Source organism: Pecten maximus, chromosome 11 (genome assembly GCF_902652985.1).
Source record: "Pecten maximus chromosome 11, xPecMax1.1, whole genome shotgun sequence".
Taxonomy (NCBI): Eukaryota; Metazoa; Mollusca; class Bivalvia; order Pectinida; family Pectinidae; genus Pecten; species Pecten maximus.
Window position 1 is genome coordinate 7691753 of NC_047025.1, and position 278878 is coordinate 7970630.

At 37.0% G+C, this 278878-nt stretch overlaps 5 protein-coding genes across 5 annotated transcripts; 3 read left to right on the top strand and 2 right to left on the bottom strand.

The window, feature by feature from the left end:
- Nucleotides 1-1024: 1024 nt before the first annotated feature.
- LOC117337813 (low-density lipoprotein receptor-related protein 4-like) lies at nt 1025-171894 on the top strand. Its single transcript, XM_033898935.1, has 28 exons — nt 1025-1064; nt 34541-34623; nt 70229-70361; nt 71323-71497; nt 134130-134258; nt 135120-135406; nt 138133-138270; nt 139187-139329; nt 144390-144501; nt 147742-147925; nt 153783-154014; nt 154835-155009; nt 155357-155494; nt 155937-156108; nt 156538-156780; nt 157331-157539; nt 157858-158064; nt 158566-158691; nt 159123-159266; nt 160333-160479; nt 160868-161062; nt 161876-162145; nt 162968-163207; nt 163420-163629; nt 166509-166773; nt 167266-167450; nt 167722-167877; nt 170065-171894. The coding sequence occupies exons 1-28, from the start codon at nt 1025-1027 to the stop codon at nt 170334-170336; spliced, it is 5010 nt and encodes a 1669-aa protein (XP_033754826.1). The 3' UTR covers nt 170337-171894.
- A 19982-nt stretch (nt 171895-191876) lies between these two features.
- On the top strand, nt 191877-208275 carry LOC117337503 (sodium-dependent dopamine transporter-like). Its single transcript, XM_033898510.1, has 10 exons — nt 191877-192008; nt 193845-194041; nt 194666-194751; nt 195593-195725; nt 197463-197597; nt 197978-198081; nt 198511-198635; nt 205467-205582; nt 205796-205924; nt 207823-208275. The coding sequence occupies exons 1-10, from the start codon at nt 191936-191938 to the stop codon at nt 207928-207930; spliced, it is 1206 nt and encodes a 401-aa protein (XP_033754401.1). The 5' UTR covers nt 191877-191935; the 3' UTR covers nt 207931-208275.
- A 374-nt stretch (nt 208276-208649) lies between these two features.
- On the top strand, nt 208650-210790 carry LOC117337504 (sodium- and chloride-dependent glycine transporter 2-like). Its single transcript, XM_033898511.1, has 3 exons — nt 208650-209175; nt 209894-210061; nt 210547-210790. Exons 1-3 carry the CDS (start codon nt 209101-209103, stop codon nt 210763-210765), a joined length of 462 nt encoding a protein of 153 aa, XP_033754402.1. The 5' UTR covers nt 208650-209100; the 3' UTR covers nt 210766-210790.
- Nucleotides 210791-242391: 31601 nt separating this feature from the next.
- On the bottom strand, nt 242392-243399 carry LOC117337817 (uncharacterized metal-dependent hydrolase YabD-like). Its single transcript, XM_033898939.1, has one exon. The coding sequence runs from the start codon at nt 243397-243399 to the stop codon at nt 242392-242394; it is 1008 nt and encodes a 335-aa protein (XP_033754830.1).
- Nucleotides 243400-249599: 6200 nt separating this feature from the next.
- Nucleotides 249600-250511, bottom strand: LOC117337819 (extensin-like). Its single transcript, XM_033898941.1, has one exon. The coding sequence runs from the start codon at nt 250509-250511 to the stop codon at nt 249600-249602; it is 912 nt and encodes a 303-aa protein (XP_033754832.1).
- Between the last annotated feature and the right edge of the window lie 28367 nt (nt 250512-278878).

The following is a 278878-nucleotide window of genomic DNA, read 5'->3' on the forward strand; positions in this document are numbered from 1 at the left end:
CCGTGTGGACGTCATCTTATACCCAACATACGTTGACATGATACATGTATATAACATGAATGTGTTTACAAAGCTATATGTGTATGTAGCTGGTTGTAAAAAAAATGAAGAAATATTGTGGAAAATGTTGAATCGTAATTACAGTATAAACATGCGATTTATTTAATTCTGAGCCTTTAAAGATTAAATAAATTGATGTGATGAAACATTCTACTATCAAAACTCGGTGTTTTACTTCGCTTTGTTGTTGTTGTTGTTGTTGTTGTTGTTGTTCTTCTTCTTCTTCTTCTTCTTCTTCTTCTTCTTCTTCTTCTTCTTCTTCTTTGGGTTTAGCTAAGATGATGCCATTGCGCCACCCCTTTTCCAAATATATATGTATATATTTACATATATGTCAAATTTATTTACCTTTTACACGTTTTGCAATGTTGCGTCACTGATGACTTCATCGGTAGTTTGGAGAATTGTTATTATTCCTTTACAATAATATCATCAAAGAATACCGAAAGTTATCAATATAAAGCAATATGGATACGCCTAGTCGAGCAGAAAGCATTTCTGTTTCCAATGGTACACTGTTTGCGTGTTAAAAAAACTTGTGAATGGTAGGAGTGTAGTGTCACTTGACCTACCAGTAACAAGCGAACCGGAAACGTAAACAATATCGAAATCCCCTCTGCATTATGGACGAAAAAAGCTTTGCTATAATGACCTAGATTCGCCCTAAAACTCTCGTCAGAAGCAACGTAAACATATATGTAGTATCCTGTTTGTACACATTGTTTATAGTGAATAATTTCAGCCTTTGGTCTAAACTACCGACGTATTTATCTTGAGTATTTTAAACATCATTGACATAATTTTATTAAGCAATAATCAGATTTAATTTTCTACCCGGATATTAAACGATGCGCCGCCATTAAAGTCAAATGCATGATAACGTATATTTATCTTTTTAAAGAACGAAATCATACAGCCAACTTGATGTTGGTTAAGTTTGGCACAATGATGGAAAGTCTACGGAATGGTCAGAGATATACAAGTGTATGGATCCGGTTCCCAAGGTATTTATAACTTAGGTTTTATCTTGATTATGTTATGGAGATTCAATGATCCTTAGAGCAATTTTTAATCCTAGAACCCCCCTCTTTAATGTGTAAACGAAATATCGGGTGGCTTTTATTCAGATTTCCATGATTTCATTCACTGGTGATATTGAATTTCGTCGATTTTTTGTCTTGAAATGCAAACCGTTTTGAACCTTTGTGAAATTTTTTGACATTCTTAACACGCTGGTTAAAAGCTTAAATTATATATTTTAATCCAGTGTAATTAAACTACGCAATAATTATGAGAACTGGAGATATGATGCTCTATGTAAAACTTCATAACTTGTGCAATATTACATTTTTAAAGATACTACAGCGCCGACAGCCTATACACTGCTCATAAATCTACATAAAATTGCAACAAAGACAAATGAAAAAAAAAAAAAAAAAATGACAACAGTGTCATAATAATGATCGTTTATAAGACCTAAAGTTATAATCCCACTAGAGTGACCGGTCGTGTTGACCTTTGATTGGTAGACGAGTCGATATTCATGAAGGGAAAATAGGTACATGCGATGTATATTACATGTGTGTATGCAGCATAAAACGTTACTAATTAAAATATATGTAAAGGTTGTTTAGAATCACAACTAATTGATGTACTTGTTTACATTTCAACGACTGGATCTATATATACATATATATTTTAATATTTCACCTTTTTGTACAGACACATTGTGTATATGACATACGGACTTTGCTTAGTAAGCTTAATATCGTTGTATAATAGAATATCAATTCATTAAGATTTTTTGAAAGACCCGTCACTGTTCGCTGTTGTTATCCCAAATCGCTTGCATGTAATATTTCGGCCTGTTATTCAACAACACGTACACGTACATTATTTCCTCGAAGTACCGAAACATATCTATCTACGCACAAATGGAATCACAGTCAACGAGACGGGTTGGTAGAGGCAGGGCAAGATAGATATTTTTCCGGACGTAATTCATTATTTTTATACTTCAAATAAAAAAAAATACAATCAGAAGATCAAAGATGGTAATAGCACAAATTATTCAACATTAGGTACTTTATCAAAACATGAAACAGTCCATTCTTGTTTTAAATCAATCATAATTACTCTTTTCGGCGCTGTAGGCATCAATCGACCCTAAAACAAAAACAAGGGAAGTAACTCGAATTGGAAAGCACCGGTTTGCAGGAAGGGCGATAACTTTTGCTGCCTTACGATATTCCTGATAGATGGTTCAAAACCAAGAACCTGTGTTAACATGCAGGCCTATTTTCATACAAAATACAGCATTTTACAGTCATCCCATTGGAAACAACAAACAATAAATTCGTCCGGAATTATTTTAATACTCCGAATGAAAATAACAAATAGCAACATCATACTTTGGGCTGAATCTATGCTGGGTTTTTTTTCCTAAGAAAACGATAAAATGTTCATTGCCGCCCGTTTGAATGAGTATCGAGACAAAAGACTTCAGATTCTACACGAGAACTGTCCAACGTAATGATTGTCGTCACAATGAAGAAAATTTTGACTTTGATATGCTGTCTTCTTGTGCGATAATCCTTCAAGCGCCAAGAGACTTTTAAAAATATTTTCTCGCTGAAAACAACCCTGACACGCAGGCATAATAAATTTGTTACGAATTTGACATGTTTCAGGGCATCAGGGCGTACCGACATTTTAATTATTTATTTATAATTTACTTTTTCTGAACTTTATCAAAAACGCCATTTAACAGTGTTGTCAGCATCCGTAACTTTATAGCCAAAGACACACATTAAAGTTACAGTGTGTGTCCTGTTGGGTACACACGAAGTGTCACTTCTCACATCATAACTCGTGTCTGAGATCGGTCTTTCTGGCTAACGTTCGCTGGACCTTTTCCTACTTGATAATATTGCACAGTTCTTTTCAATGGCAATGCATAAATGGCTATGGCTTAAGAATGTGCCAGTTTGCTTCATAAATGTCTTAGAACGTCATTAAATTGTCATATAAAGATGTACAGAATCTTGTGATTTTTAGTTTTCTTGTAAGATCCTACCGGAAACTGTTTTGTATAATACGGCCTGTCTAAATATACACTTAATTATCTTGTAACTATTTGGCATTTCTTCCGGAAATATCGTAAGTGCGTAACGAACAAAATAAATTTGGTGATATTTTATAGGAACATAGATAATTGGCACTATGGTATATGCACAGGCGTTTGCTTTTGTATTTCTAAAAAATAAATATTAACCCTTATTAACATATATTAGGAGTAGATACTAATATATTTTTCTATAAATACTAACCAGAAGCAGACGCCTGTGTTGTCTGTATGTGAAATACATTGTATTATACGAGAATCATTTCGTGAAATTCTAACAATTTGTGCGCTTCTTTGAAAAACGCATTGCGGTATTTTAATACAATGTAACCCCTCTTTTCTTTTACAAAGTACGAAAATACTATGTATGTGAAGCTTGTCTCTATCTGACAGAATTTGAAGCCCACAAATTGTTTTTAAGATAGAAGTTTAACACCGGGGGCGATAACTAAAAAATTGGGTGTTCTCCAGACATTTCAAATTTGTGCTACCGTACAAAGACCCGTCGATTTTTGCGTGAACAGCCCTCGCAGGTGGCGAGACTAGACTGTTTTTACAACGGGGTAGGCTCATCAGAGTCTGATAAAACTGGGTATGTGTATCATGCATGATTATTCATTTGATACTGTAGAAAATGGGGATTGGCAAGAAAAATCATTAATCCGCTGAGCGAGAATTGGAGTACAATAGGCCGCGGTACGCTCGCGACAGATGATAGCACCCCGCACGCGCACGCTTAGCAACGTACGGTACGCGCGTGCTGCTTACAGCATATGACGGTGTACTTCCGTGAATTGATGAGTGTGGAAGAGGCTGTGAATTTGTGAATGAGGCAACACGCCACACGTGCTTTTGTTTGTTTGTTTGTTTGTCGTACAGGTAATGCCCGCACATTCGCCAATCAATCCATACCGCTCACACGCGGTGGCGTACAGCGAGTGTTGTCATTAGTTGATGGGCTTTGTGCCACACGCTCATCTCTCTCTTCATCCCCCGCCGATGATTGATTCAGCTGCTGGACCTTAGTATTACACCCGGGAAGAGAGGAAGGTTTATCTAGAGAGGAGGTTAAGTTGTGCTAAAGGTCTCTCCGGGTGGAATTCAGTTTAAAGCTGCCGAGAAGCGCATTGGATTATTTACAGTATAAATACGACGATTTGTCGTCCACGGAATCCATTTGTGATATTCGGTGAGGAATTTCAAATGGTTTATGTGGAGAGTATGTGACCCCGTCAGCAGAAAGATATGACCGTCGGGTCGTACCCTGCCCTACAAGCCCGGGGGTGGTGGCTGCTAGTTTGTGTTCTATCCTGTTTGGGACAGACATCTAATGGTGAGTACTGTGCAGAAGCTACTTCAATTATCCTTTTTTTTTTTAAGTCTAATTAAATAAAGTAATTAAGGTTTACTATCACAGACTATTTTGAGTTTTGAGCATTGGTTCGTGACTGGCGAGCCTACTTTGTAGGAAAATTGGAAAGCATTCAATTTAAACATGAAAGCCCTATTTTCTAATTTGCCTACATTTTTTTTTCATCTCAAATCAAGGTTGATGACATGTCTTAAAACTTATAAAAAAAACCATTTAATATCTTAATTATTCACTCAATTAAAAATGAAAGTTGATAATTACGGAAATATTAACATTGTATTTGTATGTAGAAGGATTAATAAAAGTTGTCATATTCTAAAAAAAAATCTCCCCTATCAATATATACATTTTGTACATTGATAATTAAACTACCCCGACCCTGCAACAATCAGAAATGTTCAAATTGATTTCATACATGTCCCTTGAAAACTCATCCATAAACTCATCCATTTATGTAAATTGAAAGGAAATTGATTACGTGTATACAAAATTTACCAAGTACAGTACTACATGTTGCTACTAGGAAAAGATAATAAGTTTGCTGAAGGAGAAAACTATCACATGCGCTTGTGAGTGTTTAAATAATGTATCTACATTAGAACTATAAGCTTTAAAAACACACTATGCTTTTACATTGTTGTAAAGCATTAGACACCCCACCTCCCTCATGCCAAATTGTCCCACCCTCATAATTTCCTCTTCAATCATCAAATCTCTTTGTTCCCTAACAGTGCTGTGATATCCATTGTCTATGTATTGTGTGAATCAATTAACATCCTCATTGTTACAATATGGTTCCTAGCCTCCCTGTTTATGGCTATTGTATTTGATAACAATGGCTGAAAACAGCAATTACAGCTACAATTTAAAGCAATTTTCTTGAATATAACTTTATGATTAATTTCTGTTTGTGATAAGAAAAGACATTTTTCCTCTCAAAATTCGTATGGGGGGGGGGGGGGGGGGGGGGGGGATTGTTAATATGGTTACTTTTGTTCATAATATTGTAATTCTTGTTTGTGTTAAGAAGGTGACTCAGTACTGTCATTTTCATGAGAAAAATGCTAAATTAGAAACAAGCACTTCCAGTAATTTGATCGAGACAAGTTTTAATTCAGCTGATTAGAATTAATAAATATCAATAGGAAATAGAGAAATTCTTGGAGGTATTTCGTCTTTCAAACAGATTGTTCGTCAAATAATGATTTCTGGGATGTATTTTATCTATAATTAACAGGACGTCACTAATGGAATCATTCTCGTTGTATCCCCGGCTAATTTTCTGAAAGGAAACACCATTTCATTCATTAAAATGTTTCATTGATTGTCATGAACCCAAGTATAATGATTAAGAAGGAAATATTAATTGAAAAAGCAATTCCAGTGGTCATGTTGACAATCTTTCGATCTGCTTCATATCAAACCCCTGAAATAGCTAAACAAGAAAAACTAAAATAATTAGGAATTTTTTTGTCGGTTTGCGACAGTGATTTAACGAAAGGTTATTATCTAAAGGAAATTCGCAAATAAACAATTATCGCAAAGACACAGAATTTTCTTTATCTCATATAGTTCTTAATAAACAGAATTCAGTATTTCAGCCCGTATAGGAAATTTTCTTTATCTCATAGTTCTTAATAAACAGAATTCAGTATTTCGACCCATATAGGAAATTCAAATATTACATTTTTCCTATAATAGAATTGAATGACCAGTATTAACCTGTTTGGAGGTGGCCGTTTGGTTTTATTAACAAACGCATTAATGATGAATCCATACACTACGTGAGTCATTTTTTCAAGGCTTGTGTTATCAATAAGTAATGATCTGGCGCGGTACTAGTAGATTATTTGGTTGGAGTTATAACCACTGGTCACACATTCATGTGAGAAAAGCATGCATCGACCTATATAGATATTTAACTATTGAACAGATGTTCCATGAAAATCAAATGTCTGCTTTTGTAATATTTTTTTTTTTGCTGATTTCCAAATCTTCATTGTTTTGATAGACATTTTTATTCCTCATTTATCTTTTTAACTTATGAATAAGTAACACACTTAGTTAAACATTTAAGATAACCATATGTTATTTTGTATAGCTCTAAAGATTTTTAAAGCAGATGGGCCAACAGCTTAATCTGTCGAAATATCAGGTAATTTGCGGAATGTATTGCGAAAAGATGTCTGGAACCACAATTGCATTCAGAATTTTTACATATTGTGATTCATGATTAAAACGTGCGAGCTTTGATTAGCACAAAATTTAAATGAAATCACAAAAAATCACACAAGAATTATGCCTGTCAGGAAGTCAAAACTGGAATGCTTGAGATTTTTGTTCATGATATTGATAATTTGATACTTCAACCCATTTTGTTGCTTAAATATCTTATTCTAACCTCATGGACTGTAAACTCAGTTTTAAAGAAAAAACACCTTAGGTAAGTGAAAAAAATGAATTTAATTTTCAATAAATGTCTAATTTTGATTAAGATCAAAATTTTGCTTCAAAGATCGCCATATTTTACAAAATAAACTGGAGCTACCGTCCAAAATTGATTGACAGACTGTATGATCAGTTCCTGTTTTTAATCATGAGCAAGTCAAAGACAGTTTTTTTATGCTTGATGTATGACATATATCAGAAATGTATATTTGAAATATTTAATATGAAGAAAAGATATTGGATGTAAAGTCTTTTCCTTGACAGATGCCCTATGAATTTCTCTACTTTTGACTGGCAGTGTTTTCTCATCCGTTAACGATTATGTGTCTGGGAATAATCTGATATGAAATGTCTCAAACATATTAAAGTTTCATGTAAATGTCTTATAATATGATATCGACTAACATTATTTTTTTTTACTGAAATGGAAAGCGTGTATGCAGATAATTTCATTTGAAAAAAAGAAAAGAGAAATAAATAAAATTCCATGATGAAGATAAAAAATCTAAATCTAATAAAAAAAGAATAGAGAAATAAATAAAATTCCATGATGAAGATAAAAAATCTAAATATTTAATTTTTTTTTGCAAATCTTTACATGTGTATCTAGATAGTTTTGTATTTAGCTCCTATCAACAGCTAAGGTCATTTAAGGATGCCCCCCCCCCTGTGTGTAAGATGAATGTGATTTGGTGATTAATTGTGTGTGTTTTGGGAGACTGAGGTGTATATTCGCATTTGTCTCCCTGTGAAAACACGCCACTGGTACCGACTTTATAGTGCTACCTCAATGAAACATACTGCTGAAGACACTCAGAAAGACACCTCACTTGGTTACGTTGTGCTGGAAACAGTCAAAGTAGTCATCCCACTCCCAAAAATATTTAAGCGACTGATTCAGCTAGCATGTGACCTCAAAGTCTTCGAAATATTCGAGTAAAACAGGATTTAATTCTTAAGAAAAACCACAAAATGTTCTGATAAATGATGTCATACAAGACAATATTGGAAATGTTCCAACTATGTTTTGACGAGACCGACGTGAAATATTATAGCATGTTAGCTTTGTGATTCACGTTCCCAATGCTCTACTACGATACTGGGACCATCGTGGCCAAAGCTGTACGGCTTTTATAATTGTGTAATCGACGTGTGTTTGTTATAGATCTGGTGACTAATGGTACCTCATTGGTGTTCGCTGTTCATCTATTTGACCGTTTTTAAACATTAATTTTGTTTGTCTGGACACATGATGATGTGTTTTTGGGGCGAAGGTTGGATCTTTGGATAAGGGATTTGATTAAAGCCGCTGGGAACTTTTACAACTTGTATGGAAAATGAGGCAATTGATCAAGAAACTGTCAAAAGAATTAATTCATTTTGTTATGGGTTGTTCAGAGGAAGATGTTTTTTACAGATCACTATCTTGTATAAATTTCGATTGATCTTGTACCATGTTATGCTTGTACAAAGTGTAGGGGTTATGGTAATTTTTTGTGATGATATTTGGAATGGGCGAAGTACAGCTAGCTATCTGTCAGAAATACTTGGCTTGATGATATCAGAGAATTCTTGTACATGTTACTATCAAAATACCTGGGAAAGAAAATATTGCACTTAAATACATGCGAGGGTAATAATGAGAATCAGAATAAGACAAATGTTTAAAAAAAAATCGTAACTAATTCAAAATCGATAAAACAAGGGAAAAATATGAACAGAATTAATATAAATTTGCATGTAGACCTTTGCAATAAAACCTCAACTTCGTTGACGGCACCTGCCATGTAAGTCTAAGTGAAATCTAGGTGTATGTCATGTTCAGAAAATGAACCACTAGCTAGCTGATCCACGTACCAGGTATAACTAAGGAGCATTAAGACTTTCCCACGATCTTATATCATCAACCTGCATCTCTGGAAACTTTGTGTTGTTGTTTTTCTGTCAGCACTCGACATGCTCGTGCCATATGTTTGATTAGAACATGCAGAAAAGCAAAATCAGTTTGAAAATAATTGGTTATCATACAGTAATTATATTGACTGTAAACAACATTGGCAAGGTAATAGAATTGCCCTTGGATTTGGAAGTATATACCCTTTCTAGATACCACACAAAGATTCTCTATGTGAATGTCCTTTAGATAGGCTGATTGGGTAGGATTTTCACAGGTATCAAAAAGCAATGAAATTGCTTGAGAACGTAACATTTTTGTACATTATATTGAAATAAGAGAGGTCAAAGGTCAAAATGCATGGTATTTTAACAGCTGTAATGTGTATCACAACATTATTTTCGGTAATGAGATGCCTTTGGGTTTGCTTTAATGAGATACGATACACTTGCAAAATGCTACCTCCCGAGAGAAAGAGTTCCAATTGAACATCAGACCTATGTTTGAACACAGTTCGTAAGAGTTATCTCCCTTGTGAGCACTGATACATAATATAGTAAGGAGACATGTTGATCTATAACACCAAAAATACAACTGAACAATTTGATGAAATATAAAGGGGAGATAACTCTTCATATGTAACAATAATGACAATAATGTGTTGTATTTTTTCTATATTCTTGGTAAGGCAGGGATTGTTTTAGGTTACCAAATGGATGGGTCATTTTCAAGAAAAAGAACTATCGGTAATATAATTTATGGGCCATTTATAGAAATTTAAAGGATTTTTCTGAATCATGTGGGTCATTCTGGAAAATTGTGGGCCAATGGGCGGCCCCATGGCCCCCTCTAAAATGATCCCTGGTAAGGTAATGTTTTTATTCTTCAATAATCTAATATTTATCATAATCTGTCATTGCAAGAAAGCTAGGTTATTTGCTTTCATTTATGACGGAATAGTTTTTATGAAAAAAATGTGCAAATTTTCATATTTTGTGGTGAAATAAAAATGCCCTCAAAAATGAAATTCTTACATGTAGTTTCTTAACTTAAGAAGGAATCTCTTTTAACCCTAAACACTTACAGAAAATTGTTGCATTTTTCATCCTTATTTCGAAATAATTGCTTTTTTTTTTAAAAAAATAGCATGTTTTCCCAAAAACTCTACAAATATCGAGAAAATAAGCATTTACTTATATATCATAGTAATTTTTTTGCAACAAGGCAAATGATGGCACAGGAAAGATCACTCATGTGAATTTTCATGGCAATCGGTTCATTATTTCCTGACCTTGTCCTATCCCCTTAACAGTCTGTATTATACACTTATAATGACTATATATATAAAACACCTATATTTTTCACAATTTCATACCGGGGGTGGGGGGGGGGGGTAATTAAGTCAGTTTAAGTCCATCAGGATGAGCATTCTAAAAAGGTAGTATAAAAAATTTGCCATAACAATGTATTGGTCAGAAATGCACTTTCCTGTTTTAAGTTGCAAATATGACACAAATTTCTTGTTCATTGATATGAGATTCTGAATTATAATTTGAAATGTTTGAATTATTGAGAAATATAGAATGATTATTTCTCTATCTTCAATCAAATTCATATTTACCATAGTGACAACAACATATGACACTGGTGTTGAAGGTCACCAAATTCTGAGATAGACTTGTTATTTTCCCTCAGTGGTTGTGACCTTGGTCATAATGAAGGTCATTAAACTGTGTATGGTTTGCATGCATACAATTACTTGTGCTAAAAGGAATAAAAGACAAAAAATGTGACAATATCTTGAGAGAATGTGAGATCTTTATATATAATAAAGAATTATATTACAGTGTTTATTCCTCTAACGATTCTTTATGGTGATTCCCAGTGCAGAAATTATTATGTTTTGATGTCCGGTTGATATTGTTATCTGTTTGATTGACAACCACATGTTCTCTTAATGTGTCTGAAATATACCTATCCTTCATCATGAGATATATAAATTGTCTACGGTGTGATGTCAAACCTCTATATGTCAGGCAGTGTTGACCTAAACACACTCAAATCATGCTCCCTCGGCTCTCCTGATGTTGAACAAGAGACCAATGACGTCTTCAGGTTTTTCTCACAAACCATTATTAAGACCTGCAGTAATCTTTTTTTCTTTCAAATAAATGACATTGACACTTGCTAAAGATCAAAGAAGATTAAGAAATATTGAAACTTCTGAGCAACTTGGTGCCATGCCTCCCCCTCCCCAAATTTGCAAGAACCAGCATATGACCTTGACATTCATTCAAGGTCACAGGGTCAAAGGTCTAAATGCAGTGTACATGACCTCTTTCTCTATAACCTGTAAGGGTCATAAGCTTAAGGTTATAATATTTAAACTGTTCATTGTTCACTGCATTACTTAAGATGCAGGTCTATCAATATGATTTGTTCAAATAAATGACCTTGACCTTAATTCAAAGACACAGCTAGGGGTCAGATTTGTTAAAATCTGTAAAGAGCTTCTTAAGAAATTCAGTTTAAAGTGACTACATATTACAGCTGGTATTAAAGAATAATTGTTATAATGAAATTGTTTTATGTGCTTTAAATAGCATTAAAAGGTTTGGAGCTCTCATCTTTTAATGGGAATTTCACATAACTGATGCAGAATTGTGTTAATTCTATAATAGATCAGGCATTTAAACAGTAAAGCAGTTACAAAATGCTGCCTGCTTCACACTGCTTTTATTGAATATCTCAAAATTGACGGAGTATCATAGTTTTTTGAAGCTATTTTTGTTAATTTGGACCCTAAGGTCCATTTTCCACTTGCTGAAAACAACCTGATAAATGGAAGTCCATTATAGTAACAGGGCCGTTCTATCAATTTAGTTGTTCATTTGGGCAATATATGTCATTGGCTTACATGAAGCCACTCAGCACTGCCCAATGATCTGGATTACAACCGACACCTAATTTGTCTCTATCTTTCGATCCCTATAATAATACTCTAAGGCTGAATCAGAGGATTAAATATCAATATATACTGTTTCCTTAGATCGGAGTATTTAGGATTGATCCCAAAGCCTATTGAGAAGAGCAAGTCATAAACCTGTGTCCGATGATGTTCGTGAAACACTTGTGTCCAGACAAACGGAGGAAATGCGACTCGGTAATAACGCACATACAGGTCATGCCGTTGATTTTCTACCGACTGGCAGACGCATAGATCAGATGGTTATTGTCACAAAATTACATCTGTGTTATTGTTTTCCGAGGACTTAACAGACTCTGACGATAATGTTGTATGACATAAATTGCCCTCCACAAGCTGACGTCATTAAGGTTCCACAGCAATTTGCGAGCACTACAGTATTTAGAATAGAAGTCCATCGTCCTCCTCACTCAAGCCATTGCTGTTCGCTAGCCCAATTAAGTTCTGAGTGTCCAGGACGAGACGTCCATATCTAACATTTGGCCCATCAGTGGTTGAGACTGGGTGACCATATTCCATCACAGAACACTTTAAATTGTAGCCATAGCTAGGTTTTGTGTACCCATTTAAGTGTCTTTGCAGCGTACAAGGCAGGATGATGGTTAGATATTTTATTGTATTTATCTTGTAATATAAGCCCGGGGGGAAACTTAACCTTTTAGTTAAACTAGGGTGTTGACATTTAGTTGCAAAGCAAAGAAATTAATGCTAGCATTTGTAAGCAAATTTTTACTGAACAGCTTATTACCCTGAATGACCTTATGTTTATTGAGAAATATACATGTATACATATGCTTACAAAGTCACTATAGGGACTGGCTATCTTAATCATTCAATTCCTCTGACCACAGTGGCCAAGTGGTTAAGGTGTCCCAACAGCTATCCACCTCTGTGGTTTCGAGTTTTCATGAAACCCGCGTTGAGCAGTTGCCAGGTACTGACCCTATAGCTACTGGCCGCCGGCGGTTTTTCTACGGGTACTCCGGCCTTGTCCTCCACCTCCAAAACCTGGCACATCCTTAAATGACCCTACCTAGTTGATAGGGCGATAAACAAAATAAACCAAACTAACCCAAGCATTAAAGAATGATTTTGAAGAAGATCCTACCTTTTATATGACAATGACAAATTTTACAGAGAAGATAGCTGCCAGTTTGAATTTCAATGCTTCTTACCTAACAAATCATACAGCTCTCGGAAAATCTTACCGAAAAGGATATGTCTGCTGTTACTATCTACATGTTATAGACGGCCATTAATTGTGACGGCTGACCCTCCCAGCAGGAGTCCAGGGTGGTTTCTCCATTCTTTTATGTCTTCTGCTGGGTGAATAACAGATGCATGCACACAGTTAGATCGAGAGCCCAAGAATAAGTCTGCTGTATCCCTTTGCATATTAGTTGTAGAAGGCAGCTAAAAGTGATCAAATGTGGACCCTTGAAGAATAGGGGATTTCCTTCTATACCTTCTGTTTTGGAGGCATTAAAGCAGAGATCTATATACTAATTTAGTATATAAGTCTCTGATTAAAGAGACCAAGCTAGATATGTTGCCCCTCCATCACAATTAACATACTTAGGATCTAAAATCTTGTCCTTTCTTTCCAGTATTTTTCTTTCTTTTCTGTGTTTTTCTTTTGTTTCCTTTTTAGCTCACCTGGTCCGAAGGACCAAGGTGAGCTTATGCCATACCGTGTCGTCTGTCTGTCGTCCATCCGTCGTCCGTCTGTCAACAATTGACTTCTTCATAACCGCAGATTGGAATTTGACCAAATTTGGTCAGAAGCTTCCTATGGGTTGCAGACTCAAAATTGTACAAAAGGTGGGGCTGACCCTACGTGGGCCTGAGGGGCGGGGGCCAAAAGGGGTCACTTTGGCTAAATTGATATAAATGACTTCTCTGAAACTGAGCAATGGATATAGCTCAATGGTGGGATTGACCCTCTGGGTGCCCCAGAGGGACGGGGCTATTATTTGAATGGTAGCACTCCTATGGGGTAGAAATTCAAAATTGGACAAATGGTGGGGCTGACCCCCAGGGGCCTGAGAGGTGGGAAGAAAAGGGTTCATTTTGGCTTAATTGATATAAACGACTTCTTCTCAGAAACTAAACAATGAATATCACTCATATTTGACTGGTAGCATGCATCCCTAAGGGCTGGGGATTCAAAAAGCTACAAATGGTCAAGCTGACCCCCAGGGGGCTGATGGGTGGGGCCAAAAGTGAGCAATTTGGCCATATTGCTATAAACACTTTTTTTGTAGTGTTGAAACTGTTAAGATTCCCAACCCATAACTATATGCAGCATTGCTGGCCACCATGAGATAACCACAATCCTGTAGCAGAAATAGGCCCTTGGGTCTTTCCCCACCCCTAGGGGACTTAGTTAATTTAAACACAATTATGTTGAAGAAACAATCCTTGCGGTCTTTCCACTCCCAGAGGGAGACTTCACTGCATTTCTGGGTTTTATCTTTGAAGCAGTTGAGGTCGTCCCTAGCTCCCAATAACTATATATAGTATTGTTAGACAAATAAAGCTATTAACAAATTGAGATATTTTGATGTTTGGTCAAATCCAACCAGGTGAGCGATACAGGCCCTCTGGGCCTCTTGTTTTCTTTCCTTCTTATAATTTCTTTTCCCAACTCTACTCTGTCTTTTTCTGCTTTATATATTTTCTTCAGTTGGTATATCCTTGATACCATACCTGATATAAATGGTTGTTGCAGAAATGTTAAAGACAAACAAAAAACATCATTACTTTGATATATTTCTCTGAAAAAAACATTACCAAAAATGACGTCATAGTATATTGTGGAAAACATTGCTGTTACTTTGATGGGGATTGTTTTAGGTGACAAAATGAAAAACATTAAAAGAATTTTAAAGATTGGACGTTTCTATGATGTTTTTTATTTACTAAGTGACGAAGCTGGAAAGAGACGAATCAGTAAAAAGCCTCGATCAACACTGAAAAACAAAACTACAGCTACAAACGTACATTGTATGTCAATTTGTATCTTGTCGATTGACTCAGCTGTCACATATGTATATTTATGTGTTGCCAATGTATTTAATTTCTGCTATCAGACTCGGCAAACTTCCCTAAACTTGACATATATATCTTTGAGTCCCCGAACCATCACAAAAGGTCCAATGAATTGTAACAACTGTTTGAGGTTTTACCTTCTATGAGTAGACAGTTGAGATATTTAGTTTAGATAAAAGTATTTAGCCACGAGAGTTGTATTGCTATCCACGTGTGATGTGGCAAAAATGACATTTTTATCTGCAACAAAATGTTCCAACATCCTTTTCACTTGAATTATCTTGATACACATTCTAAATATCATACGATCTGTGCTTCTCCCTCGCACTGCCGTAGTATACAATCAAAGAACCCGTGCCGAATGTAACTATTTATATATACAGTGAGGTAAATTTCACAGAAGTTGTGCAAGTCAAATACACACACACATTTCTCTTATCAGCTATAAAACCTCTATAAAAATTTACAGTCTGGTTTTCAATACTGCTTTTCAAACTACTAGATCTTATTTAGTAAGCTTATCTTAATTTTAACAACCTAGATGGTACATATATATCAGTAAATTTGTTCAAATACGATTCCCTTGATGTTTCAAATTCCAATTGATGAACAAAATGATTTTACAAAAACGACTTTTAACTTATATCTGTGATTATCATTTACGTTTATCTTACTCTTCAAATGCCTTTCAGACAAAACCATTCAAAAATGTATATCTCTAATATTTTTTTTATATTAACTTCAAACAGCATGATTGGCCCTGAATTATTTCATAATTGTGTCAGCAATTACCTAAATTGTTTCCAATTGGAAAACATTTCATCTACAATACCGTATTTATCCTGTAGTTGGCCCATTTAGTAAAAAATCTCTGAGTCATTGCTATGTAGTTCTGTGAAAAATACAAGCAATAATGCTATACAAGCAATGATGCTATTTCATCATGCAGTGATAAGCCCACCTGCTTTGAATGAAATGCTATTGTCCTGAGATAGGCCCACCATCTAATTTTAATTGAATGTTATTATCCTGTAATAAGCCCACCCTCTACTTTAAATTGAATGCTATTATCCTGTGATAAGCCCAGTCCTACTTTAAATTGAATGTTATTATCCTGTGATAGGCCCACACTCTACATTAAATTGAATGTTATTATCATGTAATAAGCCCGCCCTCTACTTTTAATTGAATGTTATTATCATGTAATAAGCCCGCCCTCTACTTTAAATTGAATGTTTTTATCCTGTGATAAGCCCACCCTCTACTTTGAATTGAATGTTATTATCCTGTAATAAGCCCACCCTCTACTTTAAATTGAATGTTATTATCCTGTGATAAGCCCACCCTCTACTTTAAATTGAATGTTTTTATCCTGTGATAGGCCCACCCTCTACTTTAAATTGAATGTTATTATCCTGTAATAAGCCCACCCTCTACAGTGGAACTTCGTTAACTCGAAGTCGACGGGACCACGAAAAAACTTCGAGTTATCCGAGTGTTCGAATTAAGCGAGTTATCATTTTTGGTGAAAAGTTTGGTCAATATTTGTCAACATTATATAATCATTATAACTTCGCTCTGTCGCTCATCAGTTTAGTGTGAAGACTGGTCAATACATGTAAATACATTTATATATGTAATGTTTCGTTATGTCACTTGTAATTTGGTGTAGTTTTGCCGATATACAGTCACGATAAAGTTTCTTTCACTTAGTCACTTTAATAACGATCTGATGTGCAAGTCATGTTTGCAAAAGGTAAACGATAAAACGGAATTCGACAAAATAACAACTTATTAATGTCAAAACAAATAACCGTTTAAGTTTAACACAGATTGCATACAAAATGTAACAGAACCATTACCTTTTATTGGACATATATAAAATACTGTTTGATCGGCCTACTTACTTTTTATTGATAACCACGCCATTTCCATGTGTATTAGCACCGGAAGTTGGGTTGCGCATGTGCGTATAAAATGTTACTGTAACTGAGTTGGCGTTTTATCCGATTTAATAGACAGCACTGACCGTTACAATTGTACTCGTAACACCTCGGCAGTAATTCCGCTATTGTTTCAGCGGTTTAAAGATTTAATAGGCGCCGGTGACTGTGTCATTTCTACACCTGTAAAAACATCAGCCGGGTAGATCTACCGGTGTGTCAGAGATTAAGTTCCGCTTGAGCGAACGGGTAGATGAGTTGTTGCCTATCGTGTGTACTGATATCGGCGACCGCCTTGGGAAATTACCTGATGTAAGTAAAGCAGTACTTTTTATCACCAAGACTTGTTGTTATAAGATTCAACCGACAATTTCTTTTATGAATTTATGAAACACTTATAATAGCATGTAGGTTAGTAGTGCCGATATGTTCAGTATTACAAACGGAATTAGCTCTTAAAAAATGTCGGCGTTTGCCACCGATCGACGAAAATTATACTTCGAGTTATTCAAACATTTCAAGTAGGATTTTTATTGTTGGGACCAAATTTTTACTTCGTATTATCCGAGTTTTTTCGAGTTATCTGAATTCGAATTTTCCGAGTTTTTTTTTACTAAGATAAAGAGAGAATTCGGCCGGGACCGGCGAGGTACTTCGAGTTAAGCGGGGTATTCGAGTTATCCGAGTTCGAGTTAACGAAGTTCCACTGTACTTTTAATTGAATGTTATTATCCTGTGATAGGCCCACCTCTACTTTTAATTGAATGTTATTATCCTGTGATAGGCCCACCTCTACTTTTAATTGAATGTTATTATCCTGTAATAAGCCCGCCCTCTACTTTTGGTTGAATGTTATTGCCCTCTGATAAAGCCCACCTCTTCTTTGAATCAAATGTTATTGTCCCCAGACAAGCCCACACCCTAATTGAATGCTATCATATTGCCTTGCAATAGGCCAAATATTTATGTGAGGAATTAGACACTAAAAGGATCAGATTTAGTGCGAACTCTCCAAGTTATTTACCTGATGTTGGCGCTGGATGAGGAATGGAACTGTGTATACCAATGACGAAGGTCAATACCCTGATCAATTAGATGTACAAAAGAGACTGTGCAGCCACTGCAGCTCATAGGGGCATAAACAATATAGATGGGCCCAGAACTCTATTCATTTTGAGATGGCTATAGCCTTGGATCAACCTGAATTTTAACGAGGTATTAAACATACATGGACGAAACTTTCACAGGTGACAAATCGGTTCCTTATCTTTCAGTCATTATTACATTGTCACCGGGGTGTGGAATACAGATCCAGAGAGACACAAAAGAGGTTGTCCGGTTGATGTTTTAATCAGGTCCTGAAACCTACAAAGACGAGACAAACATTTACTCACAAAGACTTCTAAATCGAACACTTACCCAGTCTCGAACGCGAGTTCCACACACCATTCACCATTACTACTATGTCAACTTACCAGGCTTCTATGGCGACAAATTCAGCTCGGTAATCTCTCGATGACTGATATGAGTGCTTTGTGCTGCTGGGCCACTTGCGCCGACGTCCAGCAATGGAATGATAGCAATATAGGGAGAGAGATAGAAAGCCAGAAGGGAAGTTACGTAGACAGGTGTGGGAACGCAACGAGCGTGCAAAGCAAGTGCAGGTGTTAATTGCTGAGTTGCGTTCATGCGTCCATGTTACGTCGGACTGGTCCGGCTACTTTGTACACATACCTTATATTCCGCAGGACAGGTACTTTGACAGGATCATATAAACAACATGTCACGTACACAGGGACTTGACGCGCACATACACAATGCATACTTATGTATACATGGACAGGTATACAACGTACCATACTATGTTATATATATATACGGTATATATATATGAATATGTATATAACACCTGGGTTACAACATTCTATGACAATTAATTATTTCTACCGATGGGCCGCGGTGGCTGAGTGGTTAATGTGTCCCGACACTTTATCACTGGCCCTCCACCTCTGGGCTGAAAGTTCGAAACACATATGGGGCAGTTCTCCCAGGTACTGACCGTAGGACTGTGGTTTTTCTCCGGTTACTCGGGCTTTTAGTCCACTTCCAAAACCTGACACGTCCTGAAATTACCCTGGCTGTTAATAGGACTTTAAATAAAAAAATAAACCAAATTTTATTTCCCGTAAACAGGGTAACTTCTAATTGGTTTTCGTTTTCCTTTTTAGTTTCAGTACATGTTCAGGATGACATATCATAATGGATATTGAGACAGTGTATTTACTCTGATATGGATTAACGATATCATATACATGGAAATACATGACATTTATTACCAACATGTTTACACAAAGACACTTGTTGTCATTCATCATGTTATGAACTCATATATCCATACATCATTTGTTAAAGCAAGGATATTTCAGAAAAATCAATAATTGCAAAAATTTGTGATATGAAAACAAGATTCATGATACATAAAAAATCAAATCGTGCCAAGAGCGAAAACAGCTGTTACGGGAATATCTTTTCACAGACATTTAAACTGATCAAACATTTTAGACAACAGCCATTGGAATATTGATGCCGGATGTTGCAACATTACAGATATTGATTTCAATCGAGATGTACGATCCTTAACAGATAGTTCGTGAAACACCATGTGCCGAGCCTCCGTGTTCTCTAAAACATTTATTTGATCAAGTCTATATCAAATCGTTCTCCGCGATCGTGGAAAGATTTTTATCTAGTTGTAGGAAGAAGTTCTTGTTCTTGTAAAGATACAATGTATGTGGCATGCTATTCCATCCCATCGCTTTACATGGTGAGAACAGATTGTGTTTTATGTACTAAAAGGATTGAAATATTCTATTAAAATGGCACATTACGAATGTTTTCTTTAAAAAAAAAAGAAAAAAAAGGGAAAAAAACCTGTTATATGTGATGGTAATTATCTTGTCATCGCTTCTGCCATTGCTTTTAACTCAATTGAAAATGTTGTTTGGAGAATTTTTATCTATTTTAAGTTTCAACCGAACCCAAATCTTGATCGATTGCTTCTAGGAGTAAAAGAAAAAATTCTTTCCTTTTTTCCAACCAACTCACCCTTATATAAATAGCACTATAATCATTCCAACTACCAACCTGTATAAATTACCTTAATTTTTCCCCGATTGACCGATTCTAAAATTATATGAACTTTAATTGTGTTGATAAGACTTTTAATTAAATTAAATTTAATTTTGAAACTTTTACAGCTTAGAGGACAATAGTTTATATATATAACAAAAGGACAAAGACACCCACTCTTACTTGTTCCATCATACAATGTACATGCTACAAATACCATCAACTTACGATTACACATTGTAATTAGCATGATACAATACAATATTGATACTCCATTTTAAACACATTTTGATAAAAAATCTTAAGTACTTCCTTGCAATATGTTTGATTCAAGTCCTTCCTTCCTTTCAGCACTTTCCTAAATTGTTAATTTCTTTCAATTGACCAAACCAAACTAAACCACACGGACCCTAATTTTTCTACCCTTAAAATTTTTAGTGGCAATTTAAAAGTGCTGAAGTCATGATTAGTTTCCGATCTCATAAAATCCTACCTACCTGCCCTTTTTTCAACATCAAACACAAGAAACATGTTCTTTTTATCTTAAAACCTCTTAATATAGCACAGGATCGGGCCATAAAATCGTTTCAGAATGTCTGAAACTACATGTATATTGATTTATAAAAAAAGTTGTTGCACAACGAGTTACGAAAGGAAAAAAATAAGAAACATGTTGCAGTCTGTAAGACAGAACCTATATGTAGTAATCTATCATTGTCTCTTTAAATTTCTCACGTTTGTTGTTGGTGCTGGCGGTGGGATACAGTTAATGTACAGCTTCAGAGTTGAAGATGGTGTTTTCCAGTAAGAAACACGAAAAAAAGTTGTGAATTTTTGGGTGGTTTTCCAGTAGATTTCTCGCCCCCAATGGACCACCATAATGATAGTGGCGGAATTAATTCAACAGCTATAGTGATTGTATGGTGATTGTTGTAATGGTTGAAATATTTCACCTAACCTAAACAAATATTTTGATTATTTTGGCAGCACAAGATGAATGTTGTTTCATTACTGTGTTGATGACTTTTGCAAATGTCTTACCCTAGGAAACACCAGGATTCACTAGAGATACATGGAAGCACGCTAACAAAGCTGGCTGCATGGGGAAATTGATTTGAGGGAATGATATGAAGGAATGTTTTGTATTTCAAAGTTTCATATTCGTGATTAGCCATTTCTTGAAAACATATTATTGGTTTGAAGAAATGCATTATAGACTTTTGTCATTTAAGCAATGAACAGCGGTTTTAATGTTGTTATTGTCGATATGGCAGCAAGATGTATGGTGGGTAAATGGCATGGGAACCCGTTAGGTTCCCATGCCATTTGCCCACCATACATCTTGCTGCCATATCGACTATAACAACATTAAAACCACTGTTCAATACTTATATTTACATTGTCTTACCATTTCCGTCAACTTTGAAAAAAACTGAACCAACAAAAAAAAAATCCTGCCTTTTATAATGTCACATGACCCACTGGGTGTTATAGCCTGAGGCACTGGGTGTTATAGGCGTATGGTGGCAACTGCCTCTTAGCATTGTGTCAATGGGGAAATGTGGAGCAAATGTAAATATAATGGTATGAATGTAAACTATATATGTAAATGAAATTTATCAAGTCCTGACTTCTTGTGTCACATGCAAAAAGCAGGGGACATATAGGTATTACTATATGCTCATGTCAGCATCGTCCACACAGAGGTTTCCCTGCGATAACTCAAGTTCCCTTGGGCCTATTAAACTCAAATTTATGGAGATTTCCTTACCAAAAGAGCTTGCATGGGATTGCTTTTTAGGTACAGAGGTTGAAGGTCAAGGGCCGTCACTTTTACTGAAAATAGAAAATTTGTTTCCATGTGATAAGTCAAGTTCCTTTGGGCCCATCAAACTCTACTTTCATGCAGTTTTCCTTAACACAAGTGCTTGCATGTGATTGTGTTTTTTACTGGTCCAAAGGTCAAAGGTCAAGGTCACTGTTACTTTAAATAGAAAATCAGTTTTCAGTGCAATTGCTCTCGTAATCACCCAACTTTCTGTGCAAGCAACACTTCTGTGGAATGCTTGTTTCATCTTTTTGGAGCATAATTGCTTCCCAAAAAACAATAGCAAAGAATAGAGCAGATGAATTACAAATTATTACGACTTGAAGTGCAGACATTTAATGCAAATCTAAGGATACTTACAATTGTTTTAGAGGTCCTTGAGTACAGATAGAGCCGAGGTATTTGTTTCTGGGTTCCAATGGTATTTGAAAAATGTTATTTTTTATTTGATCAGATCTATGTAACCTCGTAACTTTGAGACAGCTAGTTTTACAAAGTTGGTCTAGTTCTGTGCATGGTGGTAGAGAGTAATTGTCTCTGCCAGAAATTACCGCAATGGGAGAAAACAGTGACTATTATGGGATGTTTATATTCACAATGCGGGGAGAACAGATAGCCATTTCAAAAGATTGCTTGACAAAATAATGGTTTTAACATTTATAAAAGAGCAAAATTCTCTTCACAAATACCAAGCATTTAAATATCACATTGGTTTTATTTATGTTTTCTTTGAAATGAAAAATGACCTGTCGTGGTATTGCCATGGAGAAAAGCATTAAGAACAGACACATTAGTTTTGATATTGAACTTTTCCCTGCCATTCCTATTTATAATAATGTGATGATGGTGGAGATGTTGGCAGTGATAAAACTGCTGTAGGGTTAGTGGGAGACCTAACTCAAAAATTCTGGGACGAGGATCTTTAACTATCACCAAGGAGTGTTCAGTTACACAAACTGCAGTATATCTTACATAGAACCGATAACCATTGACAGTAAACATAGTGAAATGAACATAAACAATTTGTTGCCAGCTTACTGACAGAAAAGAAATTTTATGAAGAAGCAATTTCAAGAGTTTGTACGTTGTAGTTGTACCTTACCAGAGATTATTCTCCAAGGAAAGCAGATATCTTGTCTTTAAGGGAGAATGCCCCTCACATAAAAATCAAACAATTATATCAACAACATTAAGATTATGTTTCCATAATATTTTGATAAAAAAAATATTTGGAATGCATAGAAGTAGCTCTTGTTACAGTTGTTTCTTTTGATAACACTTTTCATTTTTAGTTCATCGGGACAATTCCAGGGGAGCTGTTGCTATACCCCTGGCATATCATTGTCATCCCTATATATATAGAACTTGGTTAAAGTTTTTATAAAACAGTGTTGTGTCAATACTATTGAGAATAAATCTTAGGTATTTGACATATGTATTCCTTGTGATAAGACCTTTCCATTGGTACCACATTTGTGAACCTGCTGACCTTGATCTTGACCTTTGACCTACTTTTTAAAACCGTCAACCTTGGCCACAGAATGTTGACCATACAAGATAGGGCTTTCATATTTAATGTGTATTCCTTGAGACAAGACCACTGGTTCTATACATTTGTGGACTATCTGACCTTGACCATGAACTTTGACCTACTTTCAAAGAACTACCCGTAGTTAATTTTTTTTTTTAAAAATCTGGATTTCATCCCACCAGACTTGTGCAAGCTATATATATGAATTTCGTGTTCTGACAACTTATTTGTTATTCTTCAAAGTATGATAGTTTAGAATTATGTCTATTTTTTAAAATAGCTTACATCAGCTTTTCTTCACTGTCATAATTATACCCCCGCAACGAAGTTAGGGGGGTATACTGGAATCAGGTTGTACGTCCGTCTGTCTGTAGACGCATTTTGTCCGGACAACTCCTCCTAAACCGATGGGCCAATTCCGATGAAACTTCACACAAATATTAATGATCATGTGTAGATGTGCATGCCACTTTATTTTTCTCAAAATTATGGTTGCTATGGCAACTGGTCACTATAAACAGGTTTTCCGATAAGAACCATAACTTTAAGTTTGTCCGGACAACTCCTCCTAAACTAAATGGCCAATTTCAATGAAACTTCACACAAATATAGAGGACCATGTGTAGATGTGCATGCCACTTTCTTTTCTTTTAAAATTATGGTTGCTATGGCAACTGGTCACTATAAACAGGTTTTCCGATAAGAACCATAACTTTAAGTTTGTCCGGACAACTCCTCCTAAACTAAATGGCCAATTTCAATGAAACTTCACACAAATATAGAGGACCATGTGTAGATGTGCATGCCACTTTCTTTTTTCTCAAAATTATGGTTGCTATGGCAACTGGTCACTATAAACAGGTTTTCCGATAAGAACCATAACTTTAAGTTTGTCCGGACAACTCCTCCTAAACTAAATGGCCAATTTCAATGAAACTTCACACAAATATAGAGGACCATGTGTAGATGTGCATGCCATTTTCTTTTTTCTCAAAATTATGGTTGCTATGGCAACTGGTCACTATAAACAGGTTTTCCGATAAGAACCATAACTTTAAGTTTGTCCGGACAACTCCTCCTAAATCGAAGGGCCGATTTCAATGAAACTTCACACAAATATAGAGGACCATGTGTAGATGTGCATGCCACTTTCTTTTTTCTGAAAAATTATGGTTGCTATGGCAACTGGTCACTATAAACAGGTTTTCCGATAAGAACCATAACTTTAAGTTTGTCTGGACAACTCCTCCTAAACTAAATGGCCAATTTCAATGAAACTTCACACAAATATAGAGGACCATGTGTAAATGTGCATGCCACTTTATTTTTCCTCAAAATTATGGTTGCTATGGCAACTGGTCACTATATTACTGGGCTATCTTAGTTAGCCTCTAATTAACAGTTCCAATTCACCATTGACTCATGCAGATTGCGGGGGTATTAGTCAGCCATCCTGGCGACAGTTCTAGTTGTAATTATAAATTTGGAGATGCTAAAAATTGTTTTCTGCCAACTCGTCATTATTGTACCAAAAATTTTTAACTTAAACACAAAAAAATATTTTTTGAGGAATATTCAAAGTAAATGAAAGATTCATACTTTTTTTTTCACACATTATCGTTATAAATATATCAATCAAAACAAATGTCAAAAACCAGGTAATAATATGAAATTGCAATGAAGGGTACATACTGCCTTAAGCTAAACCATCAACCTGTGCCATGTTTTAGTGATTTATAAACGAGACCAAATCCTGGTTTGCACAGTCAGCTTTACAGTTCCCTGTATACATGCTCATTGGCTCTGTACCATAAGTTAACAGGTATATTATTGTCAGTTCTTAATATAGCTTTCAATTTCTAGTTTTATGACTCCTCCATTTCAACTGGTTTCATTGTACCTTATTTTACCACAAATTTTAGGCCCCCTCCTGCAAATAACTTGTGTTTCCCACCCACACTATAATTTACTGTTCAGAGAGGAATATGGGGATGACACAAATATTCGCCCATCCTTACAAATCGTAAGTTCTTAATTTATACCACATGAAAAACGCATTTCTTCAATTTACTAGCATACACAGTCATTACTCTTGATTCAGAATTAGTCATTAAATTATATTTTCAGTTGAGGTGTTTTTGAGAATCGTGAGACCAAATTTACTAAACCACTGCCATGCTTCTACAATCATGAGATGACTATTTGATTAATTGTAACAAGATTTTTTTCAAGCAGATGTACTTTAAATCACTTGTACTGACTCATTTACATTTTAATTAAATTAAAAAAATTTCTTTGAAAGAAAGAAATTTCAATCATCTTTAACATGTGTTTATCATTAGTGTAATTGTGAGCCTAGGAGTTAAATATTTGTTAATTTTCACTCCTCAGCTTAATTACTGTTTCTATGGATCATGTTCTAGCAGATGCGGAAACTCCGGATAAAATTACACATTCTGCACATCCTTAATGACTTAAAGCGAATGTATATACCTGTGTTGGAGCTGTTAGTGTTGAATAATATTGATGCATGCTTTCATAATTGTTGATTACTGGGACCGCGGTGGCCGAGTGGTTAAGGCGTACCGACACTTTAACACTAGCCCTCCACCACTGGGTTGCGAGTTCGAAACCTACGTGGGGCAGTTGCCTGGTACTGACGTAGGCCGGTGGTTTTTTTCACTGGGTACACCGGCTTTCCTCCACCTCCAAAACCTGACACGTCCTTAAATGACCCTGGCTGTTAATAGGACGTTAAACAAAAACAAACCAAACAAATCAAATTGTTGATTACTGAAACCTGCCATGTCAGCACAGTGAAACCTGACTAATCTGACACTTTCTTATTTAGTTTCTCTATAATCTGACGTACAGACCCGCCTAATCAGACATCTCAAGGGACACAACATATTTGTCAGAATAACCTGTCTAATCTGACACCTGTAGGACACAACACATTAGTAAGATTAACCTGTCCAATCTGACACCTATAGGACACAACACATATACATTAGTAAGATTAACCTGTCCAATCTGACACCTATAGGACACAACACATTAGTAAGATTAACCTGTCTAATCTGACACCTATAGGACACAATACATATACATTAGTAAGATTAACCTGTCCAATCTGACACATATAGGACACAACACATTAGTAAGATTAACCTGTCCAATCTGACACCTATAGGACACAACACATTAGTAAGATTAACCTGTCCAATCTGACACCTATAGGACACAACAAATTAGTAAGTTTAACCTGTCTAATCTGACACCTGTAGGACACAACACATTAGTAAGTTTAACCTGTCTTATCTGACAATCTAATGGACATAACACATCGGTCTGATTACCTTCTTATCTGACACCCTGTATGGCACAACATATTGGTCAGACTAACCTGTCTAATCTGACACCCTGTATGGCACAACATATTGGTCAGATTAACCTGTCTAATCTGAAAACCTATATGGCATGTACAACATATTGGTCAAATTAACATAAGATGATTGACACCTTGTGGATTACAAAATATTGGTCAGATAAACCTGTTCAATCAGACACTGTGTGGGTCATAACTTATTGGTCAGATTTACCTGTCTAGTCTGAAACCCTGTGGAATACAACATATTTGTCAGATTATATATAAACCTGTCTAATCTAACCCTATGTATGACATGATATATTGGTCTGATAAAACATTCTTACCTGACACCCTGTATGGCACAACATATTGGTCAGACTAACCTGTCTAATCTGACACCCTGTATGGCACAACATATTGGTCAAATTAACATAAGATGATTGACACCCTGTGGAATACAATATATTAATCAAATAAACCTGTCTAGTCTGACACCCTGTGGGACACAACATATTTGTCAGATTAACCTGTCTAATCTGACACCCTGTCAAACACAACACATTGGTCAGATAAACCTGTCTAATCTGACCCTATGTATGACATGACATATTGTTCTGATAAAACTTTCTAACCTGACACCATGTGGGTCACAACATATTGGTCAGACTAACCTGTCTAATCTGACACCCTGTGGCCTGCAACATATTTGTCAGATTAACCTGTCTAATGAGACACCCTGTGGCCTACAACATATTTGTCAGATTAACCTGTCTAATCTGACACACTGTAGGACAATATAATGATTAAATCAATCTGTCAAACCTAGCCCCATAGGGTTTTCTAGTCTGATTACACAATTGACCTTTAATGAAATAATTTATCACCATGGACTAATACATCTGGACCCTAAGGGATCTGGGATGCATCCCTAATCTCTGTTTTACACTGAAGGGTTGATGCTTGAGGCTACAATGTTATAGTGACAGTAATGTGGGCCGGGGATACATTTACATTGATGTTATAGAGATCGGTGGAAATAATACATTCAACATCCCCCAGCTATTATGGTAAACCGCCCATCAAGATTCAACATAACTTAACTCTGTGCTGGTCTTATCAACTGCATATTCTGAAACCTATAGAGTAATATCATCATTCTAATGTAGAACTTCTGAATTATTAGGTGTCCGCCTGATTACATTTGATGGGTGTGACAGAGAAGATCGGATAGTTAGTGGAAACCTTAATGAAAGTTGATTCATTCGTTCTTAATGGCACATTTTATAGAAACTGACTGCAGGCATTCATTATGGTTCTGTAAAATGTTTTAAGATTTCACAAACACAGGATATTTAACACTCCTAGAGGAAGCGTTGTTAATAAATAACTGGAGGCTGGGTTTACATGTTCGCTATAAATACATCCTGATACTCTATCTACAAACATACAATTTAATTACGAAACTTGATGAAAGTTTGTCTGTGGAATACCAATGGAGAAAGGATTGGTTGTCTTCATTTTGTGTTGAAACAGCATTACTCCAATCGAGGACTTCCGCAGGAATGTTTCTGAAATACGGAATAGCAAGTATACCGTATTTATCCTGTAATAAGCTTAGGGCCTATATATTTTAATTAAAGTTGTGTACGTGATTATTGCTGGACACGAAATATAACATTTCATACTATTTTCACTGCACTGAGATATACTTGGGTGGGTTAATTACCAGGCATGGGGTGATTGTCTGATAAATATGATAATGCTTTCCTGAGTGGATTCAAGATTAATTTTTACAGATTTAATTTTTATTCTCCAAAATTTCCTCTCCGACATCAAGAGGCCTCGATCATGATCGAGTTAAGTTTGAAAAAAAGGAATATATATCTTATCTTCTCTTGTCGCTTCTGTACCAATAAAAAAAAATTCACTTCCTGGTTGCTTGTAATTGTAAGACCATGCATTTAAGTGTACAAGGTATATAGACATAGCTTCACAGTTTTTGTCAATAATGTGGTAAAGGATTCCATAAACTCAATTGTACTTTCACTATTGAAGCATTTTATGGTGAACATGGCTGCATGTACATGTAGAGCTGTCCAAATCTTGTAAGTGAAGTGTGCCTGAAAATGAAATTAAAAAAAGAGAGAGAGTAGTCAGAAAAAGCGGCCATAATTGTTATATGATATGCCCAGGAGTCCAAACACTTAAAACTTTCCGACTCAAAGTAAGGTATGGTTTTGTTAGCATTTTCTGACGATATTAGATACATGCAGCTGAACTAAATTGTTACATATCAGCTAAATATTGGGATGCGCCTTATAATAGTGGATTATTTTTTTAAATTTTACTGGAACAATTCTTTTTGGTCTTACTAATGTGACCAGACGCTCTATATTGGAATAATATTGGAAACGCATGACAACTACTCCGGATGTTATCCCTTCTGACTCTTGCCTCTGTCTCTCCTGCTACTCGTACCTCTTGCCTCTGTCTTTCCTGCTACTCGTACCTCTTGCCTCTGTCTCTCCTGCTACTCGTACCTCTTGCCTCTGTCTCTCCTGCTACTCGTACCTCTTGCCTCTGTCTCTCCTGCTACTCGTACTGTCTCTCTCTCAGACTCTCTTCTAGTTTTACTAAAGTTATAAAAAGATTTACTTGAAATGCAAATGATCTGACTGATATTGTTTCTATTGGCCAACTACATGATATGGGTGGGCTTATCTTCCTGAGATGGACAGCTAATAGGTGGTCCATTGTCCACTACTCTGTCCAGAGTTTCCCAGGCTAACCCATACCCTCAATTATACTTAATGATGCTAATTATCATACATTATCTCACAATAACACCCTGTTCTTAACATTCTGTTTTCCATTCTACAGTGTATCTCTTTTATCTGACATCAATCCATTTATTCCTTTCTTTAAATATCTCTGATTACAAGAGGCTCAGAGGGCCTGTATCGCTCACCTGGATTTCATGATATATGAAACAAGAATGATGATTAAGTATATTTGTCACTGGTATTGCTATGTCAATATATAATAGGCATTTTATATGGGTATGTGAGGTTTTTATGCCAAACAATGCATTAATTCATGAAATGAAATTAACTATTGGCGCAACCCCTTAGGGATGATACCACACAAATGTGAGTGCACACAAACGTGAGTGATATCCATTGCTTAGTTTCAGAAAAGAAGTTGTTTAAACAAATTGACCCCTTTAGACCCCGCCCTCTGCACCCGGGAGGTCAGTTCCTTCCTTTATAAAATTTTGAATCCTTACCCAAAAGAATGCTACCAGTCAAATATGAGCTGTTTCAGAGAAGAAGTTGTTCATATCAATTTAGCCAAATTGACCCCTTTTGGCCCCACCTCTCAGCCCCTTGGTCAACCCTAAAACTTGTACAATCTTGAATCCCAACCCCATGACCATGCTACCATACAAATGTGAGTGATATCCATTGATTAGTTTCAGAGAAGTTGTTTATATCAATTTAACTAAATTGACCCCTTTTGGCCCCACCCATCAGCCCCAAGGGGGTGGGCCCCATCATTTGTTCAATTTTAAATCCTTAACACAAGGGAATGCTACCAGTCAAATATTAGAGATATCCATTGCTTAGTTTCAGAGAAAAAGTTGTTTATGTCAAATCTGCCAAAATGACCCCTTTTGGCCCCGCCTCTCAGCCCCAAGGGAGGTCGGCCCCACTATTTGTACAATTTTGAATCCCGACTCCAAAGGGATGCTCACAGTCAAATATGAGCAATATCAATTGCTTGGTTTCAGAATAGAAGTTGTTCATATCAATTTAGCCAAATTGACCCCTCTTGGCCCCACCCCTCAGGCCCCCAGGGGGTCAGCCTCACCATTTGTACAATTTTGAATCCCCACCCCATAGTGATGCTCACAGACAAATATGAGCAATATCAATTGCTTGGTTTCAGAAGAGAAGTTTTTCATATCAATTTAGCCAAATTGACCCCTCTTGGCCCCACCCCTCAGGCCCCCTTGGGGTCAGCCTCACCATTTGTACAATTTTGAATCCCCACCCTATAGTGATGGTACCAGGCAAATATGAGCAATATCTATTGCTCTGTTTCAGAGAAGAAGTTGTTTATATCAATATAGCCCAATTGACCACATTTGGCCCCGCCCATCAGGCCCCCAGGGGGTCAGCCCCATCATTTGTACAATTTTGAATTCCCACCCCATAGTGATGCTACCAGGCAAATATGAGCGATATCCATTGCTTGGTTTCAGAGAAGAAGTCGTTAATATCAATATAGGTATATTGACCCATTTTGGCCCCGCCCCTCAGGCCCCCAGGGGTCAGCCCCATCATTTGTACAATTTTGAATCCTCACCCCATAGTGATGCTACCAGGCAAATAGGAGCGATATCCTTTGCTTGGTTTCAGAGAAGAAGTCGTTTATATTAATAGAGCCAAATTTACCACTTTTGGCCCGCCCCTCAGACCCCTGGGGGGGTCAGCCCCACCATTTGTACAATTTTTAGTCCACACCCCATAGGGATGCTTCTGACAAAATTTGGTCAAATTCTGATCAGTGGTTATGAAGAAGAAGTCAATTGTTGACGGACGGACGGACGGACGACAGACGGACGGATGACGGACGCAACGGTATGGCATAAGCTCACCTTGGTCCTTTGGACCAGGTGAGCTAATAAAACATACTGTCCTCACATTTTCCCATTCCATACTGTCATACTAACTTGGGGATTGCGGATCAGATGGTGTTAATATATGCACTCTTTAAACCATTGTCGTACCTGAGCTCACAGTCTTTGTTATGTTTTACTCATTTGACCTGGCATACGTGGGAGCACCCAGGCCTAAAAACCTTCATTTTGACATGAATATTCATATTTCTATCAACCAATCAAAATGCTTCTTTAAGGTAAACTCTTCTGAGAGAAACGGTATACCATTAAAGATGGATATAGCCATGTGGCAGCATTCTTTGTGATCAGCCATCTTGTCAAATAAACAAAAGAACATAAAACAACTTTTCTGATTGGTCAGTTTTGCAGAAGCAATTTTTTACTGAGCCAATCAAATGACTGGATTTGGTTCATGAATAATTCATGAATGAGAGACTTTTTATGAAAGTGCCCCCTATGGGATAGATCCGAGAGTAAAAACAATTCATGTGGGTATACAGATAATCTACCAACAAGTTACTGACAGTTTAGTATGACATCCTCATAAGATAAACACTATGAAAAATAAGAATTTTAGGTTTGGTAGGGGGCCGTGGTGGCCAAATGGTTAAGGTGTCCCGATACTTTATCACTATAGGCTTCCACATCTGGGTTGTGAGTTCGAAACCCACAATGGGCAGTTGCCTGGTACTGACCATAGGCTGTTGTTTTTTCTCCGGATCCTCTGGCTTTGCTCCACCTCAAAAACCTGGCACGTCCATAAATGATCCTGGCTGTTAATATGATGTTAAATAAAATAAACCAAACCAAATTTGGGTTTAGTGCAATTGCTAAGATAAAATGCACTAAAATCTAAAGCTTGAAGTTGAAAAAAAAATTTAACGCCATTTTTACAACTGCTAAATCAAATCTGCTTTGTGGTAAATATAATTACTGAGAGTTGTACTCACACATGAACCACACACTGCCAAATCCTATATTTTTATTATTTACCAGTGTTATGTACATTACAAGATTTAATCGACAATTTTACTTTAATAACACCATGTCTGGTACTTAATAAATCCACCCATGTCTTTATTAGTTCAGCTAACTACTATTTTTTTAGTCCTTAATCAAGCCAATCCCCTGTTTGTGATTTTATGTACTGCCCCGGCCCCTTCTCTGCTTTCTCTACAATAAATACTGCAGTAGCCCTATTTTTTTTTATTGCCGGCAGAATTTTTGATACCCCTGATGATGCATATAATGTATATACATGAAACATATTCCACATCAGTAACTTAATACGATGTGACACGCAGGTGACACCTGTATCAAGGATTTGTGTACAACAATTAAAGATGATTATTACACAGCTATGTTTCTGAATCTCCCATTTTGGCTCTAAAATATTGAGCTCAAGGGGGAGATAATTTGTCTAAATCAGCACGTGTTATATTAGTCAATAGATATCAACCTTTTTTTTAATGATGATATAAATCTTCTTGAAAAGTCAGGAAGGATATGATATTAGCGCAGCTGGATCGGGTCGATCATCGGTGACCAGGTAGTACGATTGGTAGAACATTTTAAGGCTAGTGTTCGGAGGACCCAGGTTCAAACCCTGGTCTGGCTGTGCTTTTTTCGAAAAAAGTTTGCAGCTGATCAAGATAACAGCTGTTCAAGATTACAACTGATCAAGATTACAGCTGAAATAAGATTACAACTGATCAGGATTACAGCTGAAATAAGATTACAACTGATCAAGATTACAGCTGAAATAAGATAACAGCTAGCTGATCAAGATTACAGCTGAAATAAGATTACAACTGATCAGGATTACAGCTGAAATAAGATTACAACTGATCAGGATTACAGCTGAAATAAGATTACAACTGATCAGGATTACAGCTGAAATAAGATTACAACTGATCAAGATTACAGCTGAAATAAGATAACAGCTGATCAAGATTACAGCTGAAATAAGATTACAACTGATCAGGATTACAGCTGAAATAAGATTACAACTGATCAGGATTACAGCTGAAATAAGATTATAACTGATCAAGATTACAGCTGAAATAAGATTACAACTGATAAAGATTACAGCTGATCAACATTACAGCTGAAATAAGATTACAACTGATCAGAATTACAGCCGAAATAAGATAACAGCTGAAATAAGATTACAACTGATCAGGATTACAGCTGAAATAAGATTACAACTGATCAAAATTACAGCTGAAATAAGATAACAGCTGATCAAGATTACAGCTGAAATAAGATTACAACTGATCAGGATTACAGCTGAAATAAGATTACAACTGAAATAAGATAACAGCTGATCAAGATTATAGCTGAAATAAGATTACAGCTGAAATAAGGTTACAGCTGAAATAAGATTACAGCTGAAATAAGATAACAACTGATCAAGATTACAGCCGAAATAAGATTACAACTGATCAGGATTACAGCTAAAATAAGATTACAACTGATCAAAATTACAGCTGAAATAAGATAACAACTGATCAGGATTACAGCTGAAATAAGATTACAACTGATCAAGATTACAGCTGAAATAAGATAACAGCTGATCAAGATTACAGCCGAAATAAGATTATAGGTGATCAAAATTACAGCTGAAATAAGATTGCATGGTACTGAATATTTTAGCAAAATAAGAATTAACACCAGTAAAATAACATTATCACTTGAAACAATAATATTCTGCTGAAGATAAGATGAACCACTGATATGAACATCTTAATCACTAAAATAAGTTTACCTCAAAGACATGCGTGTTAACAGTAAAACCATCCTAAACTGATATAACATGGTGCTTTATTAGTCCCAGTGCCAGTTAGACTTGTATGCTGTTAAGCTATCAGACTACAAAGTCAATCACATATTTCTCTCTGGAATTAAAACAAATTGAGCACCAGCAATTTTAAGGTAGCTGACCTCTCAATATTACTTTGAATGTGCTGTCTCCTATTTTCATTACTGTGTGCCCTAAGATCACTAAAACTTTGTTTAATGATAATTTGTACAGAATCAATTTAGCACTTAATTCACTGCCTGGTCGTTTAAAGTGTTATCGTGGAATATTTGATGTGATTTGTTTCTTTTTGGCTGCAGGTGCTGTTTTCTTCATTAGTAACGGAACAAGCATCCTTAAGTTTGACTCTCGCTCCAAATCTGTTGGAATTGTCTACACCAAGGTAAGACTTATACATTCTTATTATAACACCTCCCCTCACTAGGAGTGCCAGACACTTCATTGTCTGTTCAAGCTTATAACTTATCTGTAAAACTGGGGTCGAATTACAGAAAGCAAAACTCATGTTGTATTGAAAGTCTTGACAAATACAAAAAAAAACACGCAAAAATATATTGCCAATCAAAAAAAAGTATAAAAAAATATATAGAGTACAGATACAAATATACAGTATTGGAGCAAACAAGTGTTAAAATGTACACTTAAAAACAAGCAAAAGGATGTAAAATTTTCTACAGGAAAATGTTTCTTTTGTGAAATGAGGTTTACTTAAAGACAATGAAGAAGTGTATATAAATATATGTATATGACTTCTCTGGAAATCTTTCCACAAAGAATTTTTATCAGACTTTGTTGACATATCAATGAAGTTAGCAATTATGGATTTTTGCATTCCCATCCTCTTTTCCAGAAAATGAAAAGGTTTGGGGTGGGTGGGGGGGTTCTGCTTAAAGTAACGTGTGCTTATTAGAAATAATACTCTATAATATAATGAATATGTTTACATGATAGTAAAATTATAAAAAAAAAAAACTCTTTTGGATGTTATGGGATGAAGGTATAACTGAAAAAGATGCATGCTTTTGACATTGTTATGTAAAAAATATCTTTATCTTAGCTAATGATGTCTACCAAGTACAACCTGTACTTAGTGCCAAGCAATAAACTGATTAGTAATTTTGACACTACATGTATTTACAATGTAACAAATTAAAATACAAATGAATCCACAGCGCGGTGATGTGAATGATGCAGGCCCTATGGGTCTCTTCTATTAAAACCTAATAAAAAGGAGCAATATTCAATTTATAAGTTAATTTTCATTTGCAGTCAATATTTAAAAATTAGCTATGTATAAAAATTGATCATGAAAGCATCATGGGAGCGCGTTATGTACATACGTGTGAATTGAAGTGTTAATATATATATATATACATTGTATATATATAATGTTATTATCCTTTAATAAAACCCATGCCCAATAATAAGCCCACCCATGAATTAAGTTCTCTTCAAATGCTAACTGCTTTTATTTTATTGTCCTGCAAAAAGTTCCACTCCCCACCTTGGGTCAAAGGTTATGTTGGTCCCCTGGGCTTATATTGCAGGTGAAATACAGTATTAGAATTATTCATCCATAACTCAAACAATTTGCTGAATATCTCATTTTAATCGGTGAAATTTTATTTATATGAAGTGTATGATTGTCTGTAAAATAAAGGAATTAAGGCCATAGGGTAGTATGTTGTGATAGAGATAAATCAATTTAAAACAGTTAAATGGAAAATTAAGAATTTCTTCAATCCGCATTAAGGTTAGATAAACCAAACAACTCTTTGTAGTCCTTGGAAAAGTTTCAGGAATTTATTCAATTAAACTGTTCTATCAGATCTATCAAATGATGGAATGAACCCCAGGGACACCGTTTGTGTGGGTGAGGAATTGGATTATGTGTGACAGTGATGCAACTTGATCGGTGGTACTCAGCACACAACATCCTATTGTGTTGGCTGAACGGTATAGTGACATGGATCATGCCAACAGCATGCATGTACATGTACGTGTCCCCGAGGTTCTATTACATGTACAACCATTCCTAAAGGCAAAGCATTTTCATCCCACTTAAAGCATGGTCATTTGGTTCCGTGTATGTGACATGCCGCAAAAAGAACACCGTATTTTTCCTACATTCTACCATGTTTGCTATGTAACGCCAGTTTTGATTTGTTTAAAACCATGTATTATTTTCCAATAACCCACGCTCATGCCAATAATACACGGTCGTGAGTCACGGCTGTTACAATTTTGAATATCTAATATTCACCCATTTCATAAAAGGTTACTATAGCCGAGTGGGCTAATGGGTTAGTCTTTCAATATATTTTTATCACGACACGAGTTCGAATCCTAAGGAGGCCCCCCCCCCCTCTTTTTTTTTCTTCTTTTTTTCTTTTTCTTTTTATCCTTTTTTTTTTTAAATTTTCAAAATCAATGCCATATGATAGATGCTCTTGATCGTAGTACTGTATTACCTGTATATTTCATCAACAAATAATGCAATACTCAAGAAATAGATTACAAGGTTTTCCCGGGGTTTCTTTGCTGTTTTTCTATTAGAAAGAGGTCGATCTCAGAACTAAACAGTACATGGTAGAATAGAAATAATCAACTTTGACTCGACTGTATTGTTGCAGGATATACAACTCGGACTCGGATATTTTGCAATTTTAATTAATAACTTAATTGCAAAATATCCTCGTCCTCGTTGTATATCCTGCAATAATACACGAATCATCGTTAATTATTTCTTAAATAAGATGTTGTCTGCTAATAAGCCCATCCATGTCTACTGCAGTTTGGTCATTATTAGTTCATTTATCCTAAATCGCAATCCAGCCCCCACCTCCCACCCCCCCCCCCCACCCCTACCCCTACATTAAGTCAGTTTAAATGTGTTCCCCTGAGATTATTTTAGGTTCTCTACAGAGGAAGATGAAAAATGTTAATCAAATTTATAGTTAAAACTGTATTCATAGCATTTCTTTTTATTCTGAGGTCATGCAATATTGTCATCTCTTTCCTGATTATTGAGATCTAATGTCGCCGTACTTATTATAATTAATTATAAGAAGGTGATGACCCTTGGTCAGTGTGCTAGCTGTTATTATAAGCCTATATTTAGATACCTGAGGATGGTAGAGGTCATACCAAGGTGAGGATTTTGCTGGTAAAGCATTAAACCATGTGTATGATTATTTTCTCATAAATATTGATTGATATTAAGACATTGATAGTCAGTGTAAAGAAAGATAGTCGAAAACATCTCTTTGAAGTTCATCAAATGCCTATCAGAATTCTTTTATTTTTTATGATGTTCTTATTAATTAATATACCTTATAGCTGACATGTTAAGTTAATTAGTAAAACAATATCAGAGTTATATTTGTAGTAATTCATTAAATACTAATCATGCTGTCGATTGAGAAATGTCCTGTTTTCTCGACGACCCCTTTATTGTATTTTAACAAGGAATATCCAATATAGTCGAACCTATATGTATACAGAGTTGCTTTTTTAATAGCTGACTTTGAAGGCCAACATCTATTTCACTTTCAATAAAAAATCGGTTTCCTCGTAACGTCTCCCTCTTTGGGTCCTTTCATCTCTCAAGTTTTAGAATTTTTTGATTTTGAATATCTCTTCTGGTTGAATTATTATTACAATTAAAAAAAAATATCAAAAAAATTAAAATATTTTTTAACAAAGGCATGTCAGAGGTTAAAGGTCAGATATGTTTAAAAAATTGAAAAGTGAAAACTTCTCTTATATAATTATTAAGATAAATGTATTCAACTTCATTCAGGACTTATTACTAAGGCAGTCTAAACCACTTGAGTTTTGATATATAAATTGAAGAAAGCTCATGTTTGCGTGAGCATGTAGAAAATTAAAAAAGAAAAAAAAAAAAAAAAGGAAAAAAACAATCAATTGACTTCAACAATCGTAGAGAGGATTAGTCTTACTGCCGGATAATTTTTTTTGTTTGGAATCACAGATGTTTTTAGTATCGCGGGAGTCATGGATTACAATTTTGATAGCAGCTTTGGTGACTAAGCTCCACTTTGATGTAGCCCAATTGTCTAATTTTTGCTTCAAACCAACAAATGAAACTGTCCCAATGTATGACATTTTTACCATCAATTTAAGTCTTTAGTGGGCATACAGTACATTAAAACACCTTAGTGACCTGGACTTGATTTATAGTGTTTAACAGTACATGGATTTCCTTCAGAGCTGATTGAGACTGAGAATGTGTCCTACTGGTACTCGTAAGACTTCATGAAAATGTCTCGTACTGGTACTCGTAAGATTGATAATGTCTCGTTCTGGTACTCGTAAGACTGAGCATATCTCGTACTGGTACTCGTAAGACTGAGAATGTCTCGTACTGGTACCCGTAAGACTGAGAATGTCTCGTACTGGTACTCGTAAGACTGAAAATGACTCTCGTACTGGTACTCGTAAGACTGAGAATGTCTCGTACTGGTACTCGTAAGACTGAGAATGTCCCATACTGGTACTCGTAAGACTGAAAATGTCTCTTACTGGTACTCGTAAGACTGAGCATGTCTCGTACTGGTACTCATATGGTAGCAGTGTACACTAAAAATGCCCAATTTTGAAAAATATGACACATGTCTTAGATATGTCTCGTTCTGGTACTCGTAAGACTGAGAATGTCTCTTACTGGTACCCGTAAGACTGAGAATGTCTCTTACTGGTACTCGTAAGACTGAGAATGTCTCTTACTGGTACTCGTAAGACTGAGCATGTCTCGTACTGGTACTTGTATGACTGAGAATGTCTCTTACTGGTACTCGTAAGACTGAGAATGTCTCTTACTGGTACTCGTAAGACTGAGAATGTCTCGTACTGGTACTCGTAAGGCTGAGCATGCCTCGTACTGGTACTCATAAGACTGAGAATGTCTCGTACTGGTACTCATAAGACTGAGAATGTCTCGTACTGGTACTCGTAAGACTGAGAATATATTGTAGTGGTACTCGTAAGACTGAGAATGTCTCGTACTGGTACTCATAAGACTGAGCATGTTTTGTACTGGTACTCATAAGACTGAGAGTGTCTCGTACTGGTACTCGTAAGACTGAGCATGTTTTGTACTGGTACTCATAAGACTGAGAATGTCTCTTACTGGTACTCGTAAGACTGAGAATTTCTCGTACTGGTACTCGTAAGACTGAGCATGTCTCGTACTGGTACTCGTTTGACTGAGAATGTCTCGTACTGGTACTCGTAAGACTGAGCATGTTTCGTACTGGTACTCGTAAGACTGAGCATGTCTCGTACTGGTACTCATAAGACTGAGCATGTCTCGTACTGGTACTCGTAAGACTGAGAATGTCTCGTACTGGTACTCGTAAGACTGAGCATGTTTTGTATTGGTAGTTGTAAGACTGAGGATGTTTTCCATTTCCCTCCACCTTTTCTCAAAGCATCAGTGCAGGTTTATTTTTACTGCTGGTATAGAAATTCTAAGACAATTTTAATCAGCGCACTGAGCCCTATATATATATAACATCACCTTTCAGAACATGGATCACTGTATATTTTTTGTGGCAATAAAATAACTTTGAACTAAGCTATATGCTCATTTTGAATGCCCTGATTTTTTTTTAAAATACAAGTATTAGAAATGGGCAAAAACTATGGTTCTTTGTGTAATCTTTATAGGAAAATAGAGGAATATCTCCAAAAGACTATGCCCTTCTATATTTCTGTAGTACTTCGTTGCAAAATGATAAGCTCAGTCCTTGATATTTCAGTTAATTAGAATTCAACAAATGCATTGTCATAGTCCTGCAATGAGCTCATCTACTCATAAAAAAAAATAAAAATAAATGAAATACTTATCGATATAGTAGTGAAACCATAATTCAAACTTAAAATTGAATAAATGGGGGCAAAATGTAATGAAAAATATAGATTTGCATGAAAAGTCATGAAAAAGTACAAGGATAATAGGACCAGGTGTTCCCAAAGAGTAATCATCTTCTGCTTCATTGCTGACACCCGCCATACGATTACGTGTAAGCCCCCCAGCAGGGCTTTTGCAGAATAAATATTTTGGTAGTCTATATCTTTGTGCTACCTGAAATCTTTGATTCAAACTACCCATATTGTGCGTGCTAAGGTTAAAGATCTCAAAATCTGTCTATCAAACTTCAGCCAATCGGCATTGTCTAGTATTGTTTAATATCCATTTATGCGTTACTGGATGGTATAAAATCTGTGATTATCAAAAAATTTCAACTGTTCCTGATAAATTTGAGTATGTTTTCTCTGAAACTTTCGTGACATTATTCTATTATTAATATTTACCACACTTGAGATTGGTTTGAGCAGAAACATATCCATCTTGGGCTCCCTCTAACAAAGCCATAGATCATTAGATCAATCGTATAGAAGCATGTTGTCCTATCCCAGGAGAAATAATCCCTGGCAGATTTCATATACGGTATTAGATAATCCCCTACCAGTCTTATAAAATCTATATGTATATCTTTTAAGTTCGCATGCATGAAGAATGCTAGGTTGATATATATATATATAAAACCAATAAAAACCCAAATCAGAGTAGATACAGAGGTCTATCAAATGACATGAGAAAGTACCCTTGTAATTTCCCACTGTGGGGGACCTGATTGATCTTCAAGCTGATGTATTTCTGCTGGTGAGGATATTGATTTTAACATTTGGGTTAGAATTATAGGAAGTTGAGTATCTTTAGACATATAATGAAAAGGTGTATTGCTTTCAGAATGTTACAGCAATGCATTTCTCTGCATGGGTATCTTTGTTATAGCTACTATCGAATTCTGATTAGAGACCAGCAGTCGATCTGGTAGGTGTTTGGTGTGTTAGAATGCTATACATCAAACAAACATGATGCTCTTCAAAGGAGATGTTAATTTCAGGTTAAGATTTTCTATAGAGTGTATATACCAACAAACCTGTTTTAAAAGACCACACATGTTTCGAGACCACCTGTCATAGATACCACCTGTCATAGATACCACCTGTCTTATAGACCACCTGTCATAGATACCACCTGTCATAGAGACCACCTGTTGTAGAGACCACCTGTTGTAGAGACCACCTGTTGTAGAGACCACCTGTTGTAGAGACCACCTGTTGTAGAGACCACCTGTCATAGAGACCACCTGTTGTAGAGACCACCTGTTGTAGAGACCACCTGTAGGAAACCACCTGTCATAGAGACCACTGTCATAGAGACCCCGTCATAAAGACCACCTGTTATAGAGACCACCTGACATAGAGACCACCTGTCAAAGAGACCACCTGTCAGAGACCACCTGACAGAGACCACCTGTTATAGAGACTTCCTGTCATATAGACCACCTGCTATAAAGACCACCTGTCAGATCAATAACCTGTCATAGGGACCACCTGTCATAGAGACTACCTGTCATAGAGACCACCTATTATAGAAACCACCTGTCATAGAGACCACCTATTATAGAAACCACCTGTCATAGAGACTACCTGTTATAAAGAGACCACCTGTCAAAGAGACCACCTGTTATAGAGACCACTTGTTATAGAAACCACCTGTCATAGAGACTACCTGTCATAGAGACCACCTATTATAGAAACCACCTGTCATAGAGACTACCTGTTATAAAGAGACCACCTGTCAAAGAGACCACCTGTTATAGAGACCACCTGTTATAAAGAGACCACCTGTCATATAGACCACCTATCATAGAGACCACCTGTTAAACAGACCACTTGTCATCTTTAGAGACCACCTGTCATAGAGACCACCTGTTAAACAGACAACCTGTCATAGAGACCACCTGTCATAGAGACCACCTATCATAGAAACCACCTGTTAAACAGACAACCTGTCATAGAGACCACAGACAACCTGTCATAGAGACCACCTGTTAAACAGACCACTTGTCATCTTTAGAGACCACCTGTCATAAAAACCACCTTTTAAAGGAACCACATATATAACTGCCTTTAAAGGAACCACATATATAACTGTATCCAATGCAGTTATTTTTATGATATATAAACTGAACCTGTTTTAAAGACCGCTCCTATTCAGACACCACCTGCAAAAGGGACTAGGCACTAGGTTGTGGTTAAACTTATACTGTTGTAAAAGACCATCTCTTTTTGAAGATTATCTGTCATAAAGACCACCTGTGTAAGAAAACCTCCTGTTAAAGGAGCCATATTTATGATTAAGCCATTGCAGTGATTTTTAGCCCACCTGATCATCAGATAGCATGTGGACTATTCAAATCAGCCAGTGTCCGCTGTCCTTTTTTCAGTCCATCCATCCATCTGTCCATCTGTAAACAATCCATGTTATCGTTATTTCCTGAGAAGTACTGGAAGGATGATTCTCAAACATCACATGTTGTGCCCATTTACTTTTATTTTGATTGAGAAAACAAAATGGCCGACAGGTGGCCATCTTTGATTTTGGCAATTGAAGATTGTTATCGCTAATTCTTGAAAAGACGTACTGGAAGGATATTTCTCATACCTCACCTGTAGATTCTCCCTGGTCCCAAGTTGTGCCAATTCAATTTTGAGTCTGATCAGGGGAACAAAATGGCCGACAGGTAGCCATCTTGTATTTTAATGGTCAAAAGTTTGTGATCTCGATTTCTCAGAAAGTTCTTCTTGGATCTTTCATAGATTTCATATGAATATTTTCCTTGATTATAAAGACAAAATGAGGAAAGAATGAAAACCAGGAAAGAGCTGCAGTATTTCATAGACCAAATAAAGATAATTCATTGTATGGCTCTGGGATATCTTGTCTGAATCAGTTTTAAGAGACCATGCTCTCCTGCACGGAGACCATGTGACTATGAAAAACAACTTTTTAAAAAGACAACTTTTGTGTACCCTTTCACGAAAGTTACTGAAGCTGTTTTAAGGCACTTTATGGCCATCATTAAAAGACAGTTTCTGAGTACAGGGTTGACTGTACTGTAGTTTTATGCATATACTCTTGCAAACTTAAGTCTTATTTTAAATCCAAAAAAATTATGTTTGTTTCCAGTTGCAAATTTCCTATTAATCCCAAATGTACTCTAGATTTTTATGGCAATTTTTTAAAGAAGCACTGTTACAGTAGATTCATGACCACCTTAGTTTAATTGACTCCACCAATTACTAGGTTTATTCTCACCGATTATAGTCAGTGTTCTGTAGGCCTTAGTTAGTTACTGGTTTACCACCTACATGACTCCGCCTATTGCTAGGTTTTGTCTCACTGACTATAGTCAGTGTACTGTAGGCCTTAGTTAACTGGTTTACCACCTACATGACTCCGCCTATTACTAGGTTTGGTCTGACTGACTATAGTCAGTGTACTGTAGGCCTTAGTTAACTGGTTTACCACCTACATGACTCCGCCTATTACTAGGTTTTGTCTGACTGACTATAGTCAGTGTTCTGTTGGCCTTAGTTAGTTACTGGTTTATCACCTACATGACTCCACCTATTACTAGGTTTTGTCTGACTGACTATAGTCAGTGTTCTGTTGACCTTAGTTAGTTACTGGTTTACCACCTACATGACTCCGCCTATTACTAGGTTTTGTCTGACTGACTATAGTCAGTGTTCTGTTGACCTTAGTTAGTAACTGGTTTACCACCTACATGACTCCGCCTATTGCTAGGGTTTGTCTCACCGACTATAGTCGGTGTTCTTTCGGCTTTAGTTAGTAACTGGTTTACCACCTACATGACTCCACCTATTGCTAGGTTTTGTCTGACTGACTATAGTCAGTGTTCTGTGGGCTGTAGTAAGTTACTGGTTTACCACCTACATGACTCCACCTATTGCTGGGTTTTGTCTGACTGACTATAGTAAGTGTACTGTAGGCTTTCAGTTAGTTACTGGTTTATCACCTACATGACTCTGCATATTGCTTAATTTAGTCTCGCCGACTATAGTAAACGTTCTGCCAGGTACGTTTAATGGTTTACCTCCTATATGACTCCATGAGTGGTGTGTGTTGGGGGTTTGTTGAGGGGTGTTAAATTGGTTTTTATTTGTAGTTGATGTCCATCGAAAATTTTCAAATATATCTTTCAAACATGAAACTGGAAACACAAATATAGGTTTATTTGGCCTCCATGGTTAACACTGGTTGATAAATATTCCTGAATCTGTTTGTTTTTTTATCCCTTCTGATAAAGCCATTTCAGCCATTATAATCAAGTTATATATAGCCATTTTCTTATCCCTTAACTTAATATTGCTGACCCTACTATTCAGTATAAAGCCATGATTTCCTTCATGAAATGAGGCAGTATAAAAAGATTTCACTGTACTGTGCTGTGTGTATAGAACGGTTTACAAATACCAAACACATTCCATCCACGTATTGGAATGGATTCCAATCGACTTACTGAATTGTCCATTATTGATTTTTCTGATTCATGAATATCAATTCGGTCGCTGGAATCAATATAAAGATGAAGATAACTTATGCGTGTAAATGTGTCACAAGTTTTTTGTGATTCATCATAGCAGTACATGTATCATTTACATACAGGATGCTGGTATATATTAGGTACAGGTAAAAATTCTATCTGGAATTACTCTTTCATCAGCTCATTGCTCTCAGGTCCCGCAGTTGCTTGGAAGGTATATTATAATATATTGTAAGCAGTGATTACACTAATTGCAGTTTAACAGCAACTTAAAAAAAATTGTGATACAGTCTTTTCTGGTAAAATTCACTTGAAACTGTAGCACTTTTGCGTTTCTTCCTACCAGCTTGTTTTAAGGAATATACATGAATTAAGTGAAGGAAAAAAGAGATTTTCACAAATCAAGTGATTAATTCAATTACCTTTTAAACAACTACTCATTAATGACTAAAAACATATATTGGACAGGTAACACAAACGCCCCAGGTATGTTTTACTGATATACAAGGTCATTATTTATTAAATTTACAAATTGAGCAGGTAACACAGGTGTAATTGAAATTTACATATTGGACAGGTAACACAACACCCCAGGTATGTTTCACTGATATACAAGGTCGTTATTTACTAAAATTTACATATTGAGCAGGTAACACAGGTGTGATTGAAATTTACATATTGGACAGGTAACACAACACCCCAGGTATGTTTCACTGATATACAAGGTCGTTATTTACTAAAATTTACATATTGAGCAGGTAACACAGGTGTGATTGAAATTTACATATCAGTAATATATTAAACACCTACAAATGTACATCTTATCTGATGGTGTTTTATGTACCTGCCGTTTTTACCGTATTGACATAATGTCATTATTGATTGCGTTCGGGAATACTTTCTGTCCGCAAGAATAAGTTCCTGTGATATTCATTAGCGAAATTAATCTATCTAGAATGGATGCTGTAGACATAAAAGATATTCGTGATGGCGGAATATCACGTTGAACATAGATTACTGGTGTTCTCATGGCAGTCAGTATGGTATATATTTACCTGACCCAGATTTATTGGTACGTGAGAGTGATTAAGGCTGTCAGTTGTAAGCTCTATAATAAAGACCGCATTATTTTCGTGACAATCTTCACTTTGAAAGCACCGCGATCATGCAACTGTTCGGAAATTACAGAATTGTTTCTATTATCATGATTTTCGAGATTGATTGATTTGTTCCTTGTCGTTGGTACTCAGTCCTTGTTTCCTTGGTAACATATGTCATGTGACATCTTCCTGTAGCTGTTTACTGAAATGGCTAACACACCTATAGTTTCAAACAAATTTTTATTTCTTTATATATATAATCCTGGCAGTTCGTATTCAGAATTAAAGATAGCTGATTCACTGATTTCTACTATAGCTGTCAAATAGCACCATCATCATCATTCCTTGATGATGCAACTGATGCTGATTGAGATAAGTCAATTAACACATATCTCACCTGATCAAGTATTTCACCTGTGTTCTCAGCTGTGATTTACTCGCAGTAGTCATGCTCTGAAATTACTTAACATATTCATCCTGTAGTAAGAGGCTTTGGGGGCCTGCATATACATGTACATCTTGACACAAAACATGGGGTGGGCATGCATGAGACAATGAAATTAGCATGTATGTATAGCATATTTGCCTAACTGCAAATTAATTGCATGGTTGGTCTTAGTGCAGAATTATGATTCATAGCTGATTTAGCTAATTAATATTTTACTAATAATGTTATACTCTAAGGTCCGGCTCATTACCAGGAATCCAAGAGTTTTTTTCCTAGATTAATAAGGTACATGTATACACAGTAGGTTTTGGCTACATGTAGATAGTGATCTAATATTGACATTTTTTAATTTTTTTTTAGACCTATCGCGCATTTAAGAGATTTAAATCAAAAATACAAAAAATGTGTATCTACAAGATGCATCCCAGCTGTCTCCTCTCCCACCCAGAGTTATGTCCCCCTGATGCCCAATTACAGAATGGTACAATCAGTACAATGGAGGCCTGATGGATGTGCCTTCAGGGTTTACAACACACCAGGCTAATTCTTTTAAACAGAATTTAAAAGCTTCTAATTTGAACCTCATTTAAACAAATATCCGATTCCTAATTAAGATGAATGCACTTAATCAAGATAAAATACACAAATTTCTTTTTACTAATGATTTTATTTCTAATTAAAATTTGCTGACTGACAGAGACACAGAAACAGAAGAATATCATGGATTTGTTGGCACTTGCGCCTTTAAAGTGTTTTAAATAGGGACATATGGGTAGGGATGTTTATGCATAGGTGTGTGCATAAAGTGGCGGTGTTAAGTGTAGTAATGACAGTGTAAAGTGTAGTTTTGACAGTGTAAAGTGTAATAATGACAGTGTAAAGTGTAGTAATGACAGTGTAAAGTGTAGTAATGACAGTGTAAAGTGTAGTAATGACAGTATAAAGTGTAGTAATGACAGTGTAAAGTGTAGTAATGACAGTGTAAAGTGTAGTAATGACAGTATAAAGTGTAGTAATGACAGTGTAAGTGTAGTAATGACATTGTAAAGTGTAGTAATGACAGTGTAAAGTGTAGTAATGACAGTGTAAAGTGTAGTAATGACAGTGTAAAGTGTAGTAATGACAGTGTATAGTGTAGTAATGACAGTGTATAGTGTAGTAATGACAGTGTAAAGTGTAGTAATGACAGTGTATAGTGTAGTAATGACAGTGTAAAGTGTAGTAATGACAGTGTAAAGTGTAGTAATGCAGTGTAAAGTGTAGTAATGACAGTGTAAGTGTAGTAATGGACAGTGTAAAGTGTAGTAATGACAGTGTAAAGTGTAGTAATGACAGTGTAAAGTGTAGTAATGACAGTGTAGTAATGACAGTGTAAAGTGTAGTAATGACAGTGTAAAGTGTAGTAATGACAGTGTAAAGTGTAGTAATGACAGTGTAAAGTGTAGTAATGACAGTGTAAAGTGTAGTAATGACAGTGTAAAGTGTAATAATGACAGTGTAAAGTGTAGTAATGACAGTGTAGTAATGACAGTGTAAAGTGTAGTAATGACAGTGTAAAGTGTAGTAATGACAGTGTAAAGTGTAGTAATGACAGTGTAAAGTGTAGTAATGACAGTGTAAAGTGTAGTAATGACAGTGTAAAGTGTAGTAATGACAGTGTAAAGTGTAGTAATGACAGTGTAAAGTGTAGTAATGACAGTGTAAAGTGTAGTAATGACAGTGTAAAGTGTAGTAATGACAGTGTAAAGTGTAGTAATGACAGTGTAAAGTGTAGTAATGACAGTGTAAAGTGTAGTAATGACAGTGTAAAGTGTAGTAATGAACAGTGTAAAGTGTAGTAATGACAGTGTAAAGTGTAGTAAAACAGTGTAAAGTGTAGTAATGACAGTGTAAAGTGTAGTATGACAGTGTAAAGTGTAGTAATGACAGTGTAAAGTGTAGTAATGACAGTGTAAAGTGTAGTAATGACAGTGTAAAGTGTAGTAATGACAGTGTAAAGTGTAGTAATGACAGTGTAAAGTGTAGTAATGACAGTGTAAAGTGTAGTAATGACAGTGTAAAGTGTAGTAATGACAGTGTAAAGTGTAGTAATGACAGTGTAAAGTGTAGTATGACAGTGTAAAGTGTAGTAATGACAGTGTAAAGTGTAGTAATGACAGTGTAAAGTGTAGTAATGACAGTGTACAGTGTAGTATGACATTGTAAAGTGTAGTAATGACAGTGTAAAGTGTAGTAATGACAGTGTAAAGTGTAGTAATGACAGTGTAAAGTGTAGTAATGACAGTGTAAAGTGTAGTAATGGCAGTGTAAAGTGTAGTAATGACAGTGTAAAGTGTAGTAATGACAGTGTAAAGTGTAGTATGACAGTGTAAAAGTGTAGTAATGACAGTGTAAAGTGTAGTAATGACAGTGTAATAGTGTAGTTGACAGTGTTAAGTGTAGTAATGACGTGTAAAGTGTAGTAATGACAGTGTAAAGTGTAGTATTGACAGTGTAAAGTGTAGTAATGACAGTGTAAAGTGTAGTAATGACAGTGTAAAGTGTAGTATTGACAGTGTAAAGTGTAGAAATGACAGTGTAAAGTGTAGTAATGACAGTGTAAAGTGTAGTAATGACAGTGTAAAGTGTAGTAATGACATGTAAAGTGTAAGTAATGACAGTGTAAAGTGTATAATGACAGTGTAAAGTGTAAGTAATGACAGTGTAAAGTGTAGTAATGACAGTGTAAAGTGTAGTAATGACAGTGTAAAGTGTAGTAATGACAGTTAGTGTGTAATGACAGTGTAAAGTGTAGTAGACAGTGTAAATGTAGTAATTGACAGTGTAAAGTGTAGTAATGACAGTGTAAAGTGTAGTAATTGACAGTGTAAAGTGTAGTAATACAGTGTAAAGGTGTAGTACTGACAGTGTAAAGTGTAGTAATGACAGTGTAAAGTGTAGTAATGACAGTGTAAAGTGTAGTAATGACAGTGTAAAGTGTAGTAATGACAGTGTAAAGTGTAGTAATGACAGTATAAAGTGTAGTAATGACAGTGTAAAGTGTAGTAATGACAGTGTAAAGTGTAGTAATGACAGTGTAAAGTGTAGTAATGACAGTGTAAAGTGTAGTAATGACAGTGTAAAGTGTAGTAATGACAGTGTAAAGTGTAGTAATGACAGTATAAAGTGTAGTAATGACAGTGTAAAGTGTAGTAATGACAGTGTAAAGTGTAGTAATGACAGTGTAAAGTGTAGTAATGACAGTGTAAAGTGTAGTAATGACAGTGTAAAGTGTAGTAATGACAGTGTAAAGTGTAGTAATGACAGTGTAAAGTGTAGTAATGACAGTGTAAAGTGTAGTAATGACAGTGTAAAGTGTAGTAATGACAGTGTAAAGTGTAGTAATGACAGTGTAAAGTGTAGTAATGACAGTGTAAAGTGTAGTAATGACAGTGTAAAGTGTAGTAATGACAGTATAAAGTGTAGTAATGACAGTGTAAAGTGTAGTAATGACAGTGTAAAGTGTAGTAATGACAGTGTAAAGTGTAGTAATGACAGTGTAAAGTGTAGTAATGACAGTGTAAAGTGTAGTAATGACAGTGTAAAGTGTAGTAATGACGTGTAAGTGTAGTAATGACAGTGTAAAGTGTAGTAATGACAGTGTAAAGTGTAGTAATGACAGTGTAAAGTGTAGTAATGACAGTGTAAAGTGTAGTAATGACAGTGTAAAGTGTAGTAATGACAGTGTAAAGTGTAGTAATGACAGTGTAAAGTGTAGTAATGACAGTGTAAAGTGTAGTAATGACAGTGTAAAGTGTAGTAATGACAGTGTAAAGTGTAGTAATGACAGTGTAAAGTGTAGTAATGACAGTGTAAAGTGTAGTAATGACAGTGTAAAGTGTAGTAATGACAGTGTAAAGTGTAGTAATGACAGTGTAAAGTGTAGTAATGACAGTGTAAAGTGTAGTAATGACAGTGTAAAGTGTAGTAATGACAGTATAAAGTGTAGTAATGACAGTATAAAGTGTAATAATGACAGTGTACAGTGTAGTAATGACAGTGTAAAGTGTAGTAATGACAGTATAAAGTGTAGTAATGACAGTATAAAGTGTAGTAATGACAGTGTAAAGTGTAGTAATGACCGTGTAAAGTGTAGTTATGACAGTATAAAGTGTAGTAATGACAGTGTAAAGTGTAGTAATGACAGTGTACAGTGTAGTAATGACAGTGTAAAGTGTAGTTTTGACAGTGTGAAGTGTAGTAATGACAGTGTAAAGTGTAGTAATGACAGTGTAAAGTGTAGTAATGGCAGTGTAAAGTGTAGTAATGACAGTGTAAAGTGTAGTAATGACAGTGTAAAGTGTAGTAATGACAGTGTAAAGTGTAGTAATAACAGTGTAAAGTGTAGTAATGACAGTGTAAAGTGTAGTAATGACAGTGTAAAGTGTAGTTATGGCAGTGTAAAGTGTAGTAATGACAGTATAAAGTGTAGTAATGACAGTATAAAGTGTAGTAATGACAGTGTATAGTGTAGTAATGACAGTGTATAGTGTAGTAATGACAGTGTTAAGTGTAGTAATGACGGTGTAAAGTGTAGTTATGACAGTGTAAAGTGTAGTAATGACAGTGTAAAGTGTAGTAATGACAGTGTAAAGTGTAGTTATGGCAGTGTAAAGTGTAGTAATGACAGTGTAAAGTGTAGTAATGACAGTGTAAAGTGTAGTAATGACGGTATAAAGTGTAGTAATGACAGTGTAAAGTGTAGTAATGACGGTATAAAGTGTAGTAATGGCAGTGTAAAGTGTAGTTTTGACAGTGTAAAGTGTAGTAATGACAGTGTACAGTGTAGTAATGACAGTGTGAAGTGTAGTAATGACAGTGTAAAGTGTAGTAATGACAGTGTAAAGTGTAGTAATGGCAGTGTAAAGTGTAGTAATGGCAGTGTAAAGTGTAGTAATGACAGTGTAAAGTGTAGTAATGATAGTGTAATGTGTAGTAATGACAGTGTAAAGTGTAGTAATGACAGTGTAAAGTGTAGTAATGACAGTGTAAAGTGTATTAATGACAGTGTAAAGTGTAATAATGACAGTGTAAAGTGTAGTAATGACAGTGTAAAGTGTAATAATGACAGTGTAAAGTGTAGTAATGACAGTGTAAAGTGTAGTAATGATAGTATAAAGTGTAGTAATGACAGTGTATAGTGTAGTAATGACAGTGTAAAGTGTAGTAATGACAGTGTAAAGTGTAGTAATGACAGTGTAAAGTGTAGTAATTACAGCTACTTTAATGTGTAAAGATTAGTATAGCAGTGTAATTCTATTTGTTTTAAATGTTGATGTATTGGTCATTCTATAAATCAAGACCTTCATAATCAAGGATGAAAGAGACATATTTGTATGCAATAAGTTATTAATCTCTTATGGGAACATTTTTTGGGTTGTTTTATAGGTCCAGAAAGCTGATTTTGAGAGCTCTAATTCAGATCATATGAAATGAAATAAAAAATATCAGGTGATTCCAGCATTTTTACGATTTGAGCAGGTCATTATATAGCCATCAACGTAGGTTGAGTTGTCAATATTGGGGCTATAATTCTGTAGATATTAACACTGGAACACATATTATACCCTGATGATGCTAACACTGTGGCGTAGAGATAAGGAACGGTACAGCAGCTGACGCTGAACTTTTAACCCTGCTTATGTCCATAAAGAGATTTGTCTGATCCTAGTGGTCAGCTGGGAATTAAGACTGACCAGGACTGTCCATGGTCATTGGCAGCTTAAGCTGTATATAGTTAACAAATAATTTTGATCCGTTGAAACGTTTTCAGAGAGAAATTATAGAAAATTTTATAGAATAAAATTTCATGTATTTTAATTTCATGTATTTCTTAATCATGCTTGTTGGTACTGTATTCAAAACCTCAGGCTTGATGAGAAATCTGGGTGATATATATGACATATTATAGAGAGAGGTAATGTACCCATGGTATGGCATTTAGGAAAATAATTTGTTAACAAATTGTATGACCCATAAGTGTGCGATGTAGATAAGTTCACATTGAGAACTAAATAAAATGTATATAGAGTATACAAATAATAATGTTTTGTCATTATTACAGTGAATCTATTTTAGTACATTTCAAATTTGAGGCTGTGAAAAAAATATTCTTAAGCTAACCAAGTGCTGGGCGGATACGGTGGCTGGTAGGACATGCATTAAACAGCATGCATTGTGATCATCACATCGACATGCATTACAGGGCAGTGTGGACATGACACATGATGATTAAAGGTCATTGGGATGATCATCACCTTCAGCCATATATGGTCAAGCACATGTCCAGACCGGAATGGTCAGCTGGTTATCCGACCCTTTAGAGGGTGTATATAAGAGGATGACTGATGTACCAGTCATTGAATATCAATTTATTCAGAATCTGGGGAATACATTAGCTTAATTGACTGTTAAGATGGACATATCAAAGGCTTACTCATTAATTTCTATTATTCTTTCTTTTTTTTGTCTTAAATCATAAACCAGTCACATAAATGATGATGTTCTGCAAAATATTTTACAGAGACATAACACAGTTATACCTACCTATAAATACAACAATATGACATAATGTATTGTAAACTAGAAATGGCATTATAATGATATGGAAAAATCTACCGATTCTTTTAATCATTTCAAAAAAAAATCCAATATAAATAGTGTTGAGTGTGTTTTAATTGACACACTCTTACCCGTACTTTAAACATCCTGCATGAAAGGCCACCTGCAAATATTGAATGAAAACCTCTATAAAGGCCACCTGCACATATTAAATGAAAAACCTGTCTATAAAGGCCACCCATTTCATACCCATTGCATAAACTTCTACATAAAGGCTACCTGTCTATAACGATCACCTGTTTTGGTTCCCAATGTATAAACACAACTAATCGTGCATAAACCTCTATATAACAACCACCTGTCTATAACGATAACCTGTTTTGGTTCCCAATGTATAAACACAACTCATTGTGCGTGAACCTCTATATAACAACCACCTGTCTATAACGATCACCTGTTTTGGTTCCCAATGTATAAACACAACTAATCGTGCATGAACCTCTATATAACAACCACCTGTCTATAACTATCACCTGTTTTGGTTCCCAATGTATAAACACAACTCATCATGCGTGAACCTCTAAATAACAACCACCTGTCTATAACGATCACTTTTCTCTGTACCATTGGTTGGCATTCATGAAGGCAGATTTGAATATTATATTTAAAAGGGACTTTATATAGTCACTTCAGATGTTGACAAAATGCCTTTAATTAGTTAAGCGTAATTCAACTGTGAGGAAGGTTTGTATTTTGTCTTCTGACTGAGTCTTTAAAAATGGTAGTTTTAACTACTCCTACTTAATGCTCAGCATTTTGAACGTGGGATCGACAACTAAATTAAGGGTTCGCCTGTTGTCACTGTAATGTGACAGGTGGCGTTCTGCTGATGGCCTTCGGCAGTATACAACAGTGACGCAATGCTTAAAATGTCTGCATCAGTTCTGCACTATCTGCTTCAGGGAAGAGTTAGCGAATAATGGATTACAATTGTATTACGTTGATCATATAGTGGGACCGTTGTCAGTTATAACCCTCAGATTGTTTCACTAGTTGTACAGTATTTTGATGAGATAGACAGATGAGGATGATGGGACGTCACTTTAAGGAATTAGATGTAATTACAGAAATATATATATATATATAAAACAATGTGTTATCATCTGACTGTCTAGACATGATGCTATCATTACCAGAATAGGCTTGTCCTCTGATTACAGATGTTGATTAATTCTGATATACGATGGGAGATTTCAATTCGAGGACACACCCGGCATAACAATTTGATTTATATGATATAACATATCATGGCACGTAAGTAGGATTGTAGGTAAAAAGTGATTTAAATAAGGGAGCTTTTACACAGGAAGGATGAGGACTGGAACATTGTTGATAATCTGTGTACCATTTGTACTGTACAATTTTCAATGGGTTATATATTTCTTTGGCATGGCTAATAAATTCTTTAAGAAAGAATTTATGTTAATTTTTAGATTACACATTCATATTGTGTATTTCTTTATTGATTTATAAAAAATTTGCCTTAAAAAATATTCGAAAAAAAAATTAAATAAAAAAATTCCACAGTGAATTAAATGCACTGTGTCAGTGGATATTAGTATCTTTAATTGTCCTTTTTTCTGTCACCATCTACCTATTCATGATTTCTTATTTGAGAAACATTTGTTCGTACAGCAAAAAGTCTATGCCTTATAAAAACCTATACATTTTAAAACTTGACTTTATGTAGAATGTATAGCAACCGAAGAAATGTCATTCAATTGCCTTTTGATAACTTAAGCCTATATAATAAACCTTGTGCTGCCCCACCCCACCCACACTAGCCCACCCCTGAGTTTATTGTAAGATAAAGATATGGTAATTAAGTAAAACCTTTTTTTTTCTTCAGATACTCTATTTGAAAACTCTTTAGGCAGTAAATGTATATTATATATAAGGCTACAAAGTACAACATTATTCTGATCCATCTTTTCCAAAAAAATATCTTAATCCCAGAAAAAATTCCTTTAAAATTTTCAAACAGACTAAATTTGTAATACAGCATCTATATGACTCTTTGCACTTTCTGTTCATTAAAAGTACTGGTAAAAATCAGTACTAAAAGCTAGAACCATGTACATAGTAATTAATGGAGGAACACAGGAAGCATGCATAATGGGTACCTATAATTGTCTCGACAAAGGGGCGACAGTGTAATAGAGGAAATGGAATTATCTCATTTACACTGCGTGGTATCTATCGAACCTTTCTGTCGCCACTGTATTTATGATCTCACGAAACTATACAACTATAATGTGCCGTTCCATCCGAAACCTCGATTCCATTACGCATTGTCCAATTACTTGTTGCATGTTTGGTAAAGTTAGTAACTCATTGCAATTTGCATAAAGCTCTCTTCCCTTCTAATGCTTTCCTGTTTATTCCATAAATGAACTTTTTGAAAGAAATTCTACAAAAAAATGGAAATGATACTGTTTCCGTAAGTCCATTTAGGAGTATATTTAGTGTATAAATCAGGGCGAATGTTTATTGCAGAATTGAAGACATCTTTAAGCCATTTGTTCTGATAAAATACTCCTCTCTTGAATCCTGTCATTAATTTCGAAGCTAGCGGGAAGAGTATCATTAAAATAAAGCTAATGGTTTTCTGCATGACTGGACTCAGATATGTTATAGCAATCAGTTTATTTTGGTATTATACTGCTTTCTATTCAATCAGGCTTAATTCACTCGATAACTTTTACCTTGATCCAGCGTGTTAGATCTGTACTATCGCAAGGCAACACACACGAACATGTACCTGCAAGCCTCTAAATGCATACGTACAGAGCACCCCGCGCATGCGTCTCACACATGGGGCAGGCTGTCCTTAAATGACCTTGAAAAGTATTGATAGGTCACATTCATTAGTACAAACTAAACCTGAATCAAAAGTCTGATTTTCAACTGAAATTACTAAAGGGAAAATTTCCTTGGCCATGATTCTGAGATAGGGGCTAGCTTTTAGCTCTGACCTGGCCCGAAGGTCCTAGTGTTTGTTTGTTTTCTGGGTTTATTATCGTGTGATGTTTGTTTGTTTGCCTAGGTTTATTGTCCTATGAACAGACCTAGGGTCATTTTGAGGCGGGGTCTCCTTGTAGTAGTTGGTGACTACCACAATAAACAACATACAGGAGGCCCATCACTTGCCTTTCAGAGCAATCAGGGTAAAATGTCTTGCCCAAGGATACAAACAACCACAGCAGCACTCTGGCTGAGATCGGCCAGTTCCTCAGCTTATAACGGGATATACAAACTGACACTGCTAGAGAGCTTCAAACCACACACCTTGGATTTTCATCACTAGGAAATTGGAATCTGAATTTTTGAATTTTATGGGACTCTGCTTTCAGGGGGCTGAAGGGCAGGGCCCAACAGGGGGAAATAAGGGGCAATTGGGCTATATTGCTATATACAACTTCTTGTTTTGGCCATAATCACTGAAATATCCCAGGGAGCAATGCAGGCCCTCTGGGCCTCTTGTTTTCAACCATTTGTCTCTGAATTTGCATTAGCTGTAGGATCTGTCTCGCTTTGCATTATCTATAATACTATGCTGGAAAGCTTAATAAACCTTTTCCATATATTACAGCCAAGTTTGCAGGAAGAGCGCTATTAATTTGCCGGCACAGATCGGTGCTTTAGTAATGCTGGAGATCAAAACCTGGTTAAGTAAGTCCAAGAAACTTAGACGTTTCAGGGACACTTTATATTACTGCTGTGTATTTGTTGTACATTGAAGGCCTAGCTGATACGTTTTCCTCAATTTTGCTGAAAAATCAATGCTTTACTTGATAGATCGCTTGAACCATGAGTCTCACTCGAACTAATTTCATAGAGCTTTGTTGATTTTAATGCACCAACTACAAAACTCTATCAGAACGTCTAAATGTTCTGTAGTTGCAGAGTTCTGTATTTTATAGATTCACTAATGAAAACTTGATTTACTTGTGTCAAGTATTTTCTTTACCACAGGTATGCGACAGAGTAAAATTTATGGCTCATTTCTGTTGGTGAATGGTCCGTAATCGAACCCATTACTTCACTAAAGCCAATTGAAACTTAATTCCACATGCAACCAATGAATGCTTAATAGAACTCGTTAAGAATTTCAAGGACAAAGATAATTTAAACAGGATCATTTGAAGAAGGTGATATAATCTGCATCGTGTTGCATGGAGTAATTAGCTAAATGGATCATGCACTCTTCAACCATATGATATTGAGGATGTACTCTCTTTTCATTGGTCAAATGCAAACTGACATGTGATGAAGGATTGGAAAACATATAGATGTATACATATAACGTGCTACCCAAATAATACAAAGTTCACTCCAAACACATTTTAAAATCTATATCACCTTTCTTCATATATCTCGAAACAAAATGCTCAATAATCATTAATCTTGGGGAACTATGCTAAATTAGTTATAAGATTTAAGGTAGCAAAAGTGCTAAACTAGCATATTAAGGTAGGGAAATGCTATATATTGAACAAATAAAAGCATATATTTAATTTCATTAATAAATTAATGGCAAGAAAGATTTAGCCTGAATATGTACAAATGATAGGTATAGGTATTTTCATCTTACTGAGATAGTTTTTAACTCCTCTGACCTAAGGCTACTAAAATATTTAAATATTTATTCCTGAATACCAATATTCCAAAGAGTGATATATTAAGACATATATTCACGACAATTACTTAAAGAAATGGACCGTAGAACAGATGAGCGAAACAGGTCCATTGGGCCTCTTGTAGTTTTCCACTTTTAGTTTATGTGGATTGCTTATTTAAAGGAATATCCACTGAATTTTCAGAATCAATTATTATTTGCAATCTTGAAATTTACGGGCCAATTAGAGGATCAAACTGAGGAAGCATGAGTAATGTTTCTTCAACTGTTGAGGGAATTTCACTTCAAATTTATTTTCCTTTTAAGAAATTTGAACATGTAATTAAAATTTTGACTTTTTAAAATGATGAAAAGGGTATTACTGTGTTACTGGGTCAGATATCTGTGGAGGCATTTGCTGAAAAAAAGTATGAGTCAATTACATGTAAGGTTTGAAAAGCTAGTGAAATTGAATAGAGGTAAAAAGCGTAACAATGCTTAAATTAAAATTTGAATTCACACCACTATAGCTCAGACAGTGTGTAATCTAGTCACAGAATGGGTTTTTTTTTTGGAAAAAATCATTAGAGTGATTGGAAATTAAGTTGAAAGCTCCTGAATGAGGCCCAAATTTGATGACATAAGGTGCGAAGGGAGCCATATCAGGTGTCTTGTGTGTAAGGGATACCTGTTAACGAGGATACTCCTTGCACCTGTGTCTGATATAGATTACAAACATATCACTCAATTAGGGTTTTTGTGTTAATGCCTGTAAAATATTAACTTGGTGATTTCCCGGCTGGTCATCACGAACGACAGGTACACTTAGAGGTGATGACTCGGGTGTCATCAAAGATCTCTGTGATGACTATAGATAGTATTGAAGCTACTAGTCTACATCATTCCTGTGTAAATATCTGTATATAGAAGTAGATTTTATTCCACAAATTGGTATAAATGTTGTATAAGAGCTAGATTTTGGTAATCTTGCTGAACATTTCTGGAGAGGTAGATTTTATTTCAAAAGCCTGTATCATATATCTGGAGAGGTAGATTACATTTTACAATTCAGTATAATATTTCCAGAGCGACCGCAATTCCAAAATCACCGGTCGTTCGTCACATTAGACAGGTAGTCGCTATACAGAGGGTCGTTATATATATATATAGTAAAATTTCATGGGGAATCTTAAAATCGGTCGTTATAGACAGGCAGTCGTTATATACAGGCGGTCGTTAGAGCAGGTTTGACTGTATATCATTTCTGGAGAGGTAGATTTCATTTTCACAATTAATCCTGTATATCATTTCTGGAGAGGTAGATTTTATTTTCACAGTTAATTCTGTATAATATTTCTGGAGAGGTAGATTTTTTTTCACGGTTAATCCTATATAACATTTCTGGAGAGAAAAATTTAACTGATAGTCCTACAAACCACTGATAGGGAGATATAGATTTTCCACACATAGAATTCTGAAGAGGCATACTTTATTTCACAACCATATGTATGTGGACTGATAGCTGATGGCAATTAACATGGCTTCTGTCTGTTTGTGGATTAAAAATACAATACCACACAAGTTCGAGAAAACTCTTGAAAGCCCAAATCTAGCTAATCATATATTTTCTATATATGACAACTTGTTACTGTAACAATGCATGGCTGTGTTTACACAGACTCAAAATTCTAAACAACTTACTGGTTTATTCATACCGTGTAGCTATGAATGCATCATAATTATCCTTCAATAAGCCGAAGGAGTCTAAAGCAGCATGTAATCTCAGACACAACATGGTTTGCGGCCTTATCACAGGACAATAAAATTCTGAATTGTCTGCATATCTACTGGAACTACCATGGATACGAGTGGGCTTATTACCAGGCCTAGGCTTATTGTGGAATATAGAGGAATGATGTACCTTTCATATATAATTATCAGACTCTGCACTCTTAAATATGCCGTCCCCCACAGGTTGGCTTGCCTGGGTGACCACCAGGGATTTCTTTCCTACTTTAATGGGGAATGCAGAATGTGGGAAGATTATGAAGCTGCAGTGTGAACCTGCTGTAGCAGTTGGCTGTTACTATTCAAGACTTCTGGCTCCTGATCTTCCTCAATAGTCTCCAGGCTTCCCCAGGGGCTCAGCTGAGCCAGTATCAGGATTATATTTTGGAAGATTATGGGTTTCCAGTATGTTCACATAATTACAAGCAACATGGTTGTATAATTGTAGTCTTGGGTCTGTTGAATTTTACATGCTAAACTTTAATTTAGACCTGACAAAAAATATGAGAAGTTTCCTTTTATAACTTACAGGAATGTATATATTTTTGGAATACACTGTCTACCCAAATACATATATTAATATACATAAATGTTAACACATTCTGATGTTTGTGTTTACTCAATTATCTACTAATGATGCAGTAACCATATATCAGATGTTTTTGTGTGTATCTTAAATACATGTAATTATCTCAAATTAAGAAACTCCATTAAAATGTCCAATTTGAATTAAAATTTCCCTGTCAAGGTTAACCTAGCTTTGTCTATAGACAAGTTCCATACGCTTTATGGCATGAGAACATCTGAAGCTTGATTTTATGCCCTCTGCATAAAATTGAGCGGGCATATAGTGTTGCCTTAATAATATCGGTCCACTCCCAATATGCATTCGTGTCCTCATATCCTGTCATTTGTCCTGCGTGTCACATATACCTTCCCAAATTCAATGTTGACATTAACCAATTTCATTCTTTGACCGATTCTGGTCAAATTTTATACAAAGGTATGAGTATAATTTGAACATCTCCGTGTTATAGAGTTTCAAGGTCAAGGCCAAGGTCATGCACACTTGCTATATATAGAAAATCATCATCTGATTCAATTTAAACATACCACAGCTTCATTCTTTCATGGAGTTTGGTAAATATTTATGCAAAGATCACATGACAATGAGGGCATTTATATCTTAAAGACATCTTCTAGGTTATATAAACATCTCTAATGATTGATAATTATACTGTATTTAACTAAATTTCACATTCATTTGTAATGCTTATAAAAGTAGGCAATGTTGATTCTGAAGTATCTGATCCTAAATCAACGAAGGAGACAAAAAATGTTGTGGGATTCTTCCTGTATATGTACAATATATCTCTTATATGCTCTGTGTATGTACAATATATCTCTTATACGTCCTGTGTATGTACAATATATCTCTTATACGCTCTGTGTATGTACAATATATCTCTTATACGTCCTGTGTATATACAATATATCTCTCATTTTGATAATGATCCAATAAAACGTTCTCTCTCGATCAGCTCCCTTGCATACCCAAGAGACTTGTTTGACAGATTTTATGACTGGAACGTACATGTTATATATTAGTACCTGGTATATGCTTTTTAGCATTAGAGTTTGATCTCTTTTATTAGCTATTGGTAACAATGGCGAACACCCAAAGGCATCAGATGGAGAGAGAGTAAATGCCTCTGTACAGCATATCCATTTTTCTATATCAACTTTCTGTAATTTTAATTATTTAGCCAGAAGCATGCTGTGCTGAAGGTCTATTATACAATGTTCATTTGATCAAGTTTCAGACTAGGTCACAATTAAACAACTTCTTTTAAATAGCCAAATGGTAGTGGTACCATAGAGACATTTCTACAGTAGCTGGAATGGAACCAGTGGTTGGAATGGAAAGCTTTCAAATTCAAATCAATGACCTTCTTTCAAGGTCAGATGTGTTCAAATGTTTTCAAACAACTTTGTTTGAATAACCTTGAGTACTGGGGTCATTTATAAGTATTTGGTGATTACCATGCTATAGTATGAAGGACTATCTGAATGCTGTTACAATGACCTTGGAGTGCGAAGGTCACTGAATTAAGAGTGGTCATATATATTCCAAAATGTTTATAATGTCTTCTTGAGAAAAGGGGCAATATCTGGCAAGTAACACTGCTGGGATGAATGGTTTTAAAACTTGCTATTTAAGCTGGGATGAATGGTTTTAAAACTTGTTATTTAAGCTGGGATGAATGGTTTTAAAACTTGCTATTTAAATGAATTTTTCTAAGATCACAATCGATATTAAAGAGCAAAATAAGTTTTTTAACAAAAATTCAAATATGGCATGATGTAATAAAAACTTCTGACAAAGAACCAAAATATGTTGACTGGGCCATTGTAAATTTGACCTTGTATGGCAATATTCAACGTTTACAGAAATGAAATTTCTTATCACAAGTGTACATTGATTAAACTTTTTTTGGGAGAATAGAAATATTCATAGTTGCACGTTTTTTATTTTGTATCTATCTGACAATTATTCCATAGCTGGTATATAAGGAGCCTGCATGCATGTCAATTTCAGTTCCAGAAAAATGCAGACAGATCCCATTTTGATAGTCATGCCATCTAAGCCCATCCACCTTAACTATGATAATAGTGTAAAAGTTTTTGAGTTGGCAGCTTGGACTTAACAGGAAGGATACAGTACAAAAAAATATAGCACAATGACATTCAGATTGTGAAATAAAAAAAAAAAACATGAATTAAATAAAACAAGGTGGGCTTTTTCATCAAAATTGTTGAAACAAAAGTTTGGAATCTAAACTATAAAGTCCCTGCAAGAGGCTTTTTGTGTTATTTCTGTAAAAAGGCATCGTCTACAGGTGTGATAATTGATCTTGTTTCCTTGGGCTGATAAAATTCAATCTTTATGCAGATCTTTCTTACCAAAAGGTGTTTGCATGGGTTTGTTTTTCAGGTCAAGTTGAAGGTCAAGGTCACTATTACTAACATATAAAACTTATTTCTTTGTGATAACTCCAGTTCCTTTGAGCCCCTCAAACTTCATGTAGATTTTCCTTACAACAAGTGCTAGCTTGCATAGGATTGTTTTTCTACGGGTCCAAAGGTTAAAGGTCAAGGTCACTGTTACTGTAAATAGAAAATCTATTTCCATGCAATAACTCCAGTTCTCTTGGGCGGATCAAGCTCAATAAACTTCTTGAGGTGCTCATTTGCCAAAACTTCCTACTCTGCATTTCTGAATTCCATGCATATTTAAGTGATGCTGGTCTAGCTTACTTTTAACATCATTTCTTGAAGCGAAAAATGTTTCTCTTTCTGCGTAATCACCAAACTTGCTGCACAGTCCACGTATCCGTGTCCATGGAATTTTTGTTATTATCTGCGACTCAAAGTAGGGGTGGCCGGGGTTATTGCAGAATAATTGATAAACTTTGTATTTGGCTTTTTTACTGAAATACAATAAATGAATGTCTGGGCTTATAGTAGGACATACACCATAATAAGAAAATATTGAAGATTAGGCAAGAGTAATGACTTTTAAATAAAACCGAGTAATTTCAACTTAAAATTGATAAAATGGAGGCAAAATGTGAGTGAAGTATACTTATGAAGTTCTTCTTAAAGTACAAGGAGAATAATTAAGACTTGGTGCTCTGGAATGGTAAGCGTCTTTTGCTTCATTGACGACACCCATGGTATAAAGATTGGTCAGATCCTAGTCACTTTAAACTATAAAGTACCTGCAAGAGCCTTTTTGTGTCACTTGCTAAAAGCAGCCGATATCTAGGTATCACTATGGTGCCAGCAGCAGCAGAAGTTTCATGCGATAACTCAAGTTCCCTTAGAATTACAATCTCAAATGGAGATGATGATTAAGAAAACAGCCCTCTCACACGTACAAAGTCCAGTTTTCAGTTTTAATTACAATTGAACCAATTTGTCATAAATTCTATGTTTAATGAAAATTGGTTGTTGAAAGGAATAACACATGTATAGAGAAATACTACCAATTCAGTGTGAATTTCACACACATTGTACAATGTATCTCAAATCTTCAGCAATCTCCTAATAGCTGTGGCATCTCAGTGTTAGTGATGATATGTCACACGGGCGTTTGTTATATTATTCAATTTCTAAATATGTTGGATTTTCATATAATGTGTATTTATTGTAATTACTACAAAACATTTAACCCTGTGTCACACCCATCAGCTTCTGAGTGAGTTTCCGATGAGCTGGGACTATGAAATCTTGGCACATACGGTGCTCTAGAGGGCTCTGCGTAGCCTAACACTAAAATGTATCAATATTTCAGCACTAGAGAACTCTGATGTTTGTTTCAACATTAAAATTGTTTTTATTGATCAACATATTGTAGTATTGATGTAAATAGGATGTTTTTTCCCCCTCCTCTAAAAGCTTAATGGGAAACACTTTACTCCGCGACCCGGTGTACCGACGAAAACCTGTTGCGTTGGAACATTTGCTTCCTGCTGCTTATAAAAAATGTATGGAATCTCTACCATCACTGTGGGGGATATATATAGAATTTTAAAACGGATGCCTTTGCCAGCGAACCCAGTTTAACTCCTTTGTTGACATTCCGGAGCTTTGGTTAGACAATAGGAAGATATCATACCTCGAAGTAGCATACATTAGAAACCGTCTGATATCGGCAGTCACGGGGTGCCTGGGAGAGACAGCGACACCTGCTGATGAGGAGTTTGTATCCAGGCAGATGGTATGGCTAAGAGGGTCTCTCTAGGACCAGGCGGATATGCCTACAGCGATCTGCTATCCATAGTCGACTCCTTATCTCTCCAATGTGGTGTTTTCATCAGATAAACTACCGTTGCATTTATCTAATACCTTAGATTAGTTATTGGATCAGAGTGAATGTTTTATTAGATGATAGAAATATATATTTTTTTTAATTTTATATACATTGCTATAGATTCTGCTGTTTTATACAGATTATAGCCATGCAGGATTGGTTTATATACGTATTTTCAATTTGTCTATGAGCAGATGGTTTCATTATAAAATCATGAATTATATTTAGATTTAGTCATGTGACTTTCCACACCAACTTAAAATTTGACAGAGTTGCACTTTTGACTTTAGCAACAATAAAATTCAATTGACAAAAAAATCAGTAAAATACATTTTAGTTGTAGGATCTTGAAATTAAGAAGAAATTCAAAATAGATGTAAATTGACTCAAATAAAGATTTGTTTCAGTCAATGCATATGGTTTTTGTTCAAAATTCATTGTTTCTTTAAATAATTCTTCCCTACATTAACACCGTACCATCACTATGCTTATTTTACCTAGAGAAAATTAAATTACTGCATCTCAGAAATTTACCTTCAGGGCTGTAAAATTTGGGGATTTATGTATAATCATATTATATACATATTACATATTTTATTTGAAAGTGAGTTTTCATGAATCACAAAATATATATTACAATCTTTGATTTTAATCTAGCAATTTGCAGAGCCCATATCTACTGCAGTCTCTTAGTAAAACTTTATATTAAACGACGTTGCTTATTTCAGAGTAAATACGGTAGATTCTACACAAATATTGCTATCCAAATACCTTGATGAGTGTGTGTTAAATGCTGAGATAGGAACCAGTTAAGCATGTGGCTATATAGAAAGATGTTGTCTTCATCTTCACATACATGTAGGCTGCAATGTTCAAGTGTGAAACATTCCAAAGATGTTTACAATGCTATTGTCTAATCATTTGTGCTAATTGTCCATGTTAAATGTCTATTTCTCACTGACAAATATCTGTCAATTGCTAATTGCCCATGATAAATGTCTATTTCGATCTCACTGACAAATATCTGTCAATTGCTAATTGCCCATGCTAAATGTCTATTTCTCACTGACAAATATTTGTCAATTGCTAATTGTCCATGCTAAATGTCTATTTCTCACTAACAAATATCTGTCATTGCTTATTGCCCATGCTAAATGTCTATTTCTCACTGACAAATATCTGTCAATTGCTAATTGCCCATGCTAAATGTCTATTTCTCACTGACAAATATCTGTCATTACTTATTGTCCATGTTAAATGTCTATTTCTCACTTACAAATATCTGTCATTACTTATTGTCCATGCTAAATGTCTATTTCTCACTTACAAATATCTGTCATTGCTTATTGCCCATGCTAAATGTCTATTTCTCACTGACAAATATCTGTCATTACTTATTGTCCATGTTAAATGTCTATTTCTCACTGACAAATATCTGTCATTACTTATTGTCCATGCTAAATGTCTATTTCTCACTGACAAATATCTGTCATTACTTATTGTCCATGCTAAATGTCTATTTCTCACTGACAAATATCTGTCATTGCTTATTGCCCATGCTAAATGTCTATTTCTCACTGGGAAGATATCCAATTATCATTGCTAATTGTCCATGCTAAATGTCTACTTTTTATTGACAAATATCTGGCATTGCTAATTGTCTGTACTAATTGGCTAAAAGTCTAATTGGCTGTGCAAAATAATTGTGATATAGTGATATCTTGTGTTACTCACCTCAATGTCTGGTGCTAAATGGACAAATTTGGATGTCCTATGAGTTTCATTGACACAAGTCAAGTTTAGGTGTCACAAGTAATTTTATCACAATGACCTTTATTATTCTGTGTTGACATTTAAATGTCTCACCATCCACTAGTGTGTGGGCTTTATACACCATGTAAATGATGTGTTCTGTAGCTAGCCGTATCTAGCTGTTAGGTAACGTATCATACTGAACAAAATAAGTCTTTCACTTCTGTACTGCAGACAAGTAACCATGATCACTGGTCATTAGTCACCCAAATGACCAGTGGTCACTGGATGGCCAGATGTTGCCTAAATGTGCCCAGTTTCATGTTTGCCTAATTTTCTCCCCTTATGACCAGTTGTCTCTTCTGCTAACTAGTTGTCTCCCCTTTTGACAAGTTGTCTCCCTTTATGACCATTGCCTTCCTTATTACCAGCTGTCTTCCCATATGATTGCCTCCCTTGTCATCAGTTGTCACCCATCATGGTCGGCTGTCTCTTCTTATCACCAGTTGTCAAATTTATAACCAGTTGTCTGCCTAATATTTGACTAGTTGTCTATCGTTTGACCATCTTTATGGCCAGTTGTCTGCCTGGTTGACACTTGTTTGACCAACTTTATGGCCAGTTGTCTGCCTAGTTGACTACTTGTCTATCGTTTGACCAGCTTTATGGCCAGTTGTCTGCCTATATTTGACTAGTTGTCACATGTTTGACCAGCTTCATGGTCAGTTGTCTGCCTAGTTGACTAGTTGTCTATCGTTTGACCAGCTTTATGGCCAGTTGTCTGCCTAGTTGACTAGTTGTCACTTGTTCGATCAGCTTCAAGGCTAGTTGTCTGCCTGGTTGACACTTGTTTGACCAGCTTCATGGCCAGTTGTCTGCCTAGTTGACTAGTTGTCTATCGTTTGACCAACTTTATGGCCAGTTGTCTGCCTAGTTGACTTGTTGTCACTTGTTTGACCAGCTTTATGGCCAGTTGTCTGCCTAGTTGACTAGTTGTCACTTGTTTAACCAGCTTCATGGTCAGTTGTCTGCCTAGTTGACCAGTTGTCACTTGTTTGACCAGCTTCATGGTCAGTTGTATGCCTAGTTGACTAGTTGTCTATCGTTTGACCAGCTTTATGGCCAGTTGTCTGCCTAGTTGACTAGTTGTCACTTGATTGACCAGCTTTATGGCCAGTTGTCTGCCTAGTTGACTAGTTGGCACTTGTTCGATCAGCTTTATGGCCAGTTGTCTGCCTGGTTGACACTTGTTTGACCAGCTTCATGGTCAGTTGTCTGCCTTATAACTATATAACCAGTTGTCTTTCTTTAGTTAAGTTGTAACCCTTATGGCATGCAACATTACTGTAAATCAAATGACACTTTAACACCTTGTATCACTAATTATCAATGATTTACAACTCTCATCATCAGATGATGTATCCCAATCATGAGATGATGAATATATAACATACTAAATAGAGGAAAGAAGTCTTATTTTGCTATCTCTACAACAGTTACCAGCAATCCATTTTATGGATGGAAGACTTATCAATTTATCAAAATTCCTATAGCTGCATGTATCATTCACACAGAAACCAGGCACTTTGATAACAGAATATGTGGAACTCTAAACCTGAGTTATATGAAAAGATAAAATGCCTTCGTTGCAAATTTTTATTTATGCAGAAGAATTCAATCTGTTTATTTGATATCCATCGGACATCTTGATTTCTACAAACTGATTTATAATGCTGTTTTGGCTGAATTAGAAGTAACATACCGTTATAAAGATCTCCACATTACAGGGTACACTTCACTTCAACAAAATTGTAATATAATTGTTTATGACAGAAACAAAAGTATCGCGCCTGACGACTAGAATTTTATGTGTGTGTTGTACGGTTGTGGGCAGATATTCTATCATCTCTCTTGTCAAATCAGGCATGTCATTTAAGAACTCAATCTGTCAGTACCAATTAAGTTCCTTGAAGGAGCTCTCCTGTTTCGGAGATAATTAAAGCAGGCACAAACTTTAATCAATGCTTTTCTCCAGGGACACCAGAAACTGATGAGGTGTTCACACTGTATCAGAACATTTTGGACAGTGTTTCATCTATCAGTATCTGGTGTCAGTACATTTGCACCTAAGGGTGCACCTTAACAATTAAGCCACTTATGAGACAATAACCTGTAAACAGTAAAAAATAAACAATAGTTTCTTGTGCTCCACTTTTCATTGTATGTTAATTACGTAACAAGTAACACTTAGGTTAAAGTTCTCAAGTTAAACGATCCTACGAAAGACACTCCTGATTACAAGCATGTTCAAATATGAATATTTTAGTTCCCTGTAATTTTAAAGAAACAATACACATAAACTTTAAACTGTACGTGTCTCATTTCCCTGGAGGTCTATCCACTTTCAGGAAAGTCTTACAACAACAACACCACCCTCTGCCATATTGTGCCACCCTACGCCACCCTGCTCCACCCTACGTCACCCTGCTCCACCCTACGTCACCCTGCGCCACCCTACGCCACCCTGCTCCACCCTGCCCCACCCTGCTCCACCCTGCTCCACCCTGCGCCACCCTACGCCACCCTGCGCCACCCTGCGCCACCCTGCGCCACCTGCGCCACCCTGCGCCACCCTACGCCACCCTGCACCACCCTGCGCCACCCTGCGCCACCCTGCACCACCCTGCACCACCCTGCGTCACCCTGCACCACCCTGCACCACCCTGCGTCACCCTGCGTCACCCTGCCCCACCCTGCACCACCCTGCCCCACCCTGCCCCACCCTACGCCACCCTATGCAACTCTATATAAAGGATGACAGACTTCGCCCTTTTTACCTCTGATGAGTTACGCCTTAGTAACGTAACTGGTCAGGTATCATACTAAGTGGACAATATGGTTCCCTACACAACACGGACACACGTTAGTGGCTTTTTCCCAGTCATTTTGTATTTATGAATATTTTAGTCAACCGAGGTAAATTCATCTCGGGTTGATTAACTGTTGTGGTCACATTCGGTCCAGAGAAGTGCTAGATCCAGAGTCAACATTTTACTTTTTCAGCTTCTCAAGAACGTCAGGACATAGGGTCAAAGAATACTTGGAAGATGGTCTCCACAGTTTGTTCAATTGAATGACCTTGACAAATGTGATAAAACCTTTAAAGGACTTTTCAATAACCAAGAGGCTCAGAGTCATGATATAGAGGCATGCCTGGATAATAGACTTAATTTTTTTTTTAGAATTGCATGTCCTTGATGTTCCGTTAAGGTTACAGGGGTCAAATGTGTTAAATTCTCAATTAAAAGCAAAATATCAGTTATCAGTATGTATTTCAGAATACAGGTGACTGTTAAGGCCCATGGGCCTCTTGTTAGTAATAGATCAGATATAAGTAAAATAATAAATATAAAAGTGCAGCTGTTTCTTCCTTTACTGACTCAGTGTCTGAGTGATGCTGAAGGTAAAAATTGTAGAAATCGAGAAAGGTATTCAGGAAAATTAAAAATAATCATAAAATAGTTGTTTAAAGACAGAAAGGGAGATTCATAATTTTGAAGACCATCATTTAAACAGTGTTGTAATCTTTGAATATTGGAAAATTTAAAAAAGGTTATGAAATTTTAAACAATAAAATGTTGGAATTTAATGTGATTTTTTTTATGTCCATATGCATTTTTAACTCACAATCAACCATTTAAAGTAAAAAATACTTTGTATGATTTTTTTTTTCTACAAGTAACTTATTATCTCCCTTTCTAAAGCAAATTACTGCCCTTTTCATTGTAAATTAACACCGTATATGATGTTCATGACTTTCCTTTTTAATGCTAATTACCTCACTTTTTTAAGCTAATTATCACCCTTTGTGCTGCTTATTACCTCCCTTTTTATGTTCATTATCTCCCTTTGTGATGTTAGCTACCTCCCTTTATGATGTATATTACTTCCCTTCATGCTTATTACCTCCCTTTGTGATGCTTATTACCTCCCTTTTCATGCTAATTACCACGTTTTGTGATGATAAAAACCTTCCTTTTTTTAAAGGCTCACTACCTCCCTTTATAATGCTTGTTACCATCTTTTTATGATGATTATTACCTCCCTTTGTGATAATTACCCCCTTTTGTGATGCTTATTACCTCCCTTTGTAATGCTTTTTCCCACTCTTTGTGACGCTTATTACCACCATTTGTGATGCTTATTTCCTCCCTTTATGATGCTAATTACCATCCTGGTTTTGATGCTTATTACCTTTTTGATGCTAATGATCTCCCTTTTTCATGTGTTTTGACAGCCTCTTGCTAAAATCATTGGCGTTGCGGTGGACACTACGGACAATGTGCTGTTCTGGTCAGACATTAGCGCTGATCATCGCGGCTTGTACACAGCAGATCTTGAGGGACAGGATGCCCGTCTGCTCATTGCAGGTTTGTATTAGAGTGTTGTTAACATAAGTTAGAGAAAACAATTGTCAGCTAATATAACCAAGATTGTCAGGCATGTCGTCTGCTAATATTATTAACTTTTAAAAGTTTGCAAGACTGACTGTCAATCTGCTGACCAAAATTTTAATAGTAACAGAGAACTTTACCTTCCTGACCTTCAACTCTAATGAAAACATAAACCACTCATTGGTCAGAGGTGGAAAATGTAACCTTCAATTGTTGATCAGAAATTTGTTAAAGAAATTTGATATATTAAATTGTCATTAAATGGTATACTGTGTAATGCGTATAATTTGCATGAAGTTCGGATCAAATATGAAACATGTATGTTGTGTAGTAAAATTGAAAAATCGTGATTTTTTTTAATGCCCCCACCCTGAAATGGGGGGGTCATATATTGTAACCTGTGTCCGCCCCATCCTGTCCCGTCCCCTCCAATTCTGCTGGTGCGATCCTCTAACTGAACTGTGTTTCGGGGTGGCAGATGGGGCATTTATATGTCTTAAAAGACATTTTCTCGTTTCCAAAGTTGGACATGTCTTAAGTGGACTTGATGAAACCTTGATGAAAGATCTTAGTTAAGAAGACTTTCAATTATTGATATAGCCATTAGAATGCTGATATTTAGCTTGGAAGTTTTCTAGGTGGCCAATTATTGATTAATGGTGAGCAGTCAAATATATAATAAATGGATTTTTCTTCAATCCTAAAAATTCATTTTAAAAATGTTGAACAAAAATTTTTAATTTTGCATTTACCGTAATTTTTGCGAAAGCTGGAGTGGCCGAGGGATATCTGTTCTGCAAATAATATTGATTTTCGAAAATGGAAATAAAATTGCATAAAATACTTGAGATGTATTAATAACTTGATTGGAGGAGTAAGAATTAATTTGAAGGAAATATTAATTGGACATTTATAAGATTTTAATTGTTGATTGCAGATATACAGGAAGTCAATGGACTGACCCTTGACTGGGCATCCAATCATATTTACTGGACGGACGCCAAACGAAGGACGCTGGAGATAGCCAATTACGATGGTAGCGGTAGGAAAATCCTTGTGTCCCTTACAAGCAATGAGGAGCCAAGAGGCATTGTAGTGGACCCAATACTAGGGTAAGTAAAAAGGCTTCATCAGGGTCACAGGGATGCTTGTCTTTCCCCCAGAGTCATATTGATGCAAGACATCTTGGTTCTGTGTTGCTGGTAAAGACTGGAACTTCTTTGTAGTCATGGTTTAGAAGAAGTTTGATGTTATACAATCTCATTACCTACCCAATGTCATTGATTCTCGTTTACCTCACCTTTAAGTCTGGTGAGGAATAACAATAAGTTGAAAACCGAGACCACATCTTGACAGATAACATATTACACAAATGAAGTCTGTGCCGGAATAACTAGGTTCCTACATGGCTGTGCATATTTGGTGTGACGATTTACCCACATGAAGAGTTCGTTCTTGTATAATGCCTGACAAAAGTGAATTACGACTTGAGATGGATGCTTCTTACAACACCATGGCCATGTTCTGTCGCAATATCACATTACTGCAGGACATTTCCGCTGTGGTTTTTGTCTAGTGATGAAAAATATGTCTGCTTTTCCCTTTGATGACCATCAAGTTCTTGGCAGTAGAGAGGTGATTATCTGTTCTTTCCGACGACATAACCATAAATGTACAATACAATGCTTAGAAACACAATCAAAGTACTGAAAGTACTGTAGCGCTAAAACTTATGTAATGTTGTTTTTCACAAAGGAAGCTATTTAGTGATGAGGGTTCATTAAGATTTGATGTTGGTTTTTATTTTCATTTTACTATAGCAATGTAGAGTTATTTAATACATGGTGGACTTTCATCTCAGGCCGATATTGTGCAGTTATCCATTCAGTTGAAGCATCAATTTCTGTTTCATGCATAAACACTGACATGCACACAGTCATAAATTGCCTTTTCAAACATGTTTACTGTACGTTTCTTATGATTATAAAAATCATTCCATGAATCGTTCTCACTTTGTTGAATTGATATGCTGCCGAAACAAACACGTTCCAAATCGAGCTTTCAAGATTTCCTCGTAGACATCTTTTAAGTGTACGCTGAACGATTTTTAGGTCAACTGAACCAAAAGGTCTATGCCATCGCCATTTTGTCTGCTGTTGTGCATCTTGCTTGAATAAATATGAACAGATTTTGCTGAAACTGCATATGCAGCCTTATATCAATAAGATCTCAGCCAAGTTCGAAAATGGGTTCAATTCAATGTAATTAATTATTTTGTAATTTATTGGTGTAGTTTTATTATCATTGGACCTTGTGAACACGATAACTTGAGTAAATATGAACGGCTTTTCATGAATCATTGTATGAAGCCTTATATCATTAAGACCAAAAATGAGTTTGATAATCAGGCCAATTCAGCAGTAACTAACATAGTAAAGGTTCTTTGCAGTTTTATTGCCAATCGACCTGTGAACATGACAACTTGAGTAAATATGAACGGATTTTCATGAAACATTTGCAGCCGTATATCAATAACATTTTAGACAAGTTACAAGCTATGGTCCTTTGTAGTTTTATTGCCATTTGACCTTGTGAACTTACTGACTTGAGTTAATATGATTGGATTTTGATGAAATTTTGTATGTAGTTTTATATAATTAAGAGGTTGAATGGGACGCGTCAGCAATGTGACTGTTTCGGTGAAATTAACGGACAGAGTTGTGGCCCTTTGTAGTTGTATAACCATTGGACCTTATTAATTGTGTCAACTTTGGTAAATATGAAAGGATTTTGATGAAATTTGGTATGGTGTGAGCTTTATATCAACAAGTTCTTGAACAGTTTCCCCATTGGGACTGATCTCATCGTAATAGTTATGGTCCTTTGCAGTTTGGGTCAAAGGTCATGATATTTGAGAAGTAGCATGCTGGGATAAAGGACTACCAGGTTAATCCAAATTCATTACCTTGGCTTCCTTTCAATGTCATAATTCTAAGGATTAAAAATATAAATATCTTAAATCTTGGTTCAAAAGCAAAAACCATCCATCAGTATATAAATCAGAACTCAGCTTGATTACCGATATATTATAAGGCCCTTGGGCCTCTTGCTGATATTTAAACTGCCAATTTGTTCACTTCAACATTAGTTTATCGAAAAACTGCATCTGAAACTGTCTTCTCTATACCAAGATATAAGCTGTCAAAACTGGCTTTTTTTCTTGTCTGTCAATAGCGAGTCAGCGTTAATAAAGGCTGGTTGTCACCATAGATAGTACCAACCTGTGACATTTCTCAAATGTGACAGTCACAGTATTGCAAGAAATATAATTAAGGCCTAGATCTGCAGTTTTCTGTTGTTTTAGTTTGAATATTGGTAGTTGACATTAGGTTGTTTTGTGTTAACTCAGAACAGATTTATTGTGAATAATTTCAACATTTTTTTTTGTAAATATGGGCATTAGAGAGACCTGTAGGAACATTAAGGCTTAATAATAGATAACAGCTTCGAACAAAGAGATTATCTGATGTTGCCATTTCTGTTTAGTCCATATATAATATCAGAACCTCTCTTACATAAAAAACATCAAAATTTATTTTCCATGTAGACATTATGGTAATTTTAATGTATCAGAATGGAACTTGATCTCAGGTATACATGTTAAAAACAAATTATGTCTGATATTCATACACCTTGGACGTGTTTTTGGACCCCCAAGAAACGCATTTGCTGGAGGTATTCAATAGAGTTGTCTGACTGTGTCCATGCGACTCCTGTTTCCAAAGTTTGAAATCTAAAATCCATTTAAGATAACTTCACGAAACCTGGTACAGGCATTATAATATTGGCCTATGTTTCTTCATTATTGATTATTAGTAGGAAAGTGTACTTAATGAAAACAATATCTAAAGCATATATTGGCCGAAATGTTTTAATTATAAATCACTAATAGGAAAATGTACTCAATGAAAACAATATTTAAAGCATATTTCAGTAATCAAAACAAATATTACTTTCTTATATGTGAATGCAACCATAGGTATCCCTTATATGAAGTAATACATGTTCAAAACAGGAGCTGGGATGCAGAGAAGAAATGCTTGTATGATACAGTAAATCTCTCAAAAGGGATGCCATTAGCAGCTAAAACCAAGGTCTGAGCTCTGAAAGCTAATTGATGGTACATTCAAATGATCACATCTTTATTGCCAAGAAATGAAGGTCGATGTGTGACCTTGTACATTTCTTTAAAATTTTCTATGTGAAAAAATATGTTCTATGGTACGTGTGAAAGCGTTGATTAGAAATGGACAAATTTTCCACATTGATACAAAGAAATGGATTCTAGCAGAAGCTGAGAAGTTTAACAGCTGTAATTGCCTCCAATGTCATGTACAGGGAGACGAATCTTATCTACTGCAAATGTAAAGAAACGCTGAAAAACAACATGGGTTATTTTCGTGTCTTTTATACATTTATCCTGTACCATGACAACATGGAAAAAGCCTCCCAGTCAGTGATTAGTTGGACTCATCTGTCATCTGAAAGCTTTTGTCAGCCAGGGACATACAGGACTCCATTTACGTACACTGGTTTTGATTTCAATTGTATTTGAAAGGATCATGTTTCATTACGACTCAGAACTTTAGAACAGGCTTGCCGTATACTGTTTCGGGAAACTTAATGAAGTGATATCTATACATTATATGTACATGATCTTTAAGTGTTAATGGTTTCTGAGCTAGGACAGATTGTGTCTTAATTAATATAGAAAATAGAGGGAGAGGGCGGTTCCATATTTTAGACTTGAAAGGTTCAGACACTGAAAGTGAGTTAGACTAGCAGTGATAAGTTTGTCCATACTGTATACAGGAGAAAATGGTGTTCCGTTATTGTTATATTCTGACAGTGAAACTGTGTACAGAGGAATCCACTTAATTGCATAACAGTAATTTGCATAATCCTCTGAATGATATGCAAACAATTCTCAGGTCCCGATTTTTTCCTTCTAAATGTCCTTGTATTTTAACTCTGCTGATTTGTATATGAAAATTCTGAAAATATGTATATTTTTTGTGGGTGCATGATTTTCACGAAATGTATACTGATCTTTGTTTCTATAAAATATGATTTCACTTTAAAACTGACCATTAATTAATTTTGATCACGTTTCGATTGACTGGTTATATGTCGGCATGCACGTCGAAAAATAAAGTTTAGTCCTGATCCAGTCCATATCAGAAGACGCCTATCCCTATTACAGAATGATTATTAATTAAGACATTTAAAAAGCATATTTATTATTGAAATTATTTTATTTGGTATCACCATACATGTTGTTTGTTCTGCATTAATTGGGAAACCATACTTTTACTATCACCACCATGATCCGATTGTTTTTACTCGGCATATTGCTTCATGGGGTCATCGACAACTCAACAGGAGTGAGGTGGCATGCTTTAAGTGTTAATGACTGACGACAGTTGTATGGGATGCATGTTAGGAAGTTGTTTTAATGTTTTTGAATTGTACATTTGTTTTAAATTCTTAATAAAGTAAAGATTTTGTACTTTTACTGATGTGGTTATGTATAACTATATAACACGTACTCGGTACTGCTCTACGCATATTTTTTTTGCGGCTATTGCCGCCATTTTCAAACACAAACATTTAACATCAATACTGGTATTGTAATTAAGGCTGAGTTGTGTGAAGCCTTAAATAATTCTTATTCCAGTAATGAACTTTTATCTACAAACAGTGTTAATTAGACTTTTAGGAATATTTACTTACTGAACGTGAATGTCTTCAACAAATGCAGATCAACATGTGTATCAGTATCAGCAAAGTGAAGATGAAAACAAAGCAATTCATTCTAAATCACATTTAAAGAAATTCATCGTTAAATCATATAATAAAAACACATTAATTCTTGCAAAATTATTTTTTTAATTAACTTTTAGCTACAAATGATCAATATATGTAACTAGTGCACATTTCCTTCCATATTTAGGGGCCGCGTTGGCCGCGTGGTTAAGGTGTCCCGACACTTTATCACTAGCCCTCCACCTCTGGGTTGCGAGTTCGAAACCTACGTGGGGCAGTTTCCAGGTACTGCCTGTAGGCCGGTGGTTTTTCTCCGGGTACTCCGGCTTTCCTCCACCTCCAAAACATGACACGTCCTTAAATGACCCTGGCTGTTAATAGGACGTTAAACAAAAACAAATCAAATCCTTCCATATCTACTGGGCGATGCATATGTGTCTTAAGAAAGAGCAAAACTCCAACTCCGCCTATTTGCATACTCCGCTTATTTGCATATTTTCACCTGGAAAAAAGCATATATGCAAATAAGTGGATTCCTCTGTATACCAAACAATATGTTAGACTTTAACTGGTTATGTACATAAACATAGCATTGCAATTGAGTTGAGAGGGTTTACCGGTTCCTAGATCAGTTTTATCCTTTAACAAGAACATATATGTTTCTGCAGTGAGGTTATGTAATAACTTCTAGCCCTAGTTTAGACATTCAAGAATCCTAACCCAAAGCTTGAGATTTTTATTCTCCCATACCATAATTAACAGTGCTGTATGTTGGATGATTAAAGTCTTGCCCATTGGAAGCTCAAATAATTAAAGGTGACTACACATTCCTATAATGAGCTTACCAGGTGTACCTGAGCTTGTTGTCCTGGTTTTGGTTTGGTTTGTTTTTGTTTAGCGTCCTATTAACAGCCAGGGTCATTTAAGGACGTGCCAGGTTTTGGAGGTGGAGGAAAGCCGGAGTACCCGGAGAAAAACCACCGGCCTATAATCAGTACCTGGCAACTGCCCCACGTAGGTTTCGAACTCGCAACCCAGAAGTGGAGGTCTAGTGATAAAGTGTCGGGACACCTTAACCACTCGGCCACCGCGGCCCCATTGTTGTCCTATTGCCTTAAATTTGATGAAAAGAAATTCATAATCATCAATCAAGAAATCATTTTTATTATAAAAAGATGAAAAATACATTTCCGACAGCTAGAGTACAGATGAACATTTTCAGCTTTTTCAGAATATTATCATAACGGGTAACATAAGTGTAAATGTAAAAAAAAATTCCCAGTAAGCAAATTACAAAAACCAATGTTTCAGTCCTTTCACAAGTTAACATCCACTGCTGCATTAGGCAACAGAGATAGCATTGGTAGATCTCTTTCTTTAAACTCAGACGCCAGCTGTGCTGTTAAATTTGGTCTTCCATCAGGTCTGCTAGAGGAAACAATTGGATTGCTCACCTTGACATACAGTTCAGACAGAAAAACTCTGTAGTTTTAATATCAATCAGCTGGTAGCCTCCATTCGGTTTTTCTTCGTTATTCTAACTAAATAAATCACTGCTTTCGTATACGAATGTTTATCTGTGTAATTTCCACTTCATCAAGATTGAAAACCAGGAATCATTTGATTGATGTGAAATTGAAACGTACAGTTGTATATTTACGCACAAATTGACTGAAAAGCATTAGAATTAATCCAAATTGTGACCGGATTTGTGTTCGCTATAAAGAACTTCTTAATGGGACAGGACTCGGCAGGCAGACCAGACAATATGTGCAACTCCCAAGGTCTAGCACGTGCCGCGTAGACAGATTATACTTTACCCAACATAAACAACAATTGTCAGTAGACAAATTAGATTCGTGGTCCATGTATATTTTACAATTCTCCTGTTTAAAAACTGCTCACCATGAGATGCATTAACGGACAGTCTCCGCGTCGGGGAGAATTTTATCAAATCACAGCATGGAGTTCTTATTCAGTCATTAAAAAAAGTTTGTGATTGTCATAAAAAATGGAAGTATTACTTTCAGTGTCTAGATCGAGGGTTTATTTGAGAATCTTCCATCGTAACTCTTCTCATGGTACCGTGAAATTTTCAAGTATGCTTGTACAAGATTTTATAATGAATTACTAATAAGGTTTTGTCTTGCAACTATTGGAAGGAAAGAGGGTTTTCATAAAAACTACAAAAAAAAAAAAAAAACAGAAATAAAAAGTTTGTGAAAATAAATGAATTGACTTGGGAAACCCACGTTACCCAAAGGCAGAGTCTGAGTTGGAGGATTCAGGATATTCCTTGTTCGATCTCCAGATCTTGGTGGAGGAGGGGGAGTCAGGGTGGAAATTGATGGCTTAATTAAGTCCTGATAATCAAATTACATGTTATGTCCAGTTACCTACAGCAAACCATACTAGGGAGTGAGGATCTACCCAACCAATCGCTTCAATTATGTCTTTGAATATTATATCGAAATGGAGTGCAACTATGAAGATTCATTTTGTGTCAATGGATCGATCCAAAACAGCCGGGTTGTGATGATTGAGTTGTCATTTAGGGAACTACTTGTATATAGAGATTTGCCCATTACATATTATATATGATTATTGGTGTCCTATAAAATCTTTGTCCCAATAGAATGCTCCCCCTGGTAATTATTTCAACGCCTTAAACACGTACCATATAAGTTGTTTACCTTAAAAGGCATAAAAATTTTCGACTGCTTTGCTGTTCATTTCCAAAGCTGAATTCCTTCAGGTCCGTCACAGCTAGTAGACACTTAAAAATTATTACCAGAAAATAGATTTATATATGTAGGTATGTGCATTATCAACTCTATAGCCTAAGGTTTCTGTCTCGGCTGCAGAGCACTTCAGAGGCTTGTGAAGAGTGTGGAAGCTGATTTAGTACCCCATTGTATATATAGAGAACCGTTAATACTGGTGTAAATCTTAGAAATGTCAGTATTCAATATGTACAGGAGGTATACAAACTCTGTAACAGTCACGGAAGCAGGAGACGTTATCATCTTATAATGGCAGTTTGTACATATAAACCTATTAATGGCCAACTGTCATCATCACTGTAAAATCGCTCATTTCACAGGACATGGAGACATTGCTGCGTCTACAGCAAATATTGATTGATTTATTCATCTCCAAGTATATTTTATGATGGATTTTATGTGGATTTTTTTTTTCTTTGTCCCTATACAGTTATCTATAAAATAGCATTTTATCTTTCTGTAGACTAGACAGTTTTCCTAGATCTGAAGGTTTTTTTTCATGTGTCTCCATCGAACCTCAGAACTGAAGCTATAAGCTTTAACTTCTGAAGAATATTAAAGACCAATTTTCTTCGGCAATAGTTTACAAAATATCACAAAATGTAAGTACATATATTTAATTTCATCAATACGTTGAGCTTCATAAAATAGGGCTAATTTCTATTGCAGAAATTTTCAGAACAGGATTTACTGATATATGTTACAATAATTTAGACCAAACATCTCAAAATGAATATTTCAGAAAAAAAACTCTATAGCAGAATTTCAGAACATCAAGTCTAGCAAGGAATTGTTTCAGAACAAAACTTCAAAAGTAGAATGTATAACAATGGGTTGATTTGTCAGCAGACTTTTTAGCCCACCATCATCAGATGGTGGGCTATTCAAATCGCCCTTCGTCCGTGGTCCGTGGTCCGTCCATCCGTAAACAATTCTTGTTATCGCTAATCCTCAGAAAGTAATGAAGGGATCTTTCTCAAATTTCATATGTAGGTTTCCCTTGGTGCCTAGTTGTGCATATTGTATTTTGAGACCAATCGGAAAACAACATGGCCGACAGGCAGCCATCTTGGATTTTGACAATTGAAGTTTGTTATCGCTATTTCTCAGAAAGTACTGAAGGGATCTTTCTCAAATTTCATATGTAGGTTCCCCTTGGTGTCTAGTTTTGCATATTGCATTTTGAGACCAATCGGAAAACAACATGGCCGACAGGCAGCCATCTTGGATTTTGACAATTGAAGTTTGTTATTGCTATTTCTCAGAAAGTACTGAAGGGATCTTTCTCAAATTTCATATGTAGGTTCCTCTTGGTTTCTAGTTATGCATATTGCATTTTGAGGCCAATCGGAAAACAACATGGCCGACAGGCAGCCATCTTGGATTTTGACAATTGAAGTTTGTTATCGCTATTTCTCAGGAAGTACTGAAGGGATCTTTCTCAAATTTCATATGTAGGTTCCCCTCAGTGCCTAGTTTTGCATATTGGGACCAATCGGAAAACAGCATATGGCCGACAGACAGCCATTATCGCTAAATCTTAAATTTTATATATAGGTTCCCCTTGTTTGAAAAGTACTAGCTATAGAGGGCTGTTTATGAATTTACACAGATGAGTAAGACTTAGAGGAAGGGAAAAGTAGAGAAAAGATCAATCTGACATGGAACCTTTGAAGATCATTCAATGGTGGGCGCCAAGATCCCTCTGGGATCTCTTGTTCAGAAATGGAATTTATAAGTAAATTTAGAACAATTTCCTTAATTGCAACAGAAGAAAAGGATTTCAGAAGTAGAATGTTTTAGAAAAGGATTTCAGAAGTAGAATGTTTCAGAAAAGGATTTCAGAAATAGAATGTTAATTCAGAAAAGGATTTAAGAAGTAGAATGTTTCGGAAAAGGATTTCAGAAATAGAATGTTAATTCAGAAAAGGATTTCAGAAGTAGAATGTTTCAGAACAAAATGACTAATATAACATTTTAAACAGAATTGTTATAAAAATAGAATGTTTCAGAACTGAATATCTTTCATGAAATATTTCTGTTGCAGAAAAATTTAGGAAAATCACAAATTTACACATTACAGAGTTCTCCAAAATAGTTTTCTGCTTTGTAGGGGACATATCAGGAAAAGGGTTTCGCCACAAAATATTTCTGGATAAAAGATAGAATAACAAACATATTGTTTAAAATAAAATTTTCAGTCAGTCAGTCTGCATAAAAATCCTTTTAGAAATTATTCCTTGAAGTAGTCTATTGATCCAGCATTGTCACGTATGATTTTCTTCATACAAATCCTAAATATGCCAACTATTTCAGGTATTTTTGTAAACTTTATTTATTTCACAACAATTTTGAAGCAAGTTGAAGCAACTTATATTGATCACTGTTGTTGGCCTGGATAGAAGCCTGTAAGGGGTCTTAATTTGGGAGGGTGCATGGTTTGGTTTGGTTTGTTTTGTTTAACGTCTTATTAACAGCCAGGGTCATTTAAGGACGTGCCAGGTTTTGGAGGTGGAGGAAAGCCGGAGTACCCGAAAAAAACAACACTGGCCTACGTTCAGTACCTGGCAACTGCTCCACGTAGGTTTCGAACTTGCAACCCAGAGGTGGAGGGCTAGTGATAAAGTGTCTGGACACCTTAACCACTCGGCCACTGCGGCCTCACTGGGAGGGTGGAGTACCTAGAAAAAAACACATGGTCAGGCAGGTGACCCTGTACCTTTTCAGTTCTGATCCGGAAATCCAACCCCAGCCACCTAAATGAAAGGCAAGCGTGTTAATTATCACTAGCTGTGCCACCCGACTTACCCAGTGTCATTGTTTTATGTCGCTTCATCAGTTATGATCCAGACTATCTCGTTAACTCACCTGCCTGATGTAGTACCTAGCCAAGAATGAAATACCAGTGATTATCTATCATCATTATTTCATAAACCTTAAATGTGTTATCAGCTGCTGCAGCCTTATAGAAGTCGTCAACAGTTGATAGGCCACAACGTTAACGGCTCACCTTTAATATTGCTGTTAATTCAAACTGGTAAAAAACAATTTCTGGTACGTTGGCCTTTGTTTCAAATTACTTTGATGAAGAGGTAAAAGTGAAACTGATCAAAGATGCTGTTTTGTTGACAGAAGAACCTTACGTCCACATTAATGTTTTAAGATTATTACAGTTTATGCTCAGTTTCTCAAAAAGAACATGGTATATGTTTGAATCATATAAGGCAGCAGACAGATATTTAGCTTGACTCTGAAATCCTTAAAACTTGTCATAAAAATACTTGCAGGGAAAACCATCATGAAAAATATGTCAGTCTTGAAAATAAACTGTTTATTAGTTCTAAAGCTGTTTTAAGGCTTTAGATAAACTATTAGTTTGTTAGATACAAGTGATGCTCATGATCATTATAAGTTCTATCAATAGTATATTGTGAGATGACCTTTGAAGTTTTCTGACATTATGAATTAACATTTGAAGTTTTCTGACATAATGAATTAACATTTGAAGTTTTCTGACATAATGAATTAACATTTCAAGTTTTCTAACATTATGAATTAACATTTGAAGTTTTCTGACATAATGAATTAACATTTCAAGTTTTCTGACATTATGAATTAACATTTGAAGTTTTCTAACATTATGAATTAACATTTGAAGTTTTCTGACATAATGAATTAACATTTGAAGTTTTCTGACATTATGAATTAACATTTGAAGTTTTCTGACATTATGAATTAACATTTGAAGTTTTCTGACATTATGAATTAACATTTGAAGTTTTCTGACATTATGAGTTAACATTTGAAGTTTTCTGACATTATGAATTAACATTTGAAGTTTTCTGACATGAATTAACATTTGAAGTTTTCTGACATAATAATGAATACATCTGAATTTACTTTGATGGTTGTGTATTTATATAGGAAACATACATATCTAGGTGTGATATGGCCTTTAAAGTTCAGATACCGTATTTGACCTAATAAGGGCGCCTGCCCTAATAAGGGCGCCCCTACCTTTTTTCAAGGAAATAAATCTTTGACTGAGTGTCAAAATGGTGTTCAAAAGTAATAATTCATGTGTAATATTTTGCTACTTTATGTGTTCAATTTTCTTCCGCAAATTAAGTAACTGGAACACATGTTTTCGCCACATTTTGTGTATTCCTACAGGCTACAGATGACATGTCAGTGCAAAGAGCACCCAAAACTAAACACACATACAAATAATAACTTACCATCTTTATTTGAAGGTAAAGTAAAGACTTCATTCTTGTTGATAAATAACTTTTGTTCAGAACAAAAAGCTAGTAAAAGACATTGTAAATCAATTATTATGTCAAAGAAAACGATGTCTGATATGATCTGGGAAGTCACCTGTTTCTATAAATAGAACACAAAAGAGTTCCATTTGAACATAAATGGTGGAACACACGTTCTCTGGTCTAAAGATCAGCTGGCATGGTTTACAAGTTTACAGAAGTATTCAAGTGGTGTTAAAGCTTAATATATGATAATGATTAGATATCTTCATCTGGAATATTTTTATGACTGAATATTTTACCGTTTCCACAACCTTGGGTATTCTGCTATAAGGTATAGTCTGTTTCATAAAACTTCAGAATAACTTATCTTAATAAGGGCGCCCCCACTGTCAATTACCCGCGCCCTGCGCCCTTATTAGGTCAAATACGGTATTTGTATATAATATTAATTGAGACACCCCTTCTCTGGGAACTTTTGAGAGAGCCTTATATTGGAAAGTTGAGGTTCCAATTGAGATAGCCTTATATTGGAACATTGAGGTTCCAATTGAGACGGCCTTATATTGGAACATTGAGGTACTAATTGAGATGGCCTTATAATGGAACATTGAGGTTCTAATTGAGATGGCCTTATCTTGGAACATTGAGGTACTAATTGAGACGGCCTTATAATGGAACATTGAGGTACTAATTGAGACGGCCTTATAATGGAACATTGAGGTACTAATTGAGACGGCCTTATAATGGAACATTGAGGTACTAATTGAGACGACCTTATCTTGGATTATTGAGGTACTAATTGAGACGGCCTTATAATGGAACATTGAGGTTCTAATTGAGATGGCCTTATAATGGAACATTGAGGTACTAATTGAGACGGCCTTATAATGGAACATTGAGGTACTAATTGAGATGGCCTTATAATGGAACATTGAGGTACTAATTGAGACGGCCTTATAATGGAACATTGAGGTTCTAATTGAGACGGCCTTATAATGGAACATTGAGGTTCTAATTGAGAATTAAGACTTTATAATGGAACATTGAGGTTCTAATTGAGATGGCCTTATATTGGAACATTGAGGTTCTAATTGAGATGGCCTTATATTGGAACATTGAGGTTCTAATTGAGATGGCCTTATATTGGAACATTGAGGTACTAAATGAGAAGGCCTTATATTGGAACATTGAGGTACTAATTGAGAAGGCCTTATAATGGAACGTTGAGGTTCTAATTAAGACAGCCTTATAATGGAATGATCAGTTTTTAATTGCATGAGGTGGCCTTTCCTTGGGGTGTACTTCACCAGGGGTTCAGCAATAAGTCCATATATACTTTATACACAGCGTTATTTTAAGTCAAAGTACATGTATATTTGTCATGTCCTAGACCTAATACAGCTAGGAATATTAAATATCAATGATCAACACCTTTAATGAAATCTGTGCCTGTAAATTAAATGTTTGGAAAATATATAATCTGAGAAAAAATTGATTGAATTAACATAAAATAGCCTAAATCTTTCCTTCCCTGTCAGCCATTAGATTTGTATCAATTTTTTGTTGCTTTGTATGATGCAGAAAAAGGGAAATTGATTAACGTTTTCATATTATGCAAAAAGTAAATCCAAAGTATAAAAGTATCAATATTGTTTTTGACATATATGTAAAATATTTGATGGCTTCATACACATATATATCAGCTTCAGACTCGTTTTTGAAATTAGCAATTGAAACCCCCTCTCTATGAGAAATGGAAATTTAGCATGACATTTAAAAAATTATGAATATAGAAAATGATTTGTGGAATTCCGATAAAAATCCTGACAAGATGTCAGAGTTGCAGAGGCTGAGAAACAAGTCTGACATATTTTCTATTGTACACAATTAGAGCGTTGACTCATCAGTATACACACAGTCAAAATCAATAGAATGTTTGGAAAACTAAACGTAATGCATGCATTTATTCCCGTCTGTAAAAGACATATTGAATGATGAATTCATGAGGTCCATCATGTTGTGCAATGTACTTGGAAATAAATGGTCTGGCAGTAAAGTTAGCTAGCTATAGGACATCACAGGGGGAGGTACATATATTTATAGTACAGTGGACACTGTCTAAACTTGACTCTATTGGGACAATATATAATTTGGCCGTTTGTAGTGTTTCGGATTGTACGGAGAGTCTTTTTTTATATCGATCATTACATGTACAATATAATTATGATATAGTTGTGTTGTATATGCAATTAATGTATGAACACAAATCATGAAATCGCATTTAATTGTATCTGTAAAACGATATTTATTTCATAATGCAAAAGAGATACAAAATAATTTAAGATTTTAAATTCAACCAAACTATTTCATTTGTTATTCATCATCATGATATTGTCAACTAGGACAGCATTGACAATCAACTGTTTTAATTTACAGCATTTACTTGAAAAGGTCCAACTGTTTTGAATAGAACTCTTCTTCATCTTAAAGATTAATTGAATCTGTCATCTTTAAATTCTATTAATCCAAAAGAGGTAGATATCAGTAATTTTTTTTTTTTTTTTTTTTTAGATTTTATCAATTAAGCATTGATATCAATTTTTTTTAGTTTCATCGGGGTATGAAAAAAATTTTGTTTGCAAACTTCTGCAAGAATCGGCTATGTGGATTCATACAGTTTGCAAACAATTTTTTTTTATATATACATCAACGCTTATTATTAATTTTTGAAAATAGTTTTCTAATTTAAAACATGTTTTATGTACAATTTTAGTGGTTTTATATGGGATTTTTTTTCTCAAATCAATACGCAACATCAATTGTCGTATTGTGACATCACATTTTTCGCGCCATTCTCAGAATTTTTTTCATAGTAGTATGGAAAAAAAATCTCAACCAATCAGAAAGCCACATTCTGCGTACAAACAATGGAAAATTAATTATTTTAATTTAAGTTCAGTAATGTTGTGCATATACATCTATTAGTCCAGCTCATTTCATTTTCATTTTCCAATTCGACATTCAACTCCTATTTTCCCATTCAGAAGAAATACTCTCGACTTTTGTGTTGATTAATCTTGTAATTTTTATCGGTAGCAGTTGAGTTATTTATAATGAGAGCGAGATATCATCATCCGCTGCTTCCGTGTCCAGGAATTCAAAATTGTTGGGCGCTCGAGAGGAAGTCTGGCTTGCATATTTAAGCAGTTTGTAATTGTAACCAACACAATTACGTAGTACATCATAACATGCTTTAATTAACAAGGGAGCATTCTTTTTACACGTGAAAGGAGTTAAGGTGTTTCACTGGCCTTGTCTACCTTGAAATTGGTAATGCACTCGGTCAATTGATAATTAACCTGTTTAGCGGTGTGTATACACCCGCTAGGAGCCCCCAAAGCTACCTTTGCATGGTGGACTGAAACAAAGCCACTTTTATACAGTTTACACAAGAGTATAGATTTACTTAGGTGAGGAAGGAACTGGACCTTTTATGGCCAGTTCACAGAAAAGACATTGTTTGTTTGTTTTTGTTTAACATCCTATTAACAGCCAAGGTCATTTAAGGATGTGCCAGGTTTTGGAGGTGGAGGAGAGCCGGAGTACCCGGTGTCATGCATAATATGTACCTCCTGCATAATAAGTATCCGGATACTTTTTATACCCCTACCAAAACGTACCCCCCTTGCATAAAAAGTACCCCCCTATCAAAAATCTTTAATTTTGACTTTATCAGTCTGAAATGTGTAAAGATATGATAAGAGGACACAGGGGGGTGGGGGGGGGGGGGGGGGGGTCGTTAACAATGCTTCTGACCCCACCCCACCAAATCCCCACCCCAGGGCCAAAATTTTTATTTTTAAATTTTTGCTCAAACTTCCCAAAATGACTTGGGATCAACATTGGAAACCTTCATATGCATAGAAAAGTCGGAGAAAAACCACCGGCCTACGGTCAGGACCTGGCAACTGCCCCATGTATGTTTCGAACTCGCAACTCACAGGTGGAGGGCTAGGGGTTTAACTGTCGGGACACCTTAACCACTTGGCCACCGCGGCCCCACAGAAAAGACAGAGTCTGGATTATGTAGATTTAAACTACTATTATAAATAAAGAAGGATTTTTTCGGGACTAAATTCTTTGACTGGTTAATATAGACAAAGATCAGGATTGGACAGAGTCCAGTTAAATATATATATATAGAGTCCACCGTTATAAATATAATGTAAGAAACACTTTCATCTTAAAATCTTCAGATACTTTACATCTTTAGTAGGTATCTCTGTAACCATATGTGGCTGCCTACACACTAACACACACACTTATGCTTTATTAACAAATGTTTCTTAAGCTATAATTTTTTTATATATACCGGAGACTCTGTCAGAATCAGAAAATTTTGTTATTTATATATATATATGTATTTAAGAAAATAGTAATTGACAATCCAAGGCATTACATCTTGCACCATGGATTGTCAATTACTATTTTTTTATATACATTATGTGCATTCTGTCACTTTCAACATTTTTTTATGTACATATATATATATAGCAATGCTTCGAGTTTTACCTATATGTATATGTATTATCATTGGTTTAGAATTTTAAACCAAATAGATACAAAGATCTATATAATTGTCAGTTGTAACTGATTTGTCTGTATGAACACAGACATTTCTGACTTAATGTTTGAATAAAAGACGTGCTTATACAGTGATGCCCTGACTGCCCCCGGTAAAATAACGATGACGATGATCCGGTGATTGCATGCTGCTGGATCCTGAACAGGAATATATTGGCAGGAAGAACGGAGTCTTGCTTTGAACAAACCTCATGTATATATCTCTTACTTACTAAATCAACCTTTACGTAGATTGTTTCGCTCTTAACATGAATTTCTGGTAGAGAAGGTGTCTCATTATTGATTTGATAGACCACATACACATGTATGGAGTGACTTATTTACATCTGACTGCGGTCTTCTTCAACAAATACCATCAATAAGGATAATAGACTAAAAAATTGGCCTTCAAAGTCACATAATTGTATTTGCCAAGAAAATCTGCTGAGCAAGGCATAGAGAATTAACACTCTGCCTCCCTATGTTAACTGTGTTATATTTTTATTTGTAGAAGTTTTACTTTGTTGACTTTAGAAGAAAAGACATCTACAAAGGTCGTGCCCTGAGGTGCATTGATGTTATGTAACAGTTTAGCTTTGAGGTGCATCAATGCTCGTAGCCAGGGGCATAAAACTGAAAAAAAGTTTTAATAATAGAATTTCTTTGGAATTAACTGTTTCATGAGCGTGGCTTCAACTATTAACTAGATAAGTCTTGTGTAGGATTAAATAAAATTCACTGGTAAAAACTAATGCTGCATTTTATTGATATCGACTTGAAAAGCTACGTGCAGCTGTGGACTCCCGAGTGGTGTCAGCCATTTAATTCCTAGTTAATTGTGGGATTCTCAATAAATATAATTTGGATCATTTAACTGCATTTTATATTTCAATGTTATTCTTCCATGAACAATGATGAACTACAATTGGTAACAAAATGTTTTTAAATGCATTTTTTACCTCAGGTTGAAATACAACCTATACATCCGTCTCAGGACAAAAAAGGTAAAGACAGAGTGTGTTGTACTGACAGGCAAAACTGTACATATATATACCGTCGCCGATTTTATCTGGTAATATCGATGACATATCCAGCATTTTTCCCCATAATATTCATCTAGCCTGTCAATACATTTGTATCAACTACATTTATTCAATAAGAATTACCTGCCTTAGCAGATTCTATTTCATCGATCATCCTGCAATGACCCATACCGAAATAAAGCACACTAAAGTATACTTTTATGCTACTTTTAAGTACATACTAATTCCTACTTTTTTGAAAAAGCACCAAAAAAGTATACTTTTTAAGTACTTTTCTGGACTTAGAAATTTTTCAGAGTACTTTTTCTGTACTAAATTTGGACTCTGAAATTTCTCAGAGTACTTTTTTTTGTACTTTTCTGGACTTAAAAATTTTTCAGGGTACTTTTTCTGTACTTTATTTGGACCCTGAAATTACTTTTTTTGTGCTAAAATCTGACTTAGAATGTTTTTGAAAGATTTTGATGATATGGATGTACTTTTTTCCTACTTTTTTGGGACTTAGAATTTTTCAGCTAATGCCATTGTGCATACTTTCTGTCCATTGGTCCATTTTCAACATAAACTACATTGATGGTATATATACACATTCATTTGAGACTCTCGCATTTTTCAGGCTCCAGCCAGCTTTAGAGGAGATATAAACATTTCTTTTCCTGGAATAGACCAAATCTACAGGGCTATATAATCCACTTATAGGGAAATAAAATAAAAAAATCTCCATTATGAGACCATTTTTGTTGTTGTTATGCCGAAGAAGAAATGACTTGCAAATAGAAAATATATAGTTGTTTATTTTGAGGTACATTGTAAAGATACAAAAACGTTGAGGTCTTGGAGGTTGGTGTCTGTATATATAATCCAGACTTAATTTAAAAGTCTTCTTTATGAGGACATAAAACAGGGCAATATGTTTTCACAGATGACTTCTATATACCCAATATATAGACATGTCCTTGAAGAAAAAATTGACAGACAAGCGTATCAACCAATCACAAGCCTTTATCCAGTTTGTATGAAGCAATCACCTTAGGTATATGCACATATGATGTCGATTTCAGTGGGGTATACTGTACATAGATACACGATTATGTGTGTGATAAAAAGAATTAGTTTACAAATATATAATGGGGACTAAAATTGCAAATTTGACAAATGTATAGTTGACTGTTAATTTCTGTTGAAAACTCCAAATTGTGTTTTTATTTCCTTTGCAATTGGTTAGTTACCATATTTTAGATTTAATTGTTACGCTTTTAATCTGTTTTCTACATTAAGTGCAACATCATCTGCCCCTATCATTAATGTTGATGGTAGATATGTTTCCCCAGCACTTATATCATACACTTATTCTTCTTATCTGAAAGTTATCTCCCTTGGACAGATCTTCACACCTGATCCGATTGTTTGGTGGTAAAGGCCTCAGTGCAGTGGTAGATTGTTAGAGAAATTGGCATCACGCAAGGTTGTTTTTTAAGTTGTCATCATGGCTGCATATTTACTTAGAATCGATCCAAACAAGAAAATTATAATGCTATCATTATAGAACTCTTGTAATTGGTTGTTGGTTTTCGTAGAAACATTTGTTATTTGTCGCTAAGCTTCCTGTACCTTATTTTTCATTTGAGGTTTATCATCAAAACCTTCCATCAATGGTTGGAACCTTCCATAGTAAAGTCTTCTAGTCATTTATCATTTTACATGGAAACTTCCAATTGGTTGCAGTTTTCCATAGAAACCATAGCAGTTCTTTAGAAATCTGTATAATTTAATGATTTGAGTCCTTGTAATCTATCTCTAAGAATCCCTTTCACTGGTAATCATAAAAGATATGTTTAAATAAAAAATTCTAGAGTGGATCAAGTTAAAAATTTACATGTAAAGTGTTTGTCTCATAGAACAATGACCTTCCAATTTGCTTGAAGTCTGTGTATAGATAGAAACCTACAAATATAGCTTATCCATTTCCTGATAAGTTCCCAAATGGTTTGCAATGTTAACATATATAGGGCTACAACAAAATTGAAGGTTATTGTTCTTGAAAACCTGCTAAGTGGATGCTAGTTAGTTACTTTTGAAACCTTAAACAAGCATATTTTGCTTGATATTTAAAGCTATGGCAGTCATGCATGTTTGTCATTTGACTTTGTCTTGAGCCAATGACCTTGAGTCAGAAGAGAACTGAAATCTCCTGGGACACATGGACTGACAGTGTTGATGGAATAAAGTTTTCTTCCCAGAAATCACTGCTCCCTTTGGGAGCTATACCAAGTGGGCTTTATGTCCTTTTTTGACATGTCTTACTTTCTCTGATAGTCTTAATTTATTGCCTCTGAAGTGTTTTATAGCAGGTTAGTGACCAATGACGCCATTCAAACACATCGGATATCTAGAATTGTAGGTCAGATCTTCTCTTGTATACATTTGCAAGAAAAAACAGAAGTACTTTGCATGCAATTGTGAGCATGATCATTCGCCTGTCAAAGACCCCAGTTTATGGAATAGGAATTGGCTAGGGAGGATTGAAGGATGTTATTATGACCAGCACCACAGCAGGCAGTCTATAGCAGAATAATTCATTATAAGATACGTACAAGAAAAAGATATTTTCTCTGGCAAATTCAGATCACGGTAGATCCTGTGCTTTTGGAATCATTCTTACTTGAAATGATTGTATGTGTATAAAAAGCCCTGATCATATGTAATTCCTTTAATCATGCAGTTATGTGATTTTTTGCCAAATTATTTCAAAATTAAGGTGAACAGAACGTACCAAAAATGATTTAACTCGCTGAATAAATTAAACATGACATTTTATAATTAGGCCACCATTAACTTATCTGTATGATAAAAATCAATTATATTGCTTAAATATAAGATTTAGTTACATGTATGTATCCTTATGTGTAAAACTTGATTGTGTAGAAAATAGCCAAAACATCTCCAGAGTTCAAATTGTGTTGTTATTTGTGAGTTGGTTAACTTCCAGTTTTGGGTAGAAAAGCAGAAAAAACTGAAAAGCGAACTTATTTGGGTTTCTTACATTCTCTAGGGTTCTGTGTACTTTTTTAAATTGTGACGTTTGAAATTGATGATTTTCCTGAGGGGAAAAAACAGATTCGAACTTATTTTTGAGAACATGTTTCATGGTTCAAATTATTAAAAATCATTTGATCACAGCAAAAATGCTTTTAAACTGTTAAAATACTGTTTATATATTAAATACCGTATATATATACAACCGTGGCTCCTTTTGTTATGCATGTTAGGGGAAATGAGCTGTGCATGCAAGCATCGTTTGTTTAATGATATAAAGCAAGCAAATGCATAAATCAAGCATATCGGCTTCTAGTCACATGATTTTTCTTCTCAGGGGTGTTCTGACACATATACTCTGTATATATAGATTCCCGATGACATTGAAATACAATTGTACTTATACTTTCAGTAATATACAGAGTACTGCATGGTGACATATATTGGGATTTGTGTATGCATTTCTGAGTTTATGATAATGCTCAGAATTTCGCTTATCATACTGATATGAAATAACTCATTAGTGCGTGTGTGTAGATATTATCTGTTTGAAGGATTGTCGATGGAAACATTATAAGATCCGTTGACAAGATACAGTTCAATATAGGAGTATAGAGTGATTACTCATACCGCTACTTCAAGCCTCTGCAAACCTTACGTACTGAAACACAACCTTTTCATTCGTGAGGATGTTGGTAATTTTGTGCAATCACGTTTATTACCATTGATGATTTCGTGTCGGTACTGGACTTGCCGATCAATACCGAGCTGTTTTTTTTATCAAAGGAGATTTATGGTGTTTGAGTCATATCTCTCTACTGCTTCAAGACACTTATGCATATATGCATGATTTGTACACCGCGACGCCATCTTTTCTCAGATCATCAAATCACTTTCGGACTATTCATTCTGTGGCATTTTAAACCTTAGATGCCCAGACACCCCGGTTTATCCCTCTAAAGAATAACCCAATAAAATATTAGGTCATCAATTTTGCATGAGAATCTATGAAATTGTAAGATTATCTGTGTAAAAATCGGCTAACTTAGCGAAGTATTATGCAATTTGATTGACTGGAGACCAGAGAACGTTTGTATAGGGATAATTTATATGCCGCTGTTTGAGGTTCCCTTCGCTTATAATGTACGTTTACATCGCGCAAAACGTTATCACAGGTACAATTACTGTCGTAAAATTGCTGTCGACTGATAAAACATTCATGAACATTTCCAAAATAAAACTCAAATACTCGTTGATATTGTACCTTTTAATATTTTGATACATCACTAAAGTTTCAATTTGCAATTAAAAAAAAAAATTGAAGAAGAGCTTTTAAATATTAGCCAATACCTAAAAGTTGCAGGGTAATCCAAATACCAGTATTTTATTGCCCCCTCCCCCCTCCCCCACCCCCACCCTCTCACTCCCCAATGATCATCGAGTGCTTACAGTGAAAGTTGTTGGATTTGTTTTGCTATAGAATGAAATGAAAAACAGATACCCCGAAAGCAGCACTTAACCAGAAAATTAGGGGATGTTTAAAATGATTTCCCCAAATACTTCATCATTTTTATTAAAACATTTGGAAAAAGTTCAAAAATATAAATCATAATGGTAAAATTACCGTAATTAACCAGCAATAATTGTAAAAAGGCCCACTAAGGCCTTTTGCAATTCAGTTATCATACTACATTTAAGCATTGAACGGCTTTCAGTTGGCATTCATAGTCAATATGAATGCCAACTGAAAGCCGTTCAATTCTTATATTTACCATCTGCGATTTTTTATTTGTCATGCGATTTTTGTTTTGAAATTTTCAAATTCAAATTTCCCGCGCTTACCAGTAGCAGAGATCACTTCCTGTTGGCAGTTCATAGGCTGGTGAACACGCAACTGAATTGGTAGGGTTATATAGTGGCAGTGCCATACAATGGTAAATATACATGTGTCAATGTAGTGTTTAAATTTCATAAATATGAAAAACAAATTATATAACAACTTATACTCCTGTTGGGCCTGATGGAAGTGTGTGAGGGCTCTTACTGTGGGAGGAAACTGGAGTACCAGAGGAAAACTTACGTGGTCCGTGGTCCGGCAGATGACCACATATACCTTTTCACATACATGTCACAGAATCGAACCTGGGTGAAAGGCGAGTATGTTACCAGTGGTTGGGATTTCTGTTGATCATCTCGATCTCTGTTGATCTACATCTCAATCTCTGTTGATCTACGACTCGATCTCTGTTGATCAACATCTCAATCTCTGTTGATCAACATCTCGATCTCTGTTGATCAACATCTCAATCTCTGTTGATCAACATCTCGATCTCTGTTGATCAACATCTCGATCTCTGTTGATCAACATCTCAATCTCTGTTGATCTACATCTCAATCTCTGTTGATCAACATCTCGATCTCTTTGGATCAACCTCTCGATTTCTGTTGATCAACATATTGATCTCTGTTGATCTACATCTCGATCTCTGTTGATCTACATCTCGATTTCTGTTGATCTACATCTTGACCTCTGTTGATCTACATCTCAATCTCTGTTGATCAACATCTCAATCTCTGTTGATCTACATCTCGATCTCTGTTGATCAACATCTCGATCTCTGTTGATCAACATCTCGATCTCTGTTGATCAACATCTCAATCTCTGTTGATCTACATCTCAATCTCTGTTACATCTCAATCTCTGTTGATCTAGTAGGCATCTCGATCGATTTCTGTTGATCTACATCTCGATCTCTGTTGATCTACATCTCAATCTCTGTTGATCTACATCTCAATCTCTGTTGATCTACATCTCAATCTCTGTTGATCTACATCTCGATCTCTGTTGATCTACATCTCGATCTCCGTTGATCTACATCTCGATCTCTGTTGATCTAAATCTCGATCTCTTGTTGATCTAACATCTCGATCTCTGTGATCTACATCTCGACTCTTGTTGATCACACTCTCGATCTTCTGTTGATCTACATCTCTATCGATCTCTGTTGATCTACATCTCGATCTCTGTTGATCACATCTTGATCTCTGTTGATCTACATCTCAATCTCTGTTGATCTACATCTCGATCTCTGTTGATCTACATCTCAATCTCTGTTGATCAACATCTTGATCTCTGTTGATCTACATCTCGACCTCTGTTGATCTACATCTCGATCTCTGTTGATCTACATCTCAATCTCTGTTGATCAACATCTCAATCTCTGTTGATCAACATCTCGATCTCTGTTGATCTACAATCTTTGTTGATCTACATCTTGATCTTTGTTGATCAACATCTCGATCTCCTTTGATCTACATCTCAATCTCTGTTGATCTACATCTTGATCTCTGTTGATCTACATCTCAATCTCTGTTGATCTACATCTCGATCTCTGTTGATCCAACATCACGATCTCTGTTGATCTACATCTTGATCTCCTGTTGATCTACATCTCGATCGATCTATGTTGATCTACATCTCAATCTCCTTTGATCTACATCTCAATCTCCGTTGATCTACATCTTGATCTCTGTTGATCTACATCTCGATCTCTGTTGATCAACATCTCGATTTCTGTTGATCAACATCTTGATCTCTGTTGATGTACATCTTGATCTCTGTTGATCTACATCTTGATCTCTGTTGATCTACATCTCGATCTCTGTTGATCAACATCTCGATTTCTGTTGATCAACATCTTGACCTGTGTTGATCAACATCTCGATCTCTGTTGATCTACATCTCAATCTCTGTTGATCTACATCTCAATCTCTGTTGATCTACATCTCGATCTCTGTTGATCTACATCTCGATCTCTGTTGATCAACATCTCAATCTCTGTTGATCTACATCTTGACCTCTGTTGATCAACATCTCGATCGATCTCTGTTGATCAACATCTCGATCTCTGTTGATCTACATCTCGATCTCTGTTGATTTACATCTCAATCTCCGTTGATCTACATCTCTATCGATCTTTGTTGATCTACATCTCAATCTCCGTTGATCTACATCTCAATCGATCTCTGTTGATCAACATCTCAATCTCCGTTGATCTACATCTCGATCTCTGTTGATCTACATCTCGATCTCTGTTGATCTACATCTCGATCTCTGTTGATCTACATCTCGATCTCTGTTGATCTACATCTCAATCTCCGTTGATCTACATCTCAATCTCTGTTGATCTACATCTCAATCTCTGTTGATCTACATCGCGATCTCTGTTGATCAACATCTCGATCTGTTGATCTACATCTCAATCTCTGTTGATCTACATCTCGATCTCTTTTGATCTACATCTCGATCTCTTTTGATCTACATCTCGATCTCTGTTGATCTACATCTCAATCTCTGTTGATCTAAATCTCAATCTCTGTTGATCTACATCTCAATCTCTGTTGATCAACATCTCAATCTCCGTTGATCTACATCTCAATCTCGTTGATCTACATCTTGACCTCTGTTGATCAACATCTCGATCTCTGTTGATCTACATCTCGATCTCTGTTGATCTACATCTCGATCTCTGTTGATCTACATATCGATCTCTGTTGATCTACATCTCGATCTCTGTTGATCTACATCTCGATCTCTGTTGATCTACATCTTGATCTGTTTTTTTCATTTCAACCGATAAAACATGATTTATCCTGATCTGTTATTTTGAAATTAAAAAATGAAATGATAAAATGTTCAAAAATGAAAACAATTTAACATTTCAATCTGCATTTATAACTGTCAAATTTGATAAATATTTAATAACATCTCTGTAAGTACCTTTGGTATTTAAATATTTTCTCAAACTTATCGATTTTTAGCTACTCAGGGTTTGATTTATTTTGGTCATTGATAAAGTTACTGTTTGGATTTTATGTTTTTTGTCTATTTATAATCAGAGATATAAAGCAACAATCATACTGTTTTATATTAAACATGTTGGATTTTGATAAAACCTTGAAATAAAACTTCCATGTAACATTTCTAAACCCATAATGTGAAAGATGACTTATTTAGTATCAAAGCAATAAAATGCTCACATGAATTTGAATTGATTTCTTTGAAATTGCTCGTATGAGGGAAGTTTTAGAATAATATCAAAATATTTCATAAAGAAAAATAACTCATGATCAATCAATGAAATAATGGAACTTGTAAAAGTTGTATAATCTGCCTCTAGGAATTTATCATGATGGAGAAAAATTGTCAGGAATATTAATTATACTCATCTGCTATGTGAAGAATTCAGGAATATAAAATAGATGATAAATTCAATATCCTCTTCTGTTATGAAGAAAATCTTTGATATTATTGGATCAACCTCCTCCATCTCAATCATTTAAATTGTTTAGGTTTGTAGTTGTGTTTTTACTGGTTTGTTAACCCAAGAAACAGCCATGTGTTAGGGCTACTGCTGTGTAGTAGCTGGTGGCTACTTCACTGAATAACATAGGAGACAACCTCGGAATGTTGCATGCTGTTTTGAGCAGTCTGTGTAAAGTTTCTAGCTCCCCATGGACATATTATTGAAGGTTGAGCAGGGATAGAAAAACACTGTACATGCTGATGAGGAACTCGGTTGCAAATTGTTGCTTTAGTCTAATAATTTTGTATTTAATTTCTGTTGTTTTACCTCAGTTTGAAGGTTTTTACAATGTGATCTTGGTTTCTAGTTAACTATGATATGACCTTGGTTTCTAGATTTCTGTTATGTACATGACCTTGGTTTCTAGGTTACTATGATATATAGTATTAGTTTCTAGGTTTGTTTGATATGACTTTGGTTTCTAGACTTCTGCGACAGTGACCTTGATTTGTAGGTTTCTATGATGTGACCTTGGTTTGATGGTTTCTATGATGTGACCTTGGTTTCTATGCCTGTTATGTGACCTTGGTTTCCAGGTTTCTATGATGTGACCTTGGTTTCTATGCCTCTTATGTGACCTTGGTTTCTATGCCTCTTATGTGACCTTGGTTTCTATGCCTCTTATGTGACCTTGGTTTCTATGCCTCTTATGTGACCTTGGTTTCTATGCCTCTTATGTGACCTTGGTTTCTATGCCTCTTATGTGACCTTGGCTTCCAGGTTTCTATGATGTGACCTTGGTTTCTAGGTTTATATGATGTGACCTTGGTTTCTAGGTTTTTGTCCAATGTGACATTGACTTAATTTAACGAATTATTACCAAACGTACATTTTTATATATAATTTTGGTGTTATATACCATGCAGTTTTAAGAAGGATATATTACATGTAGTCAGGCTAGCCACTGTGTGAAACAACATAAAAATTGCACCAGAAAGGAGCAAATTAAGATATAAATCTTGTCAGAGACCTGCATGTTTGTCATATAGAAGCTTAGCAGGTTCTTCTTAAAACTCAATAGTAAATTTTTCTTTTGATCAGTAGCACTTTCTGACTTCAAAAAAGACTAGAGTACTTCATGGAAATGTTGAAAAGTTAAATGATTAGATTACAGTTTTAGAAATTGAGTCATTTTACTAATTAAGTTAATTATGATTTAATTGTTTTGTTCAAGAACAAGCGGTTATTTTGTAACACAAGTACATAATTATACAATTTTCTTACTGATGTAGAAAATGAAAAACTGTGACTGCAGTACATGTGTGTATTCAGGAAGTATACGAGAATGAGAGAATGAGAATGCGGAGAACATTCCGATATCAACATTGCTATGTCTGCTACATGCCAGTTGTTAAATGGTATAGGAGACACCACGCTTACAATACACAAAGATTTGTCAGCTTAACAGGAAAATCAGAATGTATGAACATTTTTTGCTGATTTTTTTTAATGGTAGCTATCTTGATTCATATTACCTTCGTATTGCATGAATTAGTGCTTTTCATTGAATGATTTTTCATAAATCTTTATGTTTTATCAATTATTCATACAAAATAGTCTGATTGCATGTGGGATGATGTTGACGAGTAAAACAAAACTGACATATAGTATAAAAATTCAGACAAAAGCTTGCTCTTCATAATCGAGCAAATTATTTCCTGCCATTTTGCTTCGATCCACACACACACACAAGAAACTTAGAATCAAACAGACATTTACTACTGTAACCAGAACTTTCATATGGCATTAGCTTTAACAGAATATCGCTAGCTTCTTCCAGGAAATATTAGACGAAAATTACAATACTTACGCCCAGTAATGCATAAAGCCTTGTCAACTTCAGGACTCATTCACACAAGTAAAAAAAAATAATAATGTTGTTGAATTTCTTTTCTTTTTTTTGGGGGGGGGGGGGGGGGGGTAACTTTATTCTTCTATGGTTTTCAAATTGATTCAATTTTTAACATGAAAAGGATTTAGATTTAGATAATCTATGTGAAGCTGCATGGTCAAGCTAAGGATATTTCTTATAGTGTAGGAATGGGATATAATATAGTCAATATGTAAACTCAATACTAATGGTCACTATTAGGGGGAAGTTACTGTCAGAACAGTTTGTTCAGAAAGATTACTTGCTTGCCATTTATATGCATACTGGACAATAGGATACCACACAGTGGTCATCTAGGTCACAAACAACAAACATCAAACTGGTCAATTAGTGTATTAGACCAAATTATCAGTTATACAAGACTTATAAGGTCAAGGTTAATCAAATAACTGATGAATCGGGGTCAAAATTATAGAGAATTAAATAGGACATTTGACTTAAGGTGGTATGTTACATACATTTAGTGCTTTCAAAGAGTTACATTCTGAGAATGGGAAAATCATTTTGTTTGCTGAATTCAAATTTATACTTTATTTAAATCTTCTTTATATAAATAAATGATTATAAATATTTCTAACATTAAAAACATGCACACTGGTCCATTATTTGTAAATATAGATTAAAGGGAGACAACTCAAATGTAAATACACATTTATAGTAAAATGCAAAATGGTTATGTTAGTTAGAAACAATAAGGTTACATAAGTGTAACTTGATAGCTAGATCATGCTGTTTGGTGTGTTTGATGAGTGTAACTTAATTAGGCTAAGGTCACATCAGTGTAAAAGTCACATCATGGTAACTTAGATACCTTCAAGGTCACCACAGTGTAACTTAATCAGGTACCAAGGTCACATCAGTGTAACTGAATCAGGTACCAAGGTCACATCAGTGTAACTTAATCAGGTACCAAGGTCACATCAGTGTAACTTAGATACCAAGGTCACATCAGTGTAACTTAGATACCAAGGTCACATCAGTGTAACTTAAACAGGTACCAAGGTCACATCAGTGTAACTTAATCAGGTACCAAGGTCACATCAGTGTAACTTAGATACCAAGGTCACATCAGTGTAACTTAGATACCAAGGTCACATCAGTGTAACTTAGATACCAAGGTCACATCAGTGTAACTTAGATACCAAGGTCACATCAGTGTAACTTAGATACCAAGGTCACATTAGTGTAACTTAGATACCAAGGTCACATCAGTGTAACTTGGATACCTTTTACTTAGTTTTGGTTTGTTTTGTTTTGTTTAACGTCCTATTAACAGCCAGAGTCATTTAAGGACGTGCCAGGCTTTGGAGGTGGAGGAAATCCGGAGTACCCGGAGAGAAACCACCAGCCTACGGTCATGCAGTACCAGGCAATTGCCCCAGGTACGTTTCGAACTCGTAACCCAGTGGTGGAGGGCTAGTGATAAAGTGTCTGAACAGTCCTTAACCACTAGGTCACCACGGCCCCTTGGATACCAATTAAGGTCACATGACCTCAGGTACACCAAGGTTACATCAATAGAACTTACATATCATGATCACAGTTTTAACATGGATACAACAGTTACATGACAATCCACATTGATACCAAGGCTAGAGTAACTTATGAGACAATATCTAAAGGTTTATTAGTTGCTCAGCTTACTGATTAACTTGCCCTTGTGAGCAAATGTCATTAGATTTCAATGAGGCCTTATAAGGTGAGAGATCAAGTTTAGAAAACTGTAGCTTGTCAAAAAGATCGACATTTCAGTGAAATGTTACAGTGTGTTCAATTTCAAGTTAGCTGTGCTTCGACAAATGATTTTGAACAGAAAATGTCACTTGGTCCAACCTAGGAATTTACCAATTATTGTAATGTCAAGGGAACGGAAATCTTCTTTCTTACTTTACTTCAAATGTTAAACTCCAATCTCTATAACTGTTGGACATTTTGAACAGACTGGTGATATCAGCGTAAATTTATTGATGTTTTATGTATACATTATCACAATGAAATTGTTTGAATTGTCAGTTCTTGAATATTGGTATATCTCTAGAGAACAGGCATGAGTCAGTAATATTACTTATTACCAAATGTCAAGTCTGTGTTTTACCCTGCATGAAACAGATTTTTGACTAGCTAGACCGCTTCAGAGACAAAGAAGGACACACACATGCAGAGGAGAGAATCTAATAACGTCTTTTTAGCACAAAAGACAGAAAGAATTCAAATTGACTAGACGAGGGATGATTGGGTAAATCAGTGTGCCGATTCTGCTATCACTGAGGGACATGGACGGAGCTGAGGCTACTCTGCTTAAAATATATTGATTGGTTGGCAAAACAGTGACTTTTAAATCCCTCTTAAGCTGCTTGAATGCTCTGCTGATGAGGACTGAGAGTATTTGATATTGGGGGGAGGGGGGGGGGGGGGGGGGGACTCAGACTTAAAAAGAGGAGTATTATTCTTTTTGCTCTTCCACGTTTTTAAAATTCATTATTGTAGTTTTTCATTTACTGAACTAAAAGAACTCACATAGTGTTTGAATAAAATTGAACTGTAAATTATTTCACACTGATTAAAAAACTATCCACTTCCTACAAACAGATTGACCCTGCGATTGTATTTCATACATTGCATTGAGTTCATAGCATTTAGATTTGTTTGTGGGAAAATGTTTTCAAACTCATCAGTTACAGGTGCCCTGACCGAGATGTGTGTTTAATTAAAGGTACTCTATCATGTCAGTTTGTCAGATGTATATATACTGGGAAAGGTTGAATTTTCTCATCAGGGCATGTATACATATATAGTAGTAGCCTGACACATGGCCATGACCTTAAGTGGTTGTATCCATCACTTAAAATCCATGCACAAAATAGAAAAAAAAAATTAAAAAAAAAAAAAAAAAGTTGAAGAAGCTAGATTACTTGAGCAACCTTGGGTCATCCGGTTTTAGCTTTCAGGTTTAGAAAGAACAATCTGTGTCATGAACAAAAGAAAAATTACTCTAAAGTGAAAAGAATTAAAGTAAAGATTTTTTGTACAAAAAAAAAAAGTTAAATGTATTTAGAGAACATACTGGTAGCTGAGTCATTCTACGGCGTCAGAAACACAGTACAAGATCAACATTTAAATAATTTGCCCAGATCCCAGGGGAGGTAAGCGATGTGACCTATATATCTCCCATTAAGAGATTTGAGTGGAAAAGCATGATTGTGTTTCGAGTTTCTGTTTAGCTTTGTACACAGACCTGGATCGGTACACATCCGTTAAAGTTTAATGGCACACTGATTGCAATATGGCTGCTTTTTATGGAATTCCGCACTTCTGAAATTACTAGAGACATTCATTTAAAAGTGCAACATTCATTTTGAACTTTGAAAATGAGATTTTTAAAAAAATGCATGTTTTTAACATGAAGATATTTCAGTTTACTTGATTTCAATTAAGTTTTTGAAATTTAAAGAACATGAAAGAACATATGATTTAACTAATATCTGAAGTTTTACCATAGATTTAACTAATATCTGACGTGTTACCATAGATTTTGTATAATGAAATATTCTAAACGATCAGTATAGTTATTAGATTAATACAATTGTTGATGATTAAATGTCATGGAGTTTGCTGTTGTCATCAAGTGAGAAATGATCGCAATATCTGTTGCTGTTTTTGGGAAAACAAAACTACCATTTATATGCATATTGGTATTTTGCTGAAATAAATCCTCTGGATAGTGGAATAATTTCTTGCATAACAATTTCTGTGCTCATGCTTCGTAAATCATATAACACACAACCGATTGTCCCAGTTGAGATTGATGTGCAGCAGGTACATTTAATGCTCAGTGACTGATATTAATATGTGAGAGATATATGTATCAAGACTAAAATACTAAATAATATATTAATTACAAGATATGGTTTTATTATTCAATAAACCCAAGGAACTGACACAACTTTGGAAGGAAAAGCAATATTGGTTTGGCTTATTGCACGATAGTAGGACAGCTTATTCGTTAGTATTTCTACTGAGCTAACCCTTATCAATTTGCAGCATGGACTGCAATGCAGCATATGCTGCAATCATGCTGCTTTTATGCTGGCATCATGCTGCTAGTTTCACAGCATGATTGCAGCATGTGCTGCATAGCAGCATGGTACCATGCTTCTGTACAGCATGTACTGCAACCATGCTTTAAAAATTGAGGTAATTGAATATCTGAACTCTATCATGCTGCAATCATGCTTTAAAAATTGAGGTAACATGCTGCAATCATGCTGTGTCAACTTAGTTAATTTATCATATGCACTGTATCATGCTGCAACCATGTTGCAATAACTTTGCCAGTTTGGATATCGAATTATATCATGCTGCAATCATGCTGTGTGGACTTAGTAAATTAATTTATCATATGAATTGTATCATGCTGCAACCATGCTGCAATAACTTTGTCATTTTAGATAGGATCTGTACCATGCTGCAACCATGCTGTATTAACTTTGCCATTTTAGATACAAACTGTACCATGCTGCAATTATGCTGTATTAACTTAGTTAATTTAATGAACTGCACCATTCTTTCATGTATTAACATGAATTATTTAAGTTGAAATGTGTATATGCTTGGCCATTCTGTATTAGCTTAAAAGGGCATTCCTTTGTTCGGACATCACAAAATTTCTGTGGGTGAAATGTAGGTCCAAGCGAGGATCCAAAATCTAGGACCAAATTTCCCGGGTACCAAGATTAACCTAAACAATTATTAATAAAATAAGATACAGAAAATTATCAAAAGTTGGTATCAGATATTTTAGTATCTTTTTTTTTATTTCAAATAAAATATAGAAAATTTCCAGGTATCAATGATGATAACAAAATCATTTTTAAAAACATATTGATGTTTGTGTTGCAGAATTTCCTTTTTATACTTGATCAGTACCACACATATTTATTTAAAATTCAATAACAATTATTTCATTAAGTATTTCGTTTATAAGTATGTTCTTTGTTAGTATAACGGTTCACAGCTTTTAAATGTGGTATTTTGTCAGCTTCCACTTGTAGTTCCATCTCAGAAGGAATTAACTTAAGCATTGATGAATGTTGCAAAGCATTGATGAATGTTGCAAAGCATTGATGAATATTGCAAAGCATTGATGAATATTGCAAAGCATTGATGAATATTGCAAAGCATTGATGAATATTGCAAAGCATTGATGAATATTGCAAAGCATTGATGAATATTGCAAAGCATTGATGAATATTGCAAAGCATTGATGAATATTGCAAAGCATTGATGAATATTGCAAAGCATTGATGAATGTTGCAAAGCATTGATGAATATTGCAAAGCATTGATGAATATTGCAAAGCATTGATGAATATTGCAAAGCATTGATGAATATTGCAAAGCATTGATGAATATTGCAAAGCATTGATGAATATTGCAAAGCATTGATGAATATTGCAAAGCATTGATGAATATTGCAAAGCATTGATGAATGTTGCAAAGCATTGATGAATATTGCAAAGCATTGATGAATATTGCAAAGCATTGATGAATATTGCAAAGCATTGATGAATGTTGCAAAGCATTGATGAATGTTGCAAAGCATTGATGAATGTTGCAAAGCATTGATGAATATTGCAAAGCATTGATGAATGTTGCAAAGCATTGATGAATGTTGCAAAGCATTGATGAATGTTGCAAAGCATTGATGAATATTGCAAAGCATTGATGAATATTGCAAAGCATTGATGAATATTGCAAAGCATTGATGAATATTGCAAAGCATTGATGAATGTTGCAAAGCATTGATGAATATTGCAAAGCATTGATGAATATTGCAAAGCATTGATGAATATTGCAAAGCATTGATGAATATTGCAAAGCATTGATGAATATTGCAAAGCATTGATGAATATTGCAAAGCATTGATGAATATTGCAAAGCATTGATGAATGTTGCAAAGCATTGATGAATGTTGCAAAGCATTGATGAATATTGCAAAGCATTGATGAATATTGCAAAGCATTGATGAATGTTGCAAAGCATTGATGAATGTTGCAAAGCATTGATGAATGTTGCAAAGCATTGATGAATATTGCAAAGCATTGATGAATGTTGCAAAGCATTGATGAATATTGCAAAGCATTGATGAATATTGCAAAGCATTGATGAATGTTGCAAAGCATTGATGAATGTTGCAAAGCATTTGATGAATGTTGCAAAGCATTGATGAATATTGCAAAGCATTGATGAATGTTGCAAAGCATTGATGAATATTGCAAAGCATTGATGAATATTGCAAAGCATTGATGAATATTGCAAAGCATTGATGAATATTGCAAAGCATTGATGAATATTGCAAAGCATTGATGAATATTGCAAAGCATTGATGAATATTGCAAAGCATTGATGAATGTTGCAAAGCATTGATGAATATTGCAAAGCATTGATGAATGTTGCAAAGCATTGATGAATATTGCAAAGCATTGATGAATATTGCAAAGCATTGATGAATATTGCAAAGCATTGATGAATATTGCAAAGCATTGATGAATATTGCAAAGCATTGATGAATGTTGCAAGTTAGTACATTCATGTGACGACTGTCAAAACTCATCCCTATAAAAATTTCATTCAATTTTTCCGAGTCTAGATCGTTTTTTGAAGAACCAGTATTTTGACTTTTGCTTTGATTATACACTTTTTATCGGAGATAGAATCAGTCACTTTATCCAAACACTGACATAAACCAAGACGTTGCCATTTACCATGCACCAGCTTACTACCAGGTAGCCATACATGTAACATGTTCGCCAAAACAAAATCGGGGTCACTCTACCAACAGTTACACATGTGCTTGGAATATCGCTTTTAATTCAATCAAATAAGATTAAAATCACCTGCTCTTTGTCTGTGTATCGCATACTTTCTGGATATATGCTGTTTTAAGATTACATCTGATAATAGCATACGAAGTCACGTCGTGTTTGACACAACATTCATCGCTATAAACTCCAATAAACATGTGTCGAACTTATAATGTCATTCGGACGCTTCCTTATAAAACGTATATTGAAGTTAAGCACTGTGATGATCTCGACCTCGACATGAGTTTACTAACAAAAAACGATATTCCGGTACTTTAATCTGAATTATTTGTAATCGTGAACATAAATAGAAAACGTGAATTGGTCGGTTCCTCGTCAGAAAATACATCCATATTAAACAATAGGCGTATGACAGACGAGGCCAAAACCTCTGGTCAGATTACATGTTTATTGTTCGGTTCACCTATGACCTCGTTTGTTTACCTTGCTCCCGAGATGTGAGATATAGAAATCAGTGGGCTTATTACCAGGCATGGGCTCATTACAAGACATGCTTATTACTAGATATGGGCTTATTACACAAGTCATGGTTTTATAATTACCAGACATGGGCTTATTACCAGGCATGGGCTTATTACAAGACAGTGGCTTATTACCGGGCATGGGCTTATAACAAGACATAGGTTTATTACCAGATATGGGCTTAGTACAAGACATGGTCTTATAATGACTGAATCACTAAAATCTGTCTAGGCCATCTATGCATCATCAAAAAACTGAGGCCACCTGTGTATCACTTTAACCTGTCTATAAAGACCATCTGGGTATCACTTAAACCTGTCTACAAAGGTCATCTGTGATTCACTTAAACCTGTCTACAAAGGTCATCTGTGATTCACTTAAACCTTTCTATAAAGGCCACCTGTATATCGCTAAAACCTGTATATAAAGGCCACCTGTGTATCACTGAAACCTGTCTATAAAGTTCACCTGTATATCACTTAAACCTGTATATAAAGGCCACCTGTGTATCACTGAAACCTGTCTATAAAGGTCACCTGTATATCACTTAAACCTGTCTATAAAGGCCACCTGTATATCACTTAAACCTGTCTATAAAGGCCACTTGTATATCACTGAAACCTGTCTATAAAGGTCACCTGTATATCACTTAAACCTGTATATAAAAGTCACTTGTGTATCACTAAAATCTGTCTATAAAGGATCTTGTCTACACAGGCCATAGGTATATGATTTAAACGGATGTCAATAAAGCTAACCTGTATGTTATCTGTTGGCACATGTTTTCAGCTAAAAACTTAACTGACGTTGTTGTTTCATTATGGGAGTCTGCAGAAAATGTACATGACAAATTTTCAGAAAAGGGATGCTGTCATATAAATATTTTGTAATGGAAACATTTCCCATTGTCAAACAAAGGAGCTTTTTCAAAAGTTTATAGCTCAATTACATTTTTAAGTCTATGAGTTTTGGTTACTTAAGAGCTCTGATGTCAAATCGTTGATCAGGACAAGCCTTTGGTGAAATCTGTCATCATAAAAATGTCTCTATGCAATATACCTACAATGTCTGTTAGGTTCCGATATCATCTCAGTGGTATACATTTACTGGTCCAAAAGCAGAAGGTATTGTCAAAGTGTCTGATTGAGGAATTGAGGAGAGTCTCCGAGACATTGATTGTCTCGCTAAAACAGGTTGTCACCGCTGCAGGCCTGCTCTCTGGTGATAGGAGGAAGTTTTCACACAGCAGCACAATAAACACTTGAGTATGCCGTCTCATCTACTCTCCAAGAGTCTGGAAGTCTCACTTCAGAATACGGAACATATGTCAAGAAAATTTATCAAGGAAAAATTAACATTGATCGTCACTATAGCAATTGACACGTGACGCACTACTTCAACTCTGAGTCAGAATCATGCTTGACATCAGTATATATATACATATATAACAGAGATGATTCTGAAATTGTAAAAACTTCGGAAATGTTTTGTTTTACAAACGGAAGTATCATAGTAAGCATTTAGTGATCAAAATACCTTCAAATATATTATGTATTTAAAAGAAAAACTCCACAAAACGTCTTTAGAACGTCATCCTTACGGATTAATACTTAACAATTTATCATACATATATATATATATATATCTTCATATAAATTACTGGATTTTAACATTTATATTTTATCAGTAATCTTAATTTAGCACTTTTGGCTTTCAGTTTTTTGAAGCCTTCCACTAAATTTATGATCGTATGGGCTTTTTGAAGGTACTGTTTATTGTTTTAAATGGCATTCATTCTGTGGATGCACCAAATTCATCATAGCGCTAATCTATTTAAATTCAGTTGTGTACTAAATTTCAACTGCGCCAGCTAGATTTGTTTACAGTAATCAAGCATGAAAATTTTGGTAAATTTTGTATACGGGAATAAACTTGAAAAATAAATATCATTTCTGTAGAATAAATCTAGTGTATTTGGCTGAACATGGTACTGTGTGGCTGTAAATTGTTTGTGAAACAGATTTTTGCTTGGTTATGCCTCAATAAGCAGTTAGCCCTTTTATTACATAACTCATTACCATTAGATAGAAGGCCATCACTGCTATCAACAAAATAGACGTCCTTAGGATTCTGTGAAATATCCTAAATTCTTGTATATAAATATCATCCTTGTAAATTTTTAACTAAAGGATTTATTTATTTGGTTAAACGTCCTATTAACAGCCAGTGTCATTTAAGGAAGTGCCAGGTTTGGAGGTCGAGAAAAGCTGGATTTCCTGAAGAAAAACCACCGACCTACGGTCAGTAGCAGGCAACTGCCCCACATGGGTTGCCGACTCGTGACCCAGAGGTGGAGGCTATAGTGATAAAAAAAGTGTCGGGACATTTTAACCACTCGGCCATTGCGGCCCCTGAAGAACCATGTTTAATAAAGTTGACATTGTCCTGAATTTCCATTGTGAACACATCCCTGATTCTTTCAGGATAACCTGATATTGGCAGTAAATACATCATGACCTGCAAAATTTTGAGGAATATGCTAGAATCAGCTGATCAATTAAATATTAATTTCTTAAAGATTCCTGAACACAAAAATAATCAAAATAATATTTATTGGAAATAACAGTTCTGTGCTTGCAATTGAGAAGCTGTATGGAGTCATGGTATCATCAGTGTTCAATGGCCTTTAATTTTGTCCAATCACATTTAAAGGTCCCACTACCTCTACACATGGGGAGTGCTATGTTGAGACAATTGTGTAGCTGATTCTACATCCTCCATGAGCTGTTGCCGTTTGCGTAGGACACTTTCCGGTCTCTGTCTGTGCATCAAGCGTTGATCAATTAATATATGACATATTTTTAACCATTTTTGGAACTGAGATGACTCCACATTGAATTTAATTGTAAAGCTTTTTTATTCAGTAAGCCTTTAGTTCTTTATACAATAGGAATAAGATATGTTTCATTGTTCTATACAATAGGAATTAGATAAGTTTCATTGTTCTTTATACAATAGGAATTAGATAAGTTTCATTGTTCTATACAATAGAAATTAGATAAGTTTCATTGTTCTATACAATAGGAATGAGATAAGTATCATTGTTCTATACAATAGGAATGAGATAAGTATCATTGTTCTGTACAATAGGAATTAGATAAGTTTCATTGTTCTATATACAATAGGAATAAGAAAAGTTTCATTGTTCTATACAATAGGAATTAGATAAGTTTCATTGTTCTATACAATAGGAATTAGATAAGTTTTATTGTTCTATATACAATAGGAATTAGATAAGTTTCATTGTTCTATATATAATAGGAATATAATGATAAGTCTCATTGTTCTATATACAATAGGAATTAGATAAGTTTCATTGTTCTATGTACAATAGGAATTTAATAAGTCTCATTGTTCTATACAATAGGAATTAGATAAGTTTCATTGTTCTATACAATAGGAATTAGATAAGTCACATTGTTCTATACAATAGGAATTAGATAAGTTTCATTGTTCTATATACAATAGAAATTAGAAAGTCTCATTGTTCTATATACAATAGGAATTTAATAAGTTTCATTGTTCTATACAATTGAAATTAGATAAGTTTCATTGTTCTATATACAATAGAAATTAGATAAGTTTCATTGTTCTATACAATAGGAATTAGATAAGTCACATTGTTCTATACAATAGGAATTAGATAAGTTTCATTGTTCTATATACAATAGAAATTAGAAAGTCTCATTGTTCTATATACAATAGGAATTTAATAAGTTTCATTGTTCTATACAATTGAAATTAGATAAGTTTCATTGTTCTATATACAATAGAAATTAGATAAGTTTCATTGTTCTTTACAATAGAAATTAGATAAGTTTCGTTGTTCTATACAATAGGAATGAGATAAGTTTCATATTGTTCTATATACAATAGGAATTTGATAAGTCACATTGTTCTATACAATAGGAATGAGATAAGTTTCATTGTTCTATACAATAGGAATTAGAAAATCTCATTGTTCTTTACAATAGGAATTAGATAAGTTTCATTGTTCTTTACAATAGGAATTAGATAAGTTTCATTGTTCTGTACAATAGAAATTAGATAAGTTTCATTGTTCTATACAATAGGAATTAGATAAGTTTCATTGTTCTATACAATAGAAATTGGATAAGTTTCATTGTTCTGTACAATAGAAATTAGATAAGTTTCATTGTTCTATACAATAGGAATTAGATAAGTTTCATTGTTCTATACAATAGAAATTAGATAAGTTTCATTGTTCTATATACAATAGGAATTTGATAAATCTCATTGTTCTTTACAATAGGAATTATATAAGTCTCATTGTTCTTAAACATTTCATAGGGCACCGAGGTGAATCTGATTGCTACTATTATTGTTTGAATTTCTTAGAGGTTCTAGGTCCGTAGGGCGTAATAGGGGAATGAGGTATGTTTTCACAACAGAAGCCATTCGGGGGCTATATACTCAGATTTGCTGACTGAAGAATATTCCAATTTCTGTCAGATAATGGTTATAAGATAATCCGATGTACTGGGTAGAGGAGAGAGATCTCATTTATCAGCAGAATAATTTCTAGTGTATCATAAAGCAGTCGCTCTGTGTTCCTGAAAATAGATTTTCTTGTAGAATTTATGTTTTGCAGGTGAAACACTTGAATGTCTGAGAATATAGTGAAGCAGGTTTATCAAATTTTAAAGTGCTTGGTATTTTAACTATCAGATGATAATTTGAAAATTGGATAGTGCTAAAATTCTCTAGTAAGACTCTGTCTGGCTATGTGAAATTCATGACTGATTTTATAATGTTATTTTAAATGACAGAAATATCTCGGTGTAATATGTCAATATGATATGTCATTTCCCCAATAAATCCAGATGTCATTTCCCCAATAAATCAAGATGTCATTTCACCTATAAAACCAGATGTCATTTCACCAATAAAACCAGATGTCATTTCACCAATAAAACCAGATGACATTTCACCAATGAAACCTGCAGATCTCATTTCACCAATAAAACCAGATGACATTTCACCAATGAAACCTAAATGTCATTTCACAAATTAAACCAGATGTCATTTCACCAATGAAACCAGATGACATTTCACCAATAAAACCAGATGACATTTCACCAATGAAACCTAAATGTCATTTCACAAATTAAACCAGATGTCATTTCACCAATAAAACCAGATGTCATTTCACCAATGAAACCAGATGTCATTTCACCTATAAAACCAGATCTCATTTCACCAATAAAACAAGATGACATTTCACCAATAAAACCAGATGACATTTCACCAATGAAACCTAAATGCCATTTCACAAATTAAACCAGATGTCATTTCACCAATAAAACCAGATGTCATTTCACCAATGAAACCAGATGACATTTTACCAATAAAACCAGATGTCTTTTCACCAAATAAACCAGATGACATTTCACCAATGAAACCAGATGTCATTTCACCAATTAAACCAGATGTCATTTCACCAATTAAACCAGATGACATTTCACCAATAAAACCTTCAGATGCCTGTCTTTAAATATTTTGTTTGTTCTTCATAGCTTTGATTTGACTTTTGGTACAGTGGTCTGAATCGGAATTTCACAACTGACAAGTCTATTACAGTAAATTGTTATCATCTTCATGAAAGTACATCCGTCTATAATCTTTAAAGGAGAAGGTAAGAAAAAACTCCTTACCCCATGACACACCGAGGGGTTGACAAACCTGCTTGTCCGATCGTCCAGGACAAGTAAATAAGAGATATTAACTTAAAATAATGAAAGAAAACAGTCTTGTTCGACTCGACATGTTGAATTTTGATGTTAATGCTAAATATTTCAAGGGGTTTGGGTCAATAGAAAAAAAAGCAATAAAATTCTAAAGCTGTAAAAACTTGTAATGTTAAACAGATATGAAAGTCTGTTTCTTGTGTGACACAGATCAAGTGATTGTTCTAAAGTGCTGACTTGAGTGACAATTCCGAAAACTAAAGTAGACAACATGCAAGCATGAGTTAATGCTGCCAGAAAAAAAAACTCAGCAGTGAAAATGAAACTACGAAAAGAAAAAAAAACCTTTCAGATGAGGAGTTCCAAAGCAAGAAAAAAGAATATTTATTGGCTTGAAAAATTGAAAAAGAGAGTTCAAAATTTTACAATAAAATATGAGGATATTGATGCATGGTGAAGTAAATATTCTCAACTTTTAAACAGTTTTATGATATTGGAATATTGGGATCTCCAATGAAAGTTACTTGATATCTTTGTCACCCACCTGACGAAATCAAGCACTCGGTCATTGGATCATTGCAACCTCGACCTCCAGGTCAAAGGTCAATGGAGTGTACAGAATGCAGATTGCCTAGTAAGGGAGAAATCTTAAGTTTTTGTTCACAAAAACAATGCCTGGTTTATTATGTATTTGCCAGGGTAGATTTAACAGCTGTAGAGATAATTTCCTAACAATTATCGGACATGTTCAGACTTCAGCATATATACCCTATAAATATCAAAGCTCACAAAATTTATAACCTCACAAGTCATATGGACAAGTGAACACCAGTGTTTCTAATTCTAACAGCAACTGCCATAATAAATCACCAGGACTGCCCCAAGAAAAGTATAAATGGATATCAAATTTGCACTTCAAAGCTTAATTTGTTGTCCAGTGTTGGATTATCATGCAAAGTTACGAAGTTTGTTGCTTATGATGAAGTTAAATGTTCATGTATTGGGGCCGTGGTGGCCGAGTGGTTAAGGTGTCCCGACACTTTATCACTAGCCCTCAACCTCTGGGTTGTGAGTTCGAAACCCATGTTGGGGCAGTTGCCTGGTACTGACCGTAGATAGGTGGGGATTTTTGTTTTACGGTACTCCGGCTTTCCTCCAGCTTCAAAACCTGGCACGTCCTTAAATGACCCTGGTTGTTAACAGGACGTTAAACAAATTAAACCAAATCATGTATACAAAATACCAAAACGATATGTATAGAGAAAGAAACTTGTGGTATGAACTCGGGGCTAAAACAGGGTTAAAACTAAAACACAGAAACACTGTTATTTTCTATGTGAATTTTGAAGCTCATAAAAGATATAATTTCATTTAAAAAGTATAGATCAAACATTATCTGTTTATTATGTTCAGATTTTTATAAAATTTCTTCAAAACTTGTTTTGCCTGCATGATTATAAAATTGTGTTTCAGCTGATAAAAGATGTACAGTTCAGAATATCTTTCTCATCAAAATGATCTTAAGATACACGCACAGGTATTAATCCTTTCGTGTGATTTGGACTTCAAGGAGATGACGGTATTATACGATGATAGATGTGGGGGTGTACTATAGAGAACCCTCGACCCTTTAAACTACTCATATATCTGTTGTGTATAAGTGAAAATAATGACTTTGGAAGACTCAAACTGAAAGGTTATGTTCGTATGTATTCTAAACTGTGAATTTTACTGTAAATACCAAGTTATATATAAATGGCAGTTGATTTCAAGAAGATCTATTGCTTGACAAGGTTATAGATTCTCGGGGAACATGGGGGGGGGGAATTTATCTCTGAAGCTTGATTCAGTTGATATATAGGGGATATCCATCCTTTTTTAAGATGTCTAGAAACTTAGATATTGTTTATTGGTTTAGTCCCATCTTAACGAGATGGCGGTTGTTACTCTATTTTGATGTATCTTCTACCCTGACAAGTTCAAAACTGAACTTATATCTATTCTGTTATAATCCGAGGGAGGAAATGTACACTATCTCTGATTTAATGATAGAGTGTGGGCTTTTTACGGTATGTTAAATTACTTTTGTTGGAAATTTTATTGAACAGCAATATGATATGGGTGGATTTGTCTTAAGTTTGTTTACTGCATTCCAAAAATTATCTATGACTCAAAAAGTGTGTCAGAAGGTCAAGGTTATTTGTCATAGGTCCAGAGGTATATATATATATATATAACCCTTGTGCTCCTTCATTGGGTTCGTACCAGTTGTATTTAATAATGGAACGCACTGTACCAGCAGAACCGAACCAGTTCTCGTGGATTGTTTTTGTCAAACATACCACTTGGATCCAAGGTGGCGAAACTTCAAGATTTCTTATGTCACGCAAGTGCAATTTTTGTTAAAAGGAGAGATGGACTCTCATTTGTGATAAATTATTTAAAATTACATATGTCAATGTTTGACAGAACTATTCGGGAATTGATTTTCATCTGTTAGGTTGTAAAAAAAGGAAAATTAGCGGTTTATATGTTTGTCGCCATGATGGCCGCCATCTTGGGAACTCATTTGAGTTTCATTTGCGTTCTGTATTATACGGTACTGTACCTTCTTTGGTACAACTGTTATGAACTCAATAAAGAAACACGGATATTTAAAGTCCCTACAGCCAATTATAGGGTCTTACGGAACTATTCAGGCCACATGTCCTAGCTGGTTCAGTCAAAATAAATTGGATGGCTTCAGTCAATAAACGAGCTCGAATCTCAATTGAAATCATTTGGAATTTTGAGCCATAGTTTCCCAAAATGTATAGTTTACTCCTGAAAATTCCATTTCTAATATTCTAACAAAATCAGTAAAGAAAAACGAGAAAAAAAAAATTTTGCTCTAGCCATTCCTGGCTAGATTTGTATAAATAAAATCATAAATAAATGTATTTTTAGATATGAATAATACGACCATTTATAAATGTGATAATTTTTCCCACCATGCAATGTTGTGCGTGCAGTACTGATGGCTGTCAGAAACACTGAATACCAAATGAACCTGGTTGGTACAATAGATATTAACATGTTTGAAAAGTGCATGTAAACTTAATAGCAAAAAACTTGCACTTGTGTACTTTGAGTTTTGAAATATAATCAAGATTAATCAGTTAGACGTTAAATCAAACAAAAAAATTATCTTCACGCAATGATTGGAGTATTGTTTCTTGGTTTTTCAAAGACAAGATCCTTTTTCAAGCTTTTTCTAGAACCGGATCTTGCTTTCCATTTGCTATAGAAACACACTGGTTCAGGAGCATGTGTCACCATATCAAATGCATTGTCTGTATGGATAGAATTTACACTGAGTAGTATTTGATGTTCAAGTTATGGTTGGAGTACAAACCTGTAAGCTTATTTAAAGAGGTACTAAAGATGTTGAAAATGAAATGTTGAAAAAGAATGCAGGTCAAGTAAGAGATTATTAATGGGTAATTTATTTCCTCCCGGGAGGAGAGCCCAAATTCCCGTATTTTGTAATTCCCTCCGGTATTTTTGCAGACGCCATTTTTGTTTACAATTCAGTAGTTATTCTCGCGACATTTAATGAGATTTGGCTAAATTTAGCGATCACGTGACCCATCTGTTCACGTGATCACTCAATCAAAATGGCGCCTGTTGGACACGGCTTTCACACGAACCTCTGGCTAGTGTAATGTTTGCGCTAGAATATCTATCACCATGAAATAAAGGCAAGTCGCTTAAAACAACTTTAACCCTCTTTGCTAACAGATTTGAATTATTCTTTTAGGACAATACTTTGATGATGGTAATTGATACAGAGCCTGGTCGGGGGGGGGGGGGGTCTGAGTTGTGGGGATGTATTGCCTTAGTAATATCAATATCAAGTATGCTTGTTTTTCTTTGGTGAAGCTGAGAGTTATAGAGGTCTTAAAGTTGATGGTGTAAAAAATTTAAATTTGTTTTTTTTAACACCTTCGCTATCAAAACAAAACTGCTGACATTATATTCCAATCACAATTTATGAAAAAAAATGTAATTTATAATTGCACATAAACACTCACACATAGTATATGATTGATTAAAAAATGTCTGGGATCTAGACGAACCCTGCCCTTCACTAACACTGAATTGACTTTGCCATATTAACACCCACTGCCGAGACTGCAGATGATTTTAAGTTCGATCCACAGACTATTACGACTGTTAACTCCCTCGAGTATGGATATATACCATATTTATCAAGCTATATAAACCCTGGGTGAAGAAACATGTAACCCACTGACTCTAGAAAGTCACAGAGTGGCCTCGTAACAGGACAACGAGATGCAAAAAAGTAACATCTCATGATGGAATTCTTTAGCTGAACTATGAATTGGTGTGAATGTTCATGAGTGATGATGATGATGATGATGATGATGATGATATGATGATGATGATGATGATGATGATGTTTGTTTTTTTTTAAAGAAAAGTAAAACTTCATGTGTAGGTTCCCCTTGGTGATTAGTTGAGCTAATCATATTTAGTTTTTTGATCAGAAAAACTAAATGTCCGACAGGCAGCCATCTTGGATTTTGAGAATTGAAGATTGTTATCGCTGTTTCTTGAAAAGTACTGCAAGGATGTTTTTCAAACTTCACATCTGCAAAGTTCCACATGTTCATGTTATCAGATTTTATTAAGAGGAAAAAAAGAGAGAAGGAAAAAGTAGAGAAAAGGTCAGTCTGACATAAAACCAATAGAGATCATTAAATGGTGGGCGCCAAAATCCCTTTGGGATCTCTTGTTGATTGCTCATTCTGCCAAAAAAAAATTATATGCTGTCCAGGGGAAAAGAGACTGATGCTGAATGCTGATTTTTTTTTTGGCCATAAACATACACCGCTGGTCTTCTGCTTTTTTTCATTCCTCTACTAATTGCCAAATCAAACCATTATCATTTTCTTCTTTAAATTTTTTTCACTTTTATTGGATTGAGTTGACCTTAGGGGGCTATTAACTTGTCCATGAAATCCGAGGTGCTTCACAAATGCCCAGCAGATTCTATAAAATCTGAAGAAGCCAAAAAGTGAGTCACTTGACTCTTAAGTTGCCTGGATGTATGGCGTTAGTTTAACGTTGGAAATCATTTATAGAATCAAAAGCAAATAAATTAGGAACGAGCGCAATTTTAATTTTGAATGGTTCGCTTTGCACCATTATCAGTTACACACCTGTATTAATTGGCATGTCACAGGTGTGGTGTGAAGTTTTGATTTATTTTTATTATACAAATATTGTACATGATCGATGTTTATTATAATAAATTTTCTATAATGACCAGGGAAGCTTGTGAATGTGTTGTTCAATTATGATAATTAAATGACATCGCTGGTACAGGCTCAGCATAATAGTCTATGGGTACTTGTTGTAACAACCAGGGAGGGGAGGGGGGGGGGGGGGGGGGGGGGGGGGGGGTCATACAAAACAAATTCTGTATTGTGGTAGATGAAATGTTGGTTAGAAATTTTAAGAAATAATCTAAAATCAAATCACCAAATTAATTTTCGATCAACACAATCTGAAAGTTGCATTTCTTCCAAGTTTATGATTCTGATATTTCATATTCTCAAAACTCAACTTTCATATATTTCCTTGACATGAAGTACCATTAAAACTCCAGTTAGTGTTTAAAAAAAAAAACCCACCTGATGCCTTTTTCATGGGCAATTAATGGTACATGGTTGGTACATGCTCATTAAAAGGTAATGAATTTTAACTTGAGGGGCCTTTAATGGTCTTTAATTGGGTACACCAATATGTCTGAATCACGGAATATACTGTTACAATACTGCTGTGTCTGGTATTCAAATTAAAGGAGTGTACAGCCATATTACAAAATTAGTCTATAATATACACCATGGTGGTGTATTTTTTCGTGTTTTAATTTGTTTTTATAAACATTAAAACAGATTTTGGACAGCAGTTAATAGATTGGTTCGTTTTAATTATGCACTTGTGCTGTTCAGCGGAGACTTGCTGTCGCGCAAAGTTCGTGTTAATACCTTGTAGAGTTCTAGATCATCACCAAGGCTGGGGTCTCGGAAACATGTCGCTCAAATTTCATTGGGAACAGGAAACTTGTAAAATCCCAGCGGGGTACAAGATTTGTGAGGCAGTGGCTGCATTCAATGCGAGAATTAAACCCACCCCGTCCTTCATAACTTGTTCAAATGGCCATTGTTGATCACCATGCAAATTTGATTGGATTCAAACTCTGTCTTCTTCATGGAAAACAGATTTAATTCAAGGTTAAGTTGGAGAAAATTTGCTTCAAATACAAGAACAGCTTTTGTTTTACTCAGTTAGCTGTTTTCCAATTATTTCAAGTGATTTCGGTGATCAAAGTTAATGATTATTTTATTTCTTTCTTTAAATCGATCATTTAAGTGTTAACATTTGAGCTTTTATATATTGAGTGGGAGGTGACAAAATTTTAATTAAGGGCGAAATGTTTCTGTTGGCAATATTATATACGCTAAGTAAATAATCAATCAGCATCAAGTCTGTTACTATGTCATCTATATATGTCTTCATTTACATAACCACTACTCTCCTTTAGAGGCCACGGTGGCCGAGTGGTTAAGGTGTCCCAACACACTTTCATAACTAGCCCTCCACCTCTGGGTCACGAGTTTGATACCCATGTTGGGCAGTGACTGCCAGGTACTGACCGTAGGTCGGTGGTTTTTCTCCGGTACCCCGGCCTTCCTCCACCTCCAAACCTGGCACGTCCTTAAATGACCCTGGCTGTTAATAAGACTTTAAATAAAATAAACCAAACCACTTCTTTCATGGATTAACCTTCTGACTGCCATGCACTTGGATGTCTCATAGATTTCACCAGAACTTACTGCAGTGTAAGTATGGAAGTGATGAGAATTATATAAAGTTTGTACGAAATGTCTAAATTTATGGTTTGAACATTTGAACCCTAAAAATCAATCACTTTAATCTTGGTTAAAAAGAATGTGATCCTATTACCAATTTAGCTAAAAGATGAGAGGAAAGGGGAACACCTTGTCTTAATCCAAGCAACGCAAATATAAGTAATATGTGCTTTCCCATTTCACCATGTCCCAACTGCCAGGAAAAACCAAAACCTGAGAAATTACTGTATTTATCTGCAAATAAGCCCCTGCTCACAAATAAGGCCCCATCAGAATCATTAATTTTAAAACAGTAAGCTCAAATAAAGTCAAATTGGTTCACAAATTAATGAGCTCTCCACAGACATCAATACTAACATTTTACACTAGTGTAGAGGCTTATTTGAGGATACACTAAAGTAGGGGCTTATTTGAGGATACACAAAGTAGGGGCTTATTTGAAGATACACTAGGGGAGGGGCTTATTTGAGGATACACTAAGGGGGGAGCTTATTTGAGGATACACAAAGTAGGGGCTTATTTGAGGATACACTAGGGGAGGGGCTTATTTGAAGATACACTAGGGGAGGGGCTTATTTGAGGATACACCAGGGGAGGGGCTTATTTGAGGATACACTAAGGGGGGAGCTTATTTGAGAATACACTAAAGAAGGGGCTAATATTTGAGGATACACTAGGGGAGGGGCTGATTTGAGGATAAACTAAGGGGGGAGCTTATTTGAGGATACACTAAAGAAGGGGCTTATTTGAGGATACACTAGGGGAGGGGCTTATTTGAGGATACACTAAGGGGGGAGCTTATTTGAGGATACACTAAAGGAGGGGCTTATTTGAGGATACACTAAAGGAGGGGCTTATTTGAGGATACACTAGGAGAGGGGTTATTTGAGGATTATAAGATCAGTTACTAACAGCAAATATGGCCGTTGTGAATTGTGTACTGGAAACTGGAAGAGGTGATCTTTATAGACAGGCTTTGGGCCAACTCTCATCAAATGAATACAGTAGGCATAACATTATAGCATGTTAAGACACTCAAGGTCAAACTGAAGGTGAGTGATAACAGGGAAGGACACAACCATATATTGATTGATTTACCTGAAGAAATTTGTTTGTAAAAATGAAAAAAAAAGATTAAGATGATATTAACTTGATTAGGTCAGGCAATCGACCAACAGGATAAAGATATTTTCTGCTAAAAAGTAATGAAAATAATTTGTAATTTTGTAGCTTTAATTGAATTTAGCAAAGGATGTTGAATACAAAAGATTAAAATCTACATATTTTAATTAAATCTGTACAGTGTCACTAATTGTACATGTAGCTGCTGATTCTCAAAAAATATTGAGACAGACGCAATAGATGGTATTGTCGTTGACAATATAAAAGCGTCGCCATGGCAACAGAAATAACATGGTTAGATTATGTGGTAGATTGTGGATGATAAAATCGACACGTTTTCTCACGTCTCCTACACTAATCACATGTGACCTTATCTCTTGGTAAAACGCTACATCAGCTAAATGGATTGTGCCATGAAATCTTGCTAGTTGTGTAAAATATCATGACAAAGATGCAGATTGCTTTGAACATCATGTAAAGAAGAACAAATTGACATTGGCGGCCAATATTTGTGTTTTCAAGGATCAATACTAAATTTGTTAGAACAGGGAAAGTCAAGTCCTGTCCTGACAGGAATCGAACCCAGTTCACCAGTGAAATCCACAACTCTATACCAACTGAGGCCGTTTCATATTAGTCAAGGAGAATTTAATTATATAACAAAATAACAAGCCATGCTGCCCAAGTCCATTTTTACATAATTGATGTTGTAAAACAGAAGGTAGGAATATGATTTATAAAGATGTTAGAGGTCATAACTTGATAGATATTAGAGGTCACAACCTGATTGGTGTTAGAGGTCATGACCCGATTGATGTAAGAGGTCATGACCTGATTGATGTTAGAGGTCACAACCTGATTGATGTTAGAGGTCACAACCTGATTGATGTAAGAGGTCTAGACCTGATTGATGTTAGAGGTCACGACCTGATTAATGTTAGAGGTCACAACCTGATTGATGTTAGAGGTTAGAGGTCACAACCTGATTGATGTTAGAGGTCACAACCTGATTGATGATAGAGGTTAGAGGTCACAACCTGATTGATGTTAGAGGTCACAACCTGATTGATGATAGAGGTCACTACTTGGTTGAGATTAAAGGTCATGACCTGACTGATCTTCAATGTTGCTGTAGATTAGCATCTGGTAATGATTAAATACCTGGTCAACTAGATCGTATAATGGATAAGAATCAGGGAAGAAATTGAATTTTCTGCATGGGTAATGGATTTCACTTATAGGATATGGACAGGTCAGTTCCTAGTAAGTGATTCAAGTCTAATCAATATCATCTGACAACAACTGCCTCTGAAAAATGGATCGATCTACAGTTTTCATATTTCAATTGAAAAGATGCTTTTATATATGCAAATCTACATTTGAGACATAAAGTAGCTATAGGCCAATACAAATGTCTTACTGACTTTACAATGATTCCAATCTATTTAAAGCCTTAAGTTGACAGCTACAGGTATATTTTGTGCATTTAGCGTCTTATGAAGTTTTTCTTTGCCCTTTCTTTTTCATCATTCTATATCAAACTCCTGAATATCAAAATCATATCTGTAACCAGTCTGTTAACATTATCTATATATCTGTTAATGATGACCTGTACATTTCCATGGAGCCATAATTGATCTTCAGAGATTCTCACACTTGAAATTGTTCTGTTATATAACTTTCCCCTTGGTCTGTCTGTCTCTGATTACCAGTCAGTCCTCCTATACCATGCTGTATACACCCCCCCCCCCCTCCTCCCCCCCCCCCCCCCCCCCCCCCCCTCGGTCTGTCTCTGTCTGCTGTCTCTGTCTGTCTGTCTCTAATTACCAGTCCTCCTATACCATGCTGTATACCCCCACCCCTCCCCCTCGGTCTGTCTGTCTCTAATTACCAGTCCTCCTATACCATGCTGTATACCTCCCCCCCTCGGTCTGTCTGTCTCTAATTACCAGTCCTTCTATACCATGCTGTATATACCCCCCCCCCCCCCTCCCCCCCCCCCCCCCCCTCCCCCTCGGTCTGTCTGTCTCTAATTACCAGTCCTCTCCTATATAATGCTGTATACCCCCACCCCCCTCGGTCTCTCTGTCTCTAATTACCAGTCCTCCTATACCATGCTCTATTCCCCCACCCCTCCCCCTCGGTCTGTCTGTGCCATGCTCTATACAGCCCCCTTACTCACCTCCTTGACCCTTGGACTTTCTATCACAGTCAGTCCCTCCCCAAGCCCCTCTCCAACATTTCCTCCCCTAAATTCTCCATCCCAATAGTCCTCCTTCCCCATCAATTCTCCCAGCCTCACATCTAGCCCTCTTCAATATACCCAGACTTGACCCTCCTCTGCCTTCCATCACAGTTCATTCATTCAGTCCAATCATCCCTAGTTCAGTCAAGTAGCCATTATCCCTCCCTCACACTGTACCATCCCAGAAATAGTAAATGAGTTCCTCACGCTTGATTTGACTCGGAATGACTCATACTCGACACAAAGTCCATTAAGAGTCAAATAGTCCTTTAGGCCAGGATGTCATATTGATCCAAATTCCCTCAATCATTAATTATGCATAATTCATTTCAATTTGTATCCTAACGTAAAAGGAAATTTTATTGTATAGTTATGAATCAATTGTTGGTGATAAAAGTGATGATGAGTTTTTGTGTACGGAATCAATCATAACCTGTATAGGAGACAGATTTTATGTCGTCAGACCTGGTTAAAACCTGACTGTCATTGACGCTGATTTGATTGACATTTCTCACTGATCATAATTGCGACATTTCTAATCTCTAGCAAGTTCTGACAGAAGCATTAGCTTTAAATACGTTCCGTTGTTACTGCTTTTGTGTACAGCTCTGACTGTTGGATTATTGAGTACAGGTGTGGAATGAGAAGATACGGGTAGTTGATGTCCGCTTTAAATACGCTCTGTTGTAATTGCTTTTGTGTTCAGTACTGACTGTCAGATCATTGAGTACAGGTGTGGATCGAGAAGATATGGTAGTAAATGTCCACCACACATCACATACATGACAGCTATTAAGTATTTAATAGAGTGTTGGCTGATGGAATGGTTCATTAAGATTTAAGATGTGTTACATTGTAATTGATATGATATTGATCTCTATGTACAATGACTCCTTATATAATTAATTGTTTTACCGCCTTGTCATTTTTCTTGGGAAATTTGGACGTTGTAAAGAGGTTTGACAATAAATAAAAGGAGACATTGGATGATTTTTATAACAAGGTATTCCAATATTAGGGCACTAATATGTATTAATTGGCAGAAAGTGAGGTGGCAATAAAACGAAGGGCATTGTATCAAAGTTTTTTGAGTGTACTCTACTAATGATAAAGATGACTTTTTTTAAAGGCACATTGTCAAAATAACTTTGAAAATATTATCAGGCGTAATTTCTAAAACATATTATTAAAGATTTAAGATTTTCCTTTAATTATGAAAATTTTCCACAAATGTAGTTCGAAAGTACATACCGGATAAATCCATCCAAAACAATAACATTACAATTTTGTGGGCTTTACAAAAAAACATATATTGCTGACCTTATTAAGCAGAGCACTGCCCTAAATTGCTTAATCAGAATATTTTGTAACCCGTCTTGAGGCCCTGTAAATTGTTATCGTCAGCTTAGGCTTTGAAGTTGTGTAGTAACGTACGTCTCATTCAAGTAAATGAAACTTAATATAGCTCACTGATATGTTCCAATGTAAAACCCAATATTGATTAGAACAAAATGGAATAATATTCTCCAATTAAAAATTATATAGAAAGGAGGTAGCATAATCTTCCACACATATTTTTGTTTACATCGTAATCCATTTCCATTTTCGGAAAGTAGCGGTATGCAGACTTATGACTAAGTGGGCACATACGTAACTCCATTTGGCCATCTCCGTGAAGTATTTTCTACGAACATCCATCGAAGTATAAGCAGTGTTTTAATACCCTTTAACATATATATATATATAGAAGATATTCTATGGTATAGGCTCGTGTATTGTTCTATCGTAAACCCATTTCACTATTTATATAAAGTAATCATCATTTGATGAGTATGAAATCTACAGTTATAATAGTCACTTTAAATTTTATAGTTGGTTAAATGTTAAAAATAGAAAGTAAAACCACAATATGGTTTTATTTTTACACTTTCTTGCATACATTTACTACCAGATTATTTTCTCAGTTCTAAGTTTCCTGAGTTTGTCCCTGGTTTTGACAAGGTAATGCTAAACCTTCTTTAAAAGTCACAATTTCTCCATGTTAAGTTTAATGACATGTGCAATATGTTACTTGTAGGTAGCAATTGCTTTATCTTTTACACATATTCATGGTAACCATCTCTTTATGGTGACTTACCTCTGCATACAACTGTAGTATCATATAGGTTTCAGCTGTGGAGGACTTCACCATGCCCAAATGATATCTGGTAGTGCTCGATAAAACATAATGAGAATATACATTAGGCCAGTTTTGCCTTCAGCAGTGATGTTGCTAAACTAATGGGTTGTTTAGCAAAAGAAAAAAATAATAATAATAAAACGTTGTCCTTTTATAGAAATGATTATTTGATGCGTCGAGGGGCCTTTAGATTACTGCCCGTAGTCCACATTATATTGTTTGTCTCATCCAATACACATCATGTAGAATTTCCAGTAGGCTTAATCGATAATATACATGTAATTGTCTAACTATACATTTTATATCTCGATCCTAAATTACATTGTATATATCCTAAATACCTTGTATATCTTCTAATTACACATTGTATATCTCCTAACTACAATTCATTTCTCCTAATAACATTGTATATATCCTAAATACCTTGCATAATCCAAATACATTGTATATCTCCTGATTACACATTGTATATCTCCTGATTACATATTGTATATCTCCTAATTACACATTGTATATCTCCTGATTACACATTGTATATCTCCTAATTACATATTGTATTAATCCTAATTACATATTGTATATCTCCTAATTACATATTGTATATCTCCTAATTACACACTGAATATCTCCTAATCACACATTGAATATCTCCTGATTACACATTGTATATCTCCTAATTACACATTGTATATCTCCTGATTACACATTGTATATCTCCTAATTACACATTGTATATCTCCTAATTACACATTGTATATCTCCTGATTACACATTGTATATCTCCTAATTACATATTGTATTAATCCTAATTACATATCGTATATTGCCCAGTAATGCCACAAATATCTGCTTCTGTCAGATACATGGGTTTAAGTAACTTACGTAACATGGTCCAGTTATATAGAAAGAAAATTGATGGAAGCATACTGTAGGATCATTTAATGTCGCTGTAAATAACATCAGCCAGAATGATATCAAACACAGATCTGTTAATATATTCTCCTGACACTATAAATACAGATGTACCTCATGATCATCAGCATATTAAAATGTCAATCAGATATGTCCTCTGAGGACGATTGTTTTAAATCGATTCCTAATAATAGATTCTGATCAGTGTCCGTACATATAAGGCTGCCATGTTTATCCATTGATAAGAACAGAGGGAGAGGAGAAAGTCATGGGTTAACATGATCGAGTTGGCAATCAGCAATAAATAGGAGAGGGCATGGTCAAGTAGATGAATCCATACCTTTTCACGTCAGATCTGGGAATCAAACCCCGGCCGCCTAGGTGAAAGGCGAGTGTGTTATCACTGTGCCACCTGACCACTTAAGCAAATGATAGGTGGGCATTTTTCTAGAACAATAATATAGAATTTAAAAAAATGTCCATCAGTGTTTTAAAAAAATACAAGTAAGCAAAGATTTTTTTTTTTTATTTTTTTTTAAATTTTAGAAATTGGCCTCAGAGCTTGTAATAAGTTCTAATTTCAAAATGAATGAAAAAGATGTTTATTGTTAAGCTATTCTTTAAATTGTCTTTGCAACATTTATTAGAATATAGAGAAATAACTAGAATAGTAAACTAACTGATTTTAATATCAATTAAATTAGAGGTGAAAATACTTCGGAGATATCTTTCACATCAGGGAGATTGGTATTTTATGGTAAATATGAAGTAGCTATTTTGTTGCTATTTTAAAGCTATTTCTATTTTGTAGCTATTTCCTTGAGTTAATTACACATGGAAGAGATGCTTCCTATACACTAGAAAATAAAGGAATGTCTTAAGATTTGAAAAACAAGTATATACATACACTTCTACTGAAGGTGTGATAATGTAGGACTTACAGGTGGGAAAAGGCAGGAATTCTCCAGGTGAGGGTTCCCCCATCCACAGTAAAACATCAGTGTCTTTTGAATACCTGTGTGATCGTACTGCCATTAAACCCATAAAATAACATCAATTCTCAGGTAGTGAAATCTTCTAACTTTAATTTGATATAAAATTTCACATCATTTGAACTTCAAATGAGCAATTGAGGAAATGGAGTCACTTAAGTAACAACATATTAGTAAAATATTCAGTTGTGCGAGTCCTACAAGTACGTAGCATGAACAGATTATCTATCCTTTATGCCAAGTGGTTAGCCAGTTCGGAGCTGGTGGATCCAATTGCATTCCTTTAAAATTGCAGAGACAGTTGCTGATTATCCGAACCCCTACAGCGGCCATTGGGGACCTGTACCTGCATGTTGATATGCCATGTATGACTCGGCATGTTGAAGTGTCTTGCTAATGGCAAGTTCTGTCTGATGGGACAGTGATCTTTGATCCTCAATGTTATTGAGTGAGTGGTGTTTTGGTCTCCCCAACATACTGCATGTGACACATGGCACAATTAATTAGGTACATTACATTGGCCGATGTGGAGGAAACTGGCCGGAGGATGTGGAGGAAACTGTCCGGAGGATGTGGTAGTTCTGTCCATTGGTCTCACAACTTGAATGATCTGCTGCTGTGAGTGTACTATGATAAGACTCTGACTGTTACATGTCTTGAAACAGCCAGAGCAGTAGTATGAGAGGGTGTATAGGTAGCATATTGCTGACTGCCAAATCGTTTGATGTTTTTTGTCTGTGGTATAAGCTAGCATTGGTGGTTGAGGGAATATACCCTCATGTTCACTGGATGAGAACTGGAAAAAACAGGACAACAATTCAGATATTATTACTAAATAGAGAGCCAATTTGAATATACATTTCTCAACACGGTTTTTCTTTATCAATTAAGGGGGCCGCGGTGGCCGAGTGGTTAAGGTGTCCCGACACTTTATCATCAGCCCTTCACCTCTAGGTTGCGAGTTCAAAACCTACGTGGGGCAGTTGCCAGGTACTGACCATAGGCCGGTGATTTTCTCCGGATACTCTGGCTTTCCTCCACCTCCAAAACCTGGCACGTCCTTAAATGACCCTGGCTGTTAATAGGACGTTAAACAAACCAAACCAAACTAAGTAAAATGTTTTCTTAACTTTATCAAACATCACCTGATCTACTTTTTAGGCCGATCATCTGACCTGAAGGATTAGAATGACCTCGACACATTGTGCCCCATGAGCTGACTGTGTGTAAGCTTTTAACATTTCAAACTTTGATCTTCTCAAGTTGCACTGGTCTGAAATCCAAGATGGCTGCCATGGCTTCCATCTTAAAAAAACAAATTTCTTCTCAAGTACCACTGCATGGTGGAATTCAGCTCAAGCTTGCATGAAATTATCCTGAGATGGTCTTGACTAAGTGTTATTTTTCAATTTCGTCTGAAATCCAAGATGGCTGCCATTTTCAAAAACACATTTCAAACTTAATTCTTCTCAATTTCCACCAATGGGATTCAACTCAAACTTGCCTAAAATGATGGTTCTGACCAAGTGTAATTTTTATGTTTGGGGTTGCTCAGTAATCCAAGATGGCCATCATCCATTAACAGACAGTATTGCACGTACAATTCAAATTATTGTCAGTACCACTTATATACTGCTGGTTAGTGTGTGTTCTATAATAGTACCAGTTTTTTTTTTTTTTAAGTCAGATGACCATTACGGCCCAATAGGCCTCTTGTTTTGTATAAGAATCTAATTTCATTGAAATACAAAAAGCACAAATCATATTGATTTCTTTCATTTTCATTTCACAACAACAATTAATTAGATAAATAAATATGTATGATATGATTACTGTAAATGTACATATTTTAGTGGCAATCTGATTTTAACACTTTTCGCGCTAATTAATGCACTTTCTTTACACTGTTCTATATAAAATAAAATTGGTGTGCCAATTCATCAGTGCGCTGAATCTGTTGAAATTAAGAAATATGCTTAAAATTGAGTGTACTTAATAAAGTATTTTAATAGTAATTTCATTAGAGACATATATCAATAAATCATTTTATAAAATGGTATTTCATGTAAAACAGATATAGTTATATTAAATAACAATGACAATGGCACATGCTTGTAAAAATATTCCAATACCTATCGCAGTATAATATTGTCCTTGTGTACATATCGCAATACATTACATTACTCTAAAACTGTATCGCGGCAGCCGTAGAATATATAGCAGATTTCTATAAGGTTTTCATTCAGAATATCTGAATAAAAAAAAATGTAGCGAAGTTGATATAAAAACTCACCAGAACATTACAGGGTTAATTTCTCAATCACGTGTGTTAACAGTTTTACAATGTTAAAATTACCAATCCTAAAAGCATGGCTTAGCGCTGCGTCTTAGATAGGCTTTAGTGCTGAAATGCTCTATTGCTTGAGATGCTCTGAAGAATTGAGACAGAATTTGCACAGGATTGAAGGATTGCTATCAGTTCCGTTGTTTTTCTTTCCAACCAAGTTATCTTGTTAAATGAAATCAAAAAGCAATTTGAGCTGCAGAATTCGATAATTCTTTAATGTGGCCATTGTCCTTTCAGTACCTTAAAGATCGAGTGAACAGAGTTTGTGAGACTTGAACTGATTGAATTACAAGGGGATTTTTTTCGTAGAAAACAACTTGTATGAAACTCTAACAGTTGTTATGAAATTGGATTGGGGAATAGAAATTACATCAAAATTGCTCCAATTTTGAAAAGAATGATGAAGATTCTGATGACGATGGCGATAATGGAAATTATGGTTAGTTGTAGAATAGTTAAAACTATCCTAAGGCCGTAATGTCAGAAACCCGGCCAATTGCCATATCTGTAGTGGAATGGTTGATGTTGGTTCTGGACGCCTTCCAATGTTAAAAATGGTCTAGTTTCCTGATCATATTACATTACACTTTTGAAAATAATGAATGTGATTTATTTGAAATTGGCACTAGCTGTACAATGTTGAGAAAATTGCTCAAGTTTTCCAGAGATTTCCTGTAAAATCATTACAGATGCTTTCCTTTCCAAAGTGCCACCGAGTCACGAGATCACAGCCGTTCTTTTACTGTCGGAAATAATCAATTGTTGCTGCCATTAATCGTTACCAAACGTTGAATCGTAAAGCTGACGAAGAAAAAAAAAGACAAACAATCTGAAAGCAACAGTTAAATGAACTATTTGTTTTTGTCTTCAATTTACAGAAGTGCTGGCTGTGACATTTGAGAGGTTTCCAAACGTCACCAGTTTGTAAATTTGGATCAGCAGGAGTCCAGATTTCTTCTCCTCGTCTGACTGGTGTTATGTTACTGATTCTGGATTGTCATGGAAGCTTGGTAACAGTTAACTAACCAAGAACGGCCTCCATCCGTATAAATATAGTTTCCCGACAACAGTGACCTGTCTATGTCCATACATATTATTAGAGCATGTGATCTACGGAGGTAGCTTAAATGGGTTCATGAATCAACTGTCCGGTGACTGGTATTAGCTGTCAAGCCAACGGTCAAGTCCAAACCCAATACTGTAATCTTATTCCTCAGATCTGTATAGTCTTAAGCTTTGTTGTACTGATTTAATAAATAACCCATTCAGACAATGTCGACAGGGAATATATAAAGCTCGGTAAACTAGACCTAAAATAATTCCTTCTTAATTGAAAATTAAGCGTAAAAATAGCGTTGAAATTACCGTTGAAATTACCGGCTGCTTGAGCAATTGGACGACATGGGGCGGATAGGTAGGGATATAAATGATAGCATTAAATGTTGTATTTACTGTCAATGATCCACAGTGGTCAGTCAGCGTGAAATGACAGCAGTGGCCATTGATTCATGTGTAATGGACTGGTATGTGTGGTGGAAAGGATATATCAGACACTTAGTCATCCATGCATGTCACGACCGTTGGGCCTACAGCAGCTACACGACTGTGTGTCTCCAGTGGCCATATTGCCGCTTACGCTTGTCAAGTTTTTCTCTCTCTCTCTCTTGTTTTGTGTCATATTAAAAGACGCCATGTATGGATCACTTCGTGTCGTTAACGGCATGTCGTTAGAAAATTAATTTCTGCTCAACATGAGTTCCCTTGACTGCATATATGTCTAAAGACAGCAATTTTTGTAATTTGCTTTTTAGGGTCAATAAAAGTAGATATATATTATATTTTTTTGAAACATAATAATTATTGACATAATATTTTTTTGAAAGGAAATTAAATTAATAATTTTAAAAAATATTAATCAAGAATGAAAGTTGAAATATAAATGTATATTGCCTGTCCATGACTCTGTTAGGATTTCATTCTGAATTGTACGTGTACTGTTCAAAATCTCTGTTTTAACGGACCTTAATGTCCTAGCTACTCGTGTGAGAACGTGTAGTCGAGTGATCTGCTGCACCACTCCCTTGGGACCCAGTAAATGGTCTGACCCTAGCCAACCCTTGTTGCTATTTACCTAAATAATGGATTAAGCTGTAAAACATTGTTACACCGTTGTATATCCTTCTGACAATAGCATGCAACTGAATTTTTTTTTTTTTTTTTTTTGTGAGAGAGAAAATGCAACGTAGCTGTAAGCCTAATTGTTCCATATGCATGGCTAAATTTGTCATTCACAAAAAGTTTATGGATATTGACTCTTTGATAAAAAGGAAAAAAATACTCATGATTAGTTTAGGGTTTTCTGCATGATCACCATACAGAACCAATCTGCTGTCCTAAAATAGTTCAATATTTCTGCATGAGTTCAGTATGGAACTAACAGATCTTGCCTTGTCCCTCAGAAGCCATTCAGAGGCCCGCTCCATCAGAAATGTTGAAGGATTTCCGAAGCCAGTGTCACAATTTCTGGAGTACAAACATAAATATTTCCAATCCAAATGGATGACCTGCTGTTTTAGAGTGGGTGGTGAATTATCCTAATTAATATATGACCTAAAGTATTAAAGAGATGTCCATTTTCTTGTGTTGATAGTCCCCTATCGGTGAAATCAGCGTGGCTATATAGGTTTTCTCTCCGTCAGTCTTGTACCTATATGTACGTATGTATACGTAATGCCGAACTCTGTCAACATTTTAGTGGCTTCATTCCTTGGGGGATTTCGATCAAACTTCACACTACGATAATTAGGGCCATATAATATCTCGGACAAATTTGGATTTCAAGGTTTTGGGGTCAAGGTCAAGGTCAAGGTCACTGTTACTATTCATAGTGGAGACCCGTAGGGGATGTGGATTCCTTTAACAATACCAAGTATGCTTGTTTTTAAAAACACCTTGCTAGTGCCTTTCAAATTAAAGTCTCCAAAAAAGCATGGCATGTATGTGTTTGACTGCACAAGTACAAAAATCCTGTATCATTTACAGAATGAAAAATCATTTTTGTAAAATCTAATGTTCTCAAAAGAGAAAATTGAGTTTCTGCCTATCCTGTAATTCTCGATCCTGAAGTATATTTGCTATAGAAGTTGTAGTATATTGTTTCAAACAATTTCAAACAGTCCCAAAATGTCAAAGCCATATCTGTGACAGTACAGCAATGGTAAGAGTATGATAATCTATTACTTGATGTGCCCGTATGTATCCTCGGGGAGAAGCCATTGTCTGGTTCGAATAGAGACATCAAAACCCTTATTTTCTGTTCTGTTAGTGATGCGTTTAGCTACAATATATCAGTTCTATTTTATGTCGAGGGAAGATTTGTTTTATGAATATACATATTGATTAGATTCAGTATCATGATCCGCTAGACTTTAGGAATTCTATATATAGGGTTTTAAATGAGTTTCTGTTTCCATGAGATTTATGAAACCCATCTCTCTAGCTCTTAATACTATGTTCATCGATCAGCAGATAAATTTTGTGTCATTTTCGATTTTTCAGCCAATGGTACTTGTGATTATGGCTATCTACATGAAGTGGTGTTAGTGTCCATGTGATATATTAATTAAGCTCGTTTGATATTCCAATTATATATCAATCACTTTAATGATTAGTCCTCTACCGATGAATCCAGCTTGGAGACTTAAGTTAATTCCTCTCCATCCGTCTTGTATATATATATGTACCGCGTGGGAGGTTTGTTATAGTGCTCTAGCTAACAGTTTTCCTACAGAGATTTTGATCAAACTTCGCACAATTATAAAAGGCAATATTATCCTGGACAAGCTTGGGTTTCAAGGTTGTTGGGTGAAAGTTAAGGTCATGCACTGTTACTAATTTTAGAAAATCCTTTATTAGCACTCTTAGAGATTTTATTCCTTGAGGAATGTTTTTCCAAATTTCACAGAATTGAAAAGGATCGTTATATCCAAAAAAATATTGAGTTTCAGGGTTGATAGGTTAACATCAAGGTCAGCGTTACTATTTTTAGAAAATCTTTGTCAGCGCTCTAGCGACTTTATTCCTTGAAGGATTTTGATCAAAGCAGATTTCACACAATTATAAAGGACCATGATATCTCAGACAAGTTTCTTTGCAATCATAACACTGTATAATACCTGCATGGTGTGGGTCAGTAGGGGAATATTTGTATTAATTTAACAGCTTGTTTCGTACATTTTACCCTAAGACTTAATTTGATGAGCTTGATAATTGTGAGGTCAATTTGACTCAAGTGTGAGATTCTGTTTATCACTTAAGTCATATACTAAATGACCTATATAGCTGTTGATAGAACATCTCAACTAAAAATTTCTGTCTGTAGAATATTCTCAAATCAAACATTTTATTTCTGGTCAGACAAACCTTAACTTTGACATTTGACTTTTGTGTTTTTCATTACAAAGAAAGCCATGAGAGGTCATATCACTGGGGAAATCTTTATAAAATATGATCACAATTATGTATATAACCAGCTGGGATAGGCTAGCATATATCTCAAAACTAACTATAAATATACAGAGTTGTGGCCCCTTTTACCAGGGACGATTTCATATACTCGTATTATCTATATATACAGCCAGCAACCAAGTATCGGTACATTAATGATACCTATGAAAATTGAGGTGACCCACTATAGTCAGCATTAAAACTCTTGGTATAATACCTTTTGTTTATTTGCTGAGTTTATCGCCTTGTGAACAGCCAGGGTCATATTGAGGCAGCTGGTCTCCTTGTAGTAGTTAGTGACTACCTCATTGAACAACATTTGGGAGGTACGTCACATGCCATCAAGAATGATTAGGGTAAAGTGTCCTACCCAAGGTCACAACCATGACAGCATAGACCAGCCCATTTCTCAGCTTCTCAAAAAATGCAAACCAACACTGTTAGGAAGTGTCAAACTACACACCTCACATTTTCACCTGAGGTTTTATGGCGTGCGCTCTAACAAACTAAGCAAAATGCATGGGCTAATGAATGTTTCCTTTTTATAATTGTAGATACCTGTATTGGGCTGACCAGTGGAATGGCCGAATTGAACGTGCGAGACTTAATGGGAAAGGACGAGAGGTGGTGGTCAACCAGGGTGTATACTGGTCAAATCAACTGGCACTCAGCATGGTGTTCAGGTATGTATAAACATATGGAGCAAACTTTTATTTGTTAGCTCACCTGCCTGAAGGGTTAGTGAGCTAATATGTCATGGTGGAGCATTTGGCATCCATCTGGCATCTGCATTTTTATCCATGGCCCAGAGACCTGATACTGGGCTTGCGCCATGCTGGTATGATGGGCTACCAAGTTTGTTGCAATAGGTGACCTTAACCTGCTTTCAAGGTCACATGGGGTCAAATGTCTTAAAACACTTTCAAGTAACCATTGTGACCAAGAGACCTGATATTGGGCATATAGCATGCTTGATATTGATCTTGACCTTGACCTACTTACAAGGTCACAGGGGTCAAATGTCTTAAAACACTTTCAAGTAACCATTGTGACCAAGAGACCTGATATTGGGCGTATAGCATGCTTGATCTTGACCTTGACCTAATTACAAGGTCACAGGGGTCAAATGTGTTAAAACACTTTCATGTAACCATTATGACCGGTTATTGGGCATATAGCATACTGGATCTTGACCTTGACCTACATTCAAGGTCCAAGGGGTTAAATGTTTTACAATGTTTAAACTAATCACTAACCTAGAGGGTCAGGGTGATATTTGGCTAGTACTATCCTCGAGTAAAGCAGAACCAGATTGGTACCACATTTGCTCTAAATTTAACAACCTTGACATACTTTCAAGGTCAAAGGTGTCAAATGTGTTAAATATATTTTTCTGAAAAAGCATCTCATTGGCAATATCATAATTAAGGATTTCTCTCTGAGGGAAACTGTAATCATTGAGGACAATATTAATCTAAATCTATGTATATATATATATATATATTTTAAAGAACGATATTAATTATTGAAATTTCTCCCTACAGAAAGCTGTACTGGGTGGAGGCCACCACCTCAAGTGGCATCATGTCATGTAATCTTGATGGCACTGGCATCAAAAAAGAGCGGGATCTCTTCAACATCACCTCAGGAAATCCTAGCTTTGGACTAGTCGTTATTGGAAACAAGGCCATCGTTAGCACCTGGCATAACAACGCCATTTTCTCAACTCTGGTTGGAACCCCTGTGTCTCGCTGGAATACAGAAGTTTCCCACCTAGGCACTGGAAAACTGTATAGCCTAGCATCTCTTGACCGCTCAACACAACCTGCATGTAAGATGATATTAATTGTTTTTTGTAGGAAGGATATAGGAAGAAATAATCTGTCCACGCTCTCTTTAAAGGCTCAACATAGCGACCTCTCGTTCTCAGGACAAACATCTTACCACTAGGCTAAAGGGAAATTTCAGCTAGTCTGGACTAGTATGGTGACCTGTAGTCACATTACGTAGCTCATACGAGAAATTTCCCTTTTGCATATAGAGGATGTGAGCTGACAGAGTAAGAGATCGCTGGAGCCCCAGAATGTGCTGGATAATTTCCATTATTACTCCTACCATAGATTTGGTGCTGTGACCAGGATTGTAAGATATTATCCTTGGGGCTAAAGAACCTAGGTTGTGTATGTGTTTAAGGTGAAAACTTTGAGAAGGAGCAAGTATATATATATTAAGTACACCTTTCTATATAAGGCCATGCAGTGGCAATGTTCCTGAAGCTAGTTGTAGGCTGCCTACACTTAGAACGACAGATATATTAATCCTGTCACTTGTTAAATCCCTTGGTATGTGCAGGATGGTTTTCATTGCTCCTTCTCCTAAAATATATAGGAACAGTTTTCTAATTATTTCAATGTCTCAGAAATTGCACTTAGAGGTGTGTTAGCTCAGAGTTAGTCAGGTAGAGCTTCAGACTAATTAACTTACAGTGAAGATCTGATGTGTGTGGATTCTGATTGGCTATTAATATAGTACAAGTCATGTTTCTCCAACATTGTCTAGGTGATTGTGGCTGTGTCCTTGGACAAAACAGTTTATCTTAATTGCTGTGGATAGCATGTGATGGTCTCCTGTATGTTGAATTGTTCAGTGAGGTAATAACCATCAGCCAGGCTTATTTTGTCAATATATCCTGGTTCCTTATATGGGAAACGATAAAACAAAAGAATTTAGATTAATTAAGAGTTAACCCACATGAGGAATCCTGGCTTATTACCAAGACTAACACTCTGTCAAATAACCTTAAACGAAATTCTCTGAAGCCAGAGGCAGTACAAAGTGGCTGGTGTTTTACCAGGGTGACATTTATTTCAGTTTAATCGTAAATGCTGACATTTATTTCAGTTTAATCGTAAATGCACAATGATTTTGTATTGAGATCAATTAGAAATCTGTCCATTCTTCCATCATATATCTAGAAATCTTGTCATCGTTGTTATGAGAAAGCAATGTATCGTTTGCAGCACTCGGACAACAAATCAAGGTTATGGTGTTTTGTTCTCTCTTTCCTGATTGGTTATCAGGCTTAGTGTTAAAGGCAGGTTCTCAGGACATCTGTACCTGGTGTGATGTACAAGTGGGCGTACCTTAATCTCCTGCAAGAAAAAAATTCAATTTCAAGGTGTGAATAAAATTCATGTTAACCAGTTTTCAAATCATACTTCAGATATAATACAAATTAGACAGGTCAAAGGTCACGTAGGCTCTGATTGGATTTGTTTTTTGTTGTTGATTTTTTTGGTAGGATGCCAAATTGCTTTTGAAAATTCATTTGGCTGGATTTGATTTCCCAATAGAGAAAGGATATTTGTATTATTCCTTTCATCAGGTTTCTTGTGTACATCAAGATTGGATTGACCTTTCCCTGTCCTTAAATATCAATGTCAAATTTCAGAAAAAAACTTTTATTATATATATAGATATCCCTAGCATATTGAACAGTAGCAATAGAAAATTTCAAGATTGTTGTAACACCTTAGCACCTAAAATCAAGTGTCAGGATGAATAAGAAAGGGACAGTAATATTGCTCTATATCAAAGATGCCTTATATTTTAGTGGAAGAGATTTATTTCAACATTTTCAGACAGAAGGGTTAGTTGTTAGGGGAGATAATCCTAATGTTTTCAGACAGAAGGGTTGGTTGTAAGGGGAGATAATCCTAATGTTTTCAGACAGAAGGGTTAGTTGTAAGGGGAGACAATCCTAATGTTTTCAGACAGAAGGGTTGGTTGTAAGGGGAGATAATCCTAATGTTTTCAGACAGAAGGGTTAGTTGTAAGGGGAGACAATCCTAATGTTTTCAGACAGAAGGGTTAGTTTTAAGGGGAGACAATCCTAATGTTTTCAGACAGAAGGGTTAGTTGTAAGGGGAGACAATCCTAATGTTTTCAGACAGAAGGGTTGGTTGTAAGGGGAGATAATCCTAATGTTTTCAGACAGAAGGGTTAGTTGTAAGGGGAGACAATCCTAATGTTTTCAGACAGAAGGGTTGGTTGTAAGGGGAGACAATCCTAATGTTTTCAGACAGAAAAGTCATTAGTAAAGGGGAGCCAATCCTAATGTTTTTGGACAGAAGGGTTAGTTGTAAGGGGAGACAATCCTAATATTTTCAGACAGAAGGGTTAGTTGTAAGGGAAGACAATCCTAATGTTTTCAGAAAGAAGGGTTGGTTGTAAGGGAAGACAATCCTAATGTTTTCAGACAGAAACGTTAGTTGTAAGGGGAGACAATCCTAATATTTTCAGACAGACAGGTTTGTTGTAAGGGGAGACAATCCTAATATTTTCAGACAGAAACGTTAGTTGTAAGGGGAGACAATCCTACTATTTTCAGACAGACAGGTTAGTTGTTAGGGGAAAGTATTTTTGAGAGTTTGACACCTAGATTATCTGTGAAATTACAAGAGAATCAAACAAATGATGTATATATTGAATCTGTAAAGAGATGGAGGCTGTCACTGTGTCATTTTATATGCAATGCTATATTTTGTTTTTTTCTAGATAATCATCCCTGTGGTCACAGAGACCGGGGTGGGTGTTCCCACCTTTGCCTACCCTCAGGGTGGGGCACTGCATACGACTGTAGCTGTCCATCCTTTTCTGGGCTTGCACTTGACTCTGACAAAGCTACATGCTCCGGTAAGTTTTTATGCCCTGCCATAGAATGAGGTGTCATAATGTTGCACATGTCCATCCCTATCTCTCACATCCCAGCGCATCCTGTCCCATCCTGTCCCATCCCGGCGCATCCTGTCCCATCCCGGCGCATCCTGTCCCATCCTGTCCCATCCCGGTGCATCCTGTCCCATCCTGTCCCATTCCGGTGCATCCTGTCCCATCCCGGCGCTTCCTGTCCCATCCTGTCCCATCCCGGCACATCCTGTCCCATCCTGTCCCATCCCGGCACATCATGTCCCATCCTGTCCCATCCCGGCGCATCCTGTCCCATTCTGTCCCATCCCGGCGCATCCTGTCCCATCCTGTCCCATCCCGGCGCATCCCGTCCCATCCTGTCCCATCCTGTCCCAACCCTTTTCAATGTGAACTCTTAGGAGCTTCATTCTTTGACAGAGTTTAGTCAAACTTTATAAAGTATGAGTACACTTCAGGCATTGTTGAGTTTCATTTTTCCAAGGTCAAGGTCACACATGCTATACATTGTATATAGAAAACCATCAACTGATTCAATTGAAACACTAAGCAACTTCATTCTATCAAGAATTTTAGTCAAACTTTATATAAAGGTCACAAGACCGCGGGGGCATTTATGTCTTACAAACATTTCAAACTGCCAATTGCTGGCATACATATATTTTGAATATAAGCTGATTGTGGCAATAACTAGCTATGTAACAAAGTGTTGTTTTTTTTATAAATTATTAAGGTTTTATTAGTACAGTAAAACTTACAGGCTGCATTTAAATTTTGTTTCACAAAAAAATTGAAATCCCCCTTTACCTGATTTATTTTAAATTCCTTTTACAATTAAACAAAACAAGTTTAATGTATGAAAATGAAACAAATGTTCTCAGTATTACTTTTGTTTTAATTACAGAACCGGATGAATTGTTACTTTATACATTCCAAGCCTTGGGGGATGTTGGATTTACAAATCCAGTCGCTTCAGACATTCCACAGACCAATATCATGGGCCAAAGCCACAGCCCAAACTCAGTGACGTATGATCCTCTTCAGCAGGTCAGTATACATGTTACTGGGAGTTTGACCATTCTAAGTACCCTCATACTAGCTTCTATCACAACCTAATAGCTGTCACCACAACCTAATATACTGTCACCACAAGTCACCACAACCTAATATACTGTCACCACAACCTAATATACTGTGATCACCACAAGTCACCACAACCTGATATACTGTCACCACAAGTCACCACACACAACCTGATATACTGTCACCACAAGTCACCACACACAACCTGATATACTGTCACCACAAGTCACAACAACCTAATATACTGTCACCACAACCTAATATACTGTCACCACGACCTAATATACTGTCACCACAAGTCACCACAACCTAATATACTGTCACCACAAGTCACCACAACCTAATATACTGTCACCACAACCTAATATACTACCACAAGTCACCACAACCTGATATACTGTCACCACAAGTCACCACAACCTAATATACTGTCACCACAACCTAATATACTGTCACCACGACCTAATATACTGTCACCACGACCTAATATACTGTCACCACAAGTCACCACAACCTAATATACTGTCACCACAACCTAATATACTGTCACCACAACCTAATATACTGTCACCACAATTCACCACAACCTAATATACTGTCACCACAAGTCACCACACACAACCTGATATACTGTCACCACAAGTCACCACACACAACCTGATATACTGTCACCACAAGTCACAACAACCTAATATACTGTCACCACAACCTAATATACTGTCACCACGACCTAATATACTGTCACCACGACCTAATATACTGTCACCACAAGTCACCACAACCTAATATACTGTCACCACAAGTCACCACAACCTAATATACTGTCACCACAACCTAATATACTACCACAAGTCACCACAACCTGATATACTGTCACCACAAGTCACCACAACCTAATATACTGTCACCACAACCTAATATACTGTCACCACGACCTAATATACTGTCACCACGACCTAATATACTGTCACCACAAGTCACCACAACCTAATATACTGTCACCACAACCTAATATACTGTCACCACAAGTCACCACAACCTAATATACTGTCACCACAAGTCACCACAACATAATGTACTGTCACCACAACCTAATATACTACCACAAGTCACCACAACCTAATATACTGTCACCACAAGTCACCACAACCTAATATACTGTCACCACAACCTAATATACTACCACAAGTCACCACAACCTGATATACTGTCACCACAAGTCACCACAACCTAATATACTGTCACCACAAATCACCACAACATAATGTACTGTCACCACAACCTAATATACTACCACAAGTCCCCACAAACTAATATACTGTCACCAGAAGTCACCACAACCTAATATTCTGTCACCACAAGTCACCACAACCTAATATTCTGTCACCACAAGTCACCACAACCTGATATACTGTCACCACAAGTCACCACAACCTGATATACTGTCACCACAAGTCACAATAACTTAATATATACTGTCCAACAAGTCACCACACACAACCTGATATACTGTCACCACAAGTCACCACAACCTGATATACTGTCACCACAAGTCACAATAACTTAATATATACTGTCACAAGTCACCACACACAACCTGATATACTGTCACCACAAATCACCACAACCTAATATACTGTCACCACAAATCACCACACACAACCTGATATACTGTCACCACAAGTCACCACAACCTGATATACTGTCACCACAAGTCACCACAACCTGATATACTGTCACCACAAGTCACCACACACAACCTGATATACTGTCACCACAAGTCACCACAACCTGATATACTGTCACCACAAGTCACCACAACCTAATATACTGTCACCACAACCTAATATACTGTCACCACAAGTCACCACAACCTAATATACTGTCACCACAAGTCACCACAACATAATGTACTGTCACCACAACCTAATATACTACCACAAGTCACCACAACCTAATATACTGTCACCACAAGTCACCACAACCTAATATACTGTCACCACAACCTAATATACTACCACAAGTCACCACAACCTGATATACTGTCACCACAAGTCACCACAACCTAATATACTGTCACCACAAGTCACCACAACATAATGTACTGTCACCACAACCTAATATACTACCACAAGTCCCCACAAACTAATATACTGTCACCAGAAGTCACCACAACCTAATATTCTGTCACCACAAGTCACCACAACCTAATATTCTGTCACCACAAGTCACCACAACCTGATATACTGTCACCACAAGTCACCACAACCTGATATACTGTCACCACAAGTCACAATAACTTAATATATACTGTCCAACAAGTCACCACACACAACCTGATATACTGTCACCACAAGTCACCACAACCTGATATACTGTCACCACAAGTCACAATAACTTAATATATACTGTCACAAGTCACCACACACAACCTGATATACTGTCACCACAAATCACCACAACCTAATATACTGTCACCACAAATCACCACACACAACCTGATATACTGTCACCACAAGTCACCACAACCTGATATACTGTCACCACAAGTCACCACAACCTGATATACTGTCACCACAAGTCACCACACACAACCTGATATACTGTCACCACAAATCACCACAACCTGATATACTGTCACCACAAGTCACCACAACCTGATATACTGTCACCACAAGTCACCACAACCTGATATACTGTCACCACAAGTCACCACACACAACCTGATATACTGTCACCACAAGTCACCACAACCTTATATACTGTCACCACAAGTCACAATAACTTAATATATACTGTCCAACAAGTCACCACACACAACATAATATCCTGTCACCACAAGTCACCACAACATAATATACTGTCACCACAAGTCATCACAACAACCTAATATACTGTCACCACAAGTCACCACAACATAATATACTGTCACCACAAGTCACCACAACCTAATATACTGTCACCACAAGTCACCACAACATAATATACTGTCACCACAAGTCACCACAACCTTATATACTGTCACCACAAGTCACCACAACCTGATATACTGTCACCACAAGTCACCACAACAACCTAATATACTGTCACCACAAGTCACCACAACATAATATACTGTCACCACAAGTCACCACAACCTAATAACCTGTCACCACAAGTCACCACAACCTGATATACTGTCACCACAAGTCACCACACACAACCTAGTATAACTGGTCACCACAAATCACCACAACCTAATATACTGTCACCACAAGTCACCACAACCTAATATACTGTCACCACAAGTCACCACAACCTGATATACTGTCACCACAAGCCACCACAACCTGATATACTGTCACCACAAATCACAATAACTTAATATATATTGTCACAACAAGTCACCACACACAACCTGATATACTGTCACCACAAATCACCACAACCTAATATACTGTCACCCACAACCTAATATACTGTCACCACAGGTCACCACAACCTGATATACTGTCACCACAAGTCACCACACCTGATATACTGGTCACCACAAGTCACCACCACACAAACCTGGATATACTGTCCAACACAATCACCACACCTAATATACTGTCACCACAACATAATATACTGTCACTACAAGTCACCACAACCTAATATCCTGTCACCACAAGTCACCACAACATAATGTACTGTCACCACAAGTCACCACAACATAATATACTGTCACCACAAGTCACCACAACATAATATACTGTCACCACAAGTCACCACAACATAATATACTGTCACCACAAGTCACCACAACATAATATACTGTCACCACAAGTCACCACAACCTAATATACTATCACCACAAGTCACCACAACCTAATATACTGTCACCACAAGTCACCACAACCTAATATACTGTCACCACAAGTCACCACACACAACCTGATATACTGTCACCACAAATCACCACAACCTAATATACTGTCACCACAAGTCACCACAACCTAATATACTGTCACCACAAGTCACCACAACCTAATATACTGTCACCACAAGTCACCACAACCTAATATACTGTCACCACAAGTCACCACACACAACCTGATATACTGTCACCACAAGTCACCACAACACAATGTACTTTCCAATACACCACATCTGAGTTTTAATAATTAAAATGACTGATGTATAGAATTTAAACACTGTACCAGATAGATTAAGGGTATATAGTACTTTAGGTATTCTAAATGTGTTTATGTAGGCATGGCAACTGTAGAAATTGCCCTTTTCAGCTAATCTAGACTTACATGATGCTGGTAGTTTCCGTGGTAACCCTCATCCTTTATGTAAAATTGTGTCCCATGTCAATAATGCTACTATGATAGTGGAACAAACGATATCAATAAAATTGTTTGAACATTCGAAGGAGTGTTTTCATGCTGACATGAAATCTGCATCATGAGGAATATCACTTTCTATAACATAAAGATATATATATATATCACTTTTCAATAATTGCTTCAAATCCAGCTTAGAAAATGGACTTTATTGCCTTTTGGCAATTAAACAGTATAGTTATGTAAGTGAATATATGGGAACTTGAACTTGTAACCTCTATAGTGATAATCTAGAGCTGTCAGAGCAATTTTAGGGACAACACTCTTAGGCTATTGTGGCAGATTTTAATTGTAAATAGTGTACATTCGCGCGAGGGGAATTTCCCTTTAGCTTAGTCGGTAGAGCGGCGGACCAGTAAGCTGAAGGTCGCTGGTTCGATCCCCATTGGAGGAACACTACTCTCTTTCATGTTACACTATGAAAAGTACATCTACGTTACTTCAAATATAAAAGAGCAAAAAGAAAACACTCCTTGTAAGAACGCCTTAACTTACTCAGGAAAATCTTGAACCATAGGGAAGCACAGTTTTAAAGAAACATTTTATTTAGGACCTTTATTTAAATTAAGTAATAATTTTCTTTGAAATACATTATCTTTAAGTCACGATATCTCAAAGGTAAGGCATATTGAAGTTAATGCGTTTTTCCCGCAGATGGTGTACTGGAGTAATCGGGAAGGACCCAGCGCCATCTACAGGTCTAACTTACAAGGAAAGAACAAGGAAGAGTTCCTCAAGGAGAAGGACGGTCTAGGTTATGTTGATGGTAAGATGCATCTTCCTACCCAAAGAGTTCCAAGCACTAACTGACTGTCCTCTGGGACAAAATGAATGTCGTTTTAGATTTGAATTTATGTCGCAGCTTTGAATCAGGAAAGGTTAATTGCACCCTGTCTTCTGAAGCTGAGCAAGAACTGTTAAGTGCTTGCCACAGCACTATGTACTAATTAAATAGAGCTTTGCCTTATCCAATAAACTTTACCTAACTCGGTATACATGCAATTGCTCGCCCTGACCTCTGACCTCTGTTGTTCAAAGCCTATTCATCTGCAACCAAGATGGTGATGCCCTAAGGGTATACAGATACATTTATAATTATAGGCTTTGAAAGTTTAAACTTATCCTGAAAACAGATCAAACAGATTAACCAGATCTGCATCAAATGTATAGCCTTGAAATGATATATAGTATTTACTTTACAATAAGCTCCCATGCATAACATGTAAATTGTGCGTGTATATGCTAAATAATAGTATCAAAATTGAACAATTCAATTTCGCAGTGTTCACCTCGGCTGAAATTCCTTATAACAAGCTTTTCCATCATCAAGGTCTAATTTTAAAACATTTAATTGATCAGGAGATGTACATCTCAGACAAAAGAGTATAAATACTTTTCTGCTGAAATGGTTGAAATCTGTTGATGTTAAATCCTGGAACATATTTTCGAGACAACATATTTTCGAGACAACTCACAGTTGTTGACATGGATCTTCTAAAAAGCGTATGTTACCTTCAATCTGATTGGTTGGAATTCCCATAGGAGAATGTGATGGGGCCAATCAAAGAGCCTCTAATTGAAACGAGGATTTTTCACTGAGTTGACCCCTGGATCATAACAAAGTGTATAGTCTAGTGCAATCAACTGCGGTTTATATCCAATGAAGGGTAGAATCATGAAAATTTGAACCATTGAAAGAAATGACCTTAAGAATAGAAAAGTCCATAGTAGATCAGATATTAAAACGTCAGATTGGACCCTGATTTGTGATTAGACATCCAGACCAGACTAGGGCCTTGTGATTAATAATCATCAATTGTAGATGGTACATTTGTCATACTTGACCTAGACGTGATACATATAAATCGTCAATTGTAGAAAACAGAGGTGTCGAAACAAGGCCTGGTATATCATGTTGATCAGGATTAGATGTCCGTGTACACCTTTACTTTCCTCGTACATTTACGTAAGGGGACCATCGATTGGATTAAAACTATAGGTAATAAGAATTGATATGTCCCTTGGTAGGGTGGCTACTAAAGCAATTTAATATGTCTGCACTCTAGAATTCCACATGTTGAGGAGCGCAATGCTATAATTGAACTTTAATGACTATAGATATTTCACACTCTTTGCTCTGAAAGAAAAAAAAAAGACTAGAAATCAGAATGAATTAACACTTTGAAACAAAGTGCTACCAATCTAACAGTCAGCATTCTTCTACTAGCTCTATCTTCTGTGAGAAATCGTTGTTTGGTTTCAGCTCACAGTCCAATGAGTGAGTTGATGCTATTGAGGTGTCACATATTCTGCTTGTGTCCATTTGTCTCTCTGTGTGCCATCGTTTTTTTTGCTGTGAAAGGACATCTGAATAACCGAAAAACCTCAAGGTCATAGAATTGTGCCATTTAGCCTTCTATGCAATGGCTATCAAGCTGACTTAAAAAATTTCCAAAATTCAAGCCAATTTCAAGGTTATGTTACTCAAGGATTTGAAAGTGTTTAGATATTTATATAAATCTATTACATAGTGTTTGTAATATCATTTATATAGCTAGGTTTTTCTGAACTGTGGAATGTATGATAAAATTTGAAATCCAAAGAGTATATATCTTTTCCATAGATAGGTTTTTAGGTCATCTGACCCAAAGGATGTTAAGGAAAGAGAGTCAACAAAGTGTTGTTATTTTTCGGCCTCATAAAAACTTTGACATGGCTGCCACTGCAGCCATTTTGTAACATGATTGCGCAATCATGGTTTTCCTGAACAACACCTATTTCAAGCTTCTTCTCAAATTCCACTTGTGGGATTCAGCTCTTACATGTACTTACCAGAAATGATCCCGAGATGGTCCTGACCAAGTGTTATTTATTGGGTCAGTCTGAAATCCAAAATGGCCACCATGGCAGCCATCTTGAAAAACACATTTTAAACTCCTTCTCCAGTTCCACTGGTGCCATTGAGCTGGAAATTGGTGAGGATGTTAAGGAAGGAGATCGCCAACAAAGTGTTGTTATTTTTCGGCCTCGTAAAAGCTTTGACATGGCAGCCATGGTGGCCATTTTGTAACATGATTGCACTATCTTGGTTTTCCTGAAAAACACCTATTTTAAACTTCTTCTCAAATTCCACCGATGGGATTCAGCTCTAACTTACCAGAAATGATCCTGAGAAGGTCCTCACCAAGTGTTGTTATTTTTTGGATTGATCCAAATTCCAAGATTGCCACCATGGCCAACAGTGCCACTATACTCGCTACAGAGAATGCGTTACTTCAATAGTATAAGGGTGTTTAATTTAGAGTCAGGTGACTGTTAAGGGCCTTGGGCTGCTTGTTCTGAATTGTGGGTTGTATGTTGAAGTTCAGAATCTATAGAGTAATATCATTTCCATAACTAGGTTTTTCTGAATTGTGGGTTGTATGATGAAGTTTGGAATCCCAAAATATTATATAGACTTTTTATAGTCCTTTGAAGGTCCCATTGTTAGGACAAGTTAAAATCTTCCAACAAAGAGTATACCCTGGCTAGCACTCTCAGTAAAAGGGACTGCATGATTTATATAGCAAACAACGGTGTCCGCTATTACCTCTGTGTGTGTGCATCAAACTGGCAACATTAAAGCTTGTGTACAAAATATCTTGTGGACCCCTCAAAAGTAATAATTAAGCACAATTTGTTCCTTATTAACAATCTGTAGTATTAATTTGTAACATCAAGATTTGGCTGGATTTTAGTGATCCTATCAACAAAGTTTTAATTTGAAAAATTATAGCAAGTAATTATATATGCATGTGAATTTAAGGATCCTAAATTGAGTGTTCATTTCATGAGATTTTAGGAAACAAAGATTTTTATTTTTTGCAAAACTTGGTGTCCCCATGATTTCATAAAATCCCATAAAAACTAATGAAAACAGATGCGTTTTATCACCTAACACAGAAAACTTAATTACCGGTATTTTGACAATTTTTTTTTAATTGCATGGGATGATTTGACCTTGTAGGTCTGGCTTTGGATTGGATTGGTCAGTTTCTGTACTTCACCAACAGCGGTCAGTCTCAGACATTTGCAGGCAGTATTTTCCCATGGCACCGTGTTGAAATGGTCAGCTTGGATGGACGGGTCAGACGAACAGTTGTCACCGATGTTCAACAACCAAGGAAGATTGCAATTGACCATCACAAAGGGTAAATATATCAAGATGTTTGACGATCACAAAGAATAAGTTTTAAATTTCTCTTAAAGTTTGACTGAAATTAACCATTTCCAGTGCTGAGTGATTTGATTCACTGATTTAAAGGCATACAGAAGAGGTTTTTTTTCTATGATCTCAAATTGCCGGAGTTTTATGAAATGTTTGAACTGAAAATAATGTATTTTCCAAAACAATTGTTATCAAACAGAACATTGTTAACTGTGAACATTTCTTTTCCGTGGATTTAATTTTGAGATTTTCTTTCAGTACACAAAATTTAAGAAACTCTCAAAAATAAAAATCTAAAATTACTTAGCTAGGTCAACAGAAATTCTGCATAATAGGTCTTCAAATGTGAGGTTTTATTTTGGAAACCAAGTATTCAGAGGGCTAGTATGTCTGTATGCCTCCCCAGCTATATAGAAATTGATGGCTACATGAGAACAGCAGCCATAATAAAAAAATGTTGCATTTGAACAATGAATTATTTGTATGAACAAAATATTTTTTTATAGCCTACATGTTTGTAGTGCATAATATGTACCTCCTGCATAAAAAGTACCCGCTCTCACAATAATATTTAGTTTAATTGGCCACAATAATGTTTCATTGATATACAGATATAAATATTATTTTGTTCCAAAACAATGATTCATTATATAAATGATGATGTCCTTTTATTCCCAGCCTTCGTAATTCAGAGATCTAACTCTTTACCAAATTATCTTTTGTGCTATTGTTGCCACCTGCATGTGTTTTAAATATATTTTTTTAAAGTGATCTTTTCCTAGCCAGGGATTCTCACAAATACTTAAATCAACATAAAAATTGCAATTGAAATTCTGGAGATTAATTGACCTTAACTGGAAAGAAATTTACAGCATCTGGCCCCAATAAATATCAGCTTACACAACATTGCCTGTCGTTCCCCACCAGTTGTCATGGTTACATAACCCTACTCTATTTCTGGGGACAATTACGGGAGCTCCAACGATTTAGTCATATTCATACACATTTTTCAATATTTAATTGTCCTCACAAATATTTAATCCATCGGCAGATTTGTCACAAATAAATACAATTAGTTGTCTGTTCTGTTAACAACCGTAATTACAGATTGGAGCAGTTGAGTTTGACTCATCCGGGGAAAAGCAATTTTTTACCATTCATGCTCAAAAAAGCTTTAAAAATCCTACAAAATCAAACAAAGAGAAATGAAAATTTGATTATAAAAATTATAACACAAGGTCACTAATCTGTCTATAAAAGGCCCAAAGGGATGAAAAACGAGCAAATCCTTAAGTTAATTGTTTCATATATATATATATTTACGGTTAATTAATGTAAACTGTTAATCAATGCTACATATTGAAGTGTGTTATGGACAAATAAAATTGTTGAAAATATTACATATTTCATGTCAGCCACAGTAGAGAATAGTCTATATAAGAGTTCTTTTACAGTGAATTTTATACACTTATCGGATCGGAGGGAAAACAGCAGTCATTTTAATGTTGGAGGAAGCTGGATGAGAAAATTAACCTACATGACTTAATCACATGACATCTTTTCCTGTCCAATCAGAGATTTGACTGTTCTATTCCCTGATAGGTTTATATAAATCTGTCATAATAGACATTCATATATATCCTGAGAGATATAGAGGGGGCAATTTACACCTTGATACAGCATATTCATACAGAGAGTCAATCTATTACACTTGACAATGACAGTTTGTATTCACTGAAATGCTATAAACACTGCATGGTGGGCTTATTACCAGACATGGTGTTACTATCATACATGGGCTTATTACCAGGCATGGTGTTACTAGCATACATGGGCTTATTACCAGACATTGGTTTATTACCAGACATGGTGTTACTATCATACATGGGCTTATTACCAGACATGGTGTTACTATCATACATGGGCTTATTACCAGACATGGTGTTACTATCATACATGGGCTTATTACCAGACATGGTGTTACTAGCATACATGGGCTTATTACCAGACATTGGTTTATTACCAGACATGGTGTTACTATCATACATGGGCTTATTACCAGACATGGTGTTACTATCATACATGGGCTTATTACCAGACATGGTGTTACTATCATACATGGGCTTATTACCAGACATGGTGTTACTATCATACATGGGCTTATTACCACACATGGGTTTGTTACCAGACATAAGCTTATTACCAGATATGGTGTTACTATCATACATGGGCTTATTACCAGACATGGGTTTATTACCAGACATGGGCTTATTACCAGGCATGGCGTTACTATCATACATGGGCTTATTACCAGACATGGTGTTACTATCATACATAGGCTTATTACCAGACATGGTGTTGTTATCATACATAGGCTTATTACCAGACATGGTGTTACTATCATACATGGGCTTATTACCAGACATGGTGTTACTATCAGACATGGGCTTATTACCAGACATGGTGTTACTATCATACATGGGCTTATTACCAGACATGGTGTTACTATCATACATGAGCTTATTACCAGGCATGGTGTTACTTTTAATCATACATGGGCTTATTACCAGACATGGTGTTACTATCATACATGGGCTTATTACCAGATATGGTGTTACTATCATACATGGGCTTATTACCAGACATGGTGTTACTATCGTACATAGGCTTATTACCAGACATGGTGTTTAAAATAATTATCATACATGGGCTTATTACCAGACACGGTGCTACTATCATACATGGGCTTATTACCAGATATTGTGTTACTATCATACATGGGCTTATTACCAGACATGGTGTTACTATCATACATGGGCTTATTACCAGACATGGTGTTACTTTCATACATGGGTTTATAACCAGACAATGTGTTACTATCATATATAGGCTTATTACCAGACATGGTGTTACTATCATACATGGTCTTATTACATGTACCAGATATGGGCTTATTACCAGACATGGTGTTTAAAATAATTATCATACATGGGCTTATTACCAGATATGGGGTTATTACCAGACATGGGCTTATTATCATACATGGGCTTATTATCAGATATATATATGGGCTTATTATAAGACAGATATACTGAAGCAGTAGATTAGATAGACTGATGAAATAAAAACTGCATTGAGTTTGTACAATTTTTAGCTCTCCTCTTGAAGAGAGAGGGAGCTTATGTCGTCTCCCTGGTGTAGGTGTCATCATCAGCATTGGTTTCTAAATGTTAAGTTTTTGTTGCAATTAGTCACTGTTGACGTGTTAACATAAAGCATCCATGATGATTGTACTATGCATGGTAACTGATTCTTGGTTTGAGGGTTACTGTGGGAGTTTCATAACAATGATGATTTCAATACTTACTTCAATGCAATGCCAAATTTAGACTATGTATTTTAAAATACCTTAAGATATTGCAACTTTTTTTTGTTAAAATATCGGTATACATGTGTTGCAATATAGATTCCAGTATGTGAACTCTGCTGCACCCGCTAATGCTAGTCGAGTATATTAATATTAATAAAAACGATGACGATACTCATGTTGAATACTGCAATTGTTACATCTGTGGATTAAGTCAGGGTGGTGTTCTAACACCAATTTAAACTGTGACATTAACAGCTGGGAAAGCCAAGAGGACCCACTGGTATCGGTTATGTTGTCGTTGTCCAGGGAATCCGCACACATGTCATAAATATGTGCGAGCTCAGAAACACACTTTTTTACCCTGGGTTTCAATAGGTAGCCGTGATGCTGTGGTTATTTTTGCAACAAAGAGCTGTTTTCTAATATATAACAGTAATTCTGATTGGCTCTCCTTGAACTACGTTAAATTTCAATGGTTACTGTGTTATCTGTTCATTATAGGGCCTACTAACTGAGCATCACTAGTCAGGTGTGAAACTTCTGTCCTGAACCCCGAGCTGAACAGATTTTCTAACAGACTTTCTCAGAGAATAAAAATAAAAAATTCTCCGTTTTAATTTTAAAGTGTAGAGTACGTCACCTTCTTTTCAACATTTTAAAGATAGTGACTTCAGATATTGATATATAGAGACACAAAGTTGACAAGGCATGCCCGAATGGTTCCCTTGTCGAGTTCCCAAGTCCATGATTATGACACATTGTGTTTAGGGTGAGGTCGTGCTTGGCCGCGACTCCCGCGACTCCCGCATCTGTCGCGGTGTATTGTTCCTCCAATTGTGGGTATCCCATGGGGCCTTTAATCGTCTCCAGTCCCCCTACACAACACATTGAATTAATTCCATTTCCGCAGCTATAAATACCCTGCCGTCCAAATTCAATTTAAAAACAAATTTCTTTGTAAATCTGTTGTAGACATGAGAAAGAATCGTTTTAAATGTTTTACAAAATTACTTAAGTAATCAAAACCACCTAAGTCCTTATGTACCTCAATAATGTTTTTGCATATAGAATTTTAAACATACTCTACATATCATGGATTTTTTTAGCTATTACATTGATTTCTAAAATTCATATAAAGGTTTCTGGGATACATTTCAAAAATAGTTTATAAATTATGTGCAGATTAAAGATTTTTTTTATGATTTCAATGAAATATACATAACCACGGAAAGTAATTTGTGAACTATATACATGTACTTTGAGACGGCAATATTACTGTGTTAAGACAGTTAAATTTACTTTTTATAATATTCTAAATGACCAGTGCACTTTCAGAATTCTTTGACTACTGTCAAATTTCCATTGACATCTTGACATCATTTGTCTCCATGCAGTGTCATGATGTCATGTCAGCTGTCTTGATTCTGATGTCAAGTCATCATCGACTTATTCTAAAATCATAATTAACACTATTAAATGCAAACTTTAGTATTGCATTTTACAATGACTGATTGGGATTATAATATATATATAAACAAAGGAAAGGAATTAATATAAGCTCTAAACTTGTTTTTCATCCCATAAAAATATCTGTACATGTTTTGAGTATGAAATAAAAATATTGTTGAAAATAAACAAAATAAGATATATCTAATGAACCCTTAATTAGCACATGGTTTTAATTCAACGAGTTCAGTGTTGCATTTATAATAAGTCAGTTCCTGAGACCTCTGTATTTTTTATACTCTGGTGAGAGTTTACTCTAAATCTGAATACCGTACTTCATAAATGTGTAGTTTGCACTCAAATGTACTGCAAATTTAAAAGGTACATTTTTAAATTTCATTTTTAGATGATTTTTTTATTTCAATGCAATATTGGAACTGCATGATATCTTGATCATCTGAACTTTAATAATCACAAATTATGAATATTCAAAGTAAGTTAAACAATATACTACATACAGTATGATATGACCAATATTTTTGATGATCCAGATTATCTCAGTTTCACTTTAAATTTTGAATCTCTAAACATTTTTCAAGGTTAAAACAATTTTTCTCCAATTTGTGTTAACTTTAAAAAAACACTGAAAGTACATGACAATTAATGTTATCAAATGGAAAAAATGTACATTAAGCAGAAACTAGCACCTGTAAAAAATTCATCCTCTGTAGCAAGTGTTCAAAGGGAAGTAACTCTCTGTATTTGATCCATACATATTAAACCTAGTATAGAGAATTATAAAGTTTTATTTTTGAATTACTTTTAATAAAACCAAAGTTCATGATTTCAGTCAGTATAATTAAGCTAACTTTAGGGTTAAATTTAGGTATAATCGTATCTGAAAAAAATTAAATCAGAAAACTATGTAAGTTAGCTAACCAATAAGTCAGAGATTGACAGAAGTTTGAAAACATATGAACCTTCAAAAAACAAAATAATTGGTTTTTATTGTTTAATTTGACAGGTTTCTGTATGTTGTTGATGGTGGAAATAAACCCCGCCTCCTCAGGACCAACCTTGATGGCTCCCAGCCAACAACATTAATCGATGGGAAATTCTTGACCAATCCACTGGCTGTTTCCATATTTGGTAATCTTGTTTACCTAGCTGATGGCACGGCAACCAAAGACAGTTCAGCTCTGATTTCTTACAACTCTGTTAATGGCAGTGTCACTACGCTCATGAAGACATCTTCAGTAAGTTTGTGTAACAGCTAAAGGGGAGTAAGTAAATATATATATATATAATTGGCTTTATTAGCAGTAAACTATATATGTCTTGGAATCTGAGACTGTACATGACAAAAACCTTAATTATAAGATTATAGATATCAACTTTGAACCATTAAAATTATAGAGTCATGGAAAATAGAAAATTTAGTCCACCAGCATTAGAATATCGCTATTTATTGAAAAGTGATGAAGGAATATTTCTCAAACTTTATGTGTTGGTTAAATTTTCTGTGGTTCCTCTTAAGTTGTACCCATTCCATTTTGAGTTTGATCAGTAAAACAAAATGGCCTATAGGCAGCCATCTTGGATTTTGACAGTTGAAGTTTGTCAGCACTATTTCTTGGAGAGATATTTCTCAAACTTCACACAAAGGTTCCGCTTTGTCCCTTAAAAGATGTGTCAATTCAATTTTGAGTCTAAACGGTGAAAATTTAGATAATTTAATGGTGGGCAACGAGATCACTTGTTTCATAAAGTTTGCTGAACATGATGACATTTAGAGTTGTTTACAACCATTTCATTTTCTGGTTGTGAAAAAAAACAGCAAAGGATGCACAGTTCATGTAGTAATTCTGTCTTAAGATTGATAAAATGAGGTCAAAATATGACAAAATAAATTTTGATTTAAAATGGAAAATGACTCTCGAAAATGTACAAGATTAAGACCAGGTTTTTCTAGATGGGTAACATCTTTTGCTCCATGGATGACATCAAGGCAATATGTAAATATGTCTCCATAGATATAGGCTTGTGTTATATATGACATTTTTCTATTTTATACAGAACATTTTGGACATCACCTCATCACCAACATCTGTCTACGTTTCCACGTATGATGAGGACCAAGATCAAGGTCATATGTATGTCCTTGAACTTGACACTTTGAAAAAGAGTGAAGTAAACTTTCAAGGTCATATTGCCACTGGACTGTCTTACTCCAAGAGAATTGAAGTCATTGGTAAGTTGAAGTTATAGCTACAACAGATTTTTATGTTCCTACCATAAAATGCATAATATAACAATTCATCTGTCTTGGTCCACAAATTTTAAGATGATTTACATAATTATACTATCCATGCAATAATATCGACCTGAAGCTGATATTTTGAATGAATTTCCTTGTGGAATCAAGCACACACTACAATAATTGAGTCCAATTGGAAAATTTGTTCATCTGGTTAAAAAGTTTTAATCAGAAAATCACCTTAAAATTAAATATGGTTTCTGACCTTTTTGATGTCCATGGTGACTCTATGATGCTGACCTTGTGATGTTTACCTTGACACTATGACCTTGACCTTATAGCACCACATGAGGACCCATGTGAGGAGGCTCCCTGTAGCCACAAGTGTATCCGAGTGACCACAAAGTCTCCTCCATACAATTGCATCTGTCCGGACGGAACTGGTATGATGATGACCAACGATGGATCAACTTGCCAGCGTAAGTTTACATATATTCTCCGATCCAATTCTCTTGGCAAAATGTTGAGAATCTTAATCACATCTTTCTACAATTGAGGCATTGATAGTTTTCCTAATCCAACTTCGATTCGTTCATCTCAGCTTTATGCTGCTAGCTTTTGTATAATGTTTAACGTTATCCGGATTTAACGATTCTGCATTTTGGTCTCCGCAGCTAAATCAAATGTGATTATTTTACAGAATTCACCAAGATATTTAAAAATGATTTTATTTCAATTTATTTGAAATATTATCTTTTAAATGCTTATGATTTAAACTTAAACACATCTTTAGAATATGATAATTTAATGACATTTAATTTTTCATACAAATGTATAACTGTACTTAATTATGAAAACACAATAAGCATGACCTCTTCTTTGACATAATTTATCTATATTGTCTTCCTGTGTACCTGCCAGGTCCAAGGAACTTTATGCTGGTGGCTGATTTGAACCTGATACAGATGCTGAGTCTGGACCCAGACTCGGAGCCACGCCCCCACACCGTCCACCATGGCAACTCCCAAAGTGATATTCTTTCTGTGGTGTACGATTCCATCAACAACACAGTCTACTGGATTGACAGTGCAAAGTATTTATCATTAATTAACCATAAAAGTTTTGTCTTAAAGTTTTGGGATCAGGCTTATTTGTGAATCACTTTTAGTTTAAAATTCTAAAATTGATGATAATCTGTCAAAAGTTAAGGAGGGGGCTTATTTGTGGGCTGGAGCTGATTTCTGGATAAAAACGGAAGTCATGTAATAATTGATTCATCCCTTTGTTACCAATAGCTAAGGGGCTATGTTAGCTCACAAATTATATATATAGGGTAAGAATAGTTAGTGGAAGATTACATGGGCTGTAAAAATATATGGCTCAGTGCTTCGATCACTTAACCATTTCTGCAGTACAGAAGGGAGTAGTTGGAGCAAGGAAGGACAGTTTTTATCTACTCTGTCCAATTTATTAACAAATTGGTACCTTTCATTTCATTTCTTACCTTTTCTCTAATTTACAGAATTTTCTCCATGACCCTCGGAAATGTGAAAGATCCCACTCAGCTTTTGGACAGTGGTCACTTTTCTCTTGGAGGTTTGGCCCTAGACGAGAAAAAACAGCGTCTATACTGGTCATCCTATGACCAGTCACTCAACGGCCGTATCATGCGCATGAAGTTGAAACATGGGCCAATATCTACCAAGGCTATCGTGACAGTTAACAGGGCTGTACCTAGGACAGTATTACTGTACCCCAGGCGCAGGTAATTAAGTTTGAAGGACTCGAGACTAATTAATTCAAGTTACATTTATTTTTTTATGTTAGATGTTGTGAAAGTTTTCCAAAGCAATCTTAATTAAAATTAGAAAATCCACTTACTGTTACACTAGCATAATTGATTAATTTCTGTAAAAAGTCATCAGCCTTAGACATCATATGCACCATGTCTCCTTTTTACCTGATCATTCATGAAACCTTTAAGATTGGTATTAAGGCATTAAAATAATGCTAATTTTAATAGCCATCTCCGTGGAGTTAAACCATTATAAATATCTTCATTACTATATGACCATGCATATGTTTCACAAACTTTTTTGTACAGCTTTATCAACTTAAAAGATAGTTTCCTTGATAATAATTAGGAAATGTTCTGCTCAAAAGATCTTACTTTTGTATTTTAATTACCTTACTTCTGTATTTGTCATGAGAGACTGCAATATTCCGTGACAAGTAATCTACATGTGTATATAAACTCAAGGGAGACAACTCATTTATGTCAATGGAGCTTTAAAATATATGTTCTGTGCGTTAAGGTGGATATTCTGGACCGAGTATCCAGAGAGACACATGTCCGGAGATCAGGACACCCACGAGGGCTCTATCCATCGGGCCCATACCAGCGGTACCCACCACCACGTCCTAATTAAACAGGGCCTCATGTGGCCCAGTTCTCTCGCCATTTACGACAACAGGCTGTACGCGGCAGCCATGGGAGGAAGGGTCCTCAGCATGGACCTTGATGGTAAGTATGCTTATACCCAAAGTACAAATGAATCAAAATGCATGTTTGTGTATAAATATGGTGGAATTTAAGACGAAGGTGAGAAAAAGTTTGAAATAAAATTCAGTATAAATGAATTAAGCTGTGATTTTTACAGCTGTGTAAATATGTAGATTTATTGCATATGCTACATCTGTTATTTGGTGAGCTAGAATTAGCAAGAGATTAGGGTTTTTTTCTTATATATTTTTTTCTTATTTCTTAATTTCTATTTATTCTTTTTTTTTTTTTTAAATATATTTTTGAAAACATAATTGCTATATGGCTTTATGTTTTCAGGTTCCAACATAGAAGAACTGTATGTATTTGAGCCGTTTACAGTAGGAGTATACGAAATGTCCTTTTTATCCAACTACCTTCTGATGACCAACCTAAAGCGACGGTCAGTCGATCTACTGGACATTGAGACCGGCTGGAATACAACAATATCATCCCAGTTTAGTCGTCCAACCTCACTCTCCTATTATCATCCCACCGATCTCACAGGTATACAAAGTTCAGATTTGATGATGCAATTAATTTGATTATTATGAAATCATATTTTTGACACTTTCTGATTGGCTAAAATAGTGTCACATGATTCCTGATGAAAAGTTATGTTGACCGGCCTGTGCAAATATGCTGGTAAAAACTTCTGGTTGACTGGGTGTTTCTAAAAATAGATGGATCATGAATTAACTTCATCCTCGGTTAATTTTTTTTTCTGGTTGATAAAACCATGTATCAACCTTATCAAAAGGCTATAATTGTATTGTGTACCAAAATAATATAGTGACAGTATATCATAATCTATATTTACCCCACGGTGGTACGTGTGACCTTAAATTCTACAATTTCTGTTACAATTTGGTGGTCATTGAATGGCTGAAATTTAATCTCGACCAACTGAGTATACAAGTATAAAACATGAGTGAGAGTGTCATGAACATGGCAAAAACCCATCCCGTATTGGTTGTTGCTATGGTTACATAATTGTTATGGTTACAGAGAGTGGAGAATGTCGGACGGAAAAGAACCACTGTAGTAACAACTGTGTGTCCATCCCACGGTCACTTTACTGTACATGTCCAGAACATCACACTCTCGCACCCGACGCTCTCACCTGTGTAGAAGGTAACAGATGTTATTGTGTAATTACTATACATTGAATGCAATTTTCTTTGTGAGCATTTTTAACAACTTATTAATGAGCCATATCAATTTTGTTAATTAACAACTGCATGTAAATATCAATATGAAAACAATTCTGAAGTCAAATTAAAATTCTTGTGATCATGATGATTTCAGGAATGAAATGGATTAGTATGGCTCTGTGAGTTATAGATAAGATCAGTTTTGAAAACAGTAGTTGTAAAATTTTAATTTTGTAAATATTGAGGGAAAAAAATCTCTATGATTATATATATGTACCAAAAGTTATATCTTAAAATGTTATGCATGCATATTTTAATTTGTTGTTTGGAGAGGGTTTAAAAAGATTGATTAAGTTTTATAGATCAATGACCGCTGACGTTAGATGATATGATGTATTTAAATGGTTGCAGTGGCTGAACCCTGGGAGGCTGTGGAGGAGGTGAATTGTCGTGGTCGTTGTGGGGATAACTCTCAGTGTGCTCGACTCATACCAACCATAACCTTTCACTGTCTGTGTAGACCAGGACACCAACCAGACTTCAGACAGTGTTCAGGTGTGTAGAAAGATATACTGGTCTGGATGGTCGATGGTAGCCCGAGTTTCCTCTGGCTCTGACACCATGTCTGGTGAAGGGGCCAGAGCACACTACTATATGAAGACGTGGAATTATCCGACACCTTTTGGTGTCGCTAAGATTTTATTGCAAATACAATAAAATCGGGTGTGACATATAACACATACCTTACATATATTGATAAATGAGATATTTATTAACCCTAGAGGAAACTGGGGCTAGGTCGATGTCACAGTGGTAACACACTTGCCTTTCACCTAGGCATCCGGGGTTTGATTCCCAGATTGGACATAAAAAGGACGGGGTCACCTGCCCAACCACAGAGGCTTTCTCTGGGTACTCTGGTTTCCTCTCAACATAATTAAGACCCCTCATACTTACGCTTCCATCTGGGTCACCAAGAGTGATAAATAAATGTTTGTATAACAATTGTAATATAAATAAAGTTTACATTTTTGAAAGGTATACATGAACTTTTACTTCATTTCAGTAGCAACATATCCCTTGCATCTTTTGTCTAATTAGACTTCTGATTTGGTGACTGTATGGTATGACCCTTGACCTATATGACCTTTCTGGTTCTGTGATTTATAATTGCCTCTTCACGAATCTGTGACCTTGTAGATGACCTACTAAAAAAAGGACAAGGGGGGCCATAGACCATGACCAAGTGTTAAACAAAGCATAGCCAATTTGACTACAGTACATAATACCATCTCATAAAATGTTTCTATTTGATTCTCGTTACACTATTTTTCCATCTTGGTGTCAAAATAAGGATCATGATAGAGATGAAACAATCCTTAAAAGTCAGATGAGTCTATTACCATCTCTGACATATGTCAGTGCTAGTATGCGTCACATTGGTCATTAGTCTGATGAAGGTGACAGTGTAGTCATCGAAACGTCACACTCTTAAATATCATATTAGTTGTGTTATATAACTTCTATGATATTTACATTAGCAAGCCTGAAGAAAATGTTCCAGAATAATTTTGTCGTGAGCATTTGATATAGGTGGTAATATAAGTATTATGTATTGTAGCCTGTCCCAAAAATTACTACAAGTCCTGGATGGCTAATACTACATGTAGCACCTGTGAGCTGCGCACCACCACACATGGACAGACTGGATCCACTTCCTGTTCCTGTAGGAACCGCCAGCCACCACCGCAAAATGAACCCTGTGATGGTGAGTTAGTCGTATCTTAATTATTATCTACGTGAGCCTGTTGGTTATTCATGCATTTGTGACCCTGCATTCAATTTTTTTTGTAATATAGTTAGATTTGTCTCTTGGCTCAGTGGCCTTTTGCATTTTCTTCTCAAATATGTTAAACTAACCTAATTATGTGACCTTGTGGTACAACCCTTGATCTCTATGACCTTTCTGGTTCTGTGACCTTTGATGAATTTGCCTCTCCCTGATCCTATGATCTTGTTGTTGAACAATATCTTGACCTTGTGATATCCCCCATTGTTGTTGCCATATTTAGTAATAGTAATCAAATTAAAGTTGCTTGATCTATAATAAGCGATCAAAGCAGACAATAAAAACTGTCGTCTGCTCGTGTTTACAGACAGCTTGGAGGAGGCTGTGGTTACGGTGAAAGTGCCACCTCCGCCACCTGTCACCTCTCAACCAAAGCCCACGTACAAGGTGTGGCCCAAGGGAAATCTGGGCAAAGACGACTCAGGCGAGGAACAAATGCTTGGGGATCCACGCTTCACTAATAAATGGACTCCGTTCAACAAGAAGGGCGCCCTCAACAGAGGTAAGAATTTTTCGCTTGCTATATTGTATATGTAGCTTTTATACCAAGTATCTGTAAAGCCTACCTGACCACCTGAAATCCTGTATGTTTATTTATTTACTTTTGTTTTTTTCTTGAAAACCGATTTATTTAACAGATATATCATCTGAGGAAAACATTAAAAGTATCGATATTGTAAAAAAAAATTGTTTAGCATTGAAATCATTAAAAAAGATAGGAATGTTTAGTATTATAACCACAGAGATGGTAAAGGAATTCAGATTACATGTAATACATGTTTCTGACACTTTAATGTAATATTAAAGCTGCTTGGTACTACAGAAATGAGTTATTTCCCTAATTTTTCTTTTTGCAGAAACAAAGTTGTTTGGAAAATTAGTATTTAAAAATGACAACTGCATCTCAAGAACTTTATTTCTGTTACAAAAAAATTATAATACATGTACATACATGAAACAGCTTTTGCTCTACAGTACTTGTATGTTAAATGAACAATATGAAAATGAAAGGTGAAGACTATGAACAGGGAGGTAACTCTAAGTTAGGAGATTTTTCTTTTTATTGCGTTACCTATATAAAATAGAGATGTGAAATAAAATTATACCAAAGTTGATTAGGTGGGACCTATTTCCTTAGTTCAATGTGAATCAATTTAAGATATATTAGATATATGAATGTGATTTCTCTTTCTATTTGTAGTGATTAGGAAAAGACACAATTAGTAACCTACTGTTTCAATGGAACAATCTTAGCTAAAATGATAGCCATTTATTACAGAACATTCATAATCTTAAGTTTTTTCTTTGTCCAAAGGTTCACCCTACTTTGAGAACTGCCCCTCCAGGGAAACGCTGACTATCCAGGTTCCACCATCCAGGAGCAAGGCCTTCATACCAGTTACATGGTCAGCATATGACTCACGTGGAATACAAATTCCTTACATCACTAACTACCCAGAGGTCGACGGGAGACTGGTCCTGGAATGGACAGCTAATGGAGAGGATGGCAAGCATACGGTACTGATGGATGCTAATGATATTACAGGACAGATTACTGTGTGTAAATTCTACGTCTTAGTTCAAGGTGAGTGTTAGAAAACACATGTTTCCATTTCACAATTTGGCTGGTAATGCATTGAAAAGACAATTGGGGGAACTCTATCAATCCCTAGTGTTTTGGGATGCAACTGTATTGAAAGTTTCGAAATGAATTTTTGCGATTTTAAAATGGAGGGAAAAGGACATTTCTTAGAAATGATTAGGGCAAATTTAGAATGGGGTGAATATATTTTGTGTTGCTCATGACGAAAATAACCAGTGTTACAATATCAACATTTTCTTGTCTCACCAAAGGGTTGCAACAATTTAGGGCGTTCTCAAATCACAACATTTACATGATGTCAACAATACAATCACGTCAACATTGCATGCATAAGCGAATCATTATATCAGAGAAAAGCAAAGATTTAGTTCTGTGAGGGGGATCGAGACAAGGGGATTTTAATGCTTGGAATAAGTTTCTTAAACTGCATAACACTTCACAAGTCTCATGTTTGTCAATTTAAGAATGTTTCCCCATTGTTTGAGTCCGTTCAGATCCCTTCAGGTTTAGATCCCATCTCTCATGCGCCCTCAAAGGGAAAGAAAAATTGTATAAAGCTCCCTCAGGACAGAGAAATGACAAAGAAGGGTTCACCAGTATAACGTATCAAGTTACATTGATGCAGAATTCATAAAGATGATCTAAAACACATTAGCTCCACGATGCTTGCCATAGAAAGTGATGTACAGAAATTATCATCAGTGTAATCATAATTTAATAAAATGATTCGAGCGCAAACATTTCTGAAATAAGATGCTTATATATTTACATCGATAGTATATACATTATACTCTATTATCTCAGATGAAGTACCACCAGTATTTACCTACTGTCCCCGTGATCTGTCCGTAAAGTCCGCCAAACAGCAGGAGAGGGTGTTATGGCAGAAGCCAACGGCTGAAGACAACATAGGCATGGGATCCATGACCGGAACACACCGATCAGGAGAAGAGTTTCCCCAGGGGATGACTATTGTTAACTTCACAGCTACAGACCAGGCCGGAAACAGGGCCTACTGTAACTTTACAGTACATGTCTATGAAGGTCAGATATAGTTTTGTATTCATTTTATAGTTATATGAACATAATTAAAAAATGTAGGAAAAATAACCAAGCAACATGAACATAATTAAAAGATGTAGGTAAAATAACCAAGCAGCCAGGCAATGGTAGAATATACTTCTTGGGAGTCTGACTTCAGAAATTCACATATTACATTTACATATGTATTTATTTTATTTAACATAATCTTTCAGACAAGAAGTCATGTGAATTCCCAGAGATGAACAACGGGCTGTTTGTCTGCAGCACGAACCCAAAGACACACGTGGAGTCCTGTTATGTTGTCTGTGAGAAGACCTTTGCTGTCAATCCGTTAGAGCTCTTCAGACAGTCCTATAGCTGTGACGACACTGAGGTCCTTCAGTCTCTCAAAGATATCCTCAAGCACCAGCAGGGCTGTCTGAGTAAGTTCAATCAACAATCACTAAACTTCGATTTGTAGCCTGCAAGCTAGTCTGATGCAGACCTAGGGTATCCCCAAACACTTGCAAGACCCCTGAGTAAGTAAGGTCAATGATATGTAATTGTGTAGCCAATGCGTAGGCGAATCTGCTGCGAACCAAGGTATTCTCGAACACCAGGAAGACCTCTAAGTAAGTAAGGTCAATGATAAGTACATTTGTAGCCTATCTGTAGGCGAGTCTGCTGCAAACCAATGTATTCTCAAACACCAGGAAGAGCCCCGAGTTATATTAGTAAGGTCAAATATAGGCACATCTGTAGCCTTCAGGTCAGTCTACTGCAGACTAAGTTCCTTCAATATTTGCCTCAATAAGCCTTATGTGAAACCTTCCTCAATTAGTTTCATACTTGTCCTATTAACTTCACCTCAAAAACTGCATCTCAATAAACCTCATATGCTTTTCTCACTTAAGCCTAAAATTATCCTTTTCGTTTTTCGGCTTTTACAAACCTTCTGTCACTGTCAAAGCATATACCCTACCACTATACTAAAGAAAAATCCCCCTATTCTGAGCTAGTAAGGTGACCTATACTCTCTACTTTTACGATATCCCCTCCTTTGCAAAGTCTTTGTTCTCAAAGACAATCACACCAAGTTCTTTAGCTACAAGAAGGCCTCTCAATCTTGTATGCCTTATACATGGTCAATGGCACAAATCTGTAATAGGAAAGCAGAAATAAACAAGAGGCCCATGGGGCCTGTATCGCTCACCTGGTTGAATTAGACCAAATGTCAAAATAATGTTCATATTCAATTTGTTTTATTTGTAAATCTCAAACAATGCTATATATGGTTATAGTATGGGAATCGGAACTGCTATAAAGATTAATGAAGTCCAGACTATCTAAGGTATGAAAGTCCTCAAGAATTGTTTTTAGAGCATGCATTCATCACTTTATTACTAGTAGCAATTTAAAGGAATTACCTCTATTTCCCCTATGGGGCCCCGCCCCTTTGGCCCCTTTGGGGTCAGAGTCACCATTTATGCAAAATCTGTTCCCCTTCCTCCAAGGATGTTTCTGACCAAATTGGGTTCAAATCCATTCATAACTTAATAACTAGTAGCGATTTAAAGGAATTACCTCTATTTCCCCTATTGGGCCCCTCGGGGGTCAGAGTCACCATTTATGCAAAATCTGTTCCCCTCCCCCCAAGCATGTTTCTGACCAAATTGGGTTCACATCCATTCATAACTTTATGACTAGTAGCGATTCAAAGGAATTACCTCTATTTCCTGTATTGGGCCCCGCCCCTTTGGCCCCTTTGGGGTCAGAGCCACCATTTATGCAAAATCTGTTCCCCTTCTGCCAGGATGTTTCTGACCAAATTGGGTTCAAATCCATTCATAACTTAATAACTAGTAGCGATTTAAATGAATTACCTCCATTTCCCATATTGGGCCCCGCCCCTTTGGCCCCTTGGGGGTCAGAGCCACCATTTATGCAAAATCTGTTCCACTTCCCCCAAGGATGTTTCTCACCAAATTGGGTTCAAATCCATTCATAACTTAATGACTAGTAGCGATTTAAAGGAATTACCTCTATTTCCCATATTGGGCCCTGCCCCTTTGGCCCCTCGAGGGTCAGAGTCACCATTTATGCAAAATCTGTTCCCCTTCCCCCCAAGGACATTTCTGACTAAATTTGGCTCAAATCCATTCATAACTTAATGACTAGTAGCGATTTAAAGGAATTACCTCTATTTCCCCTATTGGGCCCCACCCCTTTGGCCCCTCAGGGGTCAGAGTCACCATTTATGCAAAATCTGTTCCCCTTCCCCCAAGGATGTTTCAGACCAAATTGGGTTCAAATCCATTCATAACTTTATGACTAGTAGCGATTTAAAGGAATTACCTCTATTTCCCCTATTGAGCCCAGCCCCTTTGGCCCCTCGGGGGTCAGAGTCACCATTTATGCAAAATCTGTTCCCCTTCCCCCAAGGATGTTTCAGACCAAATTGGGTTCAAATCCATTCATAACTTAATAACTAGTAGCGATTTAAAGGAATTACCTCTATTTCCCATATTGGGCCCCGCCCCTTTGGCCCCTCGGGGGTCAGAGCCACCATTTATGCAAAATATGTTCCCCTTCCCAAAAGGAAGTTTCTCACCAAATTGGGTTCAAATCCATTCATAACTTTATGACTAGTAGCGATTTAAAGGAATTACCTCTATTTCCCATATTGGGCCCCACCCCTTTGGCCCCTCGGGGGTCAGAGCCACCATTTATGCAAAATATGTTCCCCTTCCCCAAAGGAAGTTTCTCACCAAATTGGGTTCAAATCCATTCATAACTTTATGACTAGTAGCGATTTAAAGGAATTACCTCTATTTCCCCTATTGGGCCCCGCCCCTTTGGCCCCTCGGGGGTCAGAGTCACCATTTATGCAAAATCTGTTCCCCTTCTGCCAAGGATGTTTCTGGCCAAATTTGGTCAAAATCCAATAAGAACTTTTTGACTAGTAGTGATTTGAAGCAAATGTTGACGGACGACGGACGGACGGACGACGGACGGACGACGGACGCTGCGCCATGACATAAGCTCACCGGACCTTCGGTCCAGGTGAGCTAAAAATATTGTACTTGCACTTGGGCTCAACTTCATTGACCTCTTAATTCTTTCTGGACAGTCTTCTGCCACTAGCTAAAAAAAAATCCAATAGCCTGAGCTTAAGTAAGCCGTAACCCTCACAACCCTACTGACCATATTGGACTTCAAATGATAAATGAATGGCAGAGTCCACTAAAGTTTCGTAGGGTTGAAAAGGTTAAAATCATTCGTCTATATGTTTCATTTTAACATGGCTGTGTGTCTGTTATAGGTGTTGAAGTACCATCCGTAGTTACACAAGAGTTTACCATGTGGTTCAAGGGTCCTTGTGAATCAGACGACCCTGATCTGGAGGATGAACTTTATCTGTCTGTGATACAATACCTAAAAGTACACACGCCCTGCTCCTCTCGCTTCTGTCACTTCAGCAACATCACCATCGAGTGTGACTACGATACCAGTGTGGACCGCAACAGACGCAGCTACATGGAGAGCTTGCTTTTTATGGTTCGCTGGAACGTCACCATTGACAACGGGTAAGCAGGGTGTTCAGTTGAATTTAGTACACATACTTCACATTCTTTGGAAATCCAATTATGAAAATTGTGAAATTAATTGAATTACTGGACTATTGCACCTATACAGATTTTTGCAGTTCTTTCGAACTATTTTCTGTTACTTCCGTTGCTTTATATGTGTCGACACTTTTTGGCCCATAGCAACAACACTGACAAGTCCTAGAAAGGACGAAAACAACTGTATGATGCATATTCATTTAAGTTTGGTTGTACTGTTTAGAACAACTTTTAATTTGTATTGAATGTATAAATATCTTCTTTGTACAATCTTGCATATCGTCAACTACTTTTGACATGTTTTAAAAACACGTACATGTACGTGACACCAATAGTTATGAAGATCAGATCAACGAAATCGCCAAAAAGTTCTTCGAAATGTAATTCATGTGAAAGTTTGGTAGAGGCGGTCTAAGCAGATTAGACTGTATAGTATGACTTAATGTTTTTCAGGACGGGTTTTCCCGAGGGACAAGTAAGGTCTATCCTGCAGGATATTAGACTGGAGTTGGAACGCCTCCTGCCCGGTCTTCAGCTCCACCTCGATGATCACCAATACATGGCCGTCCGTAAAGTTGAAACATCAGATCTCATTTGGAGCTGTCGTCAGGGCGAGATTTGGAATCAAGATGGATGCGGTAAGTTTTAGAAGTTATGCAGAATTTCAAAAGTTGATATGAAAAAGGAGTGAGCGTCCCTACGATATAGGCGGAGCTGACAGATAGTAGTAAAATTATCAAAGTATGACATTCGTAAAATAGAAACAAGATACTGTTGCCATGTAATATAAGTATTTTCTGTTTTCTTTGATTTGTATGCAAAATGTTTCATTACAATTGTTTCCCTAGAATGCAACGGAAGAAAATTCTAATTCTATTTTCTAACATAATGCTTCCATTTGCATTGCAGTGGCCTGTCCTCCTGGTTCGCGTTACATGTCTGGCTCCAATCCCTACTGTGATATATGTCCTTCCGGAACTTATCAGCCCTTCGATAGACAGGAAGATTGCTTCCCCTGTCAGGACGACCTCAATTCTAACCCTGGCACCACCGACTCAAAGCAATGTGAGAGTCCTCTTCTTTTCTTGCATAAAAGAACAGAATTTAGGAAATGTGTTAATTACTTATCTTGACGAAGTTCGTGTTGCCTTACAAACAGAAATGTTGTTTGCATGCCTTGTTCATATGTTGTTGATTTTTACTTACATTTTAATGATGATTTTTTGGCCACATTGGCAGATGCAAAGCTGGGCAAGGTCCTGCCTGGAACACTATTTTGTCTGTATCCTTGGATCTTGCTAGATCCGACTCACCGAAACGAAATCTTGGTCCTTGCATAAACAAAAGTACAGTGTCATAAGTTTTCTTCTCGTCTACTGAAGCTATCCTAAGGCAACTGCTTTCATAGTCTAGGAAGCAGGTTAACTTCACTTGTCAGAAAGCACAGCTAGATGGCCAGGTTATTGCTTTTCCCCAAATGGTTTTATCCTGCAACTACTAGAAGATTGAAGATTGGATATAATCATTTTTCTTATTTGCCTCCGTACCGTATCGTGGATATATATGGTTAAGTCTTTTGTACCTAATACACAGAGCATTGGCAGTGTTGGTTAGTTAGCAGCAGATGTCCTGGCTCATCACTATTTTGTTGGCTGGCGTGTTACAGTTTTGAGGAACGGGATATAATGCTCCAATCTTAGATACATACAATCCTCCTTTGCGTAATTTACTTTGTAGCACTTATTATCTTCCTCTTACCTCAGAATTTTAGTAAGACATAGACTATATGCCTTTAGCACTGCTGTTTGGTACTCCTTCTTAGAACATCATTACTTTGTATAGGTGAGCGCTTTCCGCCTGGTTTTTATTCAACAAACATATCTTTTTACCAACGTTATGCCTACAAGGCTGAAGGATTGCAGTATGATTATGGAACAAGAGAACTTGTGATGGCAAGGAAGAAGACTAAGCTTTCTTCTTTCTTCGGGAAACGTCCATATATTTATTGGGATTCGGCAACGTGGATGGCTAAGGGTTTCATTTCTCGTTTTCTCTTTAGTCGATCTTCTATTTCCCCTTATAAAGGAAATACAAGTGGCCATTCAGAAGGGATTGGGTATGGCAGTGACTGTTTTTAGCTGTGATTGACACATATCCAAATCCCTGAGGTTGGCATTGTGATTAAAGATTAAAGATTTCATTAAGCTGTTGCATCTGGTCGTGAGCTGTTTTCATCAAGCTGTTGCATCTGGTCGTGAGCTGCCTACATTTCTAAATTAGTCATATCTTCTTCATTGTTTTCTTTGTGTTTGATACAGTTAAGAAAACTGTTGTGCAGAGCTTCTAATCCTTAGACATCATCTCCCCCTTTTGGGGGTGTAACAGATTTGCAATTTGTGATTGTTTGCTGGGGTGGTTTAAGAATTTCCAATACTGCAAGACAATTTTGATTATGAACATATTGTTAAATGTTGCAAAGTAAAGTTTTTATGTTATATTTTCAAACACTTTTTTTAATATTTAAGATTTAATATTACCGTAGGTGTAAGACAGTTCTCCTCTCATATTTCCTCTTCATCCTCTATGGCCTATGGTTGCAATTGCATGAGTTTAGAGAGAGGAGGGAACACGTTATCTTTGAGGTGCTGTATGTAGTGGTTTGTCGGGATATGTAATCTTGATTGCACTCTTTTATATCATTAAATACTCAAATGATAGAGGTTAAGTATCCATACTAATGATGTTGTATGTATACGTTTTTTTCTAGAGACTCCGGTTTATAAATTTGAGATTATTGCAATAGTCATGCCTACGAAATAAACATTCAAGTAATTTGACAGAAGATAGAAACTAAGGCTTACACTGCATTTCACGCTCTTATATTTTACTTTAAGGACCATTTCTTATTTTCTTAACATCCCTTTTTGGTCTTAACCATCACTAACGAATATGCGAGAAACAAAACAGCGTGATGTAGTTAAGATATTCATTATTTGCCATACAAAATTTACATTTCGATCTAATACAACAGAAAGTGATTTTCCTAATTTGTCTTTGATGGAAAAAAACCTATGCATTTGACGTTTCCTTCAGATATGAGAAATTTCACATTTCTTCTTAAAATAGGTATTTTTATTTAAAGTATGTCCAATTAAAAACAAAATAAATATCTAATGTTGACCATTTGCCTATATAATTGTTTAAGTTCAAAGTGACTTTTAATTGATTGACCATTTACTTTTCTCTCATCAGGTTTTGAGGTGACTGCTCTGGACCAAATGAGCAAGTTTATAATCATCACAGCGTGTACATTTGGATTCGTGTTTCTTGGGATGGCCATTATCCTGTACTTCCAGTACAAACGCCAACAGAAGAAGTCACGTGGGCACGGGGGTCTAACGGCAGCCGACGCACAAAAATACGTCCCGCCGAATCTGTTTGTGCCACCAGCCCCACTGCCGAGGTTGAGTCCGGAGCCTACCCAACGAACGATCACCATTTCAAAACCAAAACTCACACCCTGACACCAAGTCAAAGTTAAAGCAGAGTCATCTTTACAGTAACCATGACTACGATGATATGCCGTATACTTCTACATTGTCCTCCCTTCACAATGGATCTGCCAGAACCGTTTACCAAAACGACTTTACAAATATGTCTCCACCGGGGAGTCCACGGATGTTGGGATCACCCATGACTGATCGAGGCATTAGTTCTCCTATGACCGATCGTGTCATGGGATCGCCCATTGGTGAACGGGGTTTAGGCTCACCTGTCACAGACCGAGCTATTTATAATGGAGACTTTAGAAACTTTTCTCCAACGCCACGGACCAATAGTCTGAGACATCCAAGGAGCCAGTTTCATATGTATGAAGACTAGTACAATTGAAGTCGCTTTACACAGGAGTACTTAACACAGGAAGTAGCGATGCACGTGACTCTTCTAACAGGAAGTAGGATAACACAGGAGAACTTTACACGGGAAGTAGTGTAACACAGGAGTACTTAACACAGGAAGTGGCGATATACATGACTCTTCTCACAGGAAGTAATGCAACACAGCAGAACTAAACACAGAAAGTAATGCAAGATAGAAGTTAATATGACTTGGATTTATTACACAATTTAACGAAATGCAGGGATACACTTTACAAATGTAAACTTGTATTGTTTACGTTTTTTCTGCTCAATGTTGAGTTGCGTTGTTAATGAGGATATATCAAAACCAATTCAAGAGCAGTCAATGGAACTTCTCTTTTATTCGTCTGAATTCTGTGGATGACAATGAATATTGCGCCCTCCAAGTGTGACGTGAAAGGGAGAAGTAACTCCTTTTTCGATTCATTTTCTGTTTGACAATAAATCTTCATGTGATGTGAAAATGGAGGTATATGATGTAACTTCTCTATGGATGCACGTGGATAACAATGGATACGGGTCTGTGTAAGCAAACAAGGTACACAACTCCTTAATACTTTACTTTAGAAATAAAACCCAATAACATGGATTCATCAGATATGGGTTTTTAGGACGCAAATCTTCTATGTACATGTATGTTTTAGGTTTGTCCTGTGTAAAGAGACAAAAACGATAATATTCCGTATCATTTGTGGCAGGATGTGTGTCGTTGCGCTGTGTGGTAAACACTATACCTAATCTCAAGTTTGTAAATACCAAGACTTAGTGACAATCACAGGTGTAACAAAATTGCTGATTATACCAAGAAATCCAGAAGATTTTCTTAAAGAATCATTCCTGAACATTTTTGTGTTGTCTTTCTTCTGGTACATATCAGTAGAAATTGCGTACAATATAATGCACATATTGTCTTTTATTGGGATTTCTTTTTTTTTCATATACCCATGAAAGAATGTTTCATGTGAAATTAAGACGGGAAAATGTCATTTTTATGAAAATGTTGGGGTTTTGAATTTTTTTAAAGGAATTACCTGAACCGTCAATGTTGATTTTGTCGAGAGAGCAGTATACAAAAGAACAATCTTCCACTCTTCCTGTTCAGTTGGGAGGCATGGTGTGTAGAAATCAAGCTGTTGAACATCAATTTACTATTAAAAATGAATTTTTCCTTGTTCCCATTATTTCATCAAACTGTTACAAAATTTGTTAAATTCATTATTGTTCCTATCAGGGTATGAATGTTATCAACTATTTTATGTTTGTTTTCTTACTCCGCCATTGGGTTAATCTTTCATCATTGCGGATTAATTAGGTAACTCTTTAATCCGTACAGATTAATTGGGTAACTTTAACCATCACAGATTAATTGGGTTACTCTTTAATCCTTACAGATTAATTGAGTAACTCTTTGATCGTTGCAGATTAATTGGGTTAATCTTTAATCCTTACAGATTAATTGGGTTAATCTTTAATCCTTACATATTAATTGGGCTACTCTTTAATCCTTACAGATTAATTGGGTTGCTCTTTGATTATTACAGATAACCGGGTATATTTAGCTCAGTATTAGACTTTTTACTAGTCAAGTTTAGTCTGCTGGTAAAACGATGTCTCAAAATAATGTTAAAGCTTCATGATCATATTGTTAATTTCGTTATCGAACCAGCACCTATGGTGTTGTGTACAACAATCAAGACAAAGGATGTCATTGGCACGGATCGCTTCTGTTGAAAAAAAACCTCTCATTTTAATTCCACCGATTCATAGTATCCTAACACAGTCATCTTTGAGAATGAGAGTTAACATGAGTTGTGTAACAAGATGTGACCATACATATTTTAAATGATATTTGCTCACTCAACATGTGTAAATGGCAACGCTTAAATTAATTGTAAAAAAAAAAAAAACAGAATTTATTACAAACCGTGCAACTGGTTGTTTTAGTGTGCATGTATTTTTTGCGGGTGCATACAGTTCTGGAAACATTTAAAGTAAAGCAATCAGTTGTTTATCGCTTTATATAAACAAGTTTCAGCTTAAGTTACTGTCTGGTGAAAGCATACTTGTTAAACGTTTCTGCTTTACAAAGTCCATCATCAAGAACGGTGTGATTACTGTACGTTGGAAAGTGGCGTAAAACCAGCTTAACACAGAAATTGGAGATGGACACGTGCATTATTGTAATTGAGAATTTAAAGTCGAATGATCTTAAATGTATATGTTACTTTGTTCCAAAAGCTTTCGTACTTAACGTGAAAATTAGCGAGAAAATTATACTTGATTACAGATGCTATTTTAGTGCATGTTTGCCACAGCGCTCGAAATTATTCACCCGACGACAGCCACGAGATGCATGTGTATCATTCGCATTTTAATATGTTGGCAGAAAATATTTGAATGGAAATTCTCAGTTTGAAATACGTACATAGACAACGTTGGAGAAAGAGAATAAGATTTCCCCAAATGTATCAATATTTGATGATATAGTGTTAAACTGTGAGAAATGGATACGTCAAAAATATAATTATTAAAGAACTTATTACTATTTGATAATTTTTACTTGGAAATGAATCCATTTTGCTTGTAACTTGTTTTATCAAACCTCAAAAAATTGAAATTGAAGCTTCTAATCGTTACATGTTTTAAATTGAGAAAGTCATTGGAACAAAGGGATTATTATGACCTCCCTGCAGTATCCCTGAGTATATGTGATTACTATGCTTTTTATTGGTGAGTGATTAATGTAGTCATATAATGTGTGGTAATAGTTAAGTTCCATGGTCTTGCATTTCTCTACTGCTACTGTTGGAAGTATGTGGGTATTTCTTTCAACAGCAACAGACCGTAAGCTATATTTGAAAAGCCTCCTAACCTTGCCTAAACGTTTATTTCCGTAATTGTACAAATGATGATTTGGTGTCGGTGTTCAGGATTCGTATATATTTTTGTCAGGTGTATGTGAAATTATCTTACTGGAAACATTTGTAGACATGACAGAGGGGTCTTCATAGAAAAGTATGAAAATATAAAATGGGAAATGTTGGCATTACGTTTGACGTGGATGCCCAGGGTGTTTCATATGTTGCGTATATCATTTTAAAATTCAAATTAGGAATATTTCATCAGATAAAAAAACGCATAATAATTTTTACATGAAAAAACATGTGTTAAACTACAATATACCAACATTCCTTCTTTGTCAGACTACGGTATTTCTTTACCTGCGATTGACCTTCCTCATCTTGTAAATGATCTCATACCTCATGTCATGAATGGTACACCACCACTTCTTCTAGGACACTGGAAGAACAAACATTATTACTTTTATTTGCACTATCTATATAATGATGGATGATGGCGCATTCAACTTTGTTTTTGTGTAATTTAATGTGTCGAATATGCCCATTCAGAAAAAAAAATAATGGTTTAAGATAGAAACCTATCTTTTCCAATCAAAGATGTTTAGCATCCTTATTGATCAAGGGCAGATTATGACAAATACATACATGATATCTATAGTCGATCTTTAATTAATTAGCTTGCTAAATACCTTTGATCCGATATAACAAAACATACAGTGGAACTTCGTTAACTCGAACTCGGATAACTCGAATACCCCGCTTAACTCGAAGTACCTCGCCGGTCCCGGCCGAATTCTCTCTTTATCTTAGTAAAAAAAACTCGGATAATTCGAATTCGGATAACTCGAAAAACTCGGATAATACGAAGTAAAAATTTGGTCCCAACAATAAAAATCCTACTTGAAATGTTCGAATAACTCGAAGTATAATTTTCGTCGATCGGTGGCAAACGCCGACATTTTTTTAAGAGCTAAATTCCGTTTGTTATACTGAACATATCGGCACTACTAACCTACATGCTATTATAAGTGTTTCATAAATTCATAAAAGAAATTGTCGGTTGAATCTTATAACAACAAGTCTTGGTGATAAAAAGTACTGCTTTCCTTACATCAGGTAATTTACCAAGACGGTCGCCGATATCAGTACACACGATAGTCAACAACTCATCTACCCGTTCGCTCAAGCGGAACTAATCTCTGACACACCGGTAGATCTACCCGGCTGATGTTTTTACAGGTGTAGAAATGACACAGTCACCGGCGCCTATTAAATCTTTAAACTGCTGAAACAATAGCGTAATTACTGCCGAGGTGTTCAGAGTACTACTGTAACGGTCAGTGCTGTCTATTAAATCGGATAAAACACCAACTCAGTTACAGTAACATTTTATACGCACATGCGCAGCCCAACTTCCGGTGCTAATACACATGGAAATGGCTTGGTTATCAATAAAAAGTAAGTAGGCCGATCAAACAGTATTTTATATATGTCCAATAAAAGGTAATGGTTCTGTTACGTTTTGTATGCAATCTGTGTTAAACTTAAACGGTTATTTGTTTTGACATTAATAACTTGTTATTTTGTCGAATTCCGTTTTATCGTTTACCTTTTGCAAACATGACTTGCACATCAGATCATTATTGAAGTGACTAAGTGAAAGAAACTTTATCGTGACTGTATATCGGCAAAACTACACCAAATTACAAGTGACATAACGAAACATTACATATATATTTACATGTATTGACCAGTCTTTACACTGATCTGGTGAGCGACGGAGCGAAGTTATTATGATTATATAATGTTGACAAATATTGACCAAACTTTTCACCAAAAACGATAACTCGCTTAATTCGAACACTCGGATAACTCGAAGTTTTTTCGTGGTCCCGTCGACTTCGAGTTAACGAAGTTCCACTGTATAACAAAGAAAATTTGAAAATGATTCTACAATTATGCACAGAACAATAGTTGTTACCAAATGGATTGTTTCGTGACAGACGCAGGCATTTTAATGGCGCATGTAAACTTTGTTCGGATTCACATTGATTAGAATATAAAAACTGCAAATCTAATATTTCGTTGCAATTTGCGATTAGAGCATTAATAATATGAATCTTTCTTCGTCATATGAGTATAGACGGTTCAGATTTACGACTACCTTCCGTGGTAACTAGATGTGAAGGCCCGAGTGGTGATGGTAACTAACACGGACATATCCAGTAAGGTGTGTAGAAGTATGTGAATACCTTTGGTGGTGATGTGACATGTAAATACGATTGATGGTGCTGTTTTGCGTAAGAAATTTACATGTCAGTTAGTCTTTGGTATTTAGAAAGTGGTGAACGAAGTCCAAGACGTTATTACTTTAAATGAAACTTTCAATGTCTTTGTCTCAACTATTGTATAATTGACATAGTTTACATAATTAGTAATTATTTTTAGGAATAATAAGACAAATGTTTCCTCCAAACGTATATATCCACTATTGCATGTTAATCTCTGATTTCTGTCTTCTTACATGGCACCAATCGAATAACATGCAACTACTTTAGCGTTGACAAGAATTTAAATTTTATGTATAAAAGCTTGGATTTCCAACATATCAAGGATTCGTATAGTCATAATTTGAAACTATAAGCTTCAAGTTGTAAATAAACTTGCCTTAGACTATTTGAATATTCATAACATCAATATGTAAAATAGTGTTCAGGTATTAGCATAATCATAGACGATTAAATGAGTCATATCAATATTTAAATTCAAATTTGAATATTCATGATATTGATATTAGAATGAAAATTTTGGATGTTCAATATTTAAATTTATACTACAGTGCAAACTACGTTTGAATATTCATAATATCACTGTTTAAATATTTATGCGTCTGTATGAATATTCATTTATGTAAATAACCTATCTAGGCCCACACTTTTGCCTGTACGATATACACAGGTTGCTGCCTCTGTATACATGTTGTTTACACATTGTGATACGTGCTACAAGGTCCATATGATGGCTTTCTGTCTTTGTTTATTGTTGATATTAAAACTGGTTGTGTCAATATTTATGTGCGTGATTTATAGGTGTACTTATTGAATATCATTTTTTTGCAAATGAAAAAAAGTGAAACTGTGCCATGAATATCATCTTCATTATAATCATTGAACATTAACAATAAAATTTGTCTTTAAGTTAACAGAGTTTTGTTGTTCACATAGTTTCCGTTAATTAATCATGTTTATATGTTAGACTGAAGTGTTTCATTGCAGCCGTTAACTATACCACGGCTTTGTATCGATCTCCATGGTAACATCATGTGGACCGATTAGTTCGGGGTAGTCACATATAGCCACGGGCATGTGAGAACGAGGACAGTGTTTTCTTATCGGTTGTTTGGTATCCTAACATCGATAGGGTAATTAAACGTTTAACTTATCGTGTTGTGTGTCTCAAGAGCTCTCATGATCAACACCAACATATCGTACATGAACCATTACCTATCAGCGCAGGTAGGGTGTAAGAATTGTACCTGCTGTCCCCATTGCATGATATCGTAGAAGCGACTAAATTTGGGATCTTATCTTTTCTCTTCTGTCTTAACAACTTTCTTCTTCCTAATGTCTCCCTTGACAATGCCTCACTTTTGGCCTTTAGTTGAGCGTTCGCCCCTGTGAGGAAGGCTTTGGGTTCTGTTCCCTGGCCGAGATATACCAGAGTCTTTAAAAATGGTAGTTGCTACTCCTGCTTAGCGCTCAGCATAATTGGAGTGGGACGACTGGTTCGCTCGTTGTCAGTGTAATGTGACCGGGTGGGGTGTGCTGCTGGGTGTCTTCGACAGTATGCTTCAGTGAGATAGCACTATAAATCGCCAAAAGGTCCGGCCTATCACAAGGAGACTTAACACGAACATACCGCAGCCTCCCAAAACACACATACGCTATCACCACACGCATGCATGTCGCACGCACGGGAGGCCGTCCTTAAATAACCTTAGCTGTTAATAGGACGTTAAACAAAATAAACCAATCCAAACCAAACCTATCCGCGCTTAGGCTCGAACAAGCGACAATTCGCTTTCATGGCAAGCATCTACCACTACGCTTACAAAAATCCGCTGGTCGGTGCTAGTAAGGTGCCTTTATATACGTTAGTATGTCAGTGTTTGTATTCACAGAATAATATGAAAGTTGCTAATAGATTTTAAATCAGAAATGACAGAACTCATAATCCATCAACCCATTCCAAATTAAGTTAATTTCATTAACGTTAGCCTTATCGGTATAGAAACAGCCCGAGAGGAGGAAATATTCACTAGCCACTCCGCGAGTGCTCTCAAAACGGAATAATTCCTTCAAAGTAAACTAACATTTACATCAAAAATGCATCGAAATATTACACAAGAAAATAAAAAATACATGTGCGATAGTGGCAAATAATATCCAACGGACAAGCTAATATCAAATTTAGGATCGGATGGGCGACAGTTTACTAAATAATGTAACAGATTAAAAGTATCACACAACTTACCCTGCTGACACTCGGACGATGTGATTGACCCCCACAGCAGCACGGGTATCTTGCATAACCGGATGTTACAATTTCCGGAATGAGTCGTAAAAACGAACAAGCGGAACGCAATTGCGTTACATTATATAGGATAAGCTGATTTCGCTTAAATAAACTGCAGATTAGGTTCATTCATAAGATACACAAACGTATCGATAGAATTCAATGCTGAGAACTGCTCCATTAAAACTATTGCTCTGTCAAATAAAAATCCTCGTATATACATACAACTGTATTAACAAATTCGGTCAACTAATATACGTCCTCACACCTTTCGGCTGTTCCCTTAGATCTACATTTGTACAATTCAAAAACAATGAACTGACCGCGAACTTTGAATGTGGGACCATTCTGGACATGACCATATATAGAAACATTTCAACAATTACCCAACATGCAACACCATATTGACATTACACCGCATATAAGGAAGTTTGCACCGAATATAAAGTTTGAATATAAAGGGAAACGCACCGCATATAAGGACATATCTACCGAATATAAGGACATAACTACCGAATATAAGGACATAACTACCGAATATAAGGACATATCTACCGAATATAAAGACGTATCTACCGAATATAAGGATGTGTCTACCGCATATAACGACATAACCATGCACCGAATATAATCATGTTTGATCACCTAAGACAGCTCTGGCGTTCCATAGGTTACGCATTGGTAAACTCACAGGTAGACATTTTCATGTAGACGCGCTCAAGTCCGCGCACGGCGTAAATTCATAAAGTAAAATACATGTAGCAGATATGATTACAACCAATAAAAACTTATAAGGCAACAACACCAGTCTCCTCGACTTGAAAACAAACCTTATACTTGAATGACACACGGGCATCTGAATCTGGTTAGTATTTATAAAAAAAATATTAGATTCTACCCCAACAATATCAACAAGGTGTAAAACTTGAATATTTTATTATTTTGCATGCATAATATGGTGTGAAGTAATTTCGTATGATCAGATGCAGGTGTATTTTACCCCCACAAGGGCCTGAAAATAGAGAATCTGTACATGTATGTTTGCAAATGTGCTAGAGCGTTTTAGACGTTTGTCGGGCTAGCTAAACATTCGCTTGAAACGGCACCCTTAAATGGTCCCCTCTGTTCCTTATATGTTAATCAAGATCTATTAAACGTCTAAAAATGCCCTTCACACAGTAGGATGAGTTCAAACAACACACATTCAAAACAAAATGATATATACATGTACATCCGGTGACATCCACCTTAACCAGTAACTCTCATCAACTTGTAAAAGTGTTTGGTTTTTTATATATATATATTTGGAATAAAGAAACACTCATTCTATCACCTGACTTAGGAATTGTATCGGGGATTTGAAATAAACAGCTGAGAAATGATCGGTGACGAAAGAGGAGACCTTAAGGAAGTGCTGATGATGGCGTTTTTGTTTAAAAAATAGCAGTGTAACATACAGACGTCAGTAAGTGTCATCTGATTTATATCATAATTAGTAATATCGTTATTAATTATGTCGTAATTTAATTCTTTCCATGCTCCTCCGTGAAAATAAACCTTCGGTGAGTGTATTATTTCCTGAAAATATTGTACCAGTGGTAGAATTTCACATATTTCATTAATTGCGATATTTGGATCTCATGATTACCTGAGATTGACATGAGACGAATCCATGAAATCGACAACGTAAGTTCCCCCAGTCGTCTGTAGGAGTTATGTCCCTTGAAATGGTACTGATTCGTATAATTTACTGTTTCCATTTCACGATATATATACAACAAATAAAGTATACAAAAGGGAATCAGAAACAAGTGTCAAGACAATTATATAAGCCTGACACCTATATAATTTACAATATTTTTCAATAGATAGAATATATGGAAACTTATTTAATAAATAACTTTATACCTATTCTTTGTTTTCTTATTCTGGTACAGAAGTTTAAAAGTAAAAAGGAAGGCAAAACGATTTTTTTTCTGAAACCACGACACAAAAGTGTGAACAAAAAGTTAACCAAAGAAGTCAATGTTTTTCGCCCTGTGCGACATTGTCGAAACCAGTCACCAAATGTTCTCGCGTGCTGGTCCTGTGATATTGTTACAGGAAAACGTACAGGTAAACAGATCGTTTAGATTTCAGTCATCTTCGCTAGCCAAGGCTTCTGATTACGTTACACTACACGAACCCTTGGCGGATATAGTCGTCAGTTCTGGCCCTCTAGCGGAGATTCAAAATTACCACTCTTTACGCATGAAATTTTCGACCAATCAAAACGAGCGTTACCGATTTACTTCATCTGAGATGTTTACAAACACACATGGAGGCTTATGTCATTTTGATGAGATATGTGATCAATGACTTAAATAGATTGATCAAACACTGCAAATGTTTCCCTAAGATAGTTCGTCTCTGTATATAGGTCAAATGCCATGACATAGTCGACATTGTAGCTCTGTACTGGGTGCCGCAATTTTTGTTTACTGCGAAACCAAGCCTGAACGTAAAACGCGATTTGATTGGGTGCCCTGGGATTCCAGGGCGCGACGGTTTGAACACGACTATATCCGCCAAGGGTTCGTGTAGTGTAACGTAATCAGAAGCCTTGGCTAGCGAAGATGGATTTCAGTATGCGTAAATACTTGGTGATTCTGTATCGCGACAACAGAACTTGACAGGAATTCGCAACTAATAATTTTGTATATAAGGATCGTGGACTTGGAATCTTTGCCAAGTCCCGAGATTGCACTATCTATTAAAAAGTAGATTTGATTACATTTTTTTATTTTTATATTTATATATAAATCTCGTTTCCATTTATTTTAATTGGTAAATTTGTGAGATACAAGCTAGTAATTGCAAAAATAATTTTATATTATATTCTCCTTAGTTTGTTTTGCATTAAAATTAGATTTTTTTTATATTTCTTTTATTTTTTAAACATTTTGCATGTTATACAACAATAGGTTACATTTCATAAGTACAATTATATAATTACTCGCTCACAATTTTCTTCATTCTCCCACTTGAACAGTTTAACTGATCACACTATAATTATGTTAGATCCAACCCACCTTACATTCACACTCGCATACAACATGAAGACATACAGAATCGGACAAAACACAAAGAAACAGCAGAACAAAAACAAAACACATATAAAAAGAGCTACAGAGAAAGGAAGAGAGAGAGAGAAGTGTGTGTGTGTGTGTGGGGGGGGGGGGGGGGGGGGGGGGGGGGGTGATGGAAAAGATAGGGAAGAGAGGGGGATATGAAGGTGAGAATAGGTCATACTTTCGGTTTATATATTAAAAAGGTAGATGTTTTATTTTCAACATTTTCGATCAGGCAAGTTCAACAAGTTTTAACAATTTTTTTTTCTATCCAATATTAAAACTTTGAGGTACTGTTCACCTTTACCATGAGCAATATACTTTTGGACTGTATAATATTCTTTTATTAAATTTACCAACGCCATAAAATTTAATTATTTATGAGCACACCTAGTTTATTACAGAAAAAAAATAGATCATTACTAATATTCCGCTAACTGGCTAATATTTTATTTTTTTATACCATAAAAGTCGTAATTGGAGGGTAGATTTATAAATTCATTATATTTGCCATAAATGGCTGAGTTGTATCGACTTGCGCAAGTCAGGTAAACAAGTGCGCAGGTGTGTCGACAAACGCGCGACCTGACATGATCTTCACGTGCACCTGCTCGTGCAGTTCACGTACAGGGACGGACGTTGACTTCAACGAAATTATACAACTCCAATCTCCTGGATTTAAAGAAACTCCTATTTGAACAGGTAAACATTTTACAGCATGTTACAGAACGCATTCTATCATAATACTGTAAAACATTTGATGATTTACGATGTCAAGTTGATCTAAACTGACGTTTGTCAGTGTATCAGTATAGAGGGAAGGGATTCGCGTTGTATGTCCGTGACGTCAAACTTACATGCATGAACATGGGGGTAAAAATAAGTTTTAAAAAATTATTCAGTTACATTTTCTAACATTTTAGTTTATTCTCAGATTGAAACATGAATCTCCTTTTAAATTACAGATGAAGACAAAAATGCTGAGATCAAGACAGAAAAAATAACGTGAGTCCCCCTGCATGTCTCCACTGTCCCACGAAATATGTACATCTGTCCGCTACACGTTCATACAGAAAACATGATTTTGGTATTTCTGAAGTCGCATGTCAAGTTTTGTAATGAATTTCATTGATACATTGGGAATGACCTAACGAACATGCGTCACTGCATGCTTTGTAATTGACGATTTATACGGTCATTTGTATTTAGTATGGTTGCGAGTTCGAAACCTACGTGGGACAGTTGCCAGGTACTGACCCGTGGTTTTTCTCTGGGTACACCGGCTTTCCTCCACCTCCAAAACCTGGCACGTCCTCAAATGACCCTGGCTGTTAATAGGACGTTAAAACAAATTCAGTAGGATACAGATAGTTGTTATAATCAGTTAAATTTCCCCCAATTATATAATTTCTTCCTGAAGTAAATAACTACGTATACGTGTAACGGGCACGTGCATGTCTCGTTATTACTGTTGACTTTCTATTTCACATCTTTCCTTTACTTGAATGTTTTAAAAATAACGATTCCAAAAACCGCGTTTTGGTTGGTGAAATACAAAGAGAAGATAGCTGAAAGGTATGTATGTGTAAGTATGGTCGATTTATGTAAAATCCTGTACGATTCTCACACTGGTCAAAGGGGAAATACCGACATTTATTCCACATGGAGTCTTAAATTCTATTCAAACTTCTACTTGAGGAAAAAAACAAAACAAATACATGTGGTTGTGACAATGCCAAGTCAAATCAGGAAGCGGACCAATAGTCATTTCGTCCCTGGTTCGCAGCAATTTATTCTGGCTTTGAATTTACTTGCGTTCGTCTATATACAAAAAAAAAAATGGCATAGTGTTAAAGATCGGTGTCCAGCATCCCATGTGGCTATTTACGATGTTAATGCGCAAACCACGGCATAGTCGTCCTACCTTCTACCCAATCTCCATTTGGCGCCATTGTTGATCGACTACAGCCGGGAGTTGGCGAATAACAGTTCGACCTTGGAATAACTGTTGTTATTTTCTTTTACCATTGTGATTGACACCTGTGTTTCTTGGTATTGTGTGATATTTACTTAATAAATAAATAAAAATCTGCGTTTGATATTTTGATTGTCATGCGGTATTTTCACAAGACCAAGAGCACGAAGACGCGGAGAAGATCACAGTACGTACCCAGCATGCACCCCACTGGCCACTTCCTGTTGTAAATAACACTTCCGGTTCCTATCATCTTTCTCTGTTCGTTATGTTGACCACTAACGTTTAAACAGAAATTTGAATGTATTTCACCGCCATGTTTTATTTATCCGTTACCATATATAGTTAGACACATATAATGAAGTAACCTGCAACAGAGCGCATGATCAATCAAATTTTAATCACTGCCTCCATTAGGGATCGTACACGGGACATCCGGCTTACTAGTCTTATACTCAGCCGATCGAGCTAAAGAGAAGATCTCTCTAGCCGAGCGGTATTTACCAGGGCTACACGCCTGTATCATGACAAGCTCAAGGCGTGTTCTACTTGAAATAATGCGTAATCTAACTTGTCTTGGTTCCGTGAGGTATAATATATCAAATGGATGTCTTTAGCATAGATTTATATTAACTATATAATATAGTCAATATAAATCTACGCTAAAGACATCCATTTTATATATATTTCAAAATATTGATTACAATTTAAAAAGGGAAAGACCTGTGTTCTTATTTCGGAAATTTCGAAGTGTGTTTTTTTTCATTAACCGTTTGCGATGTTGGTTTATTGTGCGTGGGTATTTTTCGACGAAAATAAAAAAGCGAAACTGTTATCATTGTTCAGCTAACAGTGTCTGACCAATGTCTCGTGAATCGTTTTGTTTTTCTATCACAGAATTTTAATTTTAATGATATGTTAGAACGGAGTATATAGTGTACACGATGATTTACCGATTATCGTGTTATTTCGAGAAGAAGAACTTACCGAAAACAGCAACAAGATGAAAGGATGCTTGTCTACAGTAACCAGCATTGACCAAGGTATTTAAACGAAACACAAACATGATCCCATCAACTATAAACCTTGTGTAATATTATCATAATTAGGCCTCATTGTTGATAAAATGAAACAATTAACTTTAATTCTCTGAAAGAAAGTTTCAATATATCAAAAGTCTAGATACTCTCACGTAACTTAAACACCATTTCTTTTATAGCAAATAACACACTCAACATATGGAAGTTGACCCTCGATAATCCGGACCTTCCATGCTCCGCACCATCAGCAATACGGACCCTCGATTATCCGGACCCTCCGGTAACAGAAAGCTACATGTACAAGGAAGAGGACGGTTATCCGGATAACATAAAGATATTCTTGGATTCGATTGTCAACTCTCTCTATACACGACCATCGCTGTTAGATTAGAAAATCAAAATGAGTAAGTAAGTTAAGGTAATGGAGTTTGCTTTCCTTGTAAGGGAAACAAATTGTACCTGCTGTCCCCATCCCGTGTTTTGTATTTTGAACAGGAAAAGATAGACTGATCCAAGCTGTCACGTGTCAGTGTATAACAGTGTATTAGGGTAGGAAGGAAGACTGATCCACGCTGTCACGTGTCAGTGTATTGGGGGTAGGTTGGGAGACTGATCCAAGCTGTCACGTGTCAGTGTATTGGGGGTAGGGCGGGAGACTGATCCAAGTTGTCACGTGTCAGTGTATTGGGGGTAGGTTGGGAGACTGATCCAAGCTGTCACGTGTCAGTGTATTGGGGGTAGGGCGGGAGACTGATCCAAGCTGTCACGTGTCAGTGTATTGGGGGTAGGGCTGGAGACTGATCAATTCTTCTTGTGTCAGTGTATTTGGGGTACGGTGGGTTGGGAGAAAATGTACAACCTATATTCTTACGAGTTTATCCTACAATTCTGATCATAGTGATATGTCGGCGACACAGCCTTCATTTACGGATTTATTATCACGAATTTATTATGAAAGTAAAAAGTCAAATTCTGTTATATATTAGATGAATTTTGCGTTTCACTTTTCAAGAAGAATATTTTTTGGAGATAAATCTCGTGTTTATAACATATAAAGGGTGCTTCCGCGCATTTTAGTATGTTGGGGGAAGTACAGATCTTTTAGTGAATTCTGGAGTTTACTGAATTCTTTACCTCTCACGTTCTTTATTGTATCCCTAGCAAGTAAACTGTGATCTGTTATCGCAACTTTACATTCACATGCAAATAAATAATATTTTCAATGTATTGGTATTGTTAAAGTTAGCTACGATATGCTGTAAACAATCTATAATTGATAAATATTAAGATTTTCTGACATGGTGTTTTAGAATATGCATAAGGTAGGCCTACTTTACATGCAACTAATGGGGCCGCGATGGCCGAGTAGCCCTCCACCTCTGGGTTGCGAGTTCGAAACCTACGTGGGGCAGTTGCCAGGTAGTGACTGTAGGCCGGTGGTTTTTCTCCGGGTACTCCGGCTTTCCTCAACCTCCAAAACCTGGCACGTCCTTAAATGACCCTGGCTGTTAATAGGACGTTAAACAAAAACAAACCAAAACCATGCAACTAAGCTAGTTTGGTAGCCAAGGCATAACTAATATTCGGTGGTTGAGTTGTAATAGTTGGCTATGTGGAGTTTTACTATAGAGGATATCAGTTCGAATCCAAATTATAGTTTTTTTTTCTTCTCTTTTTCGCTTTTGCTGTAAAAAAAAAGAATATGAATACATATTTTTCAAAACGATTTTTTTTCATATGCAAACTCAAAAAAATTGAAACTGTTTTACAAATTAAAAAATAAATAGCTGGCAAGACGTAAAGGCTTTAAAAACAAACAAAAAACTGTTACAAAATAATGATGCACATGCATCAATCCAAATTGTATAGCTGTTTTAAATCACAAATACAGCGACCATTGCATAGCAAAGGCACTGTATACAATTAAGTAGGAGTTGCCTCTCTTTGTCCATCCAGGCGATACCTTGTTATTTGATTTTTGATTAACTTCATAGCCCGTCATCCCAGCTTGCTACAGACGAAATATCGATATCCTGGATATTTCCATAATTGAGAAATGGGGGTTTCAAATGATTTTAACATCATTGACGGCAGTGACGCTGGACATGGGTCAAGGCCATTCATATTATCAAAATTGATAGCCCATTGAATGAGCATGTCTACTATTTAAAATAACATGACCCTAGGTCACTTGGTTATTGAGAAGATTTAAAAAAAAAAATTGTAACAAAATTACACATTCAAACTTTGCCCCCTACCGGAAATTTACCTTTAATGCTCAGTCTTATGAATACATTTTGTAGCCCTGCCGCCAGCTTGCTACAGATCAAAAGTAAATACTCTGGATATTTTCGTTATTGTGACTATGACCTTGGGCCACTTAGTTATTGAGAAGAGGTGTTTTGAAGGTTCTGAGACCTCAAACAGGACTCCCAGCCCGCTCACATTATGTTGATAACGGGAGAACTAGTCGTCCCACTATCAAAATGCTGAGCTCTAAGCAGCATCAACAAATATCAGCTCTCAGATGATGTATGACAAACCTGTATTACAGTATTCCTCCTTTTTTCACCTATAGTATGACAGCTTACACAAAAAGGAATGAAATATTACATCCGGTGAGAGCTCCCATTTTAGAATTCGAAATCCAGAAAAAGTATCAAGAACAATATTTTTTGTCGGCCACCGGAAATTCGAAATTTTGACGATAAATCAGGAGCTCTGCGAAAGAAATTTGATTCCATGGAATCTTTCTTCAGGGGCTAGATTACTTTATGGATTGACTTGGACTTCAACGCAATCTTACAACACCAATATCCTGGACTGGAAGAAAGATATTGTGAATAGGTAAACATTTTAGAAAATGGTCATTAATGAATGTATCCCTTAAGTACACGATGATAGACTCTCATGTGTATTGGAGGTAAGGTGGAGAACATTAGTATGTGTTTAGTGCTATGTATAAGATATAAGATATTCAACTGATCCAGCTGAGCAGTTTTGACAGAACCCTTGTGCAGGTCTAATATTGGAGTTGATTTTCGGATTGAACATAAAATATACGTATACAATGATTTCTTTTCCTTTACAGATGAAAATAAAAATGCTGAGATCAAGACAGAAAAAATACTGTGAGTCCCCCTGCATGTCCCCACTGTCCAACGTAATATGTACATCTGCCCGCTACATGTTCAAACAGAAAACATCATTTTGGCAATTTCGATTATTGCATGCCATGTGAATTATCAGATGACAAAACAATGTTTTGTAATAAAGTTTACCGATACACGGGTATCAATTAAGCGAAACCTCTGGCTTTTATGTTGATGACTTTATAAATGTGAACCATGACCATTGATTTTCAGTGTGTGCGATACTGTAATAAGCCGGAGGCTAATTGTTCCGATAAGTTTATTGTACTCTTTGATTAACCAGAATATGTTGAATGTTTACGTGTAACGGACACATGTACATACTTAGTTATTTTCTATATCGCATCTTTTCTATATCTTGATTTTATAAATTAAGCGCGTTTGGGTGGGCGAAATACAAAGAGAAGATAGCTGAAAGGTATGTATGTGTAAGTATGGCCGATTTATGTGAACCTCTGTACAATTTGACATCAGATAATAAATATATAAAAAAAATCTGTGTGTATGATGTCTTTATTGAAGCGCAATGTATTCACAAGACAAAGAGTATGAAGACGCAGAGAAGATCATAGTAAGTACCCAGCATGCACCCCACTGCCCACTTCCTGTTTTAAATAACATTTCCGGTTCCTGTCATCTTTTTCTGTTTGTTATGTTGATTGTCAATACTAATGCTATCATAAATTGGTAAGAATTAATTTACCGGGTGGTATTGTGTCCCATGACCATAATTATATAACATAAAACAATAGTACATTTGATGACGTCACAGAGGTAGCGAAAGATAACATCCTATTTAGAGTCCGGGAGGAACAATACCACGAGGAAGATTCTAAGATCGCAACTGTGGCACGACTAGAATAAGTACCACTGTGATAAAAGTTTGATAACAAATATTATATTGCGCTAGATGGAGATGAAATTCACTATGTACTAGCCGTTAATGCTGCTTAATATTATTGCAGTTTTTATTGGATTTCCCTTTAGTTCATTAGACAAAGGGACTTTTGTTTTTCCAAGCGTACATTCCTTTGTCTTGAATAGCATGATTCCCATTGTGCTGACCTCGTACTTGACGACTTGTGACCAATCAATTATAAAGATAATTATCAGGCTGGCACTCCAAACTCAGACAATAAACGTAAAACGTGTCTAAGTACTCCGGAGTTTGGTTTGGTTTTATCTGTTCAACGTCTTATCAACAGCTAAGGTCATTTAAGGACGGCGTGCGACATGCCTGCGTTTGATGAGTGCGTATGTGTGTTTTGGGAGGCTGTGGTATGTTTGGTTTGGTTACTTTGTTTAACGTCCTATCAACAGCTAATGTCATTTAAGGACGGCCTCCACTGCGTGCGAAATGCATGCGTGTATTGAGTGCGTATGTGTGTTTTGGGAGACTGCGGTATGTTTGTGTTTAGTCTCCTTGTGATAGACCAGAACTTTTGTCGATTTATAGTGCTACCTCACTGAAACATACTGCCGAAGACACCCAGCAGCACACCACACCCGGTCACATTATACTGACAACGGACGAACCAGTCGGCCCACTCCTCATATGCTGAGCGCTAAGCAGGAGCAGCAACTACCCCTCGGCTAGGGGATAGAACCCAAAGCCTTCCTCACAGGTGAGAACGCTCAACTAAAGACCAAAAGTGAGGCATTGTAAAAGGAGACATTAGGAAGAAGAACGTTGTTAAAAAAGAAGAGAAAAGATAATATCCCAAATTAAGTCGCCTCTTACGATCATGCAATGGGGGCAGCAGGTACAATTCTTACGCCATACCTGCAGGGCAGGGATGTGACGAACATTAGTAATATCGGAGTGTTTTGTAAAGTAAATAGTGTTAACTTGTGCTAACGGAATTGTGGTTTTATATTAATTGTTCATTCAATGATTATTTATATTCACCTACATAAAATATATTGCAAATAAGTCAACTTGTTTAAATAAAATTATTAAAAATCTATTGTGAAGGGACTTCATATAGGTTTGAAAACTCGTGCAAAATCCTATTTTACATATGTATACTAAAAACAAAAGTTTAAATCAAATTGGAATAAAAAGACGGTAAACATCGGCCCCGGTAATAATGTTTATCGAATAGATAGTATATTATTAATAATTCTTTTAGATTGATACTAGGCAGGTATCAATCTCATGGGCGACATTTTAACATCAATATTAATTTCCATTGACAGATTTGACTAATAATATCACATATATAAACCCCGTTTTGTTGAAATATCACTGTCGCGCGTTTCTGTGATTTTATTGGTATTTTTTTTATTATTATTGTTTGTATTTGCTGTTAACATACAAATATTAACGGAAATCTTATTTTGCGTTTTTCGCGCTGGAAATATTCGGCAAAATTATGATTGCGTTAATTGAAGTTTATGTACATTAGTTTCTATGGCAATCATTGTTTGTGCGATAATCCATCATTCCGCTAATCTGTTTTAATTTTAAATTTGAATTCGTCAATTTAAGAACATTTGCATTATTTATTTTCATCCTTTACATAATCTACGTAATAGTACGATTCTTATGAGTGCAGTTAAATTTTTAAACTTGACGGATTCAGCACGTTGGTTAAATTTTAATTTACCCTTTATGATAAACAGTGCACCCTGCTATTTTATATCAAAACATATTAAAATGATAAAACTGGTGTTTGTTGTGCTCTTTTAGATATCAAATTAAAATAAATATTCGGCTGGCATTTTTTTTTATTGTTCTATAATCAAGGACTCATATGTTTTCCGTAATGGCTATTGTTATCGCGTTTAAGGGAGACCTTTTTCGAACCGGTACACATTTAAGATGATAAAACAGTCAAAATCAACATATCGTATGTCAGCGAAATAATGACATACACATTCACCTAGCCGTGATAAGAATACAAGAGCAAAGCTCTTTGTCAGGACTCTGTGACAAGGCATGTGTTTATAGAAAATAGCAAACATTTCGAGGGAAATATTGACCTAAAAATTCACCTAGCCGTGATAAGAATACAAGAGCAAAGCTCTTTGTCAGGACACTGTGACAAGACATGTGTTTATAGAAAATAGCAAACACTCCGACCAAACATCCACGTAAAATTTACCGACCTAGCTTGACAGTGGATGGCAGTTTCGTTATGGCTGATGATAAGCACGACGTTATGGCCGATGAAGACAAAGAGGAAAAGACTATTTCGTATAGTTTTCCTGTGGTAGACCGTTTTGAACCTGTAGAGTTCCACGTTGGTTCAAAGGACGACGATGATTCCGGAAATAAGAATGTTCCATGGTCTTCAAGACTGGACTTTATTGTGTCTCTATTAGGGATGTCGTTAGGTCTCAGCGACATCTGGAGAGTCCCGTATCTTGTCTACAGAAATGGCGGCGGTAAGTTGATATCATATCTTCTCTATCTCTCCTACAGAAGATTGCACACTATTATGACTTCTGCCTAGTCATTAACTAGAACTGTCGCCAGGATGGCTGACTTAAAAATACCCCCGTAATCTGCACGAGTCAATGGTGAATTGGAACTGTTAATTAGAGGCTAACTAAGATAACCCAGTAATATAGTGACCAGTTGCCATAGCCACCATAATTTTGAAAAAAAGTGGCATGCACATCTACACATGGTCCTCTATATTTGTGTGAAGTTTCATTGAAATTGGCCTTTCGGTTTAGGAGGAGTTGTCCGGACAAACTTAAAGTTATGGTTCTTATCGGAAAACCTGTTTATAGTGACCAGTTGCCATAGCAACCATAATTTTGAAAGAAAAGAAAGTGGCCTGCACATCTACACATGATCATTAATATTTGTGTGAAGTTTCATCGGAATTGGCCCATCGGTTTAGGAGGAGTTGTCCGGACAAAATGCGTCTACAGACAGACGGATGGACGGACGGACGGACAGACAGACAACATCATTCCAGTATACCCCCCCCCCCCCCCCCCCCCCTAACTTCGTTGCGGGGGTATAATTATAAACAGGACACTTGTTTACTATTTATATAGAATAACACACCCCACTTTAAACTTCACTCGTTATATAAAAATTATAGATTGGAATTTGGAAAAAATAATATTAGAAAAGTAACAAAATAAATTCTGGATATTAAAAAAAATGTGTTTAGCGAAATGGATTTATTTATCATTGAAAAAATATATTGAGTTAAAATTAGTTAATTGAGTTGAAAACTTCCAGTTTATTTGACCTATCTAATACGACATACAGGCTTTCCTTTCATTTATGTGGTCCTAATCACCAAGTGACTGACCTGTTCATCGTTTCTGCTACAACAGTGATAAGCGCATAGTGTTTATATTTGGTTACTGATAAGACTCGTATGTTTATGCGCCACTTTTAGTAACTGCACACAATATATTGTTAACAAACGCTGTCTAATAATCTTGTATACTTGCTTATTTTAGGAGCCTTTCTGATCCCTTACATAACACTCTTGTTGGTGTGCGGCCTACCGCTTTACTATATGGAGATCGAGATGTCACAGTTCTCCGGAAAGGGGCTTTACAGAGTTTGGGACTTCGCCCCACTATTTAGAGGTGCGCCTCCATTCAAAGATACCCCGTTAACCTACCTTGCAGAAGTCCTTAACATTAAACAGGAAATGCAAAAAACGAGCACAATTTTGATTTGTTAAAACCTTCACTTACAAACAATCTTTGTTTCAAATAATATTTATAGATAAGTTTTATAGTTCTGAATAAATATAAATACTTTAGAAAGCTTTAAGCAGTTCAAGGGTAAATACATAATGATGTTTCGGTCCTGTTATATTACAATTGTTCCTTCTAGGGCCTCAGCGTACTTTTGCAGATAGAGATATTTTTTAGATGATGATGATGATGATGATGTTAGCGACGTAAAGCTATAGTCACACCAGATCGTACGATTTCTGAATCGTGCGATTGGGGGCGATTTGGCCGAGTTACGACCGATCGGCAATGTTTGTTGCGATGTCTATTCGCGATCGCATACTGCGATTGGTCCTACGACTGGTGGTAGGTCATCGTACGATTGGTGGTGCGCTTGGTCGCGCAATGACTTACGATTGGAGAAGATTGATCGCAAGATCAATCGTAGGCAATCGTAGGCAATCGTGCGATGAGTGGTGCGATCAGTGACCAATCGCACGATCAGTCGTGGCAACCTGCGATTGCTCGCACGATCAGTCGTGGCAACCTGCGACTGCTCACACGATCAGTCACTCGTCACCATTAGATTGGCGTAATCGAACCGCCTCTCGATCCAGGGACGCACCCAGTACCCAGTACTTCTCGCTCGTTGGTTTCGACGCCGTAGTGATGCTGCAGTAACAACATTGCTTGTATATCCGCCATTTTGTTACCTGTACCCAGGAAAGTGGTTTGCGAGGTAAAGACTGGTGGTGCGACCGATCGTAAGGTCGTGCAAACACTCGGGACAGGTCGTGACTGATCGTACGACCAATTGTGAGGTCGTACGATCGGTGGTACCACCAATCGTAGAGTGGCACGACCAGTGGCACGACCAGTAGCACGACCAATTTGCGACTACTTGGCCCGCGATCATGCACGACTGGTCCTGTGTTCATGTGCGACTGGTGGTACGACCGTTCTGCGACCACTTGCGATTTAGAATCGCAGATCAGAAGTTTTGAACATGACGATCGACCTTGCTGCGACTGATTTTGCGCGTGCGATCACCCACGACTACTGCGACTAGTCGTGCGCTCATGCTACGATTTCCCTGCGATTCCGATTTTCTTCGGTCGCAACTAGGTCGTAACCTGGTCGTAGGTCCGGTGTGACTGGGGCTTAAACAAGCTTCGTTTTTCGTCGGTTTGACGACGTCTATCACTCGTAATATGTAGTTAGTTTGTCAAGTATTGTTTACCGTTCTATTAAAAGATAAGGTCATTTAAGAATGAAAATGATCTTCCTTGTGTATGAGATTCATGCTTGTGGTGAGTGTGTGTGTTTTGGGAGGCTGTGATATATAGGTATTTGTCCCCTTGTGATAGCGCAAAACTGATGCCGACTTTATAGTGCTACCTCGCTGAAGCATACTACTGCAGACACCCAGCAGGACAACCTGCGCGGCCACATTATACTGACAACAGAAGAACCTGTCATCCCACTTCCAAAATGCTGAGCGTTAAGCAAGAGTAGTAGCTACTATTTTTTTTAATAAACTCTGGTATGTCTCGGCCATGGGACAGCTAGGACCCAAAACCTTCCTCACTGAGGCGAACGCTCAACTATCGGCAAAAAGAGAGGCAGGGTACTGTCTCCAATATGTTTAAGACTTAAAATATATGAGAATGATCCTGTAGTTCGAGACTATTATGGGTTAGTTCGCATATAATATTATAGGTGAATGCGTTTGTATTATTATAGGTATATGTATAACGATGTTCATTCTGGGAGGAGTAAGCATGTCCATTTACCCGACTATGCGAGCCTGGACCATAGAGTTCCTGGTCAACTCCTTTCGGTCCACACTGCCCTGGTCAAGCTGTAATAACACGTGGAACACTGACAAGTGTGTCGAGGTCAAAATAGCCAGAAGTGCCCTGTATAACCTCTCAATGACAGTAAGTAGCGAGGTCAAGATCAATTTGGGAAATTTCGATGTTGGAAAATATTTCAATTAATGCTATATCAATATTTAGCGTATTCCGATGTCTATCCCGGTTTCTGCCTTCTTTCAACTATTTTTAATGTCTATACAGCGACTTACCTATGTACACGTATTTGCCGAACTGTTTTGCGGCTTTTCAACTGAATGGAAAGTACAGATGTTTTCAAAGGGACAAAAGCATACAGCAGATAGCCTTGTGACGGGAAAGTTTAATTGAAATCATAGAGAAAACACCCGACATTTCTCAAAATAACAATGAGTTAATATAACGGAACCGAATGTCGACGTCATTCTAGTCAAAACAAGTCAGTTGGCGTAGTGGTAACACGTTTGCATTTTAACTGGTCGGCCGAGATTCGATTCCCCTCTCGGCAAAGAAAAATAGGTTTTGAGGTCATCTGCCCGACCACGCGGGTTTTCTCCGATTTCCTTCCACTGTAACGCCCCTCGCGTGCTGTCATCCAGGAGTGATTAATATAAGTTTGAACAACTTGTTTCGCGTTGTTATAAAGTAAATAATTTGTAAAAAAAAAATAAAAAATCAATAATAATAATATTTTTATTTGTATATGTACAGAACACATCACTAGCTGCTGTTAACAATATGACATTATCTCCAGCAATGGCGCTCGAGAGCATGTCCGCGGCGGAAGAATTTTGGCAGTAAGTTGACCCTAGACTGCATGAAACAATGAAACATATGGCCGTTTCACAACATGTCTTTTGCATGCATTTCTTAAATAGAAATCTCCGATATTGTTATCCTAGCCTCATGGTTAATATCCATGACGTTGCTGGCTTCTCGTGTGTTTTCGTTCCTCCTATCAGTCTGCTTCCTGCTTCAATAAAATGAAATGTTAATTTTGCTTGCTATTTGACCAATGCTAATACATTTACAATATACAAAATCAATATTTATTTGCCCATCGTCATCAGATGGCGGGCTGTTTAGGCCTTGGTCCCCAGTTGTGCCCTGTCTGATCGAGAAAAAAAAATCAAAATATCCGACAGGCAGCCATCTTGGATTTTGACAGTAAAAGTTTTTTTCTTCTATGCCCATTCAATTTGATTCTTATAGAAAAAACAAAGTGAACGACAGTCAGCCCTCTAGGATTTAAAAAGAAAGTTCTTATATCTTCGTTAAGACTCCATATAAAGGTTGCCCGCGTTAACCATTGTTTAGAGAAAAAAGGAAAGTAAGGGAAATAAGAAAAAAAAGTTCTTCATAGAACCGAAACAGATCATTCAATGGTGGACGCTAAGATCTCCCTCGGATCTTGTTTTATTTATTGGAGTGATAGAAAATAAAAACTATCCAAATAAAATCTATCTTGCCATTATCTCAGGCATTTAAGCATAAAAATGTAGTAAATGAAATATCTTCCCCATAAAGGATATTTATCAAAAGAAATAGAGATTTTGTTCACGACCCGATCTAATGTTAGTGGGAACGGTCGTTTGGTGTCATTTGTATAACACTTGCTTGGTTCTTTACCTCTTCTAGACACCACGTCCTTGACCTGTCCTCCGGAATAGAGGACGTTGGTCCTATCAACTGGAAATATGTCCTCTACCTCCTCATCACCCACGTCCTCGTCTACCTGTCCCTGGTGAAAAGTGTCAAATCTTTCGGAAAGGTAGGCTTTTACTTAACTATACCATTTCTTGTGAAAAGTACTGTCCGCTTTTATTTGTTTAAAGTCCTTTCAACAGCTTAGGTCATTCAAGGACGGCTTCCAGTGCGTGCGAAATGCATGCATGTGGTGAGTGTGTATGTGTGTTTTGGGAGGCTGCGGTATGTTGGTGCTAAGTTTCCTTGTGATAGGCCGGAACTTTCGCCGATTTATAGTGCTATCTCACTTTTATATGGTAAAGTCAGCAATCTTTTTCTGGAGAGGTCATTTATTAACTCTGAGGTTCGATCTTGTATCTTGTGGTGTGTGTCATTCATTTCTTTGTGAACAATATGTTGTTATACACAACCAAAAACTGGAATATTTTGAAATGTTAAAGTTACAGGACTTACGATAGTCACGAGAAAAATACCTTACAATGGTTTTTTCCTGTATTTTGAAATTGTCATAATTGCAATTAAGGAGATACGGAGATTATTTCCCGCCAACTAATTAGTATAGAACAGATTGTAATTATATAACGGATTTAATATACAATAAATGCATTTACGTGTAATATTCAATGTAATAGAAAGTTTCGTACACTTTTTTATAAAACATTAAAGTGATATGAATTAAAACGGGCGATATTTTTAAGGATACATTAAGGATCATATGCCTTTGAAGATTTCTTTCATGAAGCTAAAGCAGTGAAAAATTATCTTTGAATTTAATGTAGAACAGGTTAACAAAGTCCAATGTGAGTATCCAAGTCTTCTATGGTATATTGAAAGGTTAAATTTTCTTTGAAGAGTTAACGGTAACTGGGTATATTTTACATAAAATGTTTCACGTCAAAACTGAATGTTTACTTCGAGTAAAACATGGTCTTCGAGTTATCAGAGCTCGAGATAACAATGCCTAATAAAAGGCAGGCTGTCGGTAAACTGTATGCTCAGTATAGGTTATACACTGTAAGCATGACACAAACGATACGATACTGTAAAGGTCATCAATATAATTTTAATTTTCATGGTTGAAAAAAAAAAAAAAAAAAACAGAAGCGATAAATATGGTTGGGTTTTGTGCATCTTCGCTAGCCAAGGCTTCTGATTATGTTACACTCCACGAACCCTTGGCAGATATAGTCGTGTTTAAACCAATTAAATTGCGTTTAACATTAAGGGTTGGTTTCGCTGAAAACAAAAATTGCGGCGCCCAGTACATGGCATTTTACCTAAATACAGGGACGTACAATCTTTAGGGCAACATTCACAGTGTTTGATCAATTGATAGAAGTGATTGATCACATATCTCATCAAAATGACACAAGCCTCCATGTGTGCTAGTAAACATTACCGATGAAGTACATCGCGATCAGTAACGCTGGTTTTGATTGGTCAAAAATTTCATGTGTAAAGGGTGGTAATTTCGAATCTCCGCTAGAGGTCCAGAACTCACGACTATATATGCTAAGGGTTCGTGGAGTGTAACGTAATCAGAAGCCTTGTCTAGCAAAGATGGGTTTTGTGAGGAAATTATAAAACTTATATTGTAACTTTTTTTTATTATATTTTGAGCACGTTTATTCTACACGATTTCATTCAATCGTAGAGAACCACGAAAAATTAAAACACTTTTGAAACAACCACATTAAACTCTTATACATTTCCAGTTTGTAGAATAAAATAGTCTCATCCTGGTAGTTTCCTCGCATTGATGACACTTCGAGATGTATCTGTGTGTATTGATGGTTGGCAGGTGATGTATGTGACGGCTTTGCTACCCATTGCGTTGGTCCTAGTTATTTGGATCCGAGCCCTGATTTTACCTGGTGCATTGACGGGTATGGCATACTTCATAACACCAGACTTCTCGGTACTCTCCAATACTAAAGTAAGTACTCACCGTGGTTTACTGGTTTTAATATCGAGCTACTTCTTTTGCCTAGTCACCATTCTGTGAATAACTAAATAACAGCGCCAAAGTGAGTGGAATATCAGAACAACGTCCAACAATCCTATATGAACATTCGGATCACTCTGATTTCATCAATAACATCTTGTTACCATAATGGTAAATACGAATGGAGACATAACAGACAGCAGGTAACCAATCACCGTATATAAATATCGTCAGCGATCAATCAAAGTAGACAGACTATTTATATCCATGCGCAAACCCCACACTATGACTGGTACATCGACCAATTAGAATGCTACCTTCATTGATAGTAGAAAAACGGTATAATCTAACAGTGATATTTATTAATCTAGGTGTGGATAGAGGCGGGATTCATGGCATTTTACACACTCGGACCTGGTTGGGGAGGACTGGCAACATTCGGCTGTCACAACAAATTCAAAGAAAACATCCTGACGTACGCATATGTAGTCCCGGTAATTGATTAAGTTCTGAATCAATGGCTGAAGCTCGATATCTGATCTAACGATTGAAAATGTCCAAATTGAAATGAAATAGCCATGCTATGACTCAGAGTTATTTATTGCAAACCGATCTTAAACATATATAAAACAGGACACATATTCATTGTCATGGCTCATTTTAAGTATTCGGGATGAAATAAGTGGTTGTGTCAACAGCAGCGAATTGTTGGGACTGCTTGCCAGGATAGAAATTAGGCAAAATATCACAAAAGGTATTTTTGTGCGTGTGAGTAATTAAAGCAAATAAGTTAACATATTTTGTTTTGCTTGTCAGTATTGCCACTAGCTCATCACTGACACTTTAACCATGTTGTTGATCATGGTAAATGATTCAGCTAATGTTGCTCCTTTTGGTATTTCAGTGACGTCACAATAACCACTGTTGTTGTTGTATTGTTTGGACTGTTGAATGGTCTAGTGGTGTTTGCCGTAGTAGGCGTCATGGCTGAGGAGTCCGGAATTCCTGTCCCAGAAATAATTACGTCAGGTACATTTTTCCATATCCTTATCTTCATGCTTAAAATAGCATATTGTTGGATACCAAAGCATATCCGTCAACTGATATGTTGTATCAATTCTTACATATCCAGATATGTAGAATTTTATTTGGAGGCATTATTGTATCTAGCTCCAGCTTCATCCACGTTCCTTAAATTAAAATGAATGCATAAGATATAAGCAAAATCTTAGTTTAGGCATTTTCATTATATTCAGAAACGGTTGCCTATAGGTGATTTTAAGTTACGGATTAACTTTCGTTAAGGAAAGTTTTCAAATTGTTGTTTAGGTTTATGTTTGTAAAGGTTATCTTGTTTACCTAGATTGAAGGGCACGATATACCATATTATACTGTGGCAAAACCAACTGACACCATAGCTTTTCATGTCCGAACTGTGAATCGAACCCCAGTCGCCTAGGTGTTACCACTGTGCCACCTAACCACCCATTGATTTCTTTATTGTGTTTACGCATATAGATGCGAGTTTTTAGAACAATATATATACAGATCTTTAGATATTTTAGATGAGTTTAAGCTAAACTTAAAGGGACAAGTATGCTTTGTATAATTCAGGCAGAATCTATAAATATATATACATACAAAAGATGTCGCGGTCAATAGTTATCTGCTACATAGCCAATGTTCAGTATGGTCAGTTTAAGTTTGGGGAAAGCCCACGTCCGATGAAGCGATACTTCAAACATGGTACAACATGTCGCGCCCTCTGTTGACACATACACGCGATCGAAGTACGGCAGATCTGATTTCTCGTATACTTATTTCTTTGGATTTTTGTTTCTTGGAACTGAAAAAACTGATATTTTATATACATATATTCAGTTTAATGATTTTTTCGAGACAGTGGTATACTAGAGTCTTCAAACCCTTTTGTGAATCTCCTGGCTATAACTAAACCCTGAACGTTTAGTGGATGTAAGAACAGTCCAGCAGGGGTGTTTACATTCGATCTCATTTTTTTGCATTATGTATTATTTTAGCTTCAGTTAAAAAGATTTTGACTTAAGTTAAAAGACATTGTCAACTTAAGTCAAAACCTTTTTAACTTAAGCTAAATTAATACATAATGCAAAAAGAGGTTTTTCAACTTAAGTCAAAATCTTTTTAGCTTAAGTCAAAATCTTTTCAGCTTAAGTCAAAAAACTTTTTACCTTAAGCTATTATGTATTAAATATCAAAACGGCTTGCCATTATCATCTAGATTTTAATTAGATGGCTGCTAATATAAACCGTTCGATATAATGCCTTAGTTATTTTAAGAGCTAAACAATTAATTTTATTAGTACATCATCACTTGCAGTCTATGTATTTTATAGTATATGTACATTTTTTCTATATCAGTACTATTATGAACTATTGCTTTGTATGTTTTTGTGTCCGGTGAAGAGGATTGTGCAAATCCTGTACTGGAATAAACTAAAAAATAAATGATTCCAATATGCGCAGGACTTTGCTAAAAACTCCTGTTCACTTTCGTTGCAAATGGTATAAATACATGTTTATAATGTAAAAGAATTGATATAAACAGCATGGCCGAAGTTTAAAATCGTGGGTTTGGAAATGTGTGCCTCTTCTCTGTGATTACATGTAGATTCCTTTTACAAATGTAGCATCAGTCCTCGTGAATGTCAGATATTGGTGTGCTGTCAAAACTACAAACTCACGAACGCTTTGTAACTTACACTTTAATATATGATAAGACGTGTGCTATTATGTTTCTGGAAATTGGATGGTCATAAAACTGAGAAATTGGACAGCCTACATTTTATATCCTCAAGGTCCCGACATCATGTCCACGTGATAGAAAAACAAGGGCCCAATGGGCCCAAATCGCTCACCTGTAATGCAGTGATCTTTTCATATATGGATCCTGCAGTTATTTGAAAGCATGCTACAGGACCAATATAATGTCTCTCTGCACTTTGGCTTTTCACTAAAAGTCATTTAAAGATTTAAGCATACTTGATCGACGTGACCTTGAATGTGAGTCAAGGTCATTCATTTGAACAAACTTGGTAGCCCTTTACCGCAGCATGCTACAGTCCCAATATCAACTCCCTGGGACTCTTGGTTATTGAGAAGAAGTCGTTTAAAGATTTTAGCCTTTTGACCCCTGTGACCTTGAATGAAAGTCAAGGTCATTCATTTGAACAAACTTGGTAGCCCTTCACCCCAGCATGCTACAGGCCAAATATTAGGTCTCTGGGACTGTTGGTTATCGAGAAGAAGTCGTTTAAAGATTTTAGCCTTTTTGGCCCCTGTGACCTTGAATGAAGGTCAAGGTCATTCATTTGAACAAACTTGGTAGCCCTTCACTCCAGCATGCTACAGACCCAATATCAACTCCCTGGGACTCTTGGTTATTGAGAAGAAGTTGTTTAAAGATTTTAGCCTTTTTGACCCCTGTGACCTTGAATGAAGGTCAAGGTCATTCATTTGAACAAACTTGGTAGCCCTTTACCCCAGCATGCTACAGACCCAATATCAACTCCCTGAGACTCTTGGTTATTGAGAAGAAGTCATTTAAAGATTTTAGCCTTTTTGACTCCTGTGACCTTGAATGAAAGTCAAGGTCATTCATTTGAACAAACTTGGTAGCCCTTCACCCCAGCATGCTACAGGCCAAATATTAGGTCTCTGGGACTCTTGGTTATTGAGAAGAAGTCGTTTAAAGATTTTAGCCTTTTTGACTCCTGTGACCTTGAATGAAAGTCAAGGTCATTCATTTGAACAAACTTGGTAGCCCTTTACCCCAGCATGCTACAGGCCAAATATTAGGTCTCTGGGACTGTTGGTTATCGAGAAGAAGTCGTTTAAAGATTTTAGCCTTTTTGGCCCCTGTGACCTTGAATGAAGGTCAAGGCCATTCATTTGAACAAACTAGGTAGCCCTTCACCCCAGCATGCTACAGACCCAATATCAACTCCCTGGGACTCTTGGTTATTGAGAAGAAGTCGTTTAAAGATTTTAGCCTTTTTGATCCCTGTGACCTTGAATGAAAGTCAAGGTCATTCATTTGAACAAACTTGGTAGCCCTTCACCCGAGCATGCTACAGACCCAATACCAACTCCCTGGGACTCTTGGTTATTGAGAAGAAGTCGTTTAAAGATTTTAGCCTTTTTGACTCCTGTGACCTTGAATGAAGGTCAAGTTCATTCATTTGAACAAACTTGGTAGCCCTTCACCCCAGCATGCTACAGACCCAATATCAAGTCCCTGGGACTCTTGGTTATTGAGAAGAAGTCGTTTAAAGATTTTAGCCTTTTTGACTCCTGTGACCTTGAATGAAGGTCAAGGTCATTCATTTGAACAAACTTTGTAGCCCTTCACCCCAGCATGCTACAGACCCAATATCAAGTCCCTGGGACTCTTGGTTATTGAGAAGAAGTCGTTTAAAGATTTTAGCCTTTTTGACTCCTGTGACCTTGAATGAAAGTCAAGGTCATTCATTTGAACAAACTTGGTAGCCCTTCACCCCACGCATGCTACAGACCCAATATCAAGTCCCTGGGTCTTTTGGCTATTTAGAAGAAGTCGTCTAATTTTTTTTTAGCATATTTGACTCCTGTGACCTTGAATGAAAGTCAAGGTCATTCATTTGAACAAACTTGGTAGCCCTTTACCCCAGCATGCTACAGACCCAATATCAACTCCCTGAGACTCTTGGTTATTGAGAAGAAGTTGTTTAAAGATTTTAGCCTTTTTGACCCCTGTGACCTTGAATGAAGGTCAACGTTATTCATTTGAACAAACTTGGTAGCCCTTCACCCCAGCATGCTACAGGCCCAATATTAGGTCTCTAGGCCTTTTGGTTATTGAGAAGAAGTTGCTTGAATGGAAAGTTGACGCCGGACGGACGGCCGGACGGACGACGGACGGACGACGGACGCCGCGCCACGGCATAAGCTCACTTGCCCTTCGGGCAGGTGAGCTAAAAACATTGGCTAAATGAAAAATAGATTTCGATGTACATTTTGCGCAACTCCTGTTCAGAGAAGTATACCAGGGATCTTTTGCTTGATAATATTTAATCATAAACAAAACAAAATGTTTTACATGATCGATGTGAAATTCATAATTGCTACACTCTTTAAAATGGAATACCAAACTTGACATCCGGATGAAGGTAAATTAATATGAAATGTTACGTTTATTGGAGTTTAAATATGCAAAGTCGGCCCACGGTGCAATATTACACTTACCATTTTATATCGCAAATGCTTGACTATGTAACTAAATAACAATATTATAGGTCTCTGACTGGGCTGGCACTTTTATAAAATATTGTTGCTTTATGTGATAATATTTTGAAAATAAGCAGCTATTTCAAACTGATAGCTACTCTTGTAACTTTGGCTAATGTCCCGTCGAGTTGGATCAGTTTATGAACTTAAGTGAATATTGTACCGCCACAGGAATCGGGTATTTTTAAATAAACAAGGATGGATAGTATTGCAACAGCAATACAAAGTCCCCTGCCTGACCCAGGAGTGCAACTATTTATTTCCCATTTTTTAAACTACGTGTTATACTGATAATGTATACCAAGTTTCGTTAAAATCGGAGTAGTACTTTAGGAGGAGTTGTCCGGACAAGTCTCAACCAATGAGAAGTTGGCGGCCATTTTGAAAATTGGTTTTTCGGAAAAAAAATGTAGGATGCACAACTACATGTTATACTGATCATGAATACCAAATTTCGTTAAAATCGGAGTAGTACTTTAGGAGGAGTTGTCCGGACAAGTCTCAACCAATGAGAAGCCGGCAGCCATTTTGAAAAATGAATTTTCGAAAAAGGAAAATGTGGGATGCACAACTACATGTTATACTGATCATGTATACCAAGTTTCATTAAAATCGGAGTAGAACTTTAGGAGGAGTTTTCCGGACAAGCCTCAACCAATGAGAAGCCGGCAGCCATTTTGAAAATTGGTTTTTGGAAAAAAAAAAATGTGGGATGCACAACTACATGTTATACTGATCATGTATACCAAGTTTCATTGAAATCGGAGTAGTACTTTAGAAGGAGTTGTCCGGACAACTATTGCGTGACAGACAGACAGACAGACAGACAGACAGACAGACAGACAGACGGACGGACGGACAGACGGACAGACGGACGGACGGACGGACGGACAGACGGACGGAGGGTAAACCTATAGTCCCCCCGTTTTTCAAACGGCAGGGGACTAATAACTGATAAACTAATACATATCTCTCTCTAACTAAATAAAATACCGTATGGCGGATAGTATTTTTATGAGTAGAACTATGTTAATTATCAAATTATGTAACATCCGATTTCTGTGATAGATCTATATACAGAAATCGGATGTTACCTAATTTGACACATGTTTGGAATTATATATAATTTTGTATGTACCCGAAATTGAAGAAATGCATGTATATTGCTTTTGATCCCTGGAAAGATCGGTTTACAATACTGAGAGTGCAACTGAAAAAAGAGAGCAAGGTTCAGCAGATGTTTTGTGTTTCTACCATGGAAAGTTACAATTTATTTACCAAACCCTATTTTTACACCCAAAATATATCGAATATAGACAATACTTTGGGCATGTGTAGTGAGGTTACAATACATAAAATATACCTAAATCTAAATGATCATTCTCACTAAGTTACATGAACATCTAACGACATCGTATAAGGGTTCATTCAGGATAACCTTTTGGATTAATCAATCAAATTACTTCTTACAGAATGTTGGAAATGAATTTCGTATGTGAGAAATAGCATGACTAGAGTGCATAGCTTGCATAATCTGCCAATCTGTTTCAAGTCATTTCGCCAACGAAGCATATACAATGTAGATATGTTGAACCGAAATGGTTAGCTTCAGATGCATGATGTGGCGAATGGGTGAGATCGGTGACATTGAAAAAATAACAATTTGCCCTGAGAGTGAAATATTAAGGAAGTCAAATCTCTGATGTTTGCAAATCTTCTCCGGTATGTATCATGTTTTTACTGAAAACTTGTTTATTTACAACCCGCGACATTTTCCTTTGTTTATTAAAAAGAGATTATGTAAACCACGCGTTTTGTAAAAATAAAAGCACAAAGAATTGAGAAATTTTGAAAATTCCTGCACTATTTTACTTCTATAAAGCCATATAATATCGTCAGGTTGGTTTTCCAAGTGATATTTTTCAATTTCATTGCAATAATTCTTATATATAATCTCTAGTTTAAATTACCCTTAAGAGGCCCCGTAAAAATTGCAAGTGGATTGTATTACCGAGTGCATTTCCTCCGGCATTTTCATTTGTGTACGAAAAATAACCCAGCTAACTCCTATGTATGTGATTTATATCACTTTTGATGTAATGGAAACACTACTTAACAAGTACAAATGGAATTATGATAATAGAAGTTGTAAAGAACTGTCCCCGTTTGGTACGAGAATCGTAGCAATTTAAAATATCCGCTGACGGCTTCAAATGCAAACCAATATATTTTACGGTCACGTGACGGGGCTGAGCTTGGACACTTGATTACAAGTCAAAGTGTGTAGAGACGGAGTGCTCATTTGCATATACATCGTATGGTTATACGATGAAGACCCCCCTCCTTATAATCAATTTAAAAAAAAACCCGCATGGGAAACATAAACTTTTATCAATATATGGCCAAGGATAGTTCATAAGTACACTTTCATGAAAAAAATTGTGAAATAATAAAAAAGAAAACAAACTTTACTAAATTGTCCCTTTAAGGTCTTGTTCAAAACAGGATGCACTTAAGTGCCATCTACAATAAGCATTTTAATTTTCATATTGTCAGGGGGATTTTCTTTAGGCTTCGTAGCATATCCCCAGGCGCTTACCTACCTGCCATTTTCCCAGGTGTGGGCTGTTCTCTTCTTCCTAGCCCTGCTTATGCCCGGGATGGACATGCAGGTAACTATTGTCAATGTTATTATTCCTTTCACGTACGTAATTATTTCATAAAGTGATACTTTGCATTGTATTTGTAATGTAAACATCAATATTCATGTTCTTGGAATAAATTAAGTACCAAATTATGTATATACTCTTTAATTGCACCAAGACGGGATTTTGGATATTCCAATTTTAATCTGCATGCAAATAGCGTTCACTCTTTTGATGCAGACCGTGACCTTTGAACCGATGATGAATATTTTGGAGGAGGCATTTCCGAGACTTCGTAGGCACCGATTGATAGTATTGGGAGCGATATTTATCGTCGTTTTCCTGTTTGAGCTTCCCTTCCTAACAAGGGTAAGTGGTGGATAATTGTACAGTCATTCAACAGTCGCTGGACGTTGCTTGACTGCATCTGGATATTTTACATGTCTTTGACAGAATTCGACTATAGGCTGACAAATTTACAACGCACGGTTTCGAGAGGAGCAGCCTAATGAAGACCATGGAAAAGTTATCTTTTCGAAATGTTCTATGTCCTTTTGAGACCAACCAACCAATTGTTTTCCCATATACTTTGCTGTTAACGTTTGGAGTATATCATTAAAATTCTTGAATTCAATATGGCAATTATGATTTATAAGAAAAGCTTAGGGTCTCATATAGCACTTAATAAAAAAAAGTTGTGTCTTTCAGCTCAGACTTTTTCCAGGGTAGTCATTTTGAAAATAGGTGAATTTCGTAGTTAAAATTCTCAAAAATCTGTAATGTTTACCTATTAATTATTATGACCTGAACTTTTGAAAAAAATCAATCAATCGGACTTACGAAATGTATATCAACATTTCCTATGGATAGTTACCTATCAGGCTACATATCTATTTTGTATCTTTATAATATACTGACCAATCAGTGGCTGCAAGACATTTTATCCCTGGCTCAACTTTCTATACACAGGGGATGTTTAAAAAAAAACTATTTTTTCAATTGGTTGGTTGTTCCCTTAATGCGAAATAAAGTCAGACATGTTTGATATTTGTTAATATGCCTGGTGGATGTGAGATAGCACTTTAAATCGGCAAAAGTTCCGGCCTATCACAAGGAGACTTAACACGAACATACCACAGCCTCCCATAACACACATACGCACTCGACACACGCATACATACCGCACGCACGGGAGGCCGTCCTTAAATGACCTTAGATGTTAATAGGACGTTAAACAAAATAAACCAAACCAAACCAAACCAATTATCACCATCCTAGTTCTCACTGGTGTCTGCCCTGCAGGTAGGGCGTAAAAATTGTACCGGCTGCCCCCATTGCATGATCGTAAGAGGCGACTAAATTTAGGATCTTATCTTTTCTCTTCTTAACAACGTTCTTCTTCCTAATGTCTCCCTTAACAATGCCTCACTTTTGGGAAATAGTTGAACGTTCGCAGCTGTGAGGAAGGCTTTGGGTTCTGTCCCCTAGCCGAGACATACCAGAGCCTTTAAAAATGGTAGTTACTACTCCTGCTTAGCGCTCAGCATATATGGAGTGGGACGACTGGTTCGCCCGTTGTCAGTATAATGTGACCGAGTGGGGTGTGCTGCTTGGTGTATTCGGCAGTATGCTTCAGTGAGGTAGCACTATAAATCGGCAAAAGTTCCGGCCTATCCCAAGGAGACTTAACACGAACATACAACAGCCTCCCAAAACACACATACGCACTCACCACACGCATGCATTTCGCACGCACGGGAGGCCGTCCTTAAATGACCTTAGCTGTTAATAGGACGTTAAACAAAATAATCCAAACCAAAATCTCACTGGTGTAACTTAACAAGCATTTGATCTAGATTTGTATTACGGGTGTCGCCGTGACCTATATTTGTATGACGGGTGTCGTCGATGAAATCGAAGACACTTACTCTTCAGGAGTACCTGGTCTTGTTCTCCGAGTAATTTTCATGGAAATCTTTATTTTTGTGTTTGTGCTCGTTTTATCGATTTCGAATGGGTATATTCTGTTGTTTTACTGATTATATAGGACATACATGTACTGGTCATGTAAAAGAAAACATAATAAATCATACCATCATTGTTTAACGTGTTTATAGGAATGATGTCCAAGGGTCGTTTCTATTTCTTTTTGTGTGGTTGATGAGGAAAGTTGGTGATGATATTATGTGAAAAAAATGGGTTTGAGAAGCCATGAACTTCAACACTTATCTAGCATATACAGTATTTATTATTATCTACCCTCACAGGCCGGAGCGTACGTCTTCCAGCTAATGGACTGGTATGGAGCAGCCTTCAGTGTGGTAGCTAACGCCCTTCTTGAGGCCGTCGTCTTCTTTTGGATATATGGCAAGTAAACTTGTCATCTACTGCAAATCAATTGGTTTATTTTTGCGATTGTTTGACAAACCGCTTAATAGCGAGCAAGGAATACTTGCACAACAATGCAAACACTGAATAAGTCATCTTTGACACATTTCTATAGCTTCCAACCTTATTAGGTATATTCTAATTTTAGATCTCGAAGAATAGAGCAATTTCTGAAATCGTCTGAAAGGTCAATCCGAAATTGTTTTTAAAATTATGGACACATTTTTGTGTCGCCTTGAAAAGGTGACATATAGGTATTACTATGTCAGCGTCGTCGGTGTCGGTGGTGGCGTCGTCCGCACAATGGTTTCCGTCCAATAACTTGAGTTCCCTTTGGCCAATCAAACTCAAACTTCATAGTGTTTCCTTACCAAAAGGTTCGAAGGTCAAGGTCACTGTTTCTATTAATAGAAAAATGGTTTCCATGCAATAACTCGAGTTCCCTTCAGCCAATCAAACTCAAACTTCACACAGTGCTTCCTTACCAAAAGCGCTTGCTTAGTATTGCTTTTCAGGTTCAAAGGTCAAAGGTCCTTGCTACTATAAATAGAAAATATGTTTGCTTGCAATAACTCGAGATCCCTTGGGCCAATCAAACTCAAACTTGATGCATTGCTTTCTTATAGGAAGTGCTTGCTTGGGATCGTTTTAAGTTTCAAAGGTCAAGGTCACTGTTGCTATTTATAGAAACTTCCATATAACTTCCGTGAAATTAATTTTTTTTAAATAAAACATATTTGAGGTTTTATTTCATCTCCTGGTTGTTTTTATTGTTTTTTATTAGAACAATTCGGTTTTCTAAAAGCAGAACGTTTTCCTAGATTCGTTAAGTGACTTACTTCATCGTAGATGTGACAAAGGGAGTAACGACTTTGTGGGATGTTTTGTCGGCGTCTTTCCCGTATTTGACTTGTCTACAAGCGTGGTACATCAGATGAGATTAAAATTCATTATAAATGTATGCCCTGGTTTAATGCTATAGAGCTAATGTTAAAATACGGTTAGACCGACGTCAATGTTGAGGTATTCCATAATTACATTTAATCAATCTTGTACCAGAGGAAATGAAAGACCTCAAATGTCAACGGAAATATATTGGTTGCAAATAATCTCGACATGTTTCATTTTAAGGAGGAGACCGAGTGAGCCGGGACGCAATGATGATGTTTGGACGTCCACTTCCTGCATTCATCCGAGTCAGTGCTGCCTACATCACACCCGTGGCCCTGTTTGTATGTGTTAGAAACAGTACATAGAACTGATGACACAATGAATTTAATCTTATCCTCTCAACTCAGCTTTGAAATCCTTGTTGTTATATAATTGTTTATCTTAGATGGTCATTGTAATCATAATCCAAGCAAGTCAACAATTCGTATTTTCCCCTAAATATCTACACCAGTTCATTCACGGATTTAAAGTATAAACAATAATAAATATTGACCAATTTCATATACGCAATCTATGTTTGATGTTGAGTCACATGTTCAAAATTAAGTAAAGCAATCAACATCAATTATATGGTCCAATAGAGTAGAAAATGATTTGTCGTATATTATTGATTCTGGCTGTATTAACGGCAGTTTGGTTTGGTTTATCTTGTTTAACGTCCTATTAACAGCTAAGGTCATTTAAGGACGGCCTCCCGTGCGTGCGACATGCATGCGTGTGGTGAGTGCGTATGTGTGTTTTGGGAGGCTGCGGTATGTTCGTGTTAAGTATCCTTGCACAAGCCTTATTTCTACATACATATTGAAGGCCAATTACGATCCTTCTAATCACAAGTTGGTACTTCCACACCAAGTTCTTAGCTTCGAAGAAGAGTCAAAGAACGAAAGACTTAACAGATGTTTCATGTAGTTTTTATGGATAATAAGACCTATACAGTATTGATTCATTCCTAATGAAATATAATTTTACTTGTGTGTCTTTTGCACAATTTTCCTGTAGATGCTGTTGGTGATCAGTTTCTTTTCCTACCGCCCTCCCACATATGGAACCTACATCTACCCGGACTACTGTAATGTACTGGGCTGGGCACTGGTCACTCTTACAGTTCTGCCTTTCTTTGTGATGTTTATAGTTCTACTTAAGCAATCAAGCGGTACATTGACTCAGGTAAGTGTAGTTCATGGGGACAATGACTCAGGTAGTCGTAGTCCATGGAGACCTTGACTCAGGTAAGTACAGTTCATGGGGACATCGACTCAGGTAGGTGTAGTCCATGGAGACCTTGACTCAGGTAGGTGTAGTCCATGGAGACCTTGACTCAGGTAAGTACTGTCCACAGGAACATCGACTCAGGGATTTTACCTACCTGGGGTAATGTGGCCGTATACTGTCTCGGAAAATCGCCCAGGTAAAAAAGCATCAATGAGATCTTTATGACGGGTATTTAAAAAAAAAGTAATGATACATCATATGAACTAAAAAGCGATAATCAATAACGTTTTGTAAATATCACAGATATCTTATGTTCTCGGTACAAATTAATGGAACCTCTATATCTCAAGATAAACATTTCAAAGTGTGCTCCATATTAAACTTGTTTTTTCTATAAATCTGCAGTCATGTCTTTCTTCATCCCATAATCATTGTTGTAGCGCTTTCGCAAGACTTCATCGCCAATGTTGACATGGTATCCAGTAGAACCTAAGTTTAGAGAACTTTACCGGAAGTCAGAGATATCACGTGGCAGCTCATTATCACAGTTAGCTTGGTTTAACCTGACAGGGCGTGGAGGTATTAGTATTAACAGTGAAAGCATTGTTTTGGACGACAGCGAATGCGCAGTCTTGAAATATACCGCTAATATATATTGATATTTTGAATTAAAATACCAATAATGTATATTGATATTTTAATTTATATTGTTTTAATTTTCATGTATCTTTATCACTTGTATTAAATTCTAAAAATGATTCATGTAGTGTTGTCGTTATCAGTTGAACTGTAAAAGATAAATTTTATTGCCTTTACGCTAGGAAACTTAGAAAGCTGTGTATCTCTGGAAGCTATGGTATTAAAAAAAATGTTAGCTATATATCTAAATTCATGAGTCTATGCATATGTTTGTTTATGTCTTACGGCCAATCGACAACTAGGGTCATTTAGGGCCAAACAATATACTATCGTTCTTTATCTTTAACGTTAAAATCAGATAAAATTTGTCAATTTTAAAAGCATTCGTATTGTATTTCATTACGATAAAAAAGTTGGTTAAAAATGGTAAAATATATATATGTACGAATAGATTATGAGAACTTTGTGATATATATAAAGAACGTCAAAGAGAGTAACGTAAAAGACATTAAAGTCTATAGAATAGATCGATTTCTTTCCAATAGCTAAATATTGTTTTCGAATCCACGGAACTTAAAAGGGTTTTCATATCCGTGACTCGGAAAGTATTTATCACGAATGTGCTTGAAATCGGAACATTCTATTAAAAAATGCTCCACTGTGAATTGAGCATCACATGCATAACACACCGGTGGATCCTCTCGTTTCAAGAGGAAGGAATGAGTAGGGTATGTGTGCCCGGCACGGAGCCGTGAGGAAGGCTTTAGGTTCTGTCCCCCTAGCCGAGACATACCAGAGTCTTTAAATATGGTAGTTGCTACTCCTGCTTAGCGCTCAGCATATTTGGAGTGAGCCGACTGGTTTGCCCGTTGTCAGTATAATGTGACCGGGTGGGGTGTGCTGCTTGGTGTATTCGGCAGTATGCTTCAGTGAGGTAGCACTATAAGTCGGCAAAAGTTCCGGCCTATCACAAGGAGACTTAACACGAACATACCACAGCCTCCCAAAACACACATACGCACTCACCACACGCATGCATGTCGCACGTACGGGAGGCCGTCCTTAAATGACCTTAGCTGTTAATAGAACGTTAAACAATATAAACCAAACCAAACCGTAAGGGCAAATCCCTATATCCCCTCGGCGACTCGTCGCGCGAGGGGATACAAAACTGGTAATATTTTAACAGCCACGGCTTTACTCACCGTAGGAATGAATGTTTTTCCTGATGGTCTAATCTGTCAACTGTGTGGAAAAAAAACAAATACCTTGCAAACATCACATTTACATGTCTGTATTAAAGGTTCACTCGTTCAATTCACTTGCCTCGCCGTGTAGTAATTTATATGCATTTTTGCCTAAAGGCGGTGCTTATGTTAATTCATTTCTTGGATCTTGGATGTCATCGCCTTTGATGTTTTCACTCGAAGTATTGATGGAATATTGTACTTATATTTCCACGCTCATTTTTGAACTTGGTTTAATAACCGTTTTTATGCAATAGTTCCATAACGCATGTGCAGGGGTCTGGAATTTTGTTTAATTACAAGGCACATGGCTAGTTACATAGACAAGAGGCTCATGGGCCTTAACGGTGACCTGAGTTATGATATATTTTAGCATATTTGACCCCTGTGACCTTTAATGAAGGTCAAGGTCATCTATTTGAACAAACTTGGTAGCGCTTCATGCCAGCGTGCTACATACCTAATATTGGGTCTCTGGGCCTTTTGGTTATCAAAAATAAGTCATTTAAATATCTAAGCATATTTCACCCGTGACCTTGAATGAAGGTCAAGGTCATCCATTTGAACAAACTTGGTAGCAGTTCATAATATCATCCTACAGACCTAATATTGGGTCTCTCGGCCTCATAGTTATCAAGAAGAAGTTGTTTAATGGTTTGGTTTGGTTTATTTTGTTTAACGTCCTATTAACAGCTAAGGTCATTTAAGGACGGCCTCTCGTGCGTGCGACATGCATGCGTGTGGTGAGTGCGTATGTGTGTTTTGGGAGGCCGCGGTATGTTCGTGTTAAGTCTCCTTGTGATAGGCCGGAACTTTTGCCGATTTATAGTGCTACCTCACTGAAGCATAATACCGAAGACGCCCAGCAGCACATCCCATCCGGTCACATTATACTGAAAACGGGCTAACCAGTCGTCCCACTCTAGTATGCTGAGCGCTAAGCAGGAGCAGCAACTACCATTTTTAAAGACTCTGGTATGTCTCGGCTAGGGGACAGAACCCAAAGTCTTCCTCTCAATAAAAGGCCAAAAGTGAGGCAGTGTCAAGGGAGACATTAGGAAGAGAAAAGATAAGATCCCAAATTTAGTCGCCTCTTACGTTATAGACAAGAGAAACATCCCATCGCTTTTGAAATTCTGACCTATGTTTTTCAAACTTATTTTGTTCCGAACAAAATCTACACCTACCTACATAATCCTACTACCGATTCCTTCAGAAGACTTCAATCTATCGGTTCATATGCATTTTATATATGTAAAATTCAGCGGAGTAGTTGAAATCCAACTTTAATCGTTAAAATATGCAATTTTGTGGTATTTGATTCCGTTTTTGAAGCGTTATCACGCCATGTACGAACACCGTTTGAAACTCGATGCACGCAGTGGTTCCCGTTCTGATGAGTTCTCCACGGGAAACATTGATAAACTTGTAGTTATTATACACCTCCCCACGATCTTTTGGGTAAGGCGCATTTTGATGTGCTGCTAAGAGAGTGATCGTGGCATCGATCACGACAAGGCCTCTTCTTCGAGCATCCCAAATCATCCAATTATCGTAAACGGGACGCCAAAATTGCAGATCCGGGTACTGATGCCAATGATAGCTTGGAGGGGTTATGTAATAATCAATCCCCCATACCTGTTCCAACACTCCCCTCTTCGAGGCTCTTTCAATATTTTCCCATGAGCTTGTTTCCTCTCGTGTGAAATTTTCAATCTTTAATTTCCTTCCTGTTAAGAAAAAGGTTTGATTGATAAGTAGAGGAGATCTGATGATTGCGTGTAAATTGTTGATGAAAGAACTAGTTAAAACAATGTCTCCGTTAACAAGTGCATATAGCTTTGCGTCTGGTTCTAGTTGCATGACTTTCAGGTATAAGTCCTTGATAACGACACAACCTTCGATTTGTCTTTTTATTGGCAGCACTGTCCATCCTAATTTTTCATACTCTCTTAAACCGGGTATATAATCGTCGGTGAAGAGATAGAGTTTTACGTGCGGTTGTAGTAAAGGCCAGTTACGTAAAGTGTTGTTGAATACTTCATATCTTTCAGGGAATGTTTTCCATGCTGAAAACAATATGATGGATGGTTTTTGCTCCGTAGGTGATTTTCCAGTTCCATGAGTTGGTAATTTGGTATGGAAAACGAGGTAGAATATTACAATGCACTGAGTAACGGCAATGACGGCAGCTTTCCAGTACTTCCACATCACTAATTCCAGCTCTGAAAGTATAAAATAATGAATAAGAAACACTATAAACCAGTTTCATGGATGAATGTTCTGCATGTAGGTCGTAGAAACTGTATATGCTTCAAGATTGCATGCTTTTGGATACTTTCTCCTCGTCTTTTCAAATTCAAAACAAAAAAGAAGCTCAAATATATAGAGGGTGAAAATAGTTAAAAGGATGTTCTCTTGAGACGGTTGCCACAGTGTAAACGGATCCGTGTTAAGGGAGGTAACTCTTTGAAGAATCGAAATGACATAAACGTTAATCGGGAGTTTGGTTTGGTTTATTTTGTTTAACGTCCTATTAACAGCTAAGGCTATTTAAGGACGGCCTCCCGTGCGTGCGACATGCATGCGTGTGGTGAGTGCGTATGTGTGTTCTGGGAGGCTGTGGTATGTTCGTGTTAAGTCTCCTTGTGATAGGCCGGAACTTTTGCCGATTTATAGTGCTACCTCGATGAAGCATACTGCCGAAGACACCCAGCAGGACACCCCACCCGGTCACATTATACTGACAACGGGCGAACCAGTCGTCCCACTCCTTGTATGCTGAGCGCTAAGCAGGAGAAGCAACTACCATTTTTTAAGACTCTGGTATGTCTCGGCTAGGGGACAGAACCCAAAGCCTTCCTCACAGGGGCGAACGCTCAACTAAAGGCCAAAAGTGAGGCAGTGTCAAGGGTGACGTTAGGAAGAAGAAAGTTGTTAAGAAGATAAAAGATAAGATCCCAAATTTAGTCGCCTCCTACGATCATGCAATGGGGGCAGCAGGTACAATTCTTACACCCTACCTGCAGGGCTCGGGAATTTGGAAATATATGTTCACATAAATCTGCACAATTTACAATAAAACTATCATTTTTAGCGAAGTTTGTTTTGTTTTACGACAAGCCGTATGCAGGTTCAACCTATAACAATGGGGCTGTCAAAGAAGCTTGGATTGTTAGTGGATCTTTACTTGAACGGCATCGTCTATGCAAGTCTAGCACAACTGACTGAGCCAATCAGCTGGTGTTTCACCTGAACCAAGTTCTTGAAAAAAATGTGTTTCTTAGGTTTTTAGGTATTTCCCGAGTAAATATTACATAAAATGGGCACTTTCTCTATATAGGAGAATAAAGAATAGTGTCTTGAAGTTTTGAAAATCTAAAAAAAATAAACACCTGGTATAAATAAAAAGACGTAGGATTCCAAGTGTAAAAAGGCAGGAATTCCAAGGTGGGGGGGTTCCCTAGTTCACTGTAGATTTCAGGGTTACTGTCTTCCAAGTACTGCTGTGCTCTTATATGTTATTAAACCTATCAAATAATATCATTTTCAACTTTAATTTGATATAAATTTCACAACATTTGAATTTCAAATGAGCGATGGAGGGAATTGAGTCAATGGTAATAACATATAGTGCAATAATAAGTTGCGCGAGACCTGTACAAACGGTAATGCGTTTGTAACATGACACAACAATGAGGAAGCAATGGAATATATTTACAGTGGCGTTAAGCTTGGATAGAAGAAAAGACTGTCCTGATGTTGATGAATGATCATGATGCTGATGGTGATGATGATTATGATCAATTATTATGATGATGCCTTTTCAACATGTGTGAAAATGAGAGTGTGTGTTGACATCTGCTTTTTACATGTAATGACAAATTTTGAAAAAAACATAAAAAAGTCTGTCCTGAGATCTTGTCAGGAACTCTTGTTGAGTGAGTTGAGTACCTAGTGAAGACAGAAGAGTATTTTTTCCGTATATTTTCTGTATGGATTCGTAAGTGAGGATGTATATTTGTTCCGTTTTTTTTTTAGCTCACCTGGACCGAAGGTCCGGTGAGCTTATGTCATGGCGCAGCGTCCGTCCGTCGTCCGTCGTCCGTCAACATTTGCTTCAAATCGCTACTACTCAAAAAGTTTTTATTGGATTTTGACCAAATTTGGCCCGAAACATTCTTGGCAGAAGGGGAACAGATTTTGTGTAAATGGTGACTCTGACCCCCAAGGGGCCAAAGGGGCGGGGCCCAATAGGGGAAATAGAGATCATTCTTTTAAATCACTACTAGTCATAACGTTATGAATGGATTTGAACCCAATTTGGTCAGAAACATCCTTGGGGGAAGGGGAACAGATTTTGCATAAATGGTGGCTCTGACCCCAGAGGGGCCAAAGGGGCGGGGCCCAATAGGGGAAATAGAGGCAATTCCTTTAAATCGCTACTAGTCATAAAGTTGTGACTGGATTTGAACCCAATTTGGTCAGAAACATCGTTGGGGGAAGGGGAACAGATTTTGCATAAATGGTGACTCTGACCCCGATGGGGCCAAAGGGGCGGGGCCCAATGGGGGAATAGAGGTAATTTCTTTTAATCACTACTAGTCATGAAGTTATGAATGGATTTGAACCCAATTTGGTCAGAAACATCCTTGGGGGAAGGGGAACAGATTTTGCATAAATGGTGACTCTGACCACAAAGGGGCCAAAGGGGTGGGGCCCAATAGGGGAAATAGAGGTAATTCCTTTAAATCGCTACTGGTCATAAAGTTATGAATGGATTTGAGCCCAATTTAGTCAGAAACATCCTTGAGGGAAGGGGAACAGATTTTGCTAAATGGTGGCTCTGACCCCCGATGGACCAAAGGGGCGGGGCCCAGTAGGGGAAATAGAGGTAATTCCTTTAAATCACTACTAGTCATCAAGTTATGAATGGATTTGAACCCAATTTGGTCAGAAACATCGTTGGGGGAAGGGGAACAGATTTTGCATAAATGGTGACTCTGACCACAAAGGGGCCAAAGGGGTGGGGCCCAATAGAGGAAATAGAGGTAATTCCTTTAAATCGCTACTGGTCATAAAGTTATGAATGGATTTGAGCCCAATTTAGTCAGAAACATCCTTGAGGGAAGGGGAACAGATTTTGCTAAATGGTGGCTCTGACCCCCGATTGGCCAAAGGGGCGGGGCCAAGTAGGGGAAATAGAGGTAATTCCTTTAAATCACTACTAGTCATAAAGTTATGAATGGATTTGAACCCAATTTGGTCAGAAACATCCTTGAGGGAAGGGGAACAGATTTTGCATAAATGGTGGCTCTGACCCCGGAGGGGCCAAATGGGCGGGGCCCAATAGAGGAAATAGAGGTAATTCCTTTAAATCGCTACTAATCATAAAGTTATGAATGCATGTTCTAAAAACAATTCTTGAGGTCTTTCAGACCTTAGAGAATCTGGACTTCATTAATCTTTAAAGCAGTTCGGATTCCCACACTATAACCATATATAGCATTGTTAGAGATTTACAAATCAAACAAATTGAATATGAACATTATTTTGACATTTGGTCTAATCCAACCAGGTGAGCGATACAGGCCCAATGGGCCTCTTGTTTTGATGGATAAATTGTTTCTGTCGTGTAAGGTAAGCTATACGAAAATATCTTATTTCCAATATACACTAGTGATTTCTCCGTATTGATTCGTTAGCTACATGTATATAGGTAATCATATATATATAGAGAAATATATACAACAAGAACTACTTCTTGTTTCTATAATAATAGTCTCTGTATAGTTTGTTGTCTTAAAACACTTGCTGTATGTTGTCAACAGCTTATTTTTTTATGGAATAAGTCTTCTCTCTATTTTGTGCTATATAACCGAATTTGGCATTCCGGCCTTTTTAGGTCACCTGAGACGAAGTCTCAAGTGACCTATTCTAATCGCCTTTTGTCCGTCGTCGTCCGTCGTCCGTCGTGCGTCGTGCGTCCGTAAACTTTTTACATTTTCGACTTCTTCTCCAAAACCACGTAACAAAATTCAATGAAATTTGGCAGAAAGTTTCTATGGCTGAAGGTCAACCAAAATTGTGAATTATATGGTCCCCAGCCCCCAGGGGCCTGAGGGGTGGGGCCAAAAAGGGTCAAATTGACTAAAACTTCAAAAATCTTCTTCTCTACTCTCAGATATGGTAGAATCAAATACTCTTCATAGATGGAAGGGTCTTAAGGTGCTTTATCAAAATTGTGAATTTCATGACCCTGGGGTTTCACGTTTGCCCCTGGGGAGGGGGTAAACTTTACTATAGTTTATATAGGGAAATCACATTTTTGACTATTATTTGTTGGATTTCTATTGGAATTCATTCTAACTTGTATCAAATTATCAGCATGGGATGACAGTTTGATGTTATGTACATGTTGGCCCTGGTTGACCCCCAGGGACTGGTGGGCGGGGCCGAAAAGTTCAAATTGGCTGAAATTTCAAAAATCTTCTTCTCTACTCTCAGATATTGTAGAATCAAATACTCTTCATAGATGAAGAGGTCTTATGGTGCAAACCAAAATTGTGAATTTCATGACCCTGGGGTCTCACGTTTGTCCCTGGGAAGGGGGTAAACTTTACTATAGTTTATATAGGGAGATCACATTTTTGACTATTATTTGTTGGATTTGTATTGGAATTCATTCTAACCTGTATCAAATTATCAGCATGGGATGACAGTTTGATGTGATGTACATGTTGGCCCTGGTTGACCCCCAGGGGCTGGTGGGCGGGGCCAAAAAGGGTCAAATTGACTGAAACTTCAAAAATCTTCTTCTCTACTCTCAGATATGGTAGAATCAAATACTCTTCATAGATGGAAGGGTCTTAAGGTGCTTTACCAAAATTGTTATGTACATGTTGGCCCTAGTTGTCCCCCAGGGGCTGGTGGGCGGGGCCAAAAAGGGTCAAATTGACTGAAATTTCAAAAATCTTCTTATCTACTATATGTTAGAATCAAATACTCTTCATAGACTGACCCCATTAGGACTGATGGGTGGGGCCAAAAAGGGTCAATTTAGTTGGCCGAAATATTTCAAATCTCAGGTGACCGTTAAGGCCCTTTGGGCCTCTTGTTTCTTCTTTTTTTTCTACTTCTGCTTTCAAAATTCAGCATATTTACTTAGTTTTAATATTAATGCTACTTATATATATACATATATATATATATTAATCTCGCTTGAGATGCATATACATTTTTTTTCTCACCCTTTGTATGTGCACTAGTATCAACCTTTACTATTTTGTTATTGCTACGTCGCTTAAATATATTCATCGTGAACACTTTCCGGATTTGTCTTTTCCGATCTGATTCAGTTAGATGTTTTATCTGATGCACACTGAGAAAGAGCTTTGTCAAGCGCTGTTTTGATATAGACTATATAAGTATAAGTTTATAGTCTTTTCGGTACTTCCGGTAATTTATTCGCTATGGTGAGTGGCGGTCTAGAGTTTCCTGACCTAAAGATATGCTTTTACTTCCACACTTTCATTTCTATCATTCTTTATCTGTATGGGGAGATTCAAATTTATTATTACTATGTCTCGACTTTGATATAACATGAGTAGCATTTCCGTTTTTTCGGCAAACTGCCAGGGTCTTGGTGACAGAATCAAACGAAAGGATGTTTTCTCCTACATTAAAGACAAAAAATATCACATATATTGCTTACAAGACACTCATTTCACATCACAACAGCAGGGATAACTCTGGCTCTTTAAACCTATGGAGATTTTACGATTAGCAAAATTCCTATGAGATTTGCCTGTATAAAGCGGTGCAATTTTGAATTTTTAATGAGATTTTTTTTAAAAACATGGGTAAAAATCCCCAAATCTCTGCCCAAAGTGATCCCTGCAACAGGAAAATTTAGTTAGAGATAAATGGGGTTTTGAATGCTATTTCAGCTCTTTCTCTTCCAACTCTCGTGGTACCGCAATTCTTTTGAATAATAATTTTAAAAATAAGGTTTTGAAAGAAAAAAAGATACAAATGGGAATTTCCTTGGAATTGATATAGAAATAGATGGTCACAGAACAACGCTTATTTCCCTTTACGGTCCTAATCGAGATACACCTGATTGTTTTAACTTCATCTTAGATACTGTTGATAGCATTGGTAATGATAATATAATTGTCTGTGGAGATTTTAACCTCGTTTTAAATCCTGATAAAGATTACGATAACTACCAAAATATTCACAATAGGGCAGCTCGAAGGAAAGTTTTAGAGATAATTAAAAATCTGTCTCTTGTTGACATTTAAAGAGATAGCCACCCAGATACCAGAGGATTTACCTGGCGTATAAGATATCCAAGAAAGCAAGCAAGACTAGATTTTTTTCTTATTTCTGATAATATTGTTTCATCAGTATCGCAGGTAGGGCGTAAGAATTGTACATGCAGCATACAAGGAGTGGGACGACTGGTTCGCCCGTTGTCAGTATAATGTGACCGGGCAGGGGTGTGCTGCTGGGTGTCTTCGGCAGTATGCTTCAGTGAGGTAGCACTTTAAATCGGCAAAAGTTCCGGCCTATCACAAGGAGACTTTTACACGAACATACCGCAGCCTCCCAAAACACACATACGCACTCACCACACGCATGCATGTCGCACGCACGGGAGGCCGTCCTTAAATGACCTTAACTGTTAATAGGACGTTAAACAACATACACCAAACCAAACTGTATCGTGCAAACATACTTTTTGGTAATTTGTAAGTTATGTTTTTAGCCCACCATCATCAGATGGTGGGCTATTCAAATCACCCTGCGTCCGTCCGTAAACAATTCTTGTTATCGCTAATCCTCAGAAAGTACTGAAGGGATCTTTCTCAAATTTCATATGTAGGTTTCCCTTGGTGCCTAGTTATGCATATTGCATTTTGAGACCAATCGAAAAACAACATGGCCGACAGACAGCTATCTTCGATTTTGACAATTGAAGTTTGTTATCGCTATTTCTCAGAAAGTACTGAAGGGATCTTTCTCAAATTATATATGTAGGTTCCACTTGGTGCTTAGTTATGCATATTGCATTTTGAGACCAATCGGAAAACAACATGGCCGACAGGCAGCCATCTTGGATTTTAACAATTGAAGTTTGTTATCGCTATTTCTCAGAAAGTACTGAAGGGATCTTTCTCAAATTTCATATGCAAGTTTCCCTTGGTGCCTAGTTATGCATATTGCATTTTGAGACCAATCGGAAAACAACATGGCCGACAGGCAGCCATCTTGGATTTTGACAATTGAAGTTTGTTATCGCTATTTCTCAGAAAGTACTAAAGGGATCTTTCTCAAATTTCATATGTATGTTCCTCTTGGTGCCTAGTTAAGCATATTGCATTTTGAGACCAATCGGAAAACAACATGGCCGACAGGCAGCCATCTTGGATTTTGACAATTTAAGTTTGTTATCGCTATTTCTCAGAAAGTAATGAAGGGATCTTTCTCAAATTTCATACGTAGGTTCCTCTTGTTGCCTAGTTATGCATATTTTGCATTTTGAGACCAATCGGTAAACAACATGGCCGACAGGCAGCCATCTTGGATTTTGACAATTGAAGTTTGTTATCGCTATTTCTCAGAAAGCACTCAAGGGATCTTTCTCAAATTTCATATGTAGGTTCCCCTCAGTGCCTAGTTTTGCATATTGGGACCAATCCAAAAACAACATGGTCGACAGACAGCCATTATCGCTAAATCTTAAATTTTATATAGCTTCCCCTTGTTTGAAAAGTACTAGCTATAGAGGGCTGTTTCTGAATTTACACAGATTAGTAAGACTTAGAAGAAGGGAAAAGTAGAGAAAAGATCAATCTGACATGGAACCTATGAAGATCATTCAATGGTGGGCGCCAAGATCCCTCTGGGATCTCTTGTTAGTGTATTACGAAGCTATTCAGGGTATCGATTTACAAAGTTTGGTAACTAACGAATTTTGCGTAAGTCACATTTACGAATTATTAAGCCTTTCACAAAAACTTCATAACTTACGAACGTTCGCAAGTTATGCAAAAAGCTTGCGTAACTTTACGCCATATCCACCCTGTCGTAACTTACGAACACAATTTAAAATCATGCGCAAGCATGCCTTTTGAACAGAAAATGATGTCGTTTGGTTTGATTTATTTTGTTTAACTTCCTTTTAACTGCAAATGATGTCGTACTCAACACAAATTAGCATAATAGAACGATTATGCCTTGTGAGCGATTGTTTCGAGGTGAAACTGGGTTTTGAATGTCGAGGAAGGATGCCAGCAAAATAAACATTGTCATGAAACTCAATCTAATTAAAATCAAGATGGTCATTCTCACTTCACTACGTAGTGAGAATGACCATCTAGATTTTAATTAGATAGCATAAAACTAAGTGTACGCATATTCGGAGAATGTGCCAATAGTTAGTCTATTTTAAGAACATTATGTGTATCGATGGACAATGAGCAAAATCTGTGAAAATTGCGTTGTTATTGTTTGTTTTACCGCATGATAAACAATATTAAATTAGAATTGTATAAAAGAAAAAAAAGATCTATCAATAATACGGTGGTTTTTATCGTACAAAATAAAGTTCCTTGTCTGTACGTGACTCCGGAAAAGGACCGGCGTACAATTTTTACCTCTAAAGTGTCGTCCTACTTTCCCCCTCCAAGTTAGAGAGTGGTATATTTTTACCGGGAGAACGTACGAATTTGACGTAAGATACGAAAAAAGTTACGAACACCTTTGTGATACGCACTTAGGATTTTTGTAAGTTTTGCGTAACTTTTTCGTAAATATTTACGAACGTATTAATGAAGTCCCGAAAGGAGCAGGGGCAACAATGAGATGTATTGGCCCCAAAAAATGTCCATTTATGATTTCATCAAGATACTTGTTTCATGTAAACTTTATATCAATATAGTACTTGGTTAGTAAAAATATGCAAATAGGGAGAAAAATTGTATCAACCTATCTTAAGGCAAAATTATATATAATTACTTCGGCGCTTAAAACATAAGATTCATATTTTCCTTACTTATTTAATTGTCAAATATTCCGGGTATATAACAGAAGGATCAACTTAAAAACACTGGGACGTCTGTTATAATTAAGAATTAATCAACGACGATTCGTGTATTGTTGCAGGATATACAACGAGGACGAGGATATTTTGCAATTAAATGAATAACGTAGGCCGAAGACTGTAGCTTGCGTGATGTTTCGAAGATTTCAGTCTGTTTGGATGGTGTTCCAAAAAAGGGATTGATATTATCAGTCGGATTACCCCAGTTGAGTATTAATACTTGTGGAAAAAAGAATCTTGTTGAACCGTCGGTTTTTCGGTAGACTTCACCTTCTATAAGTAATTATTACCATCGATAGGTGTGATCAAGAGATCAGCCGACTGTATCAAAACATGACGGTGAGGCACTTTACCGAGACCGAAATTTGTGAATTAGGCGTAGTTCACCTGTAAAAACAGGGACCATAGGTAATGAATACCGGGCGCTATAGAAACAGGTCAGTTTTCCGGTTGAAATCGATACAAAATAGGGATGTAAGGTAACAATTACATGCGTGGCGGATCGAGTGAACTTGACTGTAAGCGGCCGCCACGCCTATTCCTCTTTAGAAATCCTGTCAAAATATAATTTTACCTTGATATATAAGCAAATTTATGCCTACTGCACAAAAGCTACATCGATTTTCTAATAAACAAAGAAACATTCAGCAATTGTGTATTACATATACATATTAGATCTCTCATCTTTTGAATACTAAGGGTTAATACAGTAATACTGTGGGATGTATTTTGAACGTAATATTTTCCTTTCCATAATTATGTTTATATATAAATAGATAATGGAACTCGTCTCAAAATATTTTCATTGCATAAATATATCCTATCATTTGAAGATATATTATATCACCTTCCGGTCGACATCGTAAGTATAGGTGATTAGGGTAAGACAGCTTCACGGCTGAGCGCTCCCCAGTCGGGGCTAGCGGCGGAGCTCGGTGGTCACGGATGACTGCTGTCCAGGTAAAGTAATTACGGCTGGCAGTGCTGGTATCGCCGCGCGACAGAACTGCCCGAGGCGAATCTCGCAATATTCGTCCTGACGTATATTTTTAGGCGATTTTTCACGAAAACTGGATTGTCTGTCGATATTAGATTCAATGAGGAGAATTAGTGTCAGTGGAGAAAAAAATAGATCATGTCGGACATTTCTAGATGCTCATGAAATAAATAGTGTAAAATTCATGACTTCTAGATATCTCGGTAGAATTAGACGGTAGTCACGTTAAAATGGACATAATTCACAGAACTAACTTTGATCGTCGAAAATTAGCCATAAAAATTCATAATTAGATACGTTTCTGAAAAATGGACTGTGTTGGATTAAATTAGTTCTTTTTTGGTAAAATTGGTGAAAATTTCAGAATTAGTAGAAAATATGAAAAAAACTATTACATTCGTGTCTCCCAGTGCGATGTTTCTGACCAAATTTGGTCAAAATCAATTTTGTTTTTACTAGTAGTGATTTTGGAGCAAACTTTGACGGACGACGGACACCGGACGGGCAAACAGATACGCTTGTTCTAGGATACTACCTAACTTCGCTGCGGAGTATGATACTAATATGACGATTGAAATGACTTTGTGGAAAATTAGCGCTTAAATTAATTACATTATGTAAGTTCCCTTTATGCGTTAAAGGTATAAATGTGGTATATGCCTGTATATTGTGTTTCATTTCAATTCCGGAGGAAAAGCAGTCTTAAGGATTCCCTAACAGTCTTGTCTCAGACCCGTCATCGTCGTATATTTAAAATGACAAAGGAAACTAATTTTTGACTCGTGCTGTTACCGGCACAAAATCGCCTAACCAGAAATATATGAAACAAGGCGGTTTGTGATGAACAGCACGATACCTAACATTACTAACAGCTGTCGATAAAATAACTTGGTATAACTGGATCGTAATGAATACGTACGGATTGTCCAAATACAACAGGAAAATTGGCATTTGAAACCTTCTTTATGATGCAACTGTATCGACATTAACTATTTTGTCTTCTGCAAATGTATTTAGCCTGCTCGCAAAAGCCCGCCATATGATCACCGAAACACCGAAAGGTAGAGCAGACAAAAAAAAGAAACGATGAGGATACAAAGTTACAATGGATGGAACAGATACATTCTTATCTGTCAAACTCCCTTAAGTATCTGAGGACAGTCCTTGATAGTGAACGTGTCTTTTGTGCTACCTTTCATTATTGAAACATTTAAAGATATATGATTGATAAATTTCATTACATACCTGCGATGTGGTTCCTGATCAAAAGTGTCTTTGTATAAATATGTTTTGTCAAAATCACTGTAGAGTTCACTTTTTTGTCTCTTCACTGTCGAATTTAAAAAAGAAAAAGAATTATATATATATATATATTATAAAGTGAAAAACCCTCCACATGTATATTATAAAGTGAAAACATTAAGTTGTCTTTTCAAAATAAACACTTTCCTGACGAGCAACAAGAGCTGCGAAAGCGCTTGAAAGCCAGTCGTCGAGTTTTTTATATAGATATAAAACCATTTAGCTTTGGGGTTGTACAGAGTGTCACATAAAATTTTAAGTGCAGAAATGTTGTTTTGCTTTGATGACATTGACAAATTGACTATTCGCCCTGAAAGTAAAATACACACATCTCTAGAGGTCATCAGAACGTAACCCCTTATGGAATGTTCTTAGATATTCATGTAACGTAGTGGGAATCGCCATCTAGATTTTAATTAGATTGCCTCCTTGACAATGCCTCACTTTTGCCTTGAGCGTTCGCCCCTGTGAGAAAGGCTTTGGGTTCTGTCACATGGTCGAGACATACAAGAGTCCAAACAAGAGGCCCTTAGGACCTGTATCGCTCACGTGGTTGAATTTGACCAAAAGTCAACATAGTGTTATGTTATTTTCGTTAATAGCTTTATTTGTCGATCTCAAACAATGATATGGTTTTGCATTTTTGCAAGTGCAATATAGAAATTGATCAAACTAGCAAAACTTAGATTTTGCAGTTAAAATATGAGTTTTGCAGTGAAAATACAAGTTTTTGACCCTCGGGTCTACTTTTACATCAGGATTGTGTTGATCCCTTATAACTTTATTATTACTAGTAGCGATTTAAAGACATTTCCTCTATTTCCCCTATTTGACCTCGCCCCTCTGTCCCCTTGATGGTCAGAACGTCATTAATGCAAAATCTGTTCACCTTCCCCCAAGGATCATCAGACTAAATTTTGTTAAAATCAATTCATAACTTTAAGACTAGTACCGATTTGAAGGCATTACCCTTATTTCCCCTATGGTGTCCCGCCCTTCTGGCCCCTGGGGGTCAGCGTCACCGTTTATGTAAAATCTGTTTCCCTTCCCTGATGTTTCTGACCAAATTAAGTTAAATCCATTCATAAATTTAAGACTAGTTGCGATTTTAAGGCATTGTCTAAATTTCCCCTAATGGGCCGGTTCCTTCGGGATCAGTCACCATTTATGCTAAATGTGTTCCCTTTTTGCCAAGGATGTTTCTGACCAAATTTGGTCAAAACCAATTTTTTTTTTTACTAGTAGTGATTTTGGAGCAAATTTTGACGGACGACGGACACCGGACGGGCAAACAGATACGCTTGTTCTAGGATACTACCTAACTTCGCTGCGGAGTATGATACTAATATGACGATTGAAATGACTTTGTGGAAAATTAGTGCTTAAATTAATTACATTATGTAAGTTCCCTTTATGCGCTAAAGGTATAAATGTGGTATATGCCTGTATATTGTGTTTCATTTCAATTCCAGAGGAAAAGCAGTTGAGGATTCCCTGACGGTCTTGTCTCAGACCCGTCATCGTCGTATATTTAAAATGACAAAGGAAACTAATTTTTGACTCGTGCTGTTACCGGCACAAAATCGCCTAACCAGAAATATATGAAACAAGGCGGTTTGTGATGAACATCACGATACCTAACATTACTAACAGCTGTCGATAAAATAACTTGGTATAACTGGATCGTAATGAATACGTACGGATTGTCCAAATACAACAGGAAATTGGCATTTGAAACCTTCTTTATGATGCAACTGTATCGACATTAACTATTTTGTCTTCTGCAAATGTATTTAGCCTGCTCGCAAAAGCCCGCCATATGATCACCGAAACACCGAAAGGTAGAGCAGACAAAAAAAAAAGAAACGATGAGGATACAAAGTTACAATTGATGGAACAGATACATTCTTATCTGTCAAACTCCCTTAAGTATCTGAGGACAGTCCTTGATAGTGAACGTGTCTTTTGTGCTACCTTTCATTATTGAAACATTTAAAGATAAATGATCGATAAATTTCATTACATACCTGCGGTGTGGTTCCTGATCAAAAGTGTCTTTGTAAAATATGTTTTGTCAAAATCACTGTAGAGTTCACGTTTTTGCTCTTCACTGTCGAATTTAAAAAAGAAAAAGAATTATATATATATATATCTATTATAAAGTGAAAAACCCTCCACATGTATATTATAAAGTGGAAACATTAAGTTGTCTTTTCAAAATAAACACTTTCCTGATGAGCAGCAAGAGCTGCGAAAGCGCTTGAAAGCCAGTCGTCGAGTTTTTTTTTATTATTATATCTATATATATATAGATATTACGAAAGCCGGTTGAGACCATTTTCGGAGAAGAAAATAAAAAAATGTTCGCGTTATATCGCGAAACTTTCGCGTAATTACGCGAAACTAACGCGTTATATCGCGAAACTATCGCGTAATAACGCGAAACTAACGCGTTATATTGCGAAACTTTCGCGTAATTACGCGAAACTAACGCGTTATATCGCGAAACTTTCGCGTTATATCGCGAAACTTTCGCGTAATTACGCGAAACTAACGCGTTATATCACGAAACTTTCGCGTTATTACCGGAAACTATCGCGTAATAACGCGAAACTTACGCGTTATTACGCGAAACTAACGTGTTATATCACGAATATATATAGATAGCTATAAGAAGTATCGACTACTTTTGAAGAGTATTGACATGAGGCACGACAGTTTAGTGAGATTTTATTTTGAGCTTGCCTATCCCAAGCTGAAATTTTGAGTTTTTTTAACAAAAGTGGATAGTGTTGTTTTCAGCAATTCAACACTTAAACGATATTTGAAACGATAGTGTTTAACAATAGGGAAATTAGTTCTCGGATATATCCGATGTTGCATTATTCATTCTCAATGAATTACAAATTTCTGGACAGAAAAACAACTTCGTTCTCGCCCTCCATCTTTAGAGTCATTATCTGATTCTCTGAAACCATTTCATAGTCTTATAGAACCTGCTGCGCATAATAAAGCAAAACTTTCGTGATATTATACAATTATCGACCTGTTTCAGAAAAACAACTTCGTTCTCGCCCTCCATCTTTAGAGTCATTATCTGATTCTCTGAAACCATTTCATAGTCTTATAGAACCTGCTGCGCATAATAAAGCAAAACTTTCGTGATATTATACAATTATCGACCTGTTTTCAGGTGAATATTATGATTGATAAACTCGAGAAAATGATATTTCCCGAGGCCGAAGGTCATCGTGTTCACCTGAAAACAGGTCGATAACTGCTTAATTATATGACAAAACCGATACATTTTCATATTACAGAATGATTATCATTACCTGTCATAGGATTGAAAAAATAATAGTGATCGACCGGAGAAAAGTTCAAAATGACAATTAATAAGTCAAAGTCAACAATGAATTTTAACTATATTGTTTATTGTTACTTAAAATTCAACAAAATGTAAAAACTAAAACATTTAAGAATTCAGTCTATTAAACTCTGTCCGGGAGCGCGTAACTACATGTACATGTAAGCATACATTTTTGACGACATGGATAGTTGGAAATTCCCTTGTTACTATATTTGGGTGCGTAATCGAGTTGTTGGATTGTTATGTCACCCTGGATTTGACGTCAAGGATTGCGGAATAGGCCCTGTTATTATATTTGGGTACGTACTTTACTATTTGGTGATCATATCACTCTGTAGCGAGAGGGGGCACGGACAAAAGCCCCCGTGGACATTAGCCTCTAGGACAAAAGCCCCTTCACACTAATCAAAAAGTAGACAAAAGCCCCTTTATAAAAATAAATATTTTTTATTGATTTGAAAAAAAAATTCATTGTCTGATTTTAGCAATGGTTATATTGAGTTAAATTAAGTGCTATATATACAAATATGTAAAAGTGACTTCAGTCACCAGTGGCTTCTGCAATATAAACAACCGCTTCAAACAACAACTTATTGAACTGTTGTATTAATTTATTTTTATATTATTTCTATGATTTCCTAAAATTACAATAATTATATTATAATTTGAGACACAGATACTGAAAAAGGAGATGTTTTAGGAACCTGCTGGCACCATGTAAGCGGCGATTATCGATGAAATACTACTTGTATTATAACATCACTATTTACTATTAAAAATACAGATTTACTAATAGTATATAAAGTATACCAACTAAATTTATATAGACGGGGCTTTTGTCCGTGGGTGGGGGGCTAAAGTCCGGGGGTTGGGGTCGGGGTGTTTTGTCCTACACTGTAGCACGGCTTCGGGGTTGATAATAATATTTGTGCAAAGTGAGAATGTTTAGAATTGGCTAATCAGGAAAGGGGGAATATCACAGTCATATCATAGCCTAATACGCGTTAGTTTCGCGTAATTACGCGAAAGTTTCGCGATATAACACGTTAGTTTCGCGTAATTACGCGAAAGTTTCGCGATATAACGCGTTAGTTTCGCGTAATAACGCGAAAGTTTCGCGATATAACGCGTTAGTTTCGCGATATAACGCGTTAGTTTCGCGTAATTACGCGAAAGTTTCGCGATATAACGCGTAAGTTTCGCGTAATAACGCGTTAGTTTCGCGTAATTACGCGAAAGTTTCGCGATAGAAATTTTTTTTATTTTCTTCTACGAAAATGGTCCCAACCGGCTTTCGTAAGATATAAAACCATTTAGCTTTGGGGTTGTACAGAGTGTCACATAAAATTTTAAGTGCAGAAATGTTGTTTTGCTTTGATGACATTGACAAATTGACTATTCGCCCTGAAAGTAAAATACACACATCTCTAGAGGTCATCAGAACGTAACCCCTTATGGAATGTTCTTAGATATTCATGTAACGTAGTGGGAATCGCCATCTAGATTTTAATTAGATTGCCTCCTTGACAATGCCTCACTTTTGCCTTGAGCGTTCGCCCCTGTGAGAAAGGCTTTGGGTTCTGTCACATGGTCGAGACATACAAGAGTCCAAACAAGAGGCCCTTAGGACCTGTATCGCTCACGTGGTTGAATTTGACCAAAAGCCAACATAGTGTTATGTTCTTTTCGTTTATAGCTTTATTTGTCGATCTCAAACAATGATATGGTTTTGCATTTTTGCAAGTGCAATATAGAAATTGATCAAACTAGTAAAACTGATGAGCAGTGAAAATATAAGATTTTGCAGTTAAAATATAAGTTTTGCAGTGAAAATACAAGTTTTTGACCCTCGGGTCTACTTTTACATCAGGATTGTGTTTATCCCTTAATGCCCATAACTTTATTATTACTAGTAGCGATTTAAAGACATTTACTCTATTTCCCCTATTTGACCTGGCCCCTTGGTGGTCAGAATCGTCATTAATGCAAACTCTGTTCACCTTCCCCTAAGGATCATCAGACTAAATTTGGTTCAAATCAATTCATAACTTTAAGACTAGTACCGATTTGAAGGCATTACCTCTATTTCCACTACGGTGTCCCGCCCTTCTGGCCCCTGGGGGTCAGCGTCACCGTTTATGTAAAATCTGTTTCCCTTCCCTGATGTTTCTGACCAAATTAAATTAAATCCATTCATAACTTTAAGACTAGTTGCGATTTAAAGGAATTGTCTAAATATCCCCTATTGGGCCGGTTCCTTGGGGATCAGAGTCACCATATATGCTAAATGTGTTCCCTTTTTGCCAAGGATGTTTCTGACCAACGACGGACACCGGACGGGCAAACAGATACGCTTGTTCTAGGATACTACCTAACTTCGCTGCGGAGTATGATACTAATATGACGATTGAAATGACTTTGTGGAAAATTAGCGCTTAAATTAATTACATTATGTAAGTTCCCTTTATGCGTTTATGGGTTCAAATCCATTCATAACTTCATGACTGGTAGCGATTTCAAGGAATTACCTCTATTTCACCTATTTGGCCCCGTCCCTTTGGTCCCTTTGGCCCCTTTGGGGTCAGAGTCACCATTTATGCAAAATCTGTTCCCCTTCCCCCAAGAATGTTTCTGACCAAATTGGGTTCAAATCCATTCATAACTTGATGACTAGTAGCGATTTAAAGAAATTACCTCTATTTCCCCTATTGGGCCCCGCCCCTTTGGCCCCTCGGGGGTCAGAGTCACCATTGATGCAAAATCTGTACCTCTTCCCCCAAGGATGTTTCTGACCAAATTGGGTTCAAATCCATTGATAACTTGATGACAAGTAGCGATTTAAAGGAATAACCTCTATTTCCCCTATTTTGCCCCTCCGGGGTCAGAGCCACCATTAATTCAAAATCTGTTTATCTTCCCCCAAGAATGTTTCTGGCCAAATTGGATTCAAATCCATTCATAACTTAATAACTAGTAGCAATTTAAAGGAATTACCTCTATTTCGCCTATGGGGCCCCGCCCCTTTGGCCCCTTTGGCGTCAAAGCCACCATTTGGTCAAAATCTGTTCCCCTTCCCTAAAGGATGTTTCTGACCAAATTGAGTTCAAATCCATTCATAACTTTATGACTAGTGGCGATTTAAAGGCATTACCTCTATTTCCCCTATTTGGCCCCTCGGGGGTCAGAATCACCATTTATGCAAAATGTGTTCCCCTTCCTCCAAGGATATCTCTGACCAAATTGGGTTCAAATCCATTCATAACTTAATAACTAGTAGCGATTTAAAGGAATTACCTCTAATTTACCTATTGGGCCCCTCGGGGGTCAGAGTCGCCATTGATGCAAAATCTGTTCCACTTCCCCCAAGTATGTTTCTGACGAAATTGGGTTCAAATCCATTCATAACTTTATGACTAGTAGCGATTTAAAGGAATTACCTCTATTTCCCCTATTGGGCCCCGCCCCTTTAGCCCCTTGGGGGTCAGAGTCACCATTTATGCAAAATCTGTTCCCCTTCCCCCAAGAATGTTTCTGACCAAATTGGGTTCAAATCCATCATAACTTGATGACTAGTAGCGATTTAAAGGAATTACCTCTCTTTCCCCTATGGGGCCCCAGGCTTTTGGCCCCTCGGGGGTCAGAATCAACATTTATGCAAAATCTGTTCCCCTTCCTCCAAGGATGTCTCTGACCAAGTTGGGTTCAAATCCATTCATAACTTTATAACTAGTAGCGATTTAAAGGAATTACCTCTATTTCACCTATTGGGCCCCTCGGGGGTCAGTCGCCATAGATGCAAAATCTGTTCCACTTCCCCCAAGTATGTTTCTGACCGAATTGGGTTCAAATCCATTCATAACTTGATGAATAGTAGCGATTTAAAGGAATTACCTCTATTTCCCCTATTGGGCCCCGCCCCTTTAGCCCCTTTAGGGTCAGAGTCACCATTTATGCAAAATCTGTTTCCCTTCTGCCAAGGATGTATCTGGCCAAATTTGGTTAAAATCCAATAAGAACGTTTTGACTAGTAGCGACTTGAAGCAAATGTTTCAAGCTGCGCCATGACATAAGCTCACCGGACCTTCGGTCCAGGTGAGCTAAAAATGGTGTTTATTCTGGTAATTGGTCTTCATTAAACTTTTGGGGTGATGTCGCGTAATCGTACGGATATACCTCTTTTCGAAGAAGAAGTTTGAGATGCTCCTCGTTGTGGAAGTGCTTCGACAAATTTGGGGATTGATCAACTCCTTCTGCTGCCAAGTTGGACACCAATATGTCTAAAGGGGCATTTAGAAATTGTAGGGAATCGATGAATCTCGGGTTCCCTAGTGAGAATGACATATATTTCTCCATATTGTTTGGAATGGAAGACAGAGTCTTTGATTTAATTTTCCCTGTCGATTCCATCAACAAATGCATATCGTATCCGCGGAGATTGTGAAACACGACAGGAATGTAAAACCTTGAACCCTGTGACCTTTTTCCTTGTCTAAAATGATATTGAAAGTTACAATTACTGTGACTTGGACTTCTGTAACGTCCATCTAAATGGTCATGGCCAAGTACTCTGTCGTTTCCAAGATCTTAATGACAAATGTGACATTTAGTTGCATTTTCAAAAAGAATTTTTTTCGGTCGCAGTCAAAGTCACGGGCTTCACATTTTCTAATATTTTCTTCTGGAATCAATTGTTTGAAAAAATTATCAACTACGTTTGGAACTCTATAGACCTGTTGATGATTTGTCTGGATGTGGCTAACATGTACTAACAGGGCGTACAAAGCTTTCAAAATCAGCATAAATCACAAAAGGGACTTTGAGCTGTTTATGAATTTGATTGAATATAACCCACTGTTGTTCTACTTGTTTGGAGAAGCTTAATTTTTTAGGACCGTGAGTGGGGCAATACGGAACATGGTCATCTAGTATAACCATGGAGACAATAGTAACAATAATGTGTTTGACCATTGTGCGCGGTGCGATCACCTAACAAACGGCTCAAATTTCTTACTAGGCAGTAGTGTCTGCCTTCACCTTTTGAGAACAAGATAAGGTTTACATGTCTAGAAGTATTACGCAAGTCGGTAACGTGTAATGGATACACTTCGTCGCCTTCTTATCCTAATACATTGACAGATGTCGTTTTGTTTTTCAAATTTTGATACTTGATATAAGGGGACAGGATATTCGATGCCGGTCATAGTCAGTTCATTTTCATACCGTGTATAATTTGTCACTCGATCTGGGTGGTCAGAATATAATACCGGATGCATATCGGCAAGGACTGTTAACAGAAAACATTTTTGGTCGGTGTTTTGAATGTTCAGAACAGCCTTTTTCTTTTGTATTTTTGTTGGAAGGGGTATGTGACTACTGCCCTCTAATGGTTTATATTCTACGGTGCTAACGTCGAGTTTTAGTTTTTTTTTCTATCGTCCATCCACTCCCTTCCCACTCAGAATTTGGATAGGCATTATGTAAGTGACGGAAAACCTCGGCAAGTTGTTCCGATATCTGGGAAATGTTCGTACATGTTAAATTGATAGATCCAAATTTGATAAACATTGTAAGGAACCATTTCATACCTTTGATTTTGTGTAATCTTCTAAAATGTCTTTAATCTGCGTTTGATTGTCACTAAAAAACTGTAGAAAATCCCAAACGTTTCCTGGGTTTGGATCTAGTGTCTCCGTCTGAGCCACTCCTTCAAGTGCCCCTATCTACGTCTTACCGATTTGAAATTAGGAACAACATATGTCAAAGAAAATATAACATTCAACAAATTAAATTTAACTTCACTAGAAAAAAGGAGTACCCTAGACCGTTTTGGTAATATTGTATTTTTGTATATCGACTTTAATTTGAAGACAAATTTACCTCCTATAACATCAATGAAATAACGCGAACTTTACACCGATTTGTTAAATAATGCCAAACCAGAAATCAAACGCGTGACTTTCGTTTAATGATGGTACGTCCCTGCTTTACAGAACGATACCATTGAGTCAAGTTCCTGTGCAACCACAATCAGCTGTATCAAACTTCATTACTGTACCGACATACATTTAGTAAAATAATAATCATTTCACTGACATTTTTTCAAAATAATGAAATGTAAACTTAGATTGATACAATAATGAATCTTTACATGTATATGGGGTATATATTGGATACCTGTACAAATCACCTACATGTATACGTAGGTCCCGAGACAATTAGGCTTCACACAATACCCGTCACAGGTGTTGTTTCACGGTTGACTGGCCTGACCTCGTGTCATAATCGCTCAGGTAAGGCCGGTTTTCAGAAGTAATTTTTGGTATATTTTAACAGGAACTGGACATAAAATCGGTCCTGTGTTCGGAATTCAGAGGGATCGGTATTTGGAAGTTTTGTAATAGTATGATAAAGAAGGACCAATTCCGTACAATGACAATTTGTTCGGTATTCAGAGGTGTTCGGTTTTCAAAAGGTTCGGTTTTCGGAAGTTGCACTGTACTAGTATTTGTTAATTTCATTTTAATTAGGTTTGATATAGCATGTACAGCTACGTGTAAGATAGATTAATAACAACGGTACACGTATTTTTTGTGTTAATTCGAGATTCGTGGTACTTTTAGAGAAAAATATTTGTCTCTGAAAAGAGCTGTTGTCGGGATGCAGGATTTCATCTCAGTCAGCGTCTAAAACTTCGCCACACCGGCCTTTAGTCCCGACATATCTTCAGCTATTTAGTGGGCATGTAGACGTTAACATAAGTGATGCCGTGGCAGAAGGTCTAGGTGACTGGACTGTAAATCATATTTAAAAAAAAAATATCAGAGCAAACAGGATACAAAAGTCATGTAAGTCAGGTATAAAATACAAATTAGTGTTAGGACACAGAATACAAATGAGATTTTGACTATCGTGGACTTAGATACCACGAGAATGTAAATTCTGAAATATAAGCACAAATGATACAAATAAACTTACATTTTTTATACAACACGGACTTTTTTTGTCTCATAAAAGTATTTATATCCAAATTCAAGTAACAATAATAAGCAAATTAAGATATTGTATCTAAATGGATACTAGAAATTATACATTGTGATGCAATGTTTGATATACACACCCATTACCGCTTACTGTTTGCTGTACCAGTACTATTTACATGGCACTCGTTACCTTCACGACTCGGTGCACAAATACAAAAGCACACAAAAAAGTTGCACATAGGCGGACGCTGCACTGTGAGATTAAACTGGGAAATCCGACATGGTTGGCAAATAGAGTACATTTTAACACTTAGCAGACAGAGACCCCCTAAATCTTTTCATGTCTGTTTGGTCGTAGAAACCAACTACGGTAAATTGCATAGGGTATAGATTTAACTCATCATTAGAGATCGCTCGTTTTTCTGAAAAATACATGTATACAAATAGTTAAAATTTTGAGCCAGTAAGAACTACAATGCCATATCATAGCGTAATATTGGTTCGTACTTTAATGCTGAAAGGAATCACAGAAAATGCATACATGTAATGTAACTAAATCAACTTGAAGGCGAGTTTCATTTGATACCCACGTGTTACTTGAGAAATAATTAACGATGATTCGTGTATTGTTGCAGGATATACAACGAGGACGAGGATATTTTGCAATTAAATTAATAACGAAGGCCGCAGGCCTGAGTTAATAATAAAACTTGCAAAATATCCGAGTCCGAGTTGTATATCCTGCAACAATACACAAGTCAAAGTTGATTATTTCAACTCTACCATGTACTGTTTAGTTCTGAGATCTATCTATCTGTTTCTAATAGAAAAACGGCAAAGAAACCTCGGGAAAACCTTGTAGATTATTTCTTGAGTATTGCATTATTTTGTTGCTAAAATATACATTTCTTTACATGCACTACAGTACTACAATCAAGAACATCAATCATATGGCATTGATTTTAAAAATTTAAAGAAAACAAGAGACCCATGGGGCCTGTATCGCTCACCTGATAGATTAGACCAAATGTCGAAATAATGTTCATATTCAATTTGTTTTATTTGTAAAACTCTAACAATGCTATATATGGTTATAGTGTGGGAGTCCGAACTGCTTTAAAGATTAATGAAGTCCAGACTCTCTAAGGTCTAAAAGACCTCAAGAATTGTTTATAGAACATGCATTCATCACTTTATGACTAGAAGCGATTTAAAGGAATTACCTCTATTTCACCTATTGAGCCCCGCCCCTTTGGCCATTCGGGGGTCAGTCACCATTTATGCAAAATCTGTTCCCCTGTTTCTGACAAAATTGGGTTCAAATCCATTCATAACTTTTTGACTAGTAGCGATTCAAAGGAATTACCTCTACTTCCTCCACTGGGCCCCGCCCTTTTGGCCCCTTTAGGGTCAGAGTCACCGTTTATGCAAAATATGTTCCCCTTCCCCCAAGGATGTTTCTGATCAAATTTGGTTCAAATCCATTCATAACTTCATGACTAGTAGCGATTCAAAGGAATTACCTCTATTTCCCCAACTGGGCCACGCCCTTTTGGCCCCTTTAGGGTCAGAGTCACCATTTATGCACAAACTATTCCCCTTCCCCCAAGGATGTTTCTGACCAAATTGGGTTTAAATCCATTCATAACTTTATGACTAGTAGAGATTTAGAGGAATTACCTCTATTTCCCATATTTGGCCCCGCCCCTTTGGTCCCTTTGGGGTCAGAGCCACCATTGATGCAAAATCTCTTTCCCTTCCCCCAAGGATGTTTCTGACCAAATTGGGTTCAAATCCATTCATAACTTTATGACTAGTAGAGATTTAGAGGAATTACCTCTCTTTCCCATATTTGGCCCCGCCCCTTTGGTCCCTTTGGGGTCAGAGCCACCATTGATGCAAAATCTCTTCCCCTTCCCCCAAGGATGTTTCTGACCAAATTGGGTTCAAATCCATTCATAACTTTATGACTAGTAGAGATTTAGAGGAATTACCTCTCTTTCCCATATTTGGCCCCGCCCCTTTGGCCCCTCGGGGGTCAGAATCACCATTTATGCAAAATCTGTTCCCATTCTGCCAAGGATGTTTCTGGTCAAATTTGGTCAAAATCCAGTAAGAACTTTATGACTAGTAGCGATTTGAAGCAAATGGTGACGGACGGACGACGGACGCCGCGCCATGGCATAAGCTCACCGGACCTTCGGTCCAGGTGAGCTAAAAAAAGCGGACTTCGTAGGATTCGAACTAGAGTCGTGATAATCAGTTTTGGTAAGACTAACCCAATAGCCCACTCGACTAAAGTAACCGTATTACATTTAGATGAATATTAGATACATAAAATTGTAACAGCCGTGACTCACCAGTGTGTATTATTAACACGAGCGTGTATTTTGGCAAATAATACATGGTTTTAAACCAATCAAAACTGGCATTGTATAGCAAAGATGGTAGAATGCTTTATATATGTAGTTTCTAGGGAAACATATATACTGATATTCGATCTAACAAGTTTTTAGCTCACCTGGTCCGAAGGACCAAGGTGAGCTTATGCCATACCGTGGCGTCCGTCGTCCGTCCGTCCGTCCGTCCGTCCGTCTGTCGTCCGTCCGTCCGTCAACAATTGACTTCTTCTTCATAACCGCTGATCAGAATTTGAACAAATTTGGTTAGAAGCATCCCTATGGGTAGGGGACTCAAAATTGTACAAATGATGGAGCTGACCCCCTGGGGGCCTCTGAGGTGGGGCCAAAAGGGGTCAATTTGGAGGTATTGAAATTAACGACTTCTTCTCTGAAACCAAGCATTGGCTATCGCTCATATTTGCCAGGTAGCATCACTATGGGGTGGGGATTCAAAATTGTACAAATGAAGGGGCTGACCCCCCAGAGGCCTGAGGGGCGGGGCCAAATGTGGTAAATCCGGCTATATTGATATAAACGACTTCTTCTCTGAAACCAAGCAATGGCTATCGCGTATATTTGCCTGGTAGCATCACTATGGGGTGGGGATTCAAAATTGTACAAATGAAGGGGCTGACCCCCCAGGGGCCTGAGGGGCGGGGCCAAATGTGGTAAAAATTCGGCTATATTGATATAAACGACTTCTCTGAAACCAAGCAATGGCTATCGCGTATATTTGCCTGGTAGCATCACTATGGGGTGGGGATTCAAAATTGTACAAATGACGGGGCCGACCCCCCTGGGGGCTGAGGGGCGGGGCCAAAAGGGGTCAGTTTTGCAAAATTGAAATAAACGACTTCTGCTCTGAAACTAAGCAATGGATTTCGCTCATATTTCCCGGGTAGCATCCCTATGGGATGGGGATTCAAAATTGTACAAATGGTGGGGCTGACCCCCCCCCAGGGGCCTGAGGGGCGGCGCAAAAATTGGTCAATTTGTTTAAACAACTTCTTCTCGGAAACTTAGCAATAGATATTACTCACATTTGTATGGTAGCATGGTTATGGAGTTGGGATTAAAAATTGTAAAAATGTTGGGGTTGACCCGGGCCGCCAGTAGGCTAAGGGGTGGGGCCAATAGGGGTCAATTTGGCTAAATTGATTTAAACAACTTATTCTCTGAAACTAAGCAATGGTTTGACTGGTATCATCCTATTGGGGTAGGGATTCAAAATTGCATAAAGGAACGAGCTGACCCCCAAGGGGGCAGAGGTCAGGGTCAAAAGGGGTCCGTTGGTCTAAACAAGTTCCTCTCTGAAACTAAGCAATGGATATCACTCACATTTGTGTGGTAGCATCCCTCTGAGGTCGCGGATTAATGCACTTTTTGGAATTTTCAGTATTAAAATAAAACCAATGTACATGTACCCATATAACATGCTTATGATATATATTGACATACCAATACCAGCGACAAATATACTTCAGCATCATTCTTGTTTCATATCTCATGAAACCAGGTGAGCGATAAGGCCCTCTAGGCCTCTTGTTTTTCGAGTGATGTAAACAGATGAAAAAATACCGTCGGATGACATTAGCGTAATCACGTGGAATATTTTAGCCACTCGTAATCTGAGTACTTCGATTATGTCAGTTGGGCAAAGGGTCGTGGCCTAACTTTCATGCACGAGTACATTAACTATCATTGTGGCAGTCAGGTAAAGAGGCGTGGCTTACCATCCATGCATGAGTACATCGATAACCATTGTGTCAGTCAGATGGGCGTGATTTATTCTTCGACGCAGTCCTGTGTCTAACCTTAAAGTTGAAGTCGGTTATGGTCATTTCTCTTACTTATGACGATGTTATTTCAATTCACAAAATTCTGTGCATGTGTTTTACCATTACATCTGCTCAGTACACATTTCTCAATAACGTCGTCATGAGCGTTTTAATATGTATAATACCAAATGGAATACACATTAACGAATGAACAATTAAACATGTAATTGGTTTGGTTTGGTTTATTTTGTTTAACGTCCTATTAACAGCTAAGGTCATTTAAAGGACGCCCCCCCCCCCCCCCCCCCCCCCCCCCCCCCATGCGTGCGACACGAATGCGTGTGTTGAGTGCGTATATATGTTTTGGGAGGCTGCGGTATGTTCGTATGAAGTCTCCTTGTGATAGGCCGAAGACACCCAGCAACACACCTCACCCGGTTACATTATACTGACAACGGGCGAATTAAACATGTAATTATCATTTGTTAACGTATTATCAAATTGTTTTATTTAAAAAAAATTGTCTATCATCATTTAATCTGATTTATTTTGTAATCTTATACCCGTGTAAATTGACATAATGTTGATAAATTAGTTATATATATGAGATAAATAAGTATGTGGTAAGCTATAAGTCTTAATCTTGCGTACATTAATAAATATTGTCGTGGTTTATCATTCACTGGTAAATCGCACTTTATATTGCATCTGAATAAGCCCGAGTTTTCTCTGGCCCTCTCACCATGGTGACAGGGCCAGAGAAACCTCGAGCTACGATAAGGGTCGATAATGGTCAACTGAGAGCCACACCAACACAGGTAAAAGCGAGTGCTGAATGTAATCGTGGCCCTCTGGGGCTGCATCATCAAGATTCGCGGCGGATAAATTGCTTTGGTGTTTCGCGGAGAAACGATCACCGCAGATTTTGATGAACACATTACCACCGGGGATCGCGATGACGCCGTTTTCATGATCCCTGATAGGGATTTAGGGTGATAAATCGCGGTGATTGATACCTTGGATAGAAAATTAGACGCGGGCACATGGTGTTTTTGTGTGCATTCCTAAGAGCCAGACTGTATGTATACATACTATAAACCGTGGTTGATGTAAAAATAGCTCTGATGTAATAAAGAGGAGGATCGTTGCAACTAATACGATATGTAAACGTTACTCTATACAAAGTTTGGAAAAAAAGAACGGTTCAAAATAGCAATGATACGTCATCACTGTGGGGTGGCGTAGAACTCTCATTTCCTATTCATGATATGGAGTATTGTCCTTTCACAGTATCAAATTTATGTGCGAGTTCGTCGATATTCATTTTGATGAAACTCCGTATAAACGTTCCTACAAGACTTATGCGTAAAAGTGTGTGTTAATCAAATGTAAGTAAATAAGTCTGCACATGTGAGATATGAACCTGACCTTTATCTGTACATTCAGCGGGAAAAAAGTGTCACCCGATATACACATGTGAACACGCGTACATACCGCTGGTTAGTTTACCCGTTAACACGTACCGTGGACATTTCTCCGCAGTAGCCATGGCGACCAAGTTGGTTCTAGTATCGGATGCTAGGTCAAATAACTTTGACAAGTATGATCAGCCTACGGACTTAAAAATTGACTATTTGATAGAAAGAGGAGCCAGGGTAGAAGATACTAAAAGGAATATCATCAACTGCTTGGATAGATACAAGCCAACTGATATACTATTTAAAATCCGAGTCCTATTAACAGCTAAGGTCATTTAAGGACGGCCTCCCGTACGTGCGACATGCATGCGTGTGGTGAGTGCGTATGTATGTTTTGGGAGACTGTGGTATGTTCGTGTTAGGTCTCCTTGTGATAGGCCGGAACTTTTGCCGATTTATAGTGCTACCACACTGAGGCATACTGCCGAAGACACCCAGCAGCACACCCTACCCGGTCACATTATACTGACAACGGTCGAACCAGTCGTCCCACTTATAGTGAAACCACGTGTAGCGTCACCACATATAACATACATATACAATAATGGTCACTGACATATCACATAGTATGCTTACCAAGCAGCGCGGGCGCAGCACAAACAGCAATACAATATATCACAATAGGTGGAACTTCAAACACAGTGTTCACAGGTTGGCGTTGATCTCAAGACTGGCTTGACTCGCGCGCTCTCACCGGAAGCTCGAAGACACCCGAGACTTCCCGAATGCCCACGGCATTCCGGCAAGGAGGACAATTACTGTTGGCTCAGTCCTGTTTCACCACACTCCTCCCCGTTCTAAAGTCCCTCCTACTCCGTTAAAAGTATAAATAATAGGAACATCAGTCTCCCGTCCGGGAACACGTCCAAGAGGCTGAGCACCATATATATAATACATATTTACAGTCCAGGTCTCGGCTCATCAGTGGTGACGGCATGAGACCTGAATGGATCCCCTGATGGCAAGTTGGAGAATCTACTTTCTACAACCCGTACAGGGCTGTAGCGTTGCTGGTGGCAAGCTCCAGGATTTCCGGGGTCCTAGCATCCAGGTGGGCGGCTACAATGGCGGCTGTCTCTCCGATGTAAGCTGGAGTGCTGATTCTGGTCTTTCCGGGTGGGAAGTACGGAGAGTCAGTCTCCAGGAGTAACCTGTCCCTAGGGATCGCTCGGAGACCCTCAATCTGGGGGTCGTCGAACCGTCTGACTGCGGCTGTGACTCCAAAATATGTTTTCGGAAACCTCCGGAGCCATGCACGCACGACGTCCTCTTCCCCCATGAAGCAATGGAGATGGATCCCCTGCTCCTTGGAACATGCATCCTCCACCATGACTAGAGCAGACCTGTAGACATCTGTGCCGTAGACATCCTCCTTTACTCCCCTCAAGTGCAGAACCAGAGGCTGCGCTGGTCTCGCCATCCTGAGTAGTTTGGCGAAAACCTCCCCTTGGCGTCTCCACTTGGCGGCAGGAACGGTACGGTCTAGTCCACACTCTCCTAAGGCTACAACCTTTGGATGCTCCAGTAGTCGCTGGAGGCAGATCTTCCGGTCGACTGTGAGTGTCTCAAAATGCTTTGGATGGACACCCACAGCCACTCTCCAGGGCCCCTGCAGCGTGAAATCCACAGGTGGATAGGTGCTGGGCTCACTGTAGACAATGACACCTCCAACCACGTCCACTGGCAATCCTGGTCGCTCGATCACACTGTCAGAATAGCTGTATTCCAGCAGGTCCTCGACGGTGTGACCGCTACTTTTTCCCCAGATCTGGCGGCATGTCCTGTCGAGGTGAAAGTGGCTGTCAATCACTCGGAGTCCTGAGTGGCCCGAGGGCTCTTCCTCGTCCGAGCTGACTTGGTCCACAACGACGTACTCCTCCAGTCCGGGTAGCTCTTCCTCGTAGGTGGTCTCTGGGGCTGGTGTTGAAACCTCGGTGACGCTAGTTTCAACCACTTGAGTTGGTGGCAGCTCCACTGTGGTCCGGGCCATCCTGTAACTGTAAAAGTCCAGTCTCTGGGCTGAGGTACAGGACTCCAGAATGGTCAGTAGGCATCTCCAGAATAGCAGTTGACGGGGTGAAGGGAGAACTTCTCCGGTCTCTGGATTCCCAGCACTCCACATGCTTGTCTGAAGACGTCCTCATGGCATGGATCTAGGACGCTCCCTACTGGAATCATCCTAGATGTGTTGACTTTGTCCACAGCTGTTTGCAGAGTTGCCTTTCTCCCATAGGCTTTCCGAACTAGCCACTTCAATGCCTCTACCTGGCCAGGAACGTTGGAACAGACGTCGGCAAAAACGGCAGGCAGATGTTTGGCCACTGCATGTCGCTTAGTCCGCTTGTCCTTCGAGTCACAACCAGATAGAGGACAGAAGATAGGCACAGTCTTTGGCTGCTGGGCTGGTTTTGATGACGGTGATGGCGACGGTGAGGGTGCACGCACTGGGCTCACAGGTCTGGTCACCTTCTTCGGGGGTTGCTCCCTGGCGGTCAAAACCAAAGGCCTCTTGGTTCCAGCAACGCCCATATCACTCTCGTGATACGGACGACAAGGCTGGGTCTCGCTGGCTGAAGGGATAGGTGCTAGCGACAACGGTGCTAATGTGTCCATGGCCTCCTCCTGATGTCCCTGGGAAACAACAGGTGTAGATACTGGAACACCAGACGTAGGTCCAAGTCATCATTGTCATTGGCTGTCGCCATTGGCCCGCCCTCACCGGCGTTGCCGCGGAACACCGACAGTGACGGGCCAGTTTTAAGACGGATGTCTTTGCACATCCCCGGTGCCGGCTCCCTGGGCGTAGCAGCGGCTTTCCTCCTGGGTCTGGATAGACGACTTCCATCCACGGACGGCAGGTGCTGTCCAATCCACTCGTCTGGCAGATCGTAGCTGCAGTGGGTCCTCGTCTCGTGGATCCATCGTCTATCGGTCCGTCTCTGGGCCAGATCATACTGGAGGCAAACCGCTTCCTTCAAATCAGGGGCGGCTAGAGACACTACAGATGTATAAAATGCTGTAGGCTCCAGCAACGTCCCCTCCTGTGTCACTCGACGGACACACTGCAGGATTGACTCCTCTCCCCGACGAAGATCCTTGACAGTCTGTCGGGAGATCTTTTGAGGGCCGCGCATCCCCGCTGACGATCTGGACGTCCGGGTTTTTGACCTGGGATGGCCCTGCTTCCAGGATCTCTTTGGGTTAGGACTGTCAGACATCTCTGAGGAAAGAAGAACACACTAATTATTCCCTGGCAAACACTCAGGACAGAGATAAACATCAATTAACTCTGCATGTTCCCTGGTTACACCCACACATGACCCATGATACCATTCCCTACATTCCTCGCACTGTATCATGAGTTCACCGTTGTCAGGGCCACGACATACACAGAACTTACTCTTGTCAGCTGTGACAACAGCCGGTTGACCCTGAACACTGTTGCTATCATAGTGTTTGCGCTGTTTTAGTAACCAGGCCGGTAGATCTCTATCTTTGCACAGCTTGAGACGATCATGGTTAATCGTTACAAGTTTCTTCCTGAGCATTACTTCGTAGACGTAATCAGTGAGTTTACGTACCACTAATGCGGGTCCTTTCCAGGTTGGGGACAGTTTACTGCATCTTCCCTGGACTGTAGCTGTATCTAGAACATATACAGCATCACCCATTGCGTATGATCTAGTATAAGCTTTAAGGTCATAGTCACGCTTGTTGATAGCTTGACTCGTGACCAGCTTACTACGAGTGAGTTCATGAGCACGCTGTATTTCTGTAGCTAGAGTCGAGACATACAACTCATAATTCTCAGAATCTTCATCAGGATGAGGACCTGGGAACACAAGTTCAACTGGTGTGTTTACTTCCCTCCCCAACATTAACATATTAGGTGTGAACCCAGTACTACGATTTACAGCCGATCTGATAGCCCCCGCTAACTGCGGTAGGAATTCGTCCCACTGGCTAGTGGACCGACTTGTGAAACACCGTACTGCGTCCATTACCGTGCGGTTAAATCGCTCAACCTGTCCGTTGGCTGATGGTCTAAATGGTGTTGTCCGAGCTTTGTGTATCTTGAGCTTTTCACAAAGCTGTTTGAACAGGTGACTCTCAAAGTTTGTCCCTCGGTCTGTGAATATCTGGAGGGGGTACCCAAACCTTGAGAAAAACTGATTAACAGCAGCCCTCGCTGTGTCCTCCGCAGACTGATTCGGAAGTGGGATACATTCTACCCATTTGGTGAACTGGTCCACTATCATCAGGATATAAGCGTTGTTGCTACGCGTAACAGGAAATGGCCCCATGAAATCCAAATGAACGCGTTCCATGGGCGCGCTGGCATGATAGGATGTTAATTTAGCCCTTGCCTTCCTGCTCGGCTTCTTGTTGCGATTGCACGTTGGACATGAAGCAACATAGTTTCTTACATCCCTTGATAAGTTGTACCAGTAGAACTTGGTTTTACATCTTCCGATTGTCCTCTCCTGACCTTGATGTCCGGCGGACGGCAAGTCATGTGTAAGGGCCAAAATCTCCTTCCTCAGATTTTCGGGGACAACCAAGAGTTTGCTAGTTAGACAGCTTGCATTCCGCTTCCACAAAACACCATCGTCACCAAGGGCAAACAGTTCCCTGTTAATCCAATAATGTTTTATCTCGGGGCTGCTTAACATCAAAGCATCTTCGGCGGGAGTCTGACGTGATCTAAGCCAAGAACATAAAATGCTTAGCTTAGGGTCCTCCTGCTGAGCTTTAATAATATCCGCCCAAGTGTACCCCAGCACCCAGGTGAGTTTGTCGACGTCCTGAGTAACCCTTCTAACTGCTGGTGACGGATTTGCTAGCGGCACGGCATCGTGAACGGAGTCAATAAAATGGCTCCACTCGCGGTGCCTCTTTGTGCAGTAATCACATCCACCACACGGCAACTGTTCCGGCAAAACGCTATGTCTGTACTCCTGGCAGATGTAGTCATCGGACATTCGCGAGAGGGCGTCGGCGTTGACATGCTTACCTCCGGATCGGTGATGAATCTCCATCCAGTACTGACTTAACTCTTCCAACCAGCGTGCCAGTTGACCGTTAGGATTCTTAAAGTTCATCAACCACTGAAGGCTACTATGGTCAGTCCTGACTTCAAAATGGCGCCCCAACAAATAGTGATGGAAATGTCGCGAAAAACGAATAACAGCGAGGAGCTCCTTCCTGGTGGTGCGCTGTTCTGGAGTTAACGCAAAGCTACAATAGGAAATGCATCTCTCCTCTCCGTCCTGTACTTGTAACAACTCGGCCCCGATAGCGAAGTCAGATGCGTCAGTGTCCAAGATAAACTTACCTTCCGGCGTCGGTATTGTCAGCACAGGGGCGCAACATAAAGCTTGTTTGAGCTTATCGAAGGCATCCTGTTGTTCTGACTCCCAATGAAATTTATTCTTCCCGGTCAGGGCGTACAGCGGTACGGACAGTTCAGCAAAGTCTTTGATAAAACTCCTGTGGTAGTTGGCAAACCCACAGAAACGCTCGACGTCCTTTGTACACTCAGGAGTCTGCCACTTGCGCATGGTCTCTATCGATCCCTTGCTGATCTCCATCCCTTGGCGCCCTACAACCCTACCGAGATACTCGACCTCTGTTTGGAATAGGTCACATTTCTTAGCCTTGAGTTTGATGCCGTATTCACGAAACCGTTCGAACACCTGGGCAAGATTGTCCATATGATCCGTGAAATCATTACCGAGGACTAACACATCGTCAGGAAAAGCGAGTACTATCTTCCAGTGCAGCCCTCTCAATATCAAACTCATGACTCTCGAGAACGTGCTAGGTGCGTTGGTCAAACCAAAGGGCATCCGCTTAAACTGATACAATCCGTATTTGGTGGTGAATGCTGTCTTGCACCTATCTGCGTCCTTGACCTTAATCTGCCAGTAGCCCCATGTGGCGTCCAGTTTTGAAAACCACATGTTCTCTGACAGAGTGTCAATACATTCTTCCACTAACGGCAACGGAAATACATCCTTCTTGGTAACATTGTTGAGAGCCCTGTAGTCAATGCACCATCTCACACTCCCGTCACGCTTTCGTACCAACACTAGAGATGACGCCCACTCCGACATTGAGGGTTCAATGACATCAGCTCTGAGCATTTTCTCCAAGTGCTTCTCCTCCTCCCCAAAAAAACAGCTTGGCGTTCTGCGGAAACGCTGTTTAATTGGGCGAGCATCGCCTGTGTCAATGGCGTGCTCTATGGCCCGAAAATTCCCGATATCAAATTCGCTCGCAGAAAAAACATCGGCATAAGTAACTAACAGCTGTTTTAACTCTGCGCGTTGCTTCTCATCAAGCTCTGTACAGGACCGATGATACAAGTCCTGTAAATGTTCTGGAACTTCCGTGGCTTCTGATGTAGAGAGTTGACGGATACGGAATGTGGTACCCATTTCCGGTGACCCCTCAGGAACAATCTCATCTACTTCATATGCGACACCAACCCGCTGATTTCTGAACAGGGTAACCTTTTTATCGGACGGGTTGATAAATGACATCGTCGGACCTTGGTTACCGTCAAAGCATATACGGCACGCAAGAACTGCCTTAATCTCTGGCTGTATGAAGTAGCTTTTCTCCTCAAGGGGTTGCTCGGCGACACACTGTAACCGAAGAACAGATCTTGCTGGCACAGTGACCCGACGAGCTATTCTGATCCTGATAGCCGAGACAGCGTCAACGGAGGCCTCCAGTTTCGTCTTGAAGGGCACTGTTCTGTCCTGAATATGAAAAGTATTCTCTTTCATATCCACTGTAGCCTTATGCTTGGCCATAAAGTCCAACCCAATCAGCATATCGTCCTCAATCGGTGCAACATACAGATTTTCTCGGAAGCTAAGGCCATCAAGCTCTAACCGGGCTAAGTCCAACAAGCATCCCTTCATCTCCATCTCCCTACCGGCACCTCGCAAAGTAAATTCCTCAATGACTACAGGTGGGTCTTGTAAACCTTGATAAACCTTGTCGGAAATCAATGTAACCTCTGACGCAGTATCAATTATAGCATTAATTTTCTTACCATGGACTAATACCGGTATCACGATCATAGATGGAGACTTTAACTGTCGTATGACTAGAGGTCTCGGCGTTTTTTGTAGGCCATCTTCAACTTGGATCAGACCTTGGCCTTCTAGGCTGATCCCTCCCCATTTAAATCTTGGGAGAAGGACACATGCTTTGCACTAGAGCCTGCAGCCCTATTGTCGCTTTTCTTTTTTGGACAATCCCGGACCATGTGCCCGGCACCGTCGCAATAAAAGCATCGGCCGTTGTTAGGAAGTGGCGAAGGTGACCGTGACCTTGGTTGACCAGCAGACCTGGGCTCGGATTTTTTAGACTCCAGGTGGCGCAGTAATGAGCGAATATCAGCTTGGATACTTTCCATCCGTTCGTCCAGGCTGTCTATCCGTTTGTCGACATTCAAGTCTCTCTTTGGCTTATCCAAATGACAGGAACGTCGACTCTGGCGCGCTTTGGGTGCTGACTCTGGTTCACCATCACTGCTCGAGTCAGTGTCACGGGACACCAAAAGTTCGCGAACTTCGCGTTTGGCACTTGATTTGTCAAAGATCGTTTGATGATTGAACTTAAAACTTTTTATTTTGTCCAACACCAACTCGACCGAATCACAACTCAAGTTCGCAGCGTATTGTCCCGCCTCTTTATCTATGCAGCCATGGCAGATCCTCTTCATAGCCTGTCGCTGCATAAACTCCTCGGGAAGATCAGGGTACGCTCGTATTGCCAACTGCATCACCCTGTCTGCCCAATCCTCAATAGTCTCCCCGACTTTCTGACTGGACGTCGCTAGTTGGTCTTGCGCTGTATCTGGTAACAGCATACCACCAAAACGCTTTTCCAGCTTTTGAAGCAAATCGTGGAAGCCTATCCCATCATGCCTCTGGACTGTGTTGGCGTAGTAGTCACTAGCCTTTCCTTCTAAACTCCAGCAGAGATTGTCCCTCATTTCATTGACAGTCCAGTTTTTCACTTCAGCATACCTCATGAATTTGTGCTTGAAGCCCACCCAGTTGTCCTTCCCGTTAAACTTCAACCCCTTGGGTGGGGTGTCATTTCGTCGGTCGTTGCCTGCCGCTGGTTGTCGTTGCCTAAGTTGCAGTGGGGGCTGAACTTGAGGTGGCACTATTTGGCCTTGCGGTGGCATCTGTTAGGGTAACCAGGTGGTGGCGGTATGGGGTAATATGGATACGGTGGGTAACCATACTGCTGGCCGTGGTAATTCCCATAAGGAGACATGGGCTGATAACCCTGGGGGTACCCTGGTGGTGTCTGTGGCATATATGGTGACGGTATTCCACCATACACGCCATTAGGCATGCCATAGTGATTTGGGGGGTACACACCAGATAGGGCTTGACTATATTGCCCTGGTGACATATATCCCGGAGTCTGACCATGATGGCTGGGATAACCTGATATAGCTGTTGGTGTCATAACGGTGGACATAGACATTACAGGATGACTCGCAGGTGTGAATGTACTCAATGCTACTGCAGGAGACAACGTATCTGGAGGTGCGAATACCTGGGTCCTAGGGGTTTGTGGCAAAGTAGGCAGTTGGTACTGACCCGGTAGCTGAGCTCCAGGTGCCCTAGATTTAGGTTTAACACCTGGATCCATGCTGGGTGGCTCCTGTTTAGCATGACCTCTGACCTCTACATCCTGATTCTTGTTATGTACAAGACTTCCCACGTTGGCCAACATTTTGGACATATCATCTTTTGTGTCGTCCGTGAGTGAAGGCTGACTGTCCAAACTTTTATCGAGCTGAACTTTGTTGTCCTCACCCCCCATATTTGAAAAATCAAATTCTGGATTTGGCTCAAAATCAACAAAGTCCATTAACTCATGGGCCTTTACATGTCTTATAGACTCAAATGTTTTCTCTGTGATATTTCCCCCTTTCATCCTAGCCTCTATTATTGATGAAGCTGTCCTGTCTCCCACCCCACTTAAAGTTTTAAGCTCCTTTGCTGTTGCAAAGTTTACTTTGACTAGAGTACTAGTATTGTCCATAGTGTAAGCAGTGGCCATGACAACAATTAACTATCGTGTTATTCACAGGGAATTAAACAGTTTAGAACCAGGGAACACACGAAAATATCAAGGCAACAATGAACAATACTCAACGACTCGTTGTTGTCGAGTAAAGTAGGTATTATCAGCAAATATCCAACGACTATGTAACGTTGTTAACAATTGACAATCACATACGCTGAAAAAATTCACCGACAATTCTTAACATACAATGTATATAAATACTCAAGAACCTAATAACAGTGAAACTTTTTCGAAAATACACATGCCAAGCAATGACAAATACAACGTCGAAAATTCACTGTCACTGTTACAATAATATGTGCAGACGACAAGTTCCACACACAGAGAAAAATACAACAAATTATATATAACGCCTGTCAAAATATTGAGTCTTGGATACTTATCACTGTTTGACAATAACATAACAGTGAAATATTTATGAAACAATAATAAATGGCAGTATACTACATGTAAATTATCAGCGACACAAAAATTCAAAAATGGCGACGACTTGCACGTGCTTTTCAAACTTTACAAAAAATATGCCCAGTTCGAAAATTTGCCGACGACGCCAATATAGTGAAACCACGTGTAGCGTCACCACATATAACATACATATACAATAATGGTCACTGACATATCACAGAGTATGCTTACCAAGCAGCGCGGGCGCAGCACAAACAGCAATACAATATATATCACAATAGGTGGAACTTGAAACACAGTGTTCACAGGTTGGCGTTGATCTCAAGACTGGCTTGACTCGCGCGCTCTCACCGGAAGCTCGAAGACACCCGAGACTTCCCGAATGCCCACGGCATTCCGGCAAGGAGGACAATTACTGTTGGCTCAGTCCTGTTTCACCACACACTCCTTATATGCTCAGCGCTAGGCAGGAGCAGTAACTACCATTTTTAAAGACTCTGGTATGTCTTGACCAGGAGACAGAACCCAAAGCCTTCCTCACAGGGGCAAACGCTCAACTAAAGGCCAAAAGTGAGGCATTGTCAAGGGAGACATTAGGAAGAAGAAAGTTGTTCAGAAAGAATGGGGGCAGCAGGTACAATTCTTACGCCCTACCTGCAGGGCATACAACGACATGTTCCTTATATATCTTTTATTCATTTTTTTTTTTGCATTCAACAACGATATAAAAGCAGTCTCTCTAAAACCCGGAGCTCTCTAAAAAATCGGCCTAATTGTGTGGTCCCAACGGTGTCCGGTTAAGGCAGAGTCCACTGTATATATTTGTGTACGTGGCATACATATGGGATATATATTGCATAAATGGTGAAAAGACATCGTTGTAATGACCTGTCACCCACTTAGGTGGTTTTTCAAGCATATTTCATTGCGCTTGGATATCAAGCTGTGGCGAAATCGTTTGCTTCCAAGACATCGCCAAATTGACAATTCGCCCTGAAAGTGAAATATACTCACATCCCAAGCGTCATCAGAACATGACTCCTTATGGGATGTTGTTAGATGTTCATGTAACGTAGTGAGAATGACCATCTAGATTTTAATTAAATTGCCTTGCCTATATATTTTACAAAATTAATTTACATCATGCGTAGTTACGTAACTTAATAACTAAACGAAGAACTATGAATGCGGATTGCCAAAAAACAGATGCAAATATTAATTCCAACGAAATAGGAAAGTCTGAACCTGAATCTTAATACCGAAATATTAAAACAGTAAGTATACCGCCGATATTTTTTAAGCATTTTGTGAAACATTGTCTAATCCTGCTCAAATATCAAAACCGTTTGTGCAATGTATAGATTTTTGGCTTTCATGCCTGTCACTCCAATGACACGTTGAACGATAGACAACCCTGTAACATTCCAAAACATAATGCACACATGTGTTTTTCCTAACATGCGCAGGCCAAGTTCTTGAATGACAATCGCTTTTAATCAATATTATGGCGTTAAACACGATGTATTACATGACAGATAGTTATTAAGTGACTAAACAAATTTTGCAACAATTTACCTCATACAAGTCAACTCAGTGTTCTTTTTACATTACTGATGGCATTTTCTTCATGTTAATAACTTCTACGTCCACGATTTGAGATATTACATTAAAGCGCTTCTATCCTATTCACAAAATCGCCTTTGACGGAGATATTAACATGGACCCGGAACGAAAAACGATATTCAAATATGTTATTCTATGTAACCACCAAAGAAGAATGTCGCAAAACGCATCAAAATCGGTTGGCCGAGTGCCGAGATATCGCAGATCGAAGTACGCGATTTGCACCTGTCGGTCGACTGCTAATCAGCGTATCGGTCAGTCACGCTGATTTAGAACTCTTCAGTCTGTGACGTCACAGGTTTAACGGAGTAACTGAAATGGTGGCCAGCATCAGTATAGACGACAGTGTGAACAGTAGCAACACAAACATGTCTTAATACGATCTAGACATGAGATTTGAGGTTGATGACTTTGGCGAAAATTGCCAACAAGAAGTCGGAATCCAACAATATCAGTTTGAGCTTTTAAGAAAATAAAATTTTAGTGAAATTGACTCTGAAAATGACCGCTTTGATGTGTTATACTGGACCAGGCACATACAGATGTTATACATAATCCAATAATCGGTCAATCACCAATAAATGTATATTAGTTATGTGTTAACCATATCCTACTCATTACTACTAAAAGGAACACGGAATAATTTTTTTTAAATAAAATAATGTGCCATTTTATTCGCAAATTAATATTCAAATCAACATACCAAACAATATAACAGTTCTGGATACCCGAGTCTCTGGTTTGTTAGACAAGGCGATACACACGCACAGTAAAATTATGCATTGTAACCTATACAAAACCCGCTTTTAGTCATGAAGGACATTTAATTTATAAAAAAAGTAATATATTATATATTTCCATCATGATCTATAATAGACTAAATCACTATCGGTCGAAAACCAGTGAAGCGATATCTTCATATGGATTTGGAAAGTATCCATTGCTGTTTTGGCTAGTAAGAATTCAAATGCTTCATTTATTCATTTATTTAACATCATGTATGAATTGCAATTTAAACTTCTTATTACTAGAAGTGTTATAACCGAAATAAAAATTGGTATGCAACAAACCATGCCCTCATAATAAAGGATATGATGTTAGCCGTTACATGTTACATACCTGGGTATACATTCTGAAGCAAGTGGGTATTTTCCATTGTCTCAATGGTATTTTGAACAGCAGATGTGTATTTTACATGATCGTCCAAATCACTGTTAGTAGCAACATTAAAGCACTTGCTTATGATAATTACAGTGTAATATGTCGTTTCAGAGTTTCATTGTTATTTAATTGATATTCCGCTCTACAGTAAATTAATAAAATAATCATTTCAATTCAAATACTTTGTTTTAATTTAAAATAAGTATAGAACATATTTGCAATAAAGGAACAAAGTAATATTATCACAAGCAAACAAATGTAAATTTCCAAATCACAAGGTAGATATATTTGAAATGAAGCAAATCAACAAAGTAAAAACAAGCAAACAAAAACACTTTCAGTATCAACACAGTGGAATTAAAGTTTTATATAACCAAAATAATATTGGTAGTAATAATATGTTCTATTAAGACGTTTCAAAGTTGTCTTAGAGTGTTGTCTGTAGTTGTCCAGAAAGGAGCCAGGCCTTCCTTTCAGTATGAGGAGAGTTTTCAAACTCTTGTCGCTAAGAGATGCTCTTTGTTCTGTACGGTTCTTACTGACAGTTGAAAATACCCAATGAGCACTGTTATGGGGAATACAGTGGTTAATGTGTCCCGACACGTCCTTAAATGACCCTGGCTGTTAATAGGACGTTAAAAACAAACAAAACAAACATCATACACATCCTGAACTCCCTTGAACTCTGATTTCCTTTTGTTACTTTTTACAAAATAATAATACACATCAGTACTTCATCCACTGCAGGGAATGCTTTGGCTGCATTCTTTGCCGCGATGTGCATTAGATGCAAGGTACATCTGGACAAAAACACAACCGGCTGTTTTTCTTTACAAAGGCATAGACTCCCCTTTGATGCCCGACCATCACATTGGCATTATCACATCCCAAAGCAAGACATTTGGACCACAGGATCCCTTTTGCATGTCGCACGCACGGGAGGCCGTCCTTTAATGACCTTAGCTGCTAATAGGACGTTAAACAAAATAAACCAAACCAAACCTTTCTCTTTAAACTCGTCATCAATGAGGCTGAATATATTTTCCCCTGTCAAATAATTCAATTGCAATCAGGTATTACAAATATGAAATATTATAAGGTACTGTAGAGCACAATATATCATTTCAAAATATCGCGAGTAAAATCATTGTTATACTCAATTTAAGGAACCTTATTTGTGCATAATCGTGAAAACTTAAAAACAATAATATACCTGTGGCAGAGGTTTCACAAATGGAAATGGACAATAACTCTTAATTGACCAGGCCGGATGCAGGATCTATACATCGAACCACCAATGGATACTGCTTGCTTGCCTCCTCACTTCCACCATCAGTAGAATAGTAAAAGGGCAGTTCTTCATCCTATCGAACGTATTTTGGGAAATCATGGCCAAGTCTTGAATAATTTCCATTGGTTTTTTCCAACCGCATTTCATATCTGTAATTGAAAACAGTTAAAAAAAAATTTAAAAAAAACAATACATATACAGCTCAAACATTTAAGTCAATAAGATATTAATATAACTGGGAATTATAGATATGTTGCTCTAAGTATCATGTTCATTTTGAAAACTTAGCAATGTGATCCAATAAAAACATAACAGTATACTTAACTTATTGTAAAAATCAGGCCTGTTCAGTGCTATTTTATCATTTTCCATTAATAATTGAATATACTATTTTGTAAACGGTTTAAAGAATGGACGTTTCATGATTTTTTTATTATTTCATTTTGCTGATTCAAACAATATTATTATCTAATAATTTCATTAAGACTGAAAAATATCATTATTCAATGAAATGATTGATTTATTTACAGTTTGAATTTCTATAAATCGAAAAAAAAATAAGTCAAAGATTTTGTGACTTACCTCAAGCAGTCTTGGAGTCGGGAAACATTGTTTTGAAAGCCCTGCAGCGGGTGTCTGCAGTACTCACGCTGAGGTTTAAATCGGTAATCATTTCTGACATGGTAACCTCGGCTTTCACCACATCCAGGTCGTCATTCACCGGAGCAGCACAGAAATAGGCTATCGGTTTATAGACGATTTCATTTTTGCAAGCTCGAAGTGCTGCTTGGAGCTTACATGTCTTTTGCAGTTGTATCTGCCGGTATAACAAGAAAAGTGTGTGTCACATACCGAGCAGAATACGAAATGTGTCCCTCTTTGCGATTTTTGAAGGAAAGGCCACTCTTCATTGTATGTATCTTTATATTGTTGAACCCGAGAAACATTTTTAGGTATACTACATGATGAATCATTGTTGAATTTTCCTCGTCGTTTTGACATTTTGATATCACGTCTGCGTTACTCTGACGCTTCAGCATTTAATACAAAATTATCCTCTGCAGAAGCCCAAGCTATCTGCCTTACTCTCGAACACATTAAAACTTACAATGTAACGAGAGCAATTATCTATTCTGACTCTCTATGTCTTTTCGAAAATACTGGTTCTACTGCATAGTCTCGCCTTAAATTGCCATATCATATTTTGCTGGGTTCCTGGACATACCGGAATACCTGGCAATGAAAAGCAGATCGCGCCGCAAAAGCGGCATTATCACTTCCACTAACTGATTTTAAACTTCATTTTACCGATTTTAAGCCGTTAGTTACCAAATTTTTATTATCACAGTGGCAAAATGAATGGAACCAATAATCTACACTCAATCAAAGGAAATATCGGCGAATGGTCTCCTTGCTATAGAGACAATCGACGAGACGAGGTCGTTATTGCCCGTCTTAGGATTACATTATATAACGCATTCCTCTTTATTCACACATATGCACTCAACACACGCATGCATGTCGCACGCACGGGAGGCCGTCCTTAAATGATCTTAGCTGTTAATAGGACGTTAAACAAAATAAACCTCAACCTAATCTTTATTGAAGCGTGAGGACCAGCCCAAGTGCATCGTGTGCAATGAACCATTTCCCGTCAAACACTTTCTATTGGATTGCATTGATCTACAACTTGCAAGAGAGAGTTTTTACAACAACATGGCAAATCTGAAGACTCTGTTCGAGTTTGTTAGTATATATATGTCATCCGGGGATCAAATATAATAGACTCGGGTGTTCTTCCTTCAATAGTTTTATTTAACATTTGAGACAAAGACCTGTAAGACAAAACAAACATGTTACTCAAATATAAACTAACGTACACACACTCTCCGACTTCGTACCTATACACAAGTATACACCAAATCGAGCACAACCTCACTCCCATTCGCACCAACACTATGCTTACCAGGCTTCCCGATCCTCTCAGCTGGATGGTATATATATATGTTGCTAATGTTGCTGACCATCAGGGTGTTACAACTGATCCTCACGGATAGCAGTTATAGAATGACCAGTATAGGGTAAGAGATTTAGCAAGAAAGCTCAGTGCGCAGGCGCAGTGAAAGTAAAGAGAGAAAGTCGTGCCGCTCGTCGAGTGTCGTGTCCACGCTCATCTGTCAGATGAAGCGTGCATGTCCGAGGTCAGAGTTAACATCACAATACAATACATGAGTACAACTCATAACAGGTAACAAGTACGGATATAACACCACAATACGATTCACAGGTACAATAAGTACAGATCACGAGTATATTGCACAGGGACCTGACACATACAACGTACAACAATTACCCTGGGTTACATATACAATTTTGAACTATCTGAAAGTTATTGGTCTTTATCACAAGATTTGACTAACCATGGTCACTTTTGATGTTAAACTTCTCGTAAGTGTACCAATCATTTTTACATGTTCTTTGTTATTTCATTTTGTCTCTTGTCCTTTTTGCTCGTATTTCTAATCACGTTTTTGGCCCTTATGACCTTTATAGTGTTGATGGGCCGTTAAGCATTTTATTTTCATCAAAAATGCGTAGAAAGTCAGGTCAATGCGTATTGCGTATTTAGGATCTCAATTTGCGTGCTAAATACGCCAAAAGCGTTCACATACCCAGGTCTGCATGTTATAAACGACCCGTTATAATAGAACATTATTCAAATGTTATATACGACCAGTTAAAATAGAAAATTATTCAAATTTCACATACGACCCGTTATAATAGAAAATCAGTAAGATGATACTCGTTGTATTTGGCCCGTTATAATAGAGTATTAGCAAGATGATACATATTGTATACGGCCCGTTATAATAGAAAATGAGTAATATGTTATATGTATTAGGCCGTTATATTGAAAAATACCGTCGTAGACGGTTCACGTTTATAATTATTTAAGAATTAATAAAATAATCATTTCAATTCAAATACTTTGTTTTAATTTAAAATAAGTATAGAACATATTTGCAATAAAGGAACAAAGTAATATTATCACAAGCAAACAAATGTAAATTTCCAAATCACAAGGTAGATATATTTGAAATGAAGCAAATCAACAAAGTAAAAACAAGCAAACAAAAACACTTTCAGTATCAACACAGTGGAATTAAAGTTTTATATAACCAAAATAATATTGGTAGTAATAATATGTTCTATTAAGACGTTTCAAAGTTGTCTTAGAGTGTTGTCTGTAGTTGTCCAGAAAGGAGCCAGGCCTTCCTTTCAGTATGAGGAGAGTTTTCAAACTCTTGTCGCTAAGAGATGCTCTTTGTTCTGTACGGTTCTTACTGACAGTTGAAAATACCCAATGAGCACTGTTATGGGGAATACAGTGGTTAATGTGTCCCGACACGTCCTTAAATGACCCTGGCTGTTAATAGGACGTTAAAAACAAACAAAACAAACATCATACACATCCTGAACTCCCTTGAACTCTGATTTCCTTTTGTTACTTTTTACAAAATAATAATACACATCAGTACTTCATCCACTGCAGGGAATGCTTTGGCTGCATTCTTTGCCGCGATGTGCATTAGATGCAAGGTACATCTGGACAAAAACACAACCGGCTGTTTTTCTTTACAAAGGCATAGACTCCCCTTTGATGCCCGACCATCACATTGGCATTATCACATCCCAAAGCAAGACATTTGGACCACAGGATCCCTTTTGCATGTCGCACGCACGGGAGGCCGTCCTTTAATGACCTTAGCTGCTAATAGGACGTTAAACAAAATAAACCAAACCAAACCTTTCTCTTTAAACTCGTCATCAATGAGGCTGAATATATTTTCCCCTGTCAAATAATTCAATTGCAATCAGGTATTACAAATATGAAATATTATAAGGTACTGTAGAGCACAATATATCATTTCAAAATATCGCGAGTAAAATCATTGTTATACTCAATTTAAGGAACCTTATTTGTGCATAATCGTGAAAACTTAAAAACAATAATATACCTGTGGCAGAGGTTTCACAAATGGAAATGGACAATAACTCTTAATTGACCAGGCCGGATGCAGGATCTATACATCGAACCACCAATGGATACTGCTTGCTTGCCTCCTCACTTCCACCATCAGTAGAATAGTAAAAGGGCAGTTCTTCATCCTATCGAACGTATTTTGGGAAATCATGGCCAAGTCTTGAATAATTTCCATTGGTTTTTTCCAACCGCATTTCATATCTGTAATTGAAAACAGTTAAAAAAAAATTTAAAAAAAACAATACATATACAGCTCAAACATTTAAGTCAATAAGATATTAATATAACTGGGAATTATAGATATGTTGCTCTAAGTATCATGTTCATTTTGAAAACTTAGCAATGTGATCCAATAAAAACATAACAGTATACTTAACTTATTGTAAAAATCAGGCCTGTTCAGTGCTATTTTATCATTTTCCATTAATAATTGAATATACTATTTTGTAAACGGTTTAAAGAATGGACGTTTCATGATTTTTTTATTATTTCATTTTGCTGATTCAAACAATATTATTATCTAATAATTTCATTAAGACTGAAAAATATCATTATTCAATGAAATGATTGATTTATTTACAGTTTGAATTTCTATAAATCGAAAAAAAAAATAAGTCAAAGATTTTGTGACTTACCTCAAGCAGTCTTGGAGTCGGGAAACATTGTTTTGAAAGCCCTGCAGCGGGTGTCTGCAGTACTCACGCTGAGGTTTAAATCGGTAATCATTTCTGACATGGTAACCTCGGCTTTCACCACATCCAGGTCGTCATTCACCGGAGCAGCACAGAAATAGGCTATCGGTTTATAGACGATTTCATTTTTGCAAGCTCGAAGTGCTGCTTGGAGCTTACATGTCTTTTGCAGTTGTATCTGCCGGTATAACAAGAAAAGTGTGTGTCACATACCGAGCAGAATACGAAATGTGTCCCTCTTTGCGATTTTTGAAGGAAAGGCCACTCTTCATTGTATGTATCTTTATATTGTTGAACCCGAGAAACATTTTTAGGTATACTACATGATGAATCATTGTTGAATTTTCCTCGTCGTTTTGACATTTTGATATCACGTCTGCGTTACTCTGACGCTTCAGCATTTAATACAAAATTATCCTCTGCAGAAGCCCAAGCTATCTGCCTTACTCTCGAACACATTAAAACTTACAATGTAACGAGAGCAATTATCTATTCTGACTCTCTATGTCTTTTCGAAAAATACTGGTTCTACTGCATAGTCTCACCTTAAATTGTCATATCATATTTTGCTGGGTTCCTGGACATACCGGAATACCTGGCAATGAAAAAGCAGATCGCGCCGCAAAAGCAGCATTGTCACTTCCACCAACTGATTTTAAACTTCATTTTACCGATTTTAAGCCGTTAGTTACCAAATTTTTATTATCACAGTGGCAAAATGAATGGAACCAATAATCTACACTCAATCAAAGGAAATATCGGCGAATGGTCTCCTTGCTATAGAGACAATCGACGAGACGAGGTCGTTATTGCCCGTCTTAGGATGGGCCATACATTATATAACGCATTCCTCTTTATTCACACATATGCACTCAACACACGCATGCATGTCGCACGCACGGGAGGCCGTCCTTAAATGACCATAGCTGTTAATAGGACGTTAAACAAAATAAACCTAAACCTAATCTTTATTGAAGCGTGAGGACCAGCCCAGGTGCATCGCGTGCAATGAACCATTTACCGTCAAACACTTTCTATTGGATTGCATTGATATACAACTTGCAAGAGAGAGTTTTTACAACAACATGGCAAATCTGAAGACTCTGTTCGAGTTTGTTAGTATATATATGTCATCCGGGGATCAAATATAATAGACTCGGGAGTTCTTCCTTCAATAGTTTTATTTAACATTTGAGACAAAGACCTGTAAGACAAAACAAACATGTTACGCAAATATAAACTAACGTACACACACTCTCCGACTTCGTACCTATACACAAGTATACACTAAATCGAGCACAACCTCACTCCCATTCGCACCAACACTATGCTTACCAGGCTTCCCGATCCTCTCAGCTGGATGGTATATATATATGTTGCTAATGTTGCTGACCATCAGGGTGTTACAACTGATCCTCACGGATAGCAGTTATAGAATGACCAGTATAGGGTAAGAGATTTAGCAAGAAAGCTCAGTGCGCAGGCGCAGTGAAAGTAAAGAGAGAAAGTCGTGCCGCTCGTCGAGTGTCGTGTCCACGCTCATCTGTCAGATGAAGCGTGCATGTCCGAGGTCAGAGTTAACATCACAATACAATACATGAGTACAACTCATAACAGGTAACAAGTACGGATATAACACCACAATACGATTCACAGGTACAATAAGTACAGATCACGAGTATATTGCACAGGGAGCTGACACATACAACGTACAACAATTACCCTGGGTTACATATACAATTTTGAACTATCTGAAAGTTATTGGTCTTTATCACAAGATTTGACTAACCATGGTCACTTTTGATGTTAAACTTCTCGTAAGTGTACCAATCATTTTTACATGTTTCTTTGTTTATTTCATTTTGTCTCTTGTCCTTTTTGCTCGTATTTCTAATCACGTTTTTGGCCCTTATGACCTTTATAGTGTTGATGGGCCGTTAAGCATTTTTATTTTCATCAAAAATGCGTAGAAAGTCAGGTCAATGCGTATTGCGTATTTAGGATCTCAATTTGCGTGCTAAATACGCCAAAAGCGTTCACATACCCAGGTCTGCATGTTATAAACGACCCGTTATAATAGAACATTATTCAAATGTTATATACGACCAGTTAAAATAGAAAATTATTCAAATTTCACATACGACCCGTTATAATAGAAAATCAGTAAGATGATACTCGTTGTATTTGGCCCGTTATAATAGAGTATTAGCAAGATGATACATATTGTATACGGCCCGTTATAATAGAAAATGAGTAATATGTTATATGTTATATACGGCCCGTTATAATTGAAAAATTATATGTCCCTGGTTTCTGTAGAACGTGTTCACGTTTTTTTCTATATATTTCCTTTATGGTCGCTCTGATCTAGGGGCCGCGGTGGCCGAGTGGTTAAGGTGTCCCGACACTTTATCACTAGCCCTCCACCTCTGGGTTGCGAGTTCGAAACCTATGTGGGGCAGTTGCCAGGTACTGACCGTAGGTCGGTGGTTTTTCTCCACCTCCAAAACCTGGCACGTCCTTAAATGACCCTGGCACGTCCTTAAATGACCCTGACTGTTAATAGGACGTTAAACAAAAACAAACCAAACAAACCAAACTATGATCCGGTTTAACCTGTGACGTCACAGGTCACAGGTCACCGAAACCAGGTCAACGGCTTTGGGCTTCAGGTATGTTTTCGAGAAAAATCGCAATTACTCTAAAACTAAAGTCGCTGTGAACGTCGCACATTCAGCATTTTTAGGTTCATCCTAAATTACATTTTATCAGCTTAATATAGCAAATCGTTCAGGGTACACTATAAACACCTTATGCAGTTCTGTGTAGGTGTGGGTAGTAAAGTTGTCTTAAGGAGAGATAAACAATCTGCTTGAAATATAAGACTTCCCCAGCTCGATTAGTTGCTTGGTATATTGATGATCAGGAGAATGACGTATGTACAATTTTTTTCAAGAATAACAAGTACTAATTGTAATGGGAAACCATTACAGAAGTCCCCCAAACACCCCCGCAGTCATACCATTACGTTCGGCATCCCGCAATATGCCTATATACCAAATTTAATTAAAATCGAACAACATCTAAATTTCAACCAATCAGAAGCTTCCGTATGGTTGTTATGGTAGCGAACACCATGCAGTTGATTTTGCAGTCCCGTAATACCCCTACATACCAATTTTCATCAAAATCTGACAATATGTAAATTTGGACCAATCAAATTTGGGCCAGGAAATGGCGGCCATTTTTTTAAAATATGAAAGTGAGGTAACGAGAGTGACCGATGACCTGCTCTCCCATTGCATGATCGTAAGAGGCGACTAAATTTGGGATATTATCTTTTCTCTTCTTTCTGAACAACTTTCTTCTTCCTAATGTCTCCCTTGACAATGCCTCATATTTGGCCTTTAGTTGAGCGTTTGCCGCTGTGAGGAAGGCTTTAGGTTCTGTCCCCTAGCCGAGACATACCAAAGTCTTTAAAAATGGTAGTTGCTGCTCCTGCTTAGCGCTCAGCATATTAGGAGTGGGACGACTGGTTGGCCCGTTGTCAGTATAATGTGAACGGGTGGGGTGTGCTGCTGGGTCTCTTCGGCAGTATGCTTCAGTGAGGTAGCACTATAAATCGGCAAAAGTTCCGGCCTATCACAAGGAGACTTAACACGAATATACCGCAGCCTCCCAAAACACATACGCACTCAACACACGCATGCATGTCGCACGCACGGGAGGCCGTCCTTAAATGACCTTAGCTGTTAATAGGACGTTAAACAAAATAAACCACACCAAACCGATGACCCATGATATACCATCATACAAAATTTAATCAAAATCAGACAATATGTAAATTTAGACCAATCAGAGGCCAGGAAATGGCGGCCATTTTGTTAAAAAGTGAAAGTGAGGTTACGAGTGATCGGTGTCCCAAGATGTACCTACATACCAAATTTCATTAAAATCGGACAATATTTAAATTTTCAGAGGCCAGGAAATGGCGGCCATTTTGTTAAAATGTGAAAGTGAGGTGACAGGAGTGACTGGTGTCCCATGATGTACCTTCATACCAAATGTCATCAAAATCGGACAATATCTAAATTTCGACCAATCGCAGGCCACCATTTCATTACCATGGCAACAAATCTTTTCGGAAATGTTACCACGTTATTCGGCATCCCTAAAAACCCATATACACCAATTTTCACTGAAATCGGAGACCGAAATCTAAAAACAGGAAGTGGGCTCTGGCGGCCATTTTGGATGTCCGATTGCGAAAAAAACACCTGGTTGCACACCCCCATACACTAACGAGTATGTCTGTGAAGTTTGATGATGATCCGCCCAGTAGATTCTGAGAAAAGTGTCGGAAACCTCCGCGGCGGAAGAAAGTGGAAGAAATAATAATAATAAGAAGAAGAAACGGAGCAAAAACAATATGTCCACCCACTTCGTTTGGGGGACATAATTAGAAACGAAATCCGCAACATGAAGATCAAAACATTGGTGCTGATGATAATATGTGGCGGAACATCTGATTGTCATACATAGAGGATCTAGTATTGCAAATCTTCCCATACCAAATGCACACTTTGTATGAATCATTAGAATCAAAACCTAAGCCCACATATTTCCTCACAAAATGTGGTGTCTCACAACATCTTAAAGGGGAAAGATATTCACACTTACGTTGATACCCTGCATGTAGGGCGTAAGAATTGTACCTGCTGTCCCCATTGCATGATCGTAAGAGGCGACTAAATTATGGATCTTATCTTTTCTCTTCTTTCTGAACAAATTTCTTCTTCCTAATGTCTCCCTTGACAATGCCTCACTTTTAGCCTTTAGTTGAGCGTTCGCCGCTGTAAGGATGGCTTTGGGTTCTGTCCCCTAGCCGAGACATACCAGAGTCTTTAAAAATGATAGTTGCTGCTCCTGCTTAGCGCTCAGCATATTAGGAGTGGGACGACTGGTTCGGTACAGTATAATTTGACCGGGTGGGGTCTGCTGCTGGGTGTCTTCGGTAGTATGCTTCAGTGAGGTAGCACTATAAATCGGCAAAAGTGCCGGCCTATCACAAGGAGATTTAACACGAACATGCCACAGCCTCCCAAAACACACATACGCACTCGCCACACGCATGCACGTCGCACGCACGGGAGGCCGTCCTTAAATGACCTTAGCTGTTAATAGGACGTTAAACAAAATAAACCAAACGAAACCAAACCACAGCCTTACTCAGACGCCTCTCTCTCGGGTCCATCGCAGTATTAATTGCTTGACTCATTAGTAGTTCTGTTGCTCCAGGTTTTCTAAAGTCAGTGGCTGCAACAATGGATTTGTTCTCTTTTGGTTCTTCTAATGTGTCCTTTGACTGAGACTGAGATCATCATGAGAAAGTCTGACAAGTTCTAGAAGCTGAAGACGTAGCATTAAATATGACAACTCTTGAACAATTCAAATTTCGTATGTCTTGTTACTGTTGTGCTGCCAGCTTTCAAGTGTATGAAATCTGCTACACACACTTGTCCTTTTAACACAACACAGCCTTATTTCTGTACTTCTTCAAACACCACATTAAGTTCTTCTAACAATAGATTAAAATTATTTTCAATGCCAATCTTGTCTAAATTAATGTCAATTCCACTTATTTTCATGTTCCATGTGCCATTGTTGAACAACTGTAACTCATTAGAAATTATATTCCCATTTGCAGAGAACTCTGTGACATGCGTACAGATAATTTCAATCTGAGAAACGACCTTTTATATGAAGTCGTTGGGTGCATATTCCTTAATATCATCAAAACTTATCTCCACTTGTTTTGCAGTAACTGGTAAGGACTTAATCGAAAGACCAATATGTATAGGTGTGCCTTTGATCCTAGATGTCTGAATGTTTGTAAACAATTGTGTAAAACATTGTACAAATACTTTTTTACATGCTGGTTTTTTCCCACACTCCATTCTCTCCATGTTGTAAACATTGTACAAGGTATTGGTCTCCAATTTACCATTGATATACCTGCAGGTAGGGCGTAAGAATTGTACCTGCTGCCCCCATTGCATGATCGTAAGAGGCGACTAAATTTGGGATCTTATCTTTTCTCTTCTTTCTGAACAACTTTCTTCTTCCTAATGTCTCCCTTGACAATGCCTCACTTTTGGCCTTTAGTTGAGCGTTCGCCCCTGTAAGGAAGGCTTTGGGTTCTGTCCCCTAGCCGAGACATACCAGAGTCTTTAAAAGGGGTAGTTGCTACTCCTGCTTAGTGCTCAGCTTATTTGGAGTGGGACGACTGGTTCGCCCGTTGTCAGTATAATGTGACCGGGTGGGGTGTGCTGCTGGGTGTCTTCGGCAGTATGCTTCAGTGAGGTAGCACTATAAATCGGCAAAAGTTCCGGCCTATCACAAGGAGACTTAACACGAACATACCGCAGCCTCCCAAAACACACATACGCACTCACCACACGCATGCATGTCGCACGCACGGAAGGCCGTCCTTAAATGACCTTAGCTGTTAATAGGACGTTAAACAAAATAAACCAAACCAAACCATTGATATATTCCTCCAATCTGAACAGTAACCTGAATTTTTTTTCAAAATCACAATCAATATATCAATCTTGTCTTCAATAATTCAATCAAATATACGTGCGAATTGTATTCTAAAAAAGGTACTCAATTCAGGTCATATAATGTCCTATTATGCTCCTGACCAAATTCCACCCAAATCCAATCGTTCCAATCTTATTAAAATCTAGATAATCATTCTCACCAAGTGAACATCTAACAGCATCCCAGAAGGGGTCACGTCGGGGTGACCTTTTGCCAATCAAATGACTACTTCTTGAATCTAAGACGTGTCATTGTCTACTTTTGTCTTCCGTCTGTCGATTTAGCTTCAGTTGTCTATTTTTAGTACTTTCCCTTCTCCGTATGTCCTTTTTGTACCCATGCACTAATTTATTGAACCATGATTTCTTTATCTCCGATTTTGCACGTAGTCCATCATAATAATTCTCATAGAAATATCTAAATGTTTTCTTTAATTTCCTTCTCCTAGAGGTCCGCTTCTTGTGTACCTTTGCGATAGATTCAGCCCAATCTACTGTCCAGCATTCATTCATTTGAAATATTGTAGTTTCTCAGGTTTCCATTTAAAGTACTTACAATGGAGTTGTGGGATGACTGAAATTCCTCCAGAATCTCTTCATTGTAATGAGGCTGATTTTTTTTATGATGCAGGTGGAATGATAATGAAGCTTACCACACTGTCTCCTCGTACTTTCAACAAATCATCTCTGAAACACACAAGTTTATTGAAAACTGAAGTGGCTGTCCCTGTTGAGGGTGAAATCACCTTGTCCAGCTGTACCGCTGACAAACACAATAAGCCATTTATTCCTAAACCAATCTTTATAAGAGGAATGAGATCTGTTGGAATAGATTTCAGTTTCTGTTTTTTAAATCATTAATTTTTGCTCCCCTTCTGACAACAAAATGTATTTTTAAATCACTGGGTCCAGTAAATTTATCAAAATTGTTGGTCCTCGAGTCGTAGACTAATAGCGGGTAGTATTTAGACATGGAGATTTCCTCCCATAATGTATATTTGTTATATGGGAAAGCAGTAACACACCACCTGCCGCATAGAGAAACAAGAGGCCAAGGGCCACGTAGTTCTTCGGGCATGGTATTATTATTCTATTTATTGTTGTCAATTTTCTTGCATTTGGTAATTGTAATTTGTTTGTAAGAACCAACATCTCAACTGTAAACGATCTTCTAAAGTGCAGCTCTTACAACTTTCTGAGCTAAAATTTCAAACTTTTCGCTCAGTCGGCAACCGTAAATTAACAATCAACCGACCATCAATCAATCTGTAAGCGATCAACCGATTAAATTTTATCATTAATCAAGAATCGATAACTGAAGAAAATCAATAATCACCAACGAATATGTTTTGAACAATTGCTAAAAAGGTTATTATGATGTATCACAGTATTATACATTACAATCAAAAATTAGTTTCCGATGACCTAGCCAGAGACCTTATACTGTGGGTTGAGGTTTTTTTAACACAGGAAGTCGAATGTTTTACATTCTGTTAAACAAAATTCTTAAAAACTAGAAGAGTCGTTGCGTTGAAAACTGGGTGGACGCTTCATATCAAGGTGAAGTGAACACTGATAAAATTTAGTAATCCTAAATTGATTTGATGTTGATCGGTTTGGTTTATTTTGTTTAACGTCCTATTAACAGCTAAGGTCATTTAAGGACGGCCTCCCGTGCGTGCGACATGCATGCGTGTGTTGATTTGGTTTGGTTTAGTTTGTTTAACGTCCTATTAACAGCTAAGGTCATTTAAGGACGGCCTCCCGTGCGTGCGACATGCATGCGTGTGGTGAGTGCGTATGTGTGTTTTGGGAGGCTGCGGTATGTTCGTGTTAAGTCTCCTTGTGATAGGCCGGAACTTTTGCCCGTTGCCAGTATAATGTGACCGGGTAGGGTGTGCTGCTGAGTGTCTTCGGCAGTATGCTTCAGTGAGGTAGCACTATAAATCGGCAAAAGTTCCACACGCATTCATGTCGCACGCACGGGAGGCCGTCCTTAAATGACCTTAGCTGTTAATAGGACGTTAAACAACATAAACCAAACCAAACCAAACTTTGAGTCAACAGCATCACACGGACTTTTACAAGTAAAGCAAGGGAGAAGGTCCCGGAGACATTCACTTAGCCTAGATACATTTAAATCAAGAAGTAGACTGGACATGAGGAAATATTCGTTCGCTCAAAGAATTTTGGTCAGCTGAAACTTTTTACCAGAAAAAGTAGTTAAAGTTTAAAAATTTAATCAGTTTCGAAAACCGTCTGCATACATTCTGGAGTAACGTCATATCATAAACTTTGGTTTGGTTTTACTTGTTTAACGTCCTATCAACAGCCAATCTAATTAAAATCTAGATGATCATTCACACTACGTTACATGAACATCTAACAGCATCCCATGAGGGGTCACGTTCTGATAACCTTTGAGATGTGTGTATTTCACTTTCAGGGCGAATTGTCATCTAGCATTAAAGCAATTTTAGTTATACATGTACATATATATTCATGTAGACGATGGCAAGTATTAAAATACTATGATATTGCATCGTATTTTATGGTAATATTTAATCTCGTGCTATGTCGGTCTCATTTGTTTATGTAACATACGGCAGATATGACACAATTGTAACTTTGCGGCTAGATAGACCGCTATCTTTGACAAAAAAACATTCGCGTACAGGTGTGCATTCAGTTAAATCGAAAATTCCGAAAACGACGCAACATTTTCGCATAATTTCTTCACTCTGCTTAATTTTATCTTATCTAGTAATCAACAGCCATGTCACTTTTAAGAATAAAATTACAGATAAAAACAATGTGTTCAGTGATAACAGTTATGCAATACATCTACTGTGGCTATAACCTCGCCTTTGCCTTTTGATGTTAGAATGATCATATATGAAATATTTCTACACTATAGCCATTGTATCGGTCACTAGCAGAATTTATAACCCAAGTTGAAACCATACAAACATCTACATAGTTATACATGTATTCAGATGCAATGTCCTTTTACCTTACTCTCTTTGACTTTGTGTATATATTTTTACTATTTTAACCAACTATTTTATCATAATGATCTAAATATACAATACGAATGCTTTTTAAATGACTATTCTTATCTGATTTTAAACTCAAATATCAAAATAATATTATATTGTTTGGCCCGAAGTAACCCTAGCCGCCGATGGGCCGTTAAATACAAACAAACAAACAAACAAAAAAGATACCATTAAACTGGATTTGGTCTACCTGTCAATATCGCTTCATCCTTTACATTACACATCCCTAAGGTCATGTCCGGTACTTTCCAACCACTGTTTATAGGTTCAGGCAGTACACACTAATGCTAAATATATAACTTTGCTTTTATGAAAGCTCCGTTTTAAAAACGTGTCTGACGTTCTATTACAAACAGTCTATGTTATTATAAATAATATATGTACAATGAGAAACTGATCTCGCATCAGGTAACAGGTACTCTAAAATCAATCCCTATGTTATATCAACCAAAACTTCCCCAGAACAAGGTTCAGACTTTATTTCATATATTCTACAAAATACTTTGCCATATTATTTCACTGCTTCAAATAACCAATATCGAACATGGCGGTATTAGTTGTTAAAAATACGCAATGTGTGTAATTACCAGAACAAATACAAAGTTCGAAACAAATAGCTTTTCGTTTGTTTATTGCTTTATTTTTGTAATTATCGGACTGCCATTTTCAACGCATGTGGGTTAATGTTGCATTTATAATTAAATAGAACTGCAGCACCTATAGCAAAACACTCTTAATTTATGTTACGTTTCAAATATGTTCTTACTTTTGAACTGCCTCCTCCAAGAATGTTTCAAACTATCGGTGGACCAAATTATGTCATTCTTGAAAACAAAGTTTAATATTGTTGCCTTTTATATATGTATATTTCCCCTATTGCGCCCCTTTTCATGCCCTAGTAGCGCCATACACTCTGCTTATACAACATAGCTTTCATTTGCCCAATTATGCTCCTGACCAAATTTCGTCAAAATCCATTCGGGCATTCAGGACCAGTAGGGATTCATAATTTCCCCTATTGAACCCGCCCCTCCGATCCAAAGGGAGCCTCGCCCTCTGTTTATACAATGCTATTTTTCCTTGGCCTTATTATGATCCTGGCACAATTGCATCAAAAAAAAAAAAATCAAGTGCTCATCGGACCCAAGAAAAGTAGCACCCTCCGTTTATACCTTTGCCCAATAATGCTCCAGACCTAATTATACCGTCTAGAATAGCAAACGAAAGTTGGAAAAAAATATACATCAAAACGCATGGTCTGGGCCTCTTCGCCAAATCTCGTGTTCCTTTTTGACAGTTGTGTTGATGGGCCGTTAAGAATTTGTAACTGACACTTGGATATGAATGTTTGGTTTGGTTTATTTTGTTTAACGTCCTATTAACAGCTAAGGTCATTTAAGGACGGCCTCCCGTGCGTGCGACATGTATGCGTGTGGTGAGTGCGTATGCGTGTTTTGGGAGGCTGCGGTATGTTCGTGTCAAGTCTCCTTGTGATAGGCCGGCACTTTTGCCGATTTATAGTGCTATCTCACTGAAGCATACTGCCGAAGACACCCAGCAGCACACCCCACCCGGTCACATTATACTGACAACGGGCGAACCAGTCGTCCCACTCCAAATATGCTGAGCGCTAAGCAGGAGTAGCAACTACCATTTTCAAAGACTCTGGTATGTCTCGGCTAGGGGACAGAACCCAAAGCCTTCCTCACAGGGGCGAACGCTCAACTAAAATATGTACAGAAATAAATATTGAAATAATTTTTAATTCCTTAATAAAACGTAATACAATTTAATTACATTTCAATAAAATATCAAATAATAAGCAATGAACTTTCATAGAAACCTAATTATAGCATAAATTGTATAATTGTCTTTTATGGATCTTTAATAATATAAATTTAACATGTCGGCATTATTACCATGTATTACCAATAAAACAAATATTCCTAGTAGACTAAACAAATGTTAATAGTAATATTAACAGAACAAAAGTAATTTGTAAAAATCTATTCATTTATATATAAATTATATTAATAGTATCAACAGGGTATTAATACATGTATATATGATATGGTCTTATGATAGACCCTTGGCAGACATGGTGTCTTATAGGGCTCCAGGTAGACTCTGAGTCCACTGGGAGTCCACTCCAAGTTTACCCGGAGTCCAAACTGTAGTCATTTGATTTGCTAATCCTAAAGGTCACCCTGACGTGACCCTCATGGGATGTTGCTAGATGTTCATGTAACGTAGTAAGAATGACATCTAGATTTTAGTTAGATTGTGACAGGTATATACATAATCTAGGGGAAAGAAGAATAACTATGCAACAGGGCACACACGACAGTGTACCCCGATTGTGGTGAGTAAGCCTGAGGTGGTTTCACTGTTCTACCGCCCCATGTTCTTCTTTTTTCTATCTGCCTATCTATCACACCCCCTTGCATGTACTGTCCATTATTATCGACAGCTGGTAACCCAACAATTGCGCCCTGAGACTCGTGCGGAGTCTTCTAATTCCCATTAACCTGACCGCCTCCCCCCAGACTCATGCACTGAGTGTTTGACCCAATTTTGTGGAGGTTTACTACCTAAGTAAGGTTTCAGCTGATCTATATGGATATTTACTAGCTTAGCCCAGGGATTTTTAGGTCACCTGAGATGAAGTCTCAGTTGACCTATTGCAATCGCCTTTTGTCCGGCGTCGTGCGTCGTCCGTCGTGCGTCGTAAACAATTTACATTTTCAACTTCTTCTTAAAAACTGCTGAACCTAATTCAATGAAATTTTACAGGAAGCTTCCATGGCTGAGGGTGAACCAAAATTGTGAATTATATGGTCCCCACCCCCCAGGGGCCTGAGGGGCGGGGCCAAAAAGGGTCAAATTGACTAAAACTTCAAAAATCTTCTTCTCTACTCTCAGATAAGGTGGAATCAAACACTCTTCATAGATGAAAGGGTCTTAAGGTGCTTTACCAAAATTGTGAATTTCATGACCCTGGGGTCTCATGTTTGCCCCTGGGGAGGGGGTAAACTTTGCTATAGTTTATATAGGGAAATCACATTTTTGACTATTATTTGTTGGATTTGTATTGGAATTCATTCTAACTTGTATCAAATTATCAGCATGGGATGACACTTTGATGGTATGTACATGTTGGCCCTAGTTGACCCCCAGGGGCTGGTAGGCGGGGCCAAAAAGGGTCAAATTGACTAAAATTTCAAAAATATTCTTCTCTACTCTCAGATATGGTAGAATCAAATACTCTACATAGATGGAAGGATCTTAAGGTGCTTTACCAAAATTGTGAATTTCATGACCCTGGGGTCTCACGTTTGCCCCTGGGTAGGGGGTAAACTTTACTATAGTTTATATAGGGAAATCACATTTTTGACTATTATTTGTTGGATTTGTATTGGAATTCATTCTAACTTTTTGAGACCGGGACCCTCCGAACTCTTGATGGACGCTCTCTACCACTGAGTCAAAATAAATGTCTGGTTTTAATACATGTTTTTGGGAGTCTGCAGTGTTCATGTTTGTCTCCTTTTGGTAGTGTGGAAATGTGGATCTTATGCCAACTTTAAGGTTTACTCACTAAAGCGAACCTAAATTGTTGAAGACACCCAGCAAAAGAAAAGAAAAGACACATTACAGTTAATTATCGAACCTCTGTGTCTAACCGTCTTTTCTAACCAAAGGTTGATTATTTTGTATTCAACCCTGGCAGATTTAGCCTTGCATTTAATTTCCCTCGTCTGCCACATAATAGTGTTATTTTTGCTATAAAAAACTTTGAAACTGATGATTGTTTCAGCACTGGCCACCTAGTCTTTTCCTTTGTTGCCATTTACATTAAGAATATAGTCAACTTAATCTTTCCCAATTGATATCAATACAGAAAAGTTTCCCAAAGTAATTTACTTTTTTCAGCAAAAAATCACCTCAGTACTCTGTGCTGCCATAACTATTTACACTTCCAGGAACTTGCCATGAATTTTGAACCCATGGTCTACCCATATATAATACACAATTTCATTAGATACTGTTAAAAAGAAAAGACACACACTAATTGGAAAGCTTGTTTGTTTCTACGAACAGGTAAATGGAAAAGAGGGTACCAGTTAATTGGTGGGTAGCATTTTTTTTTTAACAATCCGGCAAAAACAATTCAACACAGGAAAATCTGAAATAGCGAAAACAATTCAATACAGGAAAATCTGAAATAGAACAATGTAGCAGTTCATTGAACTGTTTAAGCAACAGATATAACCAATGGATGGAAAATATGGAGATATCTATATTTTAAGTGTAACTGATTTACATATACATTGTAAATTTGTATTACTGACAACTAAACATGAATCAACTACACAATGGTAACAAATATTTGCAATTTAGGAAAAAACACTGGATTGGGGGGAAATCTTTTAAGGTTATGATGGGTTAGCAGAAAAAAAAGTTTTATTTCTAATTCTATTTGGCCTATCAAGGCTAAGTCATGAAAATATGGTTTTAGAAATAAAACTTTGGTTATTGAAGATGAGATGTTACATACTGGACACAACAGGGAATGACAACAGAAAAAGCAGAAAACATATGTATGTATGGAATGTTTTTCTCTATCAGTTCTGACAGACTGTAAATTTAACAAATTATGAAGATGTGAAATTAAGTTCATTTTACACAAATCACCAGATTGTGTTGTCTACATCTTTTAATTTAGTTCATCTCTATTTCCATTTTCCACACTGTTCTCTGTAGACGAATAGTTTTTTTCTTTGTTATAGATCCTCACTACAACTATTAAAGTTAAATATATATATATATACATTGTATGTAAAAGAATCTGATTCTTGACTACAATGCAGGAATTCAGCTTTCAACATACAATGCACTCCACATCATATTGTGTGTTGACATTTTTCTGTGACAATTAATACACATATTTTTTTTAGAATACTGTGTTATATCTCTTGGATCAACTCAAACATAAGCATTTCCTTCAATTCTGAAATCTGTAATGAAAATAATTACAGAAAATATATGAGTTTGCTTTTAAAATATGAAAACAATTTTGTTAAACATTATATTAACATTGGTGGATCCATCCAAAAAAACTGCAATACTTTCGATCAGATTTAAATATTAGATCTGGCAATCTCCACTTCTAATAGGTCAAAGACACTTGACGAGACTTATTAATGAGTAGCCAGAGGAAACACCGGAAGTTAGACAAATAAAAGCTCTCTTGACTTTGGTTTAGGAACACATTCTCAAAAGACAATCATCACATATTAAATTCAGGGCTGGATTTCCACTAACTTGAAGAGTTGTGTCCCTTTATTTTCTTTCCTTTATACATCTTATACAGTTCTAGCTTTTCTAGCAGTTTATCATTAATTTTTTCCCTATTGTTCTGCACCTCATAATTAATATACATCTGATGATACATATATGTATCTGAAAGTGTTCGAAAAATGGAGTTGGTTATTTTGTTTAATCTCATTGACTTTCTCAAATTCATCAACTTCAAGAAATCTGAAAGTTACAGAAGATTTCGAAACTTTACAAAGTCATTTCTGTTTCCATGTTTTAATTATGATTGTTTTACTTTCCATTGTGGGGATAAGGGACTTATTCATATCAATCAGATATAACTTTTATATAGTAAGGTTCCCACTTGCTTATTTGTATATTTCTGATTATTTTTTTTCATAATATCTTTTGAGTTTAAGTCCCTCACAAGGTTCTTTGTATTTCTTTTTGTTAAATAGCTTTTCTTCTCATTTCTTTTTGTTCCCAGTTTCCTTTGGGTAAAATATTGTCATATTTAGGTGAATTTTGAGAATTAGTTGTTTTGCAGACTTCCTTTTTGTTTTGCATTACATCAATATTTTGCATGGCTATAATAAATATAGACATGCTCTGCCACTTACTGTTTTGTTAAATGTTTGAGTTTGCTTAAAACTTCCCATACTGATGGTGTTGGACATCTTGAATTCGCTGATTTGTCAGATCAGCACATACATGTACTTAATTCAAATTGCATTATATTTATCACATCAATAATTATGTCCTTTTGCTTTTTAATTCTTAAGGTAACCCAACAGTTTTATCCTAGGAGATTGTGATAATTGTGACAGTTTATGATAGAAGACATAATTCCTCTGTGGTGGAAGGGAGGGACCAGAAAGGCCTTAAAGCAAATAGTCTAAGAGAACACCCCTGTTATGTTGTTCTTCTGTATGTCTAACTTGATAATCACAATGTTTTCAAACTTGTTCTGGAGCATTACTTAGCTGGACTTAATGTTTTTAAGAGACTTGAGTTTCTCTCGTAGCACTCTGCATGCTCCCAACGGGGAGAAATGTGACCAAAAGGGTGATTCTTCCATTCAAATGAAAACTTTGTAGTTATGGTCCCAAATCATGCGATGTGGTGCCTGCATAGGCGTTTTTTTAAGGATATACAAAAATTTTCCTCATCCAAAATAAAGGGGGCTTTTTTATACAGGACCCCCCCTTGATCCGCTAGTGTTGACATTCACAGTCACAGGAGTCAAACAAGCTAAAATACTGAAACACTTTTTTCTCCATAGCCAAGAGGTCCAGATCTAGAGAAGCAGGTCATTGATACATGTCCATAGGGTGTATTGTTTGCTTGCTGCACAATACCTTAAGTACTCCTTCACGCCTGCAGGTCAATAGTTAATGTCACTATTTCTATAAATTGAAAATCATTTGAAGTACAATATATTATGAATTCAGCTGAGCTGATTACGCTTTTTAGAAGTTTTCAAGTTCTACCTTGTGCCTGCTTTCAAGGATATCTTATAAGGGCCCGATGGTCAAGATCACTGTTACTTAAGAAAGTATTTGCTTAGAATACTACATGTAGCTTCAGGCTTGAAAGTCAAAAATCAAATATAATGTTACTATAAAAAGAAGAAAAAATCATGCACATTACTTTTTTGTTGGGTTCTATGCACTCAGACTTTGTCCAGTGCTTTATCGAAGAAAGACTTTATTTTCCAAGAATAAAAAAAATATCTTACACAGATTGTATTATTCTTCAAGGACCACGGGGGATAGATACGGTAGCTTTTTTTAGATATATAAATACTTATTACCGGTTAGCTTGTGAGAATAATAATAATAAGAAGAAGAAACGGAGTAAAAACTATGAGTCCCGAAACTTTGTTTGGGGGACTTAATAATAAGAAGAAACGGAGCAAAAACAATATGTCCCCCCACTTCGTTTGGGGGACATAATAAGCATTCACGTCAAATAATTAATTGCCCTGCAGGTAGGACGTAAGAATTGCACCTGTTGCCCCAATTAGATGATCGTAAGTGGTGAATAAATATATTTTCTCTTCTTTCTTGACAACTTTATTCTTCTTAACGTCTCCCTTGACACTGAACTATAGTTGAGCGTTCGGCAATTCAGCAAGATTTTGGTTTCTGTCTCATGAATTATATAAACATGTCATATTCTAAAATGGCAGTTGCCTCTCCTAGAAAGAAAAAAATAAGATTCCAAATTCAGTCGCTGCTAACGGTCATGCAACGGGGGCAGCAGGTACAATTCTTTAAGGAGACAAACATGGAACGCAGTTTAAATTTTTTCTTTAAAACACTCCTCCTCCTTAAAGCTAAAGCGGATTACAACATACTTTCGGCTGAAATATCATTCGATGAGGGTAATTTATGTATATCATAAATGAGGCTGGTTCGACCTCTAGGGACATGGGTACGTGGACAAAAAAGGGGAACTGAGCTGAAATTTTGCTTTAAAACACTACTCCTGAATGCAATTTTTTTATTACAGCCAGAATTGGTCTGAAACTATATGAATTAACTGGTTGACTAATTGGCGGGGCCCCAGAAGGGAAGCTTAGATAAAAGTTTGCATTAAATCGCTACTCCTTTCCTAATTCTGCAATGGATTACAACCGAATTTGTTCTTAAACATCATTTGGGGAATGGAATCATGATTTGTTGAAATGAGGCGGTTCGACCAAATTTGGTCAGAGGCTTCATTTAGGAGGGCAGTCCTGATTTGACCCATAGGACAAAGAGAATGGCCCTAAAATCGATAGGTAAGCTCAAATTTCACCATTATTGATTTTGCTGCTATGCTGAAAATTAGTTAATACTAATAGAAAATATTATTTGGGTAATTTTACTGAAAGTGATGTGAGCATTAAAGTTATCATTTTCCCTGCTGTAATTGGTTTGGTTTGGTTTATTTTGTTTAACGTCCTATTAACAGCTAAGGTCATTTAAGGACGGCCTCCCGTGCGTGCGACATGCATGCGTGTGTTGAGTGCGTATGTGTGTTTTGGGAGGCTGCGGTATGTTCGTGTTAAGTCTCCTTGTGATAGGCCGGAACTTTTGCCGATTTATAGTGCTACCTCACTGAAGCATACTGCCGAAGACACCCAGCAGGACACCCCACCCGGTCACATTATACTGACAACGGGCGAACCAGTCGTCCCACTCCTTGTATGCTGAGCGCTAAGCAGGAGCAGCAACTACCATTTTTAAAGACTCTGGTATGTCTCGGCCAGGGGACAGAACCCAAAGCCTTCCACACAGGGGCGAACGCTCAACTAAAGGCCAAAAGTGAGGCAGTGTCAAGGGAGACGTTAGGAAGAAAAAAGTTGTAAAGAAAGAAGAGAAAAGATAAGATCCCAAATTAAGTCGCCTCTTACGATCATGCAATGGGGGCAGCAGGTACAATTCTTACGCCCTACCTGCAGGGCAGCCCTGCTGTAAGTATCTTTGTATTTTTCAAGATGATCGTTAAGGCCCCTGTGGCCTCTTGTGAAGTTACTGTAGAATCACTCATGCAAAACATCAACGTACTCTTCCTTTGAACGCTCGTTAACATACAACGCATAGTGTCAACGGGGATTAACAAGTCACGATCGTTATAAAGTGTACATTCGTAAAATAAAGCCAGAAACTGAATGATAAATAACATTGTAGTTCAAAACCATCAACATCACCCAAGGGGAATGGCAGTGTCTATAATTGATTTAAGTGACCGTCATCTATGGCACTGGCAATTCTCAGGGCGTCCTTGTTAAACATCGTACCCGCTGCCCCTTGCATGATCTGATTGTAAACTACACTGTAAAGTGCTGCCTAGACTGACCACCAGACCCTAAGTTTTTTTTAAGAATTGCCAAGCTAAATTCTAATACCAGATTATCTGCCCCTAGTTTGAAACTCTAGAATCAGACATATCCTAGGGATCAAAATCATAAAGCTCAATTTAATTTATAATTTTAATATTCTAGAGACAGGGGGCCAGTCTAAGTGCTGCCTTACTGAAGCGTAAATGGGGCATTGTCAAATGAGACATTAGGTAGAAAAAAAAGTTGAAAGATGCGATTCTAAACTTAGTCACCTCGTACGATCATAGAAGGGGGACAGCAAGTACAGTTTT

Bases quoted from the DNA above. Each gene is read 5' to 3' on its own strand.
- LOC117337813 (XM_033898935.1), top strand. From the start codon at position 1,025: ATGGTCAGAGATATACAAGTGTATGGATCCGGTTCCCAAG. The intron at 157,540-157,857 runs GTAAGTATGCTT...TTATGTTTTCAG, and splicing joins CCTCAGCATGGACCTTGATG to GTTCCAACATAGAAGAACTG. The intron at 161,063-161,875 runs GTAAGAATTTTT...CTTTGTCCAAAG, and splicing joins GAAGGGCGCCCTCAACAGAG to GTTCACCCTACTTTGAGAAC.
- LOC117337503 (XM_033898510.1), top strand. From the start codon at position 191,936: ATGGAGATCGAGATGTCACAGTTCTCCGGAAAGGGGCTTTACAGAGTT. The intron at 198,082-198,510 runs GTACGCATATGT...TTGGTATTTCAG, and splicing joins TTCAAAGAAAACATCCTGAC to TGACGTCACAATAACCACTG. The intron at 205,925-207,822 runs GTAAGTGGTGGA...CTACCCTCACAG, and splicing joins AGCTTCCCTTCCTAACAAGG to GCCGGAGCGTACGTCTTCCA.
- LOC117337504 (XM_033898511.1), top strand. From the start codon at position 209,101: ATGATGATGTTTGGACGTCCACTTCCTGCATTCATCCGAGTCAGTGCT. The intron at 209,176-209,893 runs GTATGTGTTAGA...ATTTTCCTGTAG, and splicing joins TCACACCCGTGGCCCTGTTT to ATGCTGTTGGTGATCAGTTT. The intron at 210,062-210,546 runs GTAAGTGTAGTT...TCATTGTTGTAG, and splicing joins CAAGCGGTACATTGACTCAG to CGCTTTCGCAAGACTTCATC.
- LOC117337817 (XM_033898939.1), bottom strand. From the start codon at position 243,399: ATGGCCCGGACCACAGTGGAGCTGCCACCAACTCAAGTGGTTGAAACT.
- LOC117337819 (XM_033898941.1), bottom strand. From the start codon at position 250,511: ATGGCCACTGCTTACACTATGGACAATACTAGTACTCTAGTCAAAGTA.